At 43.9% G+C, this 288,358-nt stretch overlaps 3 protein-coding genes across 9 annotated transcripts; all 3 read left to right on the plus strand.

Moving 5' to 3' along the window:
* Positions 1-21,181: 21,181 nt before the first annotated feature.
* On the plus strand, positions 21,182-114,241 carry USH1G (USH1 protein network component sans). 2 transcript variants are annotated; one of them, XM_077251492.1, is made up of 4 exons: positions 21,182-21,457; positions 102,622-103,005; positions 107,269-108,105; positions 111,695-114,241. In XM_077251492.1, exons 1-4 carry the CDS (start codon positions 21,294-21,296, stop codon positions 111,696-111,698), a joined length of 1,389 nt encoding a protein of 462 aa, XP_077107607.1. In that variant the 5' UTR covers positions 21,182-21,293; the 3' UTR covers positions 111,699-114,241. The 2 variants fall into 2 exon arrangements, with proteins under 2 accessions (XP_077107607.1, XP_077107608.1); XM_077251493.1 differs by lacking the exon at positions 111,695-114,241 and having other exon boundaries at positions 107,269-108,109.
* Positions 114,242-130,043: 15,802 nt separating this feature from the next.
* FADS6 (fatty acid desaturase 6) lies at positions 130,044-164,138 on the plus strand. 6 transcript variants are annotated; one of them, XM_077257609.1, is made up of 9 exons: positions 130,044-130,171; positions 131,009-131,107; positions 131,290-131,364; positions 137,522-137,986; positions 140,660-140,826; positions 143,039-143,219; positions 151,743-151,927; positions 159,448-159,627; positions 162,954-164,138. In XM_077257609.1, the coding sequence occupies exons 4-9, from the start codon at positions 137,659-137,661 to the stop codon at positions 163,101-163,103; spliced, it is 1,191 nt and encodes a 396-aa protein (XP_077113724.1). In that variant the 5' UTR covers positions 130,044-130,171; positions 131,009-131,107; positions 131,290-131,364; positions 137,522-137,658; the 3' UTR covers positions 163,104-164,138. The 6 variants fall into 6 exon arrangements, with proteins under 6 accessions (XP_077113724.1, XP_077113720.1, XP_077113721.1 ...); XM_077257605.1 differs by lacking the exon at positions 131,290-131,364 and adding an exon at positions 132,273-132,431; XM_077257606.1 differs by lacking the exon at positions 131,290-131,364 and adding an exon at positions 132,276-132,431.
* Positions 164,139-224,909: 60,771 nt separating this feature from the next.
* FDXR (ferredoxin reductase) lies at positions 224,910-263,964 on the plus strand. Its single transcript, XM_077251494.1, has 12 exons — positions 224,910-225,281; positions 225,531-225,628; positions 230,766-230,861; positions 240,854-240,976; positions 242,274-242,387; positions 243,114-243,215; positions 244,661-244,768; positions 251,092-251,176; positions 261,854-262,053; positions 262,130-262,301; positions 262,372-262,545; positions 263,249-263,964. Exons 1-12 carry the CDS (start codon positions 225,212-225,214, stop codon positions 263,377-263,379), a joined length of 1,473 nt encoding a protein of 490 aa, XP_077107609.1. The 5' UTR covers positions 224,910-225,211; the 3' UTR covers positions 263,380-263,964.
* Positions 263,965-288,358: the final 24,394 nt, after the last annotated feature.

Consider the following 288,358-nt stretch of genomic DNA (forward strand, 5'->3'; position numbering starts at 1 on the left):
ATGTACTGTCACGGAGTTACCGCGATAGAGCAGTACCACAGCGTCTGATGGCTCCAGCTTCGCCGCTGAGAAGAAGCACTTCTCCGGTGTATTAAACGTGTTTGTTTTCTTTCAGCAGGACAGGGGTTAATCAGCCATGTGGAAATCCCAGCTATCAGATGTGCTTGGTCAGCCACTCCTCTCTCCTATAAAAGCTAAGCCTTCTGGCCAGATCCTTGCCTGAGTTAGCACTTGCTAGATAGACCTTGGAGAGTGAAGAGCTGGTGTCTGGAGAGCTGGAGGAGTTGCTTGGTTTGTACGCTTGGAAATTCCTCATCCTTACCTACCTTTTTTTCTCCCCCCGTCCTTCACACCGTGGTGAATACCTCTGTTATTTGTGAGAGTATATTTGTGTGAGTGGAATTTTCTTTTACCCTTGTCTTTGTTCCCCTGGTTGTCGGGTTGGTGTACTGTGGTACACGGTCACGCCTCTCTTCCCCGGTTGGGGGAAGGGGACAGACACAGGGCTGCAGTTAGGAGACAGGGCAAGGGCGGAGGCCCCAGCAACCTCGCCATCTGAAGTGAGGTGCTCCTGGTCCCTGTTTACTCGCCAGTCCTATCGTGACATGTACCTTATGTTGCTGTATGTGTGTTATAGTTCAGGGAAAGTGTAGTAATTTAGTATGTCTATTAGATGGGGACACATTAGTATACAGGGTAGAGTAAATGGTTAACATAGGAGGGGTCTTCTGTGGATAAGACAGGAGCATTTCCTGTATGCAGTCCAGTAGAGCCAGGGAGCCAAGACAGGCCAGAGGGCCTTAGAGCCCTGGCAACACAGTGGGCCCTGTAACGTTTGAAGCTGGGAGCCCAGATGTCCAGGGCTTGGGAACTGAAGAAGCAGCAACCGTGGAATGCAGGGTAGCACCAAGATGTGGCAGCTTACTACATGGGCAGATGCCCTTATGTCTGGGGTGAAATGGACAGGGGAATACCTATAGATAGTAAAGCTGGACTGAGGCAATACTGCGGTATGACCCAAGAGCATTCTAGAAGAAGTAGGGAAAAGCACAGGAATAGCCAAGGATGTGTACTGTGATGTTCCCTGTGAAGTTGCTGTAACTGAGCTGGACGCACTGCGAAATAATTCAAGTAAAGTTGTCTGTTATAAGTTGAAACTGGACTCTCTTTCTTTGTGTGGAACCAGAAGGAGTGGACCCACAGCAGACCAGATGGGACCCTGATGGTGCAGAAGATGTTACAGAAGGTATGCTGCAAATGGACAGTGCATGTATGTGTTGGGTGGCCAGGGTGTGCTCCAGCAGCTATCATTGTGGGCCACGACTTCGGCCCTGGCTCCCCTCACACTACAAGTTCAGATGATAGCATGAGGAGAATTTTTTATATTTGATCTGTTATAGCAGGCTGTGACTCCACAGAAAAATTACATAGATACATTGCATACCGCAGCGGATTTCTGATTTTCTTTTTTGAGAATAAAATAATTTTTTTTCTTCCCATAAAAAATATTAAAAATGTATTAAAAACATAACACTGAGGCAGTGTTCACACAGAATGAAAATGCTGTTTTTTTCTTCTTGTTTTTTTTTCTGCATATTTTCTGCAGGTTCCACACGATGTAATAACAATTGTCTATGATTATTATGTGTTTGCTGCGTTTCTTTTATGCGTGTTCCCACTTATTTGATGCATTTTTAGTGCAGGCGTAAATCTGCATTTTTAATGCTTTGTTAATAGTTGAGAAAAGCTTTGATTCTGTTCTTAAAAATGTAACAGCATTTTCTTCTTCAAGCATTTTTTTCCAGAAGAAGCCTATAGGAAAAAATATCACGATGACAGCAGAGTTCAGCAATGGCTTCAGACCACAGGGGGCAGAGATTTCATGGAATCACATCCACTTTGCTTGGACATTTAGACAGTGTAACGTAAAAGTTGCGTATTTTCAGCTGCATTTGTTGCACACAAATTTTGCTGCGTTTAGAGAGAACCTGTCACCAGTTTTTATGCCTATCAACTAAAAATATCATCCAATAGAGTGTGAGCTATACATTCCCCAACTACTTGTGAAACCCCCAGACTCCCCATGAATCCCCCATAAGAACCTTTTATATTTCTCCCGCGCTGTATGGAAATATCCTTGGTCCGGACTGATGGGCATTGGTTCTGGCCCCTCTCTCCACCCCAAATCAGCGTGCTGTACGCATTTCGTTCTATGATCAGCGTTGTTCGTGTAAGGTCCCGCGCGTGCGCCTTCAACTTGCCTTCTGCCCGTGCGCAGTATGCTTTGCCCAACTGCGGGCAAAGCCGAAAAGCATTAATACGCATACACCGGTAAACTACGTCCCGGAACACAGTGAAAGACTTCAGGGACATAGTACTTCCGGAGCATGCGCACTAATGCTTTTCGGCTTTGCCCGCAGATGGGCAAAGCATACTGCACACGCGCAGAAGGCAATTTGAAGGCGCACGCGCGGGCCTGTACGTGAACAACGCTATTCACAGAACGGAATGCATAAAGCACGCCAATTTGGGGGTGGGGAAAGGGGCCAGAACCAACTCCCATCGGACCGGACCGAGGATATTTCCATACAGCGTGGTAGAAATATAAAAGGTTCTTATGGGGGATTCATGGGGGGGTTTCACAAGTAGTTGGGGAATGCATAGCTCACACTCTATTAGATGATATTTTTACTTGATAGGCAAAAAAACGGGTGACAAGTTCCCTTTAACTGTCCAAGCAAAGTGGATGTGATTTCATGAGAGCTGCATCCCCTGAGGTCAAAACACACTACTGAACTGAGCAGTTTTGGTGCTTTTTTCTCATTTTCTATTTGGAGCCTAAAAATAACACATGTAAAAAACTGCAGATACTTTATTAACCTCTTAACGACCACCGATACGCCTTTTAGCACCAGCAGTTAAGGGTACTTACGCCTCTGCGCTGCTTTTTAACGGTGCTGACAAATAAGTGTATAGCGCCCCCGTCAGAATTGAGTCGGTTTTTACCGACCGCAAAAAAAAGTATGAGAGAGAAATGGGGTCACCCGGTCTCCCCTCGGTACCTCCGATGTTCCTGCAACCCCCATGAAGTGCCCCTGTTGACAACGTCTTCTTCCGGGAAGAAAATGGCGGGTGCATGTGCAGTGCACTCGCTGAGATCTGCCGGCCAGCACCCGACAACAATAGTAAATTTTTACTATTGGTTCATTTTGATCACTGTGATAGACCCTATCACAGTGATCAAAATAAAAAAATAGTAAATCCAACTCCCCTTTGTCACACCCTTAGTTAGATAAATACTTTTTTTAATTTTATTATTTTTATTTCCATTAGGGTTAGGGTTGGGCTAAAGTTAGGCCAAGGGTTGGGCTAGGGTTAGGATTGGGGCTAGGGTTGGGTTAAAGTTAGGATTGGGTTAGGGTTGTGGTTATGGTTGGGATTATGGTTACGGTTGGGATTAGGGTTAGAGATGGGTTAAGGATAGGTTTGTGGTTAGGGTTGGGGTTAGGGTTAGTGGTGTGTTGGGGTTAGGGTTGTGGTTAAGGTTATGGTTAGGGTTGGGATTAGGGTTAGGGGTGTGTTGGGTTAGGGTTGGAGCTAGAATTGGATAGTTCCACTGTTTAGGTACATCAGGGGGTCTCCAAATGCGACATGGCGCCACCATTGATTCCAGCCAATTTTGCGTTCAAAAAGTCAAACGGTGCTCCCTCCCTTCTGAGCCCTGCCATGCTCCCAAACAGTGGCTTTCCCCCCACATACGGGGTATTGGCATACTCAGCAGAAAATGCACAACAAATTTTGTGGTCCATTTTCTCCTGATACCCTTGTGAAAATTAAAAAATTGGTTCCAAATTAAATTTTGGGGAAAAAAAGTAAAATGTTCATTTTTTCCTTCCACATTGCTTTAGTTCTCGTGAAGCACCTGAAGTGTTAATAAACTTCTTGAATGTGGTTTTGCACACCTTGAGGGGTGCAGTTTTTAGAATGGTGTCACTTTTCAGTATTTTCTGTTATATTGACCCCCAAACTAACTTCAAATGTGAGGTGGTCCCGAAAAAAAATTGTTTTGTCAATTTTGTTGGAAAAATTAGAAATCGCTGGTCAACTTTTAACCCTTATAACATCCTAACGAAAAAAAATATGTTTCCAAAATTGTACTGATGTAAAGTTGACATGAAGGAAATGTTGTTTATTAAGTATATTGTGTGGCACCACTCTCTAATTTAAGGATACTAAAATTAAAAGTTTGAAAATTGCAAAATTTTCAACATTTTTGCCAAATTTCCATTTTTTTCATAAATACACGCAAGCTATATTGAAGAAATTTTACCACTAACATGAAGTACAATATGTCACCAAAAACATTCTCAGAATCAGTGGGATACGTTGAAGCGTTCCAGAGCTGTAACCTCATAAAGTGACAGTGGTCAGAATTGTAAAAATTGGCTTGGTCATTAAGTACCAAATTGTCTCTGTCACTTAGGGTACTTTCACATTTGCGTTTCCCTGATCTGGGGACGGCTGCGGACTTCCTCCGTGAAGCCCCGCCCTCGGCCGCACCTCCGCCGCTAGCTCCGCCTACTTCTGCATGCCGCCCGCATGCGGCCTGCGTACCTATCTTTAACATTAGGTACGCAGGTCGTGCGGCTGTATGTGGAGGCTGCCGCATGCGTAGTTTTGACGCTGCGGCGACCAGCGTAGGACGCAGCCTGTAGCATTTTTTTTTTATCCGCAGCATCAAAACGACGCATGCGGCAGCCTCCACATACAGCCGCACGACCTGCGTACCTAATGTTAAAGATAGGTACGCAGGCCGCATACGGGCGGCATGCAGAAGTAGGCGGAGGTGCGGCCGAGGGCGGGGCATCACGGAGGAAGTCCGCAGCCGTCCCCAGATCAGGGAAACGCAAATGTGAAAGTACCCTAAGGGGTTAAGAATCAAAGCTTCTGTACTATAAAAATCACTTAAAAACATACCTTCACATCTGCACCAGAAACGCATCAAATAAGGTGGAAAAGGCCTAATAAAATGCAACAATAATTAGAGAAGATTGTTATTGAGTAGTTTGGTGCAGATTCTGCGGAAAACAAAAAACACAGTATTTCGGCAACACGTGAACACAGCCTTACAGACACAAAAAAACCTGGACATTATATAGCGAAGCTACATAAAAATGAGAAAGTTCTGGGGGCTCCGACTGGAAATTAATGAACAAAAAACAATTGCACAGGTCCCAACTAGAGATGAGCAGGATTCACAGATGACGTCGCACCAGCTCTGGCAAATCAAAAGCCTCGCCGGGTGTGCCGGATGGTAAAAGATTTGCCACTGACCTGGACAGTGGAACGTAGTCACCTGAATTGGCCAAATTATCTCTATTCTCAATTGTCCCGGATACAGCAGACAGTCCAGGATTTGGGTCTACGCCCTGCAGTCTTGAGTGTCTGTTGAATTTTTCTCACCAGCTCCCCTCTGACATCTCCTCCTTCCAGGGGAGAATAAAATGGTAAATGGGCGTGGATTGGTGTGTGGCCAAAATCTGCCACGGCGCTATCCTCTTTCTATTCTTCAAAACTTGGTAGCTGCGCCTGTATGCCCATATAAATAGTTTAGATAGGTCAAATGTGGTGACAGATTTCCCACAGTTACTGAAACTAAAAGTTTTTTCAATAAAAAACATCTTGACACAGACCAAGTTACATGTTAACATGAGATGCTTTTTTTATATCACCTTCACAATTCTTGCTTCCATTGAACTTGTGAGCTTTTGGATAGTTTCTGCTTGAATGTCTTAGCAAAATGTTAGAATAGCCCCCCAGAGATGCTGTTTGATGTGAACTGCTTCCCACCATTACAGATCTATGGCTTGAGGATTTTCCAAAATTTCTCAATAGGATTATGGTCAAGGGAGGATGGTAGTGACAACATGAGTTTTTCTCCTTTTATGCCAATGACAGCTAATGACTCAGAGGTAGAATGAGATGGTGCATTGTCATGCATGAAGATGATTTTGCTATCTTCTTTTACTACCATGGAAGAAAGTGGTCAGTCAGAAACTCTACACTATATACTTTGCCAAGATCATTTTCACATTTTTAGAGATTCTAAAGAGGCCTACCAACATTCTCCCCATGATTCCATCCCCCAACACAACCCCATCACCTCCTTGCTGAACTTGCAGCAATATTGGGTCATAGTGGCCATCGAATAACCATTCACTATTACTTTCATGTACGCTATACAGGGTTGCACAGCACTCATCAATAAACAAGATGTCATGATCCAGGTCGGGTTTGCTTCTTACTTTTCTTTCCCCGGCCTGGTTATGGTGGGGTTAACCTTTCCTGCCTCTCTTTGGTTCGTGGGTGGGTATTTATTGGTGCTGTTTATGGTAGCATTTGTCAGTTATAATTCCGGTCCCGTGCTTGAGCAGCTGACCCGTATACTCTAGGGATCCTTCTGCCTCTGACTATCCGTGTTTGTGCCTGACCAGTTCCCTGTCCCTGACTTAGTGTGTGTGTTTGGTGGTTCCCTACAGTGTATGACTCGGCTTGAATTCTGAACCCTACCTCCTGCTTTCCGTCTCTGTTACTACATTTCCCGTCTGGCTTTGACTCATTGGCTCGTACCCCAACTACGTCAACTGTCTCACGTTTTGGATCCCATGCTCCAGTCTGGTTCCGATTTCTGGCTTGTCTCTGACCACGTGCATTGCTGTGACCTCTGGTACTTCGTCTTCCTGCTTGTTGCTGACCGGCCTGTCTGACTACTCTGCTGCCTCCACGCTTTGCACTGGGGTGCTGCATGGTGAGTGCTACCTGTTTCCCCTTACCTGTGCCCCCTGGTGGATGTTGCGTGCAACTGCCTTGAAGTTGCATTGCACAAGACTGTTTTAAAATTAGTCTTTATGTATGTCTGGGCCCACTGCAACTGTTTCTGCTTGTGAGCACTGTTTAGGGGTGGCCAAATAGTAAGTTTATGGATAACTGCAAGCCTCTAGACGATCCTACACCTTGATGCTATGTATAGAGCCTGTATACAGTCGATATCACTCATTTAAACGCCTGAAGTCAGCTCGTGTTAATGTACTATAGACGCTTCTGTCTAATTTTACATTTTACCCAGGGCCACAGTTTTTGTAAAACCATCCATTACTATAATGCAGTATCCACCAGTGGCTGTGCAGTGTGAGGTCAATGTTCAAGGGAACAGTGGGATAGGTTCATGTCACTTAGAGCGTAACCATGTACAGGTGTGTCTCACAAAATTAGAATATCATCAAAAAGTAAATTTATTTCAGTATCTGTCAAATCAGCAGTCTTCCCCATGATTGTGGAGCCTACTGAAACAGACTAAGGGACCTTTTTAAAAGCTTAGGAAGCCTTTGCAGGTGGTTTTTATTAATTATTCTAGCTGACATAACGACTTTTGGGCTTTCATTGGCTGTAAGCCATAATTATCAACATTAACAGAATAAACACTTGAATAGATCACTCTGTTTGTAATGACTCTATATAATGAGTTTCACTTTTTGTATTGAAGAACTGAAATAAATTAACTTTTTGATGATATTCTAATTTTGTGAGAAGCCCCTTTATGTATATGATTGCAACTTGGCCACATAGTGTACTTGTGAACCTGTACATTAATTTAATACTAAAGGTGTGAGGGCTCTATTTTGTAGTTTGTTTTACATATAAGGGACTGACCCTTTCAGGGCTCAGTATCCTTATCTACACATCCTCCCCAGACAAAGTTTTTATTGTGAGATATGTCTGGATTGATTTCACTTCACATTTAGATGAGGCTTGGTTTGGCACATAGAGAGGTAAGACATAAGTGATTGGTTCTTTCCATACTTAAGTACACCTTGACACAGTTGGATGGCTTTTGTGCTCTTTGATTAAAAAACACTAAGCGGCTTACGTTTTTAATGTACAGCAATAATGGAGTTTATATATTCATTAATCATAGTTTGCTGATGGATAGTGTATGTATATGTTCTTTCTGATGGAGTCATTTACTTTTCCTGTCTTTTCTATCCTGCCCAGACTGCTATGACAACTTCTTCCAGCCACAACTTGTCTGTGGAGTTTACAACAAAAGACACTTTTGACTTTTCACATTTCCAGCATCGTCCCCATCTATTCCCAACTTACCAAACTCCTCATCCTACTGACACACCAGTGCAGTGACACTGCCATATTTATCCATATTACTGCACCTGCTGTGTGACATGGTAACAGTGCTCCATTTAGTGCCCCACATAATAATATCCATTACAGTGCCCCTTTTGTGCTTTCGAGATGATAAAATTGCACCCTAGAAATTATTAGCGCCCTCTTTTGGTGCCTTAGAAAGTATTAGTTTTCACATTTTGCCCCCTAGAAAGTAATAATACCTCCTATGTGCTGTTTTCATAGTTATAATACCCTAAGTGCCCCTATAATACAATATTGCCTCTTAAGTGTCCACCTAACCTAACATTTAATATTGTCCCTCCTGCACTCCTAAAAAGTAATAATGTCTTTTCATGCTTCAACAGCAACTCCCCTCACAGCATGATGGTTCCCACACAGTAAGATGCATCCACTGTAGTCCTACATGCAGTATGATGGCCCCACAGAAGTTACCCTCCCCCTACAGTATGATAGCCCCACAGTAGTCCAAAACACAGTATGATGGTCCTACAGTAGTCTCCCACACAGTATGATGGCTTCACAGTAGGCCCCACTACTCACATTATGATGGCCTCAGAGCTGTCTGTGCCCACACAGTATGATAGCCCGACAGTAGTCCATCCTCATATATAGTGTGATGGTCCCACAGATGTACACACAAATTATGATAGTGTCCACCACACACAGTATGATTGACCAAGTGTGAGCAGGTTGTGGGATGCAGTAACAGACAGGAGGCAGAGCAAGGGTTAAAGTTAACTTTACTAATACAGGGGTATACTCCACGCAGGGAGGGGAAGTAGAGGCAGGGGTATGGCAGGTGATAGGTGTGCTGGGAGAGGTAAATATAACAACTGTTCATCAAGGGTAAACTTATCAGTCTGACAGCTTCCCGACTGCAGAGTCTTTGGTTCTAACGGTGGTTCCCGCACGGTCGGCACATGATGAATCCGGTGTCGACCTGCAGGAATTGATGATCCGGTTCCTGGCGATGGGTCCTTGACGTCTTGTACGAGGTCCTGGGTCCAGGATGTTGGTTGAGAGTGAAGAGCGGTCTCCAACACTGCTGGGGCTTAACGAAGCTTGGCAGAAATAGGTGGGTGAGAAAGGGAACAATTCTCGATAAGTCACCCGGGGTTTCTTAGGTGGCACGCGTGCATTATTTACTGGCCCGTAGCGTTAGGTACCTGGAGTAGTGGGAGCCAAAGGGAAAAATACAGTTCTCCGGGCACAGTCTCTGTAAGTTGCAACAGGGATAATATACCATGGGCTTGCGCTGCCACGGTGCTCAGAGGATGGAGCACCAAACTTCCACTGCTGCGTGCTCCCACCAAGTCTCTCCTCATTTTCGCGTACTCTCTTTTTATCCTAGCTACACCCCCTGCTGTCCATTGCAAAGGTCGGTCCGAGTCTTTAAGCTTTCCCCCAGATAACAAAAGTGACAGTCCCGACAGTTCCGAACCCGGCGTTAGAAAGGTACCCCGGTCCAGTGCCTCTTCTTACACTAGCGCAGTCTGTCCCCACATAGTATGATGGCCTCACACACACAGCTTTATCTGCCATTTTGCTTATGTTTGAAAAAGGTGCTTGCTGGTTTGCTGGCTGAAACATTGCTTTTGTGATGCATTTTGAATAAATAAAGGACTTAAATTATCTCTCTGGTGCCTTGGAAACAATTTGTCTCTAGATATGCTGTTAACTCGGATGGAAATTTCCAAAAGGAAGCACTGAGCCTGTGCAGGGTGCAAATGGAATTACCATTACGGACAACCACGCACAGTATGCTAGCCCCACGGTAGTTTCCACACATAGTATGATGGACCTACAGTAGTCCTACACACAGTATGATGGCCCCACAGTAGTCCCCCACACAGTATGATAGCCCTAAAGTAGTCCTCACACACAATATGATGTCCATACAGTAACTCATACAGTATGATAGCCCCACAGTAGCCCCCACCGCACACAGAGTATGATGGTGTGAGATGTTGGTGAATAGTCTGGCAGTATCTTATTCCAGTCACAAGAGGTCACTGTTGCCTCTTAGATAGACTCTGCTGCAGAGTGAACCTTTCAAGGTTCGGTTAGCTTCGCTGAACGTTTAGACACAGCAACAGTCAGCCATGGGCCATACATGAGGTTCCAGGGTCTGGGCCAGCATTTAGAGCTTTAAATTAAAGTTTCAATGAGGATCTAGTGGTTAAAGGAGCAGTATAAGCCTTCTTAGCTGGAAGACCTGATACCTCATGAAACAGCTCAATATTTTTAGTTTCCCAGCCACACTCAGGTGGCACAAACATCAGTTTCATAGACTACTATTGGTAGAAAAATGTAAAAATGTAAGGATAGTAACACAGATAGGTGACTGATCAATTGACCCACAGTAAAACATTTTATAATGGCACATCAGCAGTCAGCAATAGGTCTTGCATGTGCATTAGGGTCTGGGCCAGCATTTAGTGCTTTGAATTTAGGTTTAAATTAATATGAGGTGGGTGAGGGACCAGTATTTGGCCGGCTGTACTGGGAACCCTGATACATCATGCAACAGCTCAAACTTCCTTTTTGTTCAGGTGGCACAAATATCAGCTTAGTAGACTACTATTGGTAGAAACGTTTAAGGATAGTAACACAGGTAGGTGACTGATCAATTCACACACACTAGAAATTTTAGAATGGAACAGCAGGACTCAGCAATAAGCCATGCATGTTGTTTCAGGGTCTGGGCCAGCATTTAGAGTGAGGAATTGAAGTTTCAATTAAGATGTAGTGGTTAAGGGAGCGGTGTAAGCCTTCTTTGCTGGGAGCCAAGATACAGCATGCAACAGTTTGCTGGTCTGGGAGCCATACTGTAACAAGCACCACACATGAAGGAGACCCAACTTGGAGTACAAATATTTCCCAAAATTAAGGGCAGACAATAGGAAACATGGCATCAATTTACAAACAGTAGATATTTGATAATGGCACAGCAGAAGTCAGCTAAGTGCCATGAATGAAGCATCAGGGTCTCGGCCAGCATTGAGGCCATGTGCACACGTTCAGTATTTTTTGCGTTTTTTTTCGCGTTTTTTCGCTATAAAAACGTGATAAAAACGCGAAAAAAACGCGAAAAAAAACGCTAACATATGCCTCCCATTATTTTCAGGGTAGTCCGCATTTTTTGTGCAAATGTTGCATTTTTTTCCGCGAAAAAAATCGCATCGCGGAAAAAAAAGCAACATGTTCATTAAATTTGCGGAATCGCGGGGTTCCGCACACCTAGGAATGCATTGATCTGCTTACTTCCCGCACGGGGCTGTGCACACCATGCGGGAAGTAAGCAGATTATGTGCGGTTGGTACCCAGGGTGGAGGAGAGGAGACTCTCCTCCACAGACTGGGCACCATATAATTGGTAAAAAAAAAAGAATTAAAATAAAAAATAGTCATATACTCACCTTCGATGGCCAACGCTGTGTTCCCGCCTCTCAGGTGCATGCTGCCGCTTCGGTTCCCATAGCTGGTGTGTGGTGAATGACCTGCGATGACGTCGCGGTCTTGTGATTGGTCGCGAGACCGGTCATGTGACCGCTCACGTGACCGCGACGTCATCGAAGGTCCTGCACACACACATCATCTATAGGAACGGACGCCGCTGAGGATATCGGCTGTCTGCAGGTGAGTACAACCATTTTTTTTATTTTTTTTATTACTTTTAAACATTCTATCTTTTACTATTGATGCTCCATAGGCTGCATCTATAGTAAAAAGTTGGTCACACTTGTCAAACACTATGTTTGACAAGTGTGACCAACCTGTCAGTCAGTTTTCCAAGCGATGCTACAGATCGCTTGGAAAACTTTAGCATTCTGCAAGCTAATTTTGCTTGCAAAATGCTAAAAAAAAACCGCAAAAAAAAAATGCGGATTTCTTGCAGAAAATTTCCGGTTTTCTTCAGGAAATTTCTGCAAGAAATCCTGACGTGTGCACATACCCTTAAAGCTTTGAATTGAAGTTTCAATTAAGACGTGATGGCTAAGGGAGCGATGTAAACCTTCTTACTGGGAGCACTGATAGCTCATGCAACACTTTTTTTTCCAGCCACATTCAGATGGCACAAACATTAGTTTCATACAGTACTATTGGTACAAAAATATAAGGAAAGTAACACAGGTAGTTGACTGAAAGTGAGTGCAGGCCTGCCTGCCTGTCTGTCTGGGAGCCCTACTTACACAAGCAACCCACCAGATGGAGACCCAACTTGTAGTCTCCACATTTGATTTTTTTTTTATCACACACCACTAATGTGGCATCAATTTCCACAGAGTGGAACCAGTATAATAGGCCTCTGACACACATTCTACTACAGGTAACCCACCAGATGGAGACCCAACTTGGAGTCTCCACATATCAAAAAGTTATTGTTACACACAACTAAAGTGGTTTAAAAAAATTGTTTGTAACATCAGCAACAGTAGCAACAGCAGGCACAGAAGACACAACAAAGGTGGCACAGACATCAAAAATGCTAGATCAATGCATGACGCTAAAAACTAGACCATCACCTAGTCTGCCAAGTCTGCAGTTAGGGTGTAAAAGTAATTGGAGATCCATGACATGTTCATTTTGTTGAAAATTAGGCAGTCTACACTTTCAGGGGACAGCCAGATGCCCTTATCTGTCAAGATACCACCAGCAGCGCTGAAGACACGTTCTGAGAGAACGCTGCCTGCCGTGCATTACAAAACCTTCAAGGTGTCACAGGAGAGCTCAGCCCACACTTCCATTTTTGAAGATGAAAATGTAGAAGGGACCAAATTCCCCCTGATGGCATTGATATTGAGCTCCAGATACTCCTGCACCATCCATTGCTTATGCCACTTAGACTGCTGCTGTAATGCTTTTGAGATGACGCCTTGACGTTCCCAGGGTTGGACGTCTAGAATTGGGATGCACACTGTGTGCCTCACTGCTGTCCTGGGGAAAACTACTCTTAAGATTGTCTGCAAATGTGTTTCGATACTCCAGCATGCAAGCATCCCTTTCCGGGAGGGGGGAAGCATCTGGCTAAATTTACTCTTGTACCATGGATGTAACAGAGTAGCGATGAAAGTCGATGAGCTGTGAGGTGCGATCATCAGAAGTGAGCACACTGTGGCCATGCTTTCTGTTGCAGTGCATCCAGGCTGGGATAGTGACAGAGAAATTGCTGTACCACCAGGTTGAGGACATGAGCCATGCAAGGCACGTATGTGAGGTTGCCCGGGCAAGGGCTGCCACCAGGTTTGCACCGCTATCGCATACGGCCTTACCTGGCTCCAGGTTCAGTGGAGACAGCCATTGCTCTAACTTGGCCTGGATAGCTGTCCACAACTCTTGAGCTGTATGACTGCGATCCCCAAGGCATATTAATTTGAACACTGTCTGATTTCAGTGAGCCTTGGCTGCGCAGTACAGAGGTGGGGGGATTCTATCTGTGCTATTGCTTGACTGTGAGTGCGGTGCAGGCGGAGATGTTATGGTGGATTGAGAAAGATGTGTTGTGCTAAGTGACACAAAAGCAGCAGTCATTTCTACTTCCGTAACAGCTGACTGGCTCTTACTCGCCCCGACTGTAGGGGGTAAACAAGTGGAGTTTCTGTAGCCAGAGACCTGTGTGAGGACACTTGGCACAGTGACGTAAGAGGAAGAAGCAACAGATGGGGATGATGGGACGGCCGGTGGTTGGCGAGACGTTAGTCCACATTTTAACGCAGTGAGATTCTCACACTAAGGCATGTTGATCGCGCATGTTCCGGTTCATGCATGTAGTTGTCAAATTATTGCAATTTTTTGCCTCTACTGAGGTTTTGTTTTGCAAATTTGACAAATAACGTGTGTTGGGTCATCCTTTGCAGTCTCAAAAAAGGCGCCGGCTAGGCAACCCTTGCTGCCCCTGTGAACAGCACACTCGTGACTGATGCTGACCACAGCCAGAGTTGGGGCTGATACAGTGCTTGTCGTGGTTATATAACTTTGTGTCTGTGTGGCAAGCTGCAACGTAACCTCCTTATCTTCCTCCTCCTCCACCTCCTATGCTGAGTTACTCTGCTGCGTACCTCTGGGTTCACAAAAAGTGGGATTTACAACCTCATTGTCATCCTCTCTGTTCTCACACTCCTCACCCTGAGAGTCACCCTCCTTCTCTTATTGCCCTGACACCACAGTACAGTCCACATACGCCTCTGTTATCTGAGTCTCATCAGGATCATCTCCACCCTTGGTGGTTAATGTTTGGTGACTAGGGTCTGGATTCTGCTTGGACCCTGCTTTGCCCTGCCTCGGATCCAACATGAAAAAATTTGGGGCATCAGTGCAGATGCTTCACTCCTCTGGATTCTGTGAATCTTTAGAGCAGACCTCTGATGCCCATGGAATAGCCTGTGTGAAAAGCTCTGCAGAATGGCCCATCTGAGATTCTCCACAGTTAGATGGGAGTTTGGAAATTTTTGACACAGGGGGAAACAAGAGTGATTGGGGTGCCACCTTTGAAGATTTTACTGTGTGTGATGTTAAGGTGGAGGAAGAGGAGGAGAGGCCACTTGCTGCAGAACTTACCATCCACTGTATCACATTCTCTTTCTGAGCCTCATCTACAAGGCATACCGCTGTGCCAAAGAAAGGGAGTTAAATAGCCCGGCCAGTAACAGATGTTGTCAGTGGTCTTTGGATAGGACGAGACGGTGTTAGTTCAGTTGAGCTTTCATTAGCATTAAAACCTAACCCATGTACACATCGAACACCAAGCCTTTTCCCCTTCCACCACGACCTTGCTTTTTCCCACTCATATTGTAAGTAGCCTTCCCCTCTTGTAACCTGCTGTTTTACATCCTTAGGCCCACAGCTGTCAGTCACCTGTCAGTAAATGAACAATCACTATTACAGTGTACCTGAATAATACTGTTATACCTAATGATTTTTAAGTGGAAATCTGGCCTTCTGATTTGTCACCAATACATAGCTTTATCACAAACGATTTGAAGTAGCTAATTGGGCCTCATGGCTGCACCACAATATTAGGCTTAATGATTTTTAAGTGGACATCTGGACTTCCCATTTGTCACTGAAAAACAGTTTTATCACAAACGATTTGGAGTCGCTAATTGGCCCCGATGTAACCTGAAAGAAAAACAAGTTAAGGTACCTTCACACTAACCGACTTTGCAACGATAACGATAGCGATCCGTGACGTTGCAGCGTCCTGGATAGCGATATCGTTGTGTTTGACACGCAGCAGCGATCAGGATCCTGCTGTGATATCGCTGGTCGTTGCTGAAAGTTCAGAACTTTATTTGGTTGTCAGATCGGCGTGTATTGTCGTGTTTGACACCAAAAGCAACGATGCCAGCGATGTTTTACAATGGTAACCAGGGTAAATATCGGGTTACTAAGCGCAGGGCCGTGCTTAGTAACCCGATATTTACCCTGGTTACCATTGTAAAAGTAAAAAAAACAAACAGTACATACTCACCTTCTGCTGTCTGTCACACGTCCCCCGCCGTCTGCTTCCCGCACTGACTGTGAGTGCCGGCCGGAAAGTAAAAGCAGAGCACAGCGGTGACGTCACCGCTGTGCTGTACTTTACGGCCGGCAATCACAGTCAGTGCAGGAAGCAGACGGCGAGGGACGTGTGACAGACAGCAGAAGGTGAGTATGTACTGTTTGTTTTTTTTACTTTTACAATGGTAACCAGGGTAAACATCGGGTTACTAAGCGCGGCCCTGCGCTTAGTAACCCAATGTTTACCCTGGTTACCCGGGGACTTCGGCATCGTCGGTCGCTGGAGAGCTGTCTGTGTGACAGCTCCCCAGCGACCACACGACTTACCAACGATCACGGCCAGTTCGTATCGCTGGTCGTGATCGTTGGTAAATCGTTTAGTGTGAAGGTACCTTTAGATTATACTCATCTAGGGGTAATCCCAGTTCGGTTCGGGTCTGATGGGCGTCCAGGTTCGGCGCCTTCCATCTTCATGCGATGTTGTCAGGGATCCTCCTTGCTTCTGTTGCAGGTCCTGTGCAGACGTACTGATTTGCCCTGTTGAGGGCAGCGTAAAGTCCTGCAGTACGCAGGCACCGGGCCTCTCTGACCTTTCACGGAGCCTGCGCACTGCAGTACTTTGCTCTGCCCTCAACAAGGCAGAGAATTACGCCTGCGCAGGAGCCGCGACAGAAGCAAGGAGGATGACGACATCGTATGAAGATGGGAGGCACCGTACCCGGACCTGCGATGCCCATCGGACCTTGACTGCACCGGACCGCCCCTGGGTGAGTATAATCTAACTTGTTTTTCTTATCTTTCAGGTTACATCGGGGGCTTATCTACAGCATTATAGAATGCGGTGCCCGCAGTTTATAGCGGCAAAATGAGGTGACAGATTCCCATTAACTGACAAGCTCACTTTCAGTACCAGCACTACCATGAGTGACCTCTCTGCACTGTGACACTGAAACAATGGTACCAGCAAAACAAGATGTGTGCTTTTTATATGGCCAGGGACATGTGACTTCGGCAGCCAATCACTGAGGACCTTGTGTCATAATGTTGTGGATTGTTTCTGAGCTCTGAATGGCAAATAAATCAACACACATAAAGTTAAGGGGAAAAAAGAGTGTGTGGCTCCTCTAACCCCTCTACATGCTCTTCTAACCACTCCACAACCCCTCCCCTCATCAAACACGTCTCCCCGTCCTCCTCGCTCATCATAAAGCACCACTACACAAGCCAAAGTAGTAACAAAAGCATTAGTGGAAACGCAATGATTTACCGAAATGTGACCAAATTTTGCCAACTTTGAGTAAAAATGCTCATGAAATTGAACACTTATCGAATGTGCTACGTTCGTGCCGAATTTGACATTGGCGAACATTTTCCGAACAAGTTCGCTCATCTCTATTGCAGACCTCATGGTGTTTTTCAGTGGGAAGAGAGAGCTGACTGGAGTAGGACAATCAACTGCCATCCTAGGAGCTTAGAGTTCACTGAGTTCCAGAAACTGACAAGAGTACTTAGAAAAGTGTACCTGTTTCTGTGACTCATGTTAGAGAGGAATAATTACTTTTGGGGGACAACTATGCAGAGTTGGGTTCCCCCCAAGGCATCTGCTGTGAAATGGAGGGCCCCCTCTAGCCAATCGGGCTAAAACTACACTCCAGGTGACAACTCCAAGAACCACTCCTCGGCCTCCAGCTAATGGATGAACACATGATCAACTGCCCTCTTTTGCGACCAGGTTTCAGTCGGTAAATCCTGAGCTCATGTGTTACAACAGGGATCCCAGTGGAAACGTTCACGCAGACTTAGGCTGCCGTCACACTAGCAGTATTTGGTCAGTATTTTACATCAGTATTTCTCAGCCAAAACCAGGAGTTGAACAATTAGAGGAAAAGTATAATAGAAACCTATGCACAACTTCTGTATTTATCACCAACTCCTGGTTTTGGCTGAGAAATACTGATGTAAAATACTGACCAAATACTGCTAGTGTGACGGCAGCCTTAGGCCGGGGTCACACATGCGAGAAACACGTCCGTGTCTCGCATGTGAAACCCAAGCTCTGGCGACGGCACTTGGGAGCGGAGCGTGCAGATCCATGTGTTCCTATGCGGCCGCACGCTCCGCTCCACAGTGCCGGCGCCAGAGCTTGGGTTTCACATGCGAGACACGGACGAGTTTCTCGCATGTGTGACCCCGGCCTTAGAGGGAGTATGGCGCCAAGCATAGATTCTCAGCTAGAGACATTATTTGTTACCAGGACTGAATGAACCAGAGCTACCTCAAAATTGTAATATTAGAGATTTGTTACGTTTGTGAACCACTGAGTTGCACCACTGCAGGAACCGCCTTTTGCAACCATCTAATTACACCCTTGTCATTTGCTAACTCTCAGTTTCCACATAAGGTAGGCAAATTATAGTGTATCCAATAGGATATCCTGGGCCTATCGGTTGTGCGGGGGTCCTAGCCAACACGGCATGGGTGTGTGTGAAATTTAACTGTTTCTTTCTTGTGTTGTTAGTAAAACGGAGTTCCTTGACAAATTGTCTGGTCGTGTGCTTGGTCCTTGGCTCCTGTATTCTGGGAGAGACCACCCCGGCACACAGTCTACAATGACCCCAGAGCTGTCCGTACACCCCAGTATGATTGCTCAACAGTAGTATCTCAAAGTACAGTATCATAGCCCACAGCAGTCTAGCCCACACACAGTTTGATGGACTCTCAGCAGTCGCACATAAAGTATGATTGTCTTACAGGAGTACATCTTCACATAGTATGATGACCCCGTAGTAGTCCATCCTCACACAAGTATGATGGCCCCACAGTAGCACCCGCATACAGTATGACAGCCCCACAGTAGTCCACCCACACAGTATGATGGCCCCACAATAGTCCCCACTCCCCATACATTATGATAGCCCCATAGTAGTTCATCCCCACACAGTATGATTTCCCCACAGTAGTCCCCCCAAACACACATTACAATTTTCCGCACAATAGTTCTAACATACAGTATGATGACCCAAAAGTAGTGCTCCCCCACACTCGCAAAGTAAGATGGCCCCCACATTCACATACAGGTCCTTCTCAAAAAATTAGCATATAGTGTTAAATTTCATTATTTACCATAATGTAATGATTACAATTAAACTTTCATATATTATAGATTCATTATCCACCAACTGAAATTTGTCAGGTCTTTTATTGTTTTAATACTGATGATTTTGGCCTACAACTCCTGATAACCCAAAAAACCTGTCTCAATAAATTAGCATATTTCAACCGTCCAATCAAATAAAAGTGTTTTTTAATAACAAACAAAAAAACCATCAAATTATAATGTTCAGTTATGCACTCAATACTTGGTCGGGAATCCTTTGGCAGAAATGACTGCTTCAATGCGGCGTGGCATGGAGGCAATCAGCCTGTGACACTGCTGAGATGTTATGGAGGCCCAGGATGCTTCAATAGCGGCCTTAAGCTCATCCAGAGTGTTGGGTCTTGCGTCTCTCAACTTTCTCTTCACAATATCCCACAGATTCTCTATGGGGTTCTGGTCAGGAGAGTTGGCAGGCCAATTGAGCACAGTAATACCATGGTCAGTAAACCATTTACCAGTGGTTTTGGCACTGTGAGCAGGTGCCAGGAAGCATGAAGTGCTCCAAAATCTCCTGATAGCTAGCTGCATTGACCCTGCCCTTGATGAAACACAGTGGACCAACACCAGCAGCTGACATGGCACCCCACACCATCACTGACTGTGGGTACTTGACACTGGACTTCAGGCATTTTGGCATTTCCTTCTCCCCAGTCTTCCTCCAGACTCTGGCACCTTGATTTCCGAATGACATGCAAAATTTGCTTTCATCAGAAAAAAGTACTTGGGACCACTTAGCAACAGTCCAGTGCTGCTTCTCTGTAGCCCAGGTCAGGCGCTTCTGCCGCTGTTTATGGTTCAAAAGTGGCTTTACCTGGGGAATGCGGCACCTGTAGCCCATTTCCTGCACACGCCTGTGCACGGTGGCTCTGGATGTTTCCACACCAGACTCAGTCCACTGCTTCCTCAGGTTCCCCAAGGTCTGGAATCGGTCCTTCTCCACAATCTTCCTCAGGGTCCGGTCACCTCTTCTCGTTGTACAGTCTTTTCTGCCACATTGTTTCCTTCCAACAGACTTACCATTGAGGTGCCTTGATACAGCACTCTGGGAACAGCCTATTTGTTGAGAAATTTCTTTCTGGGTCTTACCCTCTTGCTTGAGGGTGTCAATGATGGCCTTCTTGACATCTGTCAGGTCGCTAGTCTTACCCATGATGGGGGTTTTGAGTAATGAACCAGGCAGGGAGTTTTTAAAAGCCTCAGGTATCTTTTGCATGTGTTTAGAGTTAATTAGTTGATTCAGAAGATTAGGGTAATAGGTCATTTAGAGAACCTTTTCTTGATATGCTAATTTATTGAGACAGGTTTTTTGGGTTATCAGGAGTTGTAGGCCAAAATCATCAGTATTAAAACAATAAAAGACCTGACAAATTTCAGTTGGTGGATAATGAATCTATAATATATGAAAGTTTAATTGTAATCATTACATTATGGTAAATAATGAAATTTAACACTATATGCTAATTTTTTGAGAAGGACCTGTACAGGGGCTGGGTCATAAAATCAAAATATAAATGCTTATATACTAAAAGTTTGTCATGATGGTCAGCATCCCAACATAGGTGAAACGGGTCAGTGCTATCATCATGCCACCTTGCCAGAAATCTGTGGGCCTCTCCTACCATTCCATAGGCCGCAGACCAAAAGTGACCTGCAGACTCTAGAATGGCGTGGGGTAGGGCAGTGAGCCCATGTTTCTGTACTCTACCGAGGACTGTAATTGTATCGATAAGCTTTACACCCTAATACAGATACAATAGTAGTCGCTGTGGTCAATAGTAGCCGTGTTGTGGCGGACCGTCGGATGCAAAAAACGTTACATGTAACGTTTTTTGCTGCCGACGGACCGCCATTTCCGACCGCGCATGCGCGGCCAGAACTCCGCCCCCACCTCCCCGCACCTCACAATGGGGCGGCGGATGCGCTGGAAAAATGCATCCACTGCCCCCGTTGTGCGGCGTATACAACGCTAGCGTCGGGAACCTTGGCCCGACGCACTGCGACGGGCTGAGCCCGACGCTAGTGTGAAAGAAGCCTTAGTAAACTGACTTTTTGGAAACGTTTATCCCGTCCGTGGTATTCTGGGTGCTATGGTTATACAGAGTGATAATAATAATTGTTACGATTGTTATATTTATTGATTTTTTTATTGTTACTAAGTATTTGTATTGTTTGTGAATAAAGTCCTGGCTGCCATTACTAACCACATACATGGCCTGCTAATAAGTGGGCACATGTGCCATCCCGGGGGCTGTGACGTGGGGGGCTGCCGCCGTCCAGTGCCGTGTACAGGCGGTGACACCAGAGACGGTCCTCGCAGTGACAGCTGACGGCGGGGCGGGGCGGCTCCGGGGAAGGCTGTGCCACATCCAGGCCCGGGGGCTGCGCGGCGCTGACATCGGGCTGTGTGCTGGAGGGCAGCGCCCGGGACATGCAGGATGGACGGGCACTATCACCGCGCCGCCCGGGACGGCTTCCTGGACGTGCTGAAGGAGGCGACCCGGAGAGACCTGAACTCGCCCGATGAGGATGGGATGACCCCGACGCTATGGGCGGCTTATCACGGACACCTGGGGGCGCTGCGGGTCATTGTCAGCCGAGGGTGAGCTGCTGCTGAGACACTTCTGCCGACATGTGCTGCTGTGCGCTAGTCTCCGCATGCCTAGCCAACTGCTGGGAGTTGTAGTTCCCCTGCAGTTTGCACCATGCTGCTGATAAGGACCACTGTGTATGAATTACTATGGTGTATATGGGGAAAGCAGTGCATTACTACCAGTAATAGCTCAGAAAAGTGTTTATTCTACTGGTCCATGCCGGACATTAGCATCTGATCTGACTTATTGGTTCATGCAGGAAATGATTTTGTGGTCATCAATAACTATAATATTATATCAGAAGCCTCCCATATTTTCGGGTATGTTCACACTGCTCTTTTTTCCCAACTTTTAACACATCTATTTTTGAGGCACAGATTCTTCAGCAGTCCTTCCTTTTTCCCGGAACTTTGTAACCTTATTTTCTGACTGTGGTTTTTTTAGTGTTTTTTTGGCTGGTTGGTTGGTTTTTACTTCTATTTTATTACCTTTTTATATATATATATCCATTAAACGATGAAGATAATTGTAGCATTTTTTGAAGCTTGATAAAATGCGGACATAACACTCAAAAATCCTCCGAGACGTCTTTTCAACCTTTCCATTGACTTCTATTGTAAAATATTGAGTGGAAAACCCCAAAAAGAATAGTCAGGTTATTTTTTTTTAACCACTTGGTGTCTTTAGAAAACGGAAGTTGTTAAAAGACGTTTAAAAGTTTGAACATGTGCAGTAGTCATTTTTTCCTTACAAATTTTTAATCGTTAATCATCTTGTAATCATTATTCTAGCGCTTTTTCCCACTGTATTTTGGAGCATAGAAGTAGTGTGAACATACCTTCAGAACTCTGTCACCGGATGTGTTATACCTGATGAGACTGGTGTGCTGACAGTGTAAACCCATGTCAGAATGGCTTTAAAATCTTCAAATTAACATGTGGTATATTGGTAGATCAGCTAGTATATATATATATATATATATATATATATATATATATATATATATATATAATCTCTGAGAAACTTTCACAAAGGATTTTTAGGGTTCATCTGACATACATTGTTCTTAAAAGCAAGTATACCGGCCTCAAAAGGTCTAAAGAATACTTTTTTTATATAATTTACACAGTTTGTATGGTTAAATCTGGTGTCAGACCCACTTTAAGTCGGTTATAACGCTAATGACTATTTAGAATAATGAATTAACAGTGTTCAGCCTGATAAAAGACAAATTTATTGTACACGTTTACTGTCTTTCTGGCCATACCATACTGCATATAACCAGTAAGTGTACATGGGCAGACCCCCTGTTATATGGGACTATGGGCAGTACACTGTGTGCATTACATTCCATTTCTGCGTTTGTTTACGGGGATGTTGTCTGTCAATCTAATGGGCACTGAGTATTGCACCATTGCTATATGGGTTAACACATCATGGATTTACCTATGGCAAATTTATGGCAGAAGTCCAAAGATGATACTCAGATTTTTGCCACGTATAGGCAGTTTTTATGGGGATCTGGGCATATTCTGGAGCATGTGAATGCGGGTAAAAAAATGGAAGAAACAACAACATTCAAATGCATTGCAGGCAGATTTGATGAGGTTTTGGTCTTGAATACTGAATGTGTGAATGGCATCATTTTGTGCAGTAGGTAGAAGAATTGTTATGTTGCCAGCCTTGCCATGTTATTCTACAGTACCTCTGCTTCTGTGTGTGGCAGAGGAGTTTATGTGCCCTTTCATATACCAGAACCCCATTACTGCAACATCTTCACCCTCCACACGACAATCCTAGGTAATGATTTCCCTTGTGGAGTACTTCCCATTCAGAATGACAGTGCTTGGAAAAGTTTTCCTATAGCATGTGATTGCCCCATTATACTTTTCCTATAGAATGGCATTGCCCCTTTATTGCGTAGTAATCCTAGAGCAGGGATGTGGAATCTTTTTTCTGCCAAGGACCATTTGGATATTTATACCATTCTTCAGACTGTACAAACTCCACCCACAAAGTGCATCCTGACTCTGGCACTGGTGTCAGGACACAATCTTTCATTGCATGCCCTTCAGTGTTCAGTAGTGACCACTGCGTGTGTGTGCTAACAGAGCAAGAAGAAATGAATAAGCTGGTGGCAATCAAAATACTCCTCCCTGCCCTGAGAATCTGCTAGAGTGCCTGATAAAAGGTCATCGAGGGTCGTTAATGGGCCTGAGGTTCCCCACCCTGTCCTAGAGGATGACATTGCCCCTTTATAGTTTTCCTATATATTGACATTGCCACTTTATAGTTTTCCTGTATAAGTACATTGCCCCTTTGTAGTTTTCCTGTATAATGACATTGCCCCTTTGTAGTTACCCTGTATAATGACATTGCCCCTTTATAGTTTTCCTATATATTGACATTGCCCCTTTATAGTTTTCCTATAGAATGACATTGCCCCTTTGTAGTTTCCCGTATAATGACATTGCCCCTTTATAGTTTTCCTGTATAATGACATTGCCCCTTTATAGTTTTCCTATATAATGACATTGCCCCTTTGTAGTTTTCCTATAGAATGACATTGCCCCTTTGTAGTTTCCCGTATAATGACATTGCCCCTTTATAGTTTTCCTGTATAATGACATTGCCCCTTTGTAGTTTTCCTATATAATGACATTGCCCCTTTGTAGTTTTCCTGTATAATGACATTGCCCCTTTGTAGTTTTCCTATAGAATGACATTGCCCCTTTGTAGTTTTCCTATATACGGTAATTAAATTGCCCCTTTGTAGTTTTCCTGTATAATGACATTGCCCCTTTGTAGTTTTCCTGTATAATGACATTGCCCCTTTGTAGTTTTCCTGTATAATGACATTGCCCCTTTGTAGTTTTCCTGTATAATGACATTGCCCCTTTGTAGTTTTCCTGCATAATGACATTGCCCCTTTGTAGTTTTCCTGTATAATGACATTGCCCCTTTGTAGTTTTCCTATATATTGACATTGCCCCTTTATAGTTTTCCTATAGAATGACATTGCCCCTTTGTAGTTTTCCTATATAATGACATTGCCCCTTTGTAGTTTCCCTATATAATGACATTGCCCCTTTGTAGTTTTCCTATATAATGACATTACCCCTTTGTAGTTTTCCAGTATAATGACATTACCCCTTTATAGTTTTCCTATATAATGACATTGCCCCTTTGTAGTTTTCCTATAGAATGACATTGCCCCTTTGTAGTTTCCTGTATAATGACATTGCCCCTTTGTAGTTTTCCAGTATAATGGCATTGCCCCTTTGTAGTTTTCCTGTATAATGACATTGCCCCTTTGTAGTTTTCCTATATAATGACATTGCCCCTTTATAGTTTTCCTATATAATGACATTGCCCCTTTGTAGTTTTCCTGTATAATGACATTACCCCTTTGTAGTTTTCCTGTATAATGACATTGCCCCTTTGTAGTTTTCCTGTATAATGACATTGCCCCTTTGTAGTTTCCCTATATAATGACATTGCCCCTTTGTAGTTTCCCTATATAATGACATTGCCCCTTTGTAGTTTCCCTATACAATGACATTGCCCCTTTGTAGTTTCCCTATATAATGACATTACCCCTTTGTAGTTTTCCAGTATAATGACATTGCCCCTTTGTAGTTTTCCTATATAATGACATTACCCCTTTGTAGTTTTCCTATATAATGACATTACCCCTTTATAGTTTTCCTGTATAATGACATTGCCCCTTTGTAGTTTTCCTGTATAATGACATTGCCCCTTTGTAGTTTTCCAGTATAATGACATTACCCCTTTATAGTTTTCCTATATAATGACATTACCCCTTTGTAGTTTTCCAGTATAATGACATTACCCCTTTATAGTTTTCCTATATAATGACATTGCCCCTTTGTAGTTTTCCTATATAATGACATTACCCCTTTGTAGTTTTCCTATATAATGACATTACCCCTTTATAGTTTTCCTGTATAATGACATTGCCCCTTTGTAGTTTTCCTGTATAATGACATTGCCCCTTTGTAGTTTTCCAGTATAATGACATTACCCCTTTATAGTTTTCCTATATAATGACATTGCCCCTTTGTAGTTTTCCTATATAATGACATTACCCCTTTATAGTTTTCCTATATAATGACATTACCCCTTTATAGTTTTCCTATATAATGACATTGCCCCTTTGTAGTTTTCCTGTATAATGACATTGCCCCTTTGTAGTTTTCCTGTATAATGACATTGCCCCTTTGTAGTTTTCCAGTATAATGACATTACCCCTTTATAGTTTTCCTATATAATGACATTGCCCCTTTATAGTTTTCCTATATAATGACATTGCCCCTTTGTAGTTTTCCTGTATAATGACATTGCCCCTTTATAGTTTTCCCGTATAATGACATTGCCCCTTTGTAGTTTTCCCGTATAATGACATTACCCCTTTGTAGTTTTCCTATATAATGACATTGCCCCTTTGTAGTTTTCCTGTATAATGATATTGCCCCTTTGTAGTTTTCCAGTATAATGACATTGCCTCTTTGTAGTTTTCCTATATAATGACATTGCCCCTTTGTAGTTTTCCTGTATAATGACATTGCCCCTTTGTAGTTTTCCTGTATAATGACATTGCCCCTTTGTAGTTTTCCGGTATAATGACATTACCCCTTTATAGTTTTCCTATATAATGACATTGCCCCTTTATAGTTTTCCCGTATAATGACATTGCCCCTTTGTAGTTTTCCTATAGAATGACATTGCCCCTTTGTAGTTTTCCTATAGAATGACATTGCCCCTTTGTAGTTTTCCTATATAATGACATTGCCCCTTTGTAGTTTCCCTATATAATGACATTGCCTCTTTGTAGTTTTCCTGTAGAATGACATTGCCCCTTTGTAGTTTTCCTGTATAATGATATTGCCCCTTTGTAGTTTTCCTATAGAATGACATTGCCCCTTTGTAGTTTTCCTATAGAATGACATTGCCTCTTTGTAGTTTTCCTGTAGAATGACATTGCCCCTTTGTAGTTTTTTGTAAATCTCACATTGACAATAATTATATAACAATGTGCCAGGAGCCCCGAGAGAACAGGCGTTAACATAGCTAGAAAGGTGCGCGCATAGAAAGTGAGTGTAGGCAGTAATTATTTTATATGAGGGAAATATATTGATTAAGAAGTGATTGTTCGAGCAGTGGGCAACATCTTTAAAATAGCCACCATGCTTCCCAGTCTAGCCGATGAACAATTTGTATGAGAAGATTGGAATTCTCCTCTTTTTCAGCCATTACGAGAACAAGATGGTAGGATGAACACTGTGCATGGTGTAGCTTGTGGGGAAATATGCGAATAGTCTATGACTTAGGATAAGAAGCCAAATCAGAACCTCCATTTGCAGATATGTGTTTCGGGTTGTTTCCATCTCCTCAGTGCAAAGTGGGGGATTTGAATTGGCTGAGAGAGAAGCCTCTGACTGGGGGTCTAAACTGGAATGTTTCTCCTTGTGGGTAATGCCACCCAGTGTAAGATGACTTATAGGCCATTCAGTGTTCCTCTGGGAATATAAATATGCAAATAGCCTCTTCAGAGAGGGATAAGACTTGAAATCTAATGGCATCTATTGAAAGTAGCAATCCTAAAAGTCAATATTTACCTTTTTTTATGAACCTTGCCACATGACTTAGGATAAGAAGTCAAACCAGAAACTGTATTTGTACTTGAAGGGAAAAAATTAGACCCTAAAACAGAAGATGAGCAGCAGAGAGAAGCAATAGGAAAACATCCTGGACTGGTGGGTAATTTAACCCCTTCACAATATATGACATATATGTATGTCATATGTTGTGTATCCACCTTTGATGCGGGCCCTGGCGTTGAGCCCGCATCTTTCCCAGCTCATGACAGCTGATTTGATTAGCTGACATGTACCCCTAACAGCCGCTGGTGGAATTGTGATCCCCACACGGCTGTTAACATGTTAAATCAGAGACTGACAGCTGAATTTAACATACTCGTTTCAGACGTGCATCACTAATCTCCCCCATCGGCACATCTGTCTCATGATCCTCTGGGCGCTGATGGGTTGGCATCACAACCAAGGGTCTGCAGGAGACCCCTGTGGTTGTCATTGCCAAATTTCTATGAGCGCTGCCCTGTAACCGGAATTCATAGCAGATGAGCATTTTTGGTACACATAGCAGGCTTATGTGTAGCACAAGCGATCAGAAGATCGCAGCTTCAAATCTCCTAAAGGGACTATTGAAGCAAGTAAAAAATAGGAAAAAAATGTCTGTCCCAGCCCTGAATGCTATTACATTTTGGCATGTGAGATGTGAGCTGACACTAAAGGTTCTCTAGGTGTCCCCTTTGGGCCTCCTGAAATATCTATGGGGAACATGCCCCAGTTGCCCCACTTAATGAAACTGTAGGGTTCCTTCTGATCTCTTTTGTCTGGACAGAGACCACATTAAAGTATTTTTGTAGCAATTGTTCTAGAACCCCTTTTATCTCACAGTAAAAGTGAAATAGTCTTCATGTTCTTGGCACCAAATTAATCATCTTTTATGAGCTCTTGTTTGTCTCTTTCCACAATGAATGTCCTCATGTAATTTGGCAGAACGTCACAGTGAAAGAGCAGGGGTATGAGATCTTAGTTATTTGAGGAGGTTTAGTCATGTTGTTTTACTTGTGCAAAATGGGGACCAAAGTCTTGTGAACAGCTTTTCATGTTGGTCCACGTAAATGGGCTAAAATGTTACGACATTCTAGTTATTTCAAGTGAATATGTCTTCAATGGATTTTATGAATTTCCATATAGTTCTTACATGTACTTAAATTGCTGTATTTGGGACTAAAAAATATTTTTGCAATTGGGCTTCATCAAATATTTTGCACAGTTTGGCTTTTACAAACTCTTTATTTATCAGCACACTCAGAAGAATTACAAACCCTCAGCCAGATTATCAGAACATGCTCACTGACGGATTCTCAACTCATTCTGCAGCCAGCAATAGACAGTTCAACACAGATGTTATACAAAGTAAACAGTTTACAAGTTTTAATTAAACCAAACTGCAAAAAATATTTTTAAATACCGTACATGCATTTAGATAAACAAAAATTGTGAAGGGTTCAGTAGGTTTAGCTGTCAGCTGCACAAATGTTTGTCCAACAGCTATGACTTTCTTTGGTCCAGGAAAACAACGTTTTGGGAGCATAATTCCAAAAAATAGATTTTACTTTTTTGATAATGCCATATCGGCTTATTATACAATAATGTGCTTGCCTTACTTGCCAGCCCTTACTGGAAAGTTTCAAAAAGCCTAGTGTTATTTTCTAAACCTCCATCATTCATGAAGTTAGATTGTTATCTCAAGAAGTTCAGTTATAAACTCAATTCCCTCTGAAAATTGAAAAAGGGCATTATCCCCATGTTCAGTATTTAGTCAGTATTTTACATCAGTACCTGTAAGCGAAAAACAGGAGTGGGTGATAAATACAGAAGTGGTGACGTGTTTCTATTATACTTTTCCTCTGATTGTTCCTCTCCTGGATTTGGCTTACACATACTGAGGTAAAATACTGACCTAATACTGACCAAGTAATCAACATGTGAACATGGCCTTATTGTGAGAGGAAACCGCTTAACCTCTCTTCTTCTCCTTTTGTTAAGGAGTTAAAAATCCTAGAATTGAGTGGAAATTTATCTAAGTACCGGTATTTAAAGTTTATATAAGTAAGCTGGATGTAAGATCAGAAATGGAAGACCATTAAATTTCATGTACTTTCAGATATACAGTACAGACCAAATGTTTGGACACACCTTCTGATTTAAAGATTTTTCTGTATTTTCATGACTATGAAAATTGAATTTGTACATTCACACTGAAGGCATCAAAACTATGAATTAACACATGTGGAATTATATACTTAACAAAAAAGTGTGAAACAACTGAAATTATGTCTTATATTCTAGGTTCTTCAAAGTAGCCAGCTTTGGCTTTGATGACTTCTTTGCACACTCTTGGCATTCTCTTGATGAGCTTCAAGGAGTAGTCACCAGGAATGGTTTTCACTTTACAGTTGTGCCCTGTCAGGTTTAATAAGTGGGATTTCTTGCCTTATAAATGGGGTTGGGACCATCAGTTGTGTTGTGCAGAAGTCTGGTGGATACACAGCTGATAGTCCTACCGAATAGACTGTTAGAATTTGTATTATGGCAAGAAAAAAGCGGCTAAGTAAAAAAAAATGAGTGTCCATCATTACTTTAAGAAATGAAGGTCAGTCAGTCTAAAAAAATTGGGGAAACTTTGAAAATGTCCCCAAGTGCAGTGGAAAAAACAATCAAGCACTACAAAGAAACTGGCTCACATGAGGACCGCCCCAGGAAAGGAAGACCAAGAGTCACCTCTGCTTCTGAGGATAAGTTTATCCGAGTCACCAGCCTCAGAAATCGCAGGTTAACAGCAGCTCAGATTAGGGACCAGGTCAATGCCACACAATGTATGTCAGCGGGCATTTTTTCAATCTTCCACACATAGACCATTGCGCTGCTATAGCTGCGTGTCCATGGTGACATAAGCTCCGCCCCCTGCATTATTGCCTTGAACGGGGGTAGGTGGAAGTGATGTCAGACGCTGATCTGGGCGTGTGTAATGGCCGGCCCCAGCAAAGAGACAGCACACCAACTGCTCAATTAGCCTGTCACTATAAAAAGATCTACTTTGGACACGTTAACATACATCCCCCGGACGAAGCTAACGCGAAACGCGCGTTGGGGCTCAGGACCGCATATACAGGTTATGTAGCACTGTGCACTTTAATGTTTAAACTACTTTAAGTTAAAAGATTTGTAGGACTTTGCAGGAAATAGGAAGGCTTGTTTACTAAGGACAGATAGACTATTGGTATGGAGGCTATGTGGTGGCAAAAGTTGAGCACAATGTACTATGCACTTTATTAGATTATATATACCACCACATATACTTTGAGAGGGTAGGTCCACTGTTGGGACAGTTATATATGTACCTATAATCTATACCCTTATTCTGAACCTCAGCAATGGAAAATTTGGCCATATAATACTCATGCACTTTATAAACTTCCGGTATACCCTATATATTGTATGTGCTACATAAACAGGTATTTTGCGGTATACTTGCATATGTTGTCTCCACAGTTTAAATTGTTTGGTAAAAGAAAATTTTTTGATGTTGTTTTTAAAAAATATTTAATAAAATTTACCGTTTTTTTTGAAAATATGACATTGACTTCCGTGTTTGGTGCGTATAGGATTTAGCAATGCCACACAGAGTTCTAGCAGCAGACACATCTCTACAACAACTGTTAAGAGGAGACTTTGTGCAGCAGGCCTTCATGGTAAAATAGCTGCTAGGAAACCACTGCTAAGGATAGGCAACAAGCAGAAGAGATTTGTTTGGGCTAAAGAACACAAGGAATAGACATTAGACCAGTGGAAATCTGTTCTTTGGTCTGATGAGTCCAAATTTGAGATCTTTGGTTCCAACCACCGTGTCTTTGTGCGACGCAGAAAATGTGAACGGATGGACTCTCCATGCCTGGTTCCCACCGTGAAGCATGGAGGAGGTGTGATGGTGTGGGGGTGCTTGGCTGGTGACACTGTTGGGGATTCATTCAAAATTGAAGGCATACTGAACCAGCATGTCTACCACAGCATCTTGCAGCGGCATGCTATTCCATCCTTTTTGCGTTTAGTTGGACCATCATTTATTTTTTAACAGGACAATGATCCCAAACACACCTCCAGGCCTTTTAAGGGCTATTTGATCAAGAAGGAGAGTGATGGGGTGCTACACCAGATGACCTGGCCTCCACAGTCACCAGACCTGAACCCAATCGAGATGGTTTGGGGTGAGCTGGACCGCAGAGTGAAGACAAAAGGGCCAACAAGTGCTAAGCATCTCTGGGAATTCCTTCAAGATTGTTGGAAGACCATTCCCGGTGACTACCTCTTGAAGCTCATCAAGAGAATGCCAAGAGTGTGCAAAGCAGTTATCAAAGAAAAAGGTGGCTACTTTGAAGAACCTAGAATATAAGACATATTTTCAGTTGTTTCACACTTTTTTGTTAAGTATATAATTCCACATGTGTTAATTCATAGTTTTGATGCCTTCAGTGTGAATTTACAATTTTTATAGTCATGAAAATACAGAAAAATCTTTACATGAGAAGGTGTGTCCAAACTTTTGGTCTGTACTTTATAAGAGTGTATTTAAAGTGAAATTGTCAGGAGCTCATGCTGCTCACACTGCGGGCAGAATGGATCATTGCCTGGCTGCATGATTCTGTAAGGCGGCCAGGGTGGTAGTCATGGTGGCAACTGGCCAGTTGTGATGGTCCTCCATGGCTGCCGCGGGAGCTGGGAACCACCATCGCGACGATTCCCCTCTGTACAGCCTTCGGCTCCTCTGTGGTTTATTCCGACTCCGGCTCCTTGGCTCTCCCGGTCGTCCGAAAGAGAACCGGTCTTGCATCTCCTCCACCCACCATCTTCCAGGACGCAGGCCCTACTTGGTCTGGAACACGGACCGCTTCCAGTCCTGCCAGCCAATGCCCCCACAGAAGAACATACTTCAACTCTGCATCTGGTCAGGTAATGGCGTCTCTTCTCTGGACATGCCGTCTTGCTCTCCTGGGCTCCACCCATCCTGGGTGGAGTTACTTCCAACTGCCCCACCTGTTCCTTCAGATTCTGCTTCAGGGGTTGGGGCTTCTTCTTCTGCCGCGCCCATCTCAGGCAGGCATCAGTCACTATTGAACACAGCCTCAGCTCAGGCCACTGTATCTTCCATCTTCACGCCCTTTTCCATTTAGGACGCCCATAGTGGGCATCACCACTCTCAGCTTTCGCTCTACTGACCGTCATCTTCTTGTCAGTGTTCGGCGTCATCTTTGCTGTCTTCAAGGTTCCTCCGCGCTCTGTACACAAGGCATCACAATCCTGCTGACTACACCAATTCTGAAAGGCAGCCAAGGTGGTAGTCATTGCAGTTGGCTGTATGGTTCCCACACCCTGGCGCCCCACAGATGAAATGTAATGTCTCTCTTGCAGTGTGTACAGTGTGCGCTGCAAAACATTTATGGTCACTGCCAAGGTTCTTCTCAGGTGCTGTCACTTCGGCTTCACAAAACGGTTCAGAGTCACAAGTCTTTTCAAACAACTCAACTTTACTGGACAGCAGTACTTTCAACAGATTGGCAGCACAATTCACACATAACAGAACCACATATCCTGAACTTTCCCTGCCTTCCGGGCAGACTCTATTCTTTCTGCAATTTCTCTCTCTTCCCGGCATTCGCTGCCATACCTTTGGTCAAACTCTGTCCTGTCTGTGCCTTCCTTTTCCCTGCCATCCAGGCAGCCTCTTTGGACAGTCCGTGTCCCAACTGTGCCTTCCACGTCACCAGCTCCCTGTCAGCCCCTCGTCCGGCTCTAGTGGGGAGAGGTGCCGGAAACACTATCTCAGCTGTTCCCGCCCCAGTCATAAACCTTGTTTACTCCTTGGGGATGATCCTGTCGAGCTGGTGCCCGTCGGCACTGTTTTCAGCCTATGGCCCCTTACTGCAACAACAGCTTTATCCCCACAGCTTGTAACACTCTGCTCCACTTCTGCTCAGACGACCTGCCCTCGGGCAGGCTGCCCCGGCTTCTGCCTCAAATCACGAAGTATCCTGATTACACTTCCCTGCGCTATGCTGCCCCTCCCAATTACTTAACCCCTGTGCTGCCTATCTCCTACTCTATTCTATGCTGTCTTCTATAACTAATATGCCCCCTCCATTCTACCCCACTTTTGTCCTATACCACCTAAGATCCTATTCTAGCCCTAATCCTACAAACAGTTCATAACATCACAGTATATAATTACATATCACATCAATAACAATGAAGTGCCGCATGTAACCGTGCGAACAGCGTCCAGGAGAGAGAAGGCACGTGAGGGTCCCCGCCACCTCCTTACAATTGCACCCATCTGGCTGGGGACTGTAGGTAGCAATGAAACATGTCCAGCTCTTCCCAGCCCTTCTCCAGGTGATTCACAGATCTCTTCATATGAACACACAAGGGAGAGACCTGTCAGTCTGGCTGGTCTTCCGCTATGGTCCCCGAGTGAATCATCAAATGCCAGAAGGTTTCAGATTAAAATATACTGGGTTGCAATCTTGTCTCCAGGCGGCAAATCATACTACCTGCAGTTTAGGCAGCATGATTCGCCTGACAGATTCCCTTTAATTGTTAGAGTAATTTTATAAAGTCGATAACAAGAAATGCAGCCATGTCAGTTGTCACAGATAAATTCTATCACGGATAAATTCTCCTATCAGAAATTGTTGAGAAAAAAGACCTTTCACCAGGTGTTTCATGTTGAACTGGACAAATCATGTAATAGTGGCCACAAAGCAGAATAAAACATTGTTTTTTTTGTCTCTCCATTGTGGAGATATTAGAAATCAAACTATTTGACAACTAACGAGTTCAATTTTTTAAGTCCAAATGGATGTTATCAATAAATTATCACTGGGGGCGTGTGCTGCTTCTCCCTGTGTGATGCCGACCAATCATAAGCAGGCAGCAACACTCAGTGAAAGAAGAACACGTCTCCCCATATATAGATTGTGAGCCCCAATGGGGACAGTGATAATGTCAGTAATGCCTTGTGCAAAATGATAAGCGATGCATAATAAATATATTATTTTTTTCTTTCCAGATTATATACAAATTGACTGGAAGTAAACTGCAACTTTCATGACTAAAAAGGGTAGGCCATGTAGGGATTTGCTCTGGTGAGCAGTGGTAGGGCCGCAGTAATGAGGCAACATACAGGCTTTCAGTCCAAACGTCAGTGGTTTATTGTCACTTTAAACAGTCCGTGACAGAAAGTAAGAGAAAAACACAAACATACTCCAGCTTGGAGAACCACTGGTCTCAGACTCACCCTTGCACGGGACGGGCTTAATTAAGCGGCTGCCAGGTCAGCGGCTTCCGCCAGGTGCCATTCCCAGGGTTGCTAACAGTCTTGTCACCAACCTTTGCAGCATATGTGGCAGAGAAAAACAGTTCAGGCTCATTCCAGCCTAGCTCCTCACACAGAACAACATGTCCCAAACAAAAGAAACTCCATTACATTGTCTATAGCCACACCCACAGGTGAGGTACCCATCACATGGGCTGATCACGTGATTGTGACATCACTGCAGGTCCTCAACCTTAGGAAAATAACAGGCCAAAACTTATCCTGCTGGGAGAAATATATCTTCCGTCCAGCACTACACCTTTTACTGCACCACATACCTCCCCCCTTTGTTCAACTCTATGGGGGTGGACACATGACATACAGTGGACTCTGGACAGGGCGTCTGCATTCCCCTGTAGTCTGCCTGCCCGCCCGATGTTCTACTGAAAATGTAAAATTTTGCAGGGACAGAAACCACCTGGTGACTCGTGCATTCCTCTCCTTAGCTTGACTCATCCATGTGAGAGGGGAGTGATCTGTCACCAAGCGAAATGTTCTCCCCAGCAAATAATAGCGAAGAGACTCAAGTGCCCACTTAATGGCCAGGCACTCTCTCTCCACAATACTGTACCTGCTTTCGGCTGGGGTAAGCTTCCGGCTCAGGAAACTAACGGGATGCTCTTCCCCGTTAATTTCTTGAGACAACACGGCACCAAGACCTATCTCGGAGGCATCGGTCTGCACGATGAACTCTCTTTTGAAATCTGGTGTAATCAGAACCGGTGTACCACACAGTACTGATTTTAACTTTAAAAAGGCCTCTTCTATCTGATCATTCCATTGGACCATCACAGACTTCCTCCCTTTCAAGCAGTCTGTTAAAGGCGCGGACAACGTTGCAGAGTTGGGAATAAATCGCCTGTAATATCCCACTAAGCCTAAAAAGGCTTTTACCTGCTTTGTTGTGAGGGGACGGGGCCAGTTCTGAATGCCTCCACTTTGTTTATTTGGGGTATGAGGACCTCTCTCCTGATGACATAACCCAAGTACCGAGCTTCCTCCAACCCTATGGAACACTTCTTTGGATTGGCTGTTAGCCCTGCTTGTCGGAGGGAATCTATCACTGCCTGTACCTTGGGTATGTGACTTTCCCAGTCTGCACTGTACACAACAATATCATCCAGATAGGCTGAGGCATAACGGCGATGGGGACGGAGAACAATATCCATTAACGGTTGGAATGTCGCCGGCTCGCCATGCAAACCAAAGGGTAATATCTTCTACTGAAACAGCCCTTCGGGCGTTACAAAGGCCGTTTTTTCCTTAGCTGCCTTTGTTAGGGGCACCTGCCAATACCCCTTTGTAAGGTCAAGGGTTGAAAAATACCGTGCTTGCCCAAATCGCTCTATCAATTCATCCACCCGGGGCATGGGGTAAGCATCAAATTTTGAAACTTCATTAAGTTTTCTGAAGTCATTACAGAATCTTAGCGTCCCATCAGGCTTAGGTATTAGTACTATTGGACTGGCCCACTCACTTTGCGACTCTTCAATGACACCTAACTGTAGCATATTTTCCACCTCCTGTGATATGGCTTGTCGCCGGGCCTCAGGCACCCAATATGGCTTTAATCGGATCTTGGCCTGTGGCTCCGTAACAATGTCATGTTGGACTATGGAAGTACGTCCAGGGAGTTCAGAGAAAAGTCCGTATTTCGGCTAACAAACTCCCGGATCTCCTGAACCTGTTTAGGAGACAAAGTATCTGCTATTTTGACTACAGAGAAGGCTTCTCCTGACTCACCCAGAGGTAATGGAGCCTTCTCCACAGGAAATGCAGGTAGCGGACTATCCCCGTCAAGGTGGTCTCTATCTTTCCACGGTTTAAGCAAATTAATATGATAAACCTGCTCTGGCTTCCTCCGTACTGGTTGGTGTTCCTTAGTCTACCGTCCCACCTTCTCCATAATCTCATAGGGCCCCTGCCACCTTGCCAGAAATTTGCTATCCACTGTGGGCACAAGTACCAACACCCGATCCCAAGGACTAAAGGTTCTTACCCGAGCCTCCCGGTTATAGACCCGACTCTGAGACCGTTGTGCTGCTTCCATATGTTCCCGGACCAACGGTAGGACTGTCTCCATCCTTTCCTGCATTTTTGCAACATGTTTTATTACACTCTTGTGGGGGGTTGGTTGGTTCTCCCAAGCCTCTTTGGCTATATAAAGTAAGCCCCGGGGATGTCTGCCATACAATAATTCAAAGGGTGAGAACCCCATAGATGCCTGGGGTACCTCCCGTACTGCAAACAACAAATATGGTAGTAACAGATCCCAATCCTTCCCATCTTTAGAAACGGCTTTTTTTAGCATGCTCTTTTGCGTCTTATTGAATCTTTCTACCAGCCCATCAGTTTGGGGATGATAAACTGATGTGCGAAACTGTTTGACATTTAACAAGCGACAGAGCTCTTTCATAATTTTTGACATAAAGGGGGTTCCTTGGTCTGTTAAAATCTCTTGCGGAATCCCCACCCTAGAAAACATACCCATGAGTTTTTTTGCTATGAGCTTAACTGACGTGTGGCGCAGCGGAACGGCCTCAGGATACCGGGTGGCATAATCTAGAACTACTAGGATGTGTTGGTTCCCTCTTGCTGACTTATTGACAGGACCGGCCAGATCCATTGCCACTCTTTTGAAAGGCACCTCTATATTAGGTAGAGGCACTAAAGGACTCCGAAAGTGTGGCTGGGGACTGGTTACCTGGCAAACAGGACAGGAATTACAATACCGTTTAACTTCTTCATGGACCCCTAGCCAGTAAAACTGCTGCAAAATTCGGGCTAGGGTTTTCTTTTGGCCCAAATGCCCACCGAGTACATGCGCATGCGCTAGGTCCATTACCAGCCTACGATAGGCCTGAGGTACCAATAACTGCTCTACCATTTCCCCACGTATTTTCTCAACTCGATATAACAGGTCTCGGTTTAGCTCAAAGCGAGGCAACACTGTGGCTGCCCCAGGTTGTTGGGGTTCCCCGTTAATAAACAATACATTTTCCCTGGCTCAAGTCAAAGTAGGGTCTCGGAGTTGCGCCGTACCAAAATTATCACTCGATACATTTAAGTCTGACAATTCAGGTCCTGGCAGCAAGTCTTCCACATTCCCGGCCAACACTTCTATGGGAGAATTTTCCCCCTCCACCAAAGGGGAGGCCACCCCTGCCGCCAACACTTCTTCCTCTGGGCCACCAGGTTTATGCCCCACTTCTGGAGAATGTAACCTGGTTGTCACCGCTGCCGGCAGTTGTCCACTGGGTGAGACCACTGTTGGCCAAAGTACAGAAAATAAAGGAAAATCTCTACCAAGTATCAATTCATAATGTAAGTTAACCACAACCCCCACCTCGTGGCACCGCCTCTCCGCTGGCGTGTTTATCACCACTAGTGCAGTAGGATAGTCTTTTAAGTCCCCATGTATACACAACACCCCAATTTTCCGACCAGTGTACTCGCTGGATTGCACCAGGCTGGCTCGTACCAGGGTCACGAGACTCCCTGAGTCCAGTAGGGCCACGGCTGGGGAGCCCTCCACATCCACCTTACACAAATGTCCCATATTGGACCCCTCCTGGATGCCTGTTGCGCAAATCAGATCAGCATAATGGGATTGGCGATACCCAAAGTTTGTCTCCATGGGCTCAGCCAGGTGGGGGCAATCAGCTCTCATATGGCCAGGCTCCTGGCACCGCCAGCAGACTATGGGGCCCCTTTCTCCCCAGACAAGTCTTGAGTGGCCTTCCTGGGCTCTGCTCGCCGAGCCAGGGGTGGAGATTTAGGGAACCTTCCGGTCACCTTCTGGGGAGTCCCTCCCTGGAGCTCTTTGGTAGCCCCATATCGTTCTATCAGGTCCATCATCTGGAGCGCATTAGTAGGGGATGCTTGCCCAACCCATGATTGGAGGGAGTGGGGCAAACCCCTCCAAAATTTATCAGTCACTATGCGGTCCAGCATGGCCACGGGAGACAGTACCTCAGGCTGCAACCATTTCTGAAATAAGTGCAACAGGTCATAATACTGGGACCGAGCCGGCTTGGAAGGGTTAAACTCCCACCGGTGTACCCGAACCAACACATTTACCCCAAGACGTGCCAGTATCTCACCCTTGATGATCGTGTAGTCCTCCCTCTGCTCAGGGGGTAGGTCTTGATAGGCTTTCATGGGTCCTGGGGCCAGAAATGGAGCAATGACTTCTGCCCACTGGTCCCGGGGTAGTCTCTCCCTCTCAGCCACTCCCTCAAACATCTCCAGGTATGTCTCGACGTCATCAGATTTCTCCATTTTGGGGATCGCTGTACGAACCGCTTTCCGGACATCATGGGTTCCCCGTGAAGCTCCTCTTGTCTGCGACGCCGTTATGTGCTGTATCAACAGATGGTTAGTTTCCTGCTGCTGCGTAGCCTGCTGCTGTTGTCGCATAGCATCCACAAGCACTTTTATTGTGGCCTCCATTTCTGCAGAGTTCCCCGACTGGGTCTGCACTACTCCTTTCACCCAGGACATAAGCTGGAGTTCAGAGTAAAAATAAACAAAAACAGCCTGGCCTCACTGCGATTGCCCGCATTCGAACACCAAAATGTAGGGATTTGCTCTGGTAAGCAGTGGTAGGGCCGCAGTAATGAGGCAACACACAGGCTTTCAGTCCAAACTTCAGTGATTTAGGCTATGTGCACACGTCAGGATTTTTGGCAGAAATTTTCCTGACAAAAAACGGACATTTCTGCCAGAAAAAAACATGTGTTTTTACCGCGATTTTACCGCGTTTTTACCGCGATTTTACCGCGTTTTTGATGCGTTTTTGATGCGTTTTTGTGCGTTTTTTTCCAAATGCATAGAATCACGGTAAAAACGTGGAAAACCCGCAAAATTAATGAACATGCTGCTTTTTACCGTGATGCGTTTTTTTCACAGAAAAAAACGCACCATGTGCACAAAACATGCAGAATGCATTCTAAATGATAGAATGCATAATGTATGCATTTTTAATGAGTTTTTATCGCGAAAAAAAAGCAAAAAAACCTGAACGTGTGCACATAGCCTTATTGTCACTTTAAACAGTCCGTGACAGAAAGTAAGAGAAAAACACAAACATACTCCAGCTTGGAGAACCACTGGTCTCAGACTCACCCTTGCACGGGACGGGCTTAACTAAGTGGCTGCCAGGTCAGCGGCTTCCGCCAGGTGCCAATCCCAGGGTTGCTTACAGTCTTGTCACCAACCTTTGCAGCATATGTGGCAGAGAAAAACAGTTCAGGCTCATTCCAGCCTAGCTCCTCACACAGAACAACATGTCCCAAACAAAAGAAACTCCATTACATAGTCTATAGCCACACCGACAGGTGAGGTACCCATCACATGGGCTGATCACGTGATCGTGACATCACTGCAGGTCCTCAACCTTAGGAAAATAACAGGCCAAATCTTATCCTGCTGGGAGAAATATATCTTCCGTCCAGCACTACAGCTTTTACTGCACCACAGCCACTACTTAAATATTGATAGCCTAACTTTTGAATTGGTCATCAATATTTTGTCAATGGCGGTCTGACACCCATCACCCCCACCAATCCACTTTTTGAAGCTTAAGAGTTGGCTGAATGTATACAGTATATAGAGTAGAACAGCATGGCTTACTTCACTATGTGACAGCCACTCCCAGGTGCTGCAGCTCAGCTGTCAGGGTGAGCGGTGTGTCAGTACTTCAGAATGGCCACTATGTAATGTACAAAGCCATGTTATAGTATTAAATGTTATACTATTTAGGGTGGTTTGCTGCTGGAGCTGCAAGTAGTTGATCGGTGGAGGTTTAGAGTGTCGGCCCCCACTGAGTTGAGCAATGACCTATCGTAAGGATAGGCCATTAATATTTTAGTAGTGGACAACCCCTTTAATAATGTTGCTTCCAACACACTTAGGAGGCCGTAATGGCACAGCGAATATAAAAATCGTGGAGTAGGACTGCCCCATTATGAGAATGCCTTGACGTGGCGGGGTGGCTCAAAGAATTAATCAATTGTTTGCTAAATGTCTCGTTTTGATATACAGTTAGAAATTAATATGTGCATGTGCACTTTTGTATTGCGTTCTGACCACAAGCAGCGCTTGCTTCTCCCCTTTTATTTAAAAAAACGTACTTTCCAAATAGCTGCAGATTAAGCATATCTGATTAGTTACAATTATAAGCTTTTCCAAAAACATCTTAAGATAATAAAAAAACACAAAAATTGAGCTTAACTTGAGTTGGTACACATGCAGAGGTTAAAGGCATGTTCACTTTGGCCACAAAACATTAAAACCTACAAGAGAAAAAGGTAAGCAAAAACCCTGATGTAACTAAGTAAAAAAGCAAAAGTGCATTTAAATAACACAGAGTTTTTAGTAATACTGTTTTTTGATAAAAAAAAAAATAGCACAAAAGCCATCCCACCGCGTCAAGGTAACTCTGATCAGGACAGTCCTACACTGTCTAATATTAAAACCTTACCATTCAGAGTATATTCGCTCATCACTAACTCCTACCATCAGCTTAAGGCAGCGGTTCTCAACCTGGGGGTCGCGACCCCGAGGGGGGTCGAACGACCAAAACACAGGGGTCGCCACCTCTCTCACCTCCCCATCCACCTTCCCCCGTATGCCTGGACTGCTAGCTTTACTCCCGGCATAGCTTTGGGATCCCCGCAGGAAAATGAATCGATCGCGCATCGGATCTAGGGAGATACCAACTTCCGACGTCCCCCCTTCTTGTTTGGGGCAGCCAGGACAGATCCGGAATCTGTGGCACGTATCTGGCAACGGAATCCAGGGATGCAGGAAGAACGCGGCTGCCGGCATCGGTAATCGGCTTGAAGGGCTGCGGAAGAGCACGCCATAAAGGAGCCGTTCGGTACCCAGCAGTGATCCGCCGCCATCACTGTGTTCAGGGGCGTAACTACCGCGGTCGCCATTGCGACCGGGCCCCGCAGGTCAGGGGCCCCGGGCCGGCAGGTCTGAGCAGGGCCGGGCTGGCCATCGGGCACTTCTGGCAAATGCCAGAAGAGCCGATGCCAGTAGTGGGCCGCTGCACTGTTCCTCCCCCGGACCCCCCCCAGTGCCGCCGCCGCCGCCGCATTTAACTATACCGGCGTCTATGACACCGGTATAGTTCAATGCAATGATGAAAGAGAGAGCGTCACCTGACGCCCCCTCTCCCATCATTCCCCGCTCTGCCTCTGACACTGCGGGTGCGCGATGACGTCATATCATCGCGCACCTGCTGTGTCCTGGGCAGACTGCAGCCACCGAGACAGGAGCCAGGAGCAGCGCGGGCAAAAGGAAAGGTGAGGAGTTTTTTTTTTTTCTTTTTAAACGGACTGTGGGGCCATTATCGGGGGGGGGGGGGAGATGTGATGTGGGCTGTGCTCTATATACCCCTGTGAGGGCTGTGCTGGATATACCCCTGTGCGGGCTGTGCTCTATATACCACTGTGCGGGCTGTGCTGTATATACCACTGTGCGGGCTGTGCTCTATATACCTCTGTGCTGGCTGTGCTGGATATACCACTGTGAGGGCTGTGCTGGATATACCCCTGTGCGGGCTGTGCTGGATATACCCCTGTGCGGGCTGTGCTGGATATACCACTGTGCGGGCTGTGCTGGATATACCACTGTGCGGGCTGTGCTGGATATACCACTGTGCGGGCTGTGCTCTATATACCACTGTGCGGGCTGTGCTGGATATACCACTGTGCGGGCTGTGCTGTATATACCACTGTGCGGGCTGTGCTCTATATACCACTGTGCGGGCTGTGCTGGATATACCACTGTGCGGGCTGTGCTGGATATACCACTGTGCGGGCTGTGCTGTATATACCACTGTGCGGGCTGTGCTCTATATACCACTGTGCGGTCTGTGCTCTATATACCACTGTGCGGGCTGTGCTGGATATACCACTGCGCGGGCTGTGCTGGATATACCACTGTGAGGGCTGTGCTCTATATACCACTGTGCGGGCTGTGCTGGATATACCCCTGTGCGGGCTGTGCTCTATATACCCCTGTGCGGGCTGTGCTGGATATACCACTGTGCGGGCTGTGCTGTATATACCACTGTGCGGGCTGTGCTCTATATACCACTGTGCGGGCTGTGCTGGATATACCACTGTGCGGGCTGTGCTGGATATACCACTGTGCGGGCTGTGCTGTATATACCACTGTGCGGGCTGTGCTCTATATACCACTGTGCGGGCTGTGCTCTATATACCACTGTGCGGGCTGTGCTGGATATACCCCTGTGCGGGCTGTGCTCTATATACCCCTGTGCGGGCTGTGCTGGATATACCACTGTGCGGGCTGTGCTGTATATATCCCTGTGCGGGCTGTGCTCTATATACCCCTGTGCGGGCTGTGCTCTATATACCACTGTGCGGGCTGTGCTGGATATACCACTGTGCGGGCTGTGCTTTATATACCACTGTGCGGGCTGTGCTCTATATACCACTGTGCGGGCTGTGCTGGATATACCACTGTGCGGGCTGTGCTGGATATACCACTGTGAGGGCTGTGCTCTATATACCACTGTGCGGGCTGTGCTGGATATACCCCTGTGTGGGCTGTGCTCTATATACCACTGTGAGGGCTGTGCTGGATATACCACTGCGCGGGCTGTGCTGGATATACCACTGTGAGGGCTGTGCTCTATATACCACTGTGCGGGCTCTGCTGGATATACCACTGTGAGGGCTGTGCTCTATATACCACTGTGCGGGCTGTGCTGGATATACCCCTGTGTGGGCTGTGCTCTATATACCACTGTGAGGGCTGTGCTGGATATACCCCTGTGCGGGCTCTGCTGGATATACCACTGTGAGGGCTGTGCTCTATATACCACTGTGCAGGCTGTGCTCTATATACCTCTGTGCTGGCTGTGCTGTATATACCACTGTGAGGGCTGTGCTGTATATACCCCTGTGCGGGCTCTGCTGGACATACCCCTGTGCGGGCTGTGCTGGATATACCACTGTGAGGGCTGTGCTCTATATACCACTGTGCGGGCTGTGCTCTATATACCTCTGTGCTGGCTGTGCTGTATATACCACTGTGAGGGCTGTGCTGTATATACCCCTGTGCGGGCTCTGCTGGACATACCCCTGTGCGGGCTGTGCTGGATATACCCCTGTGCGGGCTCTGCTGGATATACCACTGTGAGGGCTGTGCTCTATATACCACTGTGCGGGCTGTGCTCTATATACCTCTGTGCTGGCTGTGCTGTATATACCACTGTGAGGGCTGTGCTGTATATACCCCTGTGCGGGCTCTGCTGGACATACCCCTGTGCGGGCTGTGCTGGATATACCCCTGTGCGGGCTCTGCTGGATATACCACTGTGAGGGCTGTGCTCTATATACCACTGTGCTGGCTGTGCTGTATATACCACTGTGAGGGCTGTGCTGTATATACCCCTGTGCGGGCTCTGCTGGACATACCCCTGTGCTGGATATACCAATGTGAATCATAACTAATAAAATTACAGTTTTAAAGTAGCCACCAAAATTATTTTTTGGGTTGGGGGTCACCGCAACATGAGGAACTGTATTGCGGGGTCACGGCATTAGAAAGGTTGAGAACCACTGGCTTAAGGCTATGTTCACACATTGTGTTTTTACAGCATTTGTTTGCTATATTTTTTCTGCAAATTAAAAGCTGCTTTTTTCAGTACAAGTAAAGTTATGAGATTTCAGAAATGTCATACACATGATTGCTTTTTTCCCCTGATTGATTAGGAAAACTGCTGCATTTGTTTAAATCGCCAGCATATCAAATCTTTCAGCGTTTTTTTCACCTTTGAGTGCAATGAGGAAGTGCAAAAAATGCTGCTAAAAAAAAGACAAATGACACACATCTTGCATCTAAAAAACACTGCAAAAACTGAGCAAAACCTGCTTTTTGTAAGTAGTTTCTTTACTGCCAAGAGAGCAGATTTTGACTGCAGAAAAAAACACTGCAAAAGGCTGCTTTTAATTAGCGCTGGATCTTACTTGCCCTTTAAATTTGTAGGATTTTAGCATCTTTTGATAAATATTTGGTTCAGGGTCCTACTAGAGAAAGGTCGCCTTGTTGTGGCTAGTGGAGTCTCATGAATTGTACGATCACTTTTTAAGTATAATCTATGTAGCAGTAATTTGGTCTAAATTTCATATATTCAATGTTTGCATACATCTTAGCACTTACAGAGTACTGCTGTATGCTTTTATTTGTAGATTATGCAGTTATTGGAACTTGCACCTGTTCAGATTTGCTTTTTATGCTATTAGGACTATTAGGAAATGCTGATCATTTTTGTGTACTATTCATTTGATGACTGTGTTGGTGCTGAATGTAATGGGACAGAGAAACGGTTGAAGATTGTGAACATATAAACCCATTTTAATGAACAGTGTATATTGTATTCTCATGGCTGCCGTGCTGTAGGTATAGTGAGTGCAGTCGCGTGTGCAGAGGTCACTGTACAGTCGTGTCGTGTGTGTGCGAGTCATGAGCTCAGTTACATTCTCCATCTCACTAACCCAGCACCATGAATTATGCATCTGAATGAAACTGTTATACTGCAGGTTACGTGTGCAAGTGAAGCTACATAAGCGCTGGGAAACGAGGCCTGTGGAGCCCGGTAGAAACATAACATATATACAGCATTGCATTCACTACATCATAAAGTGAATATATATATATATATATATATATATATATATATATATATATATATATATATATATATATATATATATATCATTAAAAGCAAATAAATACGTTTTGTAGAGTAAGCAGGAGGAATCTGAAATTGTCTGTGGATTTGTACTGAATTTTTACTGAAAGGGTCATTTCCAGTTGGTTGGGTCACAGCAGTTAGACGTCATCTCCTGGACATTGATGGCACATCTTAGTGATAGGCCGCGAATGTTGGTCATGAGACAACCCCTTTACTCCAGGGGCTAGTTTTAAACCTTGCATCAGTCTTTCTAAAAATGCTGAAGATAGCACTTAAAATGAAAGGTATATTTAGGATAATGGGTGCATACAGAAAGCAAACAATGTATTCGGACCACTGCTATGGAAACCCATAATATACGGTTTATATTGCGTGATATGCATTGTATGAAAATCATATTGTAAAAATGGCAAAAATATGAAATACAAGTGGCAGCTGGATTAATTTTTCTTTGCTTTAGTTTGTAAGAGCGTTTCATGTTTTACTAGTGTTTTTGAGGGAACTGAACCCTTTTGTAAAACAGAAATGGAGGATGGCATTGTACCTTGAATATAATATTAGCGTGAAGTGGCCTTTAGTGTTAGACTGGTTCTCTGAGATGGCTGAAGGATGTGTACGCAGTTGGCACTTGAAAAAATTTTACTCGCTAGAAGCAACAAGCTTGATGGTTGCAACAATTTAATATGCCGAAAGAGTTTGCTCTTGCAGCAATTTGCTGACTCTTGAAACAGCCCACAGACCCTGTAACAGTCTGCTGACATTTTCCTCAGCAGCTCCCCGATAGTAGTAGCACTTTCCTGCAGTTCCTGACCTGTTCTTCATGGCAACCTACCCTTCTCTATCGCTACATCTGACCTTTCCTCACACACACACATCAGTCTCCTGGCCATCTCTGGCATGGCATTCCTGTTCACATCAGTTTTCATGCTCCTCTTTGGTAATCAGGTAGGATTTTAACTGCAATAGCCTCAGTGATATCACAAAGCAATTATTAGTTTGCAAATAGCTGTGGATTAAAGGAGTTGTTCACTACTTGACTTATGGGCTGCAGGACTCAAATGACATAACCTTGCGCGAGCCCCGGGAGACCTGATGACCACATGGCGGGAACAGCAATGGCACCGGAGGTGAGTATAAGATGTTTATACTGTACATAGGGGAATATTGTAATTGAGAAGGCCTTTACCAAGTAGTGATTGGTAACTGCTACTCACCTTTCCAAAAACAGGTCTTCCTCATTCCCATATTGCTGTATCATCTTAAAATAGGCAAATAAATGTAAATCCTGTTTAACCCCTTCACCCCCAAGGGTGGTTTGCACGTTAATGACCGGGCCAATTTTTACAATTCTGACCACTGTCCCTTTATGAGGTTATAACTCTGGAACGCTTCAACGGATCTTGGCGATTCTGACATTGTTTTCTCGTGACATATTGTACTTCATGATAGTGGTAAAATTTCTTTGATATTACCTGCGTTTATTTGCAAAAAAAATGGAAATTTGGCGAAAATTTTGAAAATTTTGCAATTTTCCAACTTTGAATTTTTATGCCCTTAAATCACAGAGATATGTCACACAAAATACTTAATAAGTAACATTTCCCACATGTCTACTTTACATCAGCACAATTTTGGAACCAAAATTTTTTTTTGTTAGGGAGTTATAAGGGTTAAAAGTTGACCAGCAATTTCTCATTTTTACAACACCATTTTTTTTTAGGGACCACATCTCATTTGAAGTCATTTTGAGGGGTCTATATGATAGAAAATACCCAAGTGTGACACCATTCTAAAAACTGCACCCCTCAAGGTGCTCAAAACCATATTCAAGAAGTTTATTAACCCTTCTGGTGCTTCACAGGAATTTTTGGAATGTTTAAATAAAAATGAACATTTAACTTTTTTTCACAAAAAATTTACTTCAGCTCCAATTTGTTTTATTTTACCAAGGGTAACAGGAGAAAATGGACCCCAAAAGTTGTTGTACAATTTGTCCTGAGTACGCCGATACCCCATATGTGGGGGTAAACCACTGTTTGTGCGCATGACCGAGCTCGGAAGCGAAGGAGCGCCATTTGACTTTTCAATGCAAAATTGACTGGAATTGAGATGGGACGCCATGTTGCGTTTGGGGAGCCCCTGATGTGCCTAAACATTGAAACCCCCCACAAGTGACACCATTTTGGAAAGTAGACCCCCTAAGGAACTTATCTAGAGGTGTGGTGAGCACTTTGACCCACCAAGTGCTTCACAGAAGTTTATAATGCAGAACCGTAAAAATAAAAAATCACATTTTTTCACAAAAATTATTTTTCGCCCCCAATTTTTTATTTTCCCAAGGGTAAGAGAAGAAATTGGACCCCAAAAGTTGTTGTACATTTCGTCCTGAGTACGCTGATACCCCATATGTGGGAATAAACCACTGTTTGGGCACATGGGAGACCTCGGAAGGGAAGGAGCGCCGTTTGACTTTTCAATGCAAAATTGACAGGAATTGAGATGGGACGTCATGTTGCGTTTGGAGAGCCACTGATGTGCCTAAACATTGAAACCCCCCACAAGTGACACCATTTTGGAAAGTAGACCCCCTAAGGAACTTATCTAGAGGTGTGGTGAGCACTTTGACCCACCAAGTGCTTCACAGAAGTTTATAATGCAGAACCGTAAAAATAAAAAATCATATTTTTTCACAAAAATTATCTTTTCACCCCCAATTTTTTATTTTCCCAAGGGTAAGAGAAGAAATTAGACCCCAAGAGTTGTTGTACAATTTGTCCTGAGTACGCTGATACCCCATATGTGGGGGTAAACCACTGTTTGGGCGCATGGGAGAGCTCGGAAGGGAAGTAGCACCGTTTGACTTTTCAATGCAAAATTGACAGGAATTGAGATGGGACGCCATGTTGCGTTTGGAGAGCCACTGATGTGCCTAAACATTGAAACCCCCCACAAGTGACACCATTTTGTAAAGTAGACCCCCTAAGGAACTTATCTAGATGTGTTTTGAGCGCTTTGACCCACCAAGGGCTTCACAGAAGTTAATAATGCAGAGCCGTAAAAATAAAACAAAAATTTTTTCCCACAAAAATTATTTTTTTAGCCCCCAGTTTTGTATTTTCCCGAGGGTAGCAGGAGAAATTGGACCCCAAAATTTGTTGTCCAAGTTGTCCTGAGTGCGATGATACACCATATGTGGGGAGAACCACTGTTTGGGCGCATGGGAGGGCTCGGAAAGGAAGGAGTGCCATTTGGAATGCAGGCTTAGATGGAATGGTCTGCAGGCGTCACATTGTGTTTGCAGAGCCCCTAATGTACCTAAACAGTAGAAACCCCCCACAAGTGACACCATGTTGGAAAGTAGACCCCCTAAGGAACTTATCTAGATGTGTGGTGAGCGCTTTGACCCACCAAGGGCTTCACAGAAGTTTATAATGCAGAGGCGTAAAAATAAAACTAAAATTTTTTCCCACAAAAATTATTTTTCAGCCCCCAGTTTTGTATTTTCCCGAGGGTAACAGGAGAAATTGGACCCCAAAAGTTGTTGTCCAATTTGTCCTGAGTGCGCTGATACCCCATATATGGGGGGAACCACCGTTTGGATGCATGGGAGGGCTCGGAAGGGAAGGAGCGCCATTTGGAATGCAGACTTAGATGGAATGGTCTGCAGGCGTCACATTGCGTTTGCAGAGCCCCTAATGTACCTAAACAGTAGAAGCCCTGCACAAGTGACCCCATTTTGGAAACTAGACCCCCCAAGGAACTTATCTAGATGTGTTGTAAGAACTTTGAACCCCCAAGTGTTTCACTACAGTTTATAACGCAGAGCCGTGAAAATAAAAAATATTTTTTTTTTCCCACAAAAATTATTTTTTAGCCCCCAGTTTTGTATTTTCCCAGGGGTAACAGGAGAAATTGGACCGCAAAGGTTGTTGTCCTATTTGTCCTGAGTACGCTGATACCCCATATGTTGGGGTAAACCCCTGTTTGGGCACACGGGAAAGCTCGGAAGGGAAGGAGCACTGTTTTACTTTTTCAACGCAGAATTGGCTGGAATTGAGATCGGACGCCATGTCGCGTTTGGAGAGCCCCTGATGTGCCGAAACAGTGGAAACCCCCCAATTATAACTGAAACCCTAATCCAAACACACCCCTAACCCTAATCCCAACAGTAACCCTAACCACACCTCTAACCCTGACACACCCCTAACCCTAATCCCAACCCTATTCCCAACCGTAAATGTAATCTAAACCCTAACCGTAAGTTTAGCCCCAACCCTAACCCTAACTTTAGCCCCAACCCTAACTGTAGCCTTAACCCTAGCTCCAACCCTAGCCCTAATGGGAAAATGGAAATAAATACTTTTTTTTTTTTCCCTAACTAAGGGGGTGATGAAGGGGGGTTTGATTTACTTTTATAGCGAGTTTTTTAGCGGATTTTTATGATTGGCAGCCGTCACACACTGAAAGACGCTTTTCATTGCAAAAAATATTTTTTGCGTTACCACATTTTGAGAGCTATAAATTTTCCATATTTTGGTCCCCAGAGTCATGTGAGGTCTTGTTTTTTGCGGGACGAGTTGACGTTTTTATTGGTAACATTTTCAGACATGTGACAGTTTTTGATCGCTTTTTATTCCGATTTTTATGAGGCAGAATGACCAAAAACCAGCTATTCATGAATTTCTTTTGGGGGAGGCGTTTATACCGTTCCGCGTTTGGTAAAATTGATAAGCAGTTTTATTCTTCGGGTCAGTACGATTACAGTGATACCTCATTTATATTATTTTTTTATGTTTTGGCGCTTTTATATGATAAAAACTATTTTATGGAAAAAATAATTATTTTTGCATCGCTTTATTCTCAGGACTGTAACTTTTTTATTTTTTTGCTGATCATGCTGTATGGCGGCTCGTTATTTGCGGGACAAGATGACGCTTTCAGCGGTACCATGGTTATTTATATCTGTCTTTTTGATCGCGTGTTATTCCACTTTTTGTTCGGCGGTATGATAATAAAGCGTTGTTTTTTGCCTCGTTTTTTTTTTTTTCTTACGGTGTTTACTGAAGGGGTTAACTAGTGGGCCAGTTTTATAGGTCGGGTCGTTACGGACGCGGCGATACTAAATACGTGTACTTTTATTGTTTTTTTTATTTTATTTAGATAAAGAAATGTATTTATGGGAATAATATATATATTTTTTTTTCATTATTTTGGAATATTTTTTTTTTTTTTTTACACATTTGGAAAAATTTTTTTTTACTTTTTTACTTTGCCCCAGGGGGGGACAATACAGATCGGTGATCTGCCAGTTTGCATAGCACTCTGACAGATCACCGATCTGAGAGAAGTGCAGGCTGCTTCACAGTGCCTGCTCTGAGCAGGCTTCTGTGAAGCCGCCTCCCTCCCTGCAGGACCCGGATCCGCGGCCATCTTGGATCCGGGTCTGGAGCAGGCAGGGAGGGAGGTAAGACCCTCGCAGCAACGCGATCACATCGCGTTGCTGCGGGGGGCTCAGGGAAGCACGCAGGGAGCCCCCTCCCTGCGCGATGCTTCCCTGCACCGCCGGCACATCGCGATCATGTTTGATCGCGGTGTGCCGGGGGTTAATGTGCCGGGAGCGGTCCATGACCGCTCCTGGCACATAGTGCCGGATGTCAGCTGCGATAGGCAGCTGACACCCGGCCGCGATCGGCCGCGCTCCCCCCGTGAGCGCCGCCGATCGCGCTGGACGTACTATCCCGTCCGTGGTCATGGGGGCCCACCCCACCTCGACGGGATAGTACGTCCGATGTCAGGAAGGGGTTAAGTATAATCTAGCCTGGCCGTCAGTTTTTTTCTATTGGTTTGGCCACTTTATATCCTGGTGGGTGACCCCTTTGCATGACTTCAGTATTCCTTAACCGGATATACGGCTATTAGTTCTAATTATTCAGTGTCGTTTTAAATAATGAACCTGCCCTTTCCAAGGTGTTGTCTGGAACTTACAAATTGATGACCTATCAATATGCATGATAGGCCATGAATAAGAGATTGCTGGGGGACTGACACTTGGCACCCCCACCAATCAGCTGGTCATAATAGTGAGGTCCACATAATGCTAGAACATATGTGTAACGCCGGTTTCACATTTGCGGTTGTGTCCGCAGTGTTTCATCCGCAGAAATCCGCATGCGTTGTGTATTCCTATATTTAACATTAGAAACGCAAGTGTCTGTGTTCGATTGCGTTTTACCGCGTTTGACGATGCATGCGTCATTTCGTCGTCTGCGGATTGGCGCGGTAAATGCTACATGTAGTAATTTTGTAGGCGTCAATTAGCCGCCTAGAAACGTATGCGGTCGTTAGCGGTACAAATGCGCAAAAAAAACGCATTGCTGTCTATGTGAACACATGTGGCCGCAAGCACATGCGTTTGCTTGCATCCGTGAACGCATGCGTTGCACCAGAGAAAAACATGTCTAGACACTGATTAGCCACCCCCCACATACAAGGTGATAAAGGGAGGGAGTGGGCATTGCCAGGCCACTACACAGCAGACTGGGAAGCAGACCACACAGAGGAAAGCACCTTGGAGGAAATAAGACTCTGAACAATGTGAGTATATCAAAGCCAATGCCTGTATTTTCTATTTTCTGTCTCTACGTGTCCTAATATCTTCCATTTCTTTCTTTCTGCATGCATCAGAATATCTTCTTCTGATGAGGAGCAACGTCCTGGGCCTTCTGAAGTAGAACATGTCAGTGAGGTGAGTACTTGCCTCCTCAGATTGGTAAGTATTCACTGTCACATCTACACATATGACAATTTTTTTTTTCATTTTTTAGAGTACTTCTACTGCGGCAGAGGCTGGGCAGGAGCAGCGGACTCACAGTCGGGTGGCAAGGCGGCAGCGTGTACGTATACAAGGCTGACTGTTTACTGTATCCTCACTTTAGTATTCTTGAATCTTCCTTTCTTTACTTTACTCTTTCTTTACATTTTTCTTCTGGATTCCTTTTGTATCTTGACTTTCCTATTCATGCCATTTCTGATCCTCTGATTTCTTTCTTTTCCTTATGTTAATGTATCCAACATTAATCTCTTTATTTATTTTTTAGGTTCCAGAACGGGATGAAGACCTAATAGAAAATGACCTCCTCATCTCCCTGGTCCAGGAGCGAGTCCCGTTGTGGGACACCCGGGTTCCACAGCACTCGGACAATGTGGCAACCCGGCGCCTATGGAATAAGGTGGCCAAAGCGATGTGGGATGGCTGGAACAACGCCCCTACTCGGGTCCGAAGTGCATTTTGTAAGTATAGCAATGCAGTGTGAAGCTGCAGTGACCTTGGCCGTGCTTACACAACTGTGTGTGATGAGAGAAGCTCTCAGGAGTTTCTCTCATCACACACAGTTGTGTGAGCACGGCCAAAAGTACATTGTGTAACCAGAATTTTTTGTTTTTTTCAACAGTGCAGAAAGTCAAAATACGTTGGCGTTCGATGAAGGACCGCTTCAACAAGGACCTGCATCAAGAGAGCCGTGTTCCCAGTGGTTCAGGAGCAAGGATCCGAAAGTACAAATATCGCATTCTGGCATTTTTAAGACTGGTCCTTGCCCAGAGAACGTAAGTATTTCTCTCGTGCATTTGGTTGTGTTGTATTGCCATAATCTGTATGTTTCTATTCCACAGGATTTGGCATCTGGTTAATTTTTGGTATTAATTTTTTTTTTCCTTTTTTCACAGCACATGGAGCAGTACTGTTGGCCCAGGTTCTGGAGCGGTCCTTCATCAGACAACCACGGACCCGTCCCAGCCATCCTGCAGCGCTGCAGCAAGTGGGCCTGCCACACTACCTGGAAACCAGGAAGCTTGTCCATCAGGTGTTCCCCTTTCCCAGTCCTCTGCCTCTGCCCCTATTTTTTGGGGGGGCTCCTCCTGGCAGCGGCAGAGGGCATCGGACAGGTCCCTCATGCCCGAGTTTTTGCACTTGAGCTCGGTTTTTCACGAAGGACTCAAGGCTTTGGGTGACCGAATGGATATTTCCCTTAGCCACATGAATAGTTGGAGCGGCCCCCAGACGCAGGACGACTGGGTACTCGGATCCGGGTCTCTCGGTTCTGAGGATGTCACAGTGGCCTGACCCGGTCCGTGGTCCTGCTAAGGGGCGCCCAATAAAAGGTGTAGGTGGTGGTGTAGGTCGCAGTAAATAACGAGGACACAGGGTTGCAGTCTCTTTACCTCTTTACTGAATGCCTCGGCATCTGCAATCCAGAGCACTGCTAACAGGGCTGGCTGAGACCGGACGGTCCGAAGGCACATCCAGAGTTCCGTTTGCAGGTGGAAATCAGTGTCCTTCCTACCAGCGCCTGTGTGTTGTAGTACTTCCCTGCTGAGCACCACGGGATAGTCCTCACAACTGTCATGTATCTTTCTGTTCTCTCTCTCCGTCCCCCAGATGGTTTGGATAGGACGCACCCGTATGACGGGGTAGGCCTGGAGTAGTGTTGAGCGATACCGTCCGATACTTGAAAGTATCGGTATCGGAAAGTATCGGCCGATACCGGCAAAGGATCGGATCTGATCCGATACCGATACCCGATACCAATACAAGTCAATGGGACTCAAGTATCGGAAGGTATCCCTGATGGTTCCCAGGGTCTGAAGGAGAGGAAACTCTCCTTCAGGCCCTGGGATCCATATTAATGTGTAAAATAAAGAATTAAAATAAAAAATATTGATATACTCACCTCTCCGACGCAGCCTGGACCTTACCGCTGTGAACCGGCAGCCTTCTTTGCTTAAAATGAGCGCGTTCAGCACCTTCCATGATGTCACGGCTTCTGATTGGTCGCGTGCCGCTCATGTGACCGCCACGCGACCAATCAGAAGCCGTGACGTCATCTGTTGTGAATTTGGATTCTGGGCTCCCCCGGTGGCTACTGGTGGAATTGAACTGGTGTCTTCATCTTCTCTGTTCACCTGTTCCCATCAAGATGTGGGAGTCGCTATATAACCTTGCTGCTCTGTTAGTTGCTTGCCGGTCAACAATGTTATCAGAAGCCTCTCTGTGCTTGTTCCTGCTCCTAGACAACTACTAGATAAGTTGGACTCTTGTCCATGTTTGTTTTTGCATTTTGTTCCAGTTCACAGCTGTAGTTTCGTTACTGTGTCTGGAAAGCTCTTGTGAACGGGAATTGCCACTCTGGTGTTATGAGTTAATGCCAGAGTTTTAAAGTAATTTCTGGATGGTGTTTTTGATAGGGTTTTCAGCTGACCATGAAAGTGTCCTTTCTGTCTTCTGCTATGTAGTAAGTGGACCTCAAATTTGCTAAACCTATTTTCATACTACGTTTGTTATTTCATCTCAACTCACCGCCAATACATGTGGGGGGCCTCTGTCTCCTTTCGGGGTATTTCTCTAGAGGTGAGCTAGGACTAATATTTTCCTCTGCTAGCTTTATTTAGTCCTCCGGCTGGGCTGGGCATCTAGAATCAACGTAGGCATGCTACCCGGCCACTGCTAGTTGTGCGTTAGGTTTAGTTCATGGTCAGCTCAGTTCCCATCTTCCAAGAGCTAGTTCCTATATATGCTTATGCTATGTTCTCTTGCCATTGAGATCATGACAGTTTGACCGGCCCGCAAAGTGTTAATTGTTTGGGCTGAAGCAGGAGAAAAAGAAGTGTTGAAGGGAAATTTTTTTTTTTTCCCCTCAGAGTTTTGCTGCCTAGCCCTTAATTGCTGTCTAGCTGCTTCTTACCTCCTCTTAACCCTTGAATGGCTCTGTGTCCACCTGTTTGCAATGGATCTTCAGAGTGTAACTGCAGGTTTGAATAATCTCGCCACGAAGGTACAAAATTTGCAAGATTTTGTTTGTCATGCACCTGTATCTGAGCCGAGAATTCCTTTGCCGGAATTTTTCTCGGCGAATAGATCCGGGTTTCAGAATTTTCGAAATAATTGCAAATTATTTTTGTCTCTGAAATCTCGCTCTGCCGGAGACCCTGCACAGCAGGTCAGGATTGTGATTTCCTTGCTCCGGGGCGACCCTCAAGACTGGGCTTTTTCATTGACACCAGGGGATCCTGCGTTGCTCAATGTGGATGCGTTTTTTCTGGCCTTGGGGTTGCTTTATGACGAACCTCATTTGGAGCTTCAGGCAGAAAAAACTTTGATTTCCCTATCTCAGGGGCAAGATGAAGCGGAAATTTACTGCCAAAGATTCCGTAAATGGTCTGTGCTTACTCAGTGGAATGAGTGCGCCCTGGCGGCGATTTTCAGAGAGGGTCTCTCTGATGCCATTAAGGATGTTATGGTGGGGTTCCCTGTGCCTACGGGTCTGAATGAGTCCATGACAATGGCTATTCAGATCGATAGGCGTTTGCGGGAGCGCAAACCAGTGCACCATCTGGCGGTGTCCACTGAGAAGTCGCCAGAGAGTATGCAGTATGATAGAATTCTGTCCCGAAGCGAGCGGCAGAATTTTAGACGGAAAAATGGGTTGTGTTTCTATTGTGGTGATTCTACTCATGTTATATCAGCATGCTCTAAGCGCACTAAAAAGCTTGGTAAATCTGTTTCCATTTGCACCTTACCGTCTAAATTTATTCTATCTGTGACCCTGATTTGCTCTTTGTCATCTATTACCACGGACGCCTATGTCGACTCTGGCGCCGCTTTGAGTCTTATGGATTGGTCCTTTGCCAAACGCTGTGGGTATGATTTAGAGCCTTTGGAGACTCCTATTCCTCTGAAGGGGATTGACTCCACCCCATTGGCTAATAATAAACCACAATGCTGGACACAAGTAACTATGCGTATTAATCCGGATCACCAGGAGATTATTCGCTTTCTGGTGCTGTATAATCTACATGATGATTTGGTGCTAGGATTGCCTTGGCTGCAATCTCACAACCCAGTCCTCGACTGGAGAGCTATGTCTGTGTTGAGCTGGGGATGTAAGGGGGCTCATGGGGATGTACCTGTGGTTTCCATTTCATCATCCATTCCCTCTGAAATTCCTGAGTTCCTGTCTGACTATCGTGACGTCTTTGAAGAATCCAAGCTTGGTTCGTTACCTCCGCACCGAGAGTGCGATTGTGCCATAGATTTAATCCCGGGTAGTAAATACCCAAAGGGTCGTTTATTTAATCTGTCTGTGCCTGAACATGCTGCTATGCGAGAATATATAAAGGAGTCCTTGGAAAAGGGACATATTCGTCCATCGTCATCTCCCTTAGGAGCCGGTTTTTTCTTTGTGTCAAAAAAAGACGGCTCTTTGAGACCATGTATTGATTATCGGCTTTTGAATAAAATCACTGTTAAATATCAATACCCATTGCCGTTGCTGACTGATTTGTTTGCTCGCATAAAGGGGGCCAAGTGGTTCTCTAAGATTGACCTTCGTGGGGCGTATAATTTGGTGCGAATCAGGCAGGGGGATGAGTGGAAAACCGCATTTAATACGCCCGAGGGCCACTTTGAGTATTTAGTGATGCCTTTTGGTCTTTCTAATGCTCCGTCAGTTTTCCAGTCCTTTATGCATGATATTTTTCGCGATTATTTGGATAAATTTATGATTGTGTATCTGGATGATATTCTGATTTTTTCGGATGACTGGGACTCTCATGTCCAGCAAGTCAGGAGGGTTTTTCAGGTTTTGCGGTCTAATTCTTTGTGTGTGAAGGGTTCGAAGTGTGTTTTTGGGGTACAGAGGATTTCCTTTTTGGGATATATTTTTTCCCCCTCTTCCATTGAAATGGATCCTGTCAAGGTTCAAGCTATTTGTGATTGGACGCAGCCCTCTTCTCTTAAGAGTCTTCAGAAATTTTTGGGCTTTGCTAACTTTTATCGTCGATTTATTGCTGGTTTTTCGGATATTGCTAAGCCATTGACCGATTTGACTAAGAAGGGTGCTGATGTTGCTGATTGGTCCCCTGATGCTGTGGAGGCCTTTCGGGAGCTTAAGCGCCGTTTTTCCTCTGCCCCTGTGTTGCGTCAGCCTGATGTTGCTTTACCTTTTCAGGTTGAGGTCGACGCTTCTGAGATCGGAGCTGGGGCAGTGTTGTCGCAGAAAAGTTCTGACTGCTCCGTGATGAGGCCTTGTGCCTTCTTTTCCCGTAAATTTTCGCCCGCTGAGCGGAATTATGATGTTGGGAATCGGGAGCTTTTGGCCATGAAGTGGGCTTTTGAGGAGTGGCGCCATTGGCTTGAGGGGGCCAGACATCAGGTGGTGGTATTGACTGACCACAAAAATTTGATTTATCTTGAGACCGCCAGGCGCCTGAATCCTAGACAGGCGCGCTGGTCATTATTTTTCTCTCGGTTTAATTTTGTGGTGTCATACCTACCGGGTTCTAAGAATGTTAAGGCGGATGCCCTTTCTAGGAGTTTTGAGCCTGACTCGCCTGGTAACTCTGAGCCCACAGGTATCCTTAAGGATGGAGTGGTATTGTCAGCCGTTTCTCCAGACCTGCGGCGGGCCTTGCAGGAGTTTCAGGCGGAGAGACCTGATCGTTGCCCACCTGATAAACTGTTTGTTCCTGATGATTGGACCAATAGAGTCATCTCTGAGGTTCATTCTTCTGCGTTGGCAGGTCATCCTGGCATTTTTGGTACCAGGGATTTGGTGGCAAGGTCCTTCTGGTGGCCTTCCCTGTCACGAGATGTGCGAGGCTTTGTGCAGTCTTGTGACGTTTGTGCTCGGGCCAAGCCTTGTTGTTCTCGGGCTAGTGGATTATTGTTGCCCTTGCCTATTCCTAAGAGGCCTTGGACGCACATCTCGATGGATTTTATTTCAGATCTGCCTGTTTCTCAGAAGATGTCTGTCATCTGGGTGGTGTGTGACCGTTTTTCTAAGATGGTCCATTTGGTTCCTCTGCCCAAGTTACCTTCTTCTTCCGAGTTGGTTCCTCTGTTTTTTCAAAATGTTGTTCGTTTGCATGGTATTCCTGAGAATATCGTTTCTGACAGAGGGACCCAATTCGTGTCTAGATTTTGGCGGGCATTCTGTGCTAGGATGGGCATAGATTTATCTTTTTCGTCCGCTTTCCATCCTCAGACGAATGGCCAGACCGAGCGGATTAATCAGACCCTGGAGACATATCTGAGGTGTTTTGTGTCTGCTGACCAGGATGATTGGGTTGCTTTTTTGCCATTGGCGGAGTTCGCTCTCAATAATCGGGCCAGCTCTGCCACTTTGGTGTCCCCGTTTTTCTGTAATTCGGGGTTTCATCCTCGATTTTCCTCTGGTCAGGTGGAATCTTCGGATTGTCCTGGAGTGGATGCTGTGGTGGAGAGATTGCATCAGATCTGGGGGCAGGTGGTGGACAATTTGAGGTTGTCCCAGGAGAAGACTCAGCTTTTTGCCAACCGCCACCGTCGTGTTGGTCCTCGGCTTTCTGTTGGGGATTTGGTGTGGTTGTCTTCTCGTTTTGTCCCTATGAGGGTCTCTTCTCCTAAGTTTAAGCCTCGGTTTATCGGCCCGTATAAGATATTGGAGATTCTTAACCCTGTTTCCTTCCGTTTGGACCTCCCTGCATCCTTTTCTATTCATAACGTTTTTCATCGGTCATTATTGCGCAGGTATGAGGTACCGGTTGTGCCTTCCGTTGAGCCTCCTGCTCCGGTGTTGGTTGAGGGTGAGTTGGAGTACGTTGTGGAGAAAATCTTGGACTCTCGTGTTTCCAGACGGAGACTCCAGTATCTGGTCAAGTGGAAGGGATACGGCCAGGAGGATAATTCTTGGGTGAATGCATCTGATGTTCATGCCTCCGATCTGGTTCGTGCCTTTCATAGGGCTCATCCTGATCGCCCTGGTGGTTCTGGTGAGGGTTCGGTGCCCCCTCCTTGAGGGGGGGGTACTGTTGTGAATTTGGATTCTGGGCTCCCCCGGTGGCTACTGGTGGAATTGAACTGGTGTCTTCATCTTCTCTGTTCACCTGTTCCCATCAAGATGTGGGAGTCGCTATATAACCTTGCTGCTCTGTTAGTTGCTTGCCGGTCAACAATGTTATCAGAAGCCTCTCTGTGCTTGTTCCTGCTCCTAGACAACTACTAGATAAGTTGGACTCTTGTCCATGTTTGTTTTTGCATTTTGTTCCAGTTCACAGCTGTAGTTTCGTTACTGTGTCTGGAAAGCTCTTGTGAACGGGAATTGCCACTCTGGTGTTATGAGTTAATGCCAGAGTTTTAAAGTAATTTCTGGATGGTGTTTTTGATAGGGTTTTCAGCTGACCATGAAAGTGTCCTTTCTGTCTTCTGCTACGTAGTAAGTGGACCTCAAATTTGCTAAACCTATTTTCATACTACGTTTGTTATTTCATCTCAACTCACCGCCAATACATGTGGGGGGCCTCTGTCTCCTTTCGGGGTATTTCTCTAGAGGTGAGCTAGGACTAATATTTTCCTCTGCTAGCTTTATTTAGTCCTCCGGCTGGGCTGGGCATCTAGAATCAACGTAGGCATGCTACCCGGCCACTGCTAGTTGTGCGTTAGGTTTAGTTCATGGTCAGCTCAGTTCCCATCTTCCAAGAGCTAGTTCCTATATATGCTTATGCTATGTTCTCTTGCCATTGAGATCATGACAGTCATCCCTCAGGTCCTAAATTCCTAGAAGGGAATTTAGGACCTGAGGGATGACGTCGCGGCTTGTGATTGGTCGCGTGGCGGTCACATGAGCGGCACGCGACCAATCAGAAGCCGTGACGTCATGGAAGGTGCTGAGCGCGCTCATTTTAAACAAAGAAGGCTGCCGGTTACCAGCGGTGATGTCAAGGGGCCTCCGGACAGGTGAGTATATCAATATTTTTTATTTTAATTCTTTATTTTACACATTCATATGGATTCCAGGGCCTGAAGGAGAGTTTCCTCTCCTTCAGACCCTGGGAACCATACACTGGAAACTTCAGATTCCGATTCCCGATACCACAAAAGTATCGGATCTCGGCATCCGGAATTCCGATACCGCAAGTATCGGCCGATACCCGATACTTGCGGTATTGGAATGCTCAACACTAGCCTGGAGTTATTTTATAGGGACCCTAGAGACGCCCCTCTCCCACTATTGCCTCCGTTGTCTTCGTTAGGTGTAAAGGTGAGACAGCCAACCTAAAGTTAACTGCCCGGACGTAGTTCAAAGTAATGCGTGGAGTCTCTTACTTCCTCGGTGCTCCGGCCGCCGGCTACGCGCCTCAGAAGGATGTTGCTGATCTTGAGGCACGACTCCTCCTGGTTCTATCTCCTTTGAGCTGTGATCCCGTTTCTCACTTCTCCACAATATGCTTCGCCTCGTGTCCCCTCCTAGGAGTCTGCTTCTATAAGGCACAGGCACGGCTCCGTAACAATCTGTTCTTTATTAGGCTTCTGTCAGGATCCCACCCCTGACAGGTCCCCTCTCGAGCTCTTCCCAGCTCCTTTCTCTCTAACTTCCTATCCAACCCCCAGTTTTACCCAAGTGTGAGGAGTGGCCTAGTAGATAGGGCCTTTTGCTCCCCCTGGCGGCTGGAGTGTGAAGTGTAATGTGTGTCTGTGAATACCTGGTCAGGTGAACTCCTTTAGTGCTATCAGACATACCATCACTCCCCTTAGTGGCGGAGCGACAGTACTGCAACAACCAGGACTCTGGGGCGCTGCACTCACATATCCAGGTCACCAAAAGCCTTGACCAAGTAAAAGCCGACCTCCTGAGGCCAGCACATCATTTCTTTAACCAAACTGAGCAGGGCATGTCGGAACACCTTACTCCTGATCTCCAGCTTAGTGTCATGCAGGCCTGCAATGCTGCTTACGTGCAGGCTATGCAGCAGAGTCGGTATTTTCAGCAGACAGTGTCGGCATATCCACCTGTGCCCTGTCACGATTAACCTCAATGCCGACCTCTGCTGCATACCACTGCACGGCCACCTCTATTCCTAGCACTGCCGGACACCAGTACAGCACCACCACCATGCCGAGTGCTGTAGGACAGCCCACCGCCACCACCATGACAACCGCTGCTCCTGCTTGGACCTCCTCCACTGACACCACGATGCAGCAGCAGGACCCTGGCATGGCCTTCCGTACCGCCGCCACCATGATGCAGCAGCAGGACCCTGGCATGGCCTTCCGTACCGCCTCCACCACGATGCAGCAGGACCCTGGCATGGCCTTCCGTACCCCCTCCACCACGATGCAGCAGGACCCTGGCATGGCCTTCCGTACTGCCACCACCACAATGCAGCAGGACCCAGGCATGGCCTTCCGCTCTACAAGCGCTATGGATTCTGGCATGGCCTTCCGCTCTACGAGCACTATGGACTCTGGCATGGCTGCATGCTCTACGAGCACTATGGACTCTGGCATGGCTGCACGCTCTACAAGCACAATGGACTCTGGCATGGCTGCACGCTCTACGAGCACTATGGACTCTGGCATGGCTGCACGCTTTGCGAGCACTATGGACTCTGGCACAGTGCAGCCGGACCCTGACGGGTCAACAACCACAACCATGCCACGACATATGAGCCCACCGAGGCTTACCAGAACCCGGCGATCCCAGAAAGGGAGAAAAAATAAAAAACGGCGTACTATTAGTATTCCTCCCCCCTCACCTCCCAGTGTGTCTGTTATGTCAGGTTTGTCTCACCTTTCCAGTGCGTCTCAGGCCTCTCATGTGTCAAGCCCTATCTCCGAACTACCAGACCCCACAAGTTTCATTGCCCCTTCTCCTGCCACCTCTGCATCGTCCACAGTTAGCCAGGCCTCACAGCTTCACACCCCCCGTTTCCATCACTCTACCCCAAGCAGGCGCAGTTAAATAAATATTTTTGTTGTTCTAAAATAAATACAAGTTTTTTGCCCCCAATTATGTGTTATAAAACACACTTTATTTTTTGGCCACATCATAGCTCCAGTAGATAGCAAGTACAACACTTTGTGTGTCTTTAGTATAGAGCTATGAGGTGGACCAAAAAATTTATACTTGTATTATCTCCATAATCTCTTCATTCTGCTTAGTCTGTGACTAGTGTTGCAGACTGAAGAGAAAATGGTGGCAATACAATGCAAAACTATACTCTACAGGTCAGGTGTCCAAAAACTCATTAGTTAGGACGCCTGACCTGGTGAGTAGAGAAGTGCATTGTATAGCCTCCTTTTTCTCTTCTGTGTACATAATGTATTTCACACGAAGTGAAGGGACGATGGCGTTCATTCACGGCATATCTATGCTCACCTGCACATGTGTCAGAAATAGTGAATTCATGAGGCTGTTATATGTGCATCATGAATTCATTATTTCTGACACCTGACTTGATGAGTATAGATCTGTTTTGTATGACAGCCATTGTCTCTTCAGTCTGTGTCCAATGGATACTGCATAGCAGAACAGAATCAGGACGCAATGACGTCAACAACCTTACCACTAAAACAACATGGCTGCCGTCACACTAGCAGTATGTGGTCAGTATTTTATATTAGTATTTGTAAGCCAAAACAAGGAGTGGAACAATTAGAGGAAAATTATAATATTAGCATATCTAGCACCTCAGCCGTTATCACCCACTCCTGGTTTTGGATTACAAATACTGATAATAAATACAGACCAATTACTGCTAGTGTGAGGACAACCTCGGTTTGTAGAGGAAATACATATGAGACACGGTCAAGACACCAAAAAATAAAGTTTATTAACGAGAAACATTAGTAACATGTAAGAAAATAACTGGTACAGATAAAATAACAGGACATTTACACAACATTGTCCTGCCATGACACACATCCAATATCTGAATAAAAAAAGGCAGCAAATTGGTCCCGCCTGTGGCCAACTTCAGCTGTTGACCGCAGTGGGTGATGCTGGTAATCGGGCAGTGGGTGTGCAACTGGTTCATCCAGTTCAATGTTGGGCCGCTACTTAGCCATTATGTAATTGTGCAGAACCACACAGGCTTTGACCACCCCGTCAACTGTCTCCACTTTTAGATTTATGGCTGATGCAAGAATGCACCATTTTGAGACTAGAATCCCAAAGGTACACTCTACAGTTCTTCGGGCCCTGGTCAGTCTGTAGTTAAAGATCCTTTTAGTGTGGTTCAAGTCCCGACTGGAATATGGCTTCAGTAAGGTTTCACACATCTGAAAGGCCTCATCCCCAACCATAACAAATGGCATCGGTGGACCTTGAGTGTTGGGGAGAGGCCGTGGAAAATTAAAATTTTTGCCATACACACGGCGGCCCATATCCTAGTTCTTGAAAGTCTGGGAATCGTTGCCATGGCCAAAAGCTCCAATGTCCACGGCGATGAAGCGACAGTCCGCATCGGCTATTGCCATGAGCACAACAGAAAAATATTTCTTATAGTTGAAGTACTCCGATCCTGTTCTGGCTGGTTTGATAATGCGGATGTGCTTTCCATCCACCGCTCCCAAACAGTTGGGGAAATCACACATACTCCAGAATTTTTCCGCTATTCCAATCCACATGTCCAAGGTGGGTAGGGGTATAAACTCATCCCGGAGTACATTCCACAAAGCCCAGCAGGTGTCCGCAACTATTCCCGACAGGGACAAGCCGGTATTGGAAATGGAGGGATGATAAACTCTCTCCGGTTGCCAGAAATCTGGAAGAAAATAAATAATAAAGAAAAATTACAATCTATTCTATTTATGGTGTTGTTATGCTAAAGACATAAAGTGAAATACCAAACCAAAAAAACCACATGTCAGAACACCCAAAATTAGCACTGCCATTGGTTTACATTTCTTACGTACCTTAATGTAACCAGCAGACTTTCCTCGGGTGGAATTGCTCTACGGAGCTGGGTGTCCTGTCTCCGTATGGCTCTTTGGACACGAGCAAGCAAATCCCGGAACGAGTCTTGCGACATCCTTGTGTATTCCGGGAATTTGTCAGGGTTCTCATTAAGCTCGCCATACAGCGTGTGATAGGCTCCACGTCTCTCACGTAATTCAATAATGGGGTGTCTCCAAAAACGCCTACGCTGTCTCCTTCTCCATCTTTCGCGATTTCTGTCTTGCTCCCAAGCATACGCACAGGCAAGAAACAGCTTGATGCTTAAATCCAGGTTGAAATAAAAGCTCTCCATGCGAAGATCCATCATGACACAGGATACAGTAGCACACTGTTAAGATTTCAGCAGTCCTAGGGTCTATATATATAGATATCCCATAATACACGCCCTCTGTAGTCCCATTGGCGGTGTCTGGTTATCTAGATTTTACTCCTGTAAAATTTGTCACCATGCGCACAAAAAACCCAAACGCAGGAAAAAACGCATAGAAAAGCGTACAAACACGGCATTTTTTTAACCGCATGCGTTCCCGCCTATCTGCTCATATTCATGCAAAAATAATTTCTGTATACTGGTTCTCCGTCCCCCTGTTTGCATTACACATACCAGTTACAGAGGACCTGTCACTTGCAATAAATATGTAATTTTTAACCTGGTGTAAATGCCAATCTAGAATTGTTTCTCTTTTGTTCCTGCGCCTCTCTTATCCTTTCCCTATGTGTAAATCTAGACAGTTTAGCCAAGTGAGCATGATTCTCCATCTAAGCGGATCAGTGTTTTCGCCGATTCTGGCAACTTCAGCAGGAACACGTCTATGCACAGAGCCTTGAAAAAGTAAACATACCTCATTAACTTTTTGAAACGTAAATGTATTTTATTTAGATTTTATGTGATTTACCAATACAAAGTAGAAAGTATTTGTGAAGTGTAAAGGGAATGATACATGGTTTTCTAATTATTTTAAAAATATAAATTGAAAAATTGTGACGTGCATTTATATTCAGCCCCACTGAGTCAATACTCTGCAGGATCACCTTTCACTGCAATTACTGCTGCAAGTCATTTGGGGTATGTCTCTACCAGCTTTGCACATCTAGAGGCTGATATTTGTGCCCATTCTTCTTGCAAACCAGCTGTAGCTCACTGAGATTGGACGTAGAGCGTCTGTGAACAGCAATTTTGAAGTCTGGCCTCAGATTCTCAATAGGATTCAAGTCTGGATATTGACTGAGCCATTCAAGCACATGTATATGCTTTTATCTAAAGTATTCTATTGTAGCTTTGACACTATGTTTAGGGTTGATGTCCTGATGTAAGGTGAACTTATACCGCAGTCTCAAGTCTTTTGGAGCTTCTAATAGGTTTTCCTCCAGAATTGCCCTGTATTTAGCTCCATCCATCTTCCCATCAACTGTGTCCAGCTTCTCTGTCCCTGCTGAAGAAGAGCATCTCCACAGCATGATGCTTCCCACCACCATGCTTGACGGTGGGGATGGTGTTTTCAGAGTGGTGTGCAGTGTTTGTTTTCCACCACACCTAGCTGTTTCCATTTAGCCCAAAACGTTCTACTTTGAAGATCATGTGACCAGACCACCATCTTCCACATGCTAGCTTTGTCCCCTACAAGTTTTTTTGCAAATTGCAAACACGATCTCTTATGGCTTGCTTTAAAAAATGGCTTTTTTCTTGCCATTTTTCCATAAAGGCCAGATTTGTGGAGTACACGACTAATAATTGTCTTGCGGACAGATTCTCCTACCTGAGCTGTGAACCTTTGCAGCTCCTCCAAATGGACAGTGGACCTTTTGGCTGCTTTTCTGAATAGTGCTCATTACTTTTATTATTTCCATTTAGGTGGATGGTCATGTCTTGGTGGGTTTCCAATTGGGCAGCATTCCTTCAATTTTTTTATGATGGATTGAACAGTGCTCCGTGAGATGTTCTGAGCTTGAGCTATTTTTTTTTTTCAGAACCTAACCCTGCTTTACTCTTCTCAATGTTATCCTTGACCGGTCTGGTGTGTTCCTTGGATTTCAGGTTGCTTTTTGATCTGTAATTTTCTCATCAAACCTCTGAGGCCTTCACAGAACAGCTGTAGTTATACTAGGAATGCATTACCCACATCTGGACTCAATTTACTAATTATGTAACTTCTGGAGTCAGTTGATCAATCAAGATTTTTATTTAGGGTGCTGAATACAAATGCACATCACCATTTTTAGATGTATATTTTTAAACTAAATCGAAAACCATGTATAATTTCCTTTGTACTTCACAAATACTTGCTACTATGTGTTGGTATATCACATATAATCCCAATAAATACATTAAAACTTGTGGGTGTATCGTGAAGAATATGTGAAAAACGACATGGGTTATGAATCCTTTTTCAAAGCACTGTAAATCATCCGAGTTCTGCAGCAGGGGTATAAAGGCAGAACACTCCCAACCAGCATGATGTATATGTCTGTACAGGAGTGTTAATCTACCTGCTGTGAATACGCTGGATGGATATATCCATCATAAAGTAATGCCTAAGTCAAGTGCCATAATTCCCCCTTTCATGAATTCCTGATACATTGATAATAAAATACTTACCCAATGTGTTCAGCTTGGAAGTATTTGGATTACTAACATATGACATACCAATAGGATTTGCAATCATTGGGGTTCCTTCAGAAGGCTCAGATGATTATTATAGTAAGGATAAAGAGAAACAAAAGACCTGAGCCGGATTATCAGCTGGTATACGTTCAATATGTAAGAGCACATTCACACTAAGGCCCAAGAAAAAAAAACAAAGTGAGCATATTCCCTACAGCAAGTAAGCAAGTAAATAAGTGAATAGTAATATCACATGTAAATAACATAGGGTACTTAGTTAAACATTAAAAGCATTAGATTTAATTGCTTTAGCCCATCAATTTTGCAGGACCAGCAGACCCTCTAAGGCTACTTTCACACTTCCGTCTTTTTAGATCAGTCACAATGCGTCGTTTTGGGAAAAAACGCATCCTGCAAATGTGCCCGCAGGATGCGTTTTTTTCCCATAGACTTGTATTGCCGACGGATCGCGACGTATGGCCACACGTCGCGTCCGTCGTGCACTGGATGCGTCGTGTTTTGGCGGACCGTCGTCACGAAGAAACGTTCAAGGGAACGTTTTTTCGTACGTCGCATCCTGCACTTTGGAGTGCGCATGCATGGGCGGAGATCTCTAGCTCCTCCCCGGTACTTTAGAATGGGCAGCGGATGCGTTGAAAAACTGCATCCGCTGCCCATGTTGTGCCGAATTTTAACAATGTCCGTCGGTACGTCGCGCCAAAGCTTAGCGACGTCCGCATACTGACGGAAATGTGAAAGAAGCCTTAGATGTTTGTGGGCCTTCCAACTCTAGGACTGGACACTTTGAATTCACATGCCTGATCCTTTTGTTCCCTCCATAGAAAATATATAAACACTCCACGTTCATGTATGTGGGCGAGTCAGGGAAGATTACTGTCAGCAGAATCGAAGCTGTAGGCTGTATCTAAGGTGTATTGTCAGCTAGCTTAGACATATTAGGATGGACAGGTTATATTTGATTAAGTAAGACTCCATTACAATATTATGTTAATGGTTGTTTGAAATTTTGCAGGAAAAAAAAACCACAAAGCATATTTTATCCTACAGATTTTTTTCGTATTTTTCGAGCTTTTACTTATTCAAACTGCAAGGTTCTTTAGGGTAGAGTTTTCTTACTTAGGTTGATGTCAACGGTATCAGGATTCAATCCTAGAAATACTTAAGTCCTAAGGAGCAGCTCCACCCTCTGAGCTATCTGAGCTGCTGGACAGCTCCTTTCCTAGTATCGGTTTCATGCTACATGATCATAGCTAAATCTAAATGCAACACTTAAAATGTATAGAATCGCCCGATCTATCAGTATATATAATAAGAATTAATCGGATCAGTAAACGGCGTAACGAGAAAAAAAGTAAAAACGACAGAATTATGTTTTTTTTGGTCTCCGCAACACTGCATTAAAATGCAATAACGAGTGATCAAAAGATCGTATCTACACCAAAATGGTATCAATAAAAGTGTCAGCTCACCGCACAAAAGATAAGCACTCACCCAACCCCAGATCACAAAAAATGGAGATGCTATGGGTCTCGGAAAATGGAATTTTTTTTCACCACTTAAATAAAAAAGAACCTAGACATCTTTGGTGTCTGTGACCTCGTAATTACATGTAGAATCATGATGGCAGGTCAGTTTTAGCATTTACTGAACATGGTAAAATAGCAAAACAAAAAACAATTTTTTTGCAATTTCACCACATTTTGAATTATTTTCCAGTTTTCCAGTACACTATTTATCAAAACCGATGGTGTCATTCAAAATTACAACTTAGCCCACAAAAAGCAAACCCTCAGAAGGTCATATTGACAGAAAAATAAAAAAGTTATTGTTCTGGGAAGAAGGGGAGCAAAAACCCCAAAAATGGAAACTCAAAAGCGGAAAAAACCTAGGTGGTGAAGGGGTTAAAGAAGCACTCCTCCCATCAATATTTTTATCTTACATTGCAGTCATCATCTATATATATAATCGTCTAAGGGGCTCTTCCATCTGTCTGTTTGTCTGTCACAGATATCCCGCGTCGCTGATTGCCGGCCGCGACCAATCAGTGATGGGCACAGTCCGGCCGCAAATTCGCCCCTTCCTACTCTCAGTGCCCCCTCCACACTCCCCTCCAGTCAGTGCTCACACAGGGTTAATGGCTGTGTTACACCGCGTTATGCCGCGGTGTAACGCAGTCCGTTAACGCTGCTATTAACCCTGTGTGACCAACTTTTACTATTGTGTTATGAACTGGTGGTTTAGGAGCAACATGGGACGTGCTCTGGAGGAGGTGGCACCTTTACTGACCGCAGTTCCTGAGCTTAACACAACACTAGAAGTAGCCGTGGGATGTTCCTGTCACTCCCTAGACACCTCGTCACAGCCGGAGGACTAACTACCCCTAAAGATAGAAACAGGAAAGCTATCTTGCCTCAGAGAAAATTCCCAAAGGACAGACAGCCCCCCACAAATATTGACTGTGAGTGGAGAGGGAAATGACATACACAGAATGAAACTAGGATGAAGCAAAGGAGGCCAATCTAGTTAGATAGATAGAACAGGACAGAATGCTGTGCGGTCAGTATTAAAAACTAGAAAAATCCACCACAGAGTTTACAAAAATCTCCACACCTGACTAAAGGTGCGGAGGGTAAATCTACTTCCCAGAGCTTCCAGCTTAACTGAATAAATCCATACTGACAAGCTGGACTAGAAAAAACATAGAATGTGCTGAACGATTAAGTCCACAACAAGTGGAAAGCAAAAGAACCAAGCAAGGACTTATCTTTGCTGAACTGGTCAGAATATCAGGGAAATCCAAGAGAGATGTGAATCCAAGCAGGAACCATTGACAACTGGCACAGGCTGAAGGATAGAGCCAGGATAAATAGCCGAGCCAGAATAGACGATCAGTGGAAGCAGCTGCTGACTGCTAAATCCAAGGAGCAGCAGTTCCACTTAAATCCACCGGAGGGAGCCCAAGAGCAGAACTCACAAAAGTGCCACTTTCAACCACCGGAGGGAGCCCAAGAGCGGAATTTACAACACTATTGATGCTGCCTATGCAGCATCAACAGTAAAAAGATCTAATGTTAAAAATAATGATTTAAAAAAAAAAATCATTATATACTCACCTTCCGGCGCCTTTCCCGCTCCTCGTGGTGCTCCGAGCCTTGCATTGCGGTCTCGTGAGACCGCAATGCATTCTTGGGACCGGAGCATCACGAGGAGCATCTCTAAATGCCTCGCCTGGATCTGGGGGCCGACTGTCATGGTTCTCAATGGCAAGAGACCGTAGTAAAGCATACAAAAGGACTAGCTCTTGGAAGATGGGAACTCGAGCTGACTGTGAGCTAAACCTACCGCACAACTAACAGTGGCCGGGTAGCGTGCCTACGTTTTATCCCTAGACGCCCAGCGCCAGCCGGAGAACTGACTGACCCTAGCAGAGGAAAATACAGACCTGGCTTACCTCTAAAGAAATTTTCCCCAAAAGGCAGACAGTAGCCCCCACATATAATGTCGGTGATTTTAGAGGAAATTGACATACGAAGTATGAAGATAGGTTTAGCAAATTGAGGTCCGCTTACTAGATAGTAGGAAGACAGAAAAGGGAACTACGCAGTCAGCTGAAAACCCTTTCAAAACACCATCCTGAAATTACTTTAAAACTCTAATATCAACTCATGACACCAGAGTGGCAATTTCAGCTCACAAGAGCTTCCAGCCTCAGAAATATACAAACACAGAGAACTGGAACAAAAATGCAAAACAAACTTAGGACTACAAGTCCAACTTAGCTGATAGTAGTCTAGGAGCAGGAACATGCAACAGAAAGGCTTCTGGTAACATTGTTGGCCGGCATAGAAATGACTGAGGAGCAAGGCTAAATAGACAACTCCCACATCCTGATGGAAACAGGTGAACAGAGGCGATGAAGCACACAAGTTCAGTACCACCAGTGACCACCGGGGGAGCCCAGAAACCAAATTCACAACAGCCGACAGAAGGTGAGTATATAACTATTTTTTATTTTAATTCTTTTTTTAACAGTGATATGGTGCCCACCTTGCTATATACTACGTGGGCTGTGTTATATACTATGTGGGCTGTGTTATATACTACGTGGGATGTGTTATATACTGCGTGGGCTGTGTTATATACTATGTCTCTGTGCTATATACTAGTGGGCTGTGCTAAATACTACATCGCTGTGCTATATTCTACATGGGCTGTGCTATATACTGTGTGAGCTGTGTTATATACTGTGTCTCTGTGCTATATACTATGTGAGCTGTGCTATATACTATGTAGCTGTGCAATATACTACGTGGCTGTGTTATATACTGCGTGAGCTGTGCTATATACTACGTGAGCTGTGCTATATACTACGTGGCTGTGTTATATACTACGTGGGCTGTGCTATATACTACGTAGCTGTGCAATAGGCATGGCTGTGTTATATACTACATGGGCTGTGCTGTATACTACATCGCTGTGCTATATACTACATGGGCTGTGTTATACACTGCGTGAGCTGTGTTATATACTGCTTCTCTGTGCTATATACTACGTGGGCTGTGCAATATATTATGTGGCTGGGCAATATACTACGTGGCTGTGCTATATACTGCATGAGCTGTGCTATATACTATGTGAGCTGTGCTATATACTACATAGCTGTGCAATATATTACGTGGCTGGGCAATATATTACGTGGCTGGGCAATATACTATGTTGTGTTATATGCTGCATGAGCTGTGCTATATACTACGTGAGCTGTGCTATATACTATGTGGCTGTATTATATACTATGTGGGCTGTGCTATATACTACGTAGCTGTGCAATATTCATGGCTGGGCAATATACTACGTGGCTGTGCTATATACTACGTGGCTGTATTATATACTACGTGGGGTGTGTTATATACTATGAGGCCTGTGTTATATACTACGTGGGCTGTGCTATATACTGCGTGGGCTGTATTATACACTGCATGGGCTGTGCTATATACTACATGGGCTAATCAACAAACACCATACCCATTGCAGGTGAAAAAGAGGCATAGGCATATATATACTTTATTAAACAATACTTTATTATTATTGTCCTTAAGGTAATAATTGGTTCAAAAGCAATTGCCATTTTACATAATACAAAACTAAGCTGAAGGTTTTTGCCTCACTGCCCATTACTTTTTTAGATAAAGTTCCCACTATGTCTACATTCCCACCAGTAGCTTTTGGTGAGTATTTGATGCTGTACAAAACACACAGTGTCTAAGGCTGTGTGCCCACGATGAGTTTTTGGTGTTTTTGATGCTGAGTATTCTCGCTGCATCAAAAATGCAGCTTCTTACAGTTCCAGCAAAGTGGATGGGATTTTTAGAAATCTCCTGCCCACTCTTTCTTACTCAACATAAACTGACCTGCGGTGCGGGTTTCAAGTCCACAAATTGTCAATTTCTCTTACGGGTACGCTGAGTTTTCTGTGCAGGTTTTCCCCATGGACTTGTTTTAGATTAGAAATGCATCAAAAATGCATGTAATCCACTCGTCTGTAGCAATAACACTTTGTCATAGGCAAACACCAGGAAGTGTCAAAAAGAAAAATGAAAAAACACAAGTAAGCTATTTTACATAATAGGTGCAGAAATAGTGCAGAAAGTCTGCAACATGATACGCTCAACAAAAGCTGATTGTGGGAATGTAGTCTAAAGCCACGTTCACACCATCAGTATTTGGTCAGTATTACGTCAGTATTACATCAGTATTTGTAAGCAAAAACCAGGAGTGGGTGATAAATACAGAAGTGGTGACGTGTTTCTATTGTACTTTTCCTCTGATTGTCCCGATGAGTCGTCCGCCAGGGCTGTGGGGTACCTGGTACCAGGTCCAGTGTTCACAGGGGGATGTCACGGTGGCGACCCGGTCCGTGGCCCTGGGCGCCCATGTAAAAGGGGGAAATTGAATAAAGTTTATGTTCGTGATGCCACCTGTGGTATTTGGTCAGTGGGGACCAACGCTGCTTTAACCCCTTAAGCCCCGAGGGTGGTTTGCACATTAATGACCGTGCTAATTTTTACATTTCTGACCACTGTCCCTTTATGAGGTTATAACTCTGGAACGCTTCAACAGATCCCGGTGATTCTGACAATGTTTTCTCTAGATATATTGTACTTCATGATAGTGGTAAAATTTCTTTGATATTACCTGCGTTTATTTGTGAAAAAAAAGGAAATTTGGCGAAAATTTTGAAAATTTTGCAATTTTCCAAATTTGAATTTTTATGCCCTTAAATCACAGAGATATGTTACACAAAATACTTAATAAGTAACATTTCCCACATGTCTACTTTACATCAGCACAATTTTGGTAACAAATTTTTTTTTGTTAGGGAGTTATAAGGGTTAAAAGTTGACCAGCAATTTCTCATTTTTACAACACAATTTTTTTTAAGGGACCACATCACATTTGAAGTCATTTTGAGGGGTCTATATGATAGAAAATAACCAAGTGTGACACCATTCTAAAAACTGCACCCCTCAAGGTGCTCAAAACCACATTCAAGCAGTTTATTAACCCTTCTGGTGCTTCACAGGAATTTTTGGAATGTTTAAAAAAAAATTAACATTTAATCTTTTTTTCACAAAAAATTTACTTCAGCTCCAATTTGTTTTATTTTACCAAGAGTAACAGAAGAAAATGGACCGGAAAAGTTGTTGTACAATTTGTCCTGAGTACGCCGATACCCCATATGTTGGGGTAAACCACTGATTGGCCGCATGGCAGAGCTCGGAAGAGAAGGAGAGCCATTTGACTTTTCAATGCAAAATTGGCTGGAATTGAGATGGGACGCCATGTTGCTTTTGGAGAGCCACTAATGTGCCTAAACATTGAAACCCCCCACAAGTGAAACCATTTTGGAAAGTAGACCCCCTAAGGAACTTATCTAGATGTGTGGTGAGCACTTTGATCCAAAAAATGCTTCACAGAAGTTTATAATGTAGAGGCGTAAAAATAAAAAATAATATTTTTTCACAAAAATGAATTTTTCGCTCCCAATTTTTTATTTTCCCAAGGGTATTAGAAGAAATTGTACCCCAAACGTTGTTGTGCAATTTGTCCTAAGTATGCTGATACCCCATATGTGGGGGTAAACCACTGTTTGGGTGCATGGCAGAGCTCAGAAGGGAAGGAGCGCCGTTTGACTTTTCAATGCAAAATTGGCTGGAATTAAGATGGGACGCCATGTTGCATATGAAGAACCCCTGATGTGCCTAAACATTGAAACCCCCCACAAGTGACACCATTTTGGAAAGTAGACCTCCTAAGGATCTTATTTAGATGTGTTGTGAGCGCATTGAACCCCCAAGTGTTTCACTACAGTTTATGATGCAAAGCCGTGAAAATAAAAATTCTTTTTTTTTTCCCAAAAAATTATTTTTTAACCCCCAGCTTTGTATTTTCCCAAGGGTAACAGGAGAAATTGGACCCCAAAAGTTGTTGTCCAATTTTTCCTGAGTACGCTGATACCCCATATGTGGGGGGGAACTACCATTTGGGCGCATGGCAGAGCTCGGAAGGGAAGGAGCGCCATTTGGAATGCAGATTTAGATGGATTGGTCTGCAGGCGTCACGTTGCATTTGCAGAGCCCCTGATGTACCTAAACAGTAGAAACCCACACAATTGACCCCATATATTGGAACCTAGACCGCCCAAGGAACTTATCTAGATGTGTTGTGAGAACTTTGAACCCCCAAGTATTTCACTACAGTTTATAACGCAGAGCCGTGAAAATAAAAAATCATTTTTTTCCTGCAAAAATGTTTTTTTAGCCCCCCAAATTTTTATTTTCCCAAGGGTAACAAGAGAAATTGGACCCCAAAAGTTGTTGTTCAATTTGTCCTGAGTACGCTGATGCCCCATATGTGGGGGGGAACCACCGTTTGGGCACATGGCAGAGCTCGTAAGGGAAGGAGCGCCATTTGGAATGCAGATTTAGATGGATTGGTCTGCAGGCGTCACGTTGCATTTGCAGAGCCCCTGATGTACCTAAACAGTAGAAACCCCCCACAAGTGACCCCATATTGGAACCTAGACCCCCCAAGGAACTTATCTAGATGTGTTGTAAGAACTTTGAACACCCAAGTATTTCACTACAGTTTATAACGCAGAGCCGTGAAAATAAAAAATCATTTTTTTCCTACAAAAATGTTTTTTTAGCCCTCCAAATTTTTATTTTCCCAAGGTTATCAAGAGAAATTGGACCCCAAAAGTTGTTGTCCAATTTGTCCTGAGTACGCTGATACCACATATTTTGGGGTAAACCCCTGTTTGGGCACATGGGAGAGCTCGGAAGGGAAGGAGCACTGTTTTACTTTTTCAACGCAGAATTGGCTGGAATTGAGATCGGACGCCATGTCGCGTTTAGAGAGCCCTGATGTACCTAAACAGTGGAAACCCCCAATTCTACCTGAAACCCTAACCCAAACACACCCCTAACTCCAACTCCAACACACGCCTAACCCTAATCCCAACCGTAAATGTAATCCAAACCCTAGCCCTAACCCTAGCCCTAACCCTAGCCCTAATGGGAAAATGGAAATAAATACATTTTTTTTATTTTTTTTATTTTTCCCTAACTAAGGGGGTGATGAAGGGGGGTTTGATTTACTTTTATAGCGGGTTTTTTAGCGGATTTTTATGATTGGCAGCCGTCACACACTAAAAGACACTTTTTATTGCAAAAAATATTTTTTGGCATTACCACATTTTGAGAGCTATAATTTTTCCATATTTTGGTCCAAAGAGTCATGTGAGGTCTTGTGTTTTGTGGGACGAGTTGATGTTTTTATTGGTAACATTTTCGTGCACGTGACTTTTTTGATCGCTTTTTATTCTGGTTTTTGTGAGGCAGTATAACCAAAAACCAGCTATTCATGAATTTGTTTTTTTTTTGGGGGGGGGCGTTTATACCGTTCCGCGTTTGGTAAAATGGATAAAGCAGTTTTATTCTTCGGGTCAGTGCGATTTTAGCGGTACTTCATTTATATCATTTTTTTATGTTTTGGCGCTTTTATACGATAACTATTTTATAGAAAAAATTATTATTTTTGCATCGCTTTATTCTGAGGACTATAACTTTTTTATTTTTTCGCTGATGATGCTGTATTGCGGCTCGTTTTTTGCGGGACAAGATGACGTTTTCATCGGTACCATGGTTATTTATATCCGTCTTTTTGATCGTGTGCTATTCCACTTTTTATTCGGCGGTATGATAATAAAGCGTTGTTTTTTGCCTCGTTTTTTTTTTTATGGTGTTCACTGAAGGGGTTAACTAGTGGGACAGTTTTATAGGTCGGGTCGTTACGGACGCGGCGATACTAAATATGTGTACTTTTATTGTTTTGGGGTTTTTTTAGATAAAGGAATTGATTTATTGGAACAATATTTTTTTTATTATTATTTATTTAGGATTTTTTTTTTTTTTTTTACACATGTAAATTTTTTTTTTTACTTTGTCCCAGGGGGGGACATCACAGTAAAGTGACAGATCGCAGATCTGACACTTTGATGTGCACTGTGTCAGATCAGCGATCTGACGTGCACAGTAGGGAGGCTTCCCGGCGCCTGCTCTGAGAAGGCGCTGTGAAGCCACCTCCCTGCAGGACCCTGATGCAGCCCCGTGGCCATTTTGGATCCGGAGCCTGCAGGTAGAGGAAGGTAGGAGACCCTCGGAGCAACGTGAGCACATCGCGTTGCTCTGAGGGTCTCAGGGAAGCCTGCATGGAGCTCCCTCCCTGCGCGATGCTTCCCTATACCGCCGGAACACTGCGATCATGTTTGATCGCAGTGTGCCGGGGGCGGTCCATGACCGCTCCTGGCACATAGTCCTGGATGTCAGCTGTGATAGTCAGCTGACTCCCGGCCACGCTCCCCCCGTGAGCGCAGCTGATTGCACTGGACGTACTATTCCGTCACTGGAAATTAAGTCCCAGGTCACCTTGACGGGATAGTACGTCCAATGGGATTAAGGGGTTAAGGGGTCCTCTGGGGTGATGTTATGGCAGCTAGATGGTATAACTTCCAACAGGTGAAGTATGTCCCCAGGGCTCCCGGTGTGTAGATGGAAGATGGTGAATGGCGCAGTAAAGAACGAGGACGCAGGTTTGCAGTCTCTTTACCTGGTTTACTAAAGACTTCAGGCAGCCACAGTCCAGGGTACCAGATCACAGGGCAGGCAGGATCCAGCCTGCTTGGAAGCTAATCCAGAGTCCCTTTTACCAGGTGGAGTTAAAAGCCTTCCTCTAGCGCGGTGGTGTTGTAGTCCCTTACTGCCTATGGCTTCAGATAAGGTCCTCACAGTTCTTCTTTCTGTCCCCCATATAGGATAGGACTTAACCTGTATGACTGGTGACTTGAGCATTTTTACAGGGACTCCAGCACACCCCGGGCTCTATAGGTGTCATTGTGCCTCCTGGGTATTAAGGTGGACAGGTAACTTGCAGTTCAGCTGTCGTGCCAGTCTCTGCTGTAAGTCGTAGAGTCCCTTACAACCTCGGTGGTCCGGCTACCGGTTATCTGCGCCTCAGAGGGAGGCAGCCTGCTCTTAGCTGTTCTCCCCTGATGTTCCTCTCCTGTGCTTCGCTCTTCTTCACGCTCACTGAACAATGTTCGGCTTTCTGTATGTCTCTTTCTAGGAGCTGTGGTACTTCAGTCCACACGGCCCCTTTAGACCTTCTATCTGCCTCAGACTGCTCCAGTCTGCTGTCTGGCAGTGACTAACTACTTTCCTGCCAAATCCACAATATATATCAATATGCAGGGGAGTCACCTAGTAAATAGGATCAAAAGCTCCCCCTTGTGGCCTGGAGTGTGAACATGTTGTGTGTATGGTGGTTACCTGATTAAAGATATCTTTCATCGCTTCCAGGCATTAGATCACTCTCCCCGTGAGGAAAGCAATGCTACTGTGACTACGAGGACCCTGGGGCTCCACACCACTCCTGGTTTTGGCTTACACATACTGAGGTAAAATACTGACCAAATACTGAACATGTGAACATGTCCTTACAGTTCTAACAAAGTGGATGGGATTAATATAAATCTCATGCCCACTGTGCTTTTTTTTCTCAGCATAAACTGACCTGCAGTGCGCTTTTCAAATCCTCAATATGTCAATTTCTTTTGCAGGTATGCTCAGTTTTATGTGCAGATTTTCTCAATAGAATTACATTAGATGTGGAAATTCCACAGATAAAAAATTCACATATATTTTTAGTATGTTTCTGTAGCGGAAATGCATCAAAAAAGCTTGTAATACGCATATGAAATTTTGCCGAAGTCAAATATCAAGAGTATGAAAAGCAAAGCCGCTTTATTTAAAACATGATATACCAAATAGAAACAAAAAATGCAGTCAAAAACATGAAAAAAGTGTGTATCAACGCACTAAAAAACACAATGATAAAAAAACCCAAGAAACCTAATTTACTTAATAGGTGCAGAAAAATCTACAACATCAAAAATGCACGGAATGCTCACAGAGAACAGTAACAAGTCATTCTTCGGACTCAGTAAGGCTCAGTTACTGACACCTACATGACTGCATGTAATCACTCTGTTTCCCAGAAACAATTATTCACAACATTATCAACCAAGGCAACAAGTAAACACGAGGTTCACACATTCACTCTTGTGACTTTAATTAAAAAGATTTGGCAGATTTGTTTGGGGTTGTTTACTACTTGGACAAATCCTTGTCATACCCTGCCCTTGGCCCTGATAAAATAAAAAAGCCTATACTCACCTCCTGTGCTGACACTGTTCCCGCGGTGCCGGCATTCGCTCTCCCGGTGGCTCTCATGCGGTTGTTGTGACACGTGACCCAGGCACCCAATCAGCACTGGCGTCACTGTCCCCGCCTCCTGTCAAATTGAACATGAAGCAGAAATGAGAGATCAGCTGTAGCCCAGACTCCCTCTTCATGTTCAATTTGACAAAAGGCGGGGACAGTGACGCCAGCGCTGATTGGGCGCCATGAAAATGAAGGATTTCTCCCAGAAGATTATTGAAATACACATTTTCTTATAAATAAAGCAACAATGCAATTCCAACTTCACATATTACATGTTTGAATACTATAGTGTTACAGAGTGCAGCTTCAGTTTGTAAATTACATATGGAAGTGGCTCTCTTAGCTTGCTCCTGTTCACATTTGTTTTTCTGTTTGAAAGTGAGTCAGTCTTTTGGTATTTGTATACACATGGCGGTTTTAATCACATCTTGATCTTATTTACCCATATAATTGTAGGCTTTCAGCCCTGGAGAGGTAGCATTTTAGGTTAGGTTCCCAGCAAAGAAGGTCGCCTAGTCGTTACATGTTTGGTTATACACATATTTATTTCCTTTGTGTGCACTGGAACAACACAAAAACAGAGATAAAAGGTAAATTATACATAATTTCACACAAAACCCCTAAAATCTTACGGACAAAATTGTTGGCACCTTCAACTTAATATTTAGTTGCACAGCCTTTGGAAAAAATAACTGCAATTAATCCAAAAAAGTGAAAAAGGTGGGACTCACCAGATAAAATCCATGCTTTATTAGACAAACTTGTAAAATTACATCTTCAGCTGCACTCCACTGCCCTCCCTCCAGCTGAAGATGTACTTTTACAAGTTTGTCTAATAAAGCATGGATTTTATCTGGTGAGTCCCACCTTTTTCATGTTTTTGGAAACTGCATCATTGTTTCTTCTATGGTGAGCACCCGAAGATTTGGGTAATTGAACCTAAGCTGTATTGTTTTCAGCATTGTTTATTTCTGACAGCCAGTGGTGGTGCTCTGCTCTCTTGCACTTTGTGAGATTCACTGTAATTAATCACTTCCTTTAACCCATCAAAAAGCTTCTAACACCTCTCAACTGGAATTTAGGACCACTCTTCCAGTGCACCAGTTCTCTCATATTTGAAAGGTGCCTTCAACCAACAGCAATTTTAAGATCTCGCCACGTGTTCAATATAATTTAGATGCGGACTCATTGCAGTTTACTTTAGAACTCTTCAGAGCTTTGTTTCATTCATTTCTCGGTGTTTTGAAGTATATTTGGGGTCATTGTCCTGCTGGACAAACCCAGTTTTCTGACACTGGGCACTGCATTTATTTGGTACAATCCTTTGGTAATCTTCAGATTTCATGATGCCTTGCACACAGTCAAGGCACCCAGTGCCAGAGGCAGCAAAACATCTTTGAGCCTCCACCATATTTGACTGTAGGTACTGTGTTCTTTTCTTTGTAGACCTCATTCCTTTTTTGGGTAAACAGTAGAATGATTTGCTTTATCAAAAACCTCTATTTGGTTTCATCTGCCCACAAGACACTTTCTCAGAAGGATTTTGGCTTGCATACATTTTGGCAAGCTGCAGTCTAGCTTTTTTATCTCTCTGTGTCGCAGTGGGATCCTCCTGGGGCTCCTGTCATGGCGTTTCACTTCATTCAAATGTCGACTGATATTTCATGCTGACACAGATGCACTCTGAGCTTTGAGCCTGTAGAACAGCTTGAATTAGGGCTGCTTATCCACCACCCGGACTATTCTGCGTTGCAAGCTTTCATCAATTTTTCCCTACCTTCCATGTCCAGGGATATTAGCAACAGTGCCATGGGTTATAAACTTCTTGATTATGTTGCTTACCATAGACAAAGGAACATCAAGAACTCTGGACATGGACTTTTAAACTTGAGATTGTTGTCCTCAGACAGTTCTCTTCTTTTTATGTTCTCCATGCTTAATGTAGCACTTACAGACACGCTATGCAAAGATTGAGTCAACTTCTCTTTTTATCTGGTTTCAGGTGTGATTTTCATATTTTCTGCACCTGTTTATTGTCATAGGTGATGCTTTACCTAAAGTTGTTTACCCACAATATTGAAAAGGTGCCAACAGTTTTTTTCCTGCACATTTTTTAATTTTCTGTGAAATTATGTCCAATTTGCCTTTTTTTTCCTGTTTTTTTTGTGTTGTTCCAATACACAAAGCAAATACACATGTGTATAACAAAACATTTGTAATTGCAATATTTTTTTGTAATGAGTGAGTCAAGTCCTCCTAGGAGATCTGGGGTTAGAAAATCACTGTGTATTGTCAATTGCAGATCTTCCATTTAGCCTTTGTGTTTGTGTTTCATATTAAATGAATTTAGTTTCCTTTGCTGCTGAAGAAGTTAGCGACCCTTTCTATGCTGGTTAGAAACTTGCAGTTCCATCTCATTGCTGCTCCTGACCTGGTCATTTCATCTGTTTATAATATCTGGCCAGACCTTCTCTTCCTTACCGGTGAAAGTCCTACTTCCTGGTTCTTTGGAGTCTCTGTGAATGAGTTAGAGATCATTGTTGCTGCTGGAGATTGTTGTATGCTGTTTTTGGGTGTATGCTTTCTTCATTGTCCTATTCCCATTTGGCTTGTACATTCCTACCCTTCCCTTTATACATCCCTACCTTTGGGCAGTATTTTGTATGGTAGTTGCTTTCTGTTATCCTTGTCAGTCTTATGTTTTTATACACTAGCATATCTGTCCCAGGCCTCCTGGGAGAGGGGAAAGCTCAGGGAATAACAGGAGAACAGTAAGGCTGGTTGTCCAAACCTGCTCACTTTCAGATGTACCTTTGGGAGCAAGGACAATTAGGGCCCCAGTCCTAGGGACGATGCAGGGCCCCTTTCCCTAATCATGTACAGCCACAGCATGATATTTTTCTGGGAGAAATACTTCATTATCTGGAACAATTTAAAGGGTTATAACACTTTTGGCCATGACTGTAATTCCTGTAGAATGTTCTTCACTTGAGGGAATGTTGTGAAGGTTTTTTTTTCACCATAGAAAGCATTCTATGATCACCACTGTTGTCTTCCATGAATGCCCAGACCTTTTTGAGTTCCCAACTCACCAGTGCACTCTTTTTTTGACAAACTGTTGAATTGGCCGCTCCCAACATTTCTGCTATCTCTCTGATGGATTTCTTCTTATTTTCAGCCTAATAATTGTCTGTTTCTCTTTCTTTAAGAACTCCTTTTTTGTTATACTTGTTTTATTGAAGATTATGTGACATAACAAGGCTACATCATAGATCAGAAGAACAGCATTTCTCTTTGCTCATTAATACTGCCTGCTACAGTTAACCTTGCCCTTAGCATACCATGTGTCTAATAACTTAATGAAAAGCATAAGACACCTATGTCAGGTACCAAATATCACATACTTTAATTATGAGCTAAAACTCCTAATATCCTGGGGGCTAAAGTGAATCAAAAGAGAATCAAACCAAGGCTTACATACCCTATCAAATTTTTGTGGACAATGTCTATTTTTATATACTACCTGCAGTATTTGCCAAATAGACCCAGTGTGAAATCAGTGAGGGTTTTCTACCATCTGTCCCATGGCCATAGCCTTGCAAGCCAAAAACAATGTTTATCTGAGAAGAGTTCAAGGGTAATGAGGCCAGGTCTCCTCATCTAGGATTCCTAATAAACACACCTTAAGGCAGAGTGGTACTAGGGATTGTATGATCTCGATGAGGATACCTAAGGCTAGTTTCACACTAGCATTTTGAGGAGCTACAAAATCTTTTTGGTGGCTCTCCACACTTGAACCTCAAGTCTGTTAATTGGTAAGAGGGAGCACAAGTATTGCTCTGGTGCGTCCAAGACCCCTCATAAACTCTGAAGACTCAAACAGTAGGCAAGCCGGTGTTCAGAATTAGGCAACTACTGTATTTGGATCAAGGATTATTATTTCAGTTAGCACAGTCCAAAACTGTGAATTGTCTTTTTCTTCAATCATCCTGGTGGAGTTCATTCCCCAGCCACTGGGCAGAAGCAATTGGTATTGAGCTTTCACAGGAGATGTGCCCACACAACTTGCTCAGGAGAGCAGATTACCTGGTTTTAATATATCTTTTTTAAAAAAAGTTATCACCATGTGGTGTGGTGCGCTCATTTATCCTACAGTTTTTATCTAGATATTTAAAGTTGGGTACTTGTCATAGCCTGAAGAATTCATCCCCTACTTTCTATCCCATAGTGCTTATCGGCAACAACATGGATTTCTGCCAGTTTATTTTTAGACTGGAAATCTAGCCACATTCATCAATCAGATCTATTACCAAAGGCAGTGTAACTCTTGGACTGGCCATAAACAGGATTAAATAATCAGTAATTAAAACCCAAGCAGTCCGGGTGGAAATCCATTTTGACCCCTTGATACCCTGCAATCTTACAGATCCTGACAGCTAGTGGTTCCATGGCAATGGCAAACAAAAGGGAGGATAGTGGCACCCCTGTCTGATTATATTCCCCAAGGGAAACTAGGAGGACATAAAACCATTAATCAGGGTTAATCAGGAAAGGCTTTCAGAGATCGATACAAGACTGCAATCCACCTGGTCCAAAGCCAAATTGTCGGTCTTTCTCTCAAGGTAGACATACTCAACCAAATCAAATGCCTTAGCAGCATCCAGAGATGCTAAGGCCCAATCTTTCTGTCCTTTCTGTCCTAAATGTACAATTATCTGCTCTTTCCTTGTATTATTGGGTGTAGACGACCCAGAATAAGTCTGCTCTGGTCTGGGTGAATTACTTTGTGAATGACTTTATTTAGACAATAGGCTAGAATTTTGGTCAATATGTTGAGCACTCCTTTGATTACATGTTGTGGGTTCACCGCAACAGCTTCCAAATGCAAATGCCACACCTGGAATCAGCTCCAGACATTTTACCTGCTTAATTAATGATGGATTCATGAGGAAAAAGCCTATGCAGCCTATTGAAGAGCTTTTGAGATAATTGTCCAAATACTTTTGTACCATCGATTAAATGTGGCACATGTGTTTAATAAATGTCATAAAAGTCAAACATAAAAAGCATCAAAGGGTAAGACCTGGCTGACAATAGTAAAGACACCCCAACGCGCATTTCACGTTTAGCTTCTTCCAGGTGGATAAACACATTTTCCACACATGATGTATGGCTGTGTGAGGTCAATATATGTATACTTTCTATGGCCACTAGGCCTTTGTCTTTATTGAAATAGGCACTACTATTGTTGCTTTCAAATTGTTTGGCTTGTTTGTATAGTAATACTACTGTTTAACCCCTTTCTGCCAGCTGACGGAATAGTACTTCAGCTGGCAGTATCCTCCGCTTTGAGTTGGGCTCCGGTGGTGAGCCCACTTCAAAGCCACGACATGACAGCTGTTTTCAACAGCTGACATGTGTGCGCAATGGGCGCAAGCAGAACTGCGATCCCCCCCCCCGTTCCCATTAACTAGTTAAATGCCGCTGTCAAACTCTGACAGCGGCATTTAAAAAGCTGTGCCGGCCTCGCGGCCGGAAGTACTCACACCGCTGACCCCCGTCACGTGATTGGGGGTCATCGGTGCATTGGCATCACAGCCAGATGTCTCCTTGAGACCTCTATGGTTGTTGATGGCAGTTTGCTATGAGCTCCACCCTGTGGTCGGCGCTCATAGCAAGCCTGCAATTCTGTGCATAGAGGTGATCTGTGCATCACCTCTATGCAAAACCACAAAGAAAAAAATGAAAAGAAGTCCAATAACAAGGTATATATTACAAAATGTATTAAAATATGGTAGGGTGGAAACAGATACCAAGAATAGGCACTATACCAGGGACATACAAAATAAGAACAATAATGGAAAACATAGATAATTAATTAATATAACTCAGGTGAAAGTTCAACATGTGTATATCTATCTATGTAAAAATGCCATAGAATCAGTGAACTAAATAATAGAAACCATAATTCACATAATAAACTAAGCAAAAATACCAAAAGGTGTATGGCTAGATAAAGTGCATGTGCATATTTACTGGGGTGGCGAGAAAATTAAATAGTATAAGAAAATGTCCAAAAACAAATGTAATGTAAATCAAAGTGATCAAAGTGATGTCAGCGTGATATAGCCCATGTACAATGAAATGGGCCCAGATAAAAGGGGGAAAAACAAGCCACCTGGTATTTACTTGCTGAGGATGGTGAAGTCCCTAGGCTGTGCCTTGCCCTGACGCGCGTTTTGGCGTCTGCCTTCATCAGGGGGTGTCGTCATCCAGGGGGAAAAAGTATAAATAGGACGAGTAACCAATGAGAGCAGGAGCAGGTGTGGCGTGACGCACGATGACATATGAGGTCACCAGAGGGCGCCGACCCACAATCCCATGCAAACCCCGGCGCTGCGATCAGCTGATGTGATGCAGGGGAGCATGGGGAAAGGGGCGGAGACCACCGGAACGCAATGCCAGCTTGCGTTCCACCCGGCCCACCATCATTGGATGAGAAGAGTGGGTAGGTCTCCATATACAGAGTCCCTAAGTGCTAGGAGAGCAGGACCCCAATCAAATGACTCCATTATGGAACTTCCCCCCTTCCCCCCGGCAATTTATCTGCAGGTGAAGTGAGGATTTTGACTCCATGGATCTTTTCAGGAAATGAGCAAAAATGTATGTTGCTAAGTGACAATGCAAATATGCCATTGTTGTGTCCATACATCATGCCCAGTTCGTGCTTCTGGAGACATGCACCCTGTAAATTAAGTGGGCTCCCCTCATTACAATTACAGTGATGCCAAACATGTGGACACTAACTTCGGCACTCTGGGGCTCAGGAGGAGGAGATGGTGCTACTTGTACTGTTAAAGCCCCCTATATTTTTAACTATAGTGGGGACTTAGATTGAATACATAGTTACTATAGTGGGGACTTAGATTGAATACATAGTTACATAGTTATTAAGGTTGAAGGAAGACTTTAAGTCCATCTAGTTCAACCCATAGCCTAACCTAACATGCCCTAACATGTTGATCCAGAGGAAGGCAAAAAAAAAAACATGTGGCAAAGAGTAAGCTCCACCTTGGGGAAAAAAATTCCTTCCCGACTCCACATACGGCAATCAGACTAGTTCCCTGGATCAACGCCCTATGTTGTGGATTCTGTTTGTGGGCTCCCTCTGGTGGTTACTGCTGGTACTGGGTGACTTTGGTGGGTTGCGGCCTTTGGTTTCCACCTGTCCATCAGAGGCTGGGTGTTTCCTATTTTACCTGGCCTTTCTGTCATTTCCTTGCCGGCTATCAATGTATTCAGATGTGCTCTGTTTTGTTCCTGCCTACCTGCTTCCAGATCTTTCAGGATAAGCTAAGTGCTGATTTTCAGTTGTTTGGTTTTTTGTCCAGCTTGCTTATTATGTCTCTATGCTAGCTGGTAGCTCTAGTGGACTGAGGTTCTCCCCATGTGCCATGAGTTGGCACATGGGTTCTTGTAATCTCAGGATGGTTTTTTGATTAGGGTTTTTTGCTGACCGCTCAGACCCCTTTTGTATCGTTCTGCTTTCTAGTTTACAGCGGGCCTCAATTTGCTAAACCTATATATATCATCTCTATGTGTGTGCCTTCCTCTCATTTCACCGTCAATACATGTGGGGGGCAACTATACCTTTTGGGGTTCGTTCCTCTGGAGGCAAGTGAGGTCTTTATTTTCTCTGCAGTACTAGTTAGCTCTTAGGCTGGTGCGTGGCGTCTAGAACCAACGTAGGCACGCTCCCTGGCTATCTCTAGTTGCGTTTGTCAGGCGTAGGGCAGCGGTCAGCCCAGGTTCCATCACCCTAGAGCTCGTCCGTTATATATTTGTACCTTGCTTGTCCTGTGCTATCCCTAGCCATTGGGATTCATGACAGTATAGCCGGCCAACAAAGTGTTAATTGTTTGGGCTAAGCAGGAGAAATAGAAGTGTTTAAGGGAAATTTTTTTTTTTTTTTTTTTCCCTTCAGAGTTTTGCTGCCTAGCCCTTAATTGCTGTCTAGCTGCTTCTTACCTCCTCTTAACCCTTGAATGGCTCTGATCTTAGCTGTTTAACATGGATGTCCAGAGTTTGGCTTCCAGCCTGAGTAATCTCGCGGCAAAAGTTCAAAACATACAGGATTTTGTTGTTCACACTCCCATGTCTGAACCTAGAATTCCTATTCCAGAGTTCTTCTCTGGAGATAGATCTACCTTCCTGAATTTCAGGAACAATTGTAAATTGTTTCTTTCTTTAAAATCTCGCTCCTCTGGAGACCCTGCTCAACAGGTCAGGATTGTAATATCTTTCCTGCGGGGCGACCCTCAGAATTGGGCATTTGCATTGGCACCAGGGGATCCTGCATTGCTCAGTGTGGATGCGTTTTTTCTGGCATTGGGATTGCTCTATGAGGAACCCAACCTGGAGATTCAGGCTGAAAAGGCTTTGTTAGCCCTCTCTCAGGGGCATGATGAAGCGGAAATATATTGTCAAAAATTTCGGAAATGGTCGGTGCTTACTCAGTGGAATGAGTGCGCCCTGGCTGCAAACTTCAGAAATGGTCTTTCTGAGGCCATTAAGGATATTATGGTGGGGTTCCCTACGCCTACAGGTCTGAATGAGTCTATGGCTATGGCCATACAGATTGATCGGCGTTTGCGGGAGTGCAAACCCGTGCACCAGTTGGCGGTGTCTTCTGAACAAGCACCTGAGACTATGCAATGTGATAGAATTCAGTCCAGAAGTGAACGGCAAAATTATAGGCGGAAAAATGGATTGTGTTTTTATTGTGGTGATTCAGCTCATGTTATATCAGCATGCTCTAAACGCACAAAAAAGCTTGATAAATCTTTTGCCATTGGTACTCTGCAGCCTAAGTTCATTTTGTCTGTGACTCTGATTTTTTCACTGTCTTCCATTTCCGTTGATGCCTATGTGGATTCGGGCGCTGCCCTGAGTCTTATGGATTGGTCATTTGCTAAACGCTGCGGTTTTAGTCTGGAGCCTCTGGAAGTTCCTATTCCTCTGAAGGGAATTGACTCTACACCATTGGCTATGAATAAACCGCAGTATTGGACACAAGTGACCATGCGCATGACTCCCGTTCATCAGGAGGTGATTCGCTTCCTTGTACTGTATAATTTACATGATGTACTAGTGCTGGGGCTGCCATGGTTACAAACTCATAATCCTGTCCTGGACTGGAAAACAATGTCTGTGTTAAGCTGGGGATGTCAGGGGGTTCATGATCATGCACCTCCGATTTCAATCGCTTCATCTACTCCTTCTGAGATCCCTGAGTTTTTGTCTGACTATAGGGATGTTTTTGAGGAGCCTAAGCTCAATTCGCTCCCTCCTCATAGAGATTGTGACTGTGCTATAGAATTGATTCCTGGCAGTAAGTTCCCTAAGGGTCGTTTATTTAATCTGTCACTGCCAGAGCATACTGCTATGCGGAATTATATTAAGGAGTCCTTGGAAAAGGGACATATTCGTCCATCTTCGTCCCCTCTGGGAGCAGGTTTTTTTTTTCGTGGCAAAAAAGGATGGTTCCCTGAGGCCTTGTATAGATTATCGCCTTCTGAATAAGATTACAGTCAAATATCAGTATCCATTGCCATTATTGACTGACTTGTTTGCTCGCATTAAGGGGGCTAGGTGGTTCACTAAGATAGATCTTCGCGGTGCGTATAATCTGGTGCGGATAAAACAAGGTGATGAGTGGAAAACCGCATTTAATACGCCTGAGGGCCATTTTGAGTATTTGGTAATGCCTTTTGGACTCTCCAATGCTCCGTCAGTCTTTCAGTCCTTTATGCACAATATTTTCCGTGAATATCTGGATAAGTTTATGATTGTGTATTTGGATGATATTTTGGTGTTTTCTGATGACTGGGAGTCTCATGTTCTACAGGTCAGGAAGGTGTTTCAGGTTCTGCGGGCCAATTCTCTGTTTGTGAAGGGCTCAAAGTGTCTCTTCGGAGTCCAGAGGATTTCTTTTTTGGGGTACATTTTTTCTCCTTCTACTATTGAGATGGATCCCGTCAAGGTTCAGGCAATTTGTGACTGGACACAACCTACATCTGTTAAGAGCCTACAGAAGTTCTTGGGGTTTGCTAATTTTTATCGTCGGTTCATTGCAAATTTTTCCAGTATTGTTAAACCTTTGACTGATTTGACTAAAAAGGGTGCTGATGTTGCTAATTGGTCTCCTGCGGCTGTGGGGGCCTTTCAGGAACTTAAGCGCCGGTTTTCTTCTGCTCCTGTGTTGTGTCAACCAGATGTTTCACTTCCTTTTCAGGTTGAGGTTGATGCTTCCGAGATTGGAGCGGGGGCGGTTTTGTCACAGAGAAGTTCTGATGGCTCGGTGATGAAGCCATGTGCATTCTTCTCTAGAAAATTCTCGCCCGCCGAGCGCAATTATGATGTGGGTAATCGGGAGCTTTTGGCCATGAAGTGGGCATTTGAGGAGTGGCGTCATTGGCTTGAGGGTGCTAAACATCGTGTGGTGGTCTTAACTGATCACAAGAATCTCATTTACCTTGAGTCTGCCAGGCGTTTGAATCCTAGACAGGCTCGTTGGTCGTTGTTTTTTTCTCGTTTCAAATTCGTGGTTTCATACCTGCCAGGTTCAAAGAATGTGAAGGCAGATGCTCTTTCCAGGAGTTTTGTGCCTGACTCTCCTGGAGATTCTGGGCCTATTGGTATCCTTAGGGATGGGGTAATATTGTCCGCCGTATCCCCAGACTTGCGACGTGCATTGCAGGAGTTTCAGGTGGATAAACCGGATCGTTGTCCACCAGAAAGACTGTTTGTTCCGGATGATTGGACCAGTAGAGTCATCTCAGAGGTCCATTCTTCTGTGTTGGCTGGTCATCCTGGAATATTTGGTACTAGAGACTTGGTGGCCAGGTCTTTTTGGTGGCCTTCCTTGTCTAGGGATGTGCGTACCTTTGTGCAGTCTTGTGAAGTGTGTGCTCGAGCTAAGCCTTGCTGTTCTCGGGCCAGTGGGTTGTTGTTATCCTTGCCCATCCCGAAGAGGCCTTGGACGCACATTTCCATGGATTTTATTTCTGATCTCCCTGTTTCACAGAAAATGTCCGTTATCTGGGTTGTGTGTGACCGCTTTTCTAAGATGGTTCATTTGGTGCCCTTGCCTAAGTTGCCTTCCTCCTCTGAGTTGGTCCCTTTGTTTTTTCAGAACGTGGTTCGTTTGCATGGGATTCCGGAGAATATCGTTTCTGACAGGGGATCCCAGTTTGTGTCTAGATTTTGGCGGACATTTTGTGCCAAGATGGACATTGATTTGTCTTTCTCGTCTGCATTCCATCCTCAGACGAATGGCCAGACGGAGCGAACTAATCAGACCTTGGAAACTTATTTGAGGTGTTTTGTTTCTGCTGACCAAGATGACTGGGTTGCTTTTTTGCCACTGGCCGAATTTGCTCTTAATAATCGGGCTAGTTCTGCCACGTTGGTCTCCTTTTTTTTGTAATTCGGGGTTTCATCCTCGTTTTTCTTCTGGTCAGGTGGAGTCTTCGGATTGTCCTGGAGTGGACGTGGTGGTGGACAGGCTACATCAAATTTGGAATCAGGTGGTGGACAATTTGAAGTTATCTCAGGAGAAGACTCAGCAGTTTGCTAATCGCCGTCGCCGCGTGGGTCCCCGACTTCTTGTTGGGGATTTGGTGTGGTTGTCTTCTCGTTTTGTCCCTATGAAGGTCTCTTCTCCTAAGTTCAAGCCTCGGTTCATCGGTCCTTATAGGATCTCGGAGATTCTTAACCCTGTATCTTTTCGTTTGGATCTCCCAGCATCGTTTGCTATTCATAATGTGTTCCATCGGTCGTTGTTGCGGAGGTATGAGGTGCCCGTTGTTCCTTCGGTTGAGCCTCCTGCTCCGGTGCTGGTGGAGGGAGAATTGGAGTATGTTGTTGAGAAGATCTTGGATTCTCGTGTTTCCAGACGCAAACTCCAGTATTTGGTTAAGTGGAAGGGTTATGGTCAGGAGGATAATTCCTGGGTGGTCGCCTCCGATGTTCATGCGACTGATTTGGTCCGCGCCTTCCATAGAGCTCACCCTGATCGCCCTGGGGGTTCTCGTGAGGGTTCGGTGACCCCTCCTCAAGGGGGGGGTACTGTTGTGGATTCTGTTTGTGGGCTCCCTCTGGTGGTTACTGCTGGTACTGGGTGACTTTGGTGGGTTGCGGCCTTTGGTTTCCACCTGTCCATCAGAGGCTGGGTGTTTCCTATTTTACCTGGCCTTTCTGTCATTTCCTTGCCGGCTATCAATGTATTCAGATGTGCTCTGTTTTGTTCCTGCCTACCTGCTTCCAGATCTTTCAGGATAAGCTAAGTGCTGATTTTCAGTTGTTTGGTTTTTTGTCCAGCTTGCTTATTATGTCTCTATGCTAGCTGGTAGCTCTAGTGGACTGAGGTTCTCCCCATGTGCCATGAGTTGGCACATGGGTTCTTGTAATCTCAGGATGGTTTTTTGATTAGGGTTTTTTGCTGACCGCTCAGACCCCTTTTGTATCGTTCTGCTTTCTAGTTTACAGCGGGCCTCAATTTGCTAAACCTATATATATCATCTCTATGTGTGTGCCTTCCTCTCATTTCACCGTCAATACATGTGGGGGGCAACTATACCTTTTGGGGTTCGTTCCTCTGGAGGCAAGTGAGGTCTTTATTTTCTCTGCAGTACTAGTTAGCTCTTAGGCTGGTGCGTGGCGTCTAGAACCAACGTAGGCACGCTCCCTGGCTATCTCTAGTTGCGTTTGTCAGGCGTAGGGCAGCGGTCAGCCCAGGTTCCATCACCCTAGAGCTCGTCCGTTATATATTTGTACCTTGCTTGTCCTGTGCTATCCCTAGCCATTGGGATTCATGACAGCCCTATCAAGGAATCTAGTGTATATACCCTGTAACATTATACTTTTCCAGAAAGGTATCCAGTCCCCTCTTAAATTTAAGTAATGAATCACTCATTACAACATCATACGGCAGAGAGTTCCATAGTCTCACTGCTCTTAAAGTAAAGAATCCGCGTCTGTTATTATGCTTAAACCTTCTTTCCTCCAGACGTAGAGGATGCCCCCTTGTCCCTGTCACCGGTCTATGATTAAAAAGATCATCAGAAAGGTCTTTGTACTGTCCCCTCATATATTTATACATTAACATAAGATCACCCCTTAGCCTTCGTTTTTCCAAACTAAATAGCCCCAAGTGTAATAACCTATCTTGGTATTGCAGACCCCCCAGTCCTCTAATAACCTTGGTCGCTCTTCTCTGCACCCGCTCCAGTTCAGCTATGTCTTTCTTATACACCGGAGACCAGAACTGTGCACAGTATTCTAAGTGTGGTCGAACTAGTGACTTGTATAGAGGTAAAATTATGTTCTCCTCATGAGCATCTATGCCTCTTTTAATGCATCCCATTATTTTATTTGCCTTTGTAGCAGCTGCCTGACACTGGCAACTGAATATGAGTTTGTCATCCACCCATACACCCAGGTCTTTTTCATTGACGGTTTTGCCCAGAGTTTTAGAATTAAGCACATAGTTATACATCTTATTACTTCTACCCAAGTGCATGACCTTACATTTATCCCCATTAAAGCTCATTTGCCATTTATCAGCCCAAGCTTCTAGTTTACATAAATCATCCTGTAATATAAAATTGTCCTCCCCTGTATTGATTACCCTGCAGAGTTTAGTGTCATCTGCAAATATTGAAATTCTACTCTGAATGCCCCCTACAAGGTCATTAATAAATATGTTAAAAAGAAGAGGGCCCAATACTGACCCCTGTGGTACCCCACTGCTAACCACGAGCCAGTCCGAGTGTGCTCCATTAATAACGACCCTTTGTTTCCTATCCCTGAGCCAGCTCTCAACCCACTTACACATATGTTCCCCTATCCCCATTATTCTCATTTTATGTATCAACCTTTTGTGTGGCACCATATCAAAAGCTTTTGAAAAGTCCATATACACTACATCCACTGGGCTCCCTTGGTCCAGTCCGGAACTTACCTCTTCATAGAAGCTGATCAAATTAGTCTGACATGAACAGTCCCTAGTAAACCCGTGCTGATACTGGGTCATGAGGTTATTCCTCTTCAGATACTCCAGTATAGCATCCCTTAGAATGCCCTCCAGGATTTTACCCACAGTAGAGGTTAAGCTTACTGGCCTATAATTACCGAGTTCAGTTTTTGTCCCCTTTTTGAATATTGGCACCACATTTGCTATACGCCAGTCCTGTGGTACAGACCCTGTTATTATGGAGTCTTTAAAGATTAAAAATAATGGTCTACCAATGACTGTACTTAATTCCTGCAGTACTCGGGGGTGTATCTCATCTGGTCCCGGAGATTTCTCAATTTAGGTGATTTTTAGACGCCGCCGTACTTCCTGCTGGGTTAAGCAGGTGACATTTAATTGGGAATTTTTATCACTAGTCATTTTGTCTGCCATGGGATTTTCTTTTGTAAATACTGATGAAAAAAGTAATTTAGCATATTGGCTTTTTCCTCATCCTCATCCACCATTTCACCCAGACTATTTTTAAGGGGGCCAACACTATCATTTTTTTATTTCTTACTATTTATGTAGTTAAAGAATATTTTGGGATTATTTTTACTCTCTCTGGCAATGAGTCTCTCTGTCTCAATCTTTGCTGCCTTGATTTGCTTTTTACAGAATTTATTTAATTTTTTTTATTTATTTAATAGAATATTAAATAGAGAATATAGAATAGAAGCTTTTATTGGTGGCATTTTGGTGTACAGGACATTTTGGATCAGTTAACATTTATTCTGTGCTCTACGCTGAGCAATCACATCGGGGTTTCCATCTAAATAGACAAAATATGTGTGAAACCCGCGAGGGATCCATACACCAGTGCTTCTCCAGAAGCAGTAGGGGTTCAGTGTCAGAGAGGAATGTGTGTTGTTTATACCTGAACAGTGGTCTTGATAACCCTAAGCAGGCTGATCCTCGCTAGCCGAAGTACTGGGTTTTGTTCTACCATTTTGTTTTGCTGTTTTTGACCAGAGGGCTGTTTATTTTTTCCTTCAGATTGGTTTATGCAGCACCTAATAAACCAAGGACATTCTTAAAGAGACAGTGTTCCCATGTCTACTGAGTACAGCCGAGTGAACCAATCTGCCACACACTTCAGCAGATGTCAATTCTCGCATCATGATGTGCTATACATGTCATGTCTTTAAGCTATCACTGTGTAAAAACACAAAGTGACAACTCCGTGCTGACAGCAGTCGCTGACTGATGACCAGCACAGCTAGAGATGCAGGGACCCATTTCAGCAGCCTCTGCTATATGATTGCTGCGATCGGCTATTTAATCTGACTAACCGATCACAGCATATGATCGCCAGGAAGTGCTGGGATATTAACACTTCCCCACACGATCACTGCCGGTAGCTCAACTCAGCTGACAGCTGAGCTCCTGCGGTAACAACCAAGGCCGGTGCCCACAACACCATTGGCTAATTAGCCAACCAAATGCAGCATTTGGTTCCCTGTTGAAAAAGCTCAACGCGCGTCCAGGGTCTCCAGGTGGCGTGTGGCGGGGTACCCCTTGCATATATGGGTAAGTGTGCACTTTCTTAGTCTATTGATTTGCCGCATGGCTATCTATGGGGGACAGCTTGATGTGTTTGGTTAATGCTCTTTGAGCTACTTTTGCTGTCCTCATAAGCCTGGCAATCAGCTATTCACTATAGTGCACACCATAGGGATGTTTTCCTGCCAGACTTTTTCCACCTGTTGTACTGCTATGTCCTTCATTTTGTACATTCCTGTTTAATGTATGCTGCATACAGCAGACATACATATACTTATATATGTTTGTATGATTTTATGGTGATTATCTAAATAAATTGTGTATTTTATCTACTATGTTGTTTGGGACTGCCTTGCTCCATTGTCTTTTGTTATACAAATGCAGGATTTGTAAGGTTGTGAGAGGGAGTTGGCTCCCTCTCTCACCCCCATTAGCACACACACACTACAAAATCACAGTTGTCAAAAAATCACCCGGAAGTCAAACAATGATTTTCTGGCGTGCCCAAGGGTACCGTCTCACATAACGATTTACCAACGATCACGACCAGCGATACGACCTGGCCGTGATCGTTGGTAAGTCGTTGTGTGGTCGCTGGGGAGCTGTCACACAGACCGCTCTCCAGCGACCAACGATGCCGAGGTTCGCTGGTAACCAGGGTAAACATCGGGTTACTAAGCGCAGGGCCGCGCTTAGTAACCCGATGTTTACCGTGGTTACCAGCGTAAAAGTAAAAAAAAACAAACCGTACATACTCACCATCTGATGTCCGTCAGGTCCCTTGCCGTCTGCTTCCCGCTGTGACTGAGCGCCGCCGTAAAGTGAAAGCAGATCACAGCGGCGACGTCACCGCTGTGATCTGCTCTCACTTTCCGGCCGGCAGACAGTCAGAGCGGAAAGCAGACGGCAAGGGACCTGACGGACATCAGATGGTGAGTATGTACGGTTTGTTTTTTTTTACTTTTACGCTGGTAACCACGGTAAACATCGGGTTACTAAGCGCGGCCCTGCGCTTAGTAACCCGATGTTTACCCTGGTTACCAGCGAACACATCGCTGGATTGCTGTCACACACAACGATCCAGCGATGACAGCGGGAGATCCAGCGACGAAAGAAAGTTTCAAACGATCTGCTACGACGTACGATTCTCAGCTGGGTGCCTGATCGCAGTAGCGTGTCAGACACTGCGAGATCGTAACTATATCGCTAAAACATCACGGATCGTGCCGTCGTAGCGATAAAAATGCCACTGTGTGACGGTACCCTTAGGCAGGGTCTAACAGGCTATCTGTCTGTGTAATATCACGGGTCTCATGCATTGCAGCACATCCAATGATCAGACTAATAAAAGTTAAAGTCCCATAGAGGAACTAAGTAAAAAAGTAAACAAAATAAAAAGTTATAGCTCTTAGAATATAGCAATGAAAACAGCATTTTTTCTATAAAATAGTTTTTATTGTGTAGAAGTGACAAAACATTTAAAAAATTATATAAATGTGGTATTGCTGTAATTGTACTGACCCAAAGAATAAAGGTGTCTTCACTTTTACCATACAGTGAACAAAAAAACAAATAGTCAAAAAATATTATGTGACCAAAAATGATACCATTAAAAACGTGAACTCATCCCGCAAAAAAATAATCCCTCACACGACTCTGTCGACAGAATTATAGAAAAATTATAGCTCTTAAAACTAAAATCTAGCAATGCAAAAACTTGTTTTTGTAAAACAAAAGGGTTTTTGTAGTGTGAGATAGCAGGCAAACATAAAAAAACTATATAAATCACTGTAACCGCACCAACCCGAAGAATAAAGTCGTGTAATCACTTATACCGCATGGTGGCCGGCGTAAAAAATAAATAAAAGCAATTCTTCACCTGCTTTTAATTTGTTTGTTCAACCGCCCAAAGATAGCAGTAAGCCTTGGCTCACATTTATCCTGTACTCTACGCTGAGATCTTATACCAGGGTTTCTGAGTAATTCTCTGAAATACGTGATTCAGACGGAACCTCCTGCAGAAGATTCCCAGGCTCTGCCTGGCCTATCATACGGCAATACCCTTTTTTTTAAGCATGCATAGAAGCGCGGTCAGCCACTGAGTATCTTGGCTACCTCATTGGTGTATGGATCCCTCGCGGGTTTCACCCATATTTTGTCTATTTAGATGGAAACCTCGATGTGATTGCTCAGCGTAGAGCACAGAATAAATGTTAACTGATCAAAAATGTCCTGTACACCAAAATGGCACCAATAAAAGCTTCTATTCAACCTAAGTCCCCACTCAGGTTAGTTAAAAATATAGGGGGCTTTAACAGTACAAGTAACACAATCTCCTCCTCTTGAGCCCCAGAGTGCCGAAGTTAGTGTCCACATGTTTGGCATCACTGTAATTGTAATGAGGGAAGCCCACTTAATTTACAGGGTGCATGTCTCCAGAAGCACGAACTGGGCATGATGTATGGACACAACAATGGCATATTTGCATTGTCACTTAGCAACATACATTTCTGCTCATTTCTTGAAAAGATCCATGGAGTCAAAATCGTCACCTGCAGATAAATTGCCGGGGGGAAGGGGGGGAGTTCCATAATGGAGTCATTTGATTGGGATTCTGCTCTCCTAGCACTTAGGGACTCTGTATATGGAGTCAGCAAACTATTCTAGGAAAATCTGCACTCCAGGAGGCAAATAATGCTCCATCCCTCCAGAATCTTGCTGTGTGGCTAAGCAGTACTATACAGCCACATATGGGGTATTGTCACGTTTATGAGTAATTATGGTCATATGTGGTAATTTTTATGTATTTTCCCTTGTGCAAATGTCAAATCTGGGGCTAAAACAACATTTTAATGATACAAATGTAATTTGTTTTTCTTCATCGCTCAATGATATAACATTTTGTGAAACGCGTGTGGTGTCAATATGTTGACTGCACCCCTAGATGATTTCACTAAGAGGTGTAATTTGTAAAATGTGGCCACTTATGGGGGTACTGCTGTCCTAGAACTCCAGGAGATACACCATGATACCATTTTGGTGTACATACGATCTTTTGGTCGCCCGTTATTGCATTTTATTGCAGTGTAGCGGTGACCAAAAAATGTAAATCTGGCATTTTTAATTTTTCTCTCCTTACGCCGTTTACCGATCGGGTTAATTCTTTTTTTATATACGATATTTCGGGCCGCGGGCGATCCTGAACATGGCGATACCAAATATGTGTATGTTTGATTTTTTTTATTGTTTTATTTTTAATGGGGCAAAAGGTGGGTGAATTGAACGTTTATATTTTTTTAAAGGGAACCTGTCACCTGCTAAATCGAAGGTGAGCTAAGCCCACCGGCAACAGGGGCTTATCTACAGCATTCTGTAATGCTGTAGATAAGCCCCCGATGTATACTGAAAGATGAGAAAAAGAGGTTAGATTATACTCACCCAGGGGCAGTCCCGGTTCTGTTCTGGTCTGATGGGCATCACGGTACGGTCCGGGGCCTCCCATCTTCTTACGATGACGTCCTCTTCTTGTCTTCAGGCTCCGGCGCAGGAGTACTTTGTCTGCCCTGTTGAGGGCAGAGCAAACTACTGCAGTGCGCAGGCGCCGGGCCTCTCTGACCTCTGACAAAGTACGTCTGCGCCGGAGCTGCAGCATAAAGACAAGAAGAGGATGTCATCATAAGAAGATGGGAGGCCCTGGACCGGACCACGACGCCCATCGAACCAGAACAGAACTGGGACCGCCCCTGGGTGAGTATAATCTAATGCGAGTAAGTAAGTTAAAGGTGTTCAAAACAGCTGACATGTGGTGGGAAAATGTGAGCTCAGTGCCAGAGCCCACATCAAAAGGAGGCATTCCAACGTGGGCATACTACTACGCCCAATGTAGGAAAGAGGTTAATGCAATAAATACATGTACTTATCTAAAAAATAAATTAAATAAAAGTACACACATTTGGTATCGCCGCACCTGTAAAACACGCTATTCAAAACTGACCCACTAGTTAACCACTTCAGTGAGCACTGTAAAAAATAAATAAAAAGCAAGGCAAAAAGCAATACTTTATCATCATACTGCCAAACAAAAAAGTGCAATAAAACGCTATCAAAAAGATGAATGTAGGGGCGTGGATGTCACTTGGACTTAGAGCCCCAGCAAGTTTCCTGCTCATGAAGCGACTCAGTTTATCTGTATCATTCAAAATCATCACATACGTTACCCGAACTTCCGGTGAGGACAATTCTGAGGGGTAGGTCGCAAAAACAATAAGCGCCCACCATGATGACGGACTTCTTTGCCTGGGAAGCAGACCCGCCACAGACAGGCAAGATGGCGCCGTCTCCTCCTTCTTCTTCCTTGCAGCCATCACGCAGTGTACGGGACACTGCATCAGCGGAAGAACTAGCACGTACTGATGATGCAGCTATTCCTCTAATGAAAAAGACTATGCTGAGCCTCCTCAGTTTACTGAGGGCCTCGTTACAAGAGGATCTCATAGGTATGCTGGCAGAGCTGAAGAAGGATATTGACTCTTTGGGTGAACGTACAGCACATATTGAATGTAAAGTGGCAGAATACGCCAGCTCTCACAACAACCTAACTGATGCTAATTCGGCTTTGGAAGAGGAGGTGACCCTATATTAAAGCTAAACTCTATAACAGATCTCGGTGCAATAATGTAAGGATAAGGGAAAAACCAGAGTCAGTAAAAGATGGAGACCTGCAAAAGTATTTTCATGAGCTACTACAGGAGGTGATCTCTGGCGCCGACCCTAGAGATCTCATGGTGGGCAGAATACATAGAGTCCCCAAGACTAAAAACCTAAGTACATCAACATTTTGTAATATTTTGGCATGCATTCACTTCTATAAGACTAAGGAGATCTTTTTGCACAACTGGAGGGGGAAACCCAATCTCCCAGATCCATACCAAAATCTTCCAATTTCCCCAGACTTATTTGCTGTGACCCTGGCAAAGAGAAGAAAATTTTCAGGAGTGGCCAAAGTATTAAGAGATAATAACATCTCATACAGATGGGGATTCCCATACAAGATGAAAATTCACCATTCAGGAACTGCTCATGTCTGCTTTTCAGTTCCTCAGGTGGAGAAACTCCTCAATTGGGACCTGCAAACACAGCGAACTCGTCATCTGGAGTACAGAAGAAATTGATCATGGAATGGTCTGCACCTTGACTTTCTCTGCAGCCTTCTTTCCTTCTTTTCTTTGACCTGTGATCTGGGTAACGTTGATCTCATCTTAAGGACAGCTTGTTTGATCGAGAGATATGCTGCAGACTTCCGAGACTTTAGTTATAAAAGTCTATGGTACTCACAACTCACATATGTAGCAAGAGTATTTTTCACATCTGGTGCCTTGTTTGCCAGATGATCTGCCTGTTTGTTCAGTTGTTTATGTATGTTTTGTGTATTTGTGTTTTGTCTTCCTAGGCATCCCCTATCTGGGAATCTTATTAAAATCATCTGACTCCATCTTACAAAAAAATTTTGATTTTCTATGTAGCTCTTTATGTGCTTATTTAGATAGATATTCTTCACTCCATCTATATTGGATGGCCAGAGTACAAGCCTTCAATATGATTTTCTTGCTAAAAATCTTATATTTTTTAGATGTGTTCCCTTAAACTACAATCTTTCATAGGGAAATTATCTGGGCAAAAAAGAAACCAAGAGCAGCTTATAGTTCCATGTTTTATAATTACAAGTGAGGTGGCTTAGGAACTCCTAATGTTTTAGCATACCATAAGGCCACAGCCTTGGAAGCAAATAAAGTTTGGTGGAATTCAAATAATTCCCACAGATGACTTCAAATTGAAGCATCATTTGCGTCGCAAGACTCTGCTAGACATTTTCTGGTGATAGAACTGCTTGCTCCTACACAATTTGACCCTGGTCTCCCAACTATGGTGGTAACCCTGTCATACTGGAGGAGCTGGATGAAGGAAAGAGATGTTGCATCCTCTCCAGATATCTCCATCAAAGCCTTAGAAGCCCATATTCCCTACCTCAACCTTGGGAGACACTTGGAATTACTACCCTAGCTGATCTTTTTCTGAATCAGATCCTTAAATCATTTGACTCACTATTTAAAAGGTACTCGCTAAATAGGAATTATTTTTGCCAATACCTCCAAATTAGACACTTTCACGGGTTACGCCACTTATTTAGGAAGAGGCCAAACTTGTCTTCCTTTAAAAAATTCTTATGTAAGGATAACAAGTCCACTAAAGGCTTATCATTCATTTATAAAATATTTACCAGCTCTATTCAGGGGACAAAAAGGCCATATAGGGATAGATGGGAACGGGCGCTTGGCATTTCTCCAACTACAGCTCTGGAAAAAGGTAAGAGACTACCACATCAAAAACCTGTTATGGGCAGCCCAATCTCTAGACATGAACCCCATTGAAAACCTCTGGAATGTAATAAAGAGGATGATGGATAGTCACAAGCCATCAAACAAAGAACTGCTTTCATATTTGCGCCAGAAGCAGTGTGAAAGACTGTTGGAAAGCATGCCAAGACGCATGAAAGCTGTGATTAAAAATCATGGTTATTCCACAAAATATTGATTTCTGAACTCTTCCTGAGTTAAAACATTAGTATTGTTGTTTCTAAATGATTATGAACTTGATTTCTTTGCATTATTTGAGGTCTGAAAGCACGTTTTTTTTTTTATTTTGACCATTTTTCTTTGTCAGAAAAAAATACAAAATGTATTGCTTGGAAATTCGGAGACATGTTGTCAGAAGTTTATGGAATAAGAGAACAATTTACATTTTACTCAAAAATATACCTATAAAGAGAAAAAACAGACGGAACATTTTGCAGTGGTCTCTTAATTTTTTCCAGAGCTGTATAACACACTGGCAGGAGGCCTCTAATTGGATGCTTAAGTCATCCCGCTACATAAGCCACTTAGAACAGTTAAAAAAGATCCATATGAGGTGGTACCTGACTCCCGACAAATTAGCACATTGTGCTGTTAACAATTCTCCTGGTGTTGGAAGGGTTGTGGTTCTAAGGGGTCAATGGCTCATACTTGGTGGTAATGCCCATCGATTAAGGCCTTTTGGCAACAGGTTTTTGAATTAGTTTCTGTAGTCACCACTGTTAAATTTCCAGCTGACCCAGCCTTAGCAGTTCTTAATATAGGAATTGATGACATCCCTCTAGACTTAAGATGGTCGGTGGTGCACAAACTTACCTCAGCAAGACAATGTATTGCAGCAGTTTGGAAATCACCTCTGCCTCCTTCCTTCAATGTACTATGCAATAAAATAAACACATCTTTTCACTATAGTAACATAGTTAGCAAGGCCGAAATACGACATTTGTGTCCATCCAGTTCAGCCTATAAAACACTACCATTTAGCAGAGGATGGGATACAATGAATACTTTACTATGAATACTTTCTTTCCTTGAATTCACAACCTCGGATGAAAATTCGTAAAACATGGGAGCTCTGGGCCAGCCTACTTGTTCTTATTCGAATCCTAATTGGTAATGTCATATTGTCATGTATAGGAAAGTAGCTTGTTTGGTTTACTCTAACCTGTTAATAGGAGATTCCTCAGGTCTTTTGCATTATCTTGTTCAAATCGCATATGTTGGTTTACGTGTTTGTTTGATATACTTTATTGCATAAATGAATATGTAAAATTGTCCGATTTGGAAAATTGAAAATAAAATAAAAATTGGATTAAAAAAAAGATGAATGAAAATAAAAATGGTACAGCTGAAAACGTCATCTTGTCCCACAAAAAAAAGCAACCATAAAGCTCCATCAGTGAAAAAATAAAAGTTATAGCTCTCAGAATGAAACCATGCAAAACATATTTTGTTTCTATAAAATGGTTTTTATTGTGTTCAAGCACCAAAGCATAAAAAAAATATATATACGGTAACTGTGGCATCACTGTAATCGTACTGAATCGAAGAAAAAAGCTGACTTATCGATCTTAGAACACGAGGAATTGTATAACCCCCCAAAAAAAATACAATTTCTGAATTGCTGATTAATTCTACCTCCCAAAAATCGGAATACAAAGTGATCAAAAAAGTCATGTGCCAGAGAATGGTACCAATAAAAACAACTCATCGTACAAAAAACAAGCCATCACTTGACTCTTTGAGCTGAAATATGGAAAAATTATAGCTGTCTAAATATTGGGATGCAAAAACCTATTTTTTTGCAATAAAAAGCGTCTTTTAGTATATGACAGCTGCCAAACATAAAAACCCTTTATAAATCTGGTATTTCTGTAATCTCACCGACCCAAATAATAAATTCGCCTAATCACTTATACTACATGAAGAACGGCGTAAAAAATAAATAAAACCAATTCTTCACCTACTGTTGATTTTTTACATTCTGCCTCCCAAATATCGCAGTAAGACTCGACGCACTAAGTAGAGTGTCTGTATAGGATATCTATAGCTGAAACATATTGTTTTAGGGAGGTTAAATGAACTGTAACTGTATTGAATATATAGAACATGAAAACATTAACTGCCCATTTATTCTTACCTTTATTGTTTGTCTTCTTTTCTTTAGGGGAGATCCAGATAAGTGTGACATTTGGGGTAACACACCTCTGCATCTGTCTGCTGCCAATGGACATCTGAATTGCCTGTCGTTTTTAGTGTCCTTTGGGGCCAATATCTGGTGTCTGGATAATGACTATCACACCCCTCTGGATATGGCAGCCACCAAGGGGCACATGGAGTGTGTGCGCTATCTGGATTCCATTGCAGCCAAGCAAAATGGTTTAAATCCAAAAATGGTATCTAAACTGAAAGATCGAGCTTTCCGAGAGGCAGAAAAACGTATCCGTGACTGTGCAAAACTACAGCGCAGACACCATGAGCGTATGGAGCGACGTTACAGAAAGGAGATTTCTGACCATTCCGATACCATGAGCTTCTCCAGCTTCTCTAGGTAACACTATATTTAATAGAATCATGCAGTAAATGTCATAAAATGTATCTATACATACTGATGCAGTACAGGGAAAGCTGTCAAGTTAAAGTGGTTTTCCTATATGGAAAATGATAGAATTAGTGAGGGTTGGAGTGCAAGTACTGCCAATGATCCTCAGACTGACCCGTTTCCTCAGAATACATAAACTCCTTTAGATTTTCCCTGAACACCTACTTCTTCAGTCAGCACTGCATTCGGCCTACTTACTGCACAATAAGCGGCCGGAGTTCTGCACTACTGAAAAAATGGGCGAGCAACCTCGGCCTTTAATCTTGCAGATTGACAGATGTCTTAGAATTTGGATACCATGGATAATAATGTTAGCACGTATTCCAGCATTATGCCAAAAGTTGTGAATATTTCTTTAAATAATTGAAACTCCTATTGCATGGTTTGTAATAAAATAGTTAAGTTCTTAGATGGGGCTTTATATGGGTCCTAAAAACTTCCTTTTACAGTCAGAGTGCAGAAACCATAGATGGAGAAAAGAATACATACAGACCTAAAATTAGGCGCCACCATATAAACAACTACTGCTCCATAATACCACTCCTCCCAGGTCCTCTTGTGCTTTGGTACCAACTTTAAACAAAGCCCTGATGCCATTCAGAGGGAGTCATGACTAGGGACGTACATAGAAATCATAAGGCTCCGTAGCAGAAGTTCTAATTGGGCCACCTATTCCCCCAAAAAAACCTTAATATTCAGTGTGGTCACAGAGCAGCATATCTCACAAGTTTGCAGCGCTTGCAAAGTAATTTTCTTCCAATAGAAACTCCTAGATTGCCCTTTCATTGCCCACATAAAGTATGATGTCAGTTCTGGCCCCTTGACACACAGTATGATACTTCCACAGTGAATTCCTCCACAGTACCCTCCACACTCACTGTATGATGACTACTGTACCCTTCATCCCCACAAACCTCCCCCAGCAAAGTATGATGAACCCAACACCGTATAATGCCCCAACTGGGATCGCCACTCAGCCTTTAATATGGCATAGTGAGCCTCCATGCAATATAATGGCTCCCACACCCCTCCACTCAGTTTGAAGGCCCCACTACAACCATTCATACAGCATAATGATCTCCACAACCCTCCACTCAGTATGAAGGCCTCAATACAACCATCCACATTGTATAATGGCCCTCACTGGCCCTCCAAATAGTATAACTGCCCCCAGCCAGCTTTCCAAACAGCATACTGACCCCCACACAGCCCTCTGCACAGTATTATGGACCCCATAAAATGTATAACTGCTTAATATTACCACACTCCTGTGCCGTGTAATATATTTTCATTGCTTATTTAAGCTGCACATCTTAGCTAGTCATGTGATCTGTGGAGACACGAGGGTCAATGGGTGGTCTCGTCCGCTGGCCTTGCTGCATTTAAAAAGATCGTGTGGACCATGGCTCATCCCACTGGACTCCCGTACTCCTTTCCCATAGATAGAACACCACTCAAACAACAGAGGGTGAGGGTAAAACAGTGTAGCAATACTTTATTGAACCACCAACAGACAATAACATATAGAAAAGTCCCAGAAAATACACAAGATGGCGCAAAATCCTTCTGCTGGCTAGTCAGAATTACAGCAGCTGCGACTTTGGGGATTTCAGGGCCGACTATCCCCCACCAGTAGCACCCCACTTTTGGCGGGCACCCACAGAGAGGTAAGCTTAGGACACTGACAGTCCATTGAGGTATATAGCCAGGTGACATGATTGTCCCAACCTGTCTTCTCCTAATGTCTCCATGGGTTCAGTGATGGTCAAGGGAGCAGACCTGCATTTCTCCAGCTAGGGTCATCCTCCCTAAGCTGGGTCCTGTAGAGTGCCTTGTATCTGTATTCCTCTGGTTGGAGCCATGCTACCTTGGCTACTGTCATGTACAATCAATCTGCATAGTTTTTCCATCACTATTTTCTCGTCAGGTTGGCAAGGTGCCATGGATATTGATCCCCCCAGCCTAAAAATAGCAGCCCACAACTGCCTTCAAAAGGTGCCTCTATTAGATGCGCCTGCTCTGGCACTTTGCTCGGCTCTTCCCACTTGACCTGTGGTGGTGGTAAGTGGGGTTCAACCCCACAAATATAAACCCCACTTGCCACCTCTACAGGGCAAGTGGGAAGAGCCGTGCAAAGTGCCAGAGTTGATGCATCTAATAGACTCTTCTTTTTTTGGGTGGCTACACTCTGCTGTTATTAGGCTGGGGGGCAATATCAGGGCCCCTTACCAGGCTAAGAATACCAGCCTCCAGCTGTCTGCTTTATTTAAGCAATTTAAAAAAACAGAGTGGGGACTCCTCTATTTGTGATAACTAGCCTTGCTAATGCTGACAGCTGTCAGTTTTGCCTGGCTGGTTATCAAAAATACAGGAGAACCCATGCCGTTTTTTTAATTTAATTTTTTATTTAGAGTGCAGACGCCGGCTGATGAATACTCCCATCAGCAGCTCTTCCTGTTATTAGTGGCAGCAGGCATAGGCTGATGGTAGCAGTAGTCATTTTACAGCATGGGAAACACGGCTTTCTGACCGGCGGTAATGATTTTACCGCCAATCAGAAGCAGTGTTTGCCGCACTGTCGTGTCTGGTACCTGAACCTGAACTTTTTTTAACTGTCCTGCTAAACCCGCCGGACCTGAGCATCCAGGGGTCCGCCCATCTCTATTCATCTTACTGACAGATTCATACCAAATAGATAGTGAGTAAAGTCATATCTAGCTTTATATAAAAGCACTGACACATTGGCCTCGTAGTCATGCCAATCATTGTAATTAATTATTTGCATGTCAAAAACAATGTATTTTTCATTTGGTTGCCTCACTGGCATGAATTGTGCCAATAAAACATCTAATAATATGTTATAATAGCTCATTACTATGCAACGCATTACTCGTGTCCTAATACCCAATTACCATATTTATTCCTCCTGAATTGCTTATTCTTACTGACCAGAAATTATGGTTATGAGCAGAATCATATTGTGAGTTCAATTTTACCATAAAATGTATGCCCTAAAAACAATTTCTTAAAAACATTGTCAGAATTTCATTTTTCCCCACTTGGATTTTTTTCCCCCTCAAAAGACAAGCCCTCATATGTCTATCTGGACAGAAAATTAAAAGAGTTATGACTCTGGAAAGAAGGGAAGGAATAAACCGAAAACACAAAAATGGAAATTGGCCACATCAGGAAGGGTTAAGATGCAACTAGACATGAGAGTTCTTAAAGAGCAGCTATCATCAGATTTTTGCCACCTAATATAAGTGTAGCATAATGTAAAATTATGAAACCTTGATTAAAGCTGTGTGTCACTTACTGGGCTGCTTGATGTAGGTTATATAAGTAGAGGACTGGTAAACCTGCTGCTGTGTAGTTTTCCATATTCACGAGATCTGTATAACCCTGTCTGCACCACTGTTGGGCAGCTTCCTGCATATGCACATTGTACACAGAAAGCTGCCAAACAGTGAAGTGGATGGGGTTATACAGAGCTCAGGGTTCAGAGAACTGCTAAATCTGCAGCAGCAAAAACAGTGCTTTATCAAAACAGCAGCAAGCAGCCCAGTATGTGATATATCTTTGTAATCAGGGTGTCTGTCCCTATATCATACTGCTCTCAGATGGGTTTGCCTTTAAGATGGAGGGTGGGCCGAAATAATTATTTCCACTGATGGTCCCAATGTACCACTGTCTGTTTCCACATAACTTGAATAAATCATTATTTTTGGACGTTAAGGCTTCTTTTACACTTGCCATGATTTTTGCGGCCTGTTTTTGCGGGCCGTATTGCCATAATGTTTACGGTCTGCTGCAAAAGCACCCAAAAATCTTGTGGATCGCCGTTTTTCTGGTTTTACAATAGTAGGGAAAAAGTAGGGGGAAAAAAACGGCGATCTGCAAAAATACGTTCATGACGGTGCACCACAAAAACAAGCTTCGATATTTTTTCACGGCCGTAAATACGGCCCTCACGGCCATACGGTGTACGGCGCTCTGACAAATTTATGTGGCCCGTTTTGGGGGTCCCATAGGAATCTATTGGGGCCGCAAAACCATGGCAAGTGTAAAAGAAGCCTAAAAATGGTTAAAATATTGTAAGAGCTTATTGTTATTGATCCTCAGCGTATTGTCTTCTAAAAGTAAAATGATAAACATGGTGAAAAAACACCATATTTTTGTAGTAATTTTTTACCGTTTTTCTCCCATTCTCAGCTCTGTGAGCCAACGCCTCCCAAGTGCCACATTGCTTGCCACCATGCCATATTCACATGCTGCAGGCACCACAAAGGGCAAAACTAAGATGCAGAAGAAACTGGAGAGAAGGAAACAGAATGATGGGACTTTTAAGATATATGAAGATGGTAGGAAAAGTGTCCGCTCACTTTCTGGACTTCAGCTAGGGAATGACGTCATGTTTGTGAAGCAGGGAACCTATGCAAGCCCACGGGACAGAGGTCGCCAACACCTTCGTGATATGTTTTCACATGAAGATTCAATGTCTAGAGCTATAAGTGACCCTGGACTTCACGTGGAGTCAGCCCAGTCTGAGGTCAGTACAGACTCTGGACATGATTCTTTGTTTACTAGACCAGGACTTGGCACCATGGTATTCAGAAGAAACTATCTTAGCACTGGGCTGTTTGGTGTGGGAAGGCAGGAAGACAATGCACTTAATATAGAAGGTGAGGAGGTGAAGCTACACAGTCGTCTAAAACGCTCTTCAAGTCTAGATGACAGTATCGGCAGCGCTGGCAGCTTGGAGGTAAGAAATCAACAAGAGTTACCATGGGAAGATGACGAAATAGGACTAGATGATGATGAGGAACCAGACACCCCTCCATTGGAGACTTTCTTGGCCTCATTACAGATGTCGGAGCTGGTCTCTCTGCTTCAGGATGAGAAGATTGACCTGGCAGCTCTCACTCTCTGCTCAGATCATGACCTCAAAAGTATACGAATCCCACTTGGACCACGCAAAAAAATCCTAGATGGCATTCAGAGAAGAAAGCAAGCACTGGAGAAACCAATGTCCATGGGAGATACTGAGCTGTAAGTTTCTGTTGCAACATTTTACAATTCATCATGGTTGATTGGCAGGCTGTATATAGTTGTGGTCAGCAGCTGGTCAAAGCGAAGAGTATTTAAAGCTCTGGAGCAATTGAAGACATGAATTTTATAATAAGATCAGACAGCATGTGTCTTCATCAAACTTAAAGTATTATAAAGGTTTTTACCATTTTAGCTTACAGTTGATTTTTTCGCAGCTTTGGATAGTTTACACCTTTCGCCTTCCTGCATTGTATTTAAAGATGGAAAGTGCCTAGCCATTGTTATGAGAGCTAATTTATACACCTAAATTACTGAATGCCAAACATGAATTCACCTAAAAGCAACATCTACCGATACCCCAATACACATGAGTACACTCAGTTTAGCTAAGTGTACATGTATTTTCAATGGATTAAGTTGAGTAATCCACTGCTAAACATAGCAGTAAATTTCTTAGGAGAACAAAAGCATGAGGCATTGAAACTAGAGATGGACAGACCCCTGTATGTTCAGGTTCGGCAAAACAGTTAAAAAAAGTTTGGGTACCAGAAAAGTACCCGAACCCGGACCCCATTCGCTTGAATGGAGGGCCTGAACATCCAGTGTTAGTGTTTGCCACGCTGTCATGTGCATGACAGCACGGCAAACACTACTTCTGATTGGTGGTAAAATCATTACCTCCGGTTAGACAGGGTTCAAATGGCATCATGAACCCGCAGCTGTGATTGGAGGTATAAAATTCACCTCTGGTCACTGGTATCGGCTGATGGGACTACTGGATATTTTAACAAATGTTTAATAAGTTACAGTAGAGTGGAGCCCTGCCAAAATAGTCTACCTTGTTGTAGCAGTAACAGATTAAAAAATCTTTTGGCCAAAACAAAACTGATATGCATGTGTTCTGGTGATGAGAACTATTACTGTGTGATTGGTGAGCACGTGGTGCAGAAGTGGAGTTTTTCCAAGAGAGGGTGGTGGGACTGTGGAAGGTTCGAGGGTTGGAGGCGGGGTTAGTGTGGAGCATGGGCGGAGTTTCAAGGGGGCCCCAACATTTTTGCCAGTATGGGACACCGAAATTCCTAGTGGTAGCCCTGGCTCACAGTAACTCAAGCAACTTGTGGTCTTAGGTTGTCATGTTGAAAAACTGCTCCTGGGACAGTTTGAAGAAATGGCCATACCACTGATTCCACAAACAAATCAATGTAATGCTCAGCTGTTAGCGTACCTGCAATGAAGACTAAAGGGGTCAGGCTGTCCTATATTATGCCACCCCACACCATAATCCCAGGATTAGAAGTGGTGTGACATTCCTCGTGAAGGCCTCATTGATCACATGGTATCCAGACCAGTCTCCTGCAATCGTTGCACTTAAGAAAAAGGTGGGACTCATCGCAAATGAGGATAGACCTCCATTCCATTTTATATTGCTCAATTCCAGCTTCTGGTCTCCAACCATGTCAGAGTTATATTGATTTGATGGTGAAACCAGTGATTTTGCCAGTTTTCCAGAGTGTCCCATGCGCCATTTCTCAACACAACATGAGGCCTCATGTTGCTCGTCCTACTGTGAGCAGCCTTTATGACCTAAATGTGCTGCCAGGGCCTCCAGCTATCAGAACTTGTTACTTATCAATCACATCTGGGACGTGATTGGTTAGCAATTGCAAAGGAACACTACTATTAATAACCCTATTGATAGGATGCCAAGTTGTGTAAGTGCATGCATTTCTGCATGTGGCGCTTAGAGTCGAGATGTTTTTAAAAAATCTTTCAATTTTTTCATAATTTTACTGTGCTATATTGAAAAGCATAAATTTATAATACAATGGTTTACCAAAAAAGCCCATATACTGTAGATTTTTTATGAAAGTTTATGGAATTTACAGCTCTGACAAAAATTAAAAGACCACCACATCAAAACCCTGTCATGGGCAGCCCATCTCCAGACCTGAACCTCATTGAAAACCTCTGGAATGTAATCAAGAGGATGATGGATAGTCACAAGCCATCAAACAAAGAAGAACTGCTTACATTTTTGCTCTAGAAGCAGTGTGAAAGACTGGTGGAAAGCATGCCAAGACGCATGAAAGCTGTGATTAAAACTCATGGTTATTCCACAAAATATTGATTTCTGAACTCTTCCTGAGATAAAACATTAGTATTGTTGTTTCTAAATGATTATGAACCTGTTTTCTTTGCATTATTTGAGGTCACTGGTTATTTTTTTTTTAGTGTTTACCATTTCTCCTTTTCAAAAAAAAAAATACAAAATGCATTGCTTGGAAATTCGGAGACATTGTCAGAAGTTTATAGAATAAATTAACAATTTACATATTACTCAAAAATATACCTATAAAGAGAAAAATCAGACATTTTGCAGTGGTCTCTTAATTTTTGCCAGGTCTGTATATGCAACTAAGTAAGCAAACAGCTGTAGCTGTCAGGATTTACAATCGATAGAACTATTTCAAACAGGCCTGCCAAGTATAATTGATTAACACAGTGTTTTAGTCTAAATTTCCAACTGGACTTAAACTTAAAGGGAACCTGTCTTGTGAAAAAACACTATTAACCTCTTTACCCCGAAGCTGGTTTGTACGTTAATGCCCCGGCCAATTTTTACAATTCTGACCACTGTCACTTTACGAGGTAATAACTCTGAAATTCTTCAACAGATCCTGGTGATTCTGAGATTGTTTTTTTTTTGTGACACATTGTACTTCATGATAGTGGTAAAATTTCTTCTCTATGACTTGTGTTTATTTGTGAAAAAAATGGAAATTTGATGAAAATTTGTAAAATTTTGCAATTTTCCAACTTTGAATTTTCATGCCCTTAAATCACAAAGATATGTCACACAAAATAGTTAATAAATAACATTTCCCACATGTCTACTTTACATCCACACAATTTTGGAACCAACATTTTTTTTTATTAGAAAGTTATAAGGGTTAAAATTTGACCAGCGATTTTTCATTTTTCCAGCAAAATTTACAGAACCATTTTTTTTTTTAGGGACCACATCACATTTGGGGTCTATATGATAGAAGATACCCAAAAGTGACACCATTCTAAAAACTGCACCCCTCAAGGTGCTCAAAACCACATTCAAGAAGTTTATTAGGCTAGGGTCACATTGCGTTATGTGACCGCGTTTAACGGACTACGTTACACCGCGGCATAACGCGGTGTTAACGTAGTCCGTTAACGCCGCCATAGCCTATAATGGTGAGCGCGTCGCTAGCGCCCGCCCACATTGGGCGTGCGCTAGCGATGTCGCGTCATTTGACCACTGTTTGGGCACAATGTAGAGTGCCATTTGAATTTTTGAATGCAAAATTTGCTGGAACAATTGGTGGATGCCATATTGCGTTTGGAGAGCCCCTGATGTGCCTAAACAATGAAAATCCCCACAAGTGACACCATTTTGGAAACTAGACTCCTCAGGGAACTGATCTAGATGTGTGGTGAGCACATTGAACCCTTAGGTGCTTCTGAAAATAAAGTTACGGTAATTGAATATTTATGAAACGAATAAACGTTTGTTTACAAAGTATAAGTAAATGTTATGTTTTTTCTTCTATTATAGATAGTGGCATCATCTGAGCTGCAAGATCCAACTACAGTGCCAGATATATATAATTCATAAGCCTAGAGACTGTCCATCGCCAAAAATGTGCCACACAAGACTTGTTACCCTCTAGAGCCTCATGGTTCATTCAAGTGCCAAGAAAATGACCTCTGTACCAAGGAATTTCAGAATCCACAGTGTGATGTGTTTTAAAAGATGCAGAAAGCTCTGTATGTTATATTTTTCCTATGGGAAATATCTGTACTGTTGTCATTGTATTTTGGCCTTTTAATGTTTTCCTCATTTGCATTTTCATGTATTTTTCGGCATACTTATGTGCTGTAGTATAGGCTGTGTAATCTCGACCATTGCCATGCTTGATAATGAAGAATGCAATTATTGTTATCCCTTAATATTATAAAGATTATCTGCTCTCCATTATACTCCTTGTTCAAGGACCGTTTAAACATCTACACATAGTATACTAGCATTGTAATATTATTAATTGTGTTGGTCATTTGTTACATGTTCGTACACCTTTGTGGAGGGGATATGTAAACTTTCAATTTTGCTGGACTGAATGCAGCAAAACATTCATTTGTATTAAAAGAAATGTGTAATCAGAAAATGATCCAATATTTAAATCAAGTCGTTAAAGTTTTAAAAATTATGGTTTATTTTTTTTATTTTTCACTTCACTATCTGAATTTAAAAAAATATTACATATTTTAGATATGGTATTAGATATGTTATTTTCACACTGAACACTAACTAATCTAGACTCCAGCTTCCTGTTCTTTCAAGAAAATGACATGTACATTAGCCACAATAAACCGTCTCAAACCCTATTCCATTGTATTGAAGCATCTAATGAGTGTGTGCAAAAGGTCATTATGAAGGGAGGGAAAGCTGTGACATCAGCTATTGTGAGTTGTGGATCCTGTGATATCAGCTGTGTATTGAGATGTTACCTGTCATTGTAACCCAATCTGTAATGATAATTAAACTTCTAAAAAGCCTAAGTGGCCAGTGTGAAAATTGCAAGATTTCTATATTTTTTTTCAAAACAGAACATGATATGAAAAATAATACAAAAAAAATTACAAATACATTTAATAGTAAAATCTGATTTTAACATTAGGTCATTTTCTGATGATATATTAATTAATAATGAAGCTGCTAATAGCTTTCACCTTCGAAGTGAAAAATTAGTAATATTAGTTATGCATAAGTCACATGGACAATTCTGGCATATAATTATACAGTATATATACTGAATACAAAGAAATGGACTATAAATATGACATTCCTTTGGAATCTTGTCTCTGGGGTTGCTACTGATCCTAAGAACAAAAGCGGTGTCACTTCAGCTGACCAGGAGCATTGTCTACGTGTGCAACTATTGTTAATGGAGCATTGTTGTTGGTTCTACACCGTGTCTGGTTGGGAATGGCGCTATTAGAAGAAAGGATGACTTAATTAGGTACTGTCAGTAATAAGAAATTCATGGCATATCCTATTTATATTCATCGATATGTCTACAGGATACAGGCAACCTATTTTCGAACATCAAATTGTGAATATTATTAGCTTATTAATAGATACATAGGTATTCCTATTTGCCTCTAACTTCTATGGTTGGGGGACTTCACAAAATTGAGTCTGGGAGTTTAATGAGTTAATGAAATGACTATGGCTGGTATGCCGGAGGTAAAAAGGACTGGCCTTGACAACCGTGACATGTCATTAAAGGAGTGCCTTCTATGAACTTTGCAATTTCATATGTCAGAGGTTTATCTAGGTCATGGCTCATATACCAAGAGGTTATGAAATTGGCTAAACCTTTACTACTTACAAAGCATAAGCTGCCATAACATTTCATTAGCACATCATTGCTTGTTATCATTATGTTTCTGTATGACTGGATAAATACTTTTTATTGAGAAATTATCTTTGCATAATAATAATAATACAAAATATTGAGACTTATTAGTTTCCACAGTAACTGATAATAACAATGTTCTTACTCTTTTTATCATCATGTGCATATATCTGTGTAGATTCATTTTTTTAATATAACTGCCTAGTGGTCAAAGCTTTGCTTTTGTGATGGAGAGTTTCATGTCCCTGACATGGGTGTAATCGATAACTAACTTATTATTAATCCCAGTAGGTAACACTGTGCAATAATCTTCTCAGCTCCCTCTAGTGGGGTTACCAGGGCCGGGACAAAGTATTTTGGTGCCCTAGACAGATGAAGCCAATGTCCCCCCACCTGCTCTAAAGCAAAGGAATGGGTCAGATACTAAGGTAACAGAACCCCCAATGCATCTCCCCCACTGATGACCAATCCCACTAGAATTGTTATCTTTTTCACAAAAAAACAATATAAAGTGAGAAAAAAGGGGTGTACTTTAGGGAGCACAGTTTCAAAGTTACCGTATTTTCAGGCGTATAAGACGACTTTTTAACCCCTGAAAATCTTCTTAAAAGTCGGGGGTCGTCTTATACGCCGGGTATCGCCTTGTACGCCGGTATATATGGTGGGTGGGGGGGGGAGTGGTCCTGCTGACGACGAGGCAGCGTCTCACAGGAAAGTGCGTGGACTATCCCCCATTACCTGATCGTAGCGCTGCAGCGTGGGGTCTCTGTGCTGGGAGCGGCAGCGGCTGTGCTGTGGAGCGGCGGCGGCTGTGCTGTGGGGCGGCGGCGGCTCCTCTTCTGCAGTGTGGGGCCTCTGTGCTGTGGGGCGGCGGCGGCATATCTTCATGCAATTGGGGCTCCTCCGGCATCTCGCTAAAGCCCGGAGGCCCCGCCGGCAGCTCAATCGGTGCAATGCGGTGGCCTCCGGGAAAATGGCCGCTGCTCAGATTCAGATCTCGTGTCCCGAGATCTCGGGACGAGATCTGAGTCTGAGCATGCGCTGCCCCCAGCGGCCATTTTCCCGGAGGCCACCGCATAACACCTATTGAGCTGCCTCCGGGAAAATGGCCGCTGCTCAGATTCAGATCTCATCTCCCAAGATCTCGGGACGAGATCTGAATCTGAGCAGTGGCCATTTTCCCGGAGGCCACCGCATTACACCGATGGAGCTGCCGGCGGGGCCTCCAGGCTTTAATGAGATGCCGGAGGAGCCCCGACTGCATGAAGATACGCCGCCGCCACCCCACAGCACAGAGGCCCCACACTGCAGAAGAGGAGCCGCCGCCCCATAGCACAGCAGCCGCCGCTCCCAGCAGAGACCCCACGCTGCAGCGCTACGATCAGGTAATGGGGGATACTCACTTTCCTGTGAGACGCCCCCTCGTTGTCATCAGGACCACTCCCCCCCTTCCCAAAAGGCACATTAGTCACAGCCCTATAAGACGACATACGGTGTATAAGAAGACCCCCGACTTTTAAAAAGATTTTATATTTTAACTGGAAAAGTTGGGGAGTCGTCTTATACGCCCAGTCGTCTTATACGCCGGAAAATACGGTACATGTAGAATCAATCATTTTTTGAGGACCATTTATACAATACATGGAAAAAAAAACGACATTCATCCCTGACGTCCTATGTTTTAAATGTAGAACCCAAGGAAAGCAATGGAAACTAACAAAGAGTAATTATAATCGGGGCCATTTGGTTTCAATTAAGGTGTTCGGTATTTGGCAGATACGCTAATGAAAAATAAATGGATCCCATTATAGATAAAGGGATAAGTATGATGGTTTTTGCCTCCGTCATGCAACAAACACAGCTTGCTCAAAACTGATAGTGGTTCTGGTGACGTATTCATGTAGTGATGATTCTGGTGCTGTATTCATGTAGTGATGATTATTCTGGTGACATATTCATCATGAGAACCATCATCAGTACATGAATACAAAGCCAAAAAATCATCATCAGTACATAGTTAAAGCACCAGAGCCATCAATAGTACATGAATATGTCACCAGAATCATCATCAGTAAATAAATACGTCATCAGAACCACCATCAGTACATGAATACATCACCAGAACCATTATCAGTAAATTAATACGTCACCAGAACCTCCATCATTACATGAATACATCACCAGAACCAAAAGTACTTGAATACAAGAATCAAGCTTCGTATAACGATCAATTGTAATATAATATCAGCCCCATAAACAATTGTATTGCATGAACCTACAACCCTACAACTCTCAGTGTGTCCTTAACAATGGTAAGGAGATACTGGGAGTTGTTGTTAATATCCATTATCAGACTACCGACCATACAGGAACCACAGTTCTGAAGAGAATTAGTCAATATCACAAATAAAAATTTACATCTGGGTACCTTGTAGATACCATCTTCTCTGGAATCGTTTCTTTTCATCTCCATCTTGCCTATATGCCATGATGACTTTTGACATTCACAGCTAATCTCTGCAGACATCCCTCTTCTCCGGTCTTTTGCAGCACATCCCCACACAGTGCACTTAGAAATAAGAGTGTTACTAAAATGCCCTCTGCATAAAATAATCTGTCTATATTATGTCCTAAATAATATAACTATGGTATGTGGCCTCCACGCTGTCTGCCATTATCAGGTATAACTGCTACACTATCCGCCCTTATGAACCACAGCGTATACCATCACTGTCCCCTCTCTAATTTTCCATTACACTTTCTATATCTCCACACTGTCCCCCCGCCATGCTAACCCCTCTCCATACATATTGCCTGCATTTCACGCTGTCTCCTCTCTATATCCATTCTGTGCCCCTTTTCACACTCATTGTCCTCATTGCTCACCATGCTGCCCTACTCAAACTGTAACCACTCCTCACACTGTCCCCCTACACAGTATGATGGTCTCTACAGCCGCCCACATGGTATGATATCCACAACAAGTCGCCAATATATACTGTGGTCACCACCACAGCTCCCCTTATATAGTATGATGTCCACCATAGCCCCCATATACAATATGATGCCCACCTCAGCCCCCCCCATAAATAGTATGATGTCCAAAACAGCCACCTATGTATACTATGATGGCACCCACAGCACCCCATACAGTGTTATGGCCCTCAAACCATGTGATATTCACAAAAGCACCCAATCCAGTGTGGTCACCACAGCCCCCAGTATAATGTCCTCCACAGCCGCATATACAGTATGGTCACCATAGCTCCTTATATTCTTTACTGTCCCCTCGCAAAGTCCTCATTTCATGGCCCAAATGCACAGCCCCTCATATCATGCCCCCCCACACAGCCTCTCATTTAATGGTCCCCCGCATGGCCCCTCATTTCATGCCCCCTGCACTTCCTCATTTTATGCCCCTCTGCACAGCCCCACATTTTATGCCCCCCTGCAAAGTGCTTTATCTTATGCCCCCCACACAGTCCCTCATTTTATGCCCCCTGCACAGCCCCCCATTGTATTTCCCCATCTGCACAGCCCCTCATTGTATTTCCCCATCTGCCCAGCCCCTCATTTTAATCCCCCACCTGCGCAGCCCCTCATTGTATCCCCCCTCTGCTCAGCTTCTCATTTTATTCCCCCATCTGCACAGCCTCTCATTTTATTTCCCCCATATCTGCACAGCCCCTCATTTTCTTCCCTCCATCTGCACAGGCCCTCATTTTTCCCCCTACATTTGCACAGCCCCTCATTTTATGCCCCAGACCTGCACAGGCCCTCATTTTATCCCCCCATTTGCAGAGTCCCTCATTTTATGCCCTGTTCACAGTAATATAACAATAAAAAAAACTTACACTCACTGAATCCAGGCTCCCTGTCTACTGTCTCCTCTATTTTCTAGTACAGCAGTGGACGCTGGATGGCATGATGACGTCACTTCATTGTACCATCCGATGCTCTCTGCGTGCGTTTTTTACAGCAGGGTTGATGTCGGAAGTGGCCTACGTTTTGCAGGAGATCCGAGTGGAGCACGGGGCTGATTACAGCTCCTCTGCTCCTTTTCCAGGCAGCGCCGACAACAATTGACAGACGTGAATGCAATTGAGTGCAGAGAAGGAGCGACGACCGGGGTGCAGGCAGAGAGAGGGATGAGTGGTGTCAGTGACTGATGCCCCGGCCATCGATGTGCTGAATGTCTGTGACCGGAGGAAGGTGCCGGGTGGCCGCATGCATTGAGCAATTTTTTCAATGGGCGCTCCCCTAAGACAAGAGGTAATGCCCTAGGCAGGTGCCTACTCTGCCTACGCTTTATCCCGGCCCTGGGATCTACATTTCAGCAACATGTTATTATTTGAATGTCATCAGAAAATAACCTAATGTTTCAATCAGTCTTTCATATTATGTGTATACTTTAACAATTTTTTGTAATGGTTTTTTTTTGTATAAAATGATTTGTATTAAAAAACAATTTATATTGTCATACTAGCCACTGCGACTATTCTAGACTCATATTTCCTGTTCTTTCAGAAAATCCACATGTACATTTTAAGGATTAGACATATCTTTTACTAGATGTAGGCCCGATGCTATCGCATCTGGAGGGAGGTAATGTCATGATGGGGGCAGGCTTTTCGCCCAGGCGCAGTAAATCAGACCGCCGCCATCTTTGTGCAAACAGATAGCGGTGGTCACATTAAAACTGCGCATGCACTCCTCCTGTACAAAGATGGCGGCGGTCAGTGAATCATTCGGCTAATCCCGGCGGCTGCGTGTTCGTGACGGTGTTCCGCTGGTGGTACCACGCAAGAGGCTGCGCACGGTGTATACAATGTGTGTATGTGCAGCGTACGGCATATACAGTGTATGTGTGTGTGGTGCGACGGTGTTCCACTGGTGGTACCACACAAGAGGCTGGTACCACCAGCAGTTTCCATATTGAGACACCCAGCACTTGAGTGTCCCAATATGGAGGTCGGTGAACTTCCGCCACTTGGAATTCTGGGATCTGGACACATCTGGACCGAACAGGATGTGAAGACATTACAAAGTAAGTATAAATTAAGATATTGAAGCATCTAATGAGCATTGGCAAAAGTGATTGTCAAGCGATGTGGAGCAGAGATAGCTGTGACAATGAATCTTTCACAAGAGTCATTTAGTTTTATCATCTGTCTATAGAGTAAATGCAAGACACTCAAAAGAGCCCTCAATGAAATAGCATATCCCTACACACAGAACACACTGATACAAATGATTGCAACCCTATTATACAGCGGTAACACATTTTCTTCAGCGAGGCTTTAGGTGGAGAAAATCACATTTACCAGAAGACTTAATCCATTATAAGTTTATGTTTAAAATATATAATTATGTTTTTCGCTTTGCCAAAAAAGTATTCTCCACCCTCATAATACCCTTATCCAGTAACCAAAATGACTCATTGAGTCATCCTCTGGAATTCTTTGCTCCAACACGTCCGACTATCAACCACATTGGATCCTTCAGGTGGAACCTGAAAGCCCACCTCTTCAGGAAAGCCTACAGCCTGCTCTGAGCCCGCTGCCTCCTCACCACTACCGAAGCTACCGCCTCGCTAACATCGGAGCTCCTGCAACCGTCAACCTATTGTCTCCTTCCCCACCACCCTGTAGAATATAAGCCCGCAAGGGCAGGGTCTTCGCCCCTCTGTATCAGTCTGTAATTGTTAGTTTTCTTACTGTAAGTAATATCTGTCATTTGTATGTAACCCCTTCTCATGTACAGCACCATGGAACCAATGGAGCTATATAAATAAATTATAATAATTTGACAGATTTTACTCCCTTCTTAGTGGTAAAGTACAATCTGGCAACTGATCTAAAAGAATAAATTGACCATATCCAACAGCAAATTGTTTCCATCTCCTAATAGCATGGAACCTCTTCCTATCTGCATTTCATCAAGTTTACTTTACGCCTTTGAGCTGGTCACAGAAGAAGTTACCAGACTCCTCACTTTTTCTGTCCCTGCTTCTTGGACCAGAAACTCTATTCCCTCACACCTCCTTCAGGCTTTCTCTCCAGCTGTTATTACTAACAGCTAAATCTAATATCCACTACTCTCTGCTGATTCTCCTGGATCTCTGCAGCATTTGACACCATGGACCTTTGACACCATGGACCACCAACTCCACCTCACTATGCTATCTGTCTCAAAGATACTATTCTCTCTTGGTTCTCCTATCTGTGTGTCTGATGTCGGTGTGTGCCGGCTCTTCATGCTCTCCTCTTCACCTTAGAGTTGGCATTCCTCAGGGTTCTTAGGCCCCCTCCCCTCTTCTCTATACCTTGCCCCTAGTGTACAAACCATCAGCAGATTTGTTTTTTAGTACCATCTCTATGCTGAACACACCAATTTATACATCATCTGACATTACTTACACATCGTAACTACAAAATACCAATGATTTTCCACTGTCTCTAAAATCATGTCCTCCCTATATCTCAATCTGAATATTTCTAAAACTGAACTTCTTGTGTTTCCTCCTTCTAGAAATCTACCTTAATCCAATATTGCCATTACCATGTGTGGTTCTATCATAACTTCCTAGCAGTATGCTTTACTCCCTATATCTGCTCACTTGCTCGCTCATGTCACCTGTACCTCAAAAGTATCTCTAGAATCAACTCTTTTCTTATCTTCAAAACGGCAAAAACTCTTTAAGGTTTATTCAGATATCCGTGTAAAGTAGTCAGAGATTGAACCGCAATGCACAGACTGGCCGCGGCTCTCCCGACCCGAGCATGACTGACTTATAGAAATACATGAAGCTGTCATGTTCGGACCGGGAGAGCCTTGGCCAGTTTGTGTATTGCGGTCCAATCTCAGATCAATTTGCACGTACGTCTGAATGTGCCTTTAGTTTTGCTCTGATTTATTCCAGTTTTCACTACTGCAACTTTCTACTAATCGATCTTCCTTCCTCAAATCTCACTCCTCCGAAACCTATCCTAAATGTAGCAGTCAGGATAATATTTCTGTCCTGCCGCTAAACTGATGCCTCCCTCCAATCCATGCCTGTCATTGCACTGGTTGCCCATTTGCTACAGAATGCAACATAGACTTAGCAGACTCACCCACAAAGCTCTCCACAGTTCTGCACCACCCTCCCTCATCTTTGTCCCTACTTTCCATTCTAATGACCTGCGACTAACATTTTGCATAATCCTCATCTCTTACTCTGGTCTTCAAGACTTCTCTCATGCTGCACCAGTTTTCTTTAATGCACTACCGCAGATAATGCAGTTAATTCCCAATGTCCACAGTTTTAAGTGTGCCATTAAAAAAACTGTTTAGGTTGGCCTGTCCCTTCATCTTACTAGTTCAACTTTTTTATGATGCTTACTTATACAGTACCATCGTATTCCACAGCACTTTTCAGATATTGTCATCGCTGTTCCCATTGGGGCTCACAATCTGAATTCCCTATCAGCTGAAGCGTAACTATTGCGGTCACAGAAAGATTGACATTCATCTGAAATGCATTGCTCCACAGAGATCTGATGGGTCCCTGCACCACAATACATGCTGCCGGCCATCAGAGCCTGGCAGCTGACATCAGTATGCATGTCACTTGTGGCGCATGGCAGTAGCGTCATGCCCTTCGCGCTACTTGCATGCTGAAGTCAGCTGCTGGCCTCTGCCCGCTGAGAAAATGGGGGAAGGTGAGTAGAACCGTTTATTGTTATGCATTAAAGAACTGGGGAGAACGGGGGACATATATAAAAGGATCGACCATGGAAGGAGAGACATATGCAGTATACCAGGATGGGGACATATATATATATCTTGAAGGGGCGCAGGATTTAGGATATATATACCTAGGGGGACATATATACCAGGATGAGGGATGTATATACCTGGAAAGGATCCAGGATGGGGGACATTACTAAATAATGGGGGAGTGGGGAAACACATACAGTATGTCCTTATAGAATTTAGAAAGCTACGAGATCCCACCCACCAGTGCATAGGTCCAAATTTCGCACCAGGGCCCATTGAAGGCTAGTTACGCCACAAAACCACACAAACATGGGAAGACATACAAATACTTTGTAGATATTGTCATTGGTGGGATTTGAACCCAGGACCCCAGCGATGCAAATCAACAGTGTTAACCACTGAGCCACCATGGTGCCAAACTTCTCAGTTATCCCTAACTACCATTTTTCCAAGAATCTGGTCCTATCATCTATTGCCACACATTTCATGTACTCAGCAGCACTTCATATCTGAACGTATTCAGATACTGGCTGGTGACTGATTTATGCAACTTTTATGAATACTTTTATGTATTATAAAATATGGCTTTACTATACAATACAAGCACTTTTTATCTCTTGTGTCACCCCTATTCCCTCATAGATTGTAAACTCTTGTGAGCAGGGTTCTCATTCCTCCAGATTAATTTGTTATATTATGCGTTACTCTGTAATGTCTGATATTGTTTGTATATATACCCTCTGATTATACGGTGCTGCGTAATATATTGGCGTCATATGAATAAAACTAAAAATGTTATTTATTTGAGGTGTTACTTTTCATTGTAATCCTAGCTGTGATGATAATGAAAAAAATTCACACAAAATTTGCATCGTATTTAGCTAAACAAGAATACAAAATTAATGCACTACAGGATTCAGCAGCGCCACAATGCAAAATACTGATGAAATATCCCCTCACGCACCTACCAGTATCTGTGTGAATGGCGGTATATACACCCTTATCTATGTGCACTTATAATACTGTACACTAGTGTTGAGCGATACCTTCCGATACTTGAAAGTATCGGTATCGGATAGTATCGGCCGATACCCGAAAAATATCGGATATCGCCAATACCGATACCCGATACCAATACAAGTCAATGGGACTCAAGTATCGGAAGGTATCCTGGATGGTTCCCAGGGTCTGAAGGAGAGGAAACTCTCCTTCAGGCCCTGGGATCCATATTCATGTAAAAAATAAAGAATTAAAATAAAAAATATGGATATACTCACCCGTCCGGCGGCCCCTGGACCTTACCGCTGTTAACCGGCAGCCTCCGTTCCTAAGAATGAGGAGTTTAGGACCTTAGATGACGTCGCGGCTGATGTCACGGCTTGTGATTGGTCGCGTGACCGCTCATGTGACCGCTCACGTGACCAATCACAAGCCGCGACGTCATCGCAGGTCCTAAACTCCTCATTCTTAGGAACGGAGGCTGCCGGTTAACAGCGGTAAGGTCCAGGGGCCGCTGGACGGGTGAGTATATCCATATTTTTTATTTTAATTCTTTATTTTTTACATGAATATGGATCCCAGGGCCTGAAGGAGAGTCTCCTCTCCTCCAGACCCTGGGAACCATACACTGGGAACTTCCGATATCACAAAAATATCAGAACTCGGTATCAGAATTCCGATACCGCAAGTATCGGCCGATACCCGATACTTGCGGTATCGGAATGCTCAACACTATGTACAACCACTCCCCATAGATGATAGGTGTGTGAGTGGTTGTTTCATCAGGATTTTGCAACTGCACCCTCTTTGCTTTTAGCCTAGGGGTAGTGTTATGATCCGGTGACCTTGGAGCCGCATGAGAGACTTTCTCAGGAGTAGGTGGTACCTGTACTGACCGCAAACCCTAAACTAACACCGCAACTAGAAGTAGCCGTGGGATGTACCTAACACGTCCTAGACACCTCGACACAGCCAGAGGACTAAATACCCCTATAGATGGAAATGGGAATTCTATCTTGCCTCAGAGCAGAACCCCAAAGGATAGGCAGCCCCCCACAAATATTGACTGTGAGTATAAGAGGAAAAACACACGCAGGCAGAAAAACAGGATTTAGCACAAGAGGCACTTCTAGCTAAATAGAAAAGGATAGGACAGAATTCTAAGCGGTCAGTATTAAAATCCTAAAAATATCCACAGCAGATAATACAAATATACTACATCTAACTAAAGACATAGAAAGTATATCTGCATCTCCTGAGAATCCAGCATGACTGAAAAATCCAAACAAAGTCTAAGCTGGACAAAAACACAATGAATTGCACTGAATTGCAAAGCACACTGCATGTGTGCACAGAGACAAAAAACCAGACACTTATCTTAGCTGAATTGGCAGCAGGGCATGAGGAGCCAGAGAGAGATGCAATCCCTCCAAGAAAAATGGACAACTGGCAAGGACTCATGGATCCTGCACACCTAAATACCTAATAGAGCTGAAATCAGCAGAAACACCTGCCCTGGATTACAACCCCAAGACAACTGCACTACCACCAACAACCACCGGAGGGAGCCCAAGAGCAGAATTCACAACAGTACCCCCCCTTGAAGAGGGGTCACCGAACCCTCACCAGAGCCCCCAGGCCGATCAGGACGAGCCAGATGAAAGGCACGGACCAAATCAGCAGCATGGACATCAGAGGCAAAAACCCAAGAATTATCCTCCTGGCCATAACCCTTCCATTTGACAAGGTACTGAAGCCTCCGCCTCGAAAAGCGAGAATCCAAAATCTTCTCAACCACATACTCCAACTCCCCATCAACCAACACAGGAGCAGGAGGATCAACCGAGGGAACAACGGGCACCACATTTTTCCGCAACAAAGATCTATGGAAAACATTATGGATGGCAAAAGAGGCCGGAAGGGCCAAACGAAAAGACACCGGATTGATAATCTCAGAAATCCTATAAGGACCAATAAACCGAGGCTTAAACTTAGGGGAAGAAACCTTCATAGGAACATGACGGGAAGACAACCAGACCAAATCCCCAACCCGAAGCCGGGAACCAACACACCGACGACGGTTAGCAAAACGCTGAGCCTCCTCCTGAGACAACACCAAATTGTCCACCACATGAGCCCAAATCTGCTGCAACCTGTCAACCACAGAATCCACACCAGGATAATCAGAAGGTTCAACTTGCCCCGAAGAAAAACGAGGATGAAAACCAAAATTACAAAAGAAGGGCGAAACCAAGGTAGCCGAACTAGCCTGATTATTAAGGGCAAACTCGGCCAATGGCAAGAAAGCCACCCAATCATCCTGATCAGCAGACACAAAGCATCTCAAATAAGTTTCCAAAGTCTGATTAGTTCGCTCGGTCTGGCCATTTGTCTGAGGATGAAATGCGGAAGAAAAAGACAAATCAATGCCCAGCCTAGCACAAAAGGCCTGCCAAAACCTAGAAACAAACTGGGAACCTCTGTCGGACACAATATTCTCCGGAATACCGTGCAAACGAACCACATGCTGAAAAAACAACGGAACCAAATCAGAAGAGGAAGGCAATTTAGGCAAAGGCACCAAATGAACCATCTTAGAAAACTGGTCACAAACCACCCAGATAACCGACATCCTCTGGGAAACCGGAAGATCTGAAATAAAATCCATAGAAATATGCACAGCAGATAATACAAATATACTACATCTAACTAAAGACATAGAAAGTATATCTGCATCTCCTGAGAATCCAGCATGACTGAAAAATCCAAAGTCTAAGCTGGACAAAAACACAATGAATTGCACTGAATTGCAAAGCACACTGCATGTGTGCACAGAGACAAAAAACCAGACACTTATCTTAGCTGAATTGGCAGCAGGGCATGAGGAGCCAGAGAGAGATGCAATCCCTCCAAGAAAAATGGACAACTGGCAAGGACTCATGGATCCTGCACACCTAAATACCTAATAGAGCTGAAATGAGCAGAAACACCTGCCCTGGATTACAACCCCAAGACAACTGCACTACCACCAACAACTACCGGAGGGAGCCCAAGAGCAGAATTCACAACAGGGTAGTGCATTAGTATTGTGAGCTGGTATTAGTAAATATGTCTGTCTTTTTTATTAGATGTTTTTTAAATTTCACATCTTTTTCACTGAGTTGCTTTTTATTTCAGTTTTGGGATTTGCAAGACAATAATAACTCTTGAATTTTTAAAATGTTTTTCTTTCACATATTTTCAGTTGGGTACAAGATGCAGCCAATCTCTGATGAATAAATAGCACACACAAACAAATATAACAACAAAACACTTTATTCTTTAACCCCTAAGTGAGCGAGCCAATTTTGACCTTAATGACCAGGTCAAATTTTTAAAATCTTACCAGTGTCACTTTATGTGGTAACTGGTGTCAGCTGATGGGACTACTGCTCCCATCAGTCGACGCCTGATGCTGATAATAACTGTGAGGGCAGGTGCGGCAGATGGGAATATTCATCAGCCGACACCTGCGCTGTAAATAAATAATAATAATAAACAAAAGTTCACCACTAGTTCGCAGTTCACGGGGAGAATTTCACTGCTGTGAATTAGAACTGCCATGACTTTCTCACGGTGCTAGTGGGGATCTCACCTAGGTCACCGCAGTGCAGCCTGGCTGGGAACGCAGACTCAGTGGCCGGCAGTAACCTTGATGAGGTCACCGCTAGTCACTGATGCTGTGCTTGCAGCAGCTCATTCACCAGTGGTTCTGTAAGGCTACTTTCACATTAGCGTCGTGCACTGCACATCGCAATGCGACGTTGTAGCGCACCGACGCATAGTGTTCAAGCGCCGCACAATGGGGGCAGCGGATGCTGTTTTTCAATGCATCCGCTGCCCCATTGTGAGGTGTGGGGAGGAGGGGGCGGGAACGACGGGAACGACGCACCAAAAACGTTACAAGCAACGGTTTTTGGTGGCGACGGTCCGGCGCAACCGTCGCACGACGGTTGCGACGTGTGGCAAAGCGTCGCACTGCGTCGCTAATGCAAGTCAATGGAGAAAAAACGCATCCTGCAAGCACTTTTGCAGGATGCGCTTTTTCTCCAAAAGGACGCATAGCGACGTGCAGTGCACGACGCTAGTGTGAAAGTAGCCTAAGGAGGAAGACCGGGCTGCGGGTACCTGTACTGAGCTGGGTCCGAAACTCTTGAGGCTGCCTCCCTTGTTGCCTGGGGGAAAGAATGAGGAACGGGACCAACCTCATGACCCGGGTAGGAGGGGCAATATGAAAGGAAAAGCGCCCGCAGCAGCTGGCAGTTTGGCGCAAACCAACAGCAGCGTGCAGCCAGGTGAGCAACGTGCTCTGTCCTCTGAGCACCAGCGCCGCAACGGGCTGCGTTTTTTGGCCCCTGCTGCCTGCAGCAGGAATGCTGCAGAGTGCTGTGCACTCAGTAGCTGCAAGAGACAGAAGTGCCGTGTGCTCAGTAGCTGCCAGAGACAGAAGTGCTGTGCGCTCAGTGACTGTGAGTACCGCGCACGAGGAGAGAAGGCCGATTATTGGACAGACTTTTGTGGCCTAACCTGACACTTGCTTCCCGCCCCTTTACGTTTGACTCTGAGAGTGCTGGGGCCTTGTTTGTTTCGGCCGCACATGCTTATGGACTAGGGACTCAGCGGAAGGTACCAGAGACTGACCGCTGCCACCAGAAGACAGACCATCGCTAAAAGGACCCCATCTGGGGACATCGCCTGGCCACTGTCGGTTCTACAACCCCCTGCGGGATCACCTGCTGCAGAGGACCATACTGGACAGATTAAGTTCCTTCATTGGACTGCTATTTTTACAGTTGCTAGCCTTATTATTCCCCTTTTAGCCATTAACCACCCTGCGAGTAGTGAATACCTTGTTTTATTAAATTGTTACATCTTGTTAACCCTTGCTCTGCCTCCTGTTTGTCACTGCATCCCGAAACCTGCTTACAGTTCTCAGCCTGGACGGTTGCATCTTGGCACCGTTCAGGTTGAAAACTGATTATCCCCCAGACATGGATTATAGCATGGGACAGAACGATGGATAGGTGAGGGATATTGTTGTTTTTTATTTTTGTTTTGTTACAGGAGACGAGGGATTCAGTGGAATTAGGGGTTAGGTGAGTATAACTGTGTTTGTTATTTTTAAATAAAAAGTAAAAGTTTTTGTTTTGTTTTGATTAAAATAAAAGACTTTATTCTGTCTGTGTCTTTACCTTATAACTATAGGATTAGTAATAGGTGGGTGTCTTATACATGCCTCTCCATTAGTAAGCTGTGGGCTTGATGTCAGCTGACAATACAAAAGTGACAACAACTCCACAAGCATTAACTCCACTTGCCTCCGCCACACTGCAAGTGAGAAGAGCTGAGTAAAGCAACAGAAGTGGTGCATCTAATAGATGTGCCCTTCTGGGCATCTGGAGGCTGCTATTTTTAGGCTGGGGGATGCAATATCCATGGCCCCTTACCAGCCTGACAATACCAGCCTGTGACGATTCTAAGACAAAAAACAAGAAGTGGACCCACTGGACCGCGATGACGATCCCCTCACGGACGAGCTGACCAGATAGACCACCCCCTATACAGGGAGAGTTAGGGGCAGGCCCGAGAGTGACTATCACCACGGAAGCTGGGGAACCAGAGCAGAAAAGAGACACTAGACTGGCAGTAGCGGCAGAGACACAGGACTATGGAAACACAGGAGCTGGCGGGGGTACTGCAGAGAGACAGGACTGAAGAGACACAGGACTGCAGATACTCAGGGACTGGCGAGGATACTGCAGAGACACAGGACTGAAGAGACACAGGACTGCAGATACTCAGGGACTGGCGAGGGTACCGCAGAGACACAGGACTGTAGCTAGAAGAAACAAGAGGAGAACCAAAATCAGCATATAAATGCACAGAGGGAGCGTGCGGCCAAGAGCAGTTGAATACACAAAAGATCATCAGGCACAGGGGTGAGGAAGAGGCAGGAAGATATAGCAGCGCTTCGCATTACTTCCGGTTGAGAGTCCTCCAGGAAGATAGAGAGGACATGACAGGAAGTACCAGCAGGGAGATTAGAAGTGCGCGCGCGCAGAACTGAACCTGGCGTGCGCGCGCACCTGAGAAGGAACAGAAGCTGGGAGTGAGCGCTGGGAAGAGAACGCTGCAGCACAGGAGCTGCGCCGAGACACCGAGGACACGTAAGTATGACAGGGCGCAGCGAGCGGCAGTGGCATGACACAGCTCCCAGGTGTCTGCTTTAGTAAGGCTGGTTGTCAAAAATGTGCTGACTCCACACCGTTTTTTTAAATTATTTATTTAAATAATTTAAAAATATGGCATGGGAACCCCTCTATTCTTGATAACCAGCCTTGCTGAAGCTGACAACTGAGGGTTGTGGCCCCCAGCTGTGAGATTTGCCTGGCTGGTTATCAAAAATAGGGGGTAACCCACGGCATTTTCTTTTTAAATTATTTATTTAGAGCGCAGGTGCCGTCTGATGAATGCTCCATCAGCTGCTCTAGCTCTCACTTGTCATGATCCAGGCCGGGTTTTGTATCCCGTCTCTCATTCCCAGTCTGATCATGTCAAGAGTTAACTTTGCTCTGTGTCATTCTGGGTTTGAGTTTGCTATTTAGCTCCGCTGCATCCTGCAGGCGGTGTCAGTTAGAGTTTCTGCCTACAGCGTGTATAGCTGACTCTGCATACCCTGATTCATCCTGCTGCTTTTGCTGACTTGTACCCGTGTCTGTTTATTCCCCACTTCCCATCCCCACTTGGCTTGGACTATTTCCTGTCTTTGGCATATCTGCTCCTGACCGGTATTGACCCATTAGGCTTGTTTCTGACTCTGTGCTTGATTATTCCTTTTGTAGTGGGCTACAGACTAATATCGACAGACTACAGACTAATATCGACCCCGCTTGTTTACTATTCCGCTGCCACCTTGTGGTGGCCTCGCTGCTGCGCTGCAGGTCTGCTTCTGCTGTGTGCAGTCCTCTCACCACTCTATTGCCATCTAGTGGAGCTACATCTACCTGCATAGCAGCAGCTTGACATCACGGTTATTAACGGAAACAGGCTTCAGCTGATGGGATCAGTAGTCCCATCAGCTGACACCAATGACTGTAGGTAAACTTTATACCTCCGATCACAGCTACGGTCTCACGCTGTCATCTGAAGGCATGGGAACCACAGCTGTCTTACTGGCGGTGATAATTTTACCGCCGATCAGAAGCCGTGTTTGTTGCGCTATCATGCACATGACAGCACGGCAAACACCTGGTGTTCAGGGAGCCGTACCCGAACAGTAACACAGACTTCCTGGTGAAGTCTATGTTCAGTGTCTGTGCCCAAACAGTAGGAGTTCAGTACGGATGCTGAACTTTACTGTTCGTGTTCGCCCTCTACTCAGTATCTTTATACTAGTAGTATTTAATATATACAGAGGATAAAAATGTTTAAACACCCATGTTAACATGGCAGGTTTTTGTCATGTAAAAAAAATAATACCAAGAAGAATCATGTCAAAATGTTTCCACCTTTAATGTAACCGAAATGCTGTACACACATTATAATATCTCTCTCCGTATATAAATAGAGAGAGAGGTATCTATTAGTGTGTCCTGTCATGTGTTTGTCCTGAGGAAGGAGTCGTTATTGACTTTGAAATGCTTTTACAATAATCAACTTTTCATTTTAATTACTTTGTCTTCGTATCTTGGAATCAGCAGCACATTTGAAATCCACTATTTCTGCTTGTATATCACAATTTTGATCATCTGTGGACATTGCAGCAACTGTCAGTCAGGCCATAATAGTGGTTGTGCTAAACACGACCCTATAAGGTGAGCAAATTACCCTTATCTTTCACCCTTTTATACTTCGATAAGACTCTATTTCGCATTTCACATTTTTTATAATGTGTCCTGTATCAGTCAGTTTGTAACTGAAATACTGCAATCATATAGTTGGATGTGCCCTGCGCTGAGCGGCATGGTGGAGATCGGCTCCCTCTACACTAACCTGCACCTTTAGCTCAGTCGCTGCTGCTTCACCAACCTGTGGTCGGCCGCTCCTGCTGCAATCACCGCCCACATCAAAGAACTGTTCCTAATTCCACTAAAATTTTTGTGATTATGGATATTATATACATAGATTACATTTGTTGTCCTGGGACAAATACTCTGCGCCTAGGCGGATGTATTTTCTGTTACAGGCACCATCATACTACAGTGCTAGTATATGTCTGTCACTTTGGCACTTAAATCAACAGTAATTGATTCACAATGTATTGAGTAAGACGAATTGAATACTATGTAATACACACTTAACCATTATAATGTATTCCTGGGTCAGAAGTCATCTATGGATGACACATTGCACCAACAGAAGAAAGCAGGTCAAAGCTGTTAGTTACGAGATCCGATGTCTGGTCTTCGTATGATCTCTGATCGTTTTTAAAGCAAATCCTCTTTGTTATATTAGTCAACATGTTATGAGCCAGTAACTTTTCCTATAAATTACTATATGAATATGCACTTATCTTTCTGAGTCTTGTTTATTTGACCTCATGTTAAATGTAACCCTGAAATAAACCATCTTCTAATTAGCTTCTGTGATTCATTGTCTTTATCATACGAATTGCAATGTCCCCTCCCTGCTATTCCATCTTGTCCTACAAGTCAGGCGAGATACTGAAACAGGCAGAGATCACAGAAACTTGTGCAGAGCGAACAGCAAAGGGTCCTCAGGAGGTCTGAGAGTCCATATAGTCCATGAAGGTGAGAACTTTGATTTAGAGTCATTACTTCTCTATACCTAATGTGTAATTACAATGTATGGTTTATTCTGTAATCTTTGCATAATGACAGTGCCTTCTTGGCAGAACTGTAGAAATAGTGATCCTGATCCTGGAATAAATCAAGTTTGCCAGTAACATTGATCATTATTACCACAATTATAGATCAGACTTTCAAATGGTGACAACCCGTTTCCTCTATGATATTTGATGTGAAACTAGGAGCTTTTTCTTTGGCAGGTATAACCTTTACTACATTTCTATATACTTAGAAGGCTAATTAAGATTTAAGTATTTTTGATATGCTATAGCCTTGTTTAGTAATGTTGATCGGCAGGGGTCTGGGTCCAAAGACACCCAATGATTGTTCAAGTGAAATGGCAAAAGCAACTAATCCTTAAGTGTCAACAGAGCGGTTTACAGACCCATAGACTTCCCACCGTTTCCCTACACTGCTCTATTCTCCCTTGAATCTGTCTGCTCCTTTGGTTTTAGCAAATATGGAGAGGGTCTCAGGATCTAGATATCCTCGAAATTAAAACTATACAAGGGGGGCTATAACATTATAGAGAACTGATAAAAGTTTAGTTTTTTTTAATGTAACCCTAATTCCAAAATAAGTTAAGATTCTGTCTAAAACATAAAGAAAACAAGGATGCAATGATTTTAAAAGTTCTTATAACCATATTTTATTCACAACAGAACATAGAACACAGGTCATTTTAGTCGAAAACAAAAAAACAACTTTTTTTTTAGCAATTGATGGCAGCAACACATCTCAACAAAAGTTGGGACAGGGTTAACAAAAGGCTAATAAATTAAATGGTATTAATAAATCTGTAGGTTCAATTTTCAAGTCACATGACTGTAATAAAAGCAAAAAAGGGGCCGACACATCTGTTTGCATAAGTGCGATGTGCAGGTGCACATACACAATATGGCCAATAACAGACAAAACCTAGGATAAAACAATGCGTAGACACACTGCACTAAGTAAATAAATTGTAACACATGTAAATAACATAGTGTACTACTTGATTAAAATTTTTAATTTTGATTTAAAAAAGTATAAAAGCCACCCCACTGCGATAAAGTATATCCAATTAGAATCATCCCTAACACTAATGTTTTACCTCACTATGTGCCAGCAGGCCTCAAAATAGATGGAGCGGGGGCAGAGCAGGACCATAGCCTGACTGTTTTGGGACCTGCCTGGACAAAAGCTGAAAATATAACATAGACAGACCAATAGTAACTGACAACCAGCATGTTCGTGTCAAACCAACATGTTGGGTTTCTATGAGGAGGTAAGTGCAAATCTGGATGTTGGTAATGCAGCTGATGTGATTTATCCAGACTCTACAAAGGCATTTTATACTGTACCACATACAGTTGTGCTCAAAAGTTTACATACCCCGGCAGAATTTTTGCTTTCTTGGCATTTTTTTCAGAGAATAGGAATGATAACACCAAAACATTTTCTCCACTCATGGTTAGTGGTTGGGTGAAACCATTTATTGTCAAACTACTTTGTTTTCTCTTTTTAAATCATAATGACAACCCAAAACATCTAAATGATCTCGATCAAAAGTTCACATATCCTGGTGATTTTGGCCTGATCACATGCACAGAAGTTGACACAAATGGGTTTGAATGGCTACTAAAAGTAATATCCTCATCTGTTTGCTTGTAATCAGTGTGTCTGCATAAAAGCTGAGAGAGTTTCTGGGATGCAGACAGACTCTTCCATCTTTCATCCAGCCACTGATGCTTCTGGATTGTGAGTCATGGGGAAAGCAAAAAATGGACAACGGTAGTTGATCTGTATAAAACCGGAAAGGAATACAAAAAGATATCCAAGGAATTGATAATACCAGTCAGAAGCGTTCAAACTGTGATTAACAAATGGAAAATCAGGGGCTCTGTAAAAACAAAACCATGGTCAGGTAGACCAACAAAAATGTCGTCTACAACTGCCAGGCAAATTGTGCGGGATGCAAAGAAAAACCCACACACAACATCAGCTGTTCAGGACTCTCTGAAAACTAGCGGTGTGGCAGTTTCAAGATGCACAATAAGGAGGCACTTGATGAAAAATGGGATACATGGCGAGTCACCAGATGAAAGCCATTACTGTGCAATTGCCACAAAGTATCTCGCCTACAATACGCAAAACAGCACAGAGACAAGCCTCAAAACTTATGGAACAAGGTAATTTGGAGTGATGAGACCAAAATTGAACTTTTTGGCCACAACCACAAACGTTACATTTGGAAAGCGGTAAACAAGGCCTATGATGAAAGGAACACCATTCCTACTGTAAAGCACAGAGGTGGATCACTGATGTTTTGAGGATGTGTGAGCTACAAAGGCACAGGACACTTGGTCAAAGTTGAAGGAAAGATGAATGCAGCATGTTATCAGCAAATACTGTAGGCAAATTTGCACTCATCAGCCCGGAAGCTGCACATGGGACGTACTTGGACATTCCAACATGACAACGATACAAATCACAAGGCCAAGTTGAACTGTCATTGGCTACAGCAGAACAAAGTGAAGGTTCTGGAGTGGCCATCTCAGTCTCCTGACCCCAATATCATTGAGCCACTCTGGGGAGATCTCAAGCACATAGTTCATGCTAGACAGCCCAGGAATTTACAGGAACTGGAGGCTTTTTGCCAAGAAGAGTGAGCAGCTTTACCATCTGAGAAAATAAAGAACATCATCCACAACTTCCACAAAAGACTTCAGGCTGTCATTGATGTTAGTGGGTGCAAAGCACGGTAATAAGAAATGGGGTATGTGAACTTTTGATCAGGGTAATTTGGATGTTTTGGTTGTCATTATGATTTAAAAAGAGAAAACACAGTAGTTTGACAATAAATGGCTTCACCCAGCCACTAACCATGAGTGGAGAAAAAGTTTTGGTGTTATCATTCATATTCTCTGAAAAAAGGCCAAGAACGCAAAAATTCTGCCGGGGTTTGTTAACGTGTTAGCACAACTGTAGCAGCCTTATACTAAAGCCACAGAAGCAAAGACTGGGGGAAACTATATGCAGATGGGTAGGGAATTGGCTAGGTGACAGGAAACAAAGAGTCATCATAAATAGTACGTTCTCTAAATGGGATATAGTCAGCAGTGGGATACCGCAGGGATCTGTGCTAGGACCAATCTTTTTTAACCTCGTTATTAAAGGGAACCTTCAGCAGGATTGTGCCCAGTAACCTACAGACAATGTCAGGTCGGCGCGGTTATACTAATTTAAATTATACCTTGGTTGTTGAAATCCATCTTGTGGTTGTACTTTCATTTTTATTTTTAGTTTTGAGTTAATGATATGCTCGAGCTCCGGGCGGCCTGTGGGATGGGGGGGAGGGTTCTTTATGTGGTGCTCTGCTTAGGTATTCATCTGTATGGCTTCTGATAGGTCACTGATCCCTCAGTGACCTGCCCCCTGGTTTACATAATGAATATAATATGGTTTGAAAAAAAAATCACATTCGGAAGGCAGGCACCCGCGGCTGTGCCTGAGCTGCAGCATGATCACATCTATAATATCCATTTAATCATTTTATTTAGTGAAATCAATTTGTTCAGAAAAAAATTCTTTATCAAAATGGCGCTGGCAGCACCTGTGCAGTGGCATGTATCGGCGATCCAATAGATGATACTGCACAGGAGCTGCTGGCGTCATTTTGCTAGAGGAAAAAAAATTGTCTCCGCCAAGATGGTGCAGACAAATTTTTTTTCTTCCTCTAGCAGAATGGCACCAGTGGTGCCTGCGCAGTAGCATCTATCGGACCGCTGATAGATGCTACTGCACAGGCGCCGCCGGCAACATCTTGGTGGAGGCAATTTTTTTTCTGCTAATAAAATGGCGCCGGCAGCGCATGCCCAGTAACATCTATCAGATTGCCGATAGATGCTACTGTGCAAGCGCGGCCGGCACCATTTTGAGAAAGATTTTTTTTCAAACCATAATATATTCAGTATGTAAAACAGGGAGCAGGTTATTGAGGGATCAGTGACCTATCAGAAGCCATACAGATGAATAGCTAAGCAGAGCACCATATGAAGACCCCCCCACAGGCCGCCACAGGGCATAAGAATCTCATTAACTGAAAACTACAAATAAAGATTAAACAACAACCACAACACGGATTTCATCAACCAAGGTCTAATTTTAATCAGTATAGCAGCGCCAACCTGACAGCATCTGTGGGTTACTCAGCACAATCCTGCTGACAGTTTCCCTTTAATGACTTTGTGGATGGGACAAGGAGAATGACTTGGGTATTTTGGTTACAAATAAGCTGACCAGCAATACTCAATGTCAAGCAGCAGCTGCAAAAGCAAACAAGATTTTAGGGTGTATAAAAAGTGAGATAAAATCATGTGATCCCAACTGTCACGTACTCACTTCTCAGCACATGACTTGGGGTTGCAACTGCAAGGGTTAGTCCAGCATTCAACCTCTGTCCTATGCTGTAATGGGAGCATAAATCACACACCGACCTAGGCCACACACCCGATCATACACGCTGCCACCACTCACCGAACACACGAGTCCCAGAAATATTACTACTACTGTCTGCCAATCATAAGGCTGACACAGTTTAAAGCTATGGTTTCTTTAGAACATGCAAGGTTAAACTTGTTAAAGTTTTATGCTTTAATACAAAAAGGTACAGTGCGTACAATAAAAAGGGTATAAAAATATGGTAATAAAAAGACATACAAATATACAAAACAGTTATAAAAATAAACAGGAGAAAACTTACAGAAATACCTAACTTTGCAGTCTGCTTTCTGCTCCCTGAGGGGTGGACGAATATGGAATGGAACACATCAGCTTGGCTGCCCTCAATCTGTAAACCACTTTGTATGCGTACAAGCCTACTTTATAGAGTTAACTTGGAGGTCAGATTTCTAGAACAGGCTCTCAGGTTAATATTATAATTGCTTGTTTTTTATTGGAACACGGCTGCTCCCCCAATGAATATATTATTTTCCTCTGAACACTCTTAGTGTTCTAAAGTTTCTCACAGATAGATAGTGTCAGGCTGTAATTGACATCGCTGTCCAAAAGAGCTAGAAGGTGTGAAATGTTTCCCTTTCCTGATTCCCATTAAGGCCCCCTGGCGAGATTGGAGACAGCTGACTGCCCTCTCAGGACAACATATGCTGTGACCCCTGTGAGACCTGCAGTCTCAGGACAGATGTTAAATTACTGCTGGTTACACATGTAAATTTATACATATTTCACTACACACATATATACCTATACATATTTCACTACACCAACTTATTGAACTGTTGTCTTTACACTTTACACAGCGTGCCAACCTTTTTGGAATTGGGGCTTTGTGTATGTAGCATAATTATATATATATATATATATATATATATATATATATCTACATTATAAAGTGAATCAAAGATAATGCAGACAGCAGAGGGCTTAAAGACATGCCAGTACACGGGCTCCCAGTTTTCAAATACCTTAGTATGGCGAACCTTTTTTCTGTCTCTATAACAAGCCACATATAATTATGAGCAATTTAGTTAATTGTATATTATATATTATATAGCGCCATTAATTCGACAGCACTTTACAGACATCGGCACTGTCCCCACTCGGACTCACAATATAGATTCCTTATTAGCATGTTTTTGGAGTATGGGAGGAAACTGGAGTACCTGGAGGAAACCCACAGAGAACATACAAACTTCTTGCAGATGTTGTCCTTGGTGGCATTTGAACCCAGGACCCCAGCGCTGCAAAGCTAACCACTGAGCCACCATTCTGCCTGATCAGACATCGATGACCTATCCTAAGGGTAAGCCATCAATGTTAAAGTAGATCATCAATGTCTGATTGGTGAGGTTAAGAAACCCAGCAACCTTGCCTGCCAGCTGTTCCCAGTGTTGGCAGCGGCAGGAACTGCTCAGTAACGGAGCTGTACAGCACAGTTACGTAAACTGTATAGTGGCTGCGGCCAGTTACTGCACATCCGCCCCCTATTCAAATCAATTGGGGGTGGATGTGCAGTACCCCATCGCTCCCGCTGTACAGTCAATGGAGCTGTGCAGCTCTGTAACTGAGTATTTCCTGACACTGCCAACATCAGGAATAGCGTATTGGTGGGGTGCTGAGTGTTGCACCCCAACTGATCAGACATTGATGACCTATCCCAAGGATAAGCCATCAATGTTAATGTCATGGACGCCCCCTTTAGCTGAAAACTGTGCCACAAAAAAATCTTCTATACATGAGGTATGGCTTTCATAAGAATATGTTCTTTGGAAAACTTGTCACCTTATAAAAATGCACTGTACTCTTATTCATTACATTTTTGAATGACTGCCACTATTTTATTTTATTTTATTTCAGCAAACTTGACGAGAAGAAATTTGAAAGGCAAACAAATCACATTTCACAACACTCAGCTGTTAGCAAGGTGACATATACTACTGGAAGTTATTTGTTACAGTCTGGGTCTTTGTTGTGTTTGCTTTAAAAGAAAAAAAATGGAAGAAGAAGTGGAGGAAAATAGACCCAGACAAGTGACTGGTCAGTGTCTTCAATTATCCAACATGGAGGGAGCAGAGATTCATCAGTCAGAAGAATGCTCAGTGATTCATAGGACAATAGGGGACAGAGGGCACTCACCAGACTGTGGCACAGACTCTGCAAAGGATCAACTGGCAAAACCCAACAATATAGACAAAGATGAAAGTGGCACAATGCGGGAACTAAATCAGATGGTGCAGATAGTATGGAAAAACAGCAGCTGGTGGGAAAGACATGGAATAGACTGGAGTATCATTGGACTGGCATTCTGTATATTACCTATTGGTAAGTAACCCTTCACAATTACAGTATTAGAAATCCAACAAAAAATATTTATTATGTTCTTAATTTGTCCCCAAAATACATATGGAACAATGCAAAGGGGAAAAAAGTCTCCCACCATATAAATTATATCTTATGGGAAAGATGGTTTAGATTCCAGAGTGTGTCCCTAAAAAGTCTAACACTGTCCAATAAGTGTCAAGCAAGAATGTCAGAATATGGAACACACCCCTTTTAAAATTGGGAATGAAGGCACTTAGTTGACAAAGGTTTTGCCCTAATGTAATATTAATATGTAACTATTTAAACTAAGCACTTTTCTAATGCACTTTAATTAAAAAATCCCTACTCTTCCACTGTAACTTCCCATCTGCATTTTTTTTACATCCTACAATGTTTTGTTTGAGTCTCCCAGCATGCTATGGAGATTCTAAAATGAGACGTCATCATGGAGCAGAGGTTGCAGCCACAGCCGCAGCAACTGAACCCACCCTGAATTGACCCGTCATCAGAGACAACCCTTTTTAGGGGCTGGGCTATTCTCTGCTATACTGAGCACATAACAGTTGTTAATACTGGTGCATGCTCGGTATGCTATCCCAGCTCGCTAATGTGATACTTTCATTGCATGTTGACAGTGCACTCCCAAGTCTGCTACAAATAAAAGTGACAAGCTGGCAAGACAGCTCTTCCCTGACACCAGTGCGCTTCCTTGCCGGCTATAAAAAAGTATCAAACTCATCACTTCTCTTTAGAGCTGCTCAGGGAGCGCTCTGTCAGTGCTCAATGAAAGTAACACAGCGGCAGGAGCAGCATACTGAGCATGCATCAGTATTGACCAATGAATGCTCAGTATAGCAGAGAATAGCCCAGCCCCTGAAACGGGTCATCCCTGATGACGGTCTTTTCAGGGGTAACTCCAGCAGCTCCAGCAGTGACCGCAGTACCTGACCCATGATGACTGCTCGTTTCATAATTTCATATGTAAGAAAACAAGTGATAGCAAGTTAGAGTACAGAGGTACCTTTAGGGAATGTTTAATTGAATATATGGAATAGTTAGAGATTACTATTAATTTTAGTTACATTTTGGACAACCCCTTTAATTCATGATTGTTTTGGAGGAATAACACAAAGGAGAAAAGGTCACAATGCAAAGTCATAAGAAAAGGTGTTCCAGAGTTATACAGGGAATAAACTCTCAGGATACATGGCAGATCCTCATACATATATGTCATCAAGAAATGGCCTATAGTGTAATTCAGGTTTTTGTTTTAAATGTATATTTTAAAATTGTTGAAATTTTTTTCTACATCACAATGTTTGTTAAAAAGAAAAAATATAAATTCTGCAATTTTCACTAGGGATTTTTCAGACTCTCTATTTTTTAGACTCTCAATTCTCATTGTCTCCTTAAACAACACATATACATTAGCCAGTGTTTATAAAAAATGTACAAAGATGATACAAAATGCGAACAAAACAATATGGTCTATACAATTATATAAAATAAAAGAGATAACCAAAGAAAATTACTAAACTATGTCACAGAAATGGCTCAGAGCTTAGCGGAGGCAGTTACTCCTTAGGAAAGTGGACAGAGCTGGAAGCTGGAAGGTGTAGCTTCCAGGACTTACAGAATACAAAATCCCAATTTCTTATTTTTGTTAGATCAAGGTTACACGCACATACATACCTCTCCCTGTGGTGAGCTCATATGAGGTCCGGTTGTGGGATGTACTAGGTATTTTAGAACTTTATGAGATCCACAACTTAAAGGATATCTTTACCCCTAGAGGTCACAAGCAGTAGATATTGTTGTTATGTTTCTTATCATGATTTTACCTGTCTATAAAGATGAAACATGGCATGGATAGCACCATCCATTGCTGAGATATTAAGTTGAAGGTGTTCTGCCGGCCTTACGGTGTTGTGAGTGAATGTGTTATGTTTGCCTCATGATGGTGGATTTAGATGATATGCGTTATGCTTCTTGTGAGATAAATAAACTCATCAATGACTTTACTGGTTTTGGATTCCAATATTATGCACACTGTGGTTGCATTGAATATTATTTTATGAAATTAGGGCTGGGAAGAGCTGTACATATTGTTCTTCCATTGGATTAGAAAGTTAAGAAACAGTGTCTACCTCATGATGGTGGACTTTGATTTATATGTGTGATGCTTCGTAGGAGGGACATACACTCTCTTCTATGCCTTTCGAATTCCAAATTAATAAGATTTGTTTTACGAGCGCGCAGGAAATCAATACAGCACAGTCTTGTATGGTGTACTCAGGACTTCTCCTTTATTAGCACATGTAGGCACTTTAAATAGGGTCACGGACAAAGGAAAAGTTCCCTCCAAACTGTGAGCCAATATGAAATTTGGGGGTTTGAATAAAAATGTGAAACTTCCCCACCCATCAGTGTTATTTGATCAGCATAACACAGGGGTTACAAGACCAGATGGATACCATAGTCAGAAAATTGACTCTGTTCTCTTACATTCTCTTTCTATAATCAATATAGCAGTCTATTTATTAGCTGCTTACTTTATTTTTAATTCTTTATATTGAGTTCTACATATTATCATCTTATTGTTTTTCTGGGGTGTAAAACTTTTTAGCTGAACTTCTTATTTCAGGCTATAACATGCTCATATTCCTTTTACAGGTTTCCTGTGCCTGAGATGCCAAAGCCTTTTATTATCTGCACTGGGCATCGTTTTCCTTGGACTGGCTCATGCCGTCTTCTCGGTTAAAGGGAGTCATATGGCAACTCATCGCACACTGTGCCAATCTCGCACTTTGGGCAAAATTTGGGCCACATTCTTTGTTGAGGTACAGAGAATAATTTGAAAATAAATATATATTGAGTTGTGATACAAGTGACATGAAATAATTATCTGCAACTGTTAATGGAAGTGTTTGAGTGTCAGACTTAAAGGGAATCTGTCAGCAGGTTTTTGCTATGCAATTTTAGGGCAGCATGTGGTAGGGGCTGAGACGCTGATTTCAGCAATGTGTCACTTATTAGGCTGTATGGTGTTGTTTCAATACAATGAGTGTTTTATCAGCAGGAGATTAACACTGCCTGGACCCTCGACTATACCTCACGTGCATCCTGGTCCGACTCCACCACCACCAATGATTAGCAGCTTACTGTCAACATACAATGTACACAGAAAGCTGTAGTGTGGACAGGGTTAGCTTTCTGAGCTCCGTTTCATTCTACATCTAAAATCTCTGTTTGTATCACAACTGCTGCATCGAGTAAACTAAATTATTATTATTATTATTTATTTATATAGCACCATTAATTCCATGGTGCTGTACATGTGAAAAAGGGGTTACATACAGCGTTATAGATATCGTTAACAGTAAACAAATTTACAATGACGTACCGGGGAGAGGACCTTGTCCTTGCATACTTACATTCTTCTGGATAATGGGGAAGAGACAGGAGGTCAGTGTGCTGCAGCACTGGTGGTGGTGAGGTGGCAGCTCTGGTGGTGGTGAGGCGGCAGCTCGGGTGGTTGGTGAGGCGGCAGCACGGGTGGTTGGTGAGGCGGCAGCTCGGGTAGTTGGTGAGGCGGCAACTCGGGTGGTGGCGACGCGGCAGCTCGGGTGGTTGGTGACATGGCAGCAGCTCAGGTGGCTGGTGGGGCAGCAGCTCGGGTGGTTGGTGAGGCCGCAGCTCGGGTGGTTGGTGAGGCGGCAGCTCGTGTGGTTGGTGAGGTGGCAGAATGGTTATTGCAGGCAGTAGGCTTTCCTGAAGAGATGAGTTTTCAGGTTCCATCTGAAGGATCTGAGGGTGGTGGATATTCGGGAGAAATCTTGGAGTTGTGTGAGAAACGAATAAGTGTGGAGGAGAGTAGGAGGTCTTGGGAGGATCGAAGATTACGCGAGGGAAGATAGTGGGAGATTAGTTCAGAGATTTAGGGAGGGGACAGGTTGTGGATGGCTTTGTAGATCAGTGTTAGTAGTTTGAACTGGATTCGTTGGGGAATTGGGAGCCAGTGGAGGAATTTGCAGAGGGGTGAATCAGGGGAGTAGAGAGGAAAGAGGTGGATTAGCCGAGCAGCAGAGTTGAGGACAGACTGGAGCGGTGCAAGAGAGTTAGCGGGAAGGCCACAGAGGAGGGTGTTGCAGTAATCGAGGCGGGAGATGATAAGGGCATGCACAAGAGTTTTAGTAAATTGTGGGCTGAGGAAGGGACAGATTCTGGCAATATTTTTGAGTTGGAGGCTACAGGAGGTGGCAAGAGTTTTGACGTGCGGTTTGAAGGACAGTGCAGAATCAAGAGTTACCCCGAGGCAGCGGATTTCAGGTGCAGGAGAGAGTGTGATGCCATTTACCATAATAGATAGATCAGGTAGGGGGGATACGTGAGATGGGGAAAGATGATGAGTTTGGTTTTGTCTACATTGAGTTTTAGGAAGCGAGGGTTGAAGAAGGAGGATACGGCTGATAGACACTCCGGAATTCTGGACAGAAGAGAGGCGACATCTGAGCGAGAGAGGTATATCTGAGTGTCGTCCGCATATAGGTGGTGCTGGAAGCCATGGGACTTTATGAGTTGTCCTAGGCCAAGGGTATAGATGGAAAAAAGTAGAGGCCCTAGGACAGAGCCTTGAGGGACTCCAACAGAGAGAGGGCGGGGTGAGGAGGTAGTGTGGGAGTGGGAAGCACTAAATGTGGGGTCGGAAAGGTATGAGGCAATCCAGGACAGGGCAGGGCCTTTGATGCAGAGGGAAGAAAGAATCTGTAGCAGTAGGCAATGGTCGACTGTGTCGAAAGCAGATGACAGGTCGAAAAGGAGGAGGATGGAGAACTGTCTGTTAGCTTTGGCTGTGAGTAAGTCATTAGTAATTTTGGTCAGAAGAGTTTCGGTGGAGTGGTGGGGGCGGAAGCTACATGATACATCGTTGTAATCAGGGTCTCTTTCCTACATTATGCTGCTCTCAGATGAAGTAGCAAAAATCTGGTAACAGATTCCCTTTAAGTGCCCCTCTAATATTACATTGCTACTTACACTTACCTGTATTTTAAGGTGTGTTCATGTATACCAGTTCACTGTGGAGATGAAGGACATGTCAAACTACATCATGGATACACCAACATTATTGGTCTCGGAGATTCCAGCGTCTGGAAAGTTCCATATCTTAGCTGTGGCATTTACATGTTTGTGGCACCACTTGCACTCCCTTTCATCACAGTACTTGTTGGATTTAGTAAGTACCTATCTACCTGCTATATCTGTTAAGCATACAACATGGTTGACAATAAGGCATAATCTTGTAAGAATTTTCTTTTTTTTCATAATGAGAAATATGTGTGAATTTATAACATTTTGTAGCATATGTAAGGAATGTGACATTTTTATTCAGCAACCTGTCGATCCCCTTTTTCTACCTATAGGCCTAGTGTAAGGCTAAGTGCACACATTGCAGAATTGCCGCAGAAATTTCCGCGGCAATTCCGCAACTCCTGCCGAGGGTATATCGCATGCGGAATTGGCATGCGTTTTCCCGCTAAACACTAGCATTTTACAAGCGATCTGTAGCATCGCTTGGAAAACTGATTGACAGGTTGGTCACAGTTGTCAAACATAGTGTTTGACAAGTGTGATCAACTTTTTACTATTGATGCTGCCTATGCAGCATCAATAATAAAAAGATCTGTTAAAAATAATAAAAAAAAAAAAATCATGATATTCTCACCTTCCGGTGTCCCTGGCAGTCTTCCCGCTCCTGGCGATGCTCCGGTCCCAATAATGCATTGCAGCAATGATCTCAGATGACGTAGCGGTCTCGCGAGACCGCTACGTCATCACAGCTCATTTTCGCAATGCATTATTGGGAACGGAATCATCGTGAGGAGCGGGAATGCTGCGAGGGACGCCGGAAGGTGAGAATATCACAATTTATTATTTTAATTATTTTTTTTTAACAATTATATGGTTCTCAGGACCTGGAGCAAAGTCTCCTCTCCTCCAACTAGGGTACCAACCGCACATGATCAACTTTTTTCCCGCATGGTGGGCATAGCCACATGCGGAAAGTAAGCGGATCAATGCATTCCTATGTGTACTGAATCCCCGCGATTCTGCACAAAGAATGAAAACGCTGCATTTTTTTCTGGAATGCTATTCCGACGCGGAAAAAAACGCAACATGTGCACAAAAATTGCGGATTGCATTCTAATAATAGGATGCTTAATGTATGAGGTTTTTTTTGCGGTCTTATCGTGTTTTTATAGCGAAAAAAAATCAAAAATCCTGAACATGTGTACATAGCCTAAATGTTCAAAATCAGCTTCAGTTGTTACAAAACTGTTTGAGTAAAATAGGAGAATGTGAGATGATGGTATAGTCTTCCGCTGTCTGTATGTCAGATTCATGCTGATTGGTCAACAGCTGATTGGGCAGATCCCAAGCACAGTACTCCAGATCAACAAAAAAGGCTGCCCATTCTGCACAGTTATAGGGTAGCAAATATTAATTTACCATTGTTTCCTCTTATTTGAGCTTTGCAATGTGTGAGGGCACCTTAAGGAGTAACTGTTGTTTTATTGTATTTTTTCATAAACCAATGGTACATATGGAAAGAGGAAACTTTGTAATATATCTTAGAAAGATCTGTTTCTCTTTCCTACTTTCTCAAAATCCACAATTTACAGTTTAAATCTGACTTCATTGAATACAGACTTTCATATTACTTAAAGGGAACCTATCACCCCGTTTTTTTCGGTATGAGATAAAAATACTGTTAAATATGGCCTGAGCTGTGCATTACAATAGTGTAGTTTGTGGACCCCGATTCCCCACCTATGCTGCCGAAATACGTTACCAAAGTAGTCATTTTCGCCTGTCAATCAGGCTGGTCAGGTCGGATGGGCGTGGCTTCTTCCCCCAGATATTGCGTAGTTTTCCGTTGGTGGCGTAGTGGTGTGCGCATGTCCAACGTCCCCAATCCTGCACGGGGGGGTGAAAATAGCAGCGATGTCCGTTATTCCATTGGTGGTCGGTGGGCGCGGCCATCTTCCTTTGGCCGCGCGTGCGCAGAAGCGGCGCTCTGCTGGCCGCGGCTTCAGGAAAATGGCCGCCGCGATCTCCATCTGCGCACGCGCGGCATCCCGCGGCCATTTTCCTGAAGCCGCGGCCAGCAGAGCGCCGCTTCTGCGCACGCGCGGCCAAAGGAAGATGGCCGCGCCCACCGACCACCAATGGAATAACGGACATCGCTGCTATTTTCACCCCCCCGTGCAGGATTGGGGACGTTGGACATGCGCACACCACTACGCCACCAACGGAAAACTACGCAATATCTGGGGGAAGAAGCCACGCCCATCCGACCTGACCAGCCTGATTGACAGGCGAAAATGACTACTTTGGTAACGTATTTCGGCAGCATAGGTGGGGAATCGGGGTCCACAAACTACACTATTGTAATGCACAGCTCAGGCCATATTTAACAGTATTTTTATCTCATACCGAAAAAAACGGGGTGATAGGTTCCCTTTAAATAGAACTAGAACTGTAACTGGCATTTCAGGAGAACTTGCAGCAGAATGTTTGTGTCGGCCTATAGCTCCTCCCTCCTCTCCATACAATTTTAAAAGCACCAACTGTCTTCTCCTATATCAGTAATGGGAAAATTTACTGTATCTTTACTGAATACAGATTTTAGCCATTAATTGTAAATGAACGATCAGTCCAGGAGAAAGAAGCACATTTCTCTAATAAGATACATTACAAAGTTGATTATTTTCATTGGTACATCTATAATGCACATCATTGTACTATGCTCTGAGTTGGTTCCTGACTCACATTATCTTCTATTGCTCACCTTCTTTTATGAACTTATATACGCTTTATCGTCACAATAAATTGGTCACTAAGTAGTCAATGTATTTTTTTTTAATAGGGTACTACCGACTTTTATACATGTGGACAGTTATGTAAATGCTTAGTAGTCATCATGGTATGCGGTTTGCATACTTTGAACATTTCTCCGTGCAGTTGACTCATTGCTGAGACTTAGACAATGATGGCGCAAATTGCACAATATACATAGACACGTGATGGATACTACATGTAATAAATTACTGAAATAGTAATCATTTTCATTTTTATCCTAATTCCAAAATCCCCCCCCCAGGGGCGGACACAGACTGCTTGGGGCCCCTGTGCAGGAAATGTGCCTGGGCCCCCCCTCCTTTTAAGGCGACAAAGCTAAGGGACTGTGCTATACATAAGTGAGTACACTTTATACTAAGGGACTGTTAGACATAACAATCGATAATAATGTCTTCCTCCACCTCCCCCTGTTCTTAAACCCATTATAAATCCCCCGCATCCCATTATTGCCCTCTCCCCCACCCCCCATGATTGACCTCTTCACCACCTCCATTATTGCTTTCTCCCCCACCACCCCATATCACTGCCCATTCCACCACCTCCATCATTGCATCCTCCCCACCACCCCCATCATTGTCCTTACCACTGCCACCATCATTCCCTCCTGCCCCACCACCCCTATCATTGCCCTCTCCATCAACCCAATCATTGCCTTCGGCCCCGTCACCCCCATCATTGCCCTCTCCTCCACCTACACACACACACAGCACCATTCACCTCTCTGCACACACACACCTCACCTCTGCTCACACAGTATCCTGAAGCCGCACCATCACTGGCAGCTTCCTGTCTCACACAGCCGTGGCGCTAAATGATGATGTCATTCAGCCGCTGCTGTGTGGCAGGAAGCAGGATGGATCCATTCCCTGCTGCGCCGCTGCCTTTTTCTCTTGCAGGCAGCGGAGCTGCAATCCCATGATGGCAATCTGGCCAGGGGCCCCCCGGAGACGGATAAACTGGCCAGATTGCCCTCATTTTTAGCCACCCTGCAGGCAGGGATGGTTTTAGGCAAAGTGGGGCCCTAGGCAAAGTTTAAAATGGGGCCTCAAATCCTAACATATTGCACATCACACAGAAGCATTTCTGTTGTATTTACAAGCGCTGGGTTCAGGCCACTAAAGGAATGTGATCGACAATACTGAAGTTGTTCAACGCTTGTTTCCCGGCCTCTTTACACCGTCTGAGAAAGAATGATGGGAACAGAACAATCACTAATAGATCACTAACAGATCATCATACAGTATCATGTTACCAGCAGCACACCTACAGTTTACAACGGCGATGTGCTGCTGAGAACAATGATTTCTGTTCCGGCATAACCAATCCAATCAATGGATGAATAGGCTGCATTTTACTTGTTTAGTATTCATATAGTATAATGTATTCCCCATAGTCCTTGATACAGTATAATGCAGCCCACATATAGTATAATGCAGCCACCCCATAAAGCATAATGCAGCCACCCCACAGAGTATGATGTAACCCCGATGGAATATAATGCAGCCACCCTCATATAGTATAATGTAGCCCCCCCATAAAGTATGATGCAATCACCCCTCATAGAATATAAATATAATACAGCCCCCCATAGAATATAATACAGCCCACCTCCCCATAGAATATAATGTAGCCCCATGAAAGAGTATGATGCAATCCTCCCTCATAAAATCTAATACAGCCCCCATAGAATATAATACAGCCCACCTCCCCATATAATATAATGTAGCCCCCATAGAATATAATGCAGCCCCCCATAGTATATAACACAGCCTTCCCCATAGAATATAATGCACCCCCCATAGTATATAACACAGCCTCCCCCATAGAAGATAACGTATAATGTACCACCTTAGTATACAACAAAGCCCGCATAGTATACAGCACTGCCCGCATAGTATACAGCGCAGCCTCATAGTATACAGAGCTGCCCGCATAGTATACAGCGCAGCCTCATAGTATACAGTGCAGCCTCATAGTATACACATCAGCCTCATAGTATACAGCGCAGCCTCATGGTATACAGCACACAGCCTCATGGTATACAGCACTGCCTCACAGTATACAGCACAGCCTCATGGTATACAGCACACAGCCTCATGGTATACAGCACACAGCCTCATGGTATACAGCGCAGCCTCATAGTATACAGCACACTGCCTCATAGTTTACCACGCAGCTCTCCCCCCAGAATGGCCCCACAGTCCAGTACTCAGTTATGGAGTAAAAAAAAACAACAATCAACACAGCACACTCCTCACCTCTCCTCGTGCCCGCGCTGCTTCCAGTTCCTGCTCCTGCCGGCACACAGTGCGCGGCAGTGTCTGTCAGAGGCAGAGCGGGGAATGGTGAGAGAGGGAGCGTCAGCTGACGCTCTCTCCTCCATCATTGCTTTGAACTGTACCGGCAGACGCCGGTATAGTTAAATGCGGCGGGGGAGTCGGCGCTGGCGGCAGGCGGGCCCCCTGCCTCACAGGGGCCCCATAGCAGCTGCGTGATGTGCCGCTAGCTGGGGGCCCCTGGGGGAGCGAGGAGCTAGGCAGCTGCCTGCCCCTAACGCCGGCCCTGCCTGCAGGGGCCCCTTGGAGCCTCCGGGCCCCTGTGCAGCTGCACAGGTTGAACAGGCGGTATGTCCGCCCATGCCCCCCCCCAATGCCAACCGATTTCTCTTCCTCTTCTCTCCATTGAGACCATTTAAAGGGGCATTCTCAAATTTGAAAGTTATCTTCTATCGATTGGACAGGGGATAACTTTCCAATTGCTGGGGTATGAACCAGGAGTGGGGATCAGTAATTTCTGCTACTGCACCGTTTACTTTAATTGGGACCTCTGAAGATTGCCGAGCGTTCTGCTTAGCTGGTCTTCGGCACTCCCATTAGAATAAATTCAGCCAGGGTCCCAGTTCTTGGGATTGCTGTGGGCCATGGCAATCATGGCAGTCAGAAAGTTATTCATTATCCGGTGGATAAAAGATCATTTTCAAATTTGAGAATACACTTTTAAGTGCACACAAGCCGTCACATGAGTGCCGGAGGAGGGAGTGTAAAAACAGCAAAACTCTGAGCGCACATTACAGACTGTGAAGATTCTGAATGTTACAGTCTGTGTCAAATTTTATGCAGGACATGGACAATACTTCAAACATAACATATATATATTCTCCAAACTATTCTTAACAAATATATTAGGATGCACTTACTTGCATCTATATGCTAATTGCATATTGTGAAAAAATGCGACTCAATAATGCATTGCATAACAAGAGGAACCTGAGTCAATGCTAATTATCAAAATTATGAAACCTTTATTTCGACCAATTAATCTCACATTAGATGTAAAGAGTCTTAAAAGCAACATACAAAGCATAAGGTGTTTAGAAATATAGACTCTGGGCTAGTGGCAAAAAAACCAAATTAATGAGTGCCAGTCACAATATCAAAGCACAGAGGGTAAGTAATAGATGCAGTTGCTGCTATAGACAAAGTGTCATTATCAGGCAGTTGGTGGCAGGTTAAGTCAGGGGATATTAGGGATCCATTAGGATTACAAAAATGAATGCCCACATAGGTGCTAATGGTCCCTAACACATGTCCCAATCACATGGCCCCAATAAGACAACTTCAAACTACCACCCACCCTACCTGCCGCAATAGAAGCAATAAGTAACAAAGATGAAATACTATTAACCGTCATTGTGCAAAGCGTGTGTCCTGGGACTCACTCCCCGATGTACGTTTCAGTCAGTTTTTCCTTCCTCAGGGGGCATGGCTTAAGGGGTCAAATGTCCCTGCATTTGTATCCGACCTCTGCGGTCATCTGAACAGGAGGGACCAATCGGGATTAACCTATTGTGCAGGCGCACGATCGCCGAGCCGCTCACTGCCGCACACCGCAACCACCAACTCAAACCAGATCACGTGGGACGGCCGGTGCCTAGCCGTCACCATGCAAACAGGTACATGAAAGGCGATGTTGGTGCGCCCGGAGAGTGGACAGGAGAGGACCTCGCGCATGCGCACAAAACCAAGCCATAATTTCAAACATAAAGGAACATTTCCCATTGCACAATTACTATCATATAAGCTAGATGTGCATTTATTTATATAAACTATATGCTCCTGTATTACCATGGAATACATATTAAAGGAACGCTCTCAGTTATAGATCCAGTTCGCATAATTGTGAGAACATAAAAACATGAGCCAAAAAGGCAAAGTCCATTAATATTTCATAGTATAATTAGATCCATTCATTTAGTCCAGAAAGAGTCTTGTTTCATTTATGTTGGAAAAAGCTTGGATAAGATGTCCATAGAGATATTACAAAAAGATTCATCCACATCAAGGATACAACTTGGAAGTATATACAGTAGATGTCATAGGCAGATGTTAATATAATTAGTCACTAAGAAAAAAGAAAGAGACACAACTAGTGAATAGACAAAAGTTAAAATACAAAATAAAAGCCATAAAATAATCAGGTATGATGAGGAAGGCAGCAAGGACAAAAAGAGGCAGAGGGATATTGTATACATTGTCTTATAGAAATGAAGCAAACCCTTGTGATTCATTGAGTCTATTTGGAGACATAGTCCCCAAAATGGTAATCCATATGCACTCCTTATGAGCTAACAGGTGCTTGATATCACCACCTCAGATCCCGCACTGAACATGCTATATGCCTCTAACCATAAATGATTTGGGATTACTTTGGTGAAATAATTTATAGTGCCTCGGTATTGTTTTTAAAATGGTCAAATCCGTGGCTGTAGCTGCTGCTAAAATATCCCGTTCATGCTCTCGCGTACGTGTTCCTAGTTGGCGTGATGTTAGGCCAACATATATTTTTGGACAGCCGCATGTAGCATAGTATATTACCTGTGCAGTGGCACATGTAATATGTTGTTTGATATAGAAGTCCCGTCCATACCATTGGCCGAAGTGAAGATAGTATTTCGCAGGATATTCCTGCAGGCCATGCAGTTCCCACAGGGAAAACATCCCAGTGGTGGACCGCGGGAATTAAAAATGTTTTTGGTTACTGGGACATAATGACTGTGAACAAGGATATCGGTTAGATTTTGACTTCTTCTTGCTGTCATCAGTGGATATTTAGATAAGAAACCTGATAGAACAGGATCAGTCTGCAGGACGTTCCAATGACGTTATAGGCATTCTCTCATCTGTACCCATTGTCCATTAAATGTTGATATAAATCTAATTTGGTCCTGTTCGTTTTTAGTCTTTGTCTGGGAATGTAGGAGTGCAGCGCGATTGCTTCTTTTTGCCCTCATATAGCCCCGCCTAATACATTTATTACTGTATCTGCCACCAATTGCCTGATAATGACATTTTGACTGTAGCAGCAACTTCATCTATTACTTACCCTCTGTGCTTTGGTATTGTGACCGGCACTCAATCATATGGATTTTTTGGCACTAACCCATAGTCTATATTTTTAAACACTTTATGCTCTGTATGTTGCTTTTAAGACTTTTTAGATCGAATGTGTGATTAATTGGTCGAAATTAAGGTTTCATAATTTTGATAATTAGCATTGACTCAGGTTCCTCTTATTATGCAACACTTCAAACATTTTTGCTACTGAGATACTTATATTGAAAATGGAGATAGATGTCTAAACATTAATTTGAATGTTGTTATTGTATCTGCCATTAGTATCTCTTATGTTAAAGACCAATACAAATTCTGTATATTAATATGATAAAGAACCCTTTCCTGGATTCATAAACTGTCCTTTGTTCTGCATAAAACTGATGTCCCCTGGTCTGTTGTAAATGAATAAATATGAAAACTTAATTCTTTCTTTTTATTTGCAGAATATGTAACTCGGATGTCATTATTTCCAGCACTGCGCAGTCTCTTCTGGATTGTCTTTGGTCTGTGGAGTAACTTTCAATTGCTAATCCATGTCTCAGGCTTGAGTTATTCATCAGCGCTTGGGTGCATGTACCTCTCCAGGGCTCTGTTAGCCATACCATTTATACATGTCAATATATTTCAGGTAATATTCAGAATATATGGATCAACATCAACATATTATATGTCTCATGAAAAAACACCAGTGATGGCTGCCTTAAAGAGAACTCATCACTCGACTTTTTTTTATTTAACCCCTTTCTGCCATTAGACGTACTATTCCGTCCATGTGTGGTGGGCCCTACTTCCCAAGGACGGAATAGTACGTCCAGAGCGATCGGCCGCGCTCACGGGGGGAGCGCGACCGGGTGTCAGCTGACTATCGCAGCTGACATCCGGCACTATGTGCCAGGAGCGGTCACGGACCACCCCTGGCACATTTACCCCGGCACACTGCGATCAAACATGATCGCAGTGTTCCGGCGGTATAGGGAAGCATCGCGCAGGGAGGGGGCTCCCTGCGTGCTTCCCTGAGACCCTCGGAGCAACTTGATGTGATCGCGTTGCTGCGAGGGTCTTTTACCTCCTCCTCCCTGCAGGCCCGGATCCAAAATGGCCGCGGGGCTGCATCCGGGTCCTGCAGGGAGGTGGCTTCAGAGCGCCTGCTCAGAGCAGGTGCCGGGAAGCCTCCCTGCTGTGCATGTCAGTTCGCTGATCTGACACAGTGCACAGCAAAGTGTCAGATCAGTGATCTGTCACTTTACTGTGATGTCCCCCCCCCCCCCCTGGGGCAAAGTAAAAAAGTTAAAAAAAAAATTACATGTGTGAAAAAAAAATAAATTCCTAAATATATAATAATAAAAAAAAATTTGGTTCCAATAAATACATTCCTTTATCTAAATAAATAAAAAAACACTAAAAGTACACATATTTAGTATCGCCGCGTCCGTAACGACCCGACCTATAAAACTGTCCCACTAGTTAACCCCTTCAGTGAACACCATTAAGAAAAAAAAAAAAAAAAAAGGCAATAAACAACGCTTTATTATCATACCGCCAAACAAAAAGTGGAATACACACGATGAAAAAGACGGATATCAATAACCATGGTACCGCTGAAAACGTCATCTTGTCCTGCAAAAAACGAGCTGCCATACAGCATCATCAGCAAAAACATAAAAAAGTTATAGTCCTCAGAATAAAGCGATGCAAAAATAATTATTTTTTCTATAAAATAGTTTTTATCGTATAAAAGCGCCAAAACATTAAAACATGATATAAATGAGGTATCGCTGTAATCGTACTGACCCAAAGAATAAAACTGCTTTATCCATTTTACCAAATGCAGAACGGTATAAACGCCCCCCCCCCAAAAGAAATTCATGAATAGCTGGTTTTTGGTCATTCTGCCTCACAAAAATCGGAATAAAAAGCGATCAAAAAATGTCACGTGCCTGAAAATGTTACCAATAAAAACGTCAACTCGTCCTGCAAAAAACAAGACCTCATATGACTCTGTGGACCAAAATATGGAAAAATTATAGCTCTCAAAATGTGGTAACGCAAAAAATGTTTTTGCAATAAAAAGCGTCTTTTAGTGTGTGACGGCTGCCAATCATAAAAATCCACTAAAAAACCCGCTAGAAAAGTAAATCAAACCCCCCATCATCACCCACTTAGTTAGGGAAAAATAAAAAAATGTAAAAAATGTATTTATTTCCATTTTCCCATTAGGGTTAGGGCTAGGGTTAGGGTTAGGGCTAGGGCTAGGGTTAGGGCTAGGTTTAGGGCTAGGGCTAGGGTTATGGTTAGGGCTAGGGTTAGGGTTAGGGCTAGGGTTAAGGTTAGGGCTAGGGTTAGGGTTAGGGTTAGGGTTAGGGCTAGGGTTAGAGCTACAGTTAGGGTTGGGGCTAAAGTTAGGGTTAGGGTTGGGGCTAAAGTTAGGGATAGGGTTTGGATTACATTTACGGTTGAGAATAGGGTTGGGATTAGGGTTAGGGGTGTGTCAGGGTTAGGAGTGTGGTTAGGGTTACCGTTGAGATTAGGGTTAAGGGTGTGTTTGGATTAGGGTTTCAGTTATAATTGGGGGGTTTCCACTGTTTAGGCACATCAGGGGCTCTCCAAACGCGACATGGTGTCCGATCTCAATTCCAGCCAATTCTGCGTTGAAAAAGTAAAACAGTGCTCCTTCCCTTCCGAGCTCTCCCGTGTGCCCAGACAGGGGTTTACCCCATCATATGGGGTATCAGCGTACTCAGGACACATTGGACAACAACTTTTGGGGTCCAATTTCTCCTGTTACCATTGGGAATATACAAAACTGGGGGCTAAAAAATAATTTTTGTGGAAAAAAAAAAGATTTTTTATTTTCACGGCTCTGCGTTATATACTGTAGTGAAACACTTGGGGGTTCAAAGTTCTCACAACACATCTAGATAAGTTCCTTGGGGGGTCAAGTTTCCAATATGGGGTCACTTGTGGGGGGTTTCTACTGTTTAGTTACATCAGGGGCTCTGCAAATGTAACTTGACGCCTGCAGACCGATCCATCTAAGTCTGCATTCCAAATGGCGCTCCTTCCCTTCCGAGCTCTGCCATGCGCCCAAACGGTGGTTCCCCCCAACATTTTGGGAATTATCGTACTCAGGACAAATTGGACAACAACTTTTGGGGTTCAATTTCAACTGTTACCCTTGGAAAAATATAAAACTGGGGGCTAAAAGATAATTTTTGTGGAAAAAAAGATTTTTTATTTTCACGACTCTGCGTTATAAACTGTAGTGAAACACTTGGTGGTTCAAAGTTCTCACAACACATCTAGATAAGTTCCTTTGGGGGTCTAGTTTCCAATATGGGGTCACTTGTGGGGGGTTTCTACTGTTTAGTTACATCAGGGGCTGTGCAAATGCAACGTGATGCCTGCAGACCAATCCATCTAAGTCTGCACTCCAAATGGCGCTCCTTCCCTTCCGAGCTCTGCCATGTGCCCAAACGGTGGTTCCCCCCCACATATTGGGTATCAACATACTCAGGACAAATTGGACAACAACTTTTGGGGTTCAATTTCAACTGTTACTTTTGGAAAAATACAAAACTGGGGGCTAAAAAATATTTTTTGTGGAACAAAAAGGATTTTTATTTTCACGGCTCTGCGTTATAAACTGTAGTGAAACACTTGAGGGTTCAAAGTTCTCACAACACATTTAGATAAGTTCCTTGGGGGGGGTCTTTTTTCCAATATGGGGTCACTTGTGGGGGGTTTCTACTGTTTAGGTACATTAGGGGCTCTGCAAACGCAATGTGATGCCTGCAGACCATTCCATCTAAGTCTGCATTCCAAATGGCGCTCCTTCCCTTCCGAGCTCTGCCATGCGCCCAAACGGTGGTTCCCCCCACATATGGGGTATCAGCGTACTCAGGACAAATTGGACAACAACTTTTGGGGTCCAATTTCTCCTGTTACCCTTGGGAAAATACAAAACTGGGGGCTAAGAAATAATTTTTGTGGTAATTTTTTTTTTGTATATTTTTACGGCTCTACATTATAAATTTCTGTGAAGCACTTGGTGGGTCAAAGTGCTCACCACACAACTAGATAAGTTCATTAGGGGGTCTACTTTCCAAAATGGTGTCTCTTGTGGGGGGTTTCAATGTTTAGGCACATCAGTGGCTCTCCAAACGCAACATGGCGTCCCATCTCAATTCCTGTCAATTTTGTATTGAAAAGTCAAACGGCTCTCCTTCCCTTCCGAGCTCTTCCTGGCGCCCAAACAGTGGTTTACCCCCACATATGGGGTATCAGCGTACTCAGGACAAATTGTACAACAACTTTTGGGGTCCAATTTCTTCTCTTACCCTTGGAAAAATAAAAAATTGGTTGTGAAAACATACTTTTTGTGAAAAAATATGATTTTTTATTTTTACGGCTCTGCATTATAAACTTCTGTGAATCACTTAATGTGTCAAAGTGCTCACCACACATCTAGATAAGTTCCTTAGGAGGTCTACTTTCCAAAATGGTGTCACTTGTGGGGGGTTTCAATGTTTAGGCTCATCAGTCGCTCTCTAAATGCAACATGGCGTACCATCTCAATTCCTGTCAATTTTGCATTGAAAAGTCAAACGGCGCTCCTTCCCTTCCGAGCTCTCCCTTGCGCCCAAACAGGGGTTTACCCCCACATGTGGGGTGTCAGCGTACTCTGGACAAATTGTACAACAACTTTTGGGGTCCAATTTCTTCTCTTACCCTTGGAAAAATAAAAAATTGGTTGTGAAAACATAATTTTTGTGAAAAAATATGATTTTTTATTTTTACGGCTCTGCATTATAAACTTCTGTGAATCATTTAATGGGTCAAAGTGCTCACCACACATCTAGATACGTTCCTTAGGAGGTCTACTTTCCAAAATGGTGTCACTTGTTGGGGGTTTTAATGTTTAGGTTCATCAGTGGCTCTCTAAATGCAACATGGCGTACCATCTCAATTCCTGTCAATTTTGCATTGAAAAGTCAAACGGCGCTCCTTCCCTTCCGAGCTCTCCCTTGCGCCCAAACAGGGGTTTACCCCCACATGTGGGGTGTCAGCATACTCTGGACAAATTGTACAACAACTTTTGGGGTCCAATTTCTTCTCTTACCCTTAGGAAAATAAATAATTGGGGGCGAAAAGATCATTTTTGTGAAAAAATATGATTTTTTTTATTTTTATGGTTCTGCATTATAATCTTCTGTGAATCACTTAATGGGTCAAAGTGCTCACCACACATCCAGATAAGTTCCTTAGGGGTCTACTTTCCAAATTGGTGTCACTTGTGGGGGGTTTCAATGTTTAGGCACATCAGGGGCTCTCCAAACGCAACATGGCGTCCCATCTCAATTCCTGTCAATTTTGCATTGAAAAGTCAACTGGCGCTCCTTCGCTTCCGAGCTCTGCCATGCGCCCAAACAGTGGTTTACCCCCACATATGGGGTATCGGCGTACTCAGGACAAATTGTACAACAACTTTTGGGGTCCATTTTCTCCTGCTACCCTTGATAAAATAAAACAAATTGGAGCTGAAGTATTTTTTTTGTGAAAAAAAGTTAAATGTTCATTTTTTTTAAACATTCCAAAAATTCCTGTGAAACACCTGAAGGGTTAATAAACTTCTTGAATGTGGTTTTGAGCACCTTGAAGGGTGCAGTTTTTAGGATGGTGTACACTTGTTTTTTTTCTATCATACAAACCCCTAAAAATGACTTCAAATGAGATGTGGTCCCTTAAAAAAAATGGTGTTGTAAAAATGAGAAATTGCTGGTCAACTTTTAACCCTTATCTAACTCCCTAACAAAAAAACATTTTGGTTCCAAAATTATGCTGATGTAAAGTAGATATGTGGGAAATGTTACTTATTAAGTTTTTTGTGTCACATATCTCTGTGATTTAATTGCATAAAAATTCAAAGTTGGAAAATTGCGAAATTTTCAACATTTTTGCCAAATTTCTGATTTTTTCACAAATAAACGCTGGTACTATCAAAGGAATTTTACCACTATCATGAAGTACAATATGTCACGAGAAAATATTGTCAGAATCACCGGGATCCTTTGAAGCGTTCCAGAGTTATAACCTCATAAAGGGACAGTGGTCAGAATTGTAAAAATTGGCTTGGTCATTAACGTGCAAACCACCCTTGGGGGTAAAGGGGTTAAATTTAGTAGCTCCTCTAAATGCTGCTGTTTTACTGATTTTGGAAGGTTTTTTTTCTGTGCCCTATCATTGAAAAGTTATGCCCCTCACCTGTAAAGAAGCAAATTTTCTCTTTAACCAACTGGGCGTAAACCCCCCCCCCCCCCGAAGATCTGTGTTAGGCTGGGGTCACACCTGCAAGTGTGATGCGAGAAACTTGCACGAGTCTCACGCATCAATACCCAGCACTGCCGCCAGCACTAGGACCGGAGCGTGCGGCTGTATGTATTTCTATGCAGCTGTGCGCTCTGGTCCGAAGTGTCGGCGGCTGTGACTGTAATTGATGCGAGACTCATGGCAGTTTCTCGCATTACACTTGCAAGTGTGACCCTGGCCTTATACGCCCACTTGGTTGAAGGAAACAATTGGATTATTTTTACAGGTAAGCATAACTTTGGAATGAAAGGGCACAGAATAAAAGACTGTTCTAGAATCAGTGAAACTGCGGCAATTGGAGGAGGTGCTCAGTTTAAATGTAAAAGATCCAGTGAACAGCCCTCTTTAAGTCTACATGAGGCATTTTCAGATCACGAGATTCCAGACCTCATTGTTAGTGCACACTCGTGCAGGCTGCAACTATAAAGCCGACGGACTGTGCAACACTTTTGCGCATGTCTAAAAAAGACAAAATTGGCCCAGTTGGCTTCACTCAAATGAATGACTCCTTCGGAGTTCCCGTCGAAATATAGATCCAATAGACAAAACTCCTCCAGCCGAAAATCTGTGTAAAAAATAGAACACTATTCCAGTGTGATTAAAAAATGAATGACATGTTCAATTTCATCCAGCAATGTAGTATAAAATTCCTACACGATTCTGACTGTAAACCAGCCCTTAGTCAGTTGATCCATGATTAAGGACTGGTTTACAGTCAGAAATGTGTGGGAAATTTATATTACATTGCTGGATGAAATTGAAGATGTCATTCATTTTTTAATCAGAATGGAATAAAGTCATATTTTTTTGCACAGATTTTTGTCTGGAGGAGTTTTGTCTACTGGATCTTTACAGAACTGTGTCTAGCAGGAGTGGCGTCCCGATGCCGAGGATCTCAGTCATACAACGGGGTAAGCTGGTCGTTCCTCTTTTTGTTCCCATCAGAATACAGTCTTTCTGGGATTCCGACAGAAATTACAATGTAGTGTTTGACAGAAAGCACTGTATTAACAAGAACCTATACTAAAGTGTTACTGTAAACAAGGGGTTGTAGATTTGCGGGGCAATGGTACGAAATATTAGGTATCTCCATATTATCGCAGAGTTGCTATTTATACAATACTCTTAGTATATTCCTGCAGGTTCATCCTCACACACACATTTAGGAGTGTAAGGAAAGAGCAGTTCTGGATTGTTTCCGTGTCCTCTTGTGGTGCCATTAGTTATTTATAGGAGGAGATCATACACAATTTATATAAGGGAACGGTTGAAATATAATCTCTTTTGCACATGGCTGTATTTGTAAAGCAGAGATGAAGGGCGTGCTTTAATTGTCTTGAACTAAGCTGTACATTAACGTCATTGCCTAACCCAAGAAGAGACACAAAGTGTATTGTGAGAGACATAAAGAACCTAATTGTATAACACACAGGAAAGACGAGAGACCTTTATATTTATAGATAGGTTCCAATAAAGGTTAGGAGGGAAGTGTTTTTAAGAAACCTAAAGGGTTTTCAGTTTGAAAAAAAACTTTAAATGTCTGTAAAATAGAAAGACATACAACTTACCCATATCGTAAAACCAAACACTTACAATCAGTGTACCAAAATCAGTATCAGTCCTGGATGCCAGCAGCTCCACTTCTGGTTTGTGCCTATACTTGACATTAGTCACCGTGCAATAAAGGAACTGATCATCATGAAGCTATTTATTCCATGTATAAATTTATGGATGTAAGTACCAAAACCAAATATTTATTTTTTATCTACACTTATCTTACAGCATATTGGTCTTCCTATGTTTTCACCATCAAACCGTCCACGTCGCCTCCAGCTCATGACTAATGCAGTACTAAACCTGTCCCGAAACAAAGTCCTGGACTGGACATTTGGACACTCTATTGTCAGTTGTCACATCGAGCATCATCTTTTCCCACATCTGTCCGATCATATGTGTCTTAAGGTGAGTAACAATTCCTTGTTGGCCATAAAACACAGTTTACAGTGTGTCACTGTGCAGAGATAAAGTACAATCGTGGCCAAAAGCTTTGAGACGGACACATTTAGGTTTTCACAAAGTTTTCTGCTTCAGTATCTTTAGAAGCTTTAGTCAGATGTTGCTTTGGGTACTGAAGTGCAATTATAAGTATTTAATAAGTTTTTAAACTTCTATTGTCAAATGCATCAAGTTTAGACAAAGAATCAATATTTTATTACTTTCTGGGCTCGCTCACAGGAGTGTCATTACCATTATCAATTTGTTCCTCTTGGAAGAGAGAATCATCACTCGTGTGAGGGAGCATCTGTGTTTTTGTTTGTCCCCCCACTTTTTGAGAATTCCATCACAGGTTCTCAATGGGATTGAGATATGGAGAGTTTCGATCTTTTGTTTATCGAGCCACTTAGCTATCACTTTTGCCTCTTTAATAGGTCCTTGACTCCTTATGTGATTGATCAAGCCCCATAGTAACTGCTGATAATGAAGACTTTAAAAAGGATATGGACACCTTCAGAACACCTTTTTTTACTTAAAAGAGATATTGTATGGGTTCACGCTTTCGGGTATCCACTTGGATACATTTGGCACAGGGGTTCTTTCAGCGTCAATGGATAACTGTCCTTTTCTTCAGCCAGAATAAAACAAAATAAATGTAGGAGCCTCACCAACCTAGGTATTCCCAGCAGCAGCTCAGACTTGTATTAAATGTGTTCACCAAACACCTCTCTGGCTCCAGCACACCTGTCTTTGCAGAGAAGACTAACCAGGAGCTATGCCTTTCTCTAGACTCAACAGACTTCACTGTGCTGAACTAACCCAGCTGCAGGGAATGGGACTGTAAACCCCGGAATGGATCATAGGATCAATTTTTCCAACCAAGGTTCTTTCAGTAACTCCAAAAATCTGGACTCAAAATTTAAATTTGCTTTCCTACTAAATATTAGGAATAAAATAATTTTTGCCGTTTTGTTTTCATTAAAAATGTAATCTATAGCCTTAGTGTTGCTCTGTGTATTACTGACTTCAAAATAAGTTACTGACACATTTTTGCCATACACATTAGAGGCTGGTTCAGCAAGGAGCCATCTTGACTGGGCCTCTCTTATATAGGAGTGCTTGCTGAAATGTCTGGTAGCGTTTTTTCTTTGGGAGAACAAAATGATGGGCAGTCCGAAATGTCTGACATGACAGATTCTTAACTCACATGACAATTATCAGAGCCCCACATATACATTAGACTGTTGGTCAAACTCATCAATGTTGGCGTATTCGTCCGACATTAGTCTAATGTGTATGGGAGGGCTTTAGTTTCTACATCCAACAATAAACAGGAAAACAAAGTCCCATATGGGGAAACAGAGCAGAACTTTTTTTCGTGAAAAACAATATTAAAAACTATATTTAGGCAAAAATACGGTACATGAATCAAAGTTCAAGAAAAAATGGACCTCTAAGGTGTCCATATCTTTAATGACAGAACCTAAACATGAGCTGTGGACTTGATCGGGAGATGCACTGTAATTGCCACTGGGTTAAGTTCTAACAAGACATAGGGCTATAGTTATGGAAGTTGTTCCATAGATACATGTGCCAATTGTTGAATTAAAAATATAATTTAAATGTAGTGTAAGGACTATGTATGAACCATGTATCTTTGGTAGTGAATGGGTTTGTATGAACACCAGTCACATAAAAGATGCTCAAGTTTAGGTTCACATCTATGTTAGAGGCTCTGATAGTCAGTGAGGTCCACCTGGCACCATTGTTGTCCATCATTTGACTGATCGGGCGCCAAGTTCTCTTGTTCGTAAAATAATAATAGAGCAGAAAATCACAATACTAGTACAAATGTGAGCTGTAAAAATCTATCTCCTCCCTTTTATCTTTTGTGGATAAATAATACGTCTATAATGTCATACTTTTAGAGGGACATTCATTATGAAAGAAATTTTTGAAGTCAGTTTTTACTGCAGCTGTATTACCAATAATTATGCTAAATCTCTCAAAGTGTTTGATAAATTTGGCGCATCTTTAGATATTACACTTTTGTCTACGACGGATTTTCCACACACTACGGCCGGTTTCACACGTCAGTGGCTCCGGTACGTGAGGTGACAGTTTCCTCACGTACCGGAGACACTGACACACGTAGACCCATAAAAATCAATGCATCTGTTCAGATGTCATTGATTTTTTGCGGACCGTGTCTCCGTGTGCCAAACACGGAGACATGTCAGTGTTCGTGGGAGCGCACGTATTACACGGACCCATTAAAGTCAATGGGTCCATGTAAAACACGGACCTCACACGGACATTCTCCGTCTGGGGTCCGTGTGCGTGCAGGAGACAGCGCTACAGTAAGCGCTGTCCCCCCCACATGGTGCTGAAGCCGCGATTCATATGTTCCCTGCAGCAGCGTTTGCTGCAGAGAAAATATGAATAATAGTGTTTAAAATAAAGATCTATGTGTCCGCCGCCCCCCCACCCCCTGTGCGCCCCCCGCTGTCCTGAAAATACTCACCCGCTCCCTCGTTGGCTGTCACTCCTTCCTCTCTGCCCCGCGCCTCCTACTGTATGCGGTCACGTGGGGCCGATCATTTACAATCATGAATAGTCGGCTCCGCCCCTATGGGAGGCGGAGCCACATATTTATGACTGTAAATGATCGGCCCCACGTGACCGCATACACTAGAAGCCGCGGCCAGACCAGGAAGCAGCGAGGGAGGCGGGTAAGTATTTTCTGAACAGCGGGGGGGCGCACAGGGGGTGGGGGGGCGGCGGACACATAGATCCTTATTTTAAACACTATTATTCATATTTTCTCTGCAGCAAACGCTGCTGCAGGGAACATATGAATCGCGGCTTCAGCGTGATGCAAGGTACCAGACGCGTGGGTACCACACGCTCCGTGTGGTACCCACTCGCCATACGGGCGGCACACGTGTGCCGCACGTATGGCCTACGTGAGTTCCCAGGCACACGGACACGGATAACTCCGGTACCGATTTATTCCGGTACCGGAATTATCTGGACGTGTGGGACAGCCCTACTAGAGTGAGCTTGCAACTTTTTAAAATTTCGTAATTCATAAATCTGGCTTTTCCTTGTTTTTGTGGCTAACTATTCCCAGATTACATTAATTTTTTAAAGTTATAAGAACAGCATAAAATAGAAAAAAATGGCACATTTTTGCCCAAAAATGGCATGCAAAAAATAAGCAATTTTTGTTATGTCAAAATGCTGCAAGAATGAATTCCCCCTCCATTATTGTTATATTTTTGTTTTTACAGGTAAAGCCTTTGGTGTCCAAGTACGTGCATGATCACAATTTGCCATATCACGAGGACACGTATATGTCACGTCTCCGCCTGTTTATGAGCAATTATAATGAGCTGATGGTCCTGGCTCCACCCATTGCTCATCTGGTGGAATTTCACTGAAGTCCATTTAGCTGACACTATACTCTGTGTACATGGCGCTTTACATTTCTTGGCTTTGTTTACATCCTGATATTCTGTCCCCACCGCAGAGGAGCATGAGTTGTCAAATATATTTGATATCTGTATAGCCAGCCTGGATATTAAACTTTGTCAACCATTAACTGAACTCATTATTCAATTTACAAATCATTGTTCTGGCAGAAGTCAGTGATCACTGTGTCATCAGGTCAGTGCTTCATAATAGTCAGATCACAGACGTCCATGGAATAACCGTGCAATGCACGTTACACAAGTCTGGAATGGTGGCCCGAAAAAAAAGGTAAAGAAGACTCTACTTCAATATTGTCTGAATTGTCAGAAGAAACGTTGGCTCTAGTTTGCAAAAAAGTACGAAAACTGGACAGTAGAAGATTGGAAATGGGTGATTTAGTGTGATGAGACGAATGTCGATAGACTAGGCTCTGATGGGTGCAAATGAGTTTGGAAGAAACAAGGTAAAAAGGGGCTAACGGACCGAGAAACTGAAGGAACTGACAAGTTTGGTGGAGGAAGCCTAATAATATGGCAGTTGGATACTTTACCAGGATCGATGATGGTCTTATTGCTGAGTTGTACGTGAGTATCCTACAAGATGAGTTAATTCCTACATTCTAGTGCAATGGGTATGAAAAGGACGATATAGTGTTCCAGCAGGACAACGATCTAAATCATATGTTGAGATAGTAGGAGAAATGGTTCAATGACAATGAAGCAGAGGTGTTGGATTGGCCGCCACAGTCCCCAGACCTCAACCCAATTGAACACTTGTCGGTAGAGTTGAAGAAAAAGCTGAATAAATAACCAAGTGAGTCGACCAGTATGAACCAAGTATGGGAACTTGTAGAAGAGACCTGGGATCAGATTTTGGTGGAGACATAGTTGAATCTGATAAAGAGCATGCCAAGAAGGAAAAATTTAGATTTTTCTACAGATACATTCTGTGCCTACAGACTACCCCACCTACAGCCCTTCACCCCGCAGCATTCATAAAGTCGAGAGGCTGGTGCACTCCTGAATCAAGATGTTGGGATAATCCCTTTAAGCTTAATATGTGATGAGATGTGATACTTTCTTATTGCCTCGAGTATTTAGCATTTAATTTATTTGCAACAATGCAGATATTTGGCGGATACTGCAGCACAAATTTTGTCAATACAATTTGTAATCTGGTGGGGTCAGTTTTTTTTAAATATTTTTTTTTTACCACAATTTACTCACCACTGCAACTTAAAGTGAACCTATTATGTCCTCTAATGCTATTAATCTGAAGGCTAATAGCATTCTAAAGCGGCTTGGCTGGCGCACTGGAAGCCTGACTACCGTGAGGAAATGAACTGTACTCCTCCTGCCAGTCTCAGGCTATCAGTCATGGAGGCGTGGCTACAGTCACCACTCTGTACATAGTGAGCAGCAATTGTAACCACGCCCCTAGCACTGACTGACCAATATGTGCCCTAAGTACCTCATTTTTAGAAGGATCTTCTAAAGAGCAGTAAGGCAGTTCAAATTTCATATATTCAATGTTTGCTTACATCCTAACACTTATAGAGTGCCATTGTATCCTTTTATTTGTATATTATTTAGTCATGGCAGCTTGTATCCTGTTCACACTTGTTTTTATTCTGTTCATAGGTGCTGGTCAGTTTTTGTTTTATTTGTAGTTTTCAAAAGTCCATCCATTAGACATACATATTATGTTATTTCATTACACTCAAACAATGCTACCAAAGTGTACATTATACAGCTAATAACAATGCCTACTATTAACGTGGCGAGGAATGGTGCGCCTACTGTGACTTCAGCTCAGTCTGTAAACACATTGTATTATGTTGTATTCAGTTTATCTCCACTAGGTGGTGCTAGAATACAGAAAAACATCCAACAATAAGTTATTAACTGTTCAATTTTGTAACTTTTTGCTTTGCCACATTAGGTCAATTTATAAGTTTTAGATGTATGGTCCATGTCTTTTTTTCTATAATTATACCATATTACATATTGTCCCCTCACTTTTTTGGTTTGCTTGGACCAGCATTTCTCCCATTTGGTGTTTTGGTGTTTTGAAATTAGGCTTCAGTCACACTATTGTGTAAAAAATCAGTCCAATGTTGATCCAGCAAAGTAGGACGAGTGTCAAGAGAGTACAATGTGATTTTTCTCAAATAGCATCTGTCTGACATCTGTATGACAAGCGTATGCAATTCATATGCAATGTGTTTTTAACATCATCTCATTATAGATCCGATCATGCTACAGCACAGGAGCCGCCGCCTGCATGATTAATGTAATTTTTCCCCCCAAACAATAAGATAGACAGTATGAAAAATAGGGGGCCGGTCACTAAGGGATCATTGACCTGTCAGAAGCCATACAGATGCATATGTAAGCAAAGCCCCACATAAAGACGCCCCCCACACAGGCCGTCCCACAGCACGAGATTCTCATTAATTGAAAACTACAAATGAAGATTAAACAACAACCACGAGACGGATTTCATCAACACAGATATCATTTGAATCAGTATAACGGTGCCAACCTGACACTGTCTGTAGGTTACTCAGCACAATCCTGTTGACAGGTTCCCTTTAAATGAATAAATGGTGTTGGGTCACCCCTATTTTTAATAATCAGCCAAGGAAAGAAGACAGTTGGGGGCTGGTCTTATTATGCTGGGAAGGGACCAATATCCATGGACTTTCCTAGCTTAATAATATCGGCCTCCAGCTGTCTGCTTGGCCTTTATTGGTTAAAAAGGGGAACCCTAAAAAAAAATTACGTGGGGTTCCCCCCTATTATTAATAACCAGAAAAGGCTGAGCAGACAGCTGCAGGCTGATATTAATAGGCTGGGAAGGTTCATAGTTATCTGGCCCTTCCCAGTCTGATAATATAAGCCCGTAGCTGTCTGCTTTCCCTTAGCTGGTTATGAAACATACGGGCCATGTTATTTCTTTAAAAAGATCTGATGATTTTTTTCTCAATCCGAATACAGATGAGAAAAAATGTGCAGATCTGCACTGCCTCATTGAATAATATTGGTCCTAGTGCAATTTTTTTTATTGGATGGCAATCATCTGAATTATACGCTTGTGTGAGCGAGCCCTAATAAAGACTTTAAAATGGCACAATTCATTATACCGGTTTATACCTTCTTTGCAGAGCTAACCATTCCCAGATTACACTTAGTTTTTAAAGTGATGAAAGCGGTGTAAAATAGAAGAAAGTTGCAAAGCAATGTGTAACAATATTTGCATTGTCTATTTATCTTGTGGAGACGCTCAGTCTCCGCAATCTAAATAGCACTGTTCTATGTATAGGATGCGGTGATTCCTCATCTGTTCATTGAGCACATGCAGAATCACCGCGCGTACAAAAGCCAGCAGCACTTTGGACGGAGCGGGGATCCGCTGCGTTCAAAGCGCTGCCGGTACGCCACATGGAAACATAGCATTAGGGTATGTGCACACGTTCAGTATTTAACCCCTTTCCGACATGTGCCATCTCTGACAGCGGCATTTAACTCGAGATTACAGGAAGTGCATCACTGACTCCGCCCATTGGTGACCTCATCTCATGATCGCAGATCACCGATGGGTCAGCATGACAACCAGAAGTCTGCAGCAAACGTCTGTGATTGTCATTGCCAGATTGCTATGAGTGCCGCCCCGTGGTCGGCGCTCATAGCAAGTGAGCATTTCTGTGATCTGTGTGATCATTGCCTGTGTGTATCAGAGGTGATCAAAGCATTGTAGCACCTAGTCTCCCATGGAAACTACTGAAGCATGCAAAAAGTTAAAAAAAAAAAGTTTTTAAAAAGATTAAAAAAACTAAAAAAAAAATAAAAGTTCAAATCACCCCCCTTTTGCCCCATTCAAAATAAACAATAAAAAAAAATCAAACATACACATATTTGGTGTGGCCTCATTCAGAATCGCCTGATCTATCAATAAAAAAATAATTCATCCGATTGCTAAATGAGATAACGAGAAAAAAATTAAAAGCGCCAGAATTACATTTTTTTGGTAGTCGCTACATTGCAATAAAATGCAATAACGGCCGATCAAAACATTGTATCTACACCAAAATTGCAACAATAAAAACGTCAGCTCAGAGGGAAAAAAATAAGCCCTCACCCGGCCCCAGATCATGAAAAACGGAGGCGCTACGGGTCTTGGAATATGGCGCTTTTTTTAACAATTTTTTTTTTTTCACCATCTAAATAAAAAAAAGAACATATACATGTTTGGTATCTGTGAACTCGTAATGACCTACAGAATCATAATGACAGGTCAGTTTTAGCATTTAGTGAACATGGTAAAAAAAATTACCAAAAACAACTGTGGAATTTCCACTTTTTTTGCAATTTCACCTCACTTGGAATTTTTTTTCCCATTTTCCAGTACATGATATGTTAAAACCAATGGTGTCGTTCAAAAGTACAACTTGTCCCGCAAAAAACAAGCCCAAACATGCCATATTGACCAAAAAATAAAAAAGTTATGGCTCTGCGAAGAAGGGGAGCAAAAAAACGAAAACGCAAAAACGGAAAATGGCTTAGGGGTTAAGGGGTTAAAGCAGAAGAATCTAATGAAAATACTAGAGAGTTTGCAGGAAAATCTGTTTTTAATGCATTTTTTCCATATTCATTTGAATGGGTGAAAAACTGAAAAACCGCTGAAAGAATTGACATTCTGCAGATATGAAACTGCTCCAAATATGCAAGGAAAAAAAATAGTTCACTTTTCTGGTACAGTAAAATGCTTTATTTATTCGCTACAAAAAGCAACATCTGATCTTACCAAAACCCATTTTTCCTAGGTTTCTGAACAGGAAATATGCATATACACAGGTGGTCAAAATTGTTAGTACCCCTCATTTAATGACAGAATAACCCACAATGGTGACAAAAATAACTTGAATCTGACAAAAGTAATAATAAATAAAAGATCTATGAAAATGAACAAATGAAAGTCCGACATTGCTTGTCAACCATGCTTCCACAGAAGAATTTTTTTAAAATAAACCTCATGAAATAGGCCTGGACAGAAATGATGGTACCCCTGAAAATAATGTGACAAAAGGGACATGTTAAATCAAGGTGTGTCCACTAACTAGCATCACAGGTGTCTACAACCTTGGAGTCAGTGAGTGGGCCTGTATATAGGGCTACAGATACTCCCTGTGCTGTTTGGTGACATGGTGTCTATCACACTCAACATGGACCAGAGGAAGTGAAGGGAAGAGTTGTCTCAGGAGATTAGAAAGAAAATTCTAGACAAACATGTTAAAGGTAAAAGTTATAAGACCATCTCCATGCAGCTTGATGTTCCTGTGACTACAGTTGCACATATTATTCAGACATTTAAGATCCATGGGACTGTAGCCAACCTCCCTGGACGTGGCCGCAGGAGGAAAATTGATGACAAATTAAAGAGACAGATAATACGAATGGTAACAAAAGAGGCCAGAAAAAGTTATATATAAACAGATTAAATGTGATCTTAAAGCTCTAGGAACATCAGCATCAGATCGCACCATCCATCGCTGTATGAGTCAAAGTGGACTTCATGGGAGACAACCAAGGACACCATTGTTGAAAAAAAATAATAAAAAAGCCAGACTGAAATTTGCCAAACTACATGTTTACAAGCCACAAAGCTTCTGGGAGAATGTCCTATTTACAGATGAGACAAAAATTGAACTTTTTGGAAAGGCACATCAGCTCTATGTTCACAGATGGAAAAATGAAGCATATCAAGAAAAGAACACTGTCCCTACTGTGAAACATGGAGGAGGCTCTGTTATGTTCTGGGGCTGCTTTGCTGCATCTGGGACAGGATGTATAGAATCTATGCAGGGTACAATGAAATCTCAAGACTGTCAAGGGATTCTAGAGAGAAATGTGCTCACCAGTGTCAGAAAGCTTGGTCACAGTCGCAGGTCATGGGTCTTGTTACAGGATAATGACCCAAAACACACAGCTAAAAACACCCAAGAATGACTAAAAGGAAAACATTGGACTATTCTGAAGTGGCCTTCTATGAGCCCTGACCTAAATCCTATTGAGCATCTTTGGAAAGAGCTGAAACATGGCGTCTGGAAAAGGCAACCTTCAAACACGAGACAACTGGAGCAGTTTGCCTTTGAGGAGTGGGCCAAAATACCTGTTAAGAGATGCAGAAGTCTCAAGTTAAGTTAAGGGTACTATCATTTCTGTCCAGGCCTATTTGATGAGGTTTATTATTATTTTTTTAATTCTGTGGAAGCATGGTTGAAAAGCAATGGCTGACTTTCATTTGTTCATTTTCATAAATTTTTTATTTATTATTTTGTCAGATTCAAGTTATTTCTGTGACCATTGTGGGTTTTTCTTTCATTAAAAGAGGGTACCAGCAATTTTGACCACGTGTGTATATGCTGTGAGACCTTCATCTTTAAAGTGTTGCAACATAAGCTGACAAATTAGCAGCACGGGGGTCTGGGAAAACAAAGTGACAAGCAGTCATTACAGTCATATCGGTCATCAGCCAGTTTCCCAAAAATATGCCTGAAAAATAGCTGAATAGAAAACAGGAAAACTAAAGAATGTATAGAGCACAACAAAGGAAATGGGATAGAAGATAGAATTCACATGGAAAACATTTCAAGGTGCACGTCTCCCAAATGTATAAAATCCTGGTCTTGTCCTGAGAAAATGAAATGGAAAGGTCATTATAAGATGATGTGTTATTAGGCGTTCCTGATCATTAGAAGCCTTCAATATGTCTTCTTTTATGGCACAACCTTAGTATTGGCTCATAAATGTGATTCTTTAGCATTCAGTGAGCATCGCAGAGTCCCTGTAGTATCAGTGATGGCGATTTAACGGGCTGAGAGTGAAGGAAGGTTGTTCTCTTTTATGTTCGCAATATATTGTTACACTGGATCAATCGGGAAGATTAAGATCTAAGAAGCCCCCTCCTTCTTTTCTTCTTTCCTCATCGTCTTCTTTTTCTTCTGCCATGTCCCAAGATAGTGTTACTGGGGTCTCATGAGCAGATACATCCAGTAATCACTGGAGTAGAGGGACTGAGCATTTTTCATAGTGCTGTGTCCTTTTGGCTCCCATATGTCTTTCTCAGCATGGTTAGTGTTATGATCTGGTGGCCTAAGAGCAGCATGAGACGTACTCTGGAGAAGGTGGTACCTGTGCTGACCGCAGACCCTGAACTTAACACCGCAACTAGAAGTAGCCGTGGAATGTACCTATCACTCCCTAGACATCTCGACACAGCTGGAGGACTAATTACCCCTAGAGATAGAAAAGGGAAAACTATCTTGCCTCAGAGAAAATCCCCAAAGGATAGACAGCCCCCCACAAATATTGACTGTGAGAGGAGAGGGAAAAAACATACACAGACTGAAATCAGAATTTAGCAAAGGAGGCCACTTCTAGCTAAATAGAAAGGATAGGACAGAGTACTATGCGGTCAGTATTAAAACACTAGAAAATATCCACCACAGAAAATACAAAATCTCCACAGCTAACTAAAGATATGGAGGGTATATCTGCATCTCCAGAGATACCAGCTTGGCTAAACAAATCCTTATACAGACCAAGCTGGACAAGAAAAAAACATGCAAAAGAACTGAACAATAAGGCCACAGCATGTGGACAGCAAAAATCAAGGCCAGAACTTATCTTTGTTGAAATGAACAGCAAAGCAGGAGAGACCAGGCAGAGATGTGAATCCTCCAGGAACAATGGACAACTGGCACTGACTAAAGGGTCAAGCAAGACTAAATAGCCCAGTCAGAATTGCAAAAAGTGAACACACCTGATAAATGCTGCGATTCAGAGACAGCAGTGCTACCACTTATAACCACCGGAGGGAGCCCAAGAGCAGAATTCACAACAGTACCCCCCCCCCTTGAGGAGGGCTCACCGAACCCTCACCAGAGCCCCCAGGCCGATCCGGACGAGCCAAATGAAAGGCACGAACCAAATCCTCAGCATGAACATCGGAGGCAACAACCCAAGAATTATCCTCCTGGCCATAACCCTTCCATTTGACAAGATACTGAAGCTTCCGCCTCGAAAAACGAGAATCCAAAATCTTCTCAACCACATACTCCAACTCCCCATCAATCAACACCGGGGCAGGAGGATCAACAGAGGGAACAACGGGCACCACATATTTCCGCAACAAAGATCTATGAAAAACATTATGGATGGAAAAAGACACTGGATTGATAATCTCAGAAATCCTATAAGGGCCAATAAACCGAGGCTTAAACTTAGGGGAAGAAACCTTCATAGGAACATGACGGGAAGACAACCAGACCAAATCCCCACAGAGTCCACCCCAGGACAATCAGAAGGCTCAACCTGCCCCGAAGAAAAACGAGGATGAAAACCAGAGTTACAAAAGAAGGGTGAAACCAAGGTAGCAGAACTAGCCCGATTATTAAGGGCAAACTCGGCCAATGGCAAGAAAGCCACCCAATCATCCTGATCAGCAGACACAAAGCATCTCAAATAAGTTTCCAAAGTCTGATTAGTTCGCTCAGTTTGGCCATTTGTCTGAGGATGAAATGCGGAAGAAAAAGACAAATCAATGCCCAGCCTAGCACAAAAGGCCCGCCAAAACCTAGAAACAAACTGGGAACCTCTATCGGACACAATATTCTCCGGAATGCCATGCAAACGAACCACATGCTGAAAAAACAACGGAACTAAATCAGAAGAGGAAGGCAACTTAGGCAAAGGTACCAAATGAACCATCTTAGAAAACCGGTCACAAACCACCCAGATAACCGACATCCTCTGGGAAACTGGAAGATCCTAAATAAAATCCATAGAAATATGCGTCCAAGGCCTCTCAGGGACCGGCAAAGGCAAAAGCAACCCACTAGCGCGGGAACAGCAAGGCTTGGCCCATGCACAAGTCCCACAGGACTGCACAAAAGAACGCACATCCCGTGACAAAGAAGGCCACCAAAAGGACCTACCAACCAAATCTCTGGTACCAAAAATCCCAGGATGACCAGCCAACACAGAACAATGAACCTCCGAAATCACTTTACTAGTCCATCTGTCAGGAACAAACAGTTTCCCCACTGGACAGCGGTCAGGTTTATCAGCCTGAAATTCCTGAAGAACCCGTCGTAAATCAGGGGAGATGGCAGAAAGGATCACCCCCTCCTTCAGAATGCCGACCGGCTCAAGGACCCCAGGAGAATCAGGCAAAAAGCTCCTAGAGAGGGCATCAGCCTTAACATTCTTAGAACCCGGAAGATACGAGACCACAAAATCAAAATGGGAGAAAAACAGGGACCATCGGGCCTGTCTAGGATTCAGCCGTTTGGCAGACTCGAGGTAAATCAGATTCTTATGATCGGTCAAGACCACAATACGGTGCTTGGCCCCCTCAAGCCAATGTCGCCACTCCTCAAATGCCCACTTCATAGCCAACAACTCACGATTGCCGACATCATAATTGCGTTCCGCAGGCGAAAACTTTCGAGAAAATAAGGCACACGGTTTCATCAAGGAACCATCAGAATTCCTCTGAGACAAAACGGCCCCTGCCCCAATCTCAGATGCGTCAACCTCAACCTGAAAAGGAAGAGAAACATCCGGCTGACGCAACACCGGGGCAGAAGTAAATTGGCGTTTAAGCTCCTGAAAGGCAGAAACAGCCGCAGAGGAACAATTCGTCACATCAGCGCCTTTCTTCGTCAAATCGGTCAGGGGTTTAACCACACTGGAGAAGTTGGCAATGAAACGGCGATAAAAATTAGCAAAGCCCAAAAATTTCTGAAGGCTCTTCACGGATGTGGGCTGGATCCAATCAAGAATGGCCTGAACCTTAACCGGATCCATTTCTATAGATGAGGGAGAAAAAATGAAGCCCAAAAAAGAAATCTTCTGTATTCCAAAGAGGCACTTAGACCCCTTCACAAACAAGACATTATCACGAAGGATCTGAAATACCATCCTGACTTGTTTCACATGAGACTCCCAATCATCTGAAAAAATCAAAATATCATCCAAATATACAATCATGAATTTATCAAGATAATTCCGAAATATATCATGCATGAAGGACTGAAACACAGATGGAGCATTAGAGAGTCCGAATGGCATCACAAGGTATTCAAAATGGCCTTCGGGCGTATTAAACGCAGTTTTCCATTCGTCACCCTGCTTAATACGAACAAGATTATATGCCCCTCGAAGGTCAATCTTAGTAAACCAACTAGCCCCCTCAATCCTAGCAAACAGATCAGAAAGCAAAGGCAAAGGGTATTGGAATTTGACCGTGATCTTATTCAAGAGGCGATAATCAATACAGGGTCTCAAGGAGCCATCTTTTTTGGCAACAAAAAAAAAACCTGCTCCCAATGGTGAAGAAGATGGCCGAATATGCCCCTTCTCCAAGGACTCCTTAACATAGCTCCGCATGGCGGTATGTTCTGGCACAGACAGGTTGAAAAGTCGGCCCTTAGGGAACTTACAGCCTGGAATAAAGTCAATAGCACAATCACAGTCCCTATGCGGTGGAAGGGAACTGGACTTGGGCTCATTGAATACATCCTGGAAATCTGACAAAAACGCAGGAATTTCAGAAGAGGGGGAGGAGGCAATTGACATCAAAGGAACGTCACCATGAACCCCCCGACAACCCCAGCTAGTCACAGACATAGATTTCCAATCTAATACCGGATTATGCACCTGTAACCATGGGAAACCCAGCACAATAGCATCATGCAAATTATGCAACACCAGAAAACGACAATCTTCCTGATGGGCTGGCGCCATGCACATGGTCAGCTGTGTCCAAAACTGAGGTTTATTTTTAGCCAACGGTGTAGCATCAATGCCCCTCAAAGGAATAGGACTCTGCAAAGGCTGCAAGGGGAAACCACAACGTCTGGCAAATTCTAAGTCCATTAAGTTTAGAGCGGCGCCTGAATCCACAAATGCCATGACAGAAAATGACGATAATGAGCAGATCAGAGTCACAGATAACAGAAATTTAGGCTGTACAGTACTGATGGTAACAGAACTAGCGATTCTCTTGGTACGCTTAGGGCAATCAGAAATAACATGAGCAGAATCGCCGCAGTAAAAACACAACCTATTCTGACGTCTGAATCCTTGTCGTTCAGCTCTAGACACAATCCTATCACACTGCATAGGCTCAGGACTCCGCTTGGAAGACAATGCCATAGTGTGCACAACTCTGCGCTCGCGCAAGTGCTGATCAATCTGAATGGCCAGAGACATAGAATCACTCAGACCAGCAGGCGTGGGGAACCCCACCATAACATCTTTAACGGATTCAGAAAGACCCTTTCTGAAAATTGCCGCCAAGGCATCCTCATTCCATTTAGTCAGTACAGACCATTTTCTAAATTTCTGGCAATATGATTCTGCCGCTTCTTGACCCTGACACAGGGCCAACAAGGTCTTCTTAGCATGATCCAATGAATTAGGTTCATCATACAATAACCCAAGCGCCTGAAAAAAGGTGTCTACATTAAGCAACGCCGGATTCCCAGGTTCCAGGGCAAATGCCCAATCCTGGGGGTCACCACGCAGCAGAGATATAACAATTTTAACCTGCTGGATGGGATCACCAGAGGAACGGGGTTTCAGAGCAAAAAACAGTTTACAGTTATTTTTAAAGCTCAAAAATTTGGACCTGTCCCCAAAAAACAAATCAGGAGTTGGAATTCTAGGCTCTAAAACTGGAGTCTGAACGATATAGTCGGAAATACCCTGTACTCTAGCAGCAAGTTGATCCACACGAGAAGCCAATCCCTGAACATCCATACCAGCGCCGAACTCCTGAGCCACCCAGAGGTGAAGAGGGAAAAAAAAACACAACAGACTACAGAAAAAAATGGCTCAGCACTTTCCTTCCCTTCTTCTGAGATGCGGTTAACTCATTGTTGGCCAGTTGTACTGTTATGATCTGGTGGCCTAAGAGCAGCATGAGATGTACTCTGGAGAAGGTGGTACCTGTACTGACCGCAGACCCTGAACTTAACACCGCAACTAGAAGTAGCCGTGGAATGTACCTATCACTCCCTAGACATCTTGACACAGCCGGAGGACTAATTACCCCTAGAGATAGAAAAGGGAAAACTATCTTGCCTCAGAGAAAATCCCCAAAAGATAGACAGCCCCCCACAAATGTTGACTGTGAGAGGAGAGGGAAAAAACATACACAGACTGAAATCAGAATTTAGCAAAGGAGGCCACTTCTAGCTAAATAGAAAGGATAGGACAGAGTACTATGCGGTCAGTATTAAAACACTAGAAAATATCCACCACAGAAAATACAAAATCTCCACAGCTAACTAAAGATATGGAGGGTATATCTGCATCTCCAGAGATACCAGCTTGGCTAAACAAATCCTTATACAGACCAAGCTGGACAAGAAAAAAACATGCAAAAGAACTGAACAATAAGGCCACAGCATGTGGACAGCAAAAATCAAGGCCAGAACTTATCTTTGTTGAAATGAACAGCAAAGCAGGAGAGACCAGGCAGAGATGTGAATCCTCCAGGAACAATGGACAACTGGCACTGACTAAAGGGTCAAGCAAGACTAAATAGCCCAGTCAGAATTGCAAAAAGTGAACACACCTGATAAATGCTGCGATTCAGAGACAGCAGTGCTACCACTTATAACCACCGGAGGGAGCCCAAGAGCAGAATTCACAACAGGTTAGACGATCAGCCATTACAGACTATGGTTTTGGTGGAACCTATGATGGAAACAAAAAGAACATACACCCTGCTGTAAATAAAAAGAAATATAGGGTAATTAGTATACACTGTTTGTGATTTTTTTTTAAAACAGCGTAAAAGCCATACCACTAGCGTCAAGGTGTACCCAATCAGGACGGTCCTAGCCTCCTTACCATGTGTAAAAAATGACCTCAATGTGAATAAGGGCCGAGCAGGACAGCAGAGTGTATGTTCATTTTGTATCTATCTTAGGTTTTGTCTGATTAATGACCAGTGTGAATGTGTTTTTACATTTTTTACATGTTGCATGTATACCAACTTATACTCCAGTTCATTTCTTTCGGTTTTATTTATGGCCTTGCCTTTTCACCTGGAACTAACAGATACAATCTTCTGACACATTTCCAGAATAGGTCAGAAGGTTTATTTTGGGCACTGTAAAAGGAATCTGTCAGCAGGTTTTAGCTATTTTATCTGCAGTAGCATAATATAGGGCAAGGAAGCCGTATTAGAGGGATGTGTCATTTATTAGGTTGTGTGCCGCAGTTTTAGTGTTTTATAAGCAGGAGATTATCACTGCCTGACTAGGCAGTAGAAACCCCCCACAAGTGACCCCATATTGGAACCTAGACCCCCCAGGGAACTTATCTAGATGTGTTGTGAGAACTTTGAACCCCCAAGTATTTCACTACAGTTTATAACACAGAGCCGTGAAAATAAAAAATCATTTTTTTCTACAAAAATTGTTTTTTAGCCCCCCAAATTTTTATTTTCCCAAGGTTAAGAAGAGAAATTGGATGCCAAAAGTTGTTGTCCAATTTGTACTGAGTAGGCTGATACTCCATATGTTGGGGTAAACCCCTGTTTGGGCGCACAGGAGAGCTCGGAAGGGAAGAAGCACTGTTTTACTTTTTCAACGCAAAATTGGCTTGAATTGAGATCGGACGCTATGTCGCGCTTAGAGAGCCCTGATGTGCCTAAACAGTGGAAACCCCCAATTCTAACTGAAACCCTACCCCAAACACACCCCTAACCCTAACCACACCCCTAACCCCAATTCCAACACACGCCTAACCCTAATCCCAACTGTAAATGTATCCAAATGTATCTTTTTTTGGAAGTGCATCTGAACAGCAAGGTGGCTTGTTGTTGAAGGGAAATAGAGGAAAAAAAAAAAAAACTATAAATCTTCAGCATAGCGAGTGTGAGCGAGCTGAGTGTGACCTGAGCGTAAGTGTGGACGGCGGTAAGTGTGACTTGTGATTCAGTGAGGAGGTATTTGGAAGGGCTTTAACAAATACCTGTGTGAATTTGTGTGAGTTGCTGAATTGGGAGTAGCTATATTCACAAGGGGTTAACTTAGGGTGGGCGGTCATAATCAAGGGTTTATAAGGGGCAGCTGTTTGGGGCTCAAGTCCGTTTTGGAAGTGCATCTGAACAGCAAGGTGGCTTGTTGTTGAAGGGAAATAGAGGAAAAAAAAATCTATAAATCTTCAGCATAGCGAGTGTGAGCGAGCTGAGTGTGACCTGAGCGTAAGTGTGGACGGCGGTAAGTGTGTGACTTGTGATTCAGTGAGGAGGTATTTGGAAGGCCTTTAACAAATACCTGTGTGAATTTGTGTGAGTTGCTGAATTGGGAGTAGCTATATTCACAAGGGGTTAACTTAGGGTGGGCGGTCATAATCAAGGGTTTATAAGGGGCAGCTGTTTGGGGCTCAAGTCCTTTTTGGAAGTGCATCTGAACAGCAAGGTGGCTTGTTGTTGAAGGGAAATAGAGGAAAAAAAAAAATCTATAAATCTTCAGCATAGCGAGTGTGAGCGAGCTGAGTGTGACCTGAGTGTAAGTGTGGACGGCGGTAAGTGTGACTTGTGATTCAGTGACTTTGGAATCAGGGAGTTTCCAAGGGAGGAATTGCTGTCTGTCTTTAATTAATACTTGTATTTAATTTTTAACATTTCTGTATGGTGCAATCCCCATTAGGAAATGTGCTCCACTATTGTTAATGCCATCCAGTGCACATCTTGCCACATGTATGCAATCCTTGATCAGCCAGTCGAGGGTGCATACTGCTGTGCGAGATGTGAGCACGTTGTGCATTTGGAATCCCAGATTCTGGATCTAAATGTGCAGCTGGCAACACTGAGATCCATAGACAATATGGAGAGGAGTCTTCTGCTCACTGAGCAGACGCTCAATGGGATAGATGAGGAGGGGGATGGTAGGATGGAGCTGCAGGACAGTGAAGTAGGTAGCTGGGTGACATTCAGAAAGCGGGGTAGAGGGAAGAGTGCCAGGGAGGCTAGTCCTGATCTGGCTCACCCCAATAAGTTTGCTAAGTTGGCAGATGAGGGGGGTACCAGTACAGGGGTAGCACTGCTGCAGCCAGGCATGTCCTCTGAAAGCCGGAGGAGTGACTGCTCCAGTGAGGAGGGAAATAGGAGAGCAGGGCAGGCCAGACAGGTGCTGGTAGTGGGGGACTCAATTATTAGGGGAACAGATAGGGCAATCTGTCACAAAGACAGGGATCGTCGAACGGTGTGCAGCCTACCTGGCGCTCGAGTCCGACACATCGCTGATCGGGTGGACAGATTACTGGGAGGGGCTGGTGAGGACCCAGCGGTCATTGTGCACATTGGCACAAATGACAAAGTTAGAGGTAGGTGGAAGGTCCTTAAAGATGATTTCAGGGAATTAGGCTGCAAGCTGAAAGCAAGGACCTCCAACGTGGTATTTTCCGAAATACTGCCTGTACCACGTGCCACGCCAGAGAGGCAACGGGAGATTAGGGAGGTTAATAAGTGGCTCAAGAATTGGTGTAGGAAGGAGGGGTTTGGGTTCCTGCAGAACTGGGCCGACTTCTCAGTTGGCTACAGGCTCTACGCTAGGGACGGGCTGCACCTCAATGGGGAAGGTGCAGCTGTGCTGGGGGAGAAAATGGCTAGAAGGTTGGAGGAGTGTTTAAACTAGGGATTGGGGGGGAGGGTATTCATTTTATAGGAGGGGAAGATAGTGCAGATAGAGACCTGGGCACAAATAAGGAAGTTGGGGGTGGCGGTGGCATGGGGGGTGGGGTTAGAACAGTTAGTAATTTAAGAAAGAATAGAGGTACAGAGAGGAACATCAAGTGCATGTATACTAATGCCAGAAGCCTCGCCAACAAAATGGACGAATTAGAACTAATGTTGTTGGAACATAATTATGACATGGTGGGGATATCTGAAACATGGCTGGATGAGAGCCATAACTGGGCTGTTAACTTACAGGGCTATAGCCTTTTCAGAAATGACCGTACAGATAAGCGAGGGGGTGGGGTGTGTCTGTATGTAAAATCGACCTTAAAACCCATCCTGCGTGATAATATAGGTGAATCTAATGAAAATGTAGAGTCACTGTGGGTGGAGATAAGGGGAGGGGGAAAAAATAATAAATTACTGATAGGGGTTTGTTATAAATCGCCAAAAATAATGGAAGCAATGGAGAATATCCTCATAAAGCAAATAGATGAAGCTGCGAATCAAGGAGAAGTCATTATTATGGGGGACTTCAACTACCCTGAAATAGATTGGGGAACAGAAACCTGCAATTCCAGTAAAGGTAATCGATTTTTGACAACTATGAGAGACAATTACCTTTCACAACTGGTTCAGGACCCAACAAGAAGGGGGGCACCGCTTGACCTAATATTAACCAACAGGCCAGACCGCATATCAAATACAGTATAAGGGTTGGGGGTCACTTGGGGAATAGTGATCACAAAATAATAAGTTTTCATGTCTCCTTTAATAAGATGTGTAGTAGAGGGATGACAAGGACACTAAACTTCAGGAGGGCAAATTTCCAACGGATGAGAGAGGATCTTGGTGCAATTAACTGGGACGATATCCTGAGACATAAAAGTACACAAAGAAAATGGGAGACGTTTATTAGCATCCTGGATAGGACCTGTGCACAGTATATACCGTATGGGAATAAACATACTAGAAATAGGAGGAAACCAATATGGCTAAATAGAGCTGTAAGGGGCGCAATAAGTGACAAAAAGAAAGCATTTAGAGAATTAAAGGAAGTAGGTAGTGATGAGGCATTAAATAAATACAGAAAATTAAATAAATTCTGTAAAAAGCAAATCAAGGCAGCAAAGATTGAGACAGAGAGACTCATTGCCAGAGAGAGCAAAAATAACCCCAAAATATTCTTTAACTACATAAATAGTAAGAAACTAAAAAATGATAGTGTTGGCCCCCTTAAAAATAGTCTGGGTGAAATGGTGGATGAGGATGAGGAAAAAGCCAATATGCTAAATGACTTTTTTTCATCAGTATTTACAAAAGAAAATCCCATGGCAGCCAATATGACTAGTGATAAAAATTCCCAATTAAATGTTACCTGCTTAACCCAGCAGGAAGTACGGCGGCGACTAAAAATCACTAAAATTGACAAATCTCCGGGCCCAGATGGGATACACCCCCGAGTACTGCAGGAATTAAGTACAGTCATTGATAGACCATTATTTTTAATCTTTAAAGAGTCCATAATAACAGGGTCTGTACCACAGGACTGGCGTATAGCAAATGTGGTGCCAATATTCAAAAAGGGGACAAAAACTGAACTCGGAAATTATAGGCCAGTAAGCTTAACCTCTACTGTGGGTAAAATCCTGGAGGGCATTCTAAGGGATGCTATACTGGAGTATCTGAAGAGGAATAACCTCATGACCCAGTATCAGCACGGGTTTACTAGGGACCGTTCATGTCAGACTAATTTGATCAGCTTCTATGAAGAGGTAAGTTCCGGACTGGACCAAGGGAACCCAGTAGATGTAGTGTATATGGACTTTTCAAAAGCTTTTGATACGGTGCCACATAAAAGGTTGATACATAAAATGAGAATAATGGGGATAGGGGAAAATATGTGCAAGTGGGTTGAGAGCTGGCTCAGGGATAGGAAACAAAGGGTGGTTATTAATGGAGCACACTCAGACTGGGTCGCGGTTAGTAGTGGGGTACCACAGGGGTCAGTATTGGGCCCTCTTCTTTTTAACATATTTATTAATGACCTTGTAGGGGGCATTCAGAGTAGAATTTCAATATTTGCAGATAACACTAAACTCTGCAGGGTAATCAATACAGAGGAGGAAAATTTTATATTACAGGATGATTTATGTAAACTAGAAGCTTGGGCTGATAAATGGCAAATGAGCTTTAATGGGGATAAATGTAAGGTCATGCACTTGGGTAGAAGGAATAAGATGTATAACTATGTGCTTAATTCTAAAACTCTGGGCAAAACCATCAATGAAAAAGACCTGGGTGTATGGGTGGATGACAAACTCATATTCAGTGGCCAGTGTCAGGCAGCTGCTACAAAGGCAAATAAAATAATGGGATGCATTAAAAGAGGCATAGATGCTCATGAGGAGAACATAATTTTACCTCTATACAAGTCACTAGTGCGACCACACTTAGAATACTGTGCACAGTTCTGGTCTCCGGTGTATAAGAAAGACATAGCTGAACTAGAACGGGTGCAGAGAAGAGCGACCAAGGTTATTAGTGGACTGGGGGGTCTGCCATACCAAGATAGGTTATTACACTTGGGGCTATTTAGTTTGGAAAAACGAAGGCTAAGGGGTGATCTTATGTTAATGTATAAATATATGAGGGGACAGTACAAAGACCTTTCTGATGATCTTTTTAATCATAGACCGGTGACAGGGACAAGGGGGCATCCTCTACGTCTGGAGGAAAGAAGGTTTAAGCATAATAATAGACGAGGATTCTTTACTGTAAGAGCAGTGAGACTATGGAACTCTGCTGTATAATGTTGTAATGAGTGATTCATTACTTAAATTTAAGAGGGGACTGGATACCTTTCTGGAAAAGTATAATGTTACAGGGTATATATATATTAGATTCCTTGATAAGGCGTTGATCCAGGGAACTAGTCTGATTGCCGTATGTGGGGTCGGGAAGGAATTTTTTTCCCCATGGTGGAGCTTACTCTTACCACATGGGTATTTTTTGCCTTCCCCTGGATCAACATGTTAGGGCATGTTAGGCTATGGGTTGAACTAGATGGACTTAAAGTCTTCCTTCAACCTTAATAACTATGTAACTATGTAACTATGTAACCCCAATTCCAACACACGCCTAACCCTAATCCCAACTGTAAATGTATCCAAACCCTAGCCCTAACCCTAGCCCTAGCCCTAACCCTAGCCCTAACCCTAACCCTAACCCTAGCCCTAACCTTAACCCTAGCCCTAACTCTAGCCCTAACCCTAGCCCTAACCCTAACCCTAGCCCTAACCCTAGCCCTAAACCTAATGGGAAAATGGAAATAAATCCTTTTTTTAATTTTTTTTATTTTTCCCTAACTAAGGGTTAGATGAAGGGGGGTTTGATTTACTTTTATAGCGGGTTTTTTAGCGGATTTTTATGTTTGGCAGCAGTCACACACTAAAAGACGCTTTTCATTGCAAAAAATATTTTTTGGCGTTACCACATTTTGAGAGCTATAATTTTTCCATATTTTGGTCCACAGAGTCATGTGAGGTCTTGTTTTTTTGCGGGACAAGATGACGTTTTTATTGGTAACATTTTGGGGCATGTGACATTTTTTGATCGCTTTTTATTCCGGTTTTTGTGAGGCAGTATGACCAAAAACCAGCTATTCATGAATTTCTTTTTGGGGGGCGTTTATACCGTTCCGCGTTTGGTAAAATGGATAAAGCAGTTTTATTCTGCGGGTCAGTACGATTACAGAAGTACCTCATTTATATCATTTTTTTATGTTTTGGCGCTTTTATACGATAAAAACTATTTTATAGAAAAAATAATTATTTTTGCATCGCTTTATTTTGAGGACTATAACTTTTTTATTTTTTCGCTCATGATGCTGTATGGCAGCTCGTTTTTTGCGGGACAAGATGATGTTTTCATCGGTACCATGGTTATTTATATCTGTCTTTTTGATTGTGTGCTATTCCACTTTTTGTTCGGCGGTATGATAATAAAGCGTTGTTTTTTGCCTCGGTTTTTTTTTTTTTACGGTGTTCACTGAAGGGGTTAACTAGTGGGACAGTTTTATAGGTCAGCTCGTTACGGACATGGCGATACTAAATATGTGTACTTTTATTGTTTTTTGGTTTTTTTTAGATAAAGGAATGTATTTATTGGAACAATATTTTTTTATTATTATTATTTATTTAGGATTTTTTTTTTTTTTTACACATCTAAATTTGTTATTTTTTATTTTTTTACTTTGCCCCAGGGGGGGACATCACAGTAAAGTGACAGATCGCTGATCTGACACTTTGCTGTGCACTGTGTCAGATCAGCGATCTGACGTGCACAGTAGGGAGGCTTCCCGGCGCCTGCTCTGAGCAGGCGCGGAGAAACAACCTCCCTGCAGGACCCGGATGCAGCCCTGCGGCCATTTTGGATCCGGGGCCTGCAGGGAGAGGAAGGTAGGAGACCCTCGGAGCAACGCGATCACATCGCGTTGCTCCGAGGGTCTCAGGGAAGCTCACAGGGAGCCCCCTCCCTGCGTGATGCTTCCCTATACCGCCGGAACACTGCGATCATGTTTGATCGCAGTGTGCCGGGGGTTAATGTGCCAGATATCAGCTGCGATAGTCGGCCGCGCTCCCCCCGTCACTGGGAATTAAGTCCCAGGTCACCTTGATGGGATAGTACGTCCAATGGGATTAAGGGGTTAAACAGGTACCTGATTAAAGCAAATGAGAAATGGTAGGAAGAGTTGGGAAGGATAGAGGAAGATAAGTGGGAAGATATTATGGAATATATACCCCAGTTATCATTAAGTGAGCCGGGTAGACTCTCGCAAATATATGTAATCCATAGAGTATATAGAACTCCAGATAGGCTGCATAGAGCCAGGCTGAGACAGACCTCTGAGTGCACTAGGTGTCAGGCTGAAGGGGCAGGGATCTTACACAGGTTATGGCAATGTCCGAGACTGCACTTATATTGGTTAGATGTGGGGGAAGCAATTGAGAAATCATATGGTTGTAAATTTGAAAGGGACCCTGTGGTGTGCATTTTGGGCTATGTGGAGGAGATCTGAGGGCATAATTGTCATAAACTGGCAATAGCCAGATTGATGTATGTTGTGCGGAAATTAATCGCCAGATACTGGATAAGTAAAGAACCACCACGCACCACTGCAAGAATTTTACAGACAGTCTGATATTATTGTTAATATGGAAAAAAGTATTTATAAAGCAAGAAAATGGGGGAAAACCTTTGAAACACTCTGGAAACCATGGATGGAGCGGGGCTGATCCCAATAGAATGCTATTTTTAATGTATATTATTGTCCTGTTGCTCTTCATATATATAATAAGGGGGGAGGGGAGGGAAGGTGCAGTAAGGGAGTAATTTGTAATATGAAAACATGTCTATCTTGACAAAATTGCAATTGTCTGTTAATTTAAATTTTGTTAATAAAAATTTATCTGATTAAAAAAAAGAGTTTTAAGGTGACAAACTGAATTTCCAGTCAAATAAATGACAAAGTTCATTAGTTAGTTTTACAGAACACATAAAAACACATTTTATCCTGTTTAAAAAGTAGTTGATATCCAAGCAAAAGAGTTTTTACTAAAATAGCAATTAATAAGAATAATGGACTGAAATATTAAATACAACAGCTCATTGTTCAGAGAAAGCAGTGTATAATTAACAAGATTCAGGAGCACAATGTCATCTATCAGGCTCAAGGAAGAGCATACCGAATTATCACGGACCAAGTGCATTGTTGGGGCTCAGCAGTATAAAAGAAGCACAGGATCAGAAGGTATTTGTTGTGCTCCATGGAAAAGTGCTTACTGTGTGTAAAAATAAACTGTCTTTTATTTAAGGTATTGCACTAGAGATTGGCATTCTGCTGCTAACCTGATTCAGCATTTCAAGGTACAGTTGTATCGATCAGTGGAAGGCATTCAAAACCAAGGACATTTGCTCACAAAGATGTGAAAAACTGTCTTTTAGAACCAAAGCACGCTTCCAAGTCAATCTACTCACAAATTTGAAAATGAGCATCTGTTAGAGCAGTTGTTCATCATAGGAAAAAAATTCCAGTAACAGGCAGGTAATGCTTTAAAATTACAAAGGGAATCTGTCAGCAGGATTTATCCTATTACATACATACACAAAACAATTTATATGTGTATGTAGCTCTTTCAAAGACAAGAGTAGCAACACGTTTACATGGCCAGTTTGTCCCTCTGCTACGGAAAATCAGCGTTTGAATAGATATGCAAATGTGATGGCAGACCTGAAGGCTCTGTCACTCCAGCTCTACTCCTCATCAGGACCTGAGCAGTCTCAGTAGCTTGCAATTTGTGACCATCTTTTCAGTTAGACATTAAAAGGTATCAACCACTGAGGACTCTCAATTCTAAATATTTTGTTATTTCCTGCAGAGACAAATCCTGGCAGGAAGAAGTGATGGCGGTGTGTGCCAGATGAAGAAGAAAAGTGAAGATGAACGACTTCACCCAGAGACATCACTAGTGAGTCATTGTATCCCATGTACACTCACACTTTACACTATATACAGAGCTCCTGTGTATAACGTCACTGGTGATCACTGATGCAGCGCCCCAGAGTCCTGGTCGTTGCAGTACTGTTGCTCCGCCACTAAGGGGGGCTATGGTACATCTGATGGCACTGAAGGAGTTCATCTGACCAGGTATCACAGACACCAATACATTTCACAGTCTGGCCACCAGGGGGAGCTAAGGGCACTATACATTAGGCCACTCCTCACAGTCTGGTAAAACTGGGGGTTAGATAGGAAGTGAGATCAGAAAGCTGACTGGGTTGGAACCAGGCAACACCTTGTGGCAGAGGGTGTTGTAGGGGAAGATTCAGAGGGGTCCCTGTCAGGGGTGGGATCCTGACAGAGGCCTAGCAAACAGAGAGAGCGTTAAGGGACCGCGCCTGCACGATATAGCGGCGGCACCCCAAGGAAGGACAAGAAGCGAGATTTATTGTGCTGAGTGAGAAACGAGATCAACGCAACAAGGAGAATACCAGTAGGAGTCGTGCTGCAAGATGAGGCAACATTCTACTGAGGCGCATAACCGGTGGCCGGAACGCCGAGGAAGTATAGAGCTCCAAGCCAAACTTCAAACCTACGGCAGGACAGTCAGTTATAGGCGGGCTGTCTCACCCAGACCCAGGAAGACACAGGGGGGTAACAACAGGAGTGGGGCGACGCTGGAGTCCCGGAAGAGCTCCGAGCCTCCCCGTCATACGGGTGCGTCCTAACCGTAAGATCAGGGGGACGTAGAAGAAGAACATCAGAATCGAGTTGTGAGGGAACACGAGAAACAGACACAACAGTTGTGGGGTACTATCCCGTGAGCACAGCAGGGGAGGACCACAACACACAAGCGCTAGCAGGTAGGCACAGATTTCCACCTGCAAAGGGAACTCTGGAGGTGCCATCGGACCGGCCGGACTTGCGCAGCCCGGTTAACCATATTCCGGATTGAGGACCCAGAAGCCTTCAGTAAAGAGGTAAAGAGACTGCAACCTGGTGTCCTCGTTATTGCTGCGACCGGCACTTCACCGCACCATAACATCATCCCATACTTCCATCTTTATTGTACGCCCCTCAGCAGGGTCACGGACCGGGCCTAGCCACCGTGACAATCCCATAACAGAGACTCAGAGGCCCGGTACCGGGTACCCCTCGGCCCTGCGGCAGTGGGGCGCTACAACTTGGCGTCACGAACAGGATCTACTTAAGCCTGAGGAATCAGGTCATGTGTGCCTTGGAACTGTGATTTACTGTGCTTGGACTGTACTTTATTACAAGGACTGTGTATTGCCACTTGCCACCAAAATCCGCCATTACAGCGCCCTGAGGAGAGCGCAGGAGAAGAAGGAGGGCGTGGAGTGGGCGTAGACAAACTGGAGAGCGCGAACGACAATGGCCGCCCACTCTAAATATTTCTGCACTGTAAGGACGTGTCCGTCAGCAGCCGAGATCCGCCTCCTAATCCTCAATGGTGGGCGGAGAAAGAAGAAACGGGACCGCCCACGAAGGAGAGAGCGGGAAAAGGATCAGGAAGCGACCCACGTGGAGGACGCCATGGCCAGCAGCTCAGGACCCGAATGTGGGGTTGAAGCCGAAGTCTCCCCGGACTACCCAGATGAGCACCGCAGCCAATTCTCCACGGACAGCGCTGATCTCTCGCTGGCTGAGATGGAGGACTTGATCCACCAGCTCCTTCAGCTGAACGTGAAGGCCCAGGCTCCGCACCAGGTGGCGCCGGAAGAAAGTCCTCTAGCATCGGATCCCGTACCGCCACCGGAGTTGCTGCTTAGGTCCTCACCGACACCACCAGCGGAACCCGCCGCGGAGGAGGAGCCTGCATCGGCTGGTGAGTCCGTCGACCCTGTCCCGCCGGCAAAGGACCTGTTAGTAGGCCCCGTTGCGGCACCCCCTCTCCCTGGGACCCATAGACTCCAGCGCCTGTTACCCTGGGAAGAGACAACGGCTATGGAACGCTTCCTGAAAGCCCCGATTCCGCCAACTACCCTGCTGTGTAAGGCCCATGCGGAGCGCACGGTATGCCGCTGGGTGAACCCAGGATCCAACCTCATGGGGTTCCCCGGGGTGAAGACCCAGGAGAGGGAGATGGTACAGGCCCTGAGCTGGGAGGAATATCAGACCCAGCTGGAACAACAGTGGGAGGAGAAGGAAAAGGAGTACCAGGCCGGGCTAGAGGCCCACCATCAAAAAGATCTGGCGGTCAAGGACCGGGCCAGCAAGGACCCCACCGCTCACCAGGCCCCGCGCAGGCAGGGCACCGTTGTCGCCTTTAAGCTCCGTGGGGGCTGGGGCTTTATAAACGAGCCAGGCCTATACGCCGAAGTCTTTGTTAACCGGCAGGATGTGGAGTCGCATCACAGAGAGGGCCACCCAGACCGGGATCTCTACCCGGGGGACGAAGTCACCTACACCCGGCATCTTGGGGAAAAGGGGTGGTTCGCCCTGAACGTTCACAAGAGGCGCAGCCCCGTGACACCCTCGAATAAAGTGCCGGAGAAACTGCCCCTCGTAGCCAAGGTACTCCCTTGTGATCAGCCCACGGTCGTCGCTAAAACCACCGTGGTCACCCCAACATGCACTGTGGTCAAGACCACGACCTGCAGCATCGTCACCTCAACCACCCTTGTGGCCAAGGAGGCACCTCTTCAGGTGGTCGGTGCTCCCGCTGCTCCAGAACTGAAGACTGTGGGTACGCAGACCCCCAGATGGGACAACACTCCCCCTTACGCAGTACCAGGCGGCAGGCAATATCCAAAGGGGTTGCCTCCGCCGGTGCTGCCTCCTGAGTGGTTCAAATAAACATCCTAATACTCTGCACATGTAAATAGTTAACTGTTTCTGCTGTGTTGCTGCTAAAACCCGTCTAGGGTTATTCTTAAAGGGATCCCTTTGTTGACCCGGGATCCCTATTGCTTTTTGTTTGTTTTCTACTTTTGCTCCAGTTATTAAGAGACTGCCGAATCATGGACGGTGAATGATTCACAAACTGATGCTGTAAATAGTTTGCACCTTCTTAAAGGTGCTCTCTACTGGTTTTACACAAGGAAAGGACTCTTTGCGAAGATACTGGTCGCAGAACCAGCACCGGAGTCCTTACTACGAACAGACTTGCAGCTTGAGAAGTTGCACTACCTCATAGAGACTTGGTCCCCTCTTAAAGGGGATGTTTACCTCTTGCACTTATGAACGGAGTTGCCTTAAGATGGTTAAATGGCAATAATGTCTTGAAGGACATAGTTAAAAGTAGCTAACTAGTTAATTGTGAGAAAAGTTTGATAATGTTGATAGAAGAACGAGGACAGAAAGTGAACCCAGACGGGGTTGGTCGGTGAGTCCTCCTAGGAGCCATACAGAGATGGCTCAGTGGTCTTGAACTGAAAGAAAAATGATATGTTCTATACTGTGTATAGTGGTGGAAAAGACAGAAGGCCCGGGCGGAAAGGGGCGGTCCTGTACAGAAAGGAGAGGCAGCAGGCCTGGAGCAGTTAGGACAGGCGGTCCTGCAGACGTAAAGTAGGAGAATGCAGAAAAGTTGATTAACCTTATAATGTGATTATAAGAAGGTCTTTAGTGGATTCAGCAAGTACGTCCTTAAAGGCAAAGTTAGATTATTGTTCAAAAGTGTTGCACTTAGTAGAATACCCGGTTGGGTAAGAAAAGTTATTCATAGTAAGTTATTTAAAAGTATTTAACCATGTTTGTAATGTTCAAGTGTCCTCACCTCCCATAAAGGGAAGCTCTGTTAAAAATGTTTACTTGTAGTTGCATTTTCAAAAATTGTATGTCTTTTTGCTGACATGTATTGTTGTTTTCTTCCCAGTCCAGGAGTACTGGATTTAACCGGGGGGGAGTGCAGCGCCCCAGAGTCCTGGTCGTTGCAGTACTGTTGCTCCGCCACTAAGGGGGGCTATGGTACGTCTGATGGCACTGAAGGAGTTCATCTGACCAGGTATCACAGACACCAATACATTTCACAGTCTGGCCACCAGGGGGAGCTAAGGGCACTATACATTAGGCCACTCCTCACAGTCTGGTAAAACTGGGGGTTAGATAGGAAGTGAGATCAGAAAGCTGACTGGGTTGGAACCAGGCAACACCTTGTGGCAGAGGGTGTTGTAGGGGAAGATTCAGAGGGGTCCCTGTCAGGGGTGGGATCCTGACAGAGGCCTAGCAAACAGAGAGAGCGTTAAGGGACCGCGCCTGCACGATATAGCGGCGGCACCCCAAGGAAGGACAAGAAGCGAGATTTATTGTGCTGAGTGAGAAACGAGATCAACGCAACAAGGAGAATACCAGTAGGAGTCGTGCTGCAAGACGAGGCAACATTCTACTGAGGCGCATAACCGGTGGCCGGAACGCCGAGGAAGTATAGAGCTCCAAGCCAAACTTCAAACCTACGGCAGGACAGTCAGTTATAGGCGGGCTGTCTCATCCAGACCCAGGAAGACACAGGGGGGTAACAACAGGAGTGGGGCGACGCTGGAGTCCCGGAAGAGCTCCGAGCCTCCCCGTCATACGGGTGCGTCCTAACCGTAAGATCAGGGGGACGTAGAAGAAGAACATCAGAATCGAGTTGTGAGGGAACACGAGAAACAGACACAACAGTTGTGGGGTACTATCCCATGAGCACAGCAGGGGAGGACCACAACACACAAGCGCTAGCAGGTAGGCACAGATTTCCACCTGCAAAGGGAACTCTGGAGGTGCCATCGGACCGGCCGGACTTGCGCAGCCCGGTTAACCGTATTCCGGATTGAGGACCCAGAAGCCTTCAGTAAACAGGTAAAGAGACTGCAACCTGGTGTCCTCGTTATTGCTGCGACCGGCACTTCACCGCACCATAACATCATCCCATACTTCCATCTTTATTGTACGCCCCTCAGCAGGGTCACGGACTGGGCCTAGCCACCGTGACAATCCCATAACAGAGACTCAGAGGCCCGGTACCGGGTACCCCTCGGCCCTGCGGCAGTGGGGCGCTACAACTTGGCGTCACGAACAGGATCTACTTAAGCCTGAGGAATCAGGTCATGTGTGCCTTGGAACTGTGATTTACTGTGCTTGGACTGTACTTTATTACAAGGACTGTGTATTGCCACTTGCCACCAAAATCCGCCATTACAGCGCCCTGAGGAGAGCGCAGGAGAAGAAGGAGGGCGTGGAGTGGGCGTAGACAAACTGGAGAGCGCGAACGACAATGGCCGCCCACTCTAAATATTTCTGCACTGTAAGGACGTGTCCGTCAGCAGCCGAGATCCGCCTCCTAATCCTCAATGGTGGGCGGAGAAAGAAGAAACGGGACCGCCCACGAAGGAGAGAGCGGGAAAAGGATCAGGAAGCGACCCACGTGGAGGACGCCATGGCCAGCAGCTCAGGACCCGAATGTGGGGTTGAAGCCGAAGTCTCCCCGGACTACCCAGATGAGCACCGCAGCCAATTCTCCACGGACAGCGCTGATCTCTCGCTGGCTGAGATGGAGGACTTGATCCACCAGCTCCTTCAGCTGAACGTGAAGGCCCAGGCTCCGCACCAGGTGGCGCCGGAAGAAAGTCCTCTAGCATCGGATCCCGTACCGCCACCGGAGTTGCTGCTTAGGTCCTCACCGACACCACCAGCGGAACCCGCCGCGGAGGAGGAGCCTGCATCGGCTGGTGAGTCCGTCGACCCTGTCCCGCCGGCAAAGGACCTGTTAGTAGGCCCCGTTGCGGCACCCCCTCTCCCTGGGACCCATAGACTCCAGCGCCTGTTACCCTGGGAAGAGACAACGGCTATGGAACGCTTCCTGAAAGCCCCGATTCCGCCAACTACCCTGCTGTGTAAGGCCCATGCGGAGCGCACGGTATGCCGCTGGGTGAACCCAGGATCCAACCTCATGGGGTTCCCCGGGGTGAAGACCCAGGAGAGGGAGATGGTACAGGCCCTGAGCTGGGAGGAATATCAGACCCAGCTGGAACAACAGTGGGAGGAGAAGGAAAAGGAGTACCAGGCCGGGCTAGAGGCCCACCATCAAAAAGATCTGGCGGTCAAGGACCGGGCCAGCAAGGACCCCACCGCTCACCAGGCCCCGCGCAGGCAGGGCACCGTTGTCGCCTTTAAGCTCCGTGGGGGCTGGGGCTTTATAAACGAGCCAGGCCTATACGCCGAAGTCTTTGTTAACCGGCAGGATGTGGAGTCGCATCACAGAGAGGGCCACCCAGACCGGGATCTCTACCCGGGGGACGAAGTCACCTACACCCGGCATCTTGGGGAAAAGGGGTGGTTCGCCCTGAACGTTCACAAGAGGCGCAGCCCCGTGACACCCTCGAATAAAGTGCCGGAGAAACTGCCCCTCGTAGCCAAGGTACTCCCTTGTGATCAGCCCACGGTCGTCGCTAAAACCACCGTGGTCACCCCAACATGCACTGTGGTCAAGACCACGACCTGCAGCATCGTCACCTCAACCACCCTTGTGGCCAAGGAGGCACCTCTTCAGGTGGTCGGTGCTCCCGCTGCTCCAGAACTGAAGACTGTGGGTACGCAGACCCCCAGATGGGACAACACTCCCCCTTACGCAGTACCAGGCGGCAGGCAATATCCAAAGGGGTTGCCTCCGCCGGTGCTGCCTCCTGAGTGGTTCAAATAAACATCCTAATACTCTGCACATGTAAATAGTTAACTGTTTCTGCTGTGTTGCTGCTAAAACCCGTCTAGGGTTATTCTTAAAGGGATCCCTTTGTTGACCCGGGATCCCTATTGCTTTTTGTTTGTTTTCTACTTTTGCTCCAGTTATTAAGAGACTGCCGAATCATGGACGGTGAATGATTCACAAACTGATGCTGTAAATAGTTTGCACCTTCTTAAAGGTGCTCTCTACTGGTTTTACACAAGGAAAGGACTCTTTGCGAAGATACTGGTCGCAGAACCAGCACCGGAGTCCTTACTACGAACAGACTTGCAGCTTGAGAAGTTGCACTACCTCATAGAGACTTGGTCCCCTCTTAAAGGGGATGTTTACCTCTTGCACTTATGAACGGAGTTGCCTTAAGATGGTTAAATGGCAATAATGTCTTGAAGGACATAGTTAAAAGTAGCTAACTAGTTAATTGTGAGAAAAGTTTGATAATGTTGATAGAAGAACGAGGACAGAAAGTGAACCCAGACGGGGTTGGTCGGTGAGTCCTCCTAGGAGCCATACAGAGATGGCTCAGTGGTCTTGAACTGAAAGAAAAATGATATGTTCTATACTGTGTATAGTGGTGGAAAAGACAGAAGGCCCGGGCGGAAAGGGGCGGTCCTGTACAGAAAGGAGAGGCAGCAGGCCTGGAGCAGTTAGGACAGGCGGTCCTGCAGACGTAAAGTAGGAGAATGCAGAAAAGTTGATTAACCTTATAATGTGATTATAAGAAGGTCTTTAGTGGATTCAGCAAGTACGTCCTTAAAGGCAAAGTTAGATTATTGTTCAAAAGTGTTGCACTTAGTAGAATACCCGGTTGGGTAAGAAAAGTTATTCATAGTAAGTTATTTAAAAGTATTTAACCATGTTTGTAATGTTCAAGTGTCCTCACCTCCCATAAAGGGAAGCTCTGTTAAAAATGTTTACTTGTAGTTGCATTTTCAAAAATTGTATGTCTTTTTGCTGACATGTATTGTTGTTTTCTTCCCAGTCCAGGAGTACTGGATTTAACCGGGGGGGAGTGCAGCGCCCCAGAGTCCTGGTCGTTGCAGTACTGTTGCTCCGCCACTAAGGGGGGCTATGGTACGTCTGATGGCACTGAAGGAGTTCATCTGACCAGGTATCACAGACACCAATACATTTCACAGTCTGGCCACCAGGGGGAGCTAAGGGCACTATACATTAGGCCACTCCTCACAGTCTGGTAAAACTGGGGGTTAGATAGGAAGTGAGATCAGAAAGCTGACTGGGTTGGAACCAGGCAACACCTTGTGGCAGAGGGTGTTGTAGGGGAAGATTCAGAGGGGTCCCTGTCAGGGGTGGGATCCTGACAGAGGCCTAGCAAACAGAGAGAGCGTTAAGGGACCGCGCCTGCACGATATAGCGGCGGCACCCCAAGGAAGGACAAGAAGCGAGATTTATTGTGCTGAGTGAGAAACGAGATCAACGCAACAAGGAGAATACCAGTAGGAGTCGTGCTGCAAGACGAGGCAACATTCTACTGAGGCGCATAACCGGTGGCCGGAACGCCGAGGAAGTATAGAGCTCCAAGCCAAACTTCAAACCTACGGCAGGACAGTCAGTTATAGGCGGGCTGTCTCATCCAGACCCAGGAAGACACAGGGGGGTAACAACAGGAGTGGGGCGACGCTGGAGTCCCGGAAGAGCTCCGAGCCTCCCCGTCATACGGGTGCGTCCTAACCGTAAGATCAGGGGGACGTAGAAGAAGAACATCAGAATCGAGTTGTGAGGGAACACGAGAAACAGACACAACAGTTGTGGGGTACTATCCCATGAGCACAGCAGGGGAGGACCACAACACACAAGCGCTAGCAGGTAGGCACAGATTTCCACCTGCAAAGGGAACTCTGGAGGTGCCATCGGACCGGCCGGACTTGCGCAGCCCGGTTAACCGTATTCCGGATTGAGGACCCAGAAGCCTTCAGTAAACAGGTAAAGAGACTGCAACCTGGTGTCCTCGTTATTGCTGCGACCGGCACTTCACCGCACCATAACATCATCCCATACTTCCATCTTTATTGTACGCCCCTCAGCAGGGTCACGGACTGGGCCTAGCCACCGTGACAATCCCATAACAGAGACTCAGAGGCCCGGTACTGGGTACCCCTCGGCCCTGCGGCAGTGGGGGCCCTACACTGACACTATATACAGAACTCCTGTGTATAATTTCACTAGTGATCACTGTATTACCAGTATACTATACACTATATTCAGAACTCCTGTGTATAATGTCACTGGCTATCACTGCATTACCTGTACACTGACACTATATACAGAGCTCCAGTGTATAATTTCACTGGTAATCACTGTATTACCAGTACACTATACACTGTATACAAAACTCCCGTGTATAATGTCACTGGTGATCTCGGTGTTACCTGTACACTGACACTACATACACAATTCCTGTGTATAATGTCACTGTATTAGCTGTACACTATATATACAGAGCTCTTGTTTGTGATGTCACTGGTGATCACTGTATTATCTGTACACTATATACTTTATGCAGAGCTCTTGTGTGAGATGTCACTGGTGATCCCCGTACAACCTGTACACTGACACAATATACAGAGCTCCTGAGAGTAATGTAACTGGTGATCACTGGTGATCATTGCATTACCTGTACACTGACATTATTCTGTACACTATTGTAGTATTCAGTCACTATGTGGTGGTAATATGTGGTCTGATCATGGTGTGGTGGTATTTGTTCCTGTATGTGATATTATTCAGTCACTATATGGTCTGGTCATGGTGTGATGGTATTTGTCCCTGTTTGTGTTATAATTTGTTCACTACTATGTGGCCTGATCATGGTGTGGTTGCATTTGTCCCTTGTATGTGGTATTATTTGGTCACTATGTGGTGGAATATGTAGTCCAATCATGGTGTGGTGGTATTTCTCCCTTGTATGTGTATATGTATATGTATAACTTCTTTTAACCAAAAAGCCCTTTAATGGAAACTACCATAACTGTACATCCCAGTTAGAGTGTACGCACAGTAGATGTGTAAGAGTTGACAGTGTTTTACAGTCAGTTGTACACTATAATGGGGATAACGCCTAACAGCTATTTGCATATAGCTGTAGGGTGGGCCCCTAGGGTCAATTCCTACTATGGGCCCTAAACACCCCCGTCCGACCCTGTAAAACAGCCCTTTCTTGCCTATTCAGAGCTTGGAGTTTATCACAATTTATGTGATTTTTGTTTGTAAATCTGCTTTTTGATTATTTATCACAGGTTCTCATTAGTTTCCTGGCCACTAACCCAAAATTTCAATGTTTTGTTCACTGAGACTCTTAGCTATCACTTTTGTCCTGTGACATGGTGTTCCATAATGCTATAAAAAGAATTGTTCATTACCAAATTGTTCCTGAATTATTGGTAAAATTTGCTCCTGGAGGATGTTTAGATGACATTCTTTATTCATAGCAGTGTTCTTAGGCAAAATTATGAGTGAGCCCAACATTTCATGGATGAAAGCAATCACACACATGAATGGTTGCTAAGATTGCCACACTGTTTGACATGAGAGGCGTATCTATGGGGGGCAGGCGGGGCATGTGCCCCAAGAGCAGCCGGCAGGGGGGGCACGGTCAGGTCGCCTAATGCGGAGGTCTGAAGTGTCTCCCTCAGCGACTACATTTTGCCGCTCCCCCCGGACTGGGAGTTGGCAGTTCTCTGAGCTTGATAATTGAAACTCTGACCGCTGGGTCAGAGTGATGTCAGCAGCGTGAACAGGTCATGTGATCACGCTGATGGCGTCACTCGCCAGCGCACAGAGACACACATTGGTGGTAAGTGCTCCACACCAGATTTACTGTGTGTTGGGGAGATTTACTGTGTGTGCGGGTATTCACTGTGTGGGGGTATTAACAGTGTGGGGGGTATTGACTTTGTGTGGGAGTATTTTCTGTGTGGGGGATTTACTGTATGTGGGTGTATTTACTATGTGTGGAGGTATTTACTGTGTGTGGGGGCAGGGGCGTAGCTAGAGCTTTTGCCACCCGGGGCTGCTCCGGAGTTTGGCGCACCCCCCCCGTTAAGATTAGAAAAAAAAAAAAAAGGTTGCAGTAAAAACAGATCATGTGCCTGGTTCAGGGCAGCTTTCCTTACTGGACAGTGTGCTGGATAAGGCATCGATAAGGGCTTCTTTAAACTGGTCAAAGTGAATCTATGGAAAGAACGACAAGATAGATTATGTCAATTTCCCACCTGAGAGCTGGAAACAACCCAAATCTCTGGGGTCTTCCCTGTGATGCACAACAGTAACAGTCACCAAGAAGGCACGGTACACTGCACACAATGACATCAGTCCACCCATTACTGGGGCACAAGGTGCGGTGCGCCCCACGCCTCGCTCCAAACCAGAATCCCTGGGCAACAATGGCTGCGTGTTAAGGCAGGAGGGAAAATAAATACCGTAAATGAAAAAAAAAAAACTGTTGCAAATTGCTGATGGGTCATGCTACGGGAACCATGGATGCATAGTTTTGCATAGGGGCTGTATACATAAAGTTATATATGCAGCAGAGTGCCCATTCCTCAAGAGGCCCCCCAGAGCTGCAAAGTGCCCCCCTGAAAGAGCTCCTCCTGCCAAAAAGGCCCCAGGGTGCAGAATGCCCCCCCAAGCCACATTGTGTCCCCTCAAAGCCTCTCAGAACCACAGTCTACCCACCCACCCCTTACCCAAGGTGCCCACCCCATGTTTCATACGATCCCACCCCCAAGAGGTCCTGCAGATTCACATTGCCACCCTAGGAGCCCTTTCAGGGGTGTAGTGTAGCAAGTCAATATTTCCCCCCCTCCAAGAGACCCTTAGAGTGCAAGCCTGAAAGGGTCCCCTGCAGAGAGCCCCTTCCTAAGAAGTACCCCCCAGGGCCACACAGATAACCCCCACCATGGCTGAAGAGTCCCATAGGCCAGGCTAACCTGGGCAGCGGAGCTGCACATGAGGGGCGTGCACTCACCGGCGACTGACAATGACGTCAGACGCCGGCGACATGCACGCTGGGACTGACGTCAGCTGCCAGCCTCAGATTGGCTGGCGGCTGTTAACTATTGACGTGCGGGCGTGGGCCCGCACGTCAATAGCGTTAAACAGCTGCAGCCTGCAGCGCCGGCCACGGCCCGGTGACCCACCCCCGCATTGTGCCGCCCGGGGCTGCCCGCCCCCCCCCGCACCCCCCTTCCTACGCTATTGTGTGGGGGTATTTACTGTGTGGGGGATATTTACTTTGTGGGGGAAATTTAATGTAACGGGTCTTGGGGAGATTTACTGTGTGTGATGCGGAAATAGGGGAATGGGTGCAGACACAGTATGAGGAGTCAGGGGAAAATGTATGCGGAAACAGTATGGGTAGCGAGGATGATGGGACAGGTGCGAATACAGTATGAAGAATTGGGGGAATGTGTGAGGAGGCAATATGGAGAATGACATGGCAAATGTCTAAGGAGACTATTGATGGGAATAGTGCAAGGAGACAGTATGGGGGAGAAAAGTGTGAGTGGGCACAGAATAAAGACTGAGTAGTGTGGAGAGTAGCATGGGGGAACAGTGTAAGGTCGCAGCCAGGAAGGGATAGTAAGCCAAGAAGGGGGAAAATGGTGAGTATGAGGGGGTTAATGTGTGCGAACACAGTATGCGGAGCGAGGGGTGATGTATGAAGAAACAGTATTCAAAGTGAAAAAAAACTCCAAGCGAATGTGTCAGTAATCACCTTAGGATTTCTTGAATATATCCACTTCCAGTGAAAATCTATTACTAAAAGTTAATTTATTCCAAAAAAAAGGAAAAAATATTTTTAAAATACAGTACAACACATTTCGGCTGCTATTTTTACAGTGCAGCCTTCATCAGGTAACAACAAAACAAACAACATACAAAAGCACTATAAAGTAGTGTAGCTTTTCTTATTTATGAAGGTTCCTAGAAGGGATTAGCAGTTCGGGACCCGAAATCCATCACTTAGGTTCTCCTCCCAGACAAATATTTACCTGGTAGCGTCTAAAGAGACTCAGTTTTCTTATATAAATATATATATATTTATATATATACACAGTACAGACACACCTTCTCATTTAAAGATTTTTCTGTATTTTCATGACTATGAAAATTGAAAATTCACACTGAAGGCATCAAAACTATGAATTACCACATGTAGAACTATATACTTAACAAAAAAGTGTGAAACAACTGAAAATATGTCTTATATTCTAGGTTCTTCAAAGTAGGCACCTTTTGCTTTGATGACTGCTTTGCACACTCTTGGCATTCTCTTGATGAGCTTCAAGAGGTAGTCACCGGAAATGGTTTTCACTTCACAGGTGTGCCCTGTCAGGTTTAATAAGTGGGATATTTTGACTTATAAATGGGGTTGGGACCATCAGTTGTGTTGTGCAGAAGTCTGGTGGATACACAGCTGATAGTCCTACTGAATAGACTGTTAGAACTTGTATTATGGCAAGAAAAAAGCAGCTAAGTAAAGAAAAATGAGTGGCCATCATTACTTTAAGAAATGAAGGTCAGTCAGTCCGAAAAATTAGGAAAACTTTGAAAGTGTCCCCAAGTGCAGTTGCAAAAATCATCAAGAACTACAAAGAAACTGGCTCACAAGAGGACCGCCCCAGGAAAGGAAGACCAAGAGTCACCTCTGCTTCTGAGGATAAGTTTATCCGAGTCACCAGCCTCAGAAATCGCAGGTTAACCGCAGCTCAGATTAGAGACCAGGTCAATGCCACACAGAGTTCTAGCAGCAGACACATCTCTACAACAACTGTTAAGCGGAGACTTTGTGCAGCAGGCCTTCATGGTAAAATAGCTGCTAGGAAACCACTGCTAAGACAGGCAACAAGCAGAAGAGACTTGTTTGGGCTAAATAACACAAGGAATGGACATTAGACCGGTGGATATCTGTGTTTTGGTCTGATGAGTCCAAATTTGAGATCTTTGGTTCCAACCACAGTGTCTTTGTGCGATGCAGAAAGGTGAATGGATGGACTCTACATGCCTGGTTCCCACCATGAAGCATGGAGGAGGAGGTTTTATGGTTTGGGGGTGCTTTGCCGGTGACACTGTTGGGCATTTATTCAAAATCGAAGACATACTGAACCAGCATGGCTAGCACAGCATCTTACAACGGCACATGCTATTCCATCCGGTTTGCGTTTAGTTGGACCATCATTTATTTTTCAACTGGACAATGACCCCAAACACACCACCAGGCTGTGTAAGGGCTATTTGACCAAGAAGTAGAGTGATGGGGTGCTACACCAGATGACCTGGCCTCCACAGTCACCAGACCTGAACCCAATCGAGATGATTTGGGGTGAGCTGGATCGCAGAGTGAAGGCAAAAGGGCCAACAAGTGCTAAGCATCTCTGGGAACTCCTTCAAGATTGTTCGAAGGCCATTTCCGGTGACTACCTCTTGAAGCTCATCAAGAGAATGCCAAGAGTGTGCAAAGCAGTCATCAAAGCAAAAGGTGGCTACTTTGAAGAACCTAGAATAGAAGACATATTTTCAGTTGTTTCACACTTTTTTGTTAAGTATATAATTCTACATGTGTTAATTCATAGTTTTGATGCCTTCAGTGTGAATTTTCAATTTTCATAGTCATGAAAATACAGAAAAATCTTTAAATGAGAAGGTGTGTCCAAACTTTTGGTCTGTGTATATATATATATATAAATATATATATATATATGTATGTATATATATATATATGTATATATATATATATATATATATATATATATATATATATATATATATATATATATATATATATATATAACAGTATAATACTTCTATCCAAAATGAGCTTTTACATACATGGTGTTACATTGTTGCGAGTAGACATAGCAATATTTAAAAGTCTAAGTATAAATATTATAAATATAATTCACTCTAATACTTAAACGAAAACACTACTACAATCCCTGGCAAAAATTATGTAATCACCGGCCTTGGAGGATGTTCATTCAGTTGTTTAATTTTCTAGAAAAAAAGCAGATCACAGACATGGCACAAAACTAAAGTCATTTCAAATGGCAACTTTCTGGCTTTGAGAAACACTAAAAGAAATCAAGCACAAAATATGTGATAGTCAGTAATGGTTACTTTTTTTAACCAAGCATAGGGAAAAATTATGGAATCACTCAATTCTGAGAGAACAAATTATGGAATCACCCTGTATATTTTCATTCCCAAAACTAACACCTGCATCAAATTAGATCTGCTCGTTAGTCTGCATCTAAAAAGGAGTGAGTGATGATTTCTTTTTTTTCTAGCAAGCTGGCACCGCAGCATCTATTGACAATCTGATAAACGTTACTGCGTAGGCGCCGGTGGCGCCATCTTGGAGGAGGAAATTTTTTTTCTTTAGCAAGATGGCGCTGCCGAAGCCTGCACAGAAGCATCTATTGGTTTATTTATACAAGCAAATAAAAGAATCAAATACACATTATAGATGCGATCAAACTGAAGGTGATTTTTTTTTCAATACATAAAGTACTCATTATGTAAAACAGGGGGCAGGTCACTGAGGGATCAGTGACCTGTCAGAAGCCATCAGTATGAACAGCTAGGCAGAGAACCACATGAAGACCCCCCACAGGCCGCCTCAGAACATGAGCATATCAAACTAACTCAATAACTAACTCATAACATAACTCACAACTGAAAATAAAGATTAAACAGCAACCACAAGGTGGATTTCATCACCCAGATATCATTTTAATCAGCATAAGTTCACACAGGGCGTTTTTGCTGTGTTTTTTTCTTCAGCAAAACCTGATCATCTTGGCAGGAAAGAAGCTGCGCCAAAATTGCAGGTTTAGGTGCGTTTTTGCTGCGCTTTTGGTGCTTTTTTTCATGCTTTTTTTCTCTTTGTGCATGCCAATAAAGTTGAGTCACACAGAGAAAATAAGCAACTTCCTGTAGATAGAATGAATTGATAGAATAGATAGATTGATAGAATAGATAGAATGAATAGATAGAATAGATAGATTGATAGAATAGATCGATTGATAGAATAGATCGATTGATAGAATAGATAGATGATAAATAGAATAGATAGATAGATCGATAGATAGAATAGATAGATTACCTGCGGTATCTTCTTCCCCGGCATTTTCCCACGGTGCAGAGGTTACCTCCAGGCAGGCTGTGAGGGAGCGCAGGCTCGGTGACGTCACCGCTAGTTACTGAGCCTGCGCCCGCTCCGTCTCCTTCATTCCCCAGTCGCTTACAGCCGGGAGTGGTCGCATTAGCAGCGGTCCTGGTTGTAGGTTTTATCTCCCCCAGATTCTGCATGGGACACTCGTTATATTGGACCACGTCGGATCAGAGAGTATACTTTTGCTTTTTTTATTTTATTTTTATTACAGAAGATCGATGGCTTCGCTTTGGAATGGCAGAACAATAAAAAGATGGTCAAAATTGTGTGTATTGTTTTATTTCATTAAAATACTTTTTTCTACGTGTGTGTGTGTTTATTTAACCCTTTAATTACTATAGGATTAGTAATGGATAGCTTTCTTTCTGACAAATCTCCATTACTAAGCTGGCTTAATGTCACCTTACAATAGCAAGGTGACATTAACCCCTCATTACCCCACTTGCCACAGCTACAGGGCAAATGGGAAGAGCAGGACAAAGTGCCAGAATTGGCGCATCTAATAGATGCACCTTTTATGGGCAGCTGCGGTCTGCCATTTTTAGGCTGGAGGGCCTATATCAATGGCCCCTTACAAGCCTGAGAATACCAGCCCCCAGCTATGAGCTTTAGCAAAGCTGGTTGTCAAAAATGGGGGGGACCCCACGCCGTTTTTTAAAATTATTTATTTAAATTTTTTTTTTTTTAAGCGTGAGGACCCCTATATTCTTGATAACTAGCCATGCTGAAGCTAACAGCTGTGAGTTTTGTCTGGCTGTTTATCAAAATTAGGGGGAACCCACGCCGTTTTTTTTTTAAATTATTTATAGCGCAGGAGCGGCAGATGAAAACTCCCATTCGCTGCTCCTGCTCTCACTGTAATTAGTGGCTGTAGGTGTCAGATGGTGAGATCAGTAGTCCCATCAGCTGACACCAGTGATCAGAGGTAAAGTTTACACCTCCGATCACAGCTGAGCGCTCCCGCTGTCTTCTGACAGCGTGGAAAGCACGGATCTCTGGCCGGCGGGAAAGAAGCGGTGTTTGCCGTGCTATCATGCATATGACAGCATGTCAAACACTGTAGTGTCAGAACTCCCATTCAAGTGAATGGGGATCAGGTCCACTCTGCTGGATGACAGGCTGCATGGACGAATCATGCAGCCTGCCATCTAGATTTAGCAGGGCCGAGTGTGACATCACATCGGCTCTCCTTGCAAATACGCTGCAAGAAAAGTCAACCTTGCATATTTGCAGCCTTTTTTCACCATCCATTCAAGTCAATGGGTGGAAAAAGCTGAAAAAACGCTGGAAAAACGCTGAAAGAAGTGACACGCCCTATGTTCAAAAAAACACTGCAAAGCACAAAATACTGACCACACAAAAAACCAATGTGTGTGCATGAAATTTCTGAAATCTCATAGGCTTTGCTGGTACTTTAAAAAGCAGCTGAAAATTGGCATTAAAAAACGCAGCAAAAACGCCCTGTGTGAACTTACCCTAGCGGCGCCGACCTGACACTGTGTGTAGGTTACTGTGCACAAACCTGCTGACACCTTTCCTTTAATTTCTTCTTTGCTACTTGTCTCCGCTTATGAAATTATCATTGAGTTGATTCCGTGCCTGCAGGTAAACAAGTAATCCCAGCATAAACAGGAGCCAGATTAGGCACCCCCCGCTCTATACTGGGACTGCTCTTTTACATGGGATCAAACCAAATTTAGAGGCAAAGGACCTTTCAAAAAGTATTACAGGACAGGAGAATGGTTTTTCAGCTGGTGAAGGCTATATTCTAGTTCTTATCCGGAGCAATTAATCTTATGTTGCAATTAAATACAGACTGTAGCTATGTAGAAATGTAATGTGCTACACTGTACGCTGCTCTTTGTGCTATATCAATATTAAAGTGCATTTTGACTCCAGTGTTTAATTAAGGTCAAAGTAATTTCCGGTATATGTAACATAAAGCGTGCCCTTAGGGTTATGAGATAACCAAACTCAATCAATCTAAAACACAGAATTAAATGTGGGAAAGAGAAGGGGGGAGATCATTGACCTCTAAATGTAAGTGACCCCAAGGCTTTGGCAATATCCTCAACAATGTAGATTACTCAAAAAAGAAAGAAATTCTAAAAATGGTAAAACTGATCAAACTTTCCACTGTTCTATAAATACATGGTTCTTGTTATTATTATTATTATTATTATTATCATCATCACAAAAAGGTATTATGTAACTCGCAACATCTCTCAATCAGACAAGATGGCTAGGCAGTTAATGTCATATGTGGTAGGTCCATCAATCAGAGCAAGAAACAATCATTGTAAACATTTCATCTCTGGTTTATAGAGATGGCTCTTGAACATAAAGGAAGATGTTGTCTATGTAGGAGAGGCCTTTATTGCAACAAGACGTAAATCAGTGATGTAAAATTCTCATCTTGTAATGTCACTCTGTGTGGCACTTACCTTTGGTATGTACATAGGTCAAGTTCAATTTTTGCCCCGATATTTCAGAAAGACAGCCACATCCTACTGATATAGATAACAGGTTCCAGGGTCCAACAGCATCGAAAATAGATCAAGTTACATGAACCGGCTGGTGAACTAAAGGAGCATCAATTGGTAATTGTTTACCTATCAATGGTTGTTTTAAAGCCAGTATACACAAGCAGATGGAACTAAAGGAGGTGTGAAGGATGACACCAGAAAGATCACTCAGAATCCCACTGCTGCCACCACTTGTGAAGGATCTGCACCTTGCCACCCCACCCACTATGGAGGCAAGTAAAGTCAGATTGGAACAAATTTACACAGACACCCCCTGTCCACACAGGCCCAGGAAGGTGCAGGGAGTGAGAGGAGGTGGCCCACACAGTTACTGACATGGCATCATACTCGCTCACAGCCCTGACAGGCTGAGAGGTCCCTTTCACTAGCCCCAGTGAAACAGAACCTTATCAGCGCGGTAGAACTGCTGCCAGTTCCTCATTCAATATAAGCCTGGTACGTTAACGGGATTATATTGGACCAGGGAGCACACTAAACAATACACTATATACACAATAGATATACATATATAATGGTCAAATATGCAAATACAGGTGAAGTGCAACAGATATATGCAGATATTAAGAGTCAGTTGCCAGTCAGATGGAAGGGCTGGCTTACAAGGGAGGGGCTGCCACATGGAGGCTTGTGGTCCCCTCTGTTGCTTGACTTCTCCCCACACGATATGTTGTTGTGACCTCCCTAGAAAAAAAGCATTAGGCCATGCTTTACAGAAGCATTTCATCCCTAAATTGGTCACACCCTTTTCCACCCAAAATCTCCAAAACCTATGAAAGATCATAACTCCTATCTGGAAGGTCGTAGGGCAGCGGTTCTGGTGCCATCAGATCAAGCCAGGCTCCTGCTACGTTTTTACACCAAACGCAGCTTTACTACCTGGCTTCTAGTAGCTGTTCTATGTATCTCCATACCCTTGGGTGTGAGAACAGATTGAGAACTAAGAAGGCATTCGGTCCGGTCCATAGATCAGTAAAATATGCACGATGTACAGCTAGGATGTATAGTATCTCCATAGGTCCTTATGGAATCATAACTGACTTAACAAATCAATTTTGAACACATGGTCTCCATATGGCAGCAAGCCCTTTGTTCTACTCTGAGCTGGTCAAGGTGTGAGTTCTGTCACTTACAGCTCTTTGACTATTGCCACTCCATGCTGCTGCTTGGTGTTCTGTTACAACTGCACACTCAAGGGGTATTTATAATCCCATGCCAAATAGGATACGAATGATTGACATGGAATTATATCTCCAATATTATTCACAGGAGGCATATTGAACAATCCCTAACAGATTGTAGTAAAGGGTTCCCATGCTTCACTCCCTCAAGCCTATACCTACTTGGAGCAACTCTCCAACAGGTTGCTGACAAATAAAACAAATATGAACGCACATTTAGCTGAAATACAGGTGCATCTCAAAAAATTAGAATATCATCAAAAAGTTAATTTATTTCAGTTCTTCAATACAAAAAGTGAAACTCATATATTAGATAGAGTCATTACAAACTGTGATCTATTTAAAGTGTTTATTTCTGTTACTATTGATTATTACGGCTTACAGCCAATGAAAACACAGAAGTCATTATCTCAGTAAATTAGAACTCTTTATAACAACAGCTTGAAAAAAATGCTTTTAAAATCCGAAATATTGGCCTACTGAAATGTATGTTCAGCAAATGCATTTGGCATCAGTTACTACTAGTGTTGAGCATTCCGATACTGCAAATATCGGGTATCGGCCGATATTCGCTGTATCGGAATTCTGATACAAAGTTCCGATATTTTTGTGATATCGGAAATCGGAATCGGAAGTTCCTATAAGTTCCCAGGCATGTGCGGTGCGTATGGTTCCCAGGGTCTGGAGGAGAGGAGACTCTCCTTCAGGCCCTGGGATCCATATTCATGTAAAAAATAAAGAATAAAAATAAAAAATATGGATATACTCACCCCTCCGACGGACCCGGACCTCAGCCGTGCAACCGGCAGCCTCCGTTCCTAAGAATGCAGTGAGTGTAGGACCTGTGATGACGTCGCGGCTTGTGATTGGTCGCGTGAGCGGTCACATGAGCGGTCACGTGACCAATCACAAGCCGCGACGTCATCGAAGGTCCTTCACTCTGCATTCTTAGGAACGGAGGCAGACGCTTGCAGCGGTGACAGCCAGGGGCCGTCTGAGGGTGAGTATATCCATATTTTTTATTTTTATTCTTCATTTTTTACATGAATATGGATCCCAGGGCCTGAAGGAGAGTTTCCTCTCCTTCAGACCCTGGGAACCATCCAGGATCACTTCCGATATTTGTGTCCCATTGACTTGTATTGGTATCGGGTATCGGCGATATCCGATATTTTTTGGATATCGGCCGATCCAATCCGATACCGATACTTTCAAATATCGGAAGGTATCGCTCAACACTAGTCACTACATCAATGCAGCGTGGCATGGAGGCGACCCCTGTACTGAGCTGCGTATTTAGGTAATATGCCCTTACTTACTCTCATGCCGTTTATATGCACTATATGCACCTTTTAATAGTGGTGCAATATGCTATATGTTCTGTTTTACTGAATAGGGTTTCCTTTTTTGCTTTTAAGCATGTTTGCTATATACTGTACCTTATGGTGTTAACCCTTCCCTTTATGGTTCACTGTAACATTATAGATCATATATAGACATTTTTGGATAGTTGTACAACAACTGTTTTGCTATTATTCCAGGCATGTGTATATGTATCACTTGATTTTGTGGCATATTCCTGTATGCAGACAGTATTATTCTGTCACATGTATCTCCACTGGCTACTATGAGATTTGTTTTTATTTGTTTTTGTGATTAATAAAATATTGATATTTTTACTGGCATTCAAGCTTCCGGTTGTTCCTTTGATTGTTCTTGCATTTATGGAAGTGCTTTCTTTATTTAGGCCTAGTATTTGGTTAAGAAAAATTAAAGTAGGCTTCATTTTGTGCTTTTCGACTCCATCTTGCTGTTTTGAGATAAATTCTGTTACAAGGTAAAAGTTCATAGCTGTTATGAGGCCTTAATTGTTCTAGTTTTAACAAGAGCATGAGACTGAAGGTGTATTGCTCTACGAGACCTTGACGTACAGGCTGTTCCTGCATTCTTATAGGTTAAGAACTGTGAGCGTGTTCTTATGTTGATTGGTTGAAGTGTAACTTGCTAAGATTATGAAAAGTGCGACACAGTAAACGGGGCTTTGAGATCTGCTCGATCCTCCCAAATAGAGACACATGTCTCCGTCTGGTCATTTTCATTTGCCGGCAACGCTCTGTGGATCAATTTGAAAATCACTGAGTCAACCGTGAAGGGTCACTCCAGATCCTCCATCAACAGCTTGGTGCCCAACATGGGGCCCCCAAATAGGAACACTTCTGCCCCCCGGAGGACAACAAGACAAAGGACCCTCGGACCGGACACAGGCACTGGAAATTGGGACTGATAATCCCCCACGATAACTACGGTAAATTGGCAGTTATACTGTTCAGACTGACCGTTTGGTGTGGTTTTCCTGTGTTTGTTGCTGCAAAGAGGATCTGAGGTTGTCCCCGATGGTGGGGTGATTCTTGGGTGAAATCATATAGAGGTGTAGTTCCGTTGGGGGCCCAGTGCTCAAACAGTACCTCATAAGGGACGGACACCCCGGATTGACCAGTGATGTAATTCTCTTTTTAGTCAAAATATCCTGAAATCCTGATCACTGTTAGAATCAGGTACGGTGATCGAAGATTGGGTAGGATACGTAACTCAGGAATATATAGATATATATATGACTAGAGGTGTCCGGAGGGATAGTCGGAGACGCCCTCCTTTCACTGAGTACCGAGTTGAATTTTGGGTTGTCCCAGTGAGGGACATATAGACCTGGTGGAACAGTCTGAACAGCCGCTCCAGTACTGTGCACAAGTGAAGTAAGGATATTTAGCTCTAAAGGAGAATCATGTTTCCGTGGAAGAAAAAGAAGAGTTTGGATATTTGTGATGAAGGTTTTGTAGAAATTAATTAAATCTGAGAACTGCTGCATTCTGTTTCTGTGTGGAAGACACTACATTTCTAAAAATCTGATGGGAGGGACAGTCTAAGCAGCTGCGCGATTGCTTTTGAGTTTCTCCGTTCTGTGTTGAGGAATGCTGTGAGTTCTTATCTCTGCTGAAGTCTTGGATGGGAGGGGGCATGTAGCTGCTCTCAAGATTCTCTGTATATTCTGTCCTTGGTGTAGTACGTGCTGAGAGATCTGTGTTTTGTTTAAAGCAACAGTACTGTATTGAAGTAGAAAGAAATATTGTAAGTTGAAGTTGGAAGTAAAATATGGTGCCTAGTTTTGAAGGAAGCTTGTAAGTGATTGTTTGGTTATCAGTGTGATTGAAAGACTGGTAAAAGATTCACCTGCTTCAAGTTGAGTTATTGATATATAGCAAATTGAGGATCAACAGAGGAAGTGAGTTCTGATTGTTTCGGTTATTGCTATGTTGAAAAAGGAAAGCTTTCTACTACTATGACAAAGACTGAGAAAGTGACTGGATGTTTTGTGGTGCAGGAAGGAATTGAGGAAGTGATTGAGGGTAATGTGCTAGAAAAACGAACAATTAAAAATGAAGATCTGGGACAGGCATCTCCCTATTAGATAATATGGTCCCTCCCCAGGAAATCAAACCTCTTCTTCCGACTGTAAGCCCTATGCCCCTTAACCCCAAGACACCAATATATCCTGGACTGCCGAGAAGTTCTATGGGCATCTTATGGTAGTATTTAAAGATAGGGAATTCTCATTGTATAATAAAGCCCATACACATCTTTTTGTAGCAGCTTTGATGTCCGGCCTTAAACCTGAATTGAAAGAGGCAATAATGTCAGTTAGACCTGACATCAAGAATTCCACTCCGGATGATGCATTGAAAATAGTAAAAAGTTTTCAGAATAATTTAGCCCGATCTGCATCAGCAGGAAAGACAATGGTTAAACCAGTAGCTGCAGCAATTCCTGCTCCAAGTCCGGCCCCCACCCCAGCTACAAGCACACAGCCCATTCCTTATCAGTGGCCTGCGCAGCAGCAGACTTCAGCTCCTGCCCTCCTCCCGTACACAAATTCAGTTCCCTACTCCAATATCCCTTTTAACCCTATGTCTGGGAATCTCACTCCCCAGCTCCGCCGTGCTAGGTTCTGTTTGCATTCACTTATCAGGGATGACAATTGACGTGGACAGTTATGCCACAAGTGGCCCCAAACAGTCCCAATCAGTTTGCAAAAAATATGGGCGAGTGTCTTTTATCCTGGCAGTTAGATCACCCCTATGTCACACTGCTTCAGTATGTGGATGATCTTTTGTTGTGTGCACGAACAGAGCAGGAAGCCTTTGCTGCCACTGTTAGCCTCCTCAAGTATCTAGCAGATCTGAACTGTCGGGTTTCAGCCTCGAAACTTCAGTTCTGCCTTGGTCCAGTGATATTTTTGGGTCACTGTCTCCTTCAAGGTGTCAGACACCTCACAAAAGAAAGAAAGATAGCCGTCAGCTCCCTTTCTTTTCCGAAAGATGAAACTAAACTCCAGCGTTTTCTTGGACTATGTACTTATTGTCGTCAGTGGATACCGGACGCATCCCGCATACTGCAACCCCTCTACAATGCCTTAAAAGACGGTATAATGAACTATAAGGAAAGATCACTGGTTTGTATGGAAAGCCTTTATAATGCCTTCTCTGAATTAAAGTGGCTTATTGCTTCCGCCCCTGCCTTGGGCATCCCAGACTATACTCGACCGTTCCATTTGTATGTGTCTGAGAATGAAGGACACGTAGCAGGGGTGCTCACACAGTCGCATGGCAATAGGCAACGACCAGTGGGGTACTATTCGGCCCGCCTCGACCCTGTGGCCCGGGCATTACCAAGTTGTATGAGGGCAGTTCACGCCACTCACTCGCTGCTTGACAAGACTTCAGACATAATTCTTGGACATGAGACGCACATTGTTGCCCCGCATGATATTGCGGCAATACTGACACTCCAACAGCCAAGACATTTGACTGCATAACGACACTTGCGGCTGCAGTGTTCACTCCTTTTGCCTGACTACGTCAAGTTGCATCGCTGTACTACAATCAACCCCGCTACTTTACTGCCGGTCCCCAAGAAGGATGGCAGTGATGAGGATTACCTCCAACATGACTGTTCCCAACTCCTGACTGATGAGACAGCTACTCCATCAAATGTCAGTGAAAATCCACTTCCAAATCCTGATCTGGTGTTATACACGGTTGGTTCAAGATATGCTGATGAGTTTGGCAGATTCCACACCGGATACGCTGTTACTACGGAAGACACTGTAGTGCATGCAGCTGCGCTCCCGCCCTCACAGCCAGCACAAGAAGCAGAACTTCAGGCTCTGTCTACTGCATGTGTTCTGGCCAAAGACAGGCGGGCGAATATATACACGGACTCACAGTATGTATTTGGTATTGCGCATGATTTCGGAGCCCTATGGGCCAATCGAGGGTTTATTACTCCAGTGAAGAATGCTGAAGCTGTTAAAACCCTCATGGACTCAATCAAATTACCTACTCAGGTAGCCATTATCAAGGTCAAGGCGCACGGTCTTAGGAACAGTCCACAGACAGTTGGTAACGCCTTTGCGGATATGCAAGCAAAAGCTGCTGCTCTCCTACCCGTTGAACCAACCATACCAACTATGGTGACCACACGCACTCAGCGTAAACAGTTACAAGAAACAATGACTCTACAGGAACCTGATGATCTATGCCAGACTGAGGTTATCTGTCGGACCCCACAAGACCGATTAATGACGATGAAGAGAATGTCCCCAAAGGAAGAAGTGAAGCAGTGGAAGGCTGATGCAGCACGTTTGGACAATGGTCTCTGGAAAAAGGACCAACTTGTGTGCCTCCATAAGCGGATGTACCCTGCTATTGCCACGTGGGCACATGGGCCCACACATTGAGGAAAAAAACAGGCCCTTGCCCTAGTACAAAAATTCTCCTGGGCTCCAGGTATTTCTACAGTCCTGACAGCACTCAACCGTGCAGGTAACATCTGTCAGACCTGCAATCCCGGTCAATTTCAATGTGTACCCCCGAAGCACCTTGCTAAGCCCGACTATCCTTTGCAAAGGCTCCAGGTGGACCACATCACGTTGCCTAAGTCTGGAAGGTATGAATATTGTCTGGTGGTTGTCGACATGTTCTCCAGTTGGCCGGAAGCATTCCCCGTTACCAACATGACTGCAAGAACTACAGCAAGGAAACTGGTGATGGAAGTCATATGCAGATATAGTGTTCCAGAAGTCGTTGAAAGTGACCAAGGTCCGGCTTTTTCTTCTCATGTATATCAGGAGGTTCTGACAATGCTTGGATCCACTGTAGCCCTCCGTACTCCGTACCATCCACAATCCAGTGGGAAAGTTGAGAGACTGAACGGCACACTGAAGGGACAATTGACCAAAATGATGCAGGAGACTACAGCTTCATGGCGAGAGCTCCTACCCATTGTACTGTACCACATTCGTACTACCCCTATTGCAAAACATGGCCTGTCCCCATATGAGATATTGTTTGGTACCAGGTCCCCAGTTTCAAATTTTCAGCCTCAGCAGTTATCAGAAGAGACTGACCGTGCTGTTCAATATGTTATTCAGCTTAGTAAAAATCTTGCTAACACCCATGCTCTAGTTTCTTCTTCCCTTCCAGATTCAGCAGAAACCAACACTTGTCACAACTTGAAGCCTGGTGATTTTGTGGTCGTGAAAAGGCATGTCAGAAAACACGGACTAAAACCCTTGTATGACGGTCCCTATCAAGTCCTCCTTATCACTCCTGCGTCAGTAAAGATGGAAGGAAGGCCATCATGGATCCACACATCGCACTACAAGCTGGTTAAACAGACTAGTGGCAGATAAAGGGGCATAATATTTAATACTACTGTTGCTGTCCAAAACCAACTTATTATAGTCACTAAACAACATACTGTAGTACTGGATTACTTACCAGCAGCACAGGGTGGTATGCAGGGCCAAACTGGCCATCGGGCACTTCTGGCAAATACCAGAAGGGTCGGTGGCAGTAGTGGGCCGCTCGCCAGAGCCAACTCCCCCCCAGCGTTGACTCATCCCCCCGCCAGCGCCACTGCATTCAACTATACTGGCATCTATGACGCCGGTACAGTTGAATGCAATGATGGAGGAGAGAGCGTCTGCTGTCGCTCCCTCTCCAATCATTCCCTGCTCTGCCTCTGACACTGCGGGTGCGCGATGACATCATATCATCGCATACCTGCTGTGTGTCGGGCGGGCAAACTGCAGCTGCTGAGACCGGAGCCGGGAGCAGCGCGGGGCACGAGGAGAGGTGAGGAGAGTGGTTTTTTTTTTAAATATATAAATGAGTGATAACTGGATTGTGGGGCTATTGGGGGGGCTGTATTACATTCTATGTGGGGAATTTATTACATTCTATTGGGGCTGGCTGCATTACATTCTATGGGTGGCTGGCTGCATTACATTCTATGGAGGGCTGGCTGCATTACATTCAATGGGGGCTGGCTGCATTACATTCTATGGGGGCTGGCTGCATTAAATTCTATGGTGGCTGGCTGCATTACATTCTGTGGGGGCTGTGATGCATTACATTCTATGGGGGCTGTGCTGCATTACATTCTATGGGGGCTGTGCTGTATTACATTCTATGGGGGCTGTCTGCATTACATTATATGGGGGCTGGCTGCATTACATTATATGGGGGCTGGCTGCATTACATTCTATGGGTGGCTGGCTGCATTACATTCTATGGTGGCTGGCTGCATTACACTATATGGGGGGCTGTATTACATTCTATGGGGGAGGGCTGTATTACATTCTATGTGGGAGGGCTGCATTACATTCTATGGGGGGGCTGTATTTCATTCTATGGGGGCTGTATTACATTCTCTGGGGGCTACATTATATTCTACGGGGGGCTGTATTATATTCTATGGGGAGGTGGGCTGTATTACATTCTATGGGGTGCAGTATTATATCCTATGGGGGACTGTATTATATTCTATGGGGGGCTGTATTACATTCTCTGGGGGCTACATTATATTCTATGGGGGGCTGTATTATATTCTATGAGGGGTGATTGCATCACACTCTACGAAGGGGCTGCTTTATATTCTATGGGGAGCTGCATTATACTATATGAGGAGGGCTGCATTGTATTCTATGGAGGGGCTACATTATATTCTATGGGGGCTGCATTATGCTCTATGAGGGGGCTACCATATATTATATATGCAGGGGCTGCATTATACTATATGAGGGGGCTGCATTATATTCTCTGGGGGGTTACATTATACTCAGGGGGCTACAATATATTCTTTGGGGTGGCTGCATTATACTCTGGGGTGGCATCATTATACTATATGTGGGCTGCATTATACTGTATCGAGGGCTATGAGGAATACATTATACTATATGAAGAACTATGGGGTGCATTATACTATGGGAAGTGAATTGTACTACATGGATGACAATGGTGGGGCATTATACTATATGGAGCACTATGAGCAATGTATTATACTATTTGGAGTACTGAGGAGTGTATTATACTATATGGAGGACTGTGGCAGTACATTATACTATATGGAGGACTGAGGAGTGTATTATACTATATGGAGGAAGTGCAGTGAATTTTAATATATGGAGGACTATGAGGAGTGTATTATACTATATGGAGGAGTGTACTCTACTATATGGAGGACTGAGGAGTGTATTATACTATATGGAGGACTGAGGTGCACATTATAATATATGGAAGACTATGGGGTGTATTATACTAAACAAGCAAAATGCTGCCTATTCATCAAGTGATTGGATTGTTTATGTGGGAACAGAAATCCTTGTTCTCAACAGCACATCGCCGGTGTAAACTGTAGATATGCTGCTGATAACATGATATTGTATGGGGACAGATTGATCTAATTGTGATTGTTTTGTTCCCTTCATTCTTTCTCAGTTGGTGTAAAGAGGCCGGGAAACAAGCGAACGACTTCAGTATTGTCGATCACACTCGTTTAATGGCCTGAGATCAGTGCATGTAAATACAGCAGAAATGCTTCACAGGGAGACCAGGCAAGGATGATGACAGTTTTAGTTAGCACCCAGCGCCTGGGAATAGCGCTAACTCTACTGCTTTTCCCAGCCGCCAGAGCATTTAATTCTGGTATGTGTAATGATTTTTAGGGTTGATGTCAGCTGCGTAATGTCAGCTGCTATCAATACCTGTGTAAGTAATGGAGAGGTGTCTATCAAACACCCCCACTACTAGCCCAGACCTGGCGAGATCCAGCGACTCTGAAGAGTGGTGACTGTAGTAACAATAACCCTCTTCACAGTTGCCGAGCTCAGCGCAAGACCCGGAATATCTGAAGAGCGGTGAAGTTTCTGATGTCACCGCTATTCAGAGTCACCGGGTCTCGTGCTGCGCAGCGGAACCAAAAGTGGCTGTAGGCAAAGTTTATGGAGCATCAGAATGAGGTTCCATAGCCTTTGGTCATCTCAATCCCTTCATTATCTATAAGATCCAGTTATGTAGGTAAAGTAGCGGCTTTTCTTGGTACTGCAACTAAAAGCCATAAATACGACTGAGCTGTAATGCTGGATACAGCTGTAATTATATGTTATATACAGTAGTCGTGTTACACTCCCCTCACTTCTTGCAACCTACAAGTGTACAAAGATATTATACAGTCACCATGTGACAAGTGGGACTGTGTAACTTCAAATGCCAGGGCTGAATTTTAGTCCCAGTCCGGCCCTGATGGGGACACAGTATGGAGAGTGGGGATGTGGGAGGAGTCAGATTAGACACTGAGGGGGTAAATATGTCAGGAGACAGTATGGCTAACATAGGGATGGAAGTGTGAGAAGACAGTATGAGCGAGGGGGAAATGTGTGAGACTATTGAGGGGAATAGTGCGAGGAGACAGTATGGGGGAAAAAAGTGTGAATGGTTACAGAATAAAGACTGAGTAGTGTGGGGGGGTAGCATGGAAGAACGGTGTAAGGTCACAGACAAGAAGGGATAGTAAGCCCAGGAGGGTGTGTGTGAAAAGGGAGCACAGTATGGAAAGGAGAGGACTGTGTAGAGGGCATGTACCATAAGAGGGACAGTGTGGGGGTCATATTTTATGGAGAGAATATAGTGAGGGGCAATTATTTATTCAGGGGCTCAGCTTAGGACAGATATTTTTATTCAGGAGCATTACAATTACACTGCTATCTTTAAGGGCACCATGCGGGGATATCCTGCAGAAGACCGGAGAAGATGGAGGTCTGCAGAGAGGGTTGTGGATGAGAAAACTCATCATGGCGTCTGGACAAGATGAAGAAAAGAAAGAGAATTACTCCAGAGAGACGAAATAATCCATAAAGTACCTGGATGTAAATTTTTTTTTTTGTGATACTGACTAATGCTCATATTTTTATTTATGTTAGAAACATTAAAGGGGATGTCCAAGTTTGTGATGAGAACTGCAGTCATTATATATTACTTCTGAATTCTCACAGTGCGCACTCCATGCTGTCAGGATTCTCTGGTTTCGGAAATTTGCATATATGCGGTCACATGCTAACTAGATATATGTGGCCTCACTCAATGAAAATGAACTGAGTGAGTCCGGACACATCTAGTCGGAATTTGGCCAGAAGTATTCAAATCTCATAATTGTGCAAGGGAGAATCCTAAAAGTGTGCATGGCATGGTGTGTGAGAATTCAGAAGCTTACAGCCACCTATAGTGACTGCAGACTTTCATCTCAAACATCGATGCACCCATTAAGGCTATGTGCACACGTTGCGGATTTCCTGCAGATCCGCAGCGTTTTTTACCGTGCAGAAATGCTGCAGATCCGCAAGTGATTTACAGTACAATGTAAATCAATGAAAAAAAAAATGCTGTGCTAATGGTGCGGAAAATTCAGTGTGGAAACGCTGCGGATTAAAAGAAGTAGCATGTCACTTCTTTTGTGCAGATCTGCAGCGTTCTTGTACCCATTCCATTATAGAAATCCGCAGTAAATCCGCAGCAAATCTGCACAAAATCTGCATTAAAAACGCATCAAATCCGCACCTGCATTTTCTGCCAAGAGATGTAGAATCCGCACAAAAAATTCCAGAGGCAAATCCGCAACGTGTGCACATAGCCTAAATATAAAATGCAGCCCTGCAGCCAATTCTAACAGCGTGTAATAAAGTCACTGTCAGGATTCAGCTCTGTTTGCTGGTCCCAGAAGTCATCACATGGCTACTTCACTCGTATGTGATTTTCAATCTTCCAGTCACGTGGCAACTAATTTTTCTTCCTGCTTCTCTCAGTTTTTCACTGAACATTGAGAAAATTGGGGGGGAACAGCTCGTTGGCACGTGACTATGTGTGCAAATCGCATATGTGCTTGGGGGTGAGGGCGCCAAACTGAATTCTTGCCTCGAGTGCCAGAAAACCTAGATACGTCTCCGGACATGATACAGGACTTATGGTAACTGTCACCTTTTCCTCTTCAGACAATCATTCTTCCAGAAGTCCCAAACAGTCTGAAGGGTGATTCAACTGAGGAAAGTAACTGTTATGATCCTTAGTGGCTGAGGATCACGAATAGACCAGCAAGTGAATAAACTAAGGACAAGCTCTAGGGAGATGGTAACTGGACTGATCGCAAATCTGAACCTATCCAACACAACTAGAGGTAGCCAGCGAACGTGCCTAAAAAATTCCTAGACGTCTCGAGCCAGCCTGAGGAACTAGCTACCCCTAAAGAGAACGAAAGACCTCGCTTGCCTCCAGAGAAATAATCCCCAAAGATATAGAAGCCCCCAACAAATATTAACGGTGAAGTAAGAAGAAGGCACATACGTAGGGATGAAATCAGATTCAGCAAAAGAGGCCCACTAGTACTAGAAAGCAGAAAATAGAGCAGGGGTCTATGCGATCAATAAAAAACCCTTACAAAATATCCATCCTGAGATTTCAAGAACCCACGCACCAACTAATGGTGTGTGGGGAGAAACTCAGTCCACTAGAGCATCCAGCAAGCGAGGGAATCACATTTTAGCAAGCTGGACAAGAAAACATGATAAACACTGCTGATCAAAAAATGAGCAAACAAAACTTAGCTTGTCCTGGATGGACTGGGAGCGAGGTAGTCAGAAGGAATCTGAGTAGCACTGATTACATCGACAGCCGGCAACAAGTGGAAGTAAAACAGAGCTATATAGGAACCTCCCAGAGGATAACGAACCAGCTGATAGCCAGAGACCAGCAGGATAACAAACAAAGCCACCAGGGGGAGCCCAAAGCAAAAGTCACACCATACCACCAGTGACCACAAGAGGGAGCCTGAAAACAGAGTTCACAACAAGTAACTATGCAAGAAGAACAGGGATTCGACTGCTGAGGACTGAGCTAGAATAATTTACTCTGTTGAAGGCCCCGTCAGAGTGTTTGGGACATCTGGAAGAATGATTGGAATAATCCTATAGTGAGTCCAGTCTATCAGTGTCAGGTGAAAACAAGAAATTCAATGATTTGTAAAATAAGACATGGCTGAAGGTGGGTTTGACCTGCCATCTCACCCTCATCATCTTAAAGGGAACCTGTCAGCAGGATTGTGCTGACTAACCTACACACAGTGTCAGGTTGGTGCCGTTATACTGATTAAAATTATACCTGACTTCTGTGGACTGGGCGATAACATGCGTATGAGTTAATTTAGATTAATTAAAGGACTATGTGTTTTTCTTTCAATTAAAGGAATATATTTTGGCTGTGTGCTTATTAACAATATAACTAAAGGATCAGTAATGTATGGGATTCTGTGTGTGTTTTTTTTTTTTACACAATATGACTACAGAGTTAGTAATGGATAGGTGTCTCATAGACGACTCTCCATTGCTAACCTCTGAGTTTGATGTCACCTGACAACACAAAGGTGACATCAACCCCTAACTATCACCCCACTTGCCACTGCACTAGGGCAAGTGGGAAGAGTGAGGCTAAGTGCCTGATTTGACGCAGGATATGGATGTGCTATTTCTGGGGCAGCTGAGAGCTGATGTTTTTAGTCTGGGAGGGGCCAATATCCATGGCCCTTTCCTAGGCTATTAATATCAGCCCGCAGCTCTCAGCCTAGCCTTTGCTGGTTATTAAATATAGTGGGACCCCAGATCATTTTTTGGGGCGGTCCATCATTTTAATAACCAGGAAAGGCTAAGCAAATAGCTGTGAACTGATATTAATAGTCTGGGAACCTTTATGATTATTTCTCTTTCCCAGAATATTAACATCAGCCAACAGCTGTTGACTTTCCCTCAGCTGTTTATGAAAAGTGTTGGGTACCCCACTCCATTTTTTTCATTTTTTTTTAATTTATTTATTAACAAGTACAGTAAAATACACACTCAAGGTAACCTTAAAATATCCCTCAAAGTTTCATATGAGGTTTCCGGGCCTCGCAGCTGCTGGGAGACTCGGGGGCTTTGAACTCTGGTTACCTGAGTTCAAGCCATCGGGTTTCACGTTATCTCCAGTGCCAGACTGTTGGATGTCGGAGTGCCGAGTGACAGACTCGCGGCCGTTCATCAGTCCGGCACTGGCATTTGCAAAGCAAGAGAAACAGCTGCTACGAACTCAGGTGACCTTACTGTTCTTGTTGACAATTAAAAAAGTAATTTAAAAAAAATGTGTGGGGGTTCCCCTGCAATTGTCATAATCAGCAGAGGGAAAGCCGACGGCGGGGGGCTGATGTTAATATCCCGGGAAAGAGACAATATTCATAAAGGTTCCCAAGCTATTAATATCAGCTCAAAGCTGTATACATAGCCTTTCCTGGTTATTAAAATGGGGACCCCCCCAAAAAAATGATGTGGGGTTCCCTTGTGTTTTTGATAATCAGCCAGGCAAAACTGACAGCTGCGGGCTGCAACCCTCAGCTGTCAGCGTTTGCATAGTTGGATGTCAAGAATACAGGGGTCCTCAAATCATATTTTTTAATTATTTAAATACATAGTTAAAAAAATTGCATGGGGTCCCCCCTATTTTTGACAACCAGGCAAGCTAAAGCTGACCGCAGAGGGTTGGTATTCTCAGGCTGATAAGGGGCCATGGATATTGGCCCCCCAGCCTAAAAATAGCAACCACCCAGAAAATGTACATTTATTAGATGCACCAATACTGGCACTTTGCCCGGCACTTCCAATTTGCCCTGTGGCGGTGGCAAGTGGTGTACATATTTGTGGGGTTGATGTCACCTTTGTATTGTCCGGTATCATCAAGCCCACGACTTAGTAATGGAGAGGTATTTATAAGACATCTATCCATTACTAATCTTATATTTATATTGTAAATAAACACATGACCAGAATAAAGTCCTTAATTTGAAAGAATGACACAGACTCTTTTAATGATTCTAAATTAAACCATACTCACGTCATTACCCATTCCACTGAAGCCATGGTCGTCCTTTATTAAAGCAAAAATAAGAAATAACCATATCGCTCACCTGTCCGTTGATCTGTCCCACGACGTAATCCATGTCTGGGAGAAACAGTTTTCAACCAGGACGGTGCCAAGATGCGACCATCCAAGCTGAGAACCATTGAGGAATGAGCTGCTGTGAGTGCAGCATCAGTGACTGGCGGTGACATCATCAAGGTTTCTGCCGGTCACTGAGGCTGAGTTCCCAGCCAGGCCCCTGAACTGCAGTGACCTCACGGTGCAGCACTGATCTCACCAAGGTCCTCGCAGTTCAGGGGTGGGCATGTGGTCAGGTGTTTTCTTGGTTCCTTTGTGCTAGAGCACCAAAATAAGACTCTGCCTACAGTCCCGCCCTAAAGCATGAGCATCTCATTAGCTGAAAAATTCTAATACTGATTACACAAGGACCACAAGACAGATTTCTTCAACACGGTTATCATTTCAATCAGTTTAACAGAGCCAACATGACAACGCCTGTAGTTTACTTAGCAAAATCTGGCTGACAGGTTCGCTTTAACATTGTGAAAAGTCTGTGCACCTCTGATTTTGAGCATATGAAGAATTGATTTCTAAAATGAACTAGTACATTATATGGTTTGATACTGGCTAAAAGGCAATTTGCTCCATAAGAAATTTAACATTGCTTTGTGTACATGCAGAGGAAACCAAGCAAAAAGCTAAAAAATGCCCTTTTATAACAATCCAATTCCCCTTTTTATCAGTTATATCTGTTTATTGCAAGTCCATATTTGTTTAAAGTGGGGGCTTGCAGCGGATCTGTGCAGAAAGACAAACAAATTCACATTTATTTTCTTTTTTTCATTTCTTTCCTTCATAAATTAAAAATGTGTGTTTACCCATCAATATATGGCATTGTATATTTTTGATGTGAAATTCATAAATGTTTGAAGATAAAGGATGTTGTGTGTTGACCAAAGAATACAAAGTAAAAAGTGCAATAATGTCTCAAAACTGAAGTCACGTTGCTATTTTTTTTGGTATTTTAGGAATCTTATTGGCTATTACTAAGTATAGGTCAAGGATTTCATTCCAAAAATTGCTCTTTTTGAAAATGTTCCAGTTGTTACAGATTATTTTTTATTTCTCTTTGTATAATAACGTCTGCACTGTAATATACAGTAAATGCTCCTTCACAACATTCATTTGGAAGATTTCACATATTTATGACTGATGCCATGAATTTGAACTATTCTAATATCCATCTTAATTTATTTTTTATGAGCACTGTGTATTTTGAAATATCAAGTAGCAATCGTATGATAGAAAATAAAAGAATCAATTTCTCAAAGTGGAATTTCTTTTATTTTGAACTGGTGATGAGCACTTCAGACAGGATCTAATATAATGATCCAGGCTCACTCAGGATTACATGACATTTACGGACCACTTTGTAGTCTCGTCAGCTTCTTCTGCATCTAGAATCAAACAGAAGTAAATAAATAAAAGCCCAAATTGAGGAATACAATTGCAGAATGAATCACCTTCTCTAGACTCTTTTCTCGATTATCACTCACAAATATGGGAGCTAATATTGTGTATACCATGATTTATGGCCATGTGCCATTCTTTGCACCTTTTATCAATATCAGATATATGCAGGAGATGCTTGCCGTGACTTATAAATTGGCTATGGTTGCACTTGTAATGACATTACCCGCCATATCCCCACGAATGACATTATCAGTCACCTTCAGCCACAAAATACAAATTGCTTGCCTACTCTGTTCTTTATCATTCAAATTCTAAGTGTGCATTGACCCAAAAATGAGATGTTTGCTTTTGTGACTGTCTGGAAGCTATAGGTCCCAGCACTCAGTTTACAGGGGCTGCACCCCTTGTGATGTCATTGACCACTACGCTCTGACCATTGATGTCATGAATTTCAGGTTCAAACATGTAGTACTCTGCATGTTTTTCAGGGACCACATCACATTTGAAGTGGCTTTGAGGGGTCTATATGATGGAAAATACCCCAAAGTGACACCATTCTAATATTTCGCAAATATTTTACTTTAGACACAATTGTTTTTACTTTCACAATGGTAATAGGAAAAAATGGACAGCAAAATTTGCTATGCAATTTCTCCTGAGCACGTAAATATCCCATACGTGGGGGAAAACTATTGTTTGGTCGTACGGCAGGACTCAGAAGCACTGTTTGATTATGTATGAAAAATTGGCTGGAATCATTAGAGGACACCATGTTGGGGTTGGAGAGCCCTTGATGTGCCTAAACAGAAGAAACCCCCACAAGTGATGCCATTTTGGAAACTAGACCCCTCAAGGAATGTATCTAGATGTATGGTAAGCACCTTCAATCCCAAGATGCTTTACAGAAGTTTATAACGTAGAGCCGTGAAAATAAAAAAATCTAATTTTTTCCCACAAAAATGTTCTTTTATTTCTAATTTTTTTATTTTCACAAGGGTAACAGGAGAAATGTCACCATACAATTTGTAGTGTAATTTCTCATAAGTACACCAATACCCCGTATGTGGTCAAAAAGCACTTTTGAGGCACAATGCAAAGAAGGGAAAAAGCACCATATTGGAGTTTCAGATTTTGCTGGAAAGGTTTGAGAGTGCCATGTCACATTGGCAGAGCCCCTGAGGTGCCAGAACAGCAGAACGCCCCATAATTGGTGTCATTTTACAAGCTACACTTCTCAATTAATTCATCTAGCAGTGCAATATTGTTTTAGCTGCAAATTTTACATTTTCATAAGGGCTAATAGGAAACAATGGACCTCTCAGTTTGCTGTGGAATTTCTTCTGAGTGCGACAATACCCTGCATGTATTCAGAAACTGCTTTTGGAGCACAGTGTGAAACTGAGAAGGGAAGGAGCGCCATCATTTAGTGCAGATTTTACAGTGGTTTGCAGGTGCTGTGATCCACTCGAAGTGCCCCTAAGGTGCCAGAACAGTAGAAACCCCCAAAAGTGACCCCATTTTACAAACTATACCTCCCAATGAATTCAACTAAGGGTGCAGTGATCATAATGATGCCATGGGTGTTTCATAGAATTTTTATATAATTGGGCAGTGAAGAAAAAATAATTACATTTTTGTAGCGCTACAGCTGGCGCCACTGAACGTTGCCCCCTGCCCCCTTCCCCCTCCATGCAGGGACGCCGCAGCCCAGCAGCATGGTCTCCTGGCTTCTCTCTCTTGCTTCATGGTGGGCGCACGGCGGAGTGCCTAGTACTCACGTGCGAGTGCTCACATGTTCTTTAAGGGGCAATGCGCACATATACTAATTGCCCTCAGCTTGTTGCTGAGAGGCATTTAGTATAATGTAGTACATCTCCAAGATGGCTCCCAGAGAATAGCTGGGAGGCATCTTGTATAAAAAACTCCCTCTCCTCTATGGAGTCGCTGAGCAACATATTGAATCATTAGTTAGTAAGGTGCGCTACTAGACTAGTGAGTTGAGAGGTCCCCTGGTCCCAGGATGGCCACAGCCTGAATGTTATTCCCTGGTTCTGGTGTGACCAGCCCTGTATCCTGTGTCCCAGTAGCCCAGTAAACTTAGTCCTTTTTGCTGTCTCCGCTTCGGCGGTGTCTGTACCCTGAAACTGCATCTGAGGTACTTGAACTGTTTTCTGAAACCATTGTGTCTAACCTGTCCCTTTGGCCATCACATCTGCTATCCGGAGACTGCACAGTCTGAACCTGTCCCTGTGGATGTCCGGTCGGCACAGTCTGAACCTAACTATGTGGCTGTTCTGTGGGCACAGTCTGAACCTGTCCCTCTGGCCATCCTGTCGACACAATTTCAACTTGTTCATGTGCTTTCCTATCGGCACAGTCTGAACTTGTCCCTGTGGCTGTCCTGTCTGCAATCCGGAGACTGCATAGTCTGAACCTGTCCTAGTGGCTATCCTGCCCTGTCTAGGAATCTGAGTAAAATGGTTTAGACCCTTGAGGTCAGTTGATACTGCCCGACATCGCCCTAGATTGGCGCCTGGCAGCTATCTTCCACATAAGCCTTATCTCACCAATAGAGACTCCAGTGAACACCTATGTCACCTATGTAGCTGCTTACTCATGCCCCTCCAGGGTAGGTCCGGTCCGTGGCACAGTGGGTCCACAAACCACATGCGCCACGGTTGACACCAGTGTGTCTTCGAATGTTAGGGCTGGAAGGGACCTCAAGGGCCATTGTATCAAATCACCTGCTCAATGCAGCGCAGTTTTCACTAAACCATCCCAGACAGATGTCTGTCCAGCCTCTGTTTTAAGACTTCCATTGAAGGAGAACTCACCACCTCTTATGGCAGCCTGTTCCACTTATTGATCACCCACTCTCCCTGTCAAAAGTTTTTTTCTAATATCTAATCTGTATATTCTCCCTTTCAGTTTCATTCCATTGCTTCTTGTGTTTCCACGTGCAAAGGACCATGGGGAGTGCATTTTACTATATGTATTATATGGGACCTGCATGATACTGTATTGAGGACTATCTGTACGAATCATTCTTCCTCAGGCAGAGTAAGGGTAGGTGCACAAGGTCAGTGAACAATGCAGGTTGGACGCTGCGTGCTTGTGCAGCATCTAGATGTTACAGCATAGTGGATGATTTCAAGAAAACCCATCTCCACTATGCATGCACAGATGCCCGTAGCTCACCTGCGGAGACGGACATGCGGCGCATCTCTCCAGACCGCAGCATGTATATTTATCTTGCGTAGAGGCGAGCCTTCACAAGATACATTTCCCCCGTCTAATGTATTCGTGTGGTTCGGCGATTACATGCGGATTCACCTGCGTTCAATAGCCGGCAGCGGACATGTGCTGCGTCCAAAGCTCTGCCAATTACTGAACGTGTGCACCTGGCCTAAAGAGGGAAACAAGCGTCGGACGACTTCAATATTGTCGATCGCGCTCATTCAGCGGCCTGAACGCAGCACTTGTAAATACAACAGAAATCTTTCTGTGTGATGGTGCAATATGTATTTGGGGCCCCTCATTAAATTTTGCCCAGGGCCCCACTTTGTCTGAAACCTGCCCTGGTCATGCCACCCTGTTTACTGCCTTTTCACAAGATACGCAATAATTCAGCGCCACAACTACAGCCATTGAAGCTACAGCAGGCAGAGGGATAGCAGAAAATTAATTTGAGGGGATCTGGCCTCGAGTCTAAATGAATTTTGGGGCCAAAATTAATTTTTGGAGTCTGGTCTGTGGTATCAAATAATTTAGGGGTCTGGGATAATTGGTGTTTGTTCAGAACAATTATATAGAGGTCTAATGTTGTTACCTGCTGCTTTTTGGGGTCTGGAATTCATTACTACGGCCTTATCTGTGCATTATAGCAGGCACATATGGCAACAGGCGGTGGTCCCAGTATAGCTTAGGGGGGCATGCTTTCTCATGTCAGTTTGGGAGGAGCGCCATCTCTGACACCAGCAGCTAATGGCACATGGGGCACCCTATGACTCCCTGAGCTCCCTCCATTTCTGCGCATGTGTGGTGGGTCACTTTATTATTCTGGCGGCTGCAGCTTCTGAGACCTTGCGCATTACAGTGTTTAGGAAATGTGACGTGATAGGGCACAATTCCACGCTGGTAATACTCCAGCTCTGACACTAGAGGGCGGGGCCGCAGGAACGTAAGAACTAATGTCCAAGGCCACCGTGACTGCACATGCGCCCGGGAGAGCCGTTTCCATGGAAGCTGAACGCCATCTGTCAGAGTTCAGCCTTGCCGGCAGGGAGGAGTATGGGCGGGGCGGAGCTCCTACCACAGTCCCCGGCTGCAGTGGGGCCTGGCAGTCGGCATGTCTCCCCCGTGTAGCTGGCTGTGGCGCCTTCCTCGCTGCCCGCTGCTTGGCACAACTAGACGTGTGGGTAAGACTCTTGTATTGATGGAGGAGCAGCTACAGAGAGTAAGAGCAGGGGATGGTACTACAAGTCCCAGCATATTATACTACTTTAGCAGTAAAAACAGTATATGCCGGGCTCACACTGTATTGTGCCAATGCCCCTCGTTGCCATGGATGGTACAGAGCTCCAGGGCCATGTGATTGTGTTCCTTTCTGCCAGGATCTACGTGTTGTGCTCACAGGACTGGTGTAACCTGATGTCTCTGATGTTCAGGTGCAGAACGCAGACTTTCTACCAGGTGCCAGCCTCCCCGGATCTGTATCGTGGGCAGCGGCCCCGCGGGATTCTACACAGCTCAGCACCTGCTAAAGGTAAGCCCCCCCATCACCTAGCTGAGGACACAGCGCCTAGTGGGGCTGTCAGTCTTATGGACCACCGAGCCACAGATCACCCCCAACTCTCATGAGTAGTGATGAGCGAGTCAGCCAGCTTGAATACATGTGGGGATTCCCTAGCAACCAGGCAACCCCCACATGTACTCAGGCTGGCTAATAGCTGTAAATCATTCAGCTGCGGTGATGAAAACTAAATCTCCGAGCACTAAAAAATACTCGGAGGACACCCGAGCAACGAGTACACTCGCTCATCACTACTCATGATCAGTGCTGATATGCAGTGATTACATGGAGCAGCACCAGCCTGTGTAAGGGGTATGGGCCAAACGGCCTCGAATCGGAAACATGTCTACCATTCGGCGGTCATTTAATACCCTGTTTACATAGGTTGAACGCGCTTAAGATGCAGAACAAATCGTATTAGGTCGTTCAGTACGGATAAGCTGCCTTTTTTCTCGGCAGCACAGGTCATGTTTACACAGGACGATGTGCTGCCAAGAATGATGATGATTTTTTTTAAAGCAAGAAGTCCTTTCACGTGACACGTGAGCATTTTTCTCATACGTCATGCAAACTGCAGCCTGTTGACCCTGCGGAAAACGAGTGTCCCAGTGTGTGTCTATTCTACTTTTCCTTGGATTGTCCCACTCTTGATTTTGGCTTACAGATACTGATGTAAAAAAACTGACCACATTCTCAACGTGTGCACGTATCCGTAGGGTGTTACAGAGGATTCCTAGTTTACACTCAGAAGCGCAGCACTAGGGCTCAATACATGGGGACACTGATGAGACTGAGGATAGCCACAGGTAACTGGTATCAAAGGGTAAAATCCCATCAAAATAGTAAGCGTGCTGCAGTTTATTCAGCAATCGCTGACCTCGAGGCTTAATTCTGCATGTTTGTATAATTACGGTGATACCAAATTTATGCAGGTCTTTTTTATATTTTATGGCTATTAAAAAAAATAAATAAATAATTGGTTTGTCTTTTTTTTTCAGACCCATAACACACGACTGAGTCACTTCTTTTTATACAATTTCTTTGTAATGTGGCAAAAAAAAAATAATGTTTTGGTTATTTTATTTATAGCATTCGCTAAATGGGATAAACCATTTTAAATTACAAAGAAAATGTAGAGATTCGGCAATCCCGAATATGCTTGTTTTTTATGGAAATTGGGGTGATTTGAAATTCTAGATTTTTAAAAAATATATTTTCTAAAATATATAAATGTTTATTTTTTTTCAAACTTATTTTTGTCCAATTCCCCCCCTCCTTACCTCGGTTACAGAAACCTGTGATTGTGAGATCTGCGATGAAGCTCATCCACAGGCAGGGCCTCATAGGTGTATCATTGTTCCAGCCACAGTGGTCTGACAAAGCCTTGGACCCCATACATCCATCCATCCACTAGCTAGCTCTGACCGCCATTGTTGGAGGCTGTGTAAGGCAACCTGAGGGCTCCTGTTGTGGAGAATGTCCAGCCCCGTATACCTGCACCTAACATGCGAGGAAGGGGTTAAAAATCAGCAGCTAGCCCTGATTTCTGCAGAATGTCCCGCTGCTTATGGATTTGGTTTTGAAAGCTCCGTCCCTATACAATGTACTGCACGTTCAGTACGTAATGTGCTACAAATATCAACACCAACACCCCCATGTCTGCACTCACCCTAAGGCCGGGATCACACATACGCGAGATACGGCCGAGTCTCACAGGTGAAATCCCTCCTCTGGCGCCGGCACTTGGGAGCGGAGCGTGCAGCTCCATGTGTTGCTGTGCGGCTGCACGCTCCGCTCCTGAGTGCCGGCGCCAGATGAGGGATTTCACCTGTGAGACTCGGCCGTATCTCGCGTATGTGTGATCCCGGCCTGAGGACGGAAGGACGTATTTCATGGTCTGCGTAGAGAACGCAGTGCCTGGACTTGCCGCGGGTCACCCGACCCAACCTTACTGCCTCATAGACACCTGTTAGGCCTTAAGTCAGGTCAGGAGACATCGGTCAGTCCAGGCATTGCGATCTGTAGACGGACAATAAAATATTCCCCTCTGAACTCCTTACAAGTTGGCGCTTAGTGATAAGTTCTAAGCTCCAGAAACGTTTTCAGGTTATTTATATGAATGACAGCAAGCAGAGGAATTGAAATACATCTGATAACTTTTGGCCACATTCACACGTTCAGTATTTGGTCAGTATTTTACCTCAGTATCTGTAAGCCAAAACCAGGAGTGGGTGATAAATACAGAAGTGGTGATGTGTTTCTATTATACTTTTCCTCTGATTGTTCCACTCCTGGTTTTGGCTTACACATACTGAGGTAAAAAACTGACCAAATACTGAACGTGTGAACATGGCCTTTCTGTGCAAAAAAATAAAAAAAAGCTACAATTGCAAATCATCAGACAGCATCTTTTTTTTTTTTTTTTTATCTAATCATTCGGAGCAGCACTATCACCAGGTGAGACCGAAGCGGTAATAATCATACTGAAATGCTGAATATAGAGCCGCTATATGTCTCATGCTACAGCCATAGTGACACGCCATAGCAATGTGTGGTGGCGTAAAACGTAACTTTTAATCTATATTCAAATAAAATATAAAACCTGTGCAGGTGCTTCTCACAAAATTAGAATATCATCAAAAAATTAATTTATTTCAGTTCTTCAATACAAAAAGTGAAACTCATATATTATATAGATTCATTGCAACCAGAGTGATCTATTTCAAGTGTTTGTTTCTGTTAATGTTGATGATTATTGCTTACAGCCAATGAAAACCCAAAAGTCATTATCTCAGTAACTTAGATTACTTTATAACAACAGCTTGACAAATGATTTTAAAATCCGAAATGTCGGCCTACTGACATGTATGTTCAGAAAATTCACTCAATACTTGGTCGGTGCTCCTTTTGCACCAATTACTGCATCAATGCGGAGTGGCATGGAGGCGATCAGCCTGTGGCACTGCTGAGGTGTTATGGAAGCCCAGGTTGCTTTGATAACAGCCTTCAGCTCGTCTGCATTGTTGGGTCTGGTGTCTCTTATCTTCCTCTTGACAATACCCCATAGATTCTCTGTGGCGTTAAGGTCAGACGAGTTTGCTGGCCAATCAAGCACAGTGATACTGTTGTTTGTAAACCAGGTATTGGTACTTTTGGCAGTGTGGACAGGTGCCAATTCCTGCTGGAGAATGAAATATACATCTCCAAAAAGCCTGTCTGCAGAGGGAAGCATGAAGTGCTCTAAAATTTCCTGGTAGATGGCTACAGTGGACCTACACCAGCAGGTGACATGGCTCCCCAAACCATCACCGATTGTGGATACATCACACTAGACCTCAAGCAGCTTGGATTGTGGCCTCTCCACTCTTCCTCCAGACTCTGGGACCTTGATTTCCAAATGAAATGCAAAAAACAACACCTTGGACCACTGAGCAACAGTCCAGTTCTTTGTCTCCTTTGCCCAGGTAAGACGCTTCTGGTGTTGTCTATTGGTCATGAGTGTCTTGACACAAGGAATGCGACACTTGTAGCCCATGTCCTGGATATGTCTGTGTGTGCTGGCTCGTGAAGCAATGACTCCAGCAGCAGTCCACTCCTTGTGAATCTCCCCCAAATTTTTTAATGACCTTTTCTTAACAATCCTTTCAAGGCTGCGGTTATCCCAGTTGCTTGTGCACCTTTTTCTACCACACTTTTTCCTTCCACTCAACCTTCCATTAATATGCTTGGCTACAGCACTCTATGAACAGCCAGCTTCTTTAGCAATGACCTTCCCTGACTTACCCACCTTGTGGAGTGTGTCAATGACTGACTGCCTTCTGGACATCTGTTAAGTCAGCAGTCTTCCCCATGATTGTGGAACCTACTGAAACAGACTAAGGGACCTTTTTAAATGTTTAGGAAGCCGTTGCAGGTGTTTTTGTTAATTATTCTAGTTTACTGAGATAATGACTTTGGGGTTTTCATTGGCTGTAAGCCATAATCATCAACATTAACAGAAATAAACACTTGAAATAGATCACCCTGTTTGCAATGACTCTATATAATATGAGTTTCACTTTTTGTGTTGAAGAACTGAAATAAATTAACTTTTTGATGATATTCTAAGTTAGTAAGAAGCACTTGTATATAAAATTAGTCCAGCCGGACCTAAAGGGCAAAGACGCTCAAAAACACACACAACCCCTAAACATCAAAACATAAATGCCGCATCCCTTACACTGACCAACATATAGCAGGGATACTTCCTGGCATTACTATATGGTGACGCATGCACTCAAAATACTTTATGTAGGTGAATCAGTGTATGGAAGATTCTTCTGTCAGACAGTGAGGATATATAGTCCTTCTCCATTGTACACGAATAAGAGATTGGAACATTATCGCCCGAAATGAGGCTCTGGAGTCAGATAGCCGGGTCTGACATAGCCCTTCACACGGTCCCATTTTCTCCATGACATGCCCAGGGTATCATCAGGTTCAAGGTGCGCTTCTCCCAACGTGTTTCCTCTGGAAAAAGATTCTTCGGGGGAGTCTTATTCACTCATTGGGAAGTCCTTCCACCATCACTGCATCATGTCATGGCTGTTCACTACCTCAATACCAACATGCTGTGGTAACAGGCATCATGCTGTCTTATCTTGAAACCGCCACGCTTTATGCCTGCAGCGGCTGTGTCAGACCCGGCTCTCTGACTCCTGAGCCTCATTTCGGGTGAGAGTGTTCCAATCTCTTATTTACGTCTGTACAATGGAGAAGGACTATATACCATCACCCTCTGACAGGAGAATTGTCAATCCACTGATTCACCTACATAAAGTATTTTGAGTGCGTGCGTCACCATATAGTAATGCCAGGAAGAATCCTTCCTATATGTTGGTTAGTGTAAGGGACGCGGCATTTATGTTTTGATGTGTAGGGGATGTGTGCGTTTTGCACTGTTTCTGCACTCTCGGCCCAGCTGGACTAACTTTATATACATATTTTATTTTAATATAGATTAAAGTTTTAGGCTAGCACACATGCCTACAGCGTATTGACGTTCAGGGGTTTCAGACCATGACCATTGCTATTACTACAGCCATAGTGAGCCGCTCTCTTATCTCCGCAGCACCACACACAAGCTATTGTTGATATTTATGAGAAACTGCCGGTACCCTTTGGCTTGGTCCGTTTTGGTGTGGCACCAGATCATCCTGAAGTAAAAGTAAGTGATAATCCATCTTTGATGACCATCTTTTGGTTGCATTTACCTTTGTTCTTCCAGCTTGTAGCTCTTTCCTGCTGCAGCCAATTTTATTTTTTTCGCTTTTTACTTTTCTTTTCTGAGCCATAACTTTTTAACATCGAATGCACTGAAATACAGGAGTGAGGTGAAATTGTGAAAAAAGCTCAATTCTGCCATTGTTATTAGGGATTTATTTTCATGGTATCTAGTGTGTGGTAAAATAACCATGCTACCTTACTCTAATGGTCATGGCGATAATGGCGATGCCAAGCATGTAATGTTTTTTATATTTTAGTGGTTTAAAAAAAAAAAAAAAGTGTTGCCATTTTCAATGTTATGATCACTTTCTATTAATTTTTTTTTTGGATAGTAGCAGAAACCATAAAACTGCAATTTTGATGTATTGATTTTTGTATTCTTTACTCGCCCTGAATTTCCTGAGCCTGTGATTTGTAATGGATCACTATAAAGGCGCAATCAGGTGACCGAGTTCAGAACGCAATGCATGGACTGGCCAGCGGCTCTTCTGGCCTGAGCGTGACAGCTTCAGGTATTTCTATATGCTCGATTCGTGAGACCACCGAGCATTGCGTTCCCCTCGTGGTATGGTTTGTACCGCCGTCTGACTGCTCCCTTACAATAAGTAGTGAAATTAACACACTCCTATTAAGGACCTGGTGTTATAAGTTTACAAAATGGGGACAATTTGGGCTGTCAGTACACCCCTCGCAGTCATTTCAACCTATCGGCACCCTATGATCTTGCTGTGGCGGGGGCAGATGGGTACCGGAATGCACCCCTCCTCTGGATAGTCACTTATTGGCCACTGTCAGAGATTCCAGGGTTATTTTGGTCAAACAGCAGAAATCGGAGCCAGCTCCGATCACTGCTGTATAGCACTGCTGCCACCTTCCGTGTATGTTGTGGGCTGCCCTACTAAGACCATTCCATACAAACACACTTGACATCTGTCGCACTTGTTAGGGATGGGTTAAACCCAGTTAAGGTGGTTTCATCAATGTTTTGCGAGGCGTTATCACAATTTTGTTTTCCCATATCTGCAGGGAACGCAAGGTTCTCTCAGTGACTACATCAGGTCACACAGGATAATGAAGAAAACCAGTCGAAACAACTCTGCCCTTGTTTTCAGGGCAGAGTGCTGATGACCAGCATCTCCTTTTATTATGTAGGAAAGTGTATGTTAACCCTTTCATATGTCATGACTTCAAATGCTTGCTGCGAGAAGAGTATAGGCAATAGAATTAAGAGGATAGTATGGTACAGTATTAAAGGGACCCAGACAGCAGGATTTTCCTCTATAATGTATTAGGTTCGCTTCATCAGTCTCCTAATATCATTTTAATTATCCCTGTGTGGTGCCTAAATGATAAGTGTGTTTAAAAACTCTCCTTGCCTGTGGTTAATGGACTAGTCAACGACTGGCGTCAATCTTTGCAACAGCGGTGAGACTGAGATCCCGGCATATTCGGTGTGCAAGAAGGAGGGACTGTGAGCCTGATCCCAGCAGCAATGATTGACAGCAGTCCCTGACTAGTCCGCTAACACCAGGCAGGGAGCAATAAGGACATAACGTAGCTTTTTTTTTTTTTAACGCACACATTACAGCATTTCTTAGAAGACTAATAATATGGTGATTCTAATATTTCCTAGGGGTGAATCTTGCTGTTGGGAGCCTTTTAAAGAGATTGTACCAAGTCTATAAGTCCCTATGGGTAGATTATAACCTACTGATTGCTCGATGTCCGATTGCTTGGACTCTCGCCAGTCTTGAACGGTGCTCTGTAGAGCCCCATCTGCATAGACTTTAGGGTGAGCATGCGTTCCTACAATCCATTTATTCTCTATGGAGGCAGCTGAGCATGGTGGTCAGCTATCTCCTAAGTGCTGTAGGAAATTAATAGCGCAAAGGTGCACATGCTCAATCTCTACTCTATTCAGGTGGGGCACTACAAAGCACCATTCTCGAGACTGATGGGAGTCTCCTCAGCTGCACTGTCAGTGACCAGCGAGATATCCCCTATGCATAGGACTAATCTATAATATAACTCTGGATGTGTCCTTCTGTCCGAAGCGGTATAGCCCGCGCATTGTGGCCGGAGGCAGAAGGACGCATCCAGCGTTAATACACTGGCGGTCCAGTGCCTCGAGGTGACAGGGAGGAGGAGGAGTGTAGCGCCAGAGTCAGCGCCTGCGCATACCACGATCTCTAGTGTCATTTTATTGAAGACAGATTCGCACACAGTATCTTCAACAAAATGGCATCAGATAGTACAATATGTACAACCGCTGACTCCGGCGCCATTTTATTTAAATATTTAATGCGGGGGAAAGGTGAGTAGGAGTGTTTATTTATTTTATGGTTTGTATGTATGTGTTGAACAACAGCAGCGTAGGCAGGATGGGGGAGCATATAGTAGTATGGGGCACCAGGGTGGGAGAGCATGTACCAGGATGGGGGAGCATATAGTAGTATGGGGCACCAGGGTGGGAGAGCATGTACCAGGATGGGGGAGCATATAGTAGTATGGGGCACCAGGGTGGGGGAGCATATACCAGGATGGGGGAGCATATAGTAGTATGGGGCACCAGGGTGGGGGAGCATATACCAGGATGGGGGAGCATATAGTAGTATGGGGCACCAGGGTGGGAGAGCATATACCAGGATGGGGGAGCATATAGTAGTATGGGGCACCAGGGTGGGGGAGCATATACCAGGATGGGGGAGCATATAGTAGTATGGGGCACCAGGGTGGGAGAGCATGTACCAGGATGGGGGAGCATATAGTAGTATGGGGCACCAGGGTGGGGGAGCATATACCAGGATGGGGGAGCATATAGTAGTATGGGGCACCAGGGTGGGAGAGCATGTACCAGGATGGGGGAGCATATAGTAGTATGGGGCACCAGGGTGGGAGAGCATGTACCAGGATGAGGGAGCATATAGTAGTATGGGGCACCAGGGTGGAAGAGCATATACCAGGATGGGGGAGCATATAGTAGTATGGGGCACCAGGGTGGGAGAGCATGTACCAGGATGGGGGAGCATATAGTAGTATGGGGCACCAGGGTGGGGGAGCATATACCAGGATGGGGGAGCATATAGTAGTATGGGGCACCAGGGTGGGAGAGCATATACCAGGATGGGGGATCATATAGTAGTATGGGGCACCAGGGTGGGGGAGCATATACCAGGATGGGGGAGCATATAGTAGTATGGGGCACCATGGTGGGAGAGCATATACCAGGATGGGGGAGCATATAGTAGTATGGGGCACCAGGGTGGGAGAGCATATACCAGGATGGGGGAGCATATAGTAGTATGGGGCACCAGGGTGGGGGAGCATATACCAGGATGGGGGAGCATATAGTAGTATGGGGCACCAGGGTGGGAGAGCATGTACCAGGATGGGGGAGCATATAGTAGTATGGGGCACCAGGGTGGGAGAGCATGTACCAGGATGGGGGAGCATATAGTAGTATGGGGCACCAGGGTGGGGGAGCATGTACCAGGATGGGGGAGCATATAGTAGTATGGGGCACCAGGGTGGGGGAGCATATACCAGGCTGGGGGAGCATATAGTATTATGGGGCACCAGGGTGGGGGAGCATGTACCAGGCTGGGGGAGAATATAGTAGTATGGGGCACCAGGGTGGGGGAGCATGTACCAGGCTGGGGGAGAATATAGTAGTATGGGGCACAAGGGTGGGGGAGCATATACCAGGATGGGGGAGCATATAGTAGTATGGGGAACCAGGATGGGGGAGCATATAGTAGTATGGGGGACCAGGGTGGGGGAGCATATAGTAGTATGGAGGGCTAGGCTGTGGAAGCATATAGTAGTATGGGGGGCCAGGCTGGGGGAGCATATAGTAGTATGGGGGACAAGGGTGGGGGAGCATATAGTAGTATGGGGGACAAGGGTGGGGGAGCATATAGTAGTATGGGGGACAAGGGTGGGGGAGCATATAGTAGTATGGGGGACAAGGGTGGGGGAGCATATAGTAGTATGGGGGACCAGGGTGGGGGAGCATATAATAGGATGGGGGACCATATAACAGGACTAGCTATTGAACTCGTTCTACGCCCGGGTGGCGAGCATTTCTATTGGTAAATTTTTGTGCTATGTAAAAGGGAACCTGTCACAAGAAATAACGCTATTGACCTGCAGCGTTATTGTGCTGCCCGGCACCTGCACGCAGCCAAATGCAGTGGGGAGAAAATTAACGTAATTCTCCCCGCCACCATTATGGAGTCGGGCCTCCGCGGGTTTAGTCATTGCTCTGAGAATACAGACCCGCGACTGTAACAATGCCCCCAGTCCTGACTTACAGTCGAACTCAATGTAGAGGGGGTGTCACTCAGGGACGGGGGCGAGGTTACAGCGGCTGCTCTGTATAGTCCGGAATCTACAAGTGGCAGGATGGATTGTCACTTCTAGATTCCTTTCTTAGGCTGTGTGCTGTTTAAATAAAATCAGGGTTTTATTAGAAGGAGATTATCTCTTCAGGACTAGGAGTCTCATGCCTACTCATCAACTGCTCCGTATAACTCTGCCCCCACCATTGATTAGCCGCAGTCTGTCAGTATCAAGTGTACACAGAAAGCTGCCAATCTGTGGTGTGGTCGGGGTTATACACAGCTCAGCATTCTGAGCTCTGCTTGGTCTACAGTAGATAAAATTGTGATTGATCACAACTGCTGCGCCCAGTAAACTAAATGACACATCGCTGGAATCCGGGTCTCTGTCTCTACATCATGCTGATCTCAGTGGAGGTATCAAAGGGCTGCTGACGGATTCCCTTTAAATGAAAGATTGCTTACAACTTCATTGGAAACAGATGACCATCTCATGACTTGACCCAACAGATGATGTCAATGGAGACAATGATCTGGCAGTTTGTATGTGTACTCCACTCTCCCCATAGAGCACACAAACACTACCGATCCCAGGAGGTGTCTGGTTAATGTGTACTCCACTCTACCCATAGCGAACACAAACACTGCCGATCCCAGGATGTGTCTGGTTAATGTGTACTCCACTCTCCCCATAGAGCACACGGACACTACCGTTCCCAGGAGGTGTCTGGTTAATGTGTGCTCCACTCTCCCCATAGAGCACACAAACATTGCCGATCCCAGGAGGTGTCTGGCTAATGTGTACTCCACTCTCCCCATAGAGCACACAAACACTCTGCTGATCCCAGGAGGTGTCTGGTTAGTGTGTACTCCACTCTCCCCATAGAGCACACAAACACTCTGCTGATCCCAGGAGGTGTCTGGTTAGTGTGTACTCCACTCTCCCCATAGAGCACACAAACACTGCCGATCCCAGAGGTGTCTGGCTAATGTGTACTCCACTCTCCCCATAGAGCACACAAACACTGCCGATCCCAGGAGGTGTCTGCTTAATGTGTACTACACTCTCCCCATAGAGCACACAAACACTGCCGATCCCAGGAGGTGTCTGGTTAGTGTGTACTCCACTCTCCCCATAGAGCACACAAACACTGCCGATCCCAGGAGGTGTCTGGTTAATGTGTACTCCACTCTCCCCATAGAGCACACAAACACTGCCGATCCCAGGAGGTGTCTGGTTAATGTGTACTCCACTCTCCCCATAGAGCACACAAACACTGCCGATCCCAGGAGGTGTCTGGTTAATGTGTACTCCACTCTCCCCATAGAGCACACAAACACTCTGCTGATCTGAGAATACCATAACTATTGCCCAACATATGTCTCTGACTGAAATCTCCTTTATGAGGGTTTATGAGGGTGTCAGTAGTATTCGCGGTTACCAGTGCTGTTCATCTCATCATTGCTTTATACTAAAAAGCTGTTGAAAAGTGTCCTAATGCACATGACAGTGACAGTGGGCACATGGTGCTGCCTGAAGAACTTTGTGAAATTTGCATGAGATGTGCATCAAATCTCTGGCAGAACTAGTGTGGTGTATCACCTTGAGCTGTCCAGAGATCTGATCTGATTCCTCTCGGGTATTTTGGGAGCGGCTGGAGGGTTTGAAGCTGATATGAAAGGCTGCATGTGTGAGATAAGAAGAGCCCTTGAACAGCCTGTGGAGATAGAGCGGCCTTGCAGATAAAAGCCAGACCTCTTGCAAGGACTCACGTGTGGAACTGAGGTGTCTCATTACGTCATACAGCCCACTCGGGCTATGTCCTGAAGGTTGAGCACATTTCTGGCAGACAAGTCAATGTTAAACATACATCCGCTAGATTAAAAAATCCAATGTGTCGGATTATTATTTTTGTGATCTCTGGATGTTAGTGAAGCCCTTTTACCAACTCCACTGTTATCTGGAATGTAGGAATTTAGTGCTTTAAAAGTAGTAAAAAAAACTCAACTTCACTGACAAAAAGCTGCTAATCAGTGATGTGGGCGGGGTTGATGATTGGACCAGGAGGCACAGAACATCTAGTCGGTAGTGATAATCTACTGCTGATAAAACACTGATTTTATTGAAACCGCGACACACAGCCCAATGAGTGACACATTGCTGGAATCAGCCCCTACATCATTCTTTTCTCAGATTGCAGAGTAAAAGCCTGCTGACAGATTAAATGGTTATTCCAATCTTCTTAGATGGGTAAACTTGTAGGTTTGTATGATGAGACCCCCAACTAATGGCTAGAATGAAGGAGCCTAAACAATCAGTAACTGACTAGAAAGCCTTTAGATACGATCTTAAAGGAGGCATCCCCTCTTAGAAAGTCCTGGTTGCAGTTTGTTAGTAAAAAAAACACAGACATAATGTATTTTACTCACTGTGCTCAGATCCAGCTCTGAGTCTCCACTGCTGCTGGTGTCACTTATTGGCTGTAGGACTGACATCACGTTGACAGCGTGGTCGCTATATCGGTGAGCTGAGCCGCTCTGCCCGTGTAGCCAGAACGCTGTTGACATGACATGAATGCTGCAGCCAATGACAGACACTGGGAGCAGAGAACCCTGGTGGACCTGGGAATGGTGAGTACATTACAGTGTTTGCTTTTGTTTTGTGTGCCCAGGAATTTGGACTTCCTGAAAAGGTGCAGCCCCTTTAACTATCCAATATGTCCTAAAGGGCTGCCTATCGGGATAACAATGGCTGTCATAACACAAGGCTGAAAAGATAATCGGTGCATTATAAATTTGATCAACTGTTTACATGGTCGAGTAGGATTAAAAATGTATCCTTTTTTTTTTTACATATTAACAGTCATATCAAAATTGTGTTTTGTTTTTTTCTATCCCCACTCCCCAAAAAATGATATAAAGTTGTATGTACCAAAAAATGTGCCAATGAGAGCGTCAAGTCTTCCTGTAAATAATAAGCCCACTGAAGGCTATGGTGGTAAATTCTCCCACAAAAGTAATACAATTTATACAGTACAATGTGTGCCAAAATGGTGGCAACTCGTCCTGCGAAGAACAAGCGCCCATGCTGCTCTGCTGAAAAAAGATTTGACTTTTTAAATTAAAACGACATGAAAAACTGCAATCACTGCATCCTCAATGTACAATTTACGCTTTGTTTCCAAGGGTTTATCGCAAACGATAAAATCTTGGTATAGTTGTTTGACAGTTTTAATAAAATTAGGATTTTCACTATGAAAAAAGAAACTGTTACATATTGTGTTGTCCTTTGTCTGGAGGTTAATGATGTTTACCTGATCGATGAAAATTCTCTCACCTGCTATGTGGTGTCAGGATGGAAGGATTTTTTTTCCCCCCTTTAAGACAATGTTCACAAATTTGTATTTTTTTTTAATGCAAATTTTAAGCTGTGTCTTACCGTACCAACAAAAGCTATGAGATTTCAGAATTCTCATGCACATATTGATTTTTTTTTTTTTTCTGAATGAATTGGAAAACTCCTGCGTTTTTGAAAAATTGCAGCATGTCGTTTCTTTCAGAGTTTTCACAGCATTTTTTCACCTGTAGAAAAAGCAGGAAGTGCAAAAACGCAGCAAAAAACGGCGGTATCAGGTTTTGCTGCATTTCTACAGAAAAAAGCAAGTACAGCAGTATGTGAAACCGCCTTCACAGATTGATCTCACAGTGGGCTTCAATAAAATGGCGCTGGCAGATTGAGACCTCAGCTTGTCATTTAGCTGAGATCTTAAACTGCGCATGCATCGGTGCCTTTATTCTGAAGACTGCGAGGAGCTCAATCTGCTGTCCGTGGCTAGGATGGTGCCGGTGCAAAATTTAAATAACGAAGAGGATAGAGACACTAGAGTTAGTGGAGTAGCCTGGCAGAGCCGAAGACACTACCCACAGGGCCGCCCCACAAGCTCCCCCTGATGCATGGAGACCAAAACTTCTGATTTTTAAAACAACCAAGCTGCAGATTTCTTCATCCAATGTATGTATCACTCGAACAGCACCATTATGGACTTACCTTCAGTTTTATATGAATAACCCTGATCACATGGTTCTTGTTAACAGAAAAAAATTTAAAAAAAACAAACTAGTGAAAATGAAATGTGCAAAAATTATATTTGCTTTAACATAAGCACAACCTTTTAATGCAATCACTGCATACAAACGATTCCTGTAACTCTCAATGAAACTTCTGCACCTGTCCCTGTGGACATTGTGGCTAACTGCTCCAGCTGCCTCAGGTATAAACGCACCTTCTCCAGATAGCATGTTTCATCCCCTTCCACAGATGTTCGAGAGGATTTAGGTCAGGGCTCATAGAAGCCACTTCAGAATAGTCCAACGCTTTGCTCTTAGCCATTCTTGGATGTTTTTGGCTTTTGGGTCATTATCCTGTTGGAGAACCCATGGCTTGCAACTCTGACCAAGGTTTCTGTCACAGGGCAGCACACTTCGCTCCAGGATGCCTTGATAGTCTTGATAATTCATTGTACCATGCACAGATTCAAGGCACCGTGTGCCAGATGCTGCAATGCAGTCCCAAAACGTAACCAAGCCTCCTCCTTGTTTTACAGTAGGTACAATGTTCTTTTCTTTGTATGCTTCATTTTTGCATCTGTGACCGTAGAGCTGAAGTGACTAGACAAAAATTTCCAGTTTTATCTCCTCTGTCTAAAGGACATTCTCCCAGAAGCTTTGCGGCTTGTCCGTATACATTTTGGAAAATTTCAGTCTCCCTTTTTAATGATTTGCTTTCAACAGTGATTTCCTCTGTTGTCCTCCATGAAGTCCTCTTTAGCCTAGACAGTGCCAGACATTGCGATCTGACACTGATATACCTTGACCTTGGCGTTCACCTCTAATCTTTTTGAAAAAAACACAAAAAAAATAGGCACAGGTGCTTACCTGTCTAGGCCTTGAATCAAATGCGCTATCATGGTGCAGCGGGCCCAAGTAAAGATGGCAACTACCCAGGTGCAATGCGATGATACCAATGAGACAGCCAAATCATATATACCAGACCACACGAACACCTCAAATAAATTGTCAAGGGGTGCTAGGATGTATTTCACCAGCTCAGTGCACAGAAGATAGAAGAAATCCTATCAGAAAGCAGCACTACGAGAACCAAATATAAAACTATTTACTTTATTTAATATTTATTTCATATTAGTTATAGCGTAGAATGACAAGGATTCACCAAAAAAGGTAACAACACAGTGCCCAACAGGTATTCAATGTCCAAATATTTCACTCATTTATATAGCACCGTCAAATTCTGCAGCACTTAACAGATATTGTCATCACTGTCCCCATTGGGGCTCACAAATCTAAATGTAAACCCACGCAAACATGGGGATAGCATACAAACCTTTGCAGATGTTGTTCTTGGTGGGATTTCAACCCTGGATCCCAACGCTGCAAGCTTACAGTTCCACCCACTGAGCCCTCATTCTGCCCATTTAATCCATATTGTAAGAGAGAAAAGATATTATTTGGAAAGCATACATGGTCAATACTAAATACATTAATTCCGTTACATTTCTTTTTTTTCTCCATACAGAATGTTATTAACACTTTTACACAAACTGCCCGCTCTGAGCGCTGCAGCTTCTTCGGAAATGTGACTGTGGGGAGAGATGTAACTGTAGAGGAGCTGCAGGAAGCCTATCATGCTGTAGTGTTGGTAAGTGCTGAAGGACCATAAAAGGGTACCTCAACTGCTGCCGCCATTGGGTCTCTCATTAGAGGTTTAAAGGCAGTAGACACGGCTGACACATCGTTCACTACCGTCGCCAGTCCAAACGTACCATGCCTCTCCTGAAAAGATCCCATCTTGTAAGTTGCCATCAAACGGGAGATGAGCTTGGCAGCAACGTCCTGTAAGAAGCATCTGTCACCAGAGAGCTGACGTAGATGCACCTGTTTGGTGTGAAGGGGGCATATGGTTACCTGCGCAGAAGCCACATGTGAGCTATTCTTGATGACAAATAACCTTCTTTTATATTTGACTTGTAAAACAACATTCTGCATTTAGCGGTCTCACTCTGCCTACTAATTGCCTTGGCATCACTGTCTTTGGTTCGTGGGATTTAGCATACAGCCTAAGTGACTGCTGGTAATCAAGAGTAATAAAGGAAAATCTCATAATGTGATGTGTATACCTTCGGCAATTCTCGAAGACTGGCAGAACTGTAGGACAATGCGAGAGTCTCTCAGGACCAGAGGTTGCAGTCTGTCGAGCCTTTCTTATATAGTGATGGCGGCTTACTCTATTATTTTTTAGGCTCCCTGGAGCGTCTCGGTCTTAGTTGAGCTTCACAATCCAGGATTCTATGTAACTATGTAACTATGATACAATACTAGTCTCTCAGATATCTAAGATAATTCAGAAATTGTAATGGTGACTAGTAAAGGACTGCGAGCTTTGCAGATGTCACTTACTTATTTACAGGGGTTACATGAAATTACAAAAAGAGGCTTCCCCTTTCTTGCAGAATCTGCACCACTCTTTACTAATACAGTATTGATATAATGTTCAATAACCAATTTAAACTCAATTGTTCAAATGTAAATTGTATCAGCAAGGGCATAATTATTCTGTTGGTGGTATGAAGAGTGTCCCTTCACTGTTCGAGCAGCCCTAACTTCAACTGTATGGCCGGTGAGAAGAAAAATACACAGGCTTGTGATTTCCAACAATCTCCAAGGTTTAAAGGAGTGTTCGCTATTTTATACCTTTCGTGAATGCAGGTGTTTTGTTAAAAAAATTTAAACTTTTGATATAATACCAAATGGCAGAATTCGTAGTTGAATAATAAGTAAAAGACACTCCCTGTGTTCACCCAGCTTAGTGCACCCCTGAATAGTTTTTTGTTCTAAATTCTTCTATGAAAGTGTCCACAGTCTGTGAGGTTTGGTAGACATGAAGACATTAACCACTATATAACATGCAAGTATAATTTGACTTAACTTTCCTACAGAGCTATGGAGCGGAAGAAAAGCGGGAACTAGGGATACCGGGAGAGCAGCTTCCAGGCGTATATTCCGCCAGAGACTTTGTGGGCTGGTACAATGGACTTCCAGACAATAGATATGTGAGTTTCTGAGACATAACCTGTGGGGCCTTCTTTATTTTGCTTATTTACTAGAGGACATCACTTACAAACCAAACTGTGGGATGTAAATAAATGTAGTAATCTCTTCCGGGCTATCTGGGTGTTGAGGAGTTGGGTGCATGACTGTAGTGTGATGTAGAAGGTGTCAGTAAATTCAGTCGATTTTAGTACCGTTAAGTTTCACATCAAGTATATCATCCCTCAAGTAGATGTTATATGTGCGCTCTCTTATCAACATCGATCTTGCAAAGGAAATCTAAGGTCATGGAAAATCCAAGGTCTTTAAATGGAAGTTTGCCTAGGCCATTATGGGCTTCTGTGCTTGCTAATCCTGACCTTACTATAATGTTTAATATCAGATATAATAAAGCTGATGCCAAGCACTGATCTCAGGGTTGCCCAAACTATTACATATGCTCTTTCTTACAGTGGAATATATCCATAAGGATGTGCTGTGTGTACAGATCCTGTGCCTATAGAAGCGAATGTAAGCTAACGGCCTCATCCCTGCAGGCTATCAGGGGCACCTGATGTCGGAGCCTGGGGACTTGTTGCACACTCCTGTATCCTGTTAGTTTAGGTTATTTTTGTAACATCCAGGATCTGTATAACTTAAACCCTACAGCCTATATGTGTATTGCAAAGGATCATACAGCCTGCAGAAAATCTGATAGAAGGGAGTAAGTGATGTTCTCTTTGTTCCAGTTATCCCCAGACCTGAGCAGTGAGACGGCTGTCATCTTAGGACAAGGCAATGTTGCTCTGGACATTGCCAGAATGCTGCTTTCCCCACTTGAGCTGTTAAAGGTCAGTGATCTCTTAATAAGAAGCCGGTCATTCCCAAAACTGAAATTGAACTATTCAGACCTACATATGGAGGGCTTAGTCCCAATAAAAATCATACATGTACTGTGGATTTTAGTAAGTGTGTTTTTAAGAGAAAAATCTTTTTGTTGCATATGGAAATGAGAAGGCTTTAGTGCACCCTAGGTGTGGCCAAGGGTTCTGGGCACTTTTCCACCCCACCAATTACAATACTCCATCCCTCAATTTTGAGCACTGCCTGATCTAAATCCCCAGCTCTGCACATTCTGACAATGAGGATGACCATTCTCATCCCCCTCTCCTGTGTACTGATAATAAAGCCGTGGCGGCTGATGCTGACAGTAGAGGGAGGTGAGAACGTGCACAATGTCAGTGTACAGTATGTGGACTCTCATCTCCCTCTCTTGTGTGCTGCGGCCACATGCTGCTTTGAGATCCTGTGTGCACAGATAGTGACATTGTATTTGTTCTCATCCTCCGGTTTGCTTCGGCCGCCGCTGCTTAGTGAGCGGCCACAATACACAGGAGAGGACGATGAGAACTCTGCCCTTGCACCCGCTGATAATGTGAAATATTATCACCAGAACAGAAACCATATCAGTATATAGCCATATAACAGGACCCAGTGCCTATATAAGGGACCTAATGAATCACAGAATAAGGACTCCCCAAAACTGGATTAGAAACTGAAGACCAGGAGTAAATATCCGAGAAATGTATATAAAAACAATCTTGTATTAAACTCACAATAGGCATGTGCAAACATATAACAAGCATGTAGATCAGTTGCAGAGTCTTTTCAGGTATAAACGGGCATGTACATCACAGACTGGGGGAAGGGGAGTGTTAGTTTATGAAAAGTGCATAGTGCTTATGTAAACGTTATAGTCACTCAGAGGATGTGGAGAAATCATGGTGTCACTATATAGTATAAAGCTAATTCATATAACACATGTGCTGTATGATGGATTTACTGTGACACCATCCCAACATCCATAGAGAGGCTCTTACCCATAGTCAGTTCTGTACAATGACATGCGAACAGCCCCAACGCACGTTTCATGTTGGCTTCTCTTATATGTTTGTACATGCCTATTGTGAGTTTAGTAAAAGATTGTTTTATATACATTCTTTGGGCTGGTGAATTAGATGAGATTGCAATCACCAAGGGGCAGAGTATTGTAATTGAGTGGGCAGGAATGTGCATCAAAGCGCCATCATTTACATATGTAATGAAACACATTTACTAAAATCTACCGTACTTGTATGATTTTTATAGAGGATTACTTCCCTATATGACGTTCTAAATAGACCATTTTCCATTTTAGAGGTGACAGACTCCCTTTATAGGAATCATAAAAATGGCTGCTTTATTTAAGCTTAATCATTGACCTGAACACTGTTGTGTATTTTTGTTTTTTTTACAGAAAACAGATGTCACGCAGCCTGCTCTGGAAGCCCTATCTCAAAGTCAAGTGAAGAAAGTCTGGCTGATTGGACGCCGCGGACCCCTACAAGTGGCATTTACGATAAAGGTACATTTTAGTCTTGATACATTTAGTTATAATATAACAGCAACAAATTTCTGTTCAGAAGGTGTAATAATTCACTCAAGTCGCAATCTGATTTTAGGACACATTAGAGCCAATGTCACCCAGTACAGAGCAATAAGTCTTCAGAATATCGCTCTTTTCCGATTTCCTTTCAGATCCAGAGGAAATTTGGGTTTCAGCAGTTAGATAGGGCTGCCTGCTTTGTGTTGAGCAGGATATACACCTTGTATAAACTCAAGCTTCTATTCTATAGTTAAAAGTTGGCATACTGTGATTTTAATGGGGTTTTGCCTGAATAGAAAAATATATCTAACTAAAGAAAATATTATTCGAAATGAATTCCGAAATACATTTTTTATTGAAAGATTCCACAGGATAAACGTTACAAACATATAAAATCATAGTATAAGGTCAGAATGATTCAGACATTTACCTTTATCCATTCAATACAATAACATGGATGTAACCTCACACTCTCAATAATAGAGTGAATAAAGAAAAGTGAACAGATTGGAACATAAATGTATTAGGACGGGTGCCGTTATGAAGCTTTGCACTCGCGACTAAATTAGCTGGTTCCTTATCAACATTCTGAACACGTACCAATTCGGGCCATATCAGAAGTTTCCTAAATACATTTAATTGGCAAATCATGCTCATTTTGTCTATGGAGGTAATCACGAATGAATTAGTATTACCACTGGCTTCTTACTCTGACAGAAACCTGTGCTAGAATGTTAATAGGAGCATGTGCAGTAGGAAGCTCCACTGCGGTGACCTGGCGATGCCCTATACAGCCATGCACTGCCACAGCAGTGGAGCTTCCTACTGCACATGCTCACAGACTACTTGTCCTATTAATATTCTAGGACAGGTTTCTGTCAGTGTAACAAGACTGAAGCCATTTAACCCCTTCACGACATGTGATGTATAGTTACGTCATATGTCGTGTCCCTACCTTTTTGAAGGCTCACATGCTGAGCCCGCATCTTTTCACACACAAGACAGCTGATTTAATCAGCCATCATATAGCTTTAACATCTGCAGGTGGAGCGGTGTTCTGCCCACAGCTGTTAACCTGTTAAACCTGCTGTCAGTCTCTCATTCCACGCTCCCATCGGTGATCGCGGGGGCGCCGATGGGTTGTCATGACAGACAGGTTTGCTGATGACTCCCTTGCCTGTCATTATGATCTTTCCTGTGAACAGTTAGTCCATAGCAAGCATACATAGGAGATCATGGTTATCTCTATACTACATAAACGTGCTGAAGCACAAGCAGACGATTGCAGCTTCAAGTCCCCTAAAGGGACTATTAAATACAGTAGAAAGTAAATAAAAAAAAATGTAAATATGCAAAGAAAAAGTTCAGATCACCCCCCCTTTTGCCCCATTGTAAATAAAACAATTAAAAAAAAAATACACATATTCACAAATGCCCGAACTATCAAAATAGAAAATAAATTAATTTGATCGGTAAACGGCAACACAAGAAAAAAAATCAAAACTCCAAAATTACATTTTTAAGCTGCCACAACATTGCAACAAAATGCAGTAAGAGGTGATCAAGATATCGTATCTGGCCCCAAATGGTAGCCATAAAAATTTCAGCTCAGGGCGCAAGAAATAAGCCATCACACAGCAGTATGTCCCTAAAAATAAAAATGCTACAGGTCTTTCAATATGGCGACAAAAGCAAAATATTTATTCATACAAGTTTCCAAATTTATTTTTCACCACTTAAATAAAAAAAAAACTATACATCTTTGGCATCTGCTTATTCGTACTGACCTGCAGTTTTACCATATAGTAGCCAAGGTAAATAAAGAAAACAAACAACAATTGTGGAATTGCACTTTTTTGCAATTTCACCACACTTGGAATTTTTTTCCCATTTTCAAGTACACTGTATGGTAAAATGAATGGTGTAATTCAATTGTACAGCTTGTCCCGCAAAAAACAAGCCTTCATGCTGCTATACTGGAAAAACAAAAAAGTTATGGCTCTTGGAAGAAGGGGAATTCAAAACGGGGAAAAAAGAAAAGAAAAATGGCCCAGGGATGATAGGGTTCATTCTTTAGTGATTACCTGCTAAGAAAAAACGAGAGTGATTAGGCTAGCTAAAGAATTTAGGAAACTTTTTTTTATATATTTGACATAAATAATTTTGACATGAGATATATAGAGAGCGATATGCACGGCATATATATATATATATATATATATATATATATATATATATATATAGATAGATAGATAGATATACGTGTATATAGATAGATTGATATCTATATGTATATATATATATATATATATATATACACATATATATATATATATATATATATATATATATATATACACACACACGGTATATCTATATATCTATACTTATCTATATATATATATATATATAGATATGGATTGATAGATAGATATCATTTACGTTAGTAATGTTTTTCTATTCCTAGAAAACACTTAATTAGTGATGTTTGCTTGAAAACTATATAATTCATTACAGTTTCAAGCGGATTTGAAGATTTAAATTATTAATGCTCTTTACTTCCTCCCTGCTGTTGTCAACTACAGGGGTAACCCAAAATACTGTCAATCTTTGACTCCAAGCAGAAGTGACATGTGGTCTTTGTGTAGGTATAGGAAAATTGTGAAGCCCTGTGATTACAGCAGCACTGGCCATAATTCATGCTGTGAGAGATTTGCAACCAGGAGTGCACAGATGGGATAGAGGTGTAATGTGTATTGTAATGCCAGCTTACAGGCTTGTTAGTGGCCAGTAATGGGACATTGTGATTTTATTTGTTTGTTGTTTGTACACTTCTTATTTGTAAATTTTAAAGGGTACTTTAATGTCATAACATGATATAAGGAAAGTTCAAGCTTGGAAAGTATGCACAATAAAGAACTTACAGAATTGGGATTGCGACTGGAGCAAGCATGTGGCATTGGACATGGTATCAAAATAATAAAAAGGAAATGCATGCAGTAGGGGGATGTTGAAGGGGAAGGGAAGGTAGCACAAACAGCCTCCTGAAGGGGAAGATTTTACAAAAATAATGTACATGAGCACCTAAGAGCACTGTAAAGGTTTGTTTTTTCCTTCCGGACGTATGTTTTAAGTGCCTATTAGTAATGCTTGATCCCAGTCAGCAAAGTGTGTGTATCCTGACCTCCTACTGGTATGGAGACATATCCTGAATCATAATGCTGTCTTTTTTTTCTAGCAGAAAGTTGCACTTTTCTAACTTTAGTTTCTGCCAATCCTAGCTGCTGTAAGGGCAGCCACTGAGAGAATTACCGTAGTTTTTTTACCGTATTACTAGTCTTGATTTGCAGAATATCACAACATTTAGAGTTTAGCTTGTACCATTGGCGCCCAAAGCCCGGCGCTACAACTCCCTAGGTATAGTGGTGCATACTTGATGATGGCTGTAATGGCAAGCCCCACTTTTGCCGCACATTATCCAGGCTTGATAGCTAACCCATTTAGTGCTATGACTAAACCTGACTCCAGTATTCATGTAGTCGTGATCCTGGTTCTGGCGACATTATTGAGACACTGGGAACAGATAAAGCTCCACAGAACTTTGTGCCTGATAAATCAAAACCTGTGTTGTTCACGACAGTCTTTATGTGAGGCTTGATGGAGTCAGATGCTCCTGATTCTTTAACCAAGGTCACCCAATGAGTGGCGTGAGCCTCCTTGCACTGCGTCAGAAATCTCACTCCAGTTAGAGACTGGAGAACACCACAGCTCGTCGTGAATTAGATGTCACATCCTGCCGCTGCCCCACCTCAGCTCCCCCTATTTTGGCAGAGCTGGGAGAAACTTGTGTGAAAACGTCAAAAGATGCAAAAATTTGGTGTAACATCAAGTTGCGTCTAAATTTCGCAACTTTTCAAAACTTTTTACTCCAGAATTCTGCCTTGAAAGTTTTGATGGATCGGGCCCTGTGTCTTGTATGGTCTCAAAGGCAAAAAAATTATTTTTTCTTCAGGGGTTAAAGTAAATGGCCATCCTTGAATACAGTTTCTTTCTTGTACATCTCAAAAGTTTGTACCTTGAGGCCTTCATGAACTTAGAAGTATCCATACATCCTGGCTGTGAAGGGGATCCTTACCTTGGACGTAGAAAATGCGGCACCGTGACCGCATAAAGGTGCCTGCGGATTCTGACACCAGGGAGACTGTGCTAGCCTACACAGCGGGTTTTGCTGCCCCCTGCAGCTACGATCGCTGTGATTGGCTGCACAATTCTGAACAGCGAATCACAGTGTTTTCAGGCAATTAAATTGCCTGAAACACTAAAGTCCAGCTATGATCGGTGCTATAACAGCACTGATCATAAGCTGGTGCTAGGCAGTGGCAGCGTCACCAGCTCTGATTGGAGTGATCAGGCGGTCCCATAGCACCAATTGGTGAGCAGACGCAGTCTGACCTCAGTGACCGCCCTGCATCGCCTCATTCCATCTTGGAGACGTTGCAGAGCGTTCACTGTGTCGTTCTGCTGCAGATATGCTTGGCTTTGTGGTGCCACGTACTTTTTGAAGCCTATGCCATCACTGCTGTTGCTGAAAGAAAAAAGATGTTGCTGGCCTGTTCCTGTCCCTTGCTTTTTCCTAATCTACTCCAATCCCCTTTGTGCTGCCAAGCGCCGACCAGTACTTTATCGCCGACCAGTACTTGATCACTCATTTTTGGTCATTTTTTTTTTTTGTTCATGCTGCACATCACTGATCAGTGTCTATGCTCGCTTTTGGCCAAGACTTTCTTTTTCCCCTGTCCATTTTGTTCTTCGCACCTTCCCCCTTTGCACCACCTCCATGCGTGCATCCTGCAGCCACTGAGCCATGGACATCACTAGTTAGTATCTGCTTGCTTTTGACCAGGACATTTTTTTTCTCCCTCCCCCTTGGCACTACGTCCGTGCATACATCCTGAGCCGCTGATCAGTGTCTGTGCTTTCTTTTGCCTGGGACTTTTTGTTTTTGTTTTTTACTTGTCCATTTTTTTTCTTTCTTGCACAACATACGGGTGCTTCTGACAAAATTAGAATATCATCAAAAAGTTAATTTATTTCAGTTCTTCAATACAAAAAGTGAAACTCCTATATTAGAGTCATTACAAACAGAGTGATCTATTTCAAGTGTTTATTTCTGTTAATGTTGATGATTATGGCTTACAGCCAATGAAAACCCAAAAGTCATTATCTCACTAAATTAGAATAATTAACAAAAAACACCTGACAAGGCTCCACAATCATGGGGAAGACTGCTGACTTGACAGATCCAGAAGGCAGTAATTGACACACTCCACAAGGAGGGTAAGCTACAAAAGGTCATTGCTAAAGAAGCTGGCTGTTCACAGAGTGCTGTATCCAAGCATATTAATGGAAAGTTGCACTCTATCGTGCTAAAGCATGTAGACATGGAATATATGAAACATGAATAGCAATACTGCTCTGGATAATAAGAAAAAATTGAGATGCTTGGCACATAATTTGGCCAATTCATGCATGCCCAGCAACCAATGACAAGTTAGTCTCACGCTGCTGGGACCCTACGTGTCTAGTGTGAATACTTCTCGTAGGCTGAAGTCTGAATTCCTGGGTGAATGTGGATACCTCTCTCAGTAAAGCCTGTAAGTTGGTAGGATCCTGCTGTAATTAAAACCCCCACATGTTGGATAATAGCAACTTTTTGGTTGCTTTTATTGCACTTTTTTGGGGGCAAGATAACAAAAACGTAATTTTGCTATTGCTTAATATTTATCATATTGAAAGAAGTCATTTGAACTTTCATTCAATGTCTGCTGATCTCAAACCATCTTTTGCTGAAGGGAAATTCCCAACAAGTTTGTTGTCATTTGCCCAGGGTCACTAAAGACATAAGCCAAGATGGACTAAAATGTTTGGCTGCATCTTAAGTAACAGTCGTTAACTCGACATTCAGTTGTTTAGTGGTTGTTCAGCCATCAAATTACTATCTAATGTGTTTTGCAGCTTTTTGTCAGGACCTTACCTGGCAGACCCAGGGTAATTTATTAGATCCCTAACTTAGCTATCATTGACTTCCCACAGTTGCATTGTAGAGGTGCCAAACCACCTAAGAGTTTAAAGGACTGGTGCCAGCCACTATTAGAGGACACTTCAATGTGTATGTACTGGATAATAATGTATGCAGTAAGCTTAGAAGTTTAACACCTCTTCATCTATAATTGCCAAACGATAGCAACAGATGTACAGCTAAGAATTTTGTTATAATTATTATTATTATTTTTATTACTAAGGAATTACGAGAGATGATCAGTCTACCAGGAACTCGACCTATCAATGATCCTTCTGATTTTCAAGGCCTGGTGAATATTTTAAAAGGTAAACTATAGAACTACAAACATTTACAGCCATGCATATAGACCCCCACATGCAGAGTACACACATGTTAATAAACTCACCGCCGCTTTCTCCAGGATCCAGCACCATTCTGCTTCTTTTCTCAGTGACGTCACCGCTCTGCCAACTCTCCGGGTCACTATGATCTGTGTGAGAGCCGAAAGTCTATTTACAATATAAGCCTATGGTGCCTTGTTGTGACTCTTCATAGAATTACATTATAAAAGCCACTTCTAGGGTCGCACAGAGCACAGTGTGACCCTGAGTGTGATTTTATTAGCACACTTACACATTACATGCCCATATATACAGATTTATTTAAAAAAAAATTTAATGGAAGTGCTTGTTTAATAGTGTGCTCCTAAGCTCCTCCTAGTGGTTATTGCAGTTAGACTTTTCTTGGTGTAAAGTTGTTCTACGGGCATTGCTTTAAATTTGCAGGAGAGTGTAACATTTGGAATCCTAACCGTGTGTAATATACATCATTTCAAGATTCGCTCTGTTTGACAGGTCGAGCATTCGTCATGTGACCGGTCATGTACCATTTGAATACGAGCGGTCGTCATGTGACCGGTCATGTACCATTTGAATACGAGCAGTCGTAATGTGACTGGTCATGTACCATTTGAATATGAGCGTTCGTCATGTGACCGGTCATGTACCATTTGAATACGAGCGGTCGTAATTTGACCGGTAATGTACCATTTGAATATGAGCGGTCGTCATGTGACCGGTCATGTACCATTTGAAAACAAGCAGTCGTCATGTGACCGGTCGTGTAACATTTGAATACGCGCGGTCGTAATTAGAGATGAGCCACCTCCCTAGTGTTCAGGGACGTGTTCGACGAACTGTTCGTCGAAACCCATTGAAACCAATGGCAGGCAAACACATACAAACACATAGAAAACACATAGAAAACACCTTAAAAGGTGTCCAAAAGCTGACAAACTGCTCAGAAGACACAACAAACACATGGAAAAGTCACAACTACATATAGTCATGCGAAAAGAAAAGAGGTGGAGGAGTAAAAGGAGGAGGAGACACAGATATAGGCATGTCATGCCCTTCTAAAATCAAGAAAGGCTGGAGTAAAAATCTAAACTCACTCTACCAACACCCAGACGTCTTGACAAAAAAAAGAAATATCTTTAGGTAGAATGGCGGCGGGTCCATTCAGAACACTTTCCTTAGAAGATGTAGTGGTACCCCCGTTGGGAGTTGTGCCAAAAAATGAACCCAATACATTCAGACTAATCCACCATTTGTCATATCCAAGGGGCAGGTCAGTAAACGACAACATCGACGCGGAACCAAGTACAGTACTATGTACTGTACCTCCTTTGACGAGGCAATCAGGCGGGTCAAGAAGTTAGTAAGGGGCACCCTAATGGCCAAAACAGACCTTGAGGGGGCATTCCGGTTACTACCTGTACCTCCGAATAGTGTCCTCCCATTGGGCTGCTTCTGTGAAGGAGCATACTACATAGATCGCTGTTTGCCCATGGGGTGCTCCATATCCTGCTCACTATTTGAGGCATTTAGTTGCTTCCTCAAATGTGTCGTCATGGTCGTTTGTAAGGCGGCACATATTATCCATTACCTCGACGACTTCTTATGCCTGGGCCCAAAAGATTTGCCACAGTGTGAAAACACACGGTAGTCCACCTGTGATAAGGAGAGCTGGAGGGAGAGTGGACACCCCAGAGTCGAGGGGTTAGATTGAGAAAGAAAGAAGGCGGTGTAGGTTGCTTCATGGGTGGGGTACTCTGCTGAGTAGCAGAAATTGCTACTAGGCCCAATAGGATTTCCTGGGCCAGATGCCGTTACAAAATAGTAGTTAGGTAAACAGGCGGTGTAGCTTGCTTCATGGGTGAAGTACGCTGCTGAGTAGCACCAAATTCTACTAGACCCAAAAGGATTTCCTGGGCTAGATGCCGTTAAAAATAGTACTTAGGTAAACAGGCGGTGTAGCTTGCTTCATGGATGGGTATGCTGCTGAGTTTCACAAAATGCTATTAGGTACAAAACGATTTCCTGGGCTAGATGCAGTTAAAAATTAGTAATTAGATCAACAGGCGGTGTAGCTTCCTTCATGGGTGGTGTACGCTGCTGAGTAGCACCAAATTCTACTAGGCCCAAAAGGATTTCCCGGGCTAGATGCTGTTACAAAATAGTACTTAGGTAAACAGGCGGTGTAGCTTGCTTCATGGGTGGGGTACTGTGCTGAGTAGCACAAAATGCTATTAGGTACTAAATGATTTCCTGGGCTAGATGCAGTTAAAAATTAGTAATTAGATCAACAGGCGGTGTAGCTTGCTTAATGCTTGGGGTACGCTGCTGAGTAGCACCAAATTCTACTAGGCCCAAAAGGATTTCCTGGGCCAGATGCCGTTAAAAATAGTACTTAGGTAAACAGGCGGTGTAGCTTGCTTCATGGGTGGGGTACGCTGCTGAGTAGCACTAAATTCTACTAGGCCCAAAAGGATTTCCTGGGCTAGATGCCGTTACAAAATAGTAGTTAGGTAAACAGGCGGTGTAGCTTGCTTCATGGGTGGGGTACCGTGCTGAGTAGCACAAAATGCTATTAGGTACAAAACTATTTCCCTGGGCCAGATGCCGTTAAAAATAGTACTTAGGTAAACAGGCGGTGGGTGGCTGGGCTACTCTGCTGACTAGCAGACACTGAAGCTTTGGAGCAGACCTCTGAATCCCAGGCCATAGTATGAGTAAACAACTCTGAAGACGACCCCACCCTGCTGCAATTGATGATGGCAACGTCATGTAAAACTCAGCAAGGGGACTAAATAAAAGAGTCTCCATTTTTTCAAAAAATTCGGCCACAGACACCACTTAAGTGGCATCAATTTCGCCAGAGTTTTTTAAAATGGTTGGTGAGGTGATTTTCAAAAATCATCAAGCTTTTAGGCTCCCCAAGATGACACAGGGGTAGAAAAGTCCTTGCGGATCCAGGATTTGTTCATCTTGATGAACGTTAGTCTGTCTACATTGTCACTGGACAGCCGCGTGCGCTTATCTGTCAGCACACCACCAGCAGCGCTGAACACACGTTCAGAGAGAACGCTGGCTGCGGGGCACGACAAGATCTCCAAGGCGTGAGTGGCGAGCTCAGGCCATTTTTCAAGATTGGAAGCCCAAAATGAGCAAGGGTCCCGTTCCACAGTCATGGCATCGATGTTAACTTGGAGATACTCTTGTACCATCCTCTCTAGGCGTTGGCTGTGCGTCAGATTTCTTGTCTCCTGTGGCCTTGCAAAGGATGGTCTAAAAAAATCTTGAAACGATTGGAAAAAATTGCGGTTACCACCAGATACGATGTAACTGTTACGGTTAGAGTGATGACTCGATAGTCCCACGGTTGGCAAGTTAGAACTCAGAGATTCACTACGTGCACCACTGGTGTTTTGTGGAAAAGCAGATGTTAGATTCTGTAACAGTCTCTGCTGATACTCCTGCATGCATGAAATCCCTTTCTATGGCAGGAATTATTTCGCTAAATTTGCTTTTGTACCGGGGATCTAAGAGTGTGGCAACCCAGTAGTCGGCATTACTTCGGATTCTGACAATCCGAGGGTCATGTTGCAGGTAGTGCAGCAAGAAGGCACTCATGTGTCTTGCGCATCCAGGAGGACCAAGTCCTTGTTGTCTTGGTGGTGGCGAGGTGAGAATCATGCTTCCTTCGTCTGCCCTCTCCCCCCAACCTCGCACAACAGAAATTTGATCAAGGTCTCCCTCATCTGATGAGTCTTCCATGCCCAGCGCCAGTTCGTCCTCCACTTCTTCCTCGCCTCCTGCACCTTCCTCAACAGTTTGGCTGCTACCATGCGCCCTCGGTAATCCCTCTCCCCCAGCCTCCAATGCCAGCTGCCTTTGTGCTGCCAACCTTCTTGACCTTGGAGATATGATCCCTTCCGCATACGACTCCTCCTGTTCCTCCTCCTCCTCCTCCTCTTGTTCCACCACCTGACTCCGGACACTGTATAAGGTGTGCTCCAGCATGTAAATCACTGGAATGGTCATGCTGATAATGGCATCGTCAGCACTAAACATCTTCGTTGCTATTTCAAAACTGTGCAGAAGGGTGCATAGGTCCCTGATCTGAGACCACTCCTGCAGCGTGATTTGCCCCACTTCTTGATCTCGTTGGCCCAGGCTATACGTTATAACGTATTGCACCAGGGCTCGTCGGTGCTGCCACAGTCGCTGCAACATGTGCAGAGTTGAATTCCACCGTGTGGGCACATCGCATTTCAGCCGGTGAACTGGCAGGCCCAACGACTTCTGTAGAGATGCAAGTCGTCGAGCTGCGGGATGCGAACGGCGGAAGTGAGCACACAGCGACCGTGCCCTCTGCAGAAGCCCATCTAGTCCGGGATAGTGGGATAAAAATTGCTGGACAACTAGGTTCAAAATGTGAGCCATACAAGGCACGTGTGTGACATTGCCCAGGCGAAGGGCCACACCCAGGTTTGCAGCATTGTCGCACACATCCTTCCCTGGCTGCAGGTTGAGTGGAGACAACCATTGATGGAACTCGGACTCCAGAGCTGACCACAACTCCTCAGCTGCGTGACTCACATTTCCCAGACATTTCAATGTAAACACTGCCTGATGCCGTTGAGCCCTGGTGACAGCATAGTGAGGAGGTGTGCAGGATTCCTTTTGTGCAGTTACAACGCTGGTGGCATTACCAGACAGGCTTTGGGTGCAGGTGGAGGACTGAGAGGAGGTTGAGGAGGCAGAAGCAGTGGAGGAACTTCTAGATGCAGAGGATCGACGAGCAACTTGTGGGGACGGCAAGACTTGGACAGCAGCCCCTTCTCCTGATGTCGCCGTAGTTACCCAGTGCCCAGTCACCGACATGTAACGCCCCTGTCCATGTGTCTGTGGTGAAATGCATCCTGTCACACAGAGTTTCTCAAGGAAGCGGTGATGTTGTGTGTGACATGCTGGTGTAGCGCAGGCACAGCTTTCTTTGAGAAGTGGCGACTGGGCATCTGGTACAGGGGCACTGCGACGGACATAAGGTCTCGAAAATCCTCTGTGTCCACCAAGCGGAAAGGCAGCATTTCTGTAGCCAACAGCTTGCAGATGGAGAAATTCAACCTCTTAGCTTTGTCATGGCTAGGAGTAAATAGTCTTCTACTTGTCCACATCTGAGGGACTGAGGGCTGGCTGCCGTGCTTAGACGGAGTTGAGTAGGGTGTCCCCGGCAAACTGCTGGTCTGTGAGGAAGGTGCAGGCGGAGATGTTATGTTGCCTTGATCAAAATGTGGTGTCGATGTCGGAGAGCTATCAACACCAGCAGGTGTTTCCACTTGCAAATGTCCTGACGACCTGCCAATCACACTGGCTGTTGCGGGTAAAGAGGTGGAAGGTCTGCATCCAAAACCAAGTGCGACTGCTGTCCCCACAGTCACAGATAATGAAGAGGATGCGGATGCACTTGATGGGGCAGACGGTGGTTGACCTGGCCCACTAGGCCGCATTGTAGCACATTGAGCTTCCCACTGCAACTTATGCCTCATATCCATGTGACGGTTCATGCATGAAGTACTCAAGCTAGTGATTTTTTGGCTTCTACTGAGATTTTGTTGACAAATCTTACAGACAACATGAGTTGGGTCATCCTTTGTGATGTCAAAAAATGCTCAGGCTATGCAAGGCTTAGAGCCCGTGCGACCTGAAGAGCCACCACAACTTCTGGTCTGATGCACAGTTGGATTTGAGGATGCAGTTGTTGACGTGCTTCCAGTACTCCGTCTCTGTCCAGGAAGGCGCACCGTTACCTCCTCGTCAGACTCGTCACTTAGCATCCTCCTCCACCTCCTCTGCTGACCTCATGGACTGGCAGACTGGGGGTTGACAGTAAGTGGGGTCTACAACCTCGTCATCATCATCCTGTGTGTTCTCACACCCGTCGTCCTCAGAGCCAACCTCTTCCTGCCCCGACCGAAAAGTCAAGTTTTCGTTCCAATCAGGTGTCTCAGGCTCATCATCAGCTTCCTCATTGTCTCCACCAACAGAAGTTACAGTTTCGGAACGAGGGTCTACATTATGCTCAGAACCTTCTTCATCTGGGCCTGGATCCGACTCACAAAGATTCTGGGCATCAGTGCAGATCATTTCCTCGTCTGCATTCACAGAAGCTCTGGAGCAGACCTCTGATTCCCATGCTATAGTATGCGTAAACAGCTCTACAAACTCAACCATGTGTGTTACCCCATGCTCAGATGGGCAGCTGGAGACTTGGGAGCTGTGAGGAAGCAAGTGTGATTGGGGTGACAACTCTGAGGACTGGAGTAGTTGTGATGTTGAAGTTGACATGGAGGAGAGCCCACTTGAACGAGCACTTGATATCCGTTCAAGCACCTGCTGTTTTTGTGCCTCATCTGGAATTTTTGGCGATGCTTGTAGCGATGGTCGTAAGAAAGGGATCATATCAGATTGTCCACGAAAATAAGTAGACATCTTACTTTGGCTGGAAGATGGTCTTTCTTCTGCAGATGTTACTGTTGCTTTACCCCACGGACACAACCTTTTTTTCCCTTTCCAACACGCCTATTCCCCATTTCACCAGCAGCAGGCCTTTTGCCACTCATTTTAGTGCTTAACTAATTGGCAACTCTGTATCTGTAGTTGTTGGCACAACAACTGATGGATGAAAACCGAGCACAACTGAGTGGCCAAACTGTAGTACTAGGCCCAAAACTATTAAGTGGATTAGATGCAGTGAAAATAGAGATACACAGGCGGTGTAGTTAGTTTCACAGGTGGGCTACTCTGCTGACATGCAGACACTGCTACTGAGCCCAAAACCCCAAAACGATTTACTGGGTTAGATGCAGTAAAAATTGAGATACACAAGCGGTGTAGCTAGCTTCTCAGGCGGGTTACTCTGCTGACGTGCAGACACTGCTACTAAGCCCAAAACCCCAAAGCAATTTACTGGGTTAGATGCAGTAAAAATTGAGATACACAGGCGGTGTAGCTAGCTTCACAGGCGGGCTACTCAGATGACTATCAGACAATGCTACTAGCCCAAAAGGATTGGCTGAGCTAGATTACACCAAATGCTGTGACTAACACTTGCACAGCACTGGCTCAGACCTGCCTGGCAAACAGTGCTATGAACTGCTGTAACCTACCCTGAAAATGGCTGATATTACAACTAGTCCCGACTCCTCCCGACTCCCTAAACCTATCTCTGACAATTCGCTCCAAAAAAACACTCTTAGTCTGTATAGCGCCCACAGCAGCAGCGGTGCCGTCTAACACTGAGCTGCAGCAGTGAGGAAATGGTGACGACGGGGCAAATGGCTGGTTCTTATAGGGCAAGGAACATGTGACATACACAGCCAATGACACATGCCCTTGCTTGTGTGCATCACATGCACATTGCTATGTGTATGTGCACTGCTGATAGGCTGAGAGACTGCACCGCCCCTCTGGAAATACGGGAAAGAAAAAAAAAAGGAGATCAGCGTTATTTCAGCACAGATTTATTCCCCGCTCCCCGCGCCCCCCCCCCCCTCCCCGCCCACTATACACTGAAACAGTCTATTAACAATGATAAACAGTTTTAATGTGCAAATCAAGCTAGGCTTTTGGTGAACTAACAGTTATCGAACAGAAACTCGAACAGCCGAATTTTAAGCAAATTGTTCAGGTTCGTCGAACGACTCGAACACCGCCCAAAACAGCTCAAATTTGAAATTGGCGAACAGTTGGACTCGAACACCGCTCATCTCTAGTCGTAATGTGACTGGTCATGTACCATTTGAATACGAGCAGGACGTCATGTGACCGGTCATGTACTATTTGAAAACAAGCGGTCGTCATGTGACCGGTCATGTACCATTTGAATACGAGCGGTCGTCATGTGACCGGTAATGTACCATTTGAATACGATCGATCGTCATGTGACTGGTCATGTACCATTTGAATACGAGCGGTCGTCATGTGACCGGTCATGTACCATTTGAATACGAGCGGTCATCATGTGTCCAGTAATAAACCATTTGAATACGAGCGGTCGTCATGTGAGCGGTAATGTGCCATTTGAATACGAGCGGTCTTCATGTGACCTGTCATGTACTATTTGAATATGAGCGGTCGTTATGTGACCGTCATGTGCAGGAGAGAGTAACATTTGGAATCCTAACCGTGTGTAATATACATCATTTCAGGATTCGCTCTGTTTGACAGGTCGAGCATTCGTCATGTGACCAGTCATGTACCTTTTGAATACGAGCGGTCGTAATGTGACCGGTCATGTACTATTTGAAAACGAGCGGTTGTCATGTGACCTGTCATGTACTACGGTATTTGAATATGAGCGGTCGTCATGTGACCGTCATGTGCAGGAGAGAGTAACATTTGGAATCCTAACCGTGTGTAATATACATCATTTCAGGATTCGCTCTGTTTGACAGGTCGAGCATTCGTCATGTGACCAGTCATGTACCATTTGAATACGAGCAGTCGTAATGTGACCAGTAATGTACCATTTGAATACGAGCGGTTGTCATGTGACCGGTCATGTGCTATTTGAATATGAGCGGTCGTCATGTTACCTGTCATGTACCATTTTAATAGGAGCGGTTGTCATGTGACTGGTCATGTACCATTTGAATACGAGCAGTCGTCATGTGACCTGTCATGTACCATTTGAATAAGAGCGGTCGTCATGTGACCTGTCATGTACTATTTGAATACGAGCGGTCGTCATGTGACCAGTCATGTACCATTTTAATACGAGCGGTCGTCATGTGACCGGTCATGTACCATTTGAATACGAGCGGTCGTCATGTGACCAGTCATGTACCATTTGAATACGAGCGGTCGTCATGTGACCGGTCATGTACCATTTTAATACGAGCGGTCGTCATGTGACCGGTCATGTACCATTTTAATACGAGCGGTTGTCATGTGACTGGTCATGTACCATTTGAATACGAGCGGTCGTCATGTGACCGGTAATGTACCATTTGAATACGAGCGGTCGTCATGTGACCGGTAATGTACCATTTGAATACGAGCGGTCGTCATGTGACTGGTCATGTACCATTTTAATACGAGCGGTTGTCATGTGACTGGTCATGTACCATTTGAATACGAGCGGTCGTCATGTGACCGGTCATGTACCATTTGAATACGAGCGGTCCTGTGTCAGTTTCTTTACCTGCTTCACTGAAGTGAACATTGAAAGAAGTGGAAGAGAAGCTGGTTGGCCGGCACTAGCCTCTAACAGAGACTGGAGCTAGCGCCTACTGCTGCTGCTGTTTAATCATTTAGATACTGCTATCAGTAGCGATTTGTTACTTATTGGGCTGATTGCTGTAATTTTGATAATCATTTTAGCACCATGAGATTATCATTGGAGGATTTCTGAACTTGCTGCCATATATTCATGAGCTCCATATGATCCCGCTCCCAGCCATGATTGGCAGTTTTCTGCCTATGCACAGTGTACTCAGAAAGCTGCCAATTAGTGGTTGGTGAAAGGTTACAGCTTAGCATTCAGAGAACTGGTAGGTCTGCAGCAGATGAAGCAGTGATTTTATCAAAACTGTAGGAAGCAGCACAGTAAGTGATACATCACTGGAATTGCAGTTTCTGACCTCACATGATGCAACTCTCAGATATGGTAGCAAAAGACTGGTGACTATAGTTAGTAGTCTTGCTGCTGTATCGGAGACTCCTGGATCTCTTACCTTCTGGGATTCCTGGCGCAGCTTTTTATTAGCAGGGTTAGAACTATGTCATCTGTGCATCACATGAACCTCCCGTCCAGCGGCCGGAGACTACGGAGTCCTACACATTGATGCTTCCAATTCTACTGGTGACGGTCCCTTTATGGCCTTTGTTGCTGCCGTCTATGTACTCTACTTAAGCCCTGTGGCTGGGCTTCATACTTGATCGTTAATTCCCTGTTCAAGTCCCCACGGGGGGTGGAGGTGAGGAGGACTGAAAACTAAAAAGAAAATTAATAGAATTTTTTAAATCCTCAAAAAACAGAAGCGGGGTAATGGTCTCCTTTTTTCCCCAAATCAAAAATAAAATAAGCAAATTAGTATCAGTGTGTCAATCAAAGTCTGACATATCAGGGTATAAAATTAATTAACCCATAAGGTCAAATAGTGTAAAGAAAAAAAGTTTGAAATGCCAGAATTGCTGTTTTTTTGGTTACATTACCTATCCCCCCCAAAAAAATCAGTAAAACAAATGTACCCAAAAATGGTATCAATAACAATCGGAAGCTCACTATACAAGAATTCAAACTCTCACACATCGATGGAAAAATAAGTCTTACAGGTCTCAGAACTTGGATTTTGTTTTTCAATGCATTATATTGTAAAAAGAAAGATGTCCTCCAAAACTGCAACTCATTCCACAAAGAAGTGGCCCTAGTTTGCCTATAAAATAAGAGTTAATCTGCCTCCTATTGAGTATCATCAGTAAATGGATAGAAGTATTGTAAACCCCCAACCTGCCTGTCATGTTTTACTATTCAGTAATCCTTACCATAGTATTGCAGATATTTGCCTCTGCTATGCATAGTATAAGAATATTATATTCAGTATGACCCATCCCTTGAAATTTTGGTGATACGTTTTCTTTCCCCATAACTCTTAGACCTCCCGAGGCCAAGGAAGCGACTGACGGAACTACTAGTAAAGTCAGCGCTGGAGGCACCAGGAGAGAAGGAGGCTGCTCGTCGGACCCACTGTAATAGAGAATGGGGTCTGCGTTTCTTCCGCAATCCTGTGTCTGTGCTTCCTAGTGAAGATGGGAAAAGAGCAGCGGGGGTCCGGCTAGCAGTCACTCGACTTGAGGTATGATATGGCATTATAGGCTATATATGTTGCTCTCCACGATTGTTGATGTTGGGTAATGTTTCCTGTTCTTCAGGGATCCGGGGAGAGTGCAGTAGCTGTTCCTACAGATAAAACAGAGGATCTACCTTGCGGCATTATTCTCAGCAGTATTGGGTATAGAAGTGTTCCGATCGCACCAGGCGTGCCTTTCCTTCCGAAGCAGGGTATCATTCCAAATGTTATGGGCAGAGTTCAAGGGACTGCAGGTAAGTGTTTCTAATCTTTCAGAATGCTGACGACAACGTCTCTAGCAATTTTTTCTGACTTTATTGGTAGGACTGTATTGCAGCGGTTGGGTAAAAAGAGGTCCGACTGGTGTCATCACAACTACAATGACAGACAGCTTTGACACAGCTCAAGCTTTGTTGGAGGACATAAAATCGGGGACATTGAACTGTTCAAATCCTCGAACAGGAGCCTCAGCAATTAGAGAGCTTTTTCTTCTTAGAGGTGGGTTTTACGTGGTGTTTGTGGTTTTTCTACATCTTGTGCCTTTTTTTCAGATACATCTACCTAATTGCACTATAGGCATAAATTTTCATATATTGTCCTCCATGATTGTCCAAAATCAACGTTTGCAAATACTGTTGATATTTCAGCTTGAAACCTTAAAGGGGTTGTCCATTTTTGGGATGATAATCTGCTGTCTCTCCATGTGCACGTCTGGATTCTCCAATATTGCTGGTTAGACACGTGATAGCAAGTGTGCGATTTGCATCCTTACGGTCATGTGCCAACTAGATGTGCTCAGTCTAGTCAGAATGTGAGCGAAAGTATGTAAATCGTATATATGCATTCGTGTGACCGGCGCTCGCACCAGCAATACTGGAGAAATCCTGACTGCATGCGCACCACTCTCTGTAAGGATTCCAATGTCTGTTGTCACATAGACCCCAGCTGTGGGGTCTGTAAGCCAAACCGCCGACTCCAACTCCCCAATTTCCATGACTTGCATAACTTTCCCAAATTCTTATGAAAAAAAATTCAGCACATCCTGCATTAAACTACGGTACCCAATTTTATTATATATTTTAAGAGTCGGTCCATTTTATATTGACTTCACCAAAATGGAAACCGACTCCACAGCCCAGCTGCATACTTTAATCCCAGCCCCACCAATCCCTTTTAAAGAACATTTTATTTTCCATTACAGGAGTTCAAACTGTGTCATTCTCTGACTGGGAAAAAATAGATGCAGCGGAAATCGCACAAGGATTGGAAGCAGGAAAACCTCGAGAAAAGATTTTGGACACAGAAGAGATGCTGCAGTTAGTCTCTCGATGATGAATTCATGTACATTGAGCCATAATGGACTCTGACATCTTGGACTTGTAAAAAGGAGCTAAATAAAAGTTCTTCTTTTCCCAGTTTCGTCAAATGCCAGCTTATATATGTTTAATAGCTAGAAAATAATTTTTACTAAATTATAAATTATTGTATTGTACAGCCATTTCTGTGTGTTTTCGAGAAAGCAAATGTGTTCTCACCAGAAGAATGAAATCTGCATCTCTAGTGGCACCAATAGGTGGCTGCGCTGTTAGTCAGTGTCCAACCCTTAAGGAGGACCTGGTGAAAAGTGGGCATTTTTTGGTCTTATTTTATTCCCACTGCTCCCCTGATTATTACAGTTTTTATTTTGTTTAATCTACTGTACGGTTTCAGAGTTATGGGCTTTTAATTTGCTGCAATTTTTTATAGTCTTTACCATGGCGATGTAGCTTACAGGGTAAAAATGCAGAGCAGCCTAAACACACGTCCTCAGAAAATCCTCTAGCTACCTCCAGAACCAGCACTTGTGTCCTGAAAATGTGTTCCCTGACTCTTGTTCCATATGATACAGATGCAAATAAATGGATAAATGGCTGTGCACTTGACTCCAATAGCAATGAATGGCGAGAGACGGGCACATGCTCAACAGGTGGATTTGTGTAGCCCCTGTTTTTGTTGATGGGTGCGGATCTTTGAGCTGGTGCCCCCAGTTATCAAACAGTTATGGCTCAAACTATAAATATATGATATAAATATATAAGATGAGAATACTCCTTTAAAAACTTAACATTTTAACAAACTTGACATCTCAGAAGCTTTGGTGGAATACTGGTTACTAAGATCCTTAAATCAAGGGCCAGATGTGCTCAACCGCTTCAGCTGTGTTCGTCTTTGCGTTGCTCTCTGTGGAGATGCAAGCAGTTTGATGTATTTTTAGTGAACCCCTCTGCTCTTGTCTCCAAGAAGAGACCAGCAAACGAATCAAGGTAGAAGAGTCTGATTGCGCTGCTAACAACTTCCCTTGTATTTTAGCCATTGGTGTGGGCCCAAGTCCTAATACCTACACCAATCAAAACATTTGATGTGTCACTATATTCTTCGTTGGAACACTAAGGGTGCATTTCTATCATCCAAAAACACAACGTTTATATAAGCAGACAGCTCTTCAGATGCGGACTGCACGATCCGTAATAGATTGCTCATATGCTGCCATTGTTCTAAGCAACATGAGTCCTGTTTACACGGGAGGATTCACTGTCAATAATGATTGATGATATTTGCAGTACAAAAGATCATTTCGCCCCAAGTGCGAGTGTTTTGCTTGTTTGTCCAGTGATCAGCAGACCCTGCAAGATTATCATGAAACAGAGTTCCCAAGGAGCGCTCGTTAATCTTGCAGTGTAAATGGACCTCAACTTGAGATTAACTGTAAGTATATGCATTAACTATATTAACCAAATGTGTCTTCGATGAGCTGTTCCTAACAGAAACTGCAGTCATCTCAGTGTTATCATTTAATCAGACAACTTTGCCACAGTCAGCAGGATTTGTCCCTACTTATGATAAAAATTGGGCGGCTTCATCTCTGAAGGTGTATTGCAAAATAAATCTGTGCAGAATAGCTTACTCCCTTTCTACTATATGGACAAAAGTATTGGTAAACTTCCACATTACACCCTCAGGAGATTTTTTTTGACATCCAATTCTAAATCCATAGGCATTAGTGTGAAGTTCCCCCCGTTTTTGCAGCTAAAACAACTTCCACTTTTCTGTGAATGCTACCTACAAGTTTTTGGAGTGTGTCTGTGGGAATTTTGCCTATTTATCCATAGGAGCAATAGTGAGTTTGGACATTGATGTTGGAGAAGAGAGCCTGTCATGCAATGTCTATTCTAGTTTATCCTAAATGTGTTCGATAGGGTTGAGGTCAGGGCTCTCTGTGGCCTATCATGTCCTTCTACACCAAATTCCTCAAATCTTGCTAGTATGGATCTGGTTGTGTGCACTGACTTTCATGAAGGTGCAGAAAAGGGCTTTCCCCAAACTGTTTCCTCAAAGTTAGAAGCTTACATTTGTCCAGAATTTCTTGGTTTGCTGAATCATTAAGATTTCCCTGAGTGGTCTAGACAACCTCTGAGAAACACAGCCATAGCATTATTACTCCTCAGCCAAGCTGTACTGTTGGCGCAGGTAAAGAAGTGTTATTTCACACTCTACAGAAGATGTTTTCAATGCTCCATAGCCCATCGGTGGCATACTTTACACCCATCTATCTAACTCTTGCAAGTGCTTGATAATGTAAGGCTTGTATGGAGCTAATCTGCCATGGAGACCCATACCATGAAGTTCCTGGTGCACATATTTTGGGCTGATGTCAGTGTCAGAGGAGGTTTATAAATCTGCATTTAATAAGTCAGCAGAATATTGGCCACTTTTATGAACTATGCACCTCCATACTTGGCACCCCCTCTCTAATTTTTTGCGGTTACCACTTCATGTCTTAGTTTATTGTTCCTAAATGCTTCCACTATTCAATAATGCCACTCACAAGTCATGCAGAATATTTAGGAGAAAACAAATTCATGGAATGACTTTTTATACAGGACCTTGCTGGTATCAGTGATCTCTTTAGAACAAGCCATTCTTTCCCAAGTGGTAGTAAAGGCAGACTGCAGGGTGAGGGGCTGGAATTTCTATATTATTATTATTTATTTATATAGCACCATTGATTGCTGTACATGAGAAGGGGTTACATACAAATTACAGATATCACGTACAGTAAACATACTAACACAGACTGATACAGAGGGGAGATGACCCTGCCCTTGCGGGCTTACATTCTACAGGCTGGTGGGGAAGGAGACAGTAGGTTGGGGGGTTGCAGCTGCTTCGGTGTTGGTGAGGCGGTAGATCCGGTAGTGGTGAGGAAGCAGCGGGTCGTTGCAGGCTGTTGGCTTGCCTGAAGAGGTGGGTTTTCAGGTTCCGTCTGAAGGATCTGAATGCGGTTGCTAGTCGGACGTGTTGGGGCACAGAATTCCAGAGGATGGGGGATATTCAGGAGAAGTCTTGGAGGCGGTTAGGTGAGGAGCGAATAAGTGTGGAGGAGAGAAGGAGATCTTGGGAGGACCGGAAATTATGTAAGGGAAGATATCAGGAGATTAGTTCAGAGATATATGGAGGAGACAGGTTATGGATGGCCTTGTAGGTCAGTATTAGTAATTTGAACTGGATACGCTGAGGGAATGGGAGCCAGTGAAGAGATTTGCAGAGGGTAGAAGCGGAGGAGTTAAGGATGGACTGGAGAGGTGCAAGGCTGTTAGCAGGGAGGCCACAGAAAATGATGTTGCAGTAGTCGAAGCTGGAGATGATGAGAGCAAGCACAAGCATTTTAGTAGATTGCGGGTTGAGGAAATATTATTGAGCAGGAGGTGGAAAGATCTTGGATGTGCGGTTTGAAAGACAGGGCAGATTCAAGGGTTACTCCAAGGCAGCGGACTTCCGGTACAGGTGAAAGCGTGATGTCGTTAACTGTGATAGGTCAGGTAAGGAAGATCTGTGAGATGGAGGAAAGATGTTGAGTTCACATTTGTCCACATTGAGTTTGAGGAAGCGAGAGGAGTAGGAGGATATGGCTGATAGACACTCCAGGATTCTGGATATCTGGGCCAGAGAGGTAGATCTCAGTGTCATCAGCATAAAGGTGGTACTGGAATCCATGGGACTTTATGAGTTGCCCCAGGCCAAGTGTATAGATTGAGAAGAGTAGGGGTTCCAGAACAGAGTCTTGAGGGACTCCAACAGAGAGAGGGTGGAATGAGAGGTAGTGTGGGAGTGGGAGGCGCTGTATTTATCTTTATATGTTAAGTGCTGTGGCCCAGTATTTTTGTCCATATCGTGCATGTGTGTGTATGTTTATGTTGTAGCAGTGCCGGGTAGGACAGAGTTACAGTTGTGCTCAAAAGTTTACATACCTCAGCAGAATTTTTGCTTTCTTGACCTTTTTTCAGAGAATATGAATGTTAACACCAAAACGTTTCCTCCACTAATGGGTTAGTGGCTGGTTGAAGCCATTTATTGTCAAACTACTGTGTTTTCCCTTTTTAAATCATAATTTCAACCCAAAACATTCAAATGACCATGATTAAAAGTTCACAATTCTGGTGATTTTGGCCTGATAACATGCACTGAAGTTGACACAAATGGGTTTGAATGGCTAATGAAGGTAACATCCTCACCTTTGACCTGTTTGCTTGTAATCCATGTGTGTGCATAAGAGCTGAGTGAGTTTCTGGGATTCAGACAGACTCTTCCATCTTTCATCCAGCCACTGACGTTTGTAGATTGTGAGTCATGGAGAAAGCAAAAGAATTGTCAATGGATCTATGGGAAAAGGTAGGTGAACTGTATAAAACAGGAAAGGGATACAAAAAGATATGCAAGCAATTGATAATGCCAGTCAGCAGCGTTCAAACTGTAATTAACAAATGGAAAATCAGGGGCTCTGCAAAAACAAAACCACAGTCAGGTAGACCAGCAAAAATGTTGTCCACAACTGCCAGGAAAATTGTTCGGGATGCAAAGGAAAAGCCACAAATAACATATTCTGAAATACAGGACTCTCTGAAAACTAGCGGTGTGGCTGTTTGAAGATGCACAATAAGGAGGCACTTGAAGAAAAATGGGCTGCATAGTCGAGTCGCCAGAAGAAAGCCATTACTGCGCCAAATGCCACAAAGTATTTCACCTACAATATACAAAACAGCACAGAGACAAGCCTCAAAACTTCTGGAACAAGGTAATTTGGAGTGATGAGACCAAAATTGAACTTTTTGCCACAACCATAAACGTTAAATTTAAAGAGAAGTCAACAAGGCCTATGATGAAAGGAACACCATTCCTACTGTAAAGCACAGAGGTGGATTTCTGATGTTTTGGGGATGTGTGAGCTACAAAAGCACAGGAAATTTGGTCAAAGTTGAAGGAAAGATGAATGTAGCACATTATCATCAAATACTGGAGGCAAATTTGCAATCATCTTCCCGGAAGCTGTGCATGGGACGTACTTGGATGTTCCAACATGAGAACGATCCAAAACACAAGGCCAAGTTGACCTGTCATTGGCTACAGCAGAACAAAGTGAAGGTTCTGGAGTTGCCATCTCAGTCTCCTGACCTCCATATCATTTAGCCACTCTGGGGAGATCTCAAGCACGCAGTTGATGCTAGTCAGCCCCGGAATTTACATTAACTGGAGGCTTTTTGCCAAGAAGAGTGGGCAGCTTTACTATCTGAGAAAATAAAGAACCTCATCTACAACTACCCCAAAAGACTTCAATCTGTCATTGATGTTAGAGGGATCAATACACGGTATGAAGAAATGGGGTATATAACACAGTAGTTTGACAATAAATGGCTTCACCCAACCACTAACCATGAGTGGAGAAAAAGTTTTGGTATTATCATTGATATTCTCTGATAAGAAGCCAAGAAAGCAAAAATTCTGCCGGGGTATGTAAACTTTTGAGCACCACTGTAAGTCCTAGCTCTGCAGGATTTGATTAGATGCACCTGCTTAGCTTTTAACCAGCCTGCTGGATGGGGCAGAGTCCAGTGTGCTGCTGGTGAGTGACCAGCCAAGTTGTGAGCTGTAGCTAAGAGAGATGTGATGTGATCTCTATGAATGGAAGTCTGCGCAGGTCAGCAATACGTGAAATGGCGCAAGCAAACAATTCCAGACAATTTTGCATTCCAAAAGTCAAATCATAATTTTTCCCTTCTGAGCCCTGCCATGTTCCCAAAAAGTAGTTTCCACCTCAAATTTGGGTATCTATGTACTCAGGAGGAATTGCACAACACATTGTGCAGTTCATTTTCTCCAGTTACCCTCATGAAAATGCCAAATTTGGTGATAAAGTAAAATGTTTGTGAGAAAAAGTAAAATGTTCATTTTTCTCCTCCCACAATGCTCTAATTCCTGTGAAACACCAGAAGGGTTAATGAACTTATTGAATTTGGGTTTGAGCACTTTGAAGGGTACAGTTTTTAATATTGTTTCCCTTTTGGGTATTTTATGTCATATGGGCCCCTCCAAAGTTACTTCAAATGTGATGTGGTCTCTAAAAATAATAGATTATGTAAATTTTGGAAAAAGGCAAAATAGCTGATCTTTTATCCTTTCTAACTTCCTAACAAAAAAAATGTTTCAAGCTGGATTTGGATACAAAATGATTTCCAAAACTTTAAACATCCCAAGGAGCACTGTGCAAGCGATCATATTGAAATGGAAGGAGTATCATACCACTGCAAATCTACCAAGACCCGGCTGTCCCTCTAAACTTTCATCTCAAACAAGGAGAAGACTGATCAGAGATGCAGCCAAGAGGCCCATGATCACTCTGGATGAACTGCAGAGATCTACAGCTGAGGTGGGACAGTCTTTCCATAGAACAACAATCAGTCGTACTGCATAAATCTGGCCTTTATGGAGGAGTGGCAAGAAGAAAGACATTTCTCAAAGATATCCATAAAAAGTGCCATTTAACCCCTTCATGACCTCGGGATTTTCCATTTTTGCGTGTTCGTTTTTTGGTCCCCTCCTTCCCAGAGCCATAACTTTTTTATTTTTCCGTCAATTTGGCCATGTGAGGGCTTATTTTTTGCGGGACGAGTTGTACTTTTGAACGACATCATTGGTTTTACCATGTTGTGTACTAGAAAACGGGAAAAAAAATCCAAGTGCGGTGAAATTGCAAAAAAAAGTGCAGTCCCACACTTGTTTTTTGTTTGTTTTTTTTGCTAGGTTCACTAAATGCTAAAACTGACCTGCCATTATGATTCTCCAGGTCAGTACGAGTTCATAGACACCTAACATGACTAGGTTATTTTTTTATCTAAGTGGTGAAAAAAAATTCCAAACCTTGCTAAAGAAAAAAAAAAAAATTTGCGCCATTTTCCGATACTCGTAGCGTCTCCATTTTTCATGATCTGGGGTCAGTTGAGGGCTTATTTTTTGCGTGCCGAGCTGGCGTTTTTAATGATACCATTTCGGTGCAGATACTTTTTTTTGATCGCCCGTTATTGCATTTTAATGCAATGTCTCGGCGACCAAAAAAACGTAATTCTGGCGTTTCTAATTTTTTTCTCGCTACGCCGTTTAGCGATCAGGTTAATGCTTTTTTTAATTGATAAATCAGGCGATTCTGAACGCGGCGATACCAAATATGTGTAGGTTTTTTTATTGATTAATTTTGATTGGGGCGAAAGGAGGGTGATTTAAACTTTTATATATATATTTTTTTTTTCACATTTTTTTTACTTTTTTTTTTTTACTTTTGCCATGCTTCAATAGCCTCCATAGGAGGCTAGAAGCTGGCACAACGCGATCGGCCTGCTACATAGCAGCGATCATAAGATCGCTGCTATGCAGCAGAAATGCAGGTGTGCTGTGAGCGCCGACCACAGGGTGGCGCTCACAGCTACCAGCGATCAGTAACCATAGAGGTCTCAAGAACCTCTATGGTTACAATGCAGAAGCATCGCTGACCCCCGATCATGTGACGGGGTCAGCGATGCGCTCATTTCTGGCCGCCCGGCCGGAAGCGCTGGTTAAATGCCGCTGTCTGCGTTTGACAGCGGCATTTAACTAGTTAATAGCAGCGGGTGAATCGCGATTTCACCCGCCGCTATTGCGGGCACATGTCAGCTGTTCAAAACAGCTGACATGTCCCGGCTTTGATGCGGGCTCACTGCCGGAGCCCGCATCAAAGCGGGGCTTCTGACCTCAGACGTACTATCCCGTCCGAGGTCAGAAAGGGGTTAAAGTTTGTACAAATAGTCCCCAAAACATAATTAGAATACACTTGTTACCATGCATGTAGTTGCATCTCAATGCTGAATTGCATTTAGAGTATAGGGCAAAGAACGACTCAAACTAATAGATTACAGACAGGAGAAAAATAGAGTCTGAATGCCAGTATTTATAAAGATGAATTGAAACTTTATTAAATAATCTATACAAACATAAAATCAATATTGTGCACAGCCGTGAGCAATACAGTAATATTGTAACACTATAGAATAGTTAATGTGACATTCCAAGAAAAAAGAGAGAAGCAGTGCACCTCATCAGTATATATGGGTCATAGTAAAATTCTGGCCACTAAGCGTATGGATAAGCCCACATAAAGGCATAAAATGTATACTAAACACCACAGACGGGATGATGAATAGTATCCTATTGGACATGCTATAGTAGAAAGAGGAAATAGGAAATATAGCCGTCAGCAGCAAGTTGTAGCCGCCTAACACATACAATAACCGTCCAGATACTATAAGTCAAAAGGCTCCAGCCTACCCATAGTAGCGAAGGGATATAAAATCCCCCAAATGCCCAAGTGAAGATATCATGCAAAATAAACGCTGCCTGAACAAAAATAGTAATAATTACCCATTGAGTGATAGAGACAGGTGCAACCGCGCTCTCACCCCAACGCACGTTTCGGTGCGAGATCACCTTCTTCAGGGGGCGTCCCCTGAAGAAGGTGATCTCGCACCGAAACGTGCGTTGGGGTGAGAGCGCGGTTGCACCTGTCTCTATCACTCAATGGGTAATTATTACTATTTTTGTTCAGGCAGCGTTTATTTTGCATGATATCTTCACTTGGGCATTTGGGGGATTTTATATCCCTTCGCTACTATGGGTAGGCTGGAGCCTTTTGACTTATAGTATCTGGACGGCTATTGTATGTGTTAGGCGGCTACAACTTGCTGCTGACGGCTATATTTCCTATTTCCTCTTTCTACTATAGCATGTCCAATAGGATACTATTCATCATCCCGTCTGTGGTGTTTAGTATACATTTTATGCCTTTATGTGGGCTTATCCATACGCTTAGTGGCCAGAATTTTACTATGACCCATATATACTGATGAGGTGCACTGCTTCTCTCTTTTTTCTTGGAATGTCACATTAACTATTCTATAGTGTTACAATATTACTGTATTGCTCACGGCTGTGCACATATTGGTGCACAATATTGATTTTATGTTTGTATAGATTATTTAATAAAGTTTCAATTCATCTTTATAAATACTGGCATTCAGACTCTATTTTTCTCCTGTCTGTAATCTAAGGGGTTAAAGTTTGCAACAAGCCATCTGGGAGACACACCAAACATGTGAAAGAAGCTGCTCTGGTCAGATGAAACCAAAATCGAACTTTTTGGAACAATGCCAAATGATATGTTTGGTGTAAAGGCAACACACCCTGAACACACCTGCTGACTGTCAAACATGGTGGTGGCAGCATCATGGTTTGGGTCTGCTTTTCTTCAGCAGGGACAGGGAAGATGGATGGAGCCAAATACAGGACAATTCTTGAAGAAAACCTGTTGGAGTCTGCAAAAGACCTGAGACTGGGACGGAGATTTGTCTTCCAAGAAGACAATGATCCCAAACATAAAGCAAATTCTACAATGGCATGGTTCACAAATAAACGTAACCAGGTGTTAGAATGGCCAAGTCAAAGTCCAGACCTCAATCCAATCGAGAATCTGTGGAAAGAGCTGAAAACTGCTGTTCACAAACGATCTCCATCAAACCTCACTGAGCTTGAGTTGTTTGCCAAGGAAGAATGGGCAAGAATTTCAGTCTCTCGATGTACAAAACTGATAGAGACATAACCCAAGCGACTTGCAGCTGTAATCACAGCAAAAGGTGGCGCAACAAAGTATTAAGTTAAAGGGGCCGAAAAATATTGCGCACCCCACTTTTCCATTTTTGAATTTCCACAAATTTTGAATCACTAATAAAGTTTCGTTCAACTTTACAATTGTGTTTCACTTGATGTTGATTCTACACCAAAAATGTAGATTTAGTATCTTTGTTTGAAGCATGATATGTGGGAAAAGGTTGAAAAGTTCAAGGGGGCCGAATACTTTCGCAAGACACTGTATAACAATTGAAAGTTGGAGACCTGCAAAGTTTTCACCAAAATTCCAATATTTTCACAAACACAAAAAATATCTACCAAAATTTACCACTAACATGAAGTACAATGTTTCACGAAAAAACATTCTCAGGATCACTGTGATTCATTGCAGCATTCCAGAGTTATGGCCACATAAAGTGACACTGGTCAGAAATGTAAAATTTGGCCTGGTCAGAAAGGTGAAAATAGGCAGGATGGAGAAGAGGTTAATGCTTCGTACAAACTATTCATGTGCATTGTTCAGGTGTGATTTTTGGCCAATTCTTCCACACAAACACTCTTCAAATCCTAAAGGTTTTGTGGACTCCTATGAGCTTTAGTTCCTTCCATAAATTATCTATGGGATTCAGGTCAGATGATTGGCTGGTCCATTTTAGCAGCTTTACCTTCTTTCTCTGAAACCAATTGAGAGTTTCCTTGGCTGTTTGTTTGGAATCATTGTGTTGCTGAAATGTCCACTTTTTGTTAATTCATCCTTCATTCACTCATATGAAGTTTGCCAGTGCCGTAGGCTAAAAAACAGCCTCACACCGTGATGTTCCTACCGTCGAACTTCACAGTTGTTATGGTATTTCTGGGGAGAAGAGCAATGCCTTTTGGCCTCCAAACATGGTTTTTATTATGACATCCAAAGAGTTCAATTTTGGTGTCATCTGAAATTCTGCTGTAACCAATGGCATCAGTATGATTTTCAACAATAAGGCAGCGAAGGTCTTGAGACAGCTCACTACTTGTACTCATGAGCTGAGTCTTGTGTTGCACCTTGGTAATGAGACATCTTTTTTTATAGGCCTTCAGTTGAACCAGCTGATATTTTTCACTAAGTGACAGTATTGCTTTCTATTGCTCATTTCAGTTGGTGTCATGACTTTCCATGGCGTTTTCCACCTCCTTTCTTCATGTGTTCTAGGCTAGGTTCACATTTGCGGTTGAGCCCACAGCATCTCGTCCACGAACGCATTGTTTTTTTTATCTGCATCAACTTACGCATGATGGATAAAAAACGCAATGTTTACATTCGTTTTTGCATGCGTTCACGTTTTTTATGCACATGCGTTTGATAGGAACATTTTTTACAAGAAGGATTTCCTTGAAACAAGCCACGTCAAATGGGCGTGGCTCATGAGATTTCTCTATATAAACCCTTGTACAGATGAAATCCTCACATTTTGCTCCTGTATCCTGTGTCAAGATGGATCTTTGCATGGAGAGTTTCTATTGGAATCTGGATTTGGATGTCAGCTTGTTTCTTTCCTTTGCATTTGCTTGTGAGCAAGAACGGAAAATGGAAAAACAGAGAAGCTGGCATCGGCGCTTTTAGCAGCACCAGATTCTTGAACTATGACAGAGCTGTGGAGCCTACCACTCCTTATTCAGTGAGCTCCTTGAAAACCCAGAGAAATATTTAGCGTACACGAGGATGTGTCAAGACAGCTTTATGGAATTGCTGGACCATGTACAAGGAGCCATCAGCAGGCAGGAAACCCAGCTCCGTGGAGTGATTCCTGCTGAGGAACGTCTGCTGGTGACACCAAGGCACGTAATATTTAAACATTAACGCCTGTCATAAGTATTATTGTTCTGCAATGTACTTAATATTTTTTACTTTTTTTGTTTTGCTTAAAGACTGTCCTAAATATCTACTATATAATTGTCTAAGGGTCACTTCTGTCTTTCTTTCTGTCACGGAAATCCCAAGTCACTGATTGGTCGCGGCAAAACAGCCAGGACCAATCAGTGACAGGCACAGTGCGGCGGCAAAATGGCCGCTCCTTACTCCCCGCAGTCAGTGCCCGTCCTGCCCGCTCCATACTCCCCTCCAGTCAGCGCTCACACAGGGTTAATGGCAGCATAAACAGACCACGTTATGCCACGGTGTAACGCACTCTGTTAACGCTGCTATTATCCCTGTGTGACCAACTTTTTACTATTGATGCTGCCTATGCAGCATCAATAGTTAAAAGATCTAATGTTAAAAATAATAAAAATAATAAAAATAGTTATATACTCACTGTCCGTCGGCCCCTCGGATCCAGAACAGGCCTTTCCCGCTCCTCGCGATGCTCTGGTGACCGCTCCATGCATTGCGATCTCACGAGATGACGTAGTGGTCTCGCGAGACCGCTACGCCATCATCTTGCGAGACCGCAATCGCCTCTTTGGACCAGGGCGCGCGAGGAGCATCGGTAAACGCTTTGCCTGCATCCTGGGGCCAACGGAAGGTGAGTACCGTATATAACTTTTTTTTTTTTTTTTTTTTTTAAACAGGGATATGATGCCCACATTGCTATATACTACGTGGGCTGTGCAATATACTACGTGGGCTGTGCAATATACTACGTTGGCTGTGCAATATACTACGTTGGCTGTGCAATATACTACGTTGGCTGTGCAATATACTACGTGGGCTGTACAATATACTACGTGGCTGTGCAATATACTATGTGGGCTGTGCAATATACTACGTGGGCTGTGCAATATACTACGTGGGCTGTGCAATATACTACGTGGGCTGTGCAATATACTACGTGGGCTGTGCTATATACTACGTGGGCTGTGCAATATACTACGTGAGCTGTGCAATATACTTCGTGGCTGTGCAATATACTACGTGGGCTGTGCTATATACTATGGCTGTGTTATACACTACGTGGGCTGTGTTATACACTACGTGGGCTGTTATATACAGCGTGCGTAGGCTGTTATATACTACGTAAGCTGTGTTTATATGCTACGTGGGCTGTTATAAACTACGTGGCTGTTATATGCTATGTGGGCTGTTATACACTCCGTGGGCTGTGCTATATACTACGTGGCTGTGCTATATACTGCATGGGCTGTGTTATATACTACGTGGCTGTGCTATATACTCCGTGGGCTGTGCTATATACTCCGTGGGCTGTGCTATATACTCCATGGGCTGTGCTATATACTACGTGGCTGTGCTATATACTACGTGGCTGTGCTATATACTACGTGGCTGTGCAATATACTATGTGGCTGTGCTATGTACTACGTGGCTGTGCTATTTACTATGTGGGCTATTATTTACTACTTGGCTGTGCTATATACTGTTCGCGGCCGGCCACATAATCAGCAACAGGCGCAGTCTAGCGGTCGAATCCTGTGTATTCAATGTATTATTCTAAAATCTTCATAAATAAACTACATACATATTCTAGAATACCCAATGTGTTAGAATCGGGCTACCATCTAGTTCGTTATAAAAGCCATGTTCTTTCTCTTTTTTTTTTTTTTCTTTCTCTGTTTTGCAAAACCCAGTCATAAAAATTATTGTTCTGATTTATTTTTTTATTTCTCTTTTCGTCAGATTTCTGGCTACCGGAGAGAGCCTATCATCGCTCCATTTCCGGATAGGGATTTCACACTCTCTGGGGTTATCGCAGACACCTGCCGGGCTTTGTGGGATGTTCTCCGTGCTGAATTTATCCCCCTACCCACCACGGAAATCTGGCAGAAAACTGCAGACCAATTTTTTGAAGTTTGTAATTTCCCCAACTGTTTGGGAGCAGTGGATGGAAAACATATCAGGATTACCAAACCGTCTGGAACTGGATCCGAGTACTTTAATTATAAAAATGTTTTTTTGCATAGTGCTCATGGCGATTGCAGCTGCAGACTGTAGGTTTGTCGCCATGGATACTGGATCTTTTGGCCGTGGTCTGACTCCCAGACATTTAAAAACTCGGACATGGGCCAACAGTTGTATGGGAATCATTTTAATGTCCCCCTGCCACAACTTCATCCCAACATTCAAGGCCCGCCAATGCCATTTGTTGTGGTTGGGGATGAGGCCTTTCAGAATCCTCCTGAAACCATACTCCAGTCGGGACTTGAACCACACAAAAAGGATTTTTAATTACAGACTGACCAGGGCATGAAGAACTGTTGAGTGTACCTTTGGTATCCTTGTCTCAAAATGGCACATTTTAGGTACAGCCATTAGTCTGAAAATTGAGACAGTCGATGAGGTGGTCAAGGCGTGGTTCTGCACAACTATATAATGGCTAATGAGCGACCCAACATTGAACTTGATTAACCTGTTTGTAACCCATTGCCAGGCTACCATCATCATCCTCTCAGGACAACAGTTGAAGTTGCCCAAATGAGGGATACATTTGCGTCCTACTTTGTTTCTGAGAGTGGATGTCTGTCCTGGCAAAATGACATGGTTTAGTGTTCTTGTAATCTTGTGTATTGTTATGTACCTGTAATTATTAAAATGTACTTTAATGTTTGCTGACAATAAAACACCTCTAGTTAAACACCTGTTCCAAGTGCCCGCTATATTAGAATAATGTTTTTTAAAGTTTAATAAGGTCATCACTGGTTCACAACAACAGTTTTGATAAAATCCACTCTCTGTATCATGCAGATTGCATGAGACAGGGATTGGATAACCAAATTGGGTTATGTAATCCATGCTTTACACTACACCTCTTCTGTCTGAGGTCAGTACTATAGTAGGTGACATTGGATTAGCTCCATCCTCCATCGTCTCTTCAGTCTGCATTTCTTTTCTTTTTTTTTAATCAGATAATTTTTTTTATTAATAGTAGTCAAGTTGACAAACAGACACAATTGTGTCAAAAAGGAGAATAAACATGTTTACAAAAAGTTTTTGAAACCGTCCCCCAGTCCCCCCCTCCCCCTTACCTCCCCGCTCCCTTAAAGCCTCTGTAAACAAGAATAGGACAATAGCATACATTGTTTACATAATAAAGCCACATTTCCTTGGAATCGGTTCCTCTCCATCCACAGTTTCCAAAGTGTTTCAAAGGTTTTCACACTTTCCCTTTTTTCATAAATACCCTTTTCCATATTAATAACCATATCAGACTGTCTATAAAATTCCTGCAGAGACGGCAGGTCCTCACTCAACCAGTGCCTGGCAATTAGCTTTCGCGCAACATACAATAATCTAGCTATGGCCACTTTTTGATGATTTGGAACTCGGATCTCTTACACATATCCCAAAATATATATCACAGGATCGCTTTCAATTGCACAGCCATACGATTTTCCAATTGCTTCTACCACATCCAAACAGTATGAATTCAATCTCGTACATTGCCATAACATGTGTAGAATTCCTGCCCCCTTAGACTTCAGTCTGCATTTCTATATTTCTATATATTAATGCAGACTGAAGAGATGATGGAGCTAATTCACCTCATATCTTTACTCACCTGCCCGTGTGTCAGAACTAGTGTACTCAGGATGCAGAAAACACTGCACCCTGAGTGCACTAGTGCTGACACCTGGGCAGGTGAACATTGTTGACCCCTGACCTTTTTTGCTGTATTAATATATATTTTTGGAGGATTTTCAGCCTCTTTGTGGTTTTGCCACCTCATAGCTCCATGACAGACACAAGAAGCAAAGCTGCAGTGTAAAGCAAATAAAGAAGAGGGGCAATAGATTGTGTATCATGGAGCTATGAGCTGGCAAAAAAAAAACCAGTGTGTGTACACGGCGACATGTGTCTTGACGGCGCACAAATTTATTTTAAACAAAATTATGAACTGAGGGGGAAATGTTATGAACCTGCGAGGTGTGCTGCTGTGATGATGAAGGGGTTCCAGCGGAAGGGGTAACTAAACTTGTGGGGTCTGCGAGGTCAAGGATGGAAGCATGGGACGGGAGAGACACATTGGAAGGGAGAAAAAACTGGACAACACAGACACATTGGGAGGTGAGGGTGGAGGTAGCACGATACTTCTGCTGCCACAAGTCCTTTTGCCTTTCTGTCCAGTTTTATGTGGCAGCTTCCTTTTTTATGTCTCCTTGGGAGGGTGGGAGTGGTGGCGTCAGCAGGTCATTCACCATGTTGAGCTGGCCAGGTGGTGGCGGTGGAGAGCTGTGCATGATCTTCTGACCGCCTAGTGGTGGTGGCGGTGGGCAGCCGTGCTGGATCTTCTGGTGGCCTAGTGGTGGTGGCGGTGGTCAGGCGTGCAGGAGCAGGACTCGGCATGGTGGTGGTGGAGTGGCTTTGAGCAGCACCCGGCATGGTGGTGGCGGTGTAGTGTGCGGCAGGACTGAGCATGGTGGTGGCCGTACAGTGGTATGCAGCAGAACTCGGTATTGAGGTTAAATATGTAATTAGTGGCACAGGTGGAAATACCACCTGTGGCTGGTGGAAGTACCGAGTCTGCTGCATAGCCTGAACATAAGCAGCATTGCAGGCCTGCATCACGTTGAGCTGGAGTTCCAACATGCCCTGCTCTATTTTATTAAAAAATGGTGTGCTGGTCTCTGGAGGTCGGCTTCCAGACGATTAAGGTGTTGGTTGACATCCTGGAAAAGTGTGTTAATATGGGTCAGACCACTTTCCAGTCTATCTCCCACCACCTTCAAGCCATTCTGGAAGACCGAGCTCAAGTGAATAAACTCGGGCATGAGGGACCTGTCTGAGGCCTTCTGGCGTGAAGACCCCCCCCAAAAAAAAAAAAAAAGAGGCAGAGGACTGGGATAGGGGAACACCTGAAGGACCAGCTGCCTGTGACGCTGGCCCACTTGCTGATTCGCTGGTGGATGGCTGGGACTGGTCCGTGGCTGTTCTATGAGGGACCGCTCCAGAGGACGATCCAGGTTCGAGGGTGCTGCTAAAGGTTCTGTGAAAATAAAAGAGAAGCAAAACATTAATACCAAAAAATAACGATTGTAAAAGCGCCAACTCCTGTGGAATAGAAAAATTCAGATTAGGGAATACAACACAATGGAATACAAAACAAAAATACTTACGTTCTCTGACCAAGAACAGGCCTCAGGAAAGACAGCAACTTGTACTTATATTTCCCGATCCTTGCTGCAGCACCACCGCCGCCGTCTTGCCACTGAAACTTGGGCCTGAGCCAGCTGCTCCTGTTCTTCTGCACTGGAATAGTTCTGTAAAAAGAAAAATATTTTGCCACATGTGTAAAATAGTGACGGTGAATACCAATCAGGAGCAAATGTACTCACTTCAGTCTCCTGTCCACTGCATGAGCTCTGATCTTCAGTGGAGGACATGATGAGGAATGCTGCAAGAGAGACAGAAATGATTAAAGACTGCAGGGAGAAAAACAGACAGGCGGACATATAGCTTGTATACTTACATTTTGAGTCTTCCAAACTTGATGCTGAAAGGCTTGTATCGCTTCCAGAGTCTTAAGAGTAATGGACTTCCACTGCCCACACCTTCTTTTATAACCTTTGTTTGGGGGGTGTCTTAAAAAAAGTTCCTAGACATGTTTACTCATCAGAACGCATGCGTACGCAGTGGCGTAGGAAGGGGGGTGCGGGGGGTGCGGGCCGCCCCGGGCGGCACAATGCCGGGGGCGGCTCCGACCCAGAGAGGAGGAGGAGGAAGAAAAAAAAAAATTTGAGACGCGGGCCCTTTAAATCTTCGGGCGGCGCCGACGCCACGACCAGGGCCGCCATACCAGCGTTGGCATTGCCCCCCCCCCTTCTAATACTCACCTCTCCTGGTTCCTGCGGCAGCTGCAGCGTCTTCGGCGCCCTCTGACTCTGCGACGTCTCAGGGCAGAGGGTGTGATGACGTCATCACTGCGCGCTCACCTCTCTGTCCTGAGCGTTGCAGAGAGACGCTGAGTGCATGGGACCTGTGCTGGGAACGGGAGAGGTGAGGATTTTACTTTTTTTTTTTTTTTCTTTATGTCTGACTCAGAGAGACTGGGGGCAATATGCTGGAGACAGACTGGGGGCAATATGCTGGAGACAGACTGGGGGCAGATTGCTGGAGACAGACTGGGGGCAATATGCTGGAGACAGACTGGGGGCAGATTGCTGGAGACAGACTGGGGGCAGATTGCTGGAGACAGACTGGGGGCAGATTGCTGGAGACAGACTGGGGGCAGATTGCCCTAGACACACTGGGGGCAGATTGCTGGAGACAGACTGGGGGCAGATTGCCGGAGACAGACTGGGGGCAGATTGCCGGAGACAGACTGGGGGCAGATTGCCGGAGACAGACTGGGGGCAGATTGCCGGAGACAGACTGGGGGCAGATTGCCCTAGACACACTGGGGGCAGAATGCTGGACACACTGGGGGCAATGCTGGACACACTGGGGGCAATGCTGGACACACTGGGGGCAATGCTGGACACACTGGGGGCAATGCTGGACACACTGGGGCAGATTGCTGGACACAGTGGGGGCAATGCTGGACACTGGGGCAGATTGCTGGACACTGGGGCAGATTGCTGGACACTGGGGCAGATTGCTGGACACACTGGGGGCAATGCTGGACACTGGGGGCAATGCTGGACACTGGGGCAGATTGCTGGACACACTGGGGGCAATGCTGGACACTGGGGGCAATGCTGGACACTGGGGCAGATTGCTGGACACACTGGGGGCAATGCTGGACACTGGGGCAGATTGCTGGACACACTGTGGGCAATGCTGGACACACTGGGGGCAATGCTGGACACTGGGGCAGATTGCTGGACACACTGGGGCAATGCTGGACACTGGGGCAGATTGCTGGACACACTGTGGGCAATGCTGGACACACTGGGGGCAATGCTGGACACACTGGCGGCAATGCTGGACACTGGGGCAGATTTCTGGACACTGCGCCTGTGCAGCCGCCCTGCTTGTGAATCCCAGCCCCGAACTCTGCATAATGCATAACACACTGCGGGGCTGGGATTACCAAGGTGGGTGGCCGCACAGGCGCAGTCTGCAAGCCTGGCTGTGACGTCAGACGGCCAGAGCTCTCTGCGCCTGCACCAAACAGCGATACACAGCGCAGGCACCGGATTTCATGGGTAAACAGTGCTGAGGGAGCGGTGCCCGGCGTTGAGTGACAGCAATGGGGGGGGGGGGCGCCAAACTCAGAAACAGCCCCGGGCGGCAAAAGCTCTAGCTACGCCAGTGTGCGTACGCAAACGCAAGCGAACGCATGTCCTTGCGTACGCATACGTTCCTATAGACTGTAATGCATTTATTTAACGCACTCCTGCAAGCATCCGCATGCGTATGGCGGCGGAAATTTGACGCCACAAAAATTCTAACATGGTGCATCAGCCATGCCCAGCCGTACACCGCGAAAATACGCATGCGTGAGCAAACACGGGCTAACGCATGCAAACGTGTAAATGTAAAAGATAGGAAATCAAGACTCATGCGGACGTATGCCTCCAAAACGCTGCAGACACAACCTCAAATGTGAAACCAGCCTTAAATAGTTTTCCCCTGTGTTATTTCTTATTATTACACAAAACTTTAACTTAATTTACAAACATCTGTGGTTTTATTTCTTTGCCTGTATCGACTGGATGGGTTTTTACTGACATCTGGTGAGAATTTCATGTCAATAGCACCTGTGTGGTACACAAGCAACCGGGATAACCGCAGCCTTGAAAGGATTGTTAAGAAAAGGCCATTAAAAAATTTGGGGGAGATTCACAAGGAGTGGACTTCTGCTGGAGTCATTGCTTCACGAGCCAGCACACACAGACATATCCAGGACATGGGCTACAAGTGTCGCATTCCTTGTGTCAAGCCACTCATGACCAATAGACAATGCCAGAAGCGTCTTACCTGGGCCAAGGAGAAAAATAACTGGACTGTTGCTCGGTGGTCCAAGGTGTTGTTTTCAGTTGAAAGCAAATTTTGCATTTCATTTGGAAATCAAGGTCCAGAGTCCGGTGGAAGAGTGGAGAGGCCACAATCCAAGATGCTTGAGGTCTAGTGTGAAGTTTCCACAATCAGTAATGGTTTGGGGAGCCATGTCATCTGCTGGTGTAGGTCCACTGTGTTTTATCAAGGCCAAAGTCAGCGCAGCCATCTACCAGGAAATTTTAGAGCACTTCATGCTTCCCTCTGCCGACAAGCTTTTTGGAGATGGAAATTTCATTCTCCAGCAGTTCTTGGCACCTGTCCACACTGCCAAAAGTACCAATACCTGGTTTAAAAACAACAGTATAACTGTGCTTGATTAGCCAGCAAACTCACTTGACCTTGTCCTCTTGTCAAGAGGAAGATGAGAGACATCAGACCCAACAATGCAGACGAGCCGAAAGGTGCTATCAAAGCAACCTGGGCTTCCATAACACCTTAGCAGTGCCACAGGCTGATCGCCTACATGCCACTCCGCATTAAGGCCATGTGCATACGTCCGGAATTGCCGTGGAAATTTCCGCAGTAATTCCGCAACTGTGCCGCGGGTCATTGCCGCAAAGCATCCCTGGGAACGGAAGCATCGCGAGGAACGGGAACACTGCGAGGGACGCCGGAAGGTGAGAATATCACGATTTATTATTTGAATTTTTATTTTTTTTTTAACAATTATATAGTTCCCAGGGCCTGGAGGAGAGTCTCCTCTCCTCCACCCTGGGTGCCAACCAGGGGCGGACATACCGCCGGTTCAACCGGTGCAACTGCACCGGGGCCCAGAGTGGGAGGGGGCCCCGATGGAGATACAAAGCAATGCGGTGAATGACAGCCGGCGGCAGTATTATTGCTAACAGGAGAAGCAGGGGGCCCGCTCTGCTGTGCACATGTGATATGACAGTCAAAAGGGGTCCCCTTCCTGACCTCACCTGTTAGCATACATTTCGCTGCTGTCCGGCTGTCACTGGTGCTTCGCGGTGACGGCAGGTGCAGGAAGAGAGCAGTGAGGGTCCCTCAGTGAGTCACTGAAGCTGCGGCTCTGCTTGTGACTGACTGCTGCTGTGCACGTGTGCACTCTTCCCAGAGCCCCAATGATCGGCAGGACTGGGATACACATGAAAATAGGAGGAGGGGGAATCACTACTCTAGGTAGGTGAAGGGCCGGCCCGCCGGGAGTCTGTAAGGCTGAGAGCAGTGGACAGGCTCCATGTCTCCCCTGCTCATTTCCTGTGTTCTTCTGGGACGGACCAGCTCCCTGCAACTGCACTCTCTGTAGGTACACATTCCATGTGATGTATGTTGGTCTATCTAGTGTGTGTGTGTGCGTATGTACTGCTGTGTGTGTATACTGCTCTGTGTGTATATAGGGCTAGTGTGTGTGTACTGCTGTGTGCGTGTATATAGGGCTAGTGTGTGTGTGTATACTGCTGTGTGCGTGTATATAGGGCTAGTGTGTGTGTGTACTGCTGTGTGTGTATATAGGGCTAGTGTGTGTGTGTATACTGCTGTGTGCGTGTATATAGGGCTAGTGTGTGTGTGTGTACTGCTGTGTGTGTATATAGGGCTAGTGTGTGTGTATACTGCTGTGTGTGTATATAGGGCTAGTGTGTGTGTGTGTACTGCTGTGTGTATACTGCTGTGTGTGTGTATATAGGGCTAGTATGTGTGTGTGTGTGTGTGTGTGTGTGTGTACTGCTGTGTGTATATAGGGCTAGTGTGTGTGTGTATACTGCTGTGTGCGTGTATATAGGGCTAGTGTGTGTGTGTGCTGCTATGTATATAGTGCTAGTGTGTGTGTGCTGCTATGTATATAGTGCTAGTGTGTGTGTGTGTGCTGCTATGTATATAGTGCTAGTGTGTGTGTGTGTGTGCTGCTATGTATATAGTGCTAGTGTGTGTGTGTGTGTGTGTGTGCTGCTATGTATATAGTGCTAGGGTGTGTGTGTGTGCTGCTATGTATATAGGGCTAGTGTGTGTGTGTGCTGCTATGTATATAGTGCTAGTGTGTGTGTGTGCTGCTATGTATATACTGCTAGTGTGTGTGTGTGCTGCTATGTATATAGTGCTAGTGTGTGTGTGTGTGCTGCTATGTATATAGTGCTAGTGTGTGTGTGTGTGCTGCTATGTATATAGTGCTAGTGTGTGTGTGCTGCTATGTATATAGTGCTAGTGTGTGTGTGTGTGTGTGTGTGCTGCTATGTATATAGGGCTAGTGTGTGTGTGTGTGTGTGTGTGTGTGTGCGTGTGCTGCTATGTATATAGTGCTAGTGTGTGTGTGCTGCTATGTATATAGTGCTAGTGTGTGTGTGTGCTGCTATGTATATAGTGCTAGTGTGTGTGTGTGTGTGTGTGTGCTGCTATGTATATAGGGCTAGTGTGTGTGTGCTGCTATGTATATAGTGCTAGTGTGTGTGTGTGTGCTGCTATGTATATAGAGCTAGTGTGTGTGTGTGTGCTGCTATGTATATAGGGCTAGTGTGTGTGTGTGTGTGTGTGTGTGTGTGCTGCTATGTATATAGTGCTAGTGTGTGTGTGTGCTGCTATGTATATAGTGCTAGTGTGTGTGTGCTGCTATATATATAGTGCTAGTGTGTGTGTGTGCTGCTATGTATATAGGGCTAGTGTGTGTGTGTGTGTGCTGCTATGTATATAGTGCGTGTGTGTGTGTGTGTGTGTGTGCGCTGCTATGTATATAGGGCTAGTGTGTGTGTGTGTGTGTGTGCTGCTATGTATATAGGGCTAGTGTGTGTGTGCTGCTATGTATATAGGGCTAGTGTGTGTGTGTGTATCTTCTGTGTATACGCATATGTTATTATAGGCATTTTATACACAGTGTACATGCATGAGGGGGCCTCGATGTATTTCCTGCACAGGGGCCCATTGCTGCTTGTGTCCGCCCCTGGTGCCAACTGCACATGATCTGCTTCCCGCATGGTGGGCATATCCCCAAGCGGAAAGTAAGCAGATCAATGCATTCCTATGTGTGCGGAATCCCCCCGATTCCGCACAAAGAATGAACATGCTGCGTTTTTTTCCGGAATGCGATTCTGCCTCGGAAAAAAACGCAACATGTGCACAAAAATTGCGGGTTGCATTCTAATAATAGGATGCTTAATGTTTGCCTTTATTTCGCGGTTTTATCGCGTTTTATAGCGAAAGAAAGCAAAAAATCCTGATTGTGTGCACACAGCCTGATGCAGTAATTGATGCAAAAGGAGCCCTGACCAAGTACTGAGTGCATTTACTGAACATACTTTTCAGTAGGCCAACATTTCGGATTTTAAAATCATTTTTCAAGCTGGTGTTATAAAGTATTCTGATTTACTGAGATAATGACTTTTGGGTTTTCATTGGCTGTAAGCCATAGTCATCAACATTAACAGAAATAAACACATGAAATAGATCACTCTGTGTGTAATGACTCTATATAATATACTAGATGGTGGCCCGATTCTAGCGCATCGAGTATTCTAGAATATGCATGTCCACGTAATATATTGCACAGCCCATGTAGTATATTGCCCAGCGATGTAGTATATTGCCCAGTGACGTATATTGCCCAGTCACGTAGTATACAGCACAGAGCCACGTAGTATATTGCACAGCGACGTAGTATATTGCCCAGCCACGTAGTATATTGCCCAGTGACGTAGTATATTGCACAGCAACGTAGTATACAGCACAGAGCCACGTAGTATATTGCCCAGCCACGTAGTATATAGCCCAGCCACGTAGTATATTGCCCAGTGACGTAGTATACAGCAGAGCCACGTAGTATATTGCCGAGCGACGTAGTATATTGCCCAGCCACGTAGTATATTGCCCAGTGATGTAGTATATTGCACAGCGACGTAGTATACAGCACAGAGCCACGTAGTATATTACCCAGCCACGTACTTTATTGCCCAGCCACGTAGTATATTGCCCAGTGACGTAGTATACAGCACAGAGCCACGTACTATATTGCACAGCGACGTAGCATATTGCACAGCGACGTAGTATATTGCCCAGCCATGTAATATATTGCCCAGTGACGTAGTATACAGCACAGAGCCATGTAGTATATTGCACAGCGATGTAGTATAGAGCACAGAGCCACGTAGTATATTGCCCAGCCACGTAGTATATTGCCCAGCCACGTATGTCACAGGTTAAAAAATAAAAAATAAACATACTCACCTTCCGATCCGATGGCCCATTGTAGTTCTAACATACTCCAGGGATTCAAGCTTGAGGAGGATAATTTGCATATTCCAGGTGCCTTCTGGGAAAAGCGAAGAGTCTCCCTCAGCAAGAAGATCGTTGGGTACAGCCGGGACCAGCTGCTTGGAAAGCATCACCAAACCAGGGATTCAAGCTTGAGGAGGATAATTTGCATATTCCAGGTGCCTTCTGGGAAAAGCAAAGAGTCTCCCTCAGCAAGAAGATCGTTGGGTACAGCCGGGACCAGCTGCTTGGAAAGCATCACCAAACCAGGGATTCAAGCTTGAGGAGGATAATTTGCATATTCCAGGTGCCTTCTGGGAAAAGCGAAGAGTCTCCCTCAGCAAGAAGATCGTTGGGTACAGCCGGGACCAGCTGCTTGGAAAGCATCACCAAACCGCGCGCCTTACGGCGCGCAAATTTTTGCCTGTAGGACATTATTGCAAGAAAGCTTGGCTGAGTAGATTACACAAGAAGGAAAGCACACAGCAAGTCAGCAGGATCTGGGAGCAACATGGCAGATGTGACAACCTACATGGTGAGCTGCAGCATGTGCTACATGTTCGCAGATCGACCAGAAGAATCCAATTTCACCTGTCAGAAGTGTAGACTAGTGGCCCTTTTAGAAGAAAAGGTGCGGGGTCTGGAAGAAAGAATAGCAACTTTGAAACTCATCAAAGAGAATGAAGACTTCCTAGACAGAACAGAAGCATCTCTACTGGTCACAGAAGGTGAAAAAAGTGTCAGAGAACCTCCAAAAGCAGATGAGTGGAAGCATGTGACCAAAAGAAGCAAGAAGACCATGGGGAAATCACCAACCACACAACTGAAGAACCGATATCAAATCTTTGTAGAGGTTGAAGATGGCACACCTAAGGATGAAGCACTACCAGCAAGCAAAAAAGAAAAGGGTACGCAGCAACAAGTGACAGCAAAAAGTACAGCCAAGAAGCAACGAAGACTGGTGGTGGTGGGAGACTCACTACTGAGAGGCACAGAAGCAGCCATCTGCAGACCGGACATAACCGCAAGAGAAGTATGATGCCTTCCAGGTGCGATGATCAAGGATGTGACTGATAGGATACCAAAGCTCTTCAGCTCCAAGGACGTCCACCCATTTCTTCTGATACATGTTGGCACCAATGACACCGCAAGGAAGGA

This window comes from Ranitomeya variabilis, chromosome 4, assembly GCF_051348905.1.
Source record: "Ranitomeya variabilis isolate aRanVar5 chromosome 4, aRanVar5.hap1, whole genome shotgun sequence".
NCBI lineage: Eukaryota > Metazoa > Chordata > Amphibia > Anura > Dendrobatidae > Ranitomeya > Ranitomeya variabilis.

What these genes read in the sequence shown, in the direction of transcription:
- USH1G (XM_077251492.1), top strand. Translation starts at nt 21,294, where the DNA reads ATGGACGGGCACTATCACCGCGCCGCCCGGGACGGCTTCCTGGACGTG. An exon ending in CGGGTCATTGTCAGCCGAGG is followed by an intron (nt 21,458 to 102,621) that starts GTGAGCTGCTGC and finishes TCTTTTCTTTAG; the next exon opens with GGGAGATCCAGATAAGTGTG. An exon ending in AGCTTCTCCAGCTTCTCTAG is followed by an intron (nt 103,006 to 107,268) that starts GTAACACTATAT and finishes TCCCATTCTCAG; the next exon opens with CTCTGTGAGCCAACGCCTCC.
- FDXR (XM_077251494.1), top strand. Translation starts at nt 225,212, where the DNA reads ATGTCTCCCCCGTGTAGCTGGCTGTGGCGCCTTCCTCGCTGCCCGCTG. An exon ending in CAGCTCAGCACCTGCTAAAG is followed by an intron (nt 225,629 to 230,765) that starts GTAAGCCCCCCC and finishes TTATCTCCGCAG; the next exon opens with CACCACACACAAGCTATTGT. An exon ending in CAGAGTTCAAGGGACTGCAG is followed by an intron (nt 262,302 to 262,371) that starts GTAAGTGTTTCT and finishes CTTTATTGGTAG; the next exon opens with GACTGTATTGCAGCGGTTGG.
- FADS6 (XM_077257609.1), top strand. Translation starts at nt 137,659, where the DNA reads ATGGAAGAAGAAGTGGAGGAAAATAGACCCAGACAAGTGACTGGTCAG. An exon ending in GGGCCACATTCTTTGTTGAG is followed by an intron (nt 140,827 to 143,038) that starts GTACAGAGAATA and finishes CTGTATTTTAAG; the next exon opens with GTGTGTTCATGTATACCAGT. An exon ending in CCGATCATATGTGTCTTAAG is followed by an intron (nt 159,628 to 162,953) that starts GTGAGTAACAAT and finishes TTGTTTTTACAG; the next exon opens with GTAAAGCCTTTGGTGTCCAA.